Genomic DNA, 288,358 nt, shown 5'->3' on the forward strand with positions numbered 1-288,358 from the left:
AATTTGGCAATACATATAAAAAGCTTTAAAACATGACACACTTCAGTGCAGAAATTCTGATTATTTAATGTTGATCTTAATTAAATAAATATATGCAAAAAGTTTTAACCATTAACATGTTGATCACAGAGATATTTAGAATAACAGAAGATAAGAAAGAACATATTGTCCTAACAATAGTCTGATCCTATTTTTGAAACACGTTTATAGATTCCCAGTGTTACCTTGATTAGTAAGAATCTGGGCATTTTTCTTTTTTTTTTTTTTTTTTTTTTGAGACGGAGTCTCGCTCTGTCGCCCGGACTGGAGTGCAGTGGCCGGATCTCAGCTCACTGCAAGCTCCGCCTCCCGGGTTCACGCCATTCTCCTGCCTCAGCCTCCCGAGTAGCTGGGACTACAGGCGCCCGCCACCTCGCCTGGCTAGTTTTTTGTAATTTTTAGTGGAGATGGGGTTTCACAGTGTTCGCCAGGATGGTCTCGATCTCCTGACCTCGTGATCCGCCCATCTCGGCCTCCCAAAGTGCTGGGATTACAGGCTTGAGCCACCGCGCCCGGCCCATTTTTCATTTTTTAAATGAATCCTAATTTTCCCATTTTTTCCCTCAATAACGTTAAAATGTATAACACGTTTATATATAAACACATATGCTGCTGGACTTTATTTACTAACATTTTATTAATAATTTTTATATCTATTCTTGTAGGCGATATTGGTTTGTTGTTTTTGCATTTGTGCCATCTTCATCGGGTTTGATAACAGAGTTAAGGCAATTTCATAAAGTGAGTTTGGATGCTTTCATTTTGTTTCTGTGCTCTGAAATAGTTAAGTAGCAGAAGAATTATCTGTTGTTTGAAGCTTTGAAAGTGTTCACCATAAAACCATATGGGCCTGGCTACTTTGGGGAGTATTGTTCCTTGAAAAGTTTTCCAAGTTTTTCAGTGTTCCTGGTCCCCTCATGCTTCCTACCCATTTTTGAAAAACCTGTAGCAGGCCAGGCACAGTGGCTCATGCCTGTAATCTCAGCACTTTGGGTGGCAGAGGCGGGGGATCACCTGAGGTCAGGAGTTCGAACACAGCCTGGCCAACATGGTGAAACTCCATCTTTACTAAAAATACAAAAATTAGCTGGGCATGGTGGTAGGCACCTGTAATTCCAGCTACTCAGGGAGGCTGAGGCACGAGAATCGTTTGAACCCAGGAGGTGGAGGTTGCAGTGAGCCGAGATTGCACCACTGCACTCCAGCCTGGGAGACAGAGCAAGACTCCATCTCAAAAAAAAAGAAAAGAAAGAAAGAAACACCTATAGCAGTTCATATTCTCCAAGCAAATAAAGAGCTTACTTTAAAATAAGTAAACATAAGATTGCAAAAGTATTCTCTTATACTTTTTTTGCATCTGTGATTAAAACCTTTTTCTCGTGTCTAAAGTTGTGTGTTTTTCTTCTTTTTGACTATCTATTCATTTTATGTATCTCTTTGAAATAACAAGTCCTGAAATTAATGGATCAATTACACCCTTAATTCATTCTAAGGTCTGTATTGGGCCTGCTGTACAAGTGTTCCCCTGGAGACCAAGACAGAAGACAAGCCACTATCTGGAGAAAGGTTTTTCTTATGGCAGTGGTAAATGTGCCAGAAGGCCAGAGGAAAATGTACAAAGCCTCTTAATGCACAGCTTGGAAGTACGATATATCACTTCCACCCACAGGCCATTAGCCGAAGAAGTCTCTTGGTCAAGTCCTAAGTTATTAAGTGGGAAAATACACTCTGCCTATGATGAGACCATGCAAAGGTCTATTAAGGGAAGGCTGAAAATTGGAGTTAATGACATCTATTAATACCATGCCCAAAGATGGGAACATCTATTACCCTATTTTTAAAAATAGTTTGGACTAACAGATATACTTGAATGGTGCAAGTCAAGTTTGATACCTGCAAGCAAAAAGGTGATTGGAATCTGTAATATCCTTCAGTCGTATTGTAGCACTGAATGTTGTTTTGACACATCAGATACTGTAAGGCATAGGTGTATCTTCTCCAACAGCAATTTATTGAGCAAATAGACTGGCCAATTAATTCCCCAAAACATACTACTTAGAGATTTTGTACTACAAATCCCCATATAGTAGATAAGAAAAGAGTGTCCTGGAGAAGTCCAGCAAGATGATTGGCCATAATTATAATGAGCTCGAGCTTCCTGTTCTGCTTTCTCTCTTCTGTGGACCCCAATGTATAGGATGTTTCAGTCAACAAAGAACTGCATATACCACAGTGATCCCATAAGGGTATAACACTGTATTTTTTTTTTTTTTTTTTTTTTTTGAGACGGAGTCTCGCTCTGTCGTCCAGGCTGGAGTGCAGTGGCCGGATCTCAGCTCACTGCAAGCTCCGCCTCCCGGGTTCACGCCATTCTCCGGCCTCAGCCTCCCGAGTAGCTGGGACTACAGGCGCCCGCCACCTCGCCCGGCTAGTTTTTTGTATTTCTTAATAGAGACGGGGTTTCACCGTGTTAGCCAGGATGGTCTCGATCTCCTGACCTCGAAACACTGTATTTTTACCATACTTTTTCTATGTTTAGATGTGTTCAGATAACACAAACACTTACCATCGTGTTACAATTGTCTACACTATTCAGTATAGTGACATGCTATACAGGTTTGTAGCTTAGGCTATACCCTATAACCTACGTGTGTAGTAGGCTACACCATCTAGGTCTGTGTAAGTATTTTCTTTCCTTTTTTTTTTGAAATGGACTCTCGCTCTGTCACCTAGGCTGGAGTGCAGTGGCGCGATCTCAGCTCACTACAAACTCTGCCTCCTGGTTTCAAGAGATTCTCCTGCCTCAGCCTCCCGAGTAGCTGGAATTACAGGCACCCACCACCACACCTAACTAAATTTTGTAATTCTAGTAAAGATGGGTTTTCACCACATTGGCCAGGCTGGTTTCGAACTCTTGACCTCAGGTGATCCACCTGCCTTGGTGTCCCAAAGTGCTGGAATTACAGGCGTGAGCCACCACACCTGGCTGTGTAAGTACTTTCTATGATGTTTGTGCAACAACAAAATCACCTAATAATGTATTTCTCAGAACATATCCCTGTCGTTAAGTGAAACATGAGGTTATTCTGAATTCTGTTCTGTAGACCAGCCTTGTCCAATAGAGCTTTCTATGATGATGAAAATGTTTATTTTACATTGTCTGCTACGGCAACCACTAGCCACAGGTAGTTATTGGGCACTTGAAATGGAAAACTGAAACTTTTGTTTTATTTAACCTAATTTAAAATAATATTTAAGTAACCACATGGAGCTAGTGATCCCCATGTTGGCCAGTGAATGCTTGCTGTCAGAGTAGGGGTTAAAACCATTCTAATTCGGAGGCTTCTAAAGGGAGTATCAGATTTCCACGGAAACATATCTCAGACAAATGGTACTACAACATTGCTGAAGCAAGTAAGAAGCCCATATATTGTTGGCCAAAGCAAGTGACAAGGTCAAAGGGAAGGTCAACAGGAACAGGGACGTGTAATCTTCCCATAGGTCAAAGCTAGGTATATAAGACATAGAAATTTCTTTCTTCTTTTCTCTTCTTCTTCCTCCTCTTCCTCCTCTTCTTTCCCCTTCCCACCGTTCTTCCTCACCTCCCCTTCGTCTTTTGCAAATACATTTAAATTTTATTTTAAATCTATTCTTTTAGAAGGGTGGCACAAATTAAGTTTTAGGCAATTCCATCTTCATTCCCCATCTTGGCCAAAGCTGCCTCCTCCTCGTGATCACCGTCTTTGATCCCAATAGCTTTCACATCCAGCTCTTTCAGGTACATTTGTATATCCCCACACGACACATGCAGACACCAAATCACTGCACATGGCTTGGGTGTAGGAGTTCTGGGGCTACCACTGGCCTGTGGTACAGGTACTGTAGACACTTCATGTAGATATCTTACTGGTCCTGTGTCTTACAAGGCAGAAGATCTCTGTGAGCTTGGCCACGCCTAGCCTTCACTGCAGGAGCGGTGTACAGTTTCTCCACTGTGCTCAGATGCCCCAAAATGATATATCTGTCTCCAGTCTGCCTGCCCCCAACTTCATTGTTGACCATGGGGAAAAGCAAGACGCATGCTGCTTTCTCAGAGAAACCCACCATAGCAGTCAGCTTAGACTCAATTATGTTACAGCAACAAACAATCCCCAAACCTCTGATTTAAAACAGCAAAGATACCTTTTTCACTCCAGCTGGAGGGCCACATCGTTGTTCCACGGCAGCCCCCAAGTGGTTCATTGCCAGTATTAAGAAGAAGAGGGCAGGATCACAAAATGACTCCTAAAACGTCTGCCCTCAGAAGAAGTGTAAAAGTCACTCCTGTGCATATTCATTGCTCAAAGAAAATCACATGACCGATCTTTAACTCAACAGTAAGGTAAAATAGCATCCTTCCCATAGGCATTGGCAGTGAAATTTTTTGGACATTAATAGTATCTACACAAGCATCATCTACTTTTCTTCTCTCTTTCTCTCCTGCTTTGCAGTCCCCATCACCATTTTCAACATCTTACAGCCTGTGGGTTCTTTATTTAGACTAAGCAAGATGATATATTCTTTATAATCTACTATTTCTGACATAGACTATTAAAGCTCCAAAGCCTGTATTCTGGAAACTTAAAACTCTGTCCTGAAGAACTCTATTCTGTCACATGTGTTTCTGAAGCTCTTGTTTCTGCACTAATATCCCTTCCCTGGGGTAGAAAGCAGAACATGCACTAGCTGCTTCCTGAGTGGAGGGAGCATTCAAAGGAAGACAGAAAATATGTGGAGAAGCCACCAGTTAATAAAATATTATTGGACCACACTCTGTCAGGGGAGGCAGCCAAGGGGATTTCCCTTTGGAACGGAAAAATCTCGGGATTGAAGGCAGGGGCTGGCATGATATCGGAGTTGTCTACCAGAGTTCTTGAGGATTAGTGCTGACCAGTAGAACTTTCTGAGAGGATAGGAATGTTCTTTATCTGTGCTGTCCAATACAGTAGCGTTTAGCCACATGTGGCTCTTAAGCACTTCGAATGTGACTTGGGTGACTGAGGAACTAAATTCTTTTTTTATTTATTTTTATTTTTTTATGATACTTTAAGTTCTGGGGTACATGTACAGAACGTGCAGGTTTGTTACATAGGTATACAGGTGCCATGGTGGTTTGCTGCATCCATCAGCGTCATCTACATTAGGTATTTCTCCTAATGCTCAACCCCCGACAGGCCCCGGTGTATGATGTTCCCCTCCCTGTGTCCACATGTTCTCTTTGTTCAACTCCCACTTATGAGTGAGAGCATGCAGTGTTTGGTTTTCTGTTCTTGTGTTAGTTTGCTGAGAATGATGGTTTACACCTTCGTCCATGTCCCTGCAAAGGACATGAACCCATCCTTTTTTATGGCTGCATAGTATTCCATGGTGTATATGTGCCACATTTTCTTTATCCAGTCTATCACTGAGGCACTTGGGTTGGTTCCAAGTCTTTGCTATTGTGAACAGTGCCGCAATAAACATACATGTACATGTGGCTTTATAGTAGAATGATTTATAATCCTTTGGGTATATATCCAGTAATGGGATTGCTGGGTCAAATGGTATTTCTAGTTCTAGATCCTTGAGGAATCGCCACACTGTCTTCCACCATGGTTAAACTAATTTACACTCCCACCAACAGTGCAAAAGTGAGGAACTAAATTTTGAATTTTAATTAGTTTAAATTTCAACAACCGCTTGTGGTGAGGGGCTACTATATTCAACAGTGCAGTTCTAGAAGTTACCAGAGATAGTGTTGCTAAAAGTCATACAGTGACCTTAATGTTTTACTATTATTTATACACATAAAAAGCATGTTGTACTTTGCTTTTTTAAAAATCTCAAAATGGAAACAATTTCACTTAATATAGACATCATATAGACATTATAGGTACAACATAGTTGCTTAAAAGCAAATAATGGCCGGGCGCGGTGGCTTAAGCCTGTAATCCCAGCACTTTGGGAGGCCGAGACGGGCGGATCACGAGGTCAGGAGATCGAGACCATCCTGGCTAACACGGTGAAACCCTGTCTCTACTAAAAAATACAAAAAACTAGCCGGGCGAGGTGGCGGGCGCCTGTAGTCCCAGCTACTCGGGAGGCTGAGGCAGGAGAATGGCGTGAACCCAGGAGGCGGAGCTTGCAGTGAACAGAGATCTGGCCACTGCACTCCAGCCTGGGCGACAGAGCAAGACTCCGTCTTAAAAAAAAAAAAAAAAAAAAAGCAAATAATGCCTTCGTTTATTCACTGGCTAGAGCTGTCTGACCTAATAAGCAGAGGCTAAATTCACAATTAATTAAAGATTTCATGTTCATTCAGCCAAGACATGCCTCAAACCATTTTTTGTTTAGCTGGCCAGCAAGATACTTAGAGCCATATTTAGGACATCTTGCAACTATAATCAACATATGCAAAATATCCCGTTTCAAAGAAGATCCTTCCTTTATAAGATTAGTAATTCTGTTGTACGAATAGGATTTTTCTCTATTATGCTAAGTATAATCATTTTGTAGTAAATGAATATGGCAATGTACTACATGAAAATTTATATGTAATTTGATTATTGGTAATTTAACAAATAGTTCTCTTACCGGAGTTCAGGAAGCATATTTCTCTATCTAGGGATGAGGAAACAGAGGTTTGGAGAGGTTAGGCAATTTTCCTAAGGTTATATAACAGGTATGTGGAATTCTGACGCAGGAACTCCTATCTGTTTAATCCAAAGCGCCTAGCACCCAACAATACTGCTCTTACTTGATAGATAATGATAAAACCTTGATATATAATGATAAAACCTAACTGCAATCACCTATCTTTTTCTTTTTTTTTTTCTTTTCTTTTTTTTTGAGACAGAGTCTAGCTCTGTCGCTCAGGTTGGAGTGCAGTGGCACAATCTCGGCTCACTGCAACCTCTGCCTCCCGGGTTCAAGCGATTCCTCTGCCTCAGCCTCCCGAGTAGCTGGGATTACTGGCGCCCACCACCACGCCCAGCTAATTTTTGTATTTTTAGCAGAGACAGGGATTCACTGTGTTGGCCAGGCTGGTCTCGAACTCCTGACCTCATGATCCACCCGCCTTGGTCTCCCAAACTGCTGGGATTACAAGCGTGAGCCACTGCGCCCGGCTCACCTATCTTTTTCTAAGGATAGAGAACGAAGAAGCCACAACCCCTTTCAAGGAACCAGCTGACGTCCATGGGATGCTGTGGTGCAGGACACTTGTGGGGTGCTACAGCTCATGCCCCTTGGTTTCCTGCTGGTGGAAGGGAAATGGGACTAGATACGAGATTGGCGTCTAAGCCATACAAAAAAGCTGTCTCAGGTTGGGCCAGTAAGCACAATGTCACTATCTATATTGGCTTCTGGTTACCTATTGGGTTTGGTTTGGTAAAAATTAAGAATCAGACTTCTGGGATGCAAGCTATGCCGAGTTCAAAATCTGCTGTCAGCCCCTGTGTTTCAAGCGTAACCCTGAACCTCATCATTAATCAGGTGACCTTAGACCGTTTTATCAGCCACGTATCTGCTAGCATAAATCTCCCTTCTGTGAATTGAGAACACAGATGCCTCACATTCACTAAAAATACAATCAGAGACAGATGCTCACTTTCTTTATTTGCTGTTGTATTCTTGGTCCCACTTTGCCATTTTTAAAACAGGAAAACGTTTCCCTTACTTGAACGCTAAAGTGCAAAGCTGCTGTGGACGCTGCCTTCTTCCACCTCCGCACTCCACTGTCCTTGCAAACTTTGGACAGAGGAAAGGTGGGCACGGGGCGCGAAACTACAAGTCCCGGCATGCACGGCGTTCTCCGCACAGGCGCACGGGGACAGCCCGGCCAGCCGGCCAGCCAGCCTGCGGAGACTCCCGGGTCCCCGCGCCGGACTGGGACTGGGGGTAGGCAGCCCGGGCGGAGCGGGCCGGTGCCGAGGGCGGCCCCGGGCATTGCTCTGCCCCGGGCATTGCGCGGCGCGCGTGAGGGGGATGCGGCAGGAGGCGGCGCGGCGGGAGGAGGCGTAGGCGGCGGTGCCCTCGGGAGGGAGCTGCGCGCGGGCCAGACGGCTCCCGGAGGCTCCGCAGTGCCGCCGCCGCCGCCCGGGAGGCTCCGCGCGGGAGCCATGTAACCCTGCGGCGGGCTCCGGGCTGCTCCGTCCTTCCCCAGCTCCTGGGCTAGCGCGGCAGCGGGGCCACGATGAAGAAGCAGTTCAATCGCATGCGCCAGCTGGCCAACCAGACGGTGGGCAGGTAGGTCACCCGCGGGCACCGGGGCCGGTGCGCGCCCGCGAGGCTGCATCCGCCGGGGCGCGCAGGTGATGGATCCCGCCCGGCCTCCTGTCCTCCTTCTTTCCGTCCCTTCCCCTGCAGCAGCTGCCTCCAGGCGCTGCTCGCAGAGGCGACCCCTCCTCCCTGAACTTCCTAGACCCCGGAGCCCTTCACACGCGCCGCCTTCTGCTCCGGGCTCCGGTTGCCAAGCGCAAAGTGTGACGCATCCTTTACCTGCGTCCCCGGCTGCCCCTTCGCTTCGTCCTCCCTGCCTTTCCCCGGGACTCCCTTCTCCCTCTGGCCGCCTATCTTCCTGGAAACAGGTGTTTGCTCAGATTGTGCTGGAGGCAGCTGAACCGCAGTCGGTCTCCGGAGATCTCTTTCCTCCCCTCCCCTGCGCCGAGTTCAGGGCTGCTCCCGGGTCCAGGGAAAGTGCTGGGCCTGGTTGGCCTGCCCCTCCCGCCGTGTTTATTTTCAGGGACTATGGCTGTACGAGATTCTGGATCACTTTCCTGGCCGGGTTTCTTAAGGCGTTTGGTTGGGGGAAAGAGTGAGGGGTGGGAGAGGAAGGAAGGTGCTGGTGGAATGGCGTTGCTGCCTGCTTGGTGTTAAGACTGATTTCAGTGGAGGGAGGGAGGCTGCAAAAACGAGGCCCAAGTCCTCGGGAAGATGAGAATCGCAGCCAGGTAGGGGAGGGGGACAGAGGCCCCACAGTCAGAAGAGTCAGGCCCGGGGAAGCTGCAAGACCCCGCCTGCTGCCATCACGGTGAAAATGGGCTACATCTGGACTCCAGGAGCGGCTCTGCAGGGTGCCAACATCTATTAAGGTTACGTAAAAATCCTGGTGGGTCTCTCCCAAGACGAGGCATTCATTGAGCACAGGATCGTTAGGTAGAGGGGATTTTTCCTGGAACCCGTACTCCTGGGGAGGGATTTCCGCTGCTGCTGTGGCAAAGGAATTCAGGTGTGCAGTTCTAAAGCAATCAGAAAGCAAAGAATCCAGCCTTGGGTGCAGTTCAAATGCAAGCTCAACGCATCGAGGGCTCTCCACTAGGTTTACCGAGAAACCAAATACCTTTCCGGGGTGGGAAGTGGAGCCTGAACTGGCACCTGGTAGGATGGGGGTGGGGACAGCCCTGGGGAATAGGGGACATCTGAACTCCCATCTAAGCATACTGCCCTAGTTACAGTGGGCATTTGAGGGCAGGGGATGCGGTGGCTTCTTATGCTTCCAGGGACTCCAGATGGTTTCCAAGTAACAATGTCTAAAATTGACTTGGATTCATTTTTCCTTCCCAAACACATGTGCTTTAACATGAGGGGGAATTTATGAATAGCAGAGTCAGATTAGCCCAGATTTCTGGCATGGTATTGCCACAGATATAGCCTCACGTGGACTGCCTTTTGATGTGTTGGATGCCGAGATAGTGTTTCCTGGTATTCGTTGTTTAGCAGATGACAGTCAAGCCGACCCGTCTTTAATATCTTGGCTTCTTCATCACCCTGCAGGCGGGTATTGACCATCACCTGAGACCAGCCCAGTGACCAGGAGGCCCCTGACACTAGACTTGGGTTGCTGGTTTCTCTGGGTCTTGGGGTTTCCGTGCAGTGCTAGAATCTGAATGTTCAGAACGTGTTTATGCCTCCTCCCTGGCTTCCTGAAACACAATTCTATTTTTTCAGGACCTGTTTTGAAATGGGGGACCTTTTTGTGCCATGGCATCATATCTTATTTTTCAGCCTCATCCGTGGGGGGAATGCAAAATGGTGAGGGGAGGTTGGATTTCAGAAAAAGTGGTCTTAGGTATTGAGAGCACGTTCTTGGAAGTCCAAGCAGCTGGTCACCAAGAGGTTCTTTTCTCTTCTTTGTTGGGACTCTGGTGGATGTTGGCATATGGATGAATTCTGCGTTTCTCCGTTGGTAGCCATTGTGTTGTGCACTGGGGCCAGGTGAGGGCCAGCCTGTATGGCTTTTGATGAAATCCAGAGCAAACCTTTAAAGCAAAAACCAGTTCGTGTGACCTTGCTGCTGAAAAGCTTCCAGCGACACCTCATTGCGCTTAGCATCTCACATCTTGCCAGGGTCCTGCAGGACCACCCTTGGTTGGCTTTTTTTCTTAACTCTTTTTTCTCCCCATTCTCATCTCTTCCACTCTTTCCACATTTGTGGAGCTCTAGCCATGTGGCCTTTCTTGCCCCAAACACACTGAGCTCATATCCACCTTGAGGGTTTTGTTTTTAATGTTTTCCCTTTTTTTTTTTTTAACTTGGCTGAGAATGTGCTCCTTCCAAGTAGCTTTTTCTCATCATTTCAGTCTTGGTTCCAAGACCTTCAAGAGGCCCTTCCTCCCCTATTTACCTCCAGCTCATCGTTTTTTCATTTCTGGACAGCACTCATCACTGATTGAAACGCTTTTATTTTTTATTTCCTTGTCTGCCTGCCTCCAGCCGAATATATTGATTGCTGTCGTATGCCTGTGTAGACAGTGCAGTGCCGTTTAGGCTACTGACTCTCAATCGATGTTTATTGCCTAGATGAAAACAGCTTACCCCAGGGTCCATGAGGGTGGGCGAGAGATGCAGCATTTCTTCTATTATTGAGAATGTTTTGGGTTGTGATCCTGTGAGTATTGGAGTAAAACAACCCGCAGTTGCTTGTTAATTTCTTAAATCAGAAGCACATAGGATTGGAATTTGGACTTTAGGTGTACAGTCATAAAGCACTTGTTTTTTATCCTTGTGTGTTTCTAAAGTTTTCCTCTTTCTGAGGGAGGACTGAGAGGACTGAAAGTCCTTCCTCACGGCTCGCCTTCCCTAAGTTGCAGGTTCTGGAGTTCTGAATATAAAACTTCAAGTCATTTTAACAATGTAGGAGTTACCCTACTTAAACATACTCTGTTGGGTTACTAGTACTTTCTCTTGAAGTGCTTACATCCAAGGCGTATTGAGGGCGTCAGCAACTATGAAAAGATTTGATAAAACCCATTGTATTTAACTGAGAAAAGTTTCAGCCCCTCCTTGGTCTGTTTCCTTAGTCTGCACATGTTCCTTCTGCTTTGAACCTTCCCCTTTCTGTCCCTTCACTTCAGTCCGTCCTTATGGAGACACTCCCTGGCCGCTGTGTGCCTCATGGTTAGGAGGACAGGCTTTTTCCACAGGGACAGGTTTAGTTTGTTGCTGACTATGGAATCCTAAGCTTAATTCTCTGCACATTAATTTTCTAACTTGCAAAATGGGAGTAATAAGGATTGTACTGTGGTAATGTGGAAACTGCAGTGATAACATGAGGTACTGTGAGAAGTGGCTGGGCGTGGTGGCTCACGCCTGTAATCCCAGCACTTTGAGAGGCTGAGGCAGGCGGATCACGAGGTCAGGAGATCGAGACCATCCTGAATGACACGGTGAAACCCCGTCTCTACTAAAAATACAAAAAATTAGCTGGGCATGGTGGCGAGCGCCTGTAGTCCCAGCTACTCGGTAGGCTAAAGCAGGAGAATGGTGAACCCGGGAGGTGGAGCTTGCAGCGAGCAGAGATCTCACCACTGCACTCCAACCTGGGTGACAGAGCAAGACTCTGTCTCAAAAAAAAAAAAAAAAAAAAAAAGAGATACTGTGAAAAGTACCTAGCAGTGCTCAGCACTAGAAAATGCTTCATAAATAGTAGCTACAAGTATATCTGGGCAAATGTTCTGAGTGCTATTGAATTATATGCACTATGGTATATGTACATTTATTAGATACCTACTGTGTGCCAGACACTGCTCTGGTTCAGGGAATATTGCGGTACAGGGCAAACAAAATTCCTGTTCGCTTGGAACCTGCATTCTAGACCGAGTGCCGTGGCGCACACCTGTAATCCCGGCACTTTGGGAGGCGAAGGAGTGTGGATCACCTGAGGTCAGGAGTTCGAGACCAGCCTGGCCAACATGGCAAAACCCTGTCTCTACTAAAAATACAAAAATTAGCTGGGCATGGTTGCAGGCGCCTGTAATCCCAGCTATTGGGGAGGCTGAGGCGGGAGAATCGCTTGAACCCCGGAGATGGAGGTTGCATTGAGCTGAGGTTGCGCCACTATGCTCCATCCTGGGTGACAGAGTGAGACTCCATCTCGAAAACAAAAACAAACAAACAAAAAAGGAACCTGTATTCTAAAAGCATGCTATGGTTATAATGGCTCACTTGTATTACAATTTTTATATTTTGTCATTTACTTTTCCCCACTAGACTTTAAACTCTTTGGAGGCAGGGACAACTGCCCTAATACTGCCCTGTGTAGAAGGTCCTCTGTCATTCTTTGGCAATGGAATGAGTAAGTGAACAATAAGATCCATGAGCTATAGATAAGGGAGTCTTTTGAAGTAGTTCAAAGATGGGGAAAGCTCCTGATACCATGTTTCTTGAACGTTGTGATGGTGGTCAGAGGAGAAAGGAACAGCTGCACTGCTGGGCATTGGAAGGATAGAGCAAGATTTAAGGGAGAATTTGGTTCAGGCCTGATTGATGGCAGCATTTTTCTTTTTACCTTCGAGAGAGTCTAGTGGCTGCTGGAGTGAGAAGCATACCAAAAGGCATAGAGTATATTTCTTGGAAGTGACATTTGGTTGGTGTTGGGTGGAGCAAAGCCCTGAGCTAAAATTTAGCACCCAAGAGACGTACTAAGAGAAAGAAAATGGAAGAAGTAATGGCACCTTGATTTGGTGGGGAGGACTTTTTTTTTTCCAGTCTGCACAGGGGGTTCACATCCTCAGAGGGCTGTCACGAGGTTGGAGGGAGCCTGGTCCACTGAAGTGCCCACCAAATGGTTGAGGTGGTTCGTTGTCACTGAACACCCATTCAGTCTTCCAAAAATAATGTTGGCCTCCTAAGTAGAAAAGGATTCTTAGAAACGATTTCAACAGCTACTGCCCAGTGATGGCCCAAGTGAGGTTTATGCTCTTGTTTAAAATGGATGATGTTCAAAGTGTCTGGGAGTAGGTGAGGAGCGGTGCGTGTGCGGGAAGGAGAAGGCTGGTTGGGTCGGGTTGAAGTGTGTGGATTTAGAGGCTATGAGTTGGGGAGTGAAGACAAAGTTTTGTCCCTGGAGCCCTGTTTTCTATTCCTTGACTGCTTCGCGTACATTGCAAAGCAGGCTTGGTTTCCGATGCACAGCTTTGCAAGTATCGTTGCTGCTGTGCAGCTCTTGGAATTCAGCTGCAGAGGCCCAGGCATTAGCCAGTGCTGGGGAGCCTGGGAGCTGGATGCTGAGGCCGCAGCAGCCTCCAGGAGCACTGGTGCTGCAGACATTTTTGTTTGAGCCAAAGCTGCCAAAGTCAGTGAGGATCTTTTCCTTGAAGGTTTCTCTGAGACACTGCCCTGCCTTGTAGTAGCCCTTCTGGGAGCCATGACCCAATGAATAGGACATTAGAGGAAAATCAGAACCAATTCCAAATTTGGCTTTGGACTGCTTTGTTCCTTCCCTTCTATTTCCCTTACAGTGGGTTAGACCTGCCAGACCAACACAGGTCCTGCCATGGGCTTCCTGTTAGCCCAGCAGGGCTGGGCAGACCCCAACCTGTCCCCCAAGGAGCGCTGCTGCGCACATTGGGTCTCAGAGCAAAGTTTTTCATTAGAGTTTTATGGAAGCCCAGGCCTTACTGCCTGTTGTGCTGTATATATGTGAAAGATAACAGAGTGTACTAACCCACTGATTACTGGGCTAGCAAATCTGGAGAGAATATTCTTTGCTCTTATCCTCTAAGATCCTTACTGTGTGGGTCTGCTGGGTCTCACCTTCTGCTGAGCTGCTCTCAGCAGTCAGCCTGAAGCTGCCTAGATTTCCTGCAGAATTCCGTTATCCCAGACCTGCAAGTCATTGTGAGGAAGCCATGCTCTTAAATAGCAATTAATCATATTCCTTTCCATTTTGTCTCCATCAAAGAAACTTATCAGTGATTTTTTTTTAATGATGGGCAATAAGGACCATTTTTTTTTTTCCTCTAGAGAAAGCGAATCAGTAGCCATACGAATATGCTGGTAATTTATAGTGATTCCTTTTAGAGGGGATTAGTAAGTATCCCTTTTATTAGTAATCAAGAGCAGATTATTTCAGATGCTATTTGATAAAGACAGCAAATAATACAATTATGCTTCAGCTCTGTGTGGATGTAGTTGTAGATCAGGCAGGAGGTTGTGGGGGAGAGTCAGAGAGTCAGGCCTCTTCCTTGGGGCGTGGGGCACCCTATTGAGCCGGCACCTGGAACTCCACCGCCTTTGGGAAGCTTGTGGCTGTCTAGCAATTTCAAATTCCTTTTTCTGTCCAGGAAGCAGATGTTTTGCTTTCATTTTCCAACTTTAGAGCTTATTTTTAGAATAAATGTTTATTTTCCCACAGAATTCAATTTACTTTTTTTAACCTTCATTTTGGTTATATAAGTAATATTTGTTTATGGTAGAAAAATCGTAAACTTATGGATGGGCTAAAAGGAAAAAAAAAAATCACCTATAATCTCATTACCCAGAGACCATAGTTAATATTTTGGATATAGTCTTTCAGTTTTTGAGCAGTATATATATATATTATTTAAAAAGTGTAGAGACCATACTCTGTACACTGTTTTGTAACCTGTTTTTTTTCCTTCATATGACATCTTGGATATGATCCCATGTCAATAACTGTTAATCCCCAGCGTAATTTTTCAAGGCTATATAATATTCCACTGTAGTTAACTCATTTTCTTTTGCCATTCACTTAGCAAATATTTCTCATGAATTTAGCTTCTTAGGATGAAGTCTTAGAAATGTAATTGCTGGGTCAAAGAATATGTGAATTTTTAAGACTGTGAATGTGTATATTATACACACACACACACACACACACACACACTACTTTCACTGCAGCCTTGAACTCCTCTGCTCAAGCGATCCTCCATCCTCAGCCTCCCCAAGTGCTGGGATTACAGGTGTGCAACACCCTACCTGGCTCCACCTCTTTTATTTTCTAGTGAGGCTGAATTTTTTTTTTTTTTTTTGAGACGAAGTCTCACTCTGTCACCCAGGCTGGAGTGCAGTGGCATGATCTTGGCTCACTGCAAGCTCTGCCTCCCGGTCCTGCCTCAGCCTCCCGAGTAGCTGGGACTACAGGTGCCTGCCACCACACCTGGCTAATTTTTTTTATTATTATTATTTTTTATTTTTAGTGGAGACAGGGTTTCCCCACGTTAGCCAGGATGGTCTCGATCTCCTGACCTCGTGATCTGCCCGCCTCAACCTCCCAAAGTGCTGGGATTACAGGCGTGAGCCAGCGCGCCTGGCCTTGAGGCTGAACATTTTTAAAGTTCTCTTGACATTAGTTGCCTTTTCTAAATTGCCTGCATTTGTCTTTGCCCCATTTTTCTAAAGTCATGTTCACAATTGTTTTCTTATAGATGTTAAGGTAATTTTTAATATATTAAGCATATATATGCTTTGTCACACACATCTCCCTACTGGTTTTAAAAATTTTTGTTGTATGTCTTTCTTTTTTTGGCCATATATAAATTTAACATTTTGTGATCTTAAGTCTATCTATTTGTGGTCTGTTCTTCAATGTTATGTTTGGGGATACTTTGCCAAGACGCAGATTATATAAATATGCGTACATTTTTATTACTATTTATAATAATTTCATTTTACCTTCAGATCTCTAACATGTCAGTCATTGATTTTGATGTATGACATGGCTTAGGTATAATACTTAGGCTTTTTAAAATTGATTATCCCGCTATTGAATAGTGTAATTCATACCCACCATATTGAAATATCATCATCATTATGTACTAAAACATTTCATCTACTTTTATCTTTTTCTAGGATTTCTAGTTTGTTTTCTTGTCTGTTGGTTCTGGTAGGAATTTGAGACAGACTCAGCTACCCAGATAAGCAGTGGTGGGTTAATCCTTATCATGAGACCCCATCCATTGGGTGGGAGTGCAGTCAGGCTGAAACTCCTCGCTCAGCTTCAACCCGGGCCGCCCCTGGGTCTTCAGAGCTCAACAGCCTTTGCCTAAGGATCTTGCTGTGTCTTAACCACAGTTAACCTCCAAATTGCTCCGTTATGAAAGAAAGTTGATCAGTTTTCTTGACTGTGCTCATTTGTTTATTGTCTCTCAGTATTACTTTTTAAAAGTATATATTAAGATGGAGAAAAATGGACATTTTTACAATATTGAGTATAATGAGAATTCTTCTCATCTGGGAATAGGGCATGTGTATTCCAATCTATTTATAATCCTATAAAGTAGTTTTTGTCCGTTTCGCTCCTATACAATTTTGCTTTTACTTATAGGTAATTTGTCAGTGTTGTTACTGTAGCTGCAGTGATTTGAATCTTTTCTTAAATTATATATTTTTTCTTACTCTTTATTGCTGCGATATAGCAATGTTGTTGATTTTTATGTAATTATCTTAACAACTGCCTTCATGAATTATCTCATTACTTTTAAATACTTTTTTTAAAAAAATTAAGTCTGTGGGATTTTCTAGGTAGACAATTGTATCTTCTGCAAATAATAATTTTATATTTTACTCTCTAGTGTTTATACTTATTTTCTCATCTAATTGCGTTGCCTAGGACTTACAGAACAGTGTTAAAATATTGTGGCAATATGTGGGCATTCATGTCTTATTAACCTCAATTAAAATACATGATGATTGGTTTGAGATGTTTTGTTTTTTAATTATGTTACATATTGCATAATTTTATTATTTTACTTTGAGTTTTTTTTTGACATCAAACTTAAATTTGATTTATCATGGCCTTTGCAGATAATCACAATGTGTTTTTTTCTTGGATTTTAATATCACTCAATAATTTATTCCATATGTATTTACTGGGCACTCTTATGTTCCAGGCATCATTGATACATCAATGATAGAGTCGGTACCCATGAGGAGCTTGTGCTTTGGGTGCTTGAACCTTAGTAGATTTTCTGATATTGAGCTCTCCTTGCCTTCCTGCAATTAATCTTGACTGTGGTGCGTTCATGTTTTTCTGTACTGCTTGATTTAATTTATTATTTAGGATGTTGGCATTCAGCATTCATAAATGAAAGCATTTGATTTTTTTCCCCCATATGTGTCATGTTTTGTTAATTGTGTAAAATGAGTTGTTCATTGTTCTTTTTGTTCCTATAGAATGGTAAGATGGAGAAGTACTCATTCTTTGAAGATAAAAACAACTTTCCAAGGGTGTTTTCTAGATGTCATTCTTTGACAGTTTTCCAGATTTCTGGAATGGTTATTGGACTGTTCATGTTGTCTGTCTTTTCTTGAGTCAGTTTGAATAACATATTTGATAGAAAAGCATTCATTATGTTATGATTTTAAAATTTAATAGAATCTTTTTGAGTATATCGTCGTATTTCCATTGTCGTTCCTAATTTACAATTCTCTTTTTCCCTTGGACAAGTTTTGCCCCTGAGGAAGTTCTCTCCCTACCCAGGTCAGCTCTTCGGTTTAGGCTATTCTTATTTAGATTTCTTTCTCCATTAGCTTTTGATCGGCATATATGTTTTCTAGTAAATTCTGCTTTTTTCAGATTCTTTCCTCCTGATTTCCCTGCGTTTACTTTGTTCTTTTCCTGGTCTTCAGTCTTCCATGTGGTATTAGGATAGATTAGGCTCTGCTATGATAACACATGAGCTCTGGAATTTCAGGGACTTAACATAGCAAAAGCTTCCTTTAAGCTCATGTGAATGTGATGTAAGTCAGGAGGACTCCCATGGACAGCTCTCCTCCTCTGTGTGTGATTCTGGAATCTAGTCTATCCATCTTCCCCTCCACCTCAAAATCTCAGTATGTGGTTTTCGGTAAGTGCTAAAGGTAAAAGAGAATATAGAAGTGATATACTGGCTCTTAGATGCCTGGGCCTGGAATTCACAAACGTCACTTATGTTCACTTTTCATGGGCCCTCGCTAGTACCCAGGATATGACTGGAGACAGGAAGCCTTCACCGCTGTTGAATCTCCAGCAGTCTTCTTTCTCTCTACTTCCACTGTGCATAACTGTCTTTTGAATCTGCAGTCCTCTCTGCCCTGTCCTACCCTCCGATGTTCAGGTATGCTCACTGCAAACTCCGCCTCCCGGGTTCAAGCGATTCTCCTGCCTCAGCCTCCCAAGTAGCTGAGATTATAGGCCCCTGCCACCATACCAGGCTAATTTTTGTATTTTTAGTAGAGACAGGGTTTCACCATGTTGGCCAGGCTGGTCTTGAACTCCTGACCTCAGGAGATCCACCCACCTCAGCCTCCCAAAGTGCTGGGATTACTGGGATTACAGGTGTAAGCCACTGCGCCCAGCCCGAGAAAATTACTTTTTTATTTTGAACCCTTTCTACAACAGGGAGAGGAATAATGAAGAGAACAGAAATTATCCTACCGTACTGGAATGGCACCTACTTTATGGGGTTCTTGTCAAGGTTAAGTAAGATAATAAATATAACATCCTTAGAATAACCCCTGGTTGTAATAAATAAATGACAGTCAATAAATGACAATAAATGACAGTCAATAAATGACACTCAATAAATGACAGTTACTACCAGTATTCCTTGCTGTGCTGAAAGTGTCTTTGACATGAAGCATTTATTTTGTTACATTTGTATTCCTCATTACCTGAAAATTACAACTTGAAATTGATACCCATTTGTCGTCTTTTCCCAAATCAAACCCAGTTTTTCTGTATGTAGCCAAGAGCATGCCTGAAGGCAGTACCTTGAGGTATCAGTAATTGTAATGGTTTCACTCATTGAATCTCCACTGTGACTAATAGTTATTGTATCACTCAATTTAAGTCTAGCTTAAGCTGCTGTAACAAAAGCCCCCAAATCTCAGCTGCTTACAGCACTGGCCAGTGGAGGGTTAGAGGCAGCTCTTCTGAGACCCAGGCTGCTGTGGGCTCAGTTCCACACATGGGGCAGTGATGGCAGAGGCAGTAAATGAGGATGTGATAAGTTATATCCTGGCTGTGAATATTTCTTCTGAAAGTGACACCTGCCACTTCTACTCTCAAAGTAGAAGGCAATCCTGATACCGGCCAAAAGAAATAGAGCCACAGAAGCCACATCTGTGTCATCTGTTTTCAGGAACTAGGTTATGCAGTTTATAAGTGTTATTTTAATTCACTCATTGCAACATCTCTGTGAATGGGACTATTTACAGCTCCATTTCACAGATGGGGAAATAGAGGCTAAAAGCGGCAGAGCCAGATTTGAACCAGGGCCTAAGTAGGTCAGTCGTAGGCAAATGCCTGTCCTGCTCCTCTCTCCCTAATCTTGTTATTTCTGCTGCCTCAGAGTCCCTCAAAGTTACTTCAGTTTAGGTGGTTTTAGAAATGCTAATTAACTGCTCATGACTTGAATAAAAGTAAAAGTGTCACATTCATTTAAGATAATTGAGTGTCTTGTATATACCCTTAACCACCAGGAGCATCAAGTGAAATTTCTGCCAATAGAAGATTCTTTCACTTTGTTTTTTATTGCAATTTCAGCAGAAAAGGTAAGAGAAAGTTCTTTGCAGCTCTGTGCTGAGAGACAGCAGTTTATCTGCAAAAGCCCCTACAGACTCCTGTGTAACACGTTAACCAAACAAGGACCTGAAAACATACAATCTAAGAAAGGAATGTGAAAAGTGGACAGAGCTTTTAGCACTAGGAATCTCGTGCACACTGTTGCCTTTGCAGATGTGTGTGCACACTGGCTTGGTGTTCATAGATGCCGTTTAAGGGTGTCCTCTGACGGACACTTGTGCAGTATGGCACAGGCCTTCCTGTTTTATCCTCCCTCTTAAGAGTAGGTTCCCCTAAGAGTAGGTACTCTTAAGAATCCCTCTTAAGAGTAGGTTCTTGGCCGGGCGCAGTGCCCCAAGCCTGTAATCCCAGCACTTTGGGAGGCTGAGACGGGCGGATCACGAGGTCAGGAGATCGAGACCATCCTGGCTAACACGGTGAAACCCCGTCTCTACTAAAAAATACAAAAAACTACTGGGCAAGGTGGCGGGCGCCTGTAGTCCCAGCTACTAGGGAGGCTGAGGCAGGAGAATGGCGTAAACCCGGGAGGCGGATCTTGCAGTGAGCTGAGATCCGGCCACTGCACTCCAGCCTGGACGACAGAGCGAGACTCCGTCTCAAAAAAAAAAAAAAAAAAAAAAAAAAAAAAATAGGTTCTGGTGTCTCCCCCATTTTCTATACAAGTCTCAGAGCAGATGAGTGCCTTGTTGCTGTTGGTTGCCTCGTTGGTGAGGGAAGTGGTTTGAGATTTGCTTCCAGAAATGCTGGCTCTGACATTGATATTTTTCATCACTGTACTTTAATGACTCTGCAGTAGGGAAAGAAGCATAAAAAATTAAATACCTAACATTAATGGAATGATTAAGTAAATTCTGGTACATTTACACAATTGTAACTATTAGTGTTTTTATGACATTCAGAAAACGTCTAAGGGCTGAGAGAGATGTTTACGATAAGGAAACAGGATATACGAGTGCGTACAGGGTTAAGATTGTACAGTATTTTAAAAAATGCATAGAAAAGTCTGGAAGGAAATCAGGAAAGACTAGAAGATTAAGCATAAAATGTTATCTCTGGGCAGGATTATGAGTGATTTGATTTCTGCTGCTTATGCTTTTCTTTAACTTCCAAATTTCTTAAAATAAACGTGTATTTTATTGAAGAGAGGAAAAAAAAAAAAAAAAAAAAGCTTCCAGGACTCAAAGTAGACAACTGTAGTCAGAATTTCTTAGAATGGTATTTAATTTTAAATTTGGGGCCCTGAAATGTCTAAGTACAAATATGTTTCAAGTTGCCTCGGCTCCTGGTTTTAAATGTGAGAAACCTCTTATCTTTAATGTTCTGGAAGGAACATCATGTCAGATCTCATTTTCTAGGATAAAATAGTCTGCCATTGGAAAATGATATGCTAATAGCCTTTTGGGTCATTGCTACTAATTTTAAAGACATAACATTTTGAGACTTGGTCTGCATGACACATAGCTGAAATTTGCTGGTTCCCCCATAATCGGTTAGGGTTCTCTGGGTGCAGCAGCCGAAATAGGCTCGAGCTAATTTTAGCAAAAAAGGAGTTTTGGGAAGGGTGGGGATAGTTAAAAAATCAAAGGGAAGAGCTGGACAGTACGGCCTGGGAGTGACCACAGAGTGTCCCTGCTGCAGGGCGAAGGACAGCCTCGTCAGAGGCCACTGGCAAAGGGGTTGCTTCAAAATTCTTTTCTGTCATTGGGTCACTCAGGTGATTCACATATGACAGTCTAGTTGTTTAAGTCCGATCTTCACTTGGAAGCAGTGGGAGAATAGGAATTCTTTTGATTGACAGTCTGCCATGACAGCAGTGAGGAGAGGCAGAGTGCAAAAGGAAAATCAGACTCTTGGCCCGAGGACAGGAAAGGGACGGTGCTGTTTAACATACCCAGTTGTTGACCAGGCCCTTTAATCAGTGACATCAAAGATTCCACCTTGATCAATTTGCCAGGGTTCTACTTACTGATTTAGTGTGTTTCCTGGCATTGAAAGTAGTCCATTCTTTTTTCTTTTTTTTTTTTGATACGAAGTTTCCCTGTGTCGCCCAGGCTGGAGTGCAGTGACGTGAGCTCCCTCCACTGCAACCTCCGCCTCCTAGGTTCAAGTGATTCTTGTGCCTCGGCCTCCCGAATAACTGGGACTACTGGCATGTGCCACCATGCCTGGCTAATTTTTTTTTTTTTTTTTTGAGGCGGCGTCTAGCTCTGTCACCCGGGCTAAAATGCAGTGGCGCGATCTCGGCTCACTGCAACCTCTGCCTCCCGGGTTCAAGTATTTCTTCTGCCTCAGCCACCTGAGTAGCTGGGATTACAGGCGACTGCCACCATGCCCAGCTAAGTTTTGTATTTTTAGTAGAGATGGGGTTTCATTGTATTGACCAGGCTGGTCTCGAACTCCTGACCTTAGGTGATCTGCCTGCCTTGGCCTCCCAAAGTGCTGGGATTACAAGCGTGAGCCACCACGCCCGGCCAAGTTTTGTATTTTTAGCAGAGATGGGGTTTCACTATGTTGGCCAGGCTGGTCTTGAACTCTTGACGTCAAGCGATCTACCTGCCTCTGCCTCCCTGAGTGCCAGAATTACAGGCGTGAGCCACCGTGCCTGGCCCCCAAAGAAGTCCATTTTTATTTCCTACCTAAATTATATTTTATCTATTTCTCCTTTTTAATTTATTTAAATTTTATTTTAGAGACAGTGTCTCACTCTGTTGCCCAGGCTGGAGTGCAGTGGCGTGGGTCGTAGGTCACTGTATCCTCAACTTCCTGGGCTCAAATGATCCTCCCATCTAGGCCTCTTGCTTTTTAAATTTCTGTATCTTAATTATAGTCTGCTTCTCTAGCCTTAACTTTTACAGGGCCTCCTTTCCTTGTGCTCTTGCCCTGAATCTCCTCTTCCTCTGACTTCCCGCAACACAGCCCAGACCATATTTTTGAATACATGAACTGAAGAATGTAATTTTCCTTCTTTTTCAGGTTTCATTCTGTGGGGAAAAAAAATCCTAGCACTGTTGGAAATACTGCATACTATAAATTTATCTTAGAAATTTACAAGCTATATTTGTATTTGAGGTTCTAAGAAGTTCTGCAGTTAAGAAAACTCGTGATCATTTGTATCTCTTGGATTGCTTTCGGTGATAACAACAGATGTCATAATTTAGAGTCGCTTAAACAATGAGGGAACTTTTATTCTGGGATGATAGGGCATCCAAAGGTAGGAAGAGTCCGGGTGCCTTGTCAGTAGGTCAGATGCTATCTTTCTCTCTATTTTTCTTTGCTTAGCCTTCGTCTGTGTCTTGGCCTGTTTCACTGTCAAAATACAGGTGTTTGCTGCAATTAGGTTATTTGCTTCCATGTTCACAAACCAAAGAGGAGACAAAGAAGCAGCCCAAGTGGTCCTGATCGTGGAATAAGCGTGCTTCCCTCTAGTCTAGGCCAATTTATTTCACACATTTACTGTTGACCATTAACACATGCTGGAGGGAGGGGTTGCAGAGGTCTGATGGCGCCCATGCTTCTGTCTTTGAAGCCAGAAAGTACTATTATAATGACTGGCTAAGATCCATCAAGACCCCATCTGAAGTTGGACGTGGGGATAGCCTTACCTAAGTGGGGAGACCTTCGTGGCGAAGGGATGGATACCTGGACAAATCAGAGTTTTCATGGGAAGAAAGGAGGAAGAAAGCATTTAGCTAAACAGCCAACACTATCCACTGTGACTTGGTTTAAGCCAGCATTTTGAGCGTGAATACTGTTTCTCATGGGATACCCATTCTTCAAACTAGAGTTTGTAGGATTTGTCATGGAGATTGTGCTTCAATGAAGTTCAAGTATTCCCCCTTAGCATTCAACACTTTGACCTTTGATCAAGCCGTTGCCTCTCCTTTCCATTTGTCAAACCTGTTCTTTCAGATTCGAGAGCGCTGGATCACACTGAGGTATAAAACTTGGTATATTGTATTCTAGTTATACTTCTGCACACATCTGTCTCTGGTACTAATCTATAAATCCCCGGCACAGTGTCTGGAATGTGGACGTAGAAGAGACTCAAGAACTGCTTGTCAAATTCATTCTCAGAGTGCAATTCAGACATCCCCCCCTTCCTAGCCTCTTCCTTCATTCTTGAGTGGGAATCTGGTGTCCACTATATCTGCTATGTTCTAAGTTCTCTGCTAGAAGTATGAGGGTGGTTAGAAAGCAATTAAATACGCCACTAAAATAGAGGTGGTATCTTTGATGGTAGATGAGGTGTTCATGGCATGATGAGAATATAATTGAGTTTGGCTGTAGTAGGGGGTTGGAAGAGGGTCCTAGAACGGAGACCTGAAGGGGGAAGCGTTGTTTCTTTCTTGGTGCTTCCACAGCACTCCGCTCATTTTCTTATACCACTTATTTTTTTCCTGCCTTGATTTTTAGTTGCTGTCAGTTCTGTTTTCCTTACTCAACTAGAAGCTGTATGTCTTTGCCGGGATTGGGGTTTCCTCATCTCTGTGTCCTGACTGGTGCCCACAGTGCTTTGCAAATAGCATAAGCAGGTCTTTATCAAGAGCGTGAAGAAGACACTGTATGTGCTCTTCTAAAAAGTGTCACAGATGGATATTTTTATGGCCCCCAAATTGAGGTTTTTCCATGCTAAATATGTGTCTGTTGGCTTATAGTCATGCCTTCATAATCTCCAAGATTTTTCTGTACTAACAGGAATCTGACTTTGGTGTGAGAATTATTAGTAGTTCCTAGTGCATTGTCTTTATCTCCAAAGCATTCTCAAGCCATACCTATGAATTGCATAGTCATATATGCTAAGAGAGGTATATAAGACATGGCAGCTTATTGAGTACAGATGTCCTTCATTAAACAGATATTTATTGACCACTTAACTGTCACAGCTTGGGTCTCTGCAAAGCGGATACTGAGAATAGCATGCAGCATGTTTACTAGGGGTTGCTCTTAGCATCAGTATCTGTGGAAGGGAGTGAAAAGAAGCAGGACTAGGAAGAGGGAGTTGAGCTGTGATGCAGTCTTCACAAAGGCTTCAGCTGGTTCCATGTTAGGGGTGAGTTCAGAGCTATCCTGAGTTGGGAAGAAGGAAACTGAGCCTTTTAACCTCTTTATTGATTAGTCATTGCACGTGGCCTTCCTTTGAAAGGTGGCGTGACCTTCAGCAGAGACAGTGGCAAAGGGCAGATGACCAAGGGTGGCCATCTGACAGCATTTCTACCTAGCAGTGGGGAATAAGTCCCGTATTCCTGATGGGAAATCTGGTGTACACTACATCTGCTGTGTTCTAAGTCCTCTGCTAGAAGTATGAGGGTGGTTAGAAAGCAATTAAATAAGCCTTTAAAATAGAGGTGGTATCTTTGATGGTAAATGAGGTGTTCATGGCATGATGAGAATATAATTGTGTTTGGCTGTCGTGGGGCTTGGAAGAAAGTCCTAGAAGTGAGACCTGAAGGGGGAAGCATGTTAGTAGGCTAAGGAAAGTGGGAATGGCGGGTATGATTGCCAAGGGATATAGAGTATGTCTCTTTTAAGAAAGTAAAATAAATTCTTCATGTTTGGAATATCATTGGGAGTTGGGGTGAGGCTTGCAAATAGGATGACCATCTAATGTATTATACAAACTGGGACCATTTCTGAGGGTGATTATGTAACTAATAATGCCGGGGATAGCAGATGAAAACCTGGGTGAATTGTATGGTCACCCTACTTATAAGACATGGTTGTGCAGATTTGGATTCCATCTGAGAACCAATGGTAAATTACTGAGTGGCCACTTGACCTCTCTGCACAGTTTTTGGTTATGAGTGTGGATTCTGATGTCAGATTCCCATAGGTGCATATTTTGGCTCTATCACTTACTAGTTGTAAAACCATGGACAAGCCATTTAGGTTTTGTCAGCCTCAATTTTCTTATCTGCAATATGCAGATAATAATAAATCTATCTTATGTTCAAAGATAAACTTAGGCACCTTTAAATTTTCATGACTTTATTTGAGCATTTAGGGATTCATGAATTGGGCAGCACCAGACCACTGGCGGTTCAGGGCTCTGTTGATGGGGGGTAAGAGGGAAACTTTTATAAGGGGTCATGGAAGCAAAACAAAAAATATTTGATTGATGGAAGTGGAAAGTCTGGTTAGAGGTAAGTTTCTGTTTCTTGCTTGGTAAAGTCTCTAGTTAGAGGTTAGTTGGTAGTTTCAGATTGATGAAGCTTAAGTTTCTTTTTTCTTTTTTTTTTTTTTTTTGAGACGAAGTCTCGTTCTGTCGCCCAGGCTGGAGTGCAGTGGCCGGATCTCAGCTCACTGCAAGCTCCGCCTCCCGGGTTCCCGCCATTCTCCTGCCTCAGCCTCCTGAGTAGCTGGGACTACAGGCGCCCGCCACCTCGCCCGGCTAGCTTTTTGTATTTTTTAGTAGAGACGGGGTTTCACCCTGTTAGCCGGGATGGTCTTGATCTCCTGACCTCGTGATCCGCCCGTCTCGGCCTCCCAAAGTGCTGGGATTACAGACTTGAGCCACCGCGCCGGGCCGAAGCTTAAGTTTCATTTTGCAACTTATATTGGGTTGAGTTTCAGTTTGCTTACATAGGAACCCAAGGCACAGGAACCATGTCATCTCAGCATAATGGCCTTCTAATTAATTTTATTGACACTTATATGCATTAATACACATAAAGTGGAATTGAAGCATTGAATCGGAGCAATGCTGAGCAGACAGGAGGGCTGAGGAATAGTTCCTGGGACAGAGTAAGTCCTCAGTGACTGTGAATTGCCATTGTTATTATTTTAATAATAATATTATTTTTATATTTTAATAATATTATTTTAATAATATTATTTTAATAATATTATTTTAATAATATTATTTTAATAATAATATTATTTTAATAATAGCAAGGTCAGGCTTGGGTTTTAGGGTGATCACTCAGCATCTAGAGGGGAGAACCAGATGTAGAGGATGTATTAGTCTGTTCTCACACTGTTAATAAACACACACCCCAGACTGGGTAATTTATAAAGGAAAGAGGTTTAATTGACTCACAGTTCCACATGGCTGGGGAGGCCTCACAATCATGGCAGAAGGCAAAGGAGAAGCAAAGGCATGTCTTACATGGTGGCAGGCAAAGGAGTGTGTGCACGGGAATTCCCCTTTATAAAACTATCAGGTCTTGTGAGACGTGGTCACTATCACAAAGTGACCACTATCATGTGGTCACTTTCCCAGAGCATGGGAAAGACCCACCACCATAATTCTGCTACCTCCTACTTGGTCCCTCTCACAACATGTGGGAATTATGGGAGCTATAGTTGAAGATGAGATTTGGGTGGGGACACAGCCAAGCCATATTATTCCACCCCAGTCCCTCCCAAATCTCATGTCCTCACATTTCAAAACAAACCATGCCTTCCCAACAGTCCCCCAAAGTCTTTTTTTTTTTTTTTTTTTTTGAGATGGAGTCTCGCTCTGTCACCCAGGCTGGAGTGCAGTGGTGTGATCTTGGCTCACTGCTAGCTCCGCCTCCTGGGTTCACACCATTCTTCTGCCTCAGCCTCCTGAGTAGCTGGGACTACAGGCGCCCACCACTAAGCCCGGCTAATTTTTTGTAGTTTTAGTAGAGTTGGGGTTTCACTGTGTTAGCCAGGATGGTCTTGATCTCCTGACCTTGTGATCTGCCCACCTCGGCCTCCCAAAGTGCTGGGATTACAGGCGTGAGCAACCATGCCCAGCCCAAAATGTTAACTCATTTCAGCTTTAACTCAGAAGTCCACAGTCTAAAGTCTCATCTGAGACAAGGCAAGTCTCTTCCGCCTATGAGCCTGTAAAACCAAAATCAAGTTAGTTACTTCCCAGGTACAATAGTTACAATGGGGATACAGGCATTGGGTAAATATACTCATTTCAAATGGGAGAAATTGACCAAGACAAAAAAGCTACAGGCCTCATGCAAGTTGAAATCCAGTAGGGCAGTTATTAAACCTTAAAGTTCCAAAATGATTTCCTTTGACTCCATGTCTGACATTCAGGGCACACTGATGCAGCAGGTGGCTCCCACAGCCTGGGGCAGCTTCGCCCTTGTGGCTTTGCAGGTTATAGCCCCACTTCTGGCTGCTTTCATGGGCTGGCATTGAGAGCAGCTTTTCCAGGCACATGGTACAAGCAGTCAGTGGGTCTACCATTCTGGGTTCTGGATAATGGTGGCCCTCTTCTCACAGATCCACTAGGCGGTGCCCCAGTGGCACTCTGTGTGTGGGCTCCAACCTCCCATTTCCCTTCCATACTGCCCTAGCAGAGGTTCTCTATGAAGGCCCTGTCACTTCTGCCTGTACATCCAGGCATTCCATACATCCTCTGAAATCTAGGAGGAGGTTTTCAAACCTCAGTTCTTGACTTCTGTGCACCCACAGGCTCAATACCATGTGGAGGCTGCCAAGGCATGGGGCTTGCATCCTCTGAAGCTACAGCCCGAGCTGCACATTGGCCTCTTTTAGCCATGGATGGGATGCAGGGAACCAAGTCCTGAGACTGTACAAAGGAGTACAAATGAACCTGAGTCTGGCTCACAAAATCATTTTTTCCTCCTAGGCTTCTACACCCATGATGGGAGGGGCTGCCATGAAGACCTCTGATATGCCCTGGAGACATTTTCTCCATTGTCTTGGCGATTAACATTTGGCTCCTCGTTACTTACGCTAATTTCTGCAGTGGGCGGGCCTGAATTTCTCCTCAGAAAATGTGTTTTTTTTTCTCTTGCATCATCAGGTTGCAAATTTTCTGAGCTTTTATGCTCTGCTCCCCTTTTAAACGTAAGTTTCAATTCCAAACCATGTCTTTGTAAATACGTAAAACTGAATGCTTTTAAGAGCACCCAAGTTATCTCTTGAATGCTTTGCTGCTTAGAAATTTATTCTGCCAGATGCACTAAATCATCTCCATCAAGTTCAAAGTTTCACAGATCTCTAGGTCAGGGGCAAAATGCTTTAAGTCTCTTTGCTAAAAGATAGCAAGAGTCACCTTTATCCAGTTCCCAACAAGTTCTTCATCTCCATCTGAGGTGAACAGCATTTGGTCAAAGCCATTCAACAAGTCTGTAGGAAGTTCCAAGCTTTCCCACATCTTCCTGTACTCTTCTGAGTCCTCTAGACTGTTCCAGTTCTGCCTGTTACCCAGTTCCAAAGTCGCTTCCACATTTTCAGGTATCTTTACAGCAGAGCCCCACTCCTGGTACCAATTTACTATATTAATCTGTTCTCACACTGCTAATACAGACATACCCAAAGGAAAGAGGTTTAATTGACTCACAGTTCCACATGGCTGGGGAGGCCTCACAATCATTGTGGAAGGTAAAGGAGAAGCAAAAGCGTGTCTTACATGGCAGCAGGCAAGAGAGCTTGTGCGGGGGAACTCCCCTTTATAAAACCATCAAACTTCATGAGACTTATTGACTATGACAAGAACAACATGGGAAAGACCCATCCCATGATTCAATTACCTCCCATTGGGTTTCTCTCACGACACATGGGAATTAAGGGAGCTACAATTCAAGATGAGATTTGGGTGGGGACACAGCCAAACCATATCAGGGGAGAAGACTGGTGCCAGAGCGACTAGGTAGGATGTGATACACTCAACCAGGCATTGTATCCAGGCAGTGACTAGTTAGGCAGTCAAAGTGAGATAATGGTCATCTAGATCAGATTTGTGGCCTTGAGGAAAGGAGCCATGGAAGGGTTTCAGAGATAAAGATAAAGGCCATGGTGGAACTTGCAGGAGCAGCAGGAGATAAAGCTGCTGCTGGGGTTGGTGCTTGGGCAAAGGGTGCTTGTGCCAGTCACTGAGAAGGAGCCTGTGAGAAATGCAAGGAGAGAAACCTAACAGGCAGGTGGGATGAGTGGCTGGAGCTTGGGAGGGAGATCTAGGGGATGGTCGTGAGGAATCATCAGTGGGTGGAACTGAAGCATTTAATCAGGGCAGTGCTGAGCAGAGAGGAGGGCTAAGGAATGCCCTGTGGGGCATTAGAAAACACTAGGTGTTGTGGAAGTAAAGAGAAAATACTGGTAGCTCCCATTTAGCTTAGAGTGTTACTCATAAGGGAAATCCTCATTTGACCCACTTTGTTAGTTTCCCAGAACTGCCATAACAAATCACCACAAACTGGGTGGCTTAAAACAACAGAAGTTAATTCTTGCACAGTTCTGCAGGATAGAAGTTTGAAATCAAGGTGTCAGCAAGGCTGTGCTCTCTGAAGAATCTAGGGGAGAATCTCTTCCATGCTGTATTAGGATAAGGAATATCTTATCTTGGTTCCCACTTGCTGGCACAAAGCTTCAAACATCTTTGGAATATCTTCAGTGATAGGAGTGTCTTTATTATGCTAATATGGTGACTCATAATGGGGGGATAGAAAGCTTGAGGATGAGGGCTGGTCACTAGAAAGAACAACCATGTGACAAATGGGTTAGAACTTTGAGCCACCTCAACTTCTGGGGAGGGGAGAAGCAGAGATCGAGCTCGGTCCTGTGGCCACTGACTTAATCAAAATCATGCATATGGGATGAGATCTCTGGACATTGAAGCTCAGTAGGGCTTTTCAGCTGGTGAGAGTACATTGATGTGCTAGGAGGGTGAAGCACCTGGAATAATTCCATGAGGAATCCCCTCCTCTTCACCCCAGACCTTTCCCTGTCTATGTATCTCTTTCATTTGGTTGGTCCTCACTTGTATCATATACAGTTGACCCTTGAAAAAGGAGGGATTTAGGGAGACCAACCCCTTGTGCAGTCGAAAATCCAAGTAGAACTTTTGACTCCCCCAAAACTTAACTACCAATAGCCTCCAGTTGACTGGAAGTGTTATCATAATACAAACAATCAGTTAGCACATATTTTATTGTTGTATGTATTATATACTGTATTTTTACAATAAAGAAATCTAGAGGAAAGAAAATGGAATTAAGAAAATCATAAGAAAGAGAAAATATTTTTACCATTCACTGAATGGAAGTGGATCATCATGAAGGTCTTCATCCTGGTCTTCACACTGAGTAGGATGAGAAGGAGAAGGAAGAGGATGGGTTGGTCTTGCTGTCTCAAGAGTGGCAGAGGCTGTAGAGGTGTAGAGATGGAAGAGGAGGCAGGACAGGCAGGCACATTTGGTGTAACTTTTATTGGAAAAAGTCTGTGTATAAGTGGACCTGCACAGTTCCAGCCCATGTTGTTCAAAGGTCAACTGAATATACATCTGAAATGGGGCAGTTTTGTGAAATATTCTGTCCTTGCTGGGTCTATGTTAAGTCTAGGTAGTTAGTGTCAGCATTGAGTTGAATTTTAGGACACTCAGTTGATGCAGGAGAATAGTATTGGAACAGACATACCTTTCTTTTAGTTTCCACTGTTGGCAGCAGTCCTTAGTTTTGTTTGGCTTATAGGCACATTCCTCCAATATCTGCCCCTGTCATCCTGTGTGTTCTCTCTCTATCTCTCTGTGTCCCTTCTCCTCCTCTTAAAAGGGCATATATTGGATCCAGGGTCTACCCTACTCTCACTACAACCTTCTCTTAACTAATTACATCTGTAATAACAACCCTATTTCCAACTATATTCACATTTTCAGGTTCCTGTGGTTAGGACACCATGTCTTCTGGGGGACACGATTGAACCTACAGCACCCATGAAGCAAACATTTCTCATTCAACAAACAGTATTTTTTTCTGCCTGCTTTGTGCCATGGTCAGGTGTGGGGGACATGAGGCAAGCAAGCATGAGTAAGTCTGGTAATCTTACCCTCGAGGGGCTTATAGTCCAGTAGGAAAAATAAGATCTAAACATACCGCTGATACTTGAGGCTGGTTTTTACTTATGCCCTAAGATAGTATGAGATGCTAGAATAATTGGGAGGCCAGAAATAATCATGTATGGCTTGAGTAATCAGCCAGGATGCAAGGAACAAAAGGTGATTTCAGTTGGACTTCGGAAGGACGCATGGGATTTCGACAGATGGAGATGAGGGAAAAAATACAAGTGAAGATTTAAGCTAGCAAAGTACACTAAAGCAAAGGGGACATGCAAATCTAAGACCTGGATCTAGATGTGTATAGAATTTACTCCTTGAAACATTACTAATGCCTTAAATAGATTATGAGACATCAATAGATGAATTTTACCTGAATCAGATCCAAATGCACCAATATGCTGCCACCTCCAAGACACACTGACAGGGGAACAGAGCAAGATGCTCAACATGGTATATGTATTTGACCTAATTTCTGTAAAGAGAAATAATTTCTGTATGGGGGATAAATAGGTTCACAAACACACATGGTTAGCATGCTCATAAATGCATAAAACATCTCTGGAAGAATATAAAAAATTGTGAACAGTACCTCTTGATGACTGGGGAACAGGGAAGAGAAGCAGACTGCATTTCTTACCAAACGCATGAGCTACTTTCAGCTCTTTTTTTAAACAAGTTACTCTTTGAACTGACCTTACTTTGGCATTTTGAAATACCTTATTTCCCTTAACAACTTAAAAAATCACAGTCATATGGTGTTCTATAAAAGTCTCTACTTATCCGGAGTATTGCCTTTATTGATCCACCTACTCAGCAATGGCAGGTTCCATGCACCCATGCAAGGGCCTTTGGGTAATTGGACCTTGATTTACTCAGCTCCATTACTTCTCACTATTGGCCAATGCTACAGTCAGGCCAGTCTCCTTAGAGCTGCTCTGCACCGTCCTGCCCACGCTATGTTTTATGTTTTGAATTTGCTTTGCATGCTCTGTTTCTAATCTACTGCCCTGGGTGGGGGTGGAAGAAGCTGAGGAGAGTCAGGAAGGAAATTGAACAGTTTTCTCACAACAGTTTGACCCTATCAGCCAACCGCGATTCAAGAATATTTATCACTTTAAGATACGTGAAAAGTAAAGGAGGTTTTTTGTTTTTTTTTTTAAGAAAGATAAAGAGAAACAGCAAATCAAAAGGAAAAATAAGGAGACAGCAGGAGATAAGAAGGAAGAGAGAAAAATAAGAGGAGTACCTCAGTGGAGGAATGTGCCAGATAGACATGAAAAATTAAAACCACGAACAGTATTTGTTATATGGAACGTAGGGGTGCAATAGATGTATGCTTGTCTGTATGCACATAAACATGCATATATATGCATACAAATACAAGTATTTCTATCTGCACGTGAGCTTCTTTGTCTTTCAGTGTGACTTCTATTCAAGTAAAGAATTCATCTATATCTGCTGCAGGTACAGAAAAGTTACAAAAACTTGGGAGATGGATGCTCAGTAACAGGAATGGGTGTGTGACTTGGCACGTCCCCCACCACACAAGAAGAGTGTATCTTTCAGATTCTGATACGCTCTCCTTGGGTGGTGGGAGGCATGTTTATGTGCATATATACAAGGATACATATATTGCACCCCACATTGCGTATAACCACGTGGGCAAATTATTCCCAGACTGCTGCAGGCTGGCATTTCTCCTGGCCCACGGTGAGTACCAGTGTGGAACTGGGACACATTTACTCCAACACTCTGCCATCATGACCCGTTACCCCCTTCGACCTCCCCTTCTTGGTGTTATATTTCGGGATTTCATCTATATATTCATAAGGGCAATCCCTTCCTTTCTTTTGGGGTTATCGATTCTGTTTTATCTTCTTATTGCTAACTGAAAGCTTAATTGTCTACAGTAGTGTTTGTCAGGCTTTCCTAATCCATGTCCCTTTTTGATAAGCCTGAAATGTGTATGCTTTTCTCTTTGGGGTCTTTCAGACTCTGATACACTCTCCTTGGGTGGTGGGGGGCCTGCCAGGTCACACATCCTTCCCTGTTACTCTGTAGTCATCTCTCAAACTGGTGTTTATTTTATTTTATTTTTTATTTTTTGAGATGGACTCTCGCACTTTCGCCCAGGCTGGAGTGCAGTGGCGTGATCTCGGCTCACTGCACCTTCTGCCTCCTGGGTTCAAGCAGTTCTCCCCAGCCTCAGCCTCCCAAGTAGCTGGGATTACAGGTGCCCGACACCACGCCCGGCTAATTTTTGTATTTTTAGTAGAGACGGGGTTTCACCATGTTGGCCAGGCTGGTCTCGAACTCCTGACCTCAGGTGATTTGCCCGCCTCACCCTCACAAAGTGCTGGGATTACATGCGTGAGCCACCGCACCTGGCCCCAAGCTTGTTTGTGTAACTTTTCTGTACCTGGAGCAGATATAGATTAATTACTTGAATAGAGGCCACAGTGAAAGACAGGCAAGTTCATATATTGATAGTAATATATGTATGTGTAACATGCATACATATATATGTATATAAAACATGCGTATATATGTATGCATGTTTTATATGCATACAGACAAGCATGCATATATCACACTCTCACATTACATATAACAAATACTGTTAGTGGTTTTATTTTTTCATGTTTACCTGGCAGACTCCTCTACTGGGTGAACTCTTCTTGTTTTCCTTTCTTCCTTCTTATCTCCTGCTCCCTCCTTATTTTTACTTTTGATTTATCTTTCTGAAAAAACCCAAAAACCCCCCCCCAAAAAAAAAACCCAGCGAAAACCCTTCTTTACTTTTCACACATCTTAAAGTGGTAAATATTCCTGAATCATAGTTGACTGATAGGGTTAGATTGTTGTGAGGAAACTGTTCAGTATCCTTCCTGACTCTCCTCACCTTCTCCCACCCCTACCCAGGGCATTAGAAACCCTGGTTTGATTTCCCTTGAACCTCCCCACCACCTGCTTTTACCTCTCCTCTCTCCTGGCTTTAGAGAAGTGAGGACAAAAGGACTGTGCTGCAGGTTGTTCTTTTGATTTTTTTTAAAAAAGATTCTTGTCCTGGCTTTCCTGATTCTCCAGAGTCTCCTGGGATTTTGTAGAACAAAATAGAAGAGGGAGGAGAAGCAGGGTTCCCCTAAAGGTTATCCTGTAGGCATTCAGAATGTGCAATCTCATACACGGCTGTCTATTGTATTTCCTTGCAAACATTCCCCCTTGCACTTATTCTGTGAGGGAAATAAGCAGTTTCCCCACATAGCCAATAAAAGTGCATTGTGTTCAATACTAAGAGAAATACAGAAATAGCCTTGGTGGGATAGAAAAGGCTGGAAGCGTGAACAGTACAATATAGCACATAACAAAGAGGTAAAGACTAAAAGATTAGAAGGATGTTGAGTGGGAGAATGTTATGATCCCTGAGGAAAATGATAGATTTTTAAACTATTAGGAAATTAGAGCCCCCATGACTCCATTTTACAGGAGAGTAAACCAGTCAGGAGAAGATAAGAAATTTGCCCCAAATTGAAGCAAGTAAGTGGCAGACTAGAACCCAGTTGAATTCAGGAACTGCCCAGGTCCCAAATTGGCCGTTGGGTGGTATATACGTAGGTCAGATAACAACAACATGACAAGAATCGAAAACTCTTGTTTCCTCTCCTTTTATTGCTTGAGAAGCTTCATGGAGGAGGTGGAACTTGAAAGTGAGCCTTTAAGAATAGTTCAGAGTTAAATAAGGAGATGAGCAGGCAGTCTGTAGGAAGAGAACCAAGTACATAGCGTTGGGAATAGATGTTGTGTTTCACAGTCACTGGACAGATGGAACTATTTAGAAGGAAGTGGGTATTGTGGAGGTTGGTGGAAGGTCAAATGCTGGGGAGACTGGGCTTTTAGTGGGGCTGTGGAAGCTGAGCACGGGAGTTGAGATGTGGTCTGTGAGGCAGTGGGAGTTACTGGACGCAGTTGAAAGGGGAAGTGAGATTATAGGCATGGCTGATTTGGAACAGTACCTTAGTTGCAGTAGGCAGGGCAAATTGAAAAACGGGAGCCTGCCATGAAGGAAGCCAACAAAGAAAATGTCAAGTAGAAGGCAGATCTGTTTGAGCCTCTTGGTTTTTAGGCATATTTGGGTGGTGAGAAATAGTTTTCTCTGCTCCTCAGCATTTTTCTTTTATTCATCTTGAAGCTATAAGCTTGAGCAACGAAGGTGACCTTCTGCAGTTGAGAAGGTATAAAACTAACCACACACCCGCCCCTCATAAAACTTTTTAGGACAAAATCGGTGGATACTTAAATTAATTTGAGTGGAATATGATGAGGAATTATATTAGGGTAGGGAAAGTCATAAATCTTAAATATGATGAAAAGGATGACAATTGGAAAGGAGCTTTAAGCTGTCCTTATTTTCAGATATGATTGTTTATGTAAACTAAAAAATTCCTGCAAATGAATAAATAGAATTATTAAGAGTTTAGCAAGTTTGCTCAATTCAAAAGAAAGGTGGAGTGTATTTATTAACATATCAGATACAGTGGACTTCAGACCAAGGAAAATTACAGCGATAAAGAAAGACATTACATACTGATAAAAGAGTCAGTTTACCAGAAAGACAAAATAATTCTATGTGTGTATGCATCTGAGAATAGAGGCTCAAAACACATGAAGAAAAACATGATAGAACCAAAAGGGCAAGTAGACAAATCCACAGTTATAGGTGAGGACATTGACACTTCTCTCTTAGTTATTGATAGAATTAGTTCACAGAAAATTAGCAAGGACATAGAGGAACTGAAAAACACTGTAAACCAACTGGAACTGGCATTTATAGAATACTTCACTCAACAGTAAGATCTACAGAGGATACATATTCTTTTCTAGTGCTCATAAAACATTCACCAAGGTTGACTATATCCTCGGCCATAAAATACATTTTTAACAGATTTTAAAATGTGAAATCATACAGAGTATGTTCTCTGACCATAATGGAGTTCAACTAGATAGGAAACCCCAGTTGTCAGGTAATATAGTTATCAGTAAATAATCCATAGGTCAAAAGAGGAAATTTCATGGTAAATTAAAAAGTATTTAGAACTGAATGAAAATGAAAATACAACATATCAAAATTTGTGGGGGTGCATCTAATGATTGGAGAGAATTTAATAGCATTAAATACTTACATTAGAAAAGATGAGTGGTTACCCCATTTTCCCTGTGATTATTACGCATTGCATGCCTGTGTCAATAAACCTCATGTAGTACATAGGTATATATACCTACTGTATACCCACAAAAATTAAGAAGTAAAAGAAGAATGGTAGCAAATCAATAATATAAGGTTCTACTTTAAGAAAATAGAAAAGGAAGACCAAAATAAACCCAAATCAAGCAGAATGAAAGAAGTAGTAAAAAGATGAATAGAAATCACTGAAATAGAAAAGAGAAAAAATGTTAGAATAGATGAAAACAAAAGCTGATGTTCAGAAAAGATCAATAAAGTTGATCTGGCCAGACTGACTAAGGAAAAATATAAGTGAAAACACAAATTACTAATATCAGGAATAAACAAGGGGATATCACTACAGACCTGGAAAGTTGCTTAAAGGATTAAAAAGTATCACACACTATTCTGCACATAAATTGGACAATTTGAGTAAAATATACCAACTCCTTGAAAGCCACAAATTACTGAAATTCACCAAAGAAGAGCTAATTTATCTTGAAAAGTGGAGATAATTGGAATACTTTTATTACTATAAATAAATAGAGTTCTTTTTGAAAACAAAACTCTAGGACCAGGTGTTTTCACTGACAATTGTACCAAAACATTTGAAGGAGTAACACAATCTCTTTCAGAAAACAGAAGAGAGAACACTTCACATCTATTTTGTGAGGCCTTTGTTATACTGATAATAAAACCAAAGATATTACAGAAAAGAGAATTTATAGACCAATAGTCCTCATGAACATAGATGTAAAAAATCTTCACAAATCAAATGCAGTAATATGTAAAAAATATAAAACATTATGACCAAGTGAGGTTTATCCCAGTAATGTATGGTTGGGCCAACTTTCACAAATCACTGTAATTTCCTGTTTAAAATGACTCAACTGCTACAGCCAAAGCAAATGAAAAAATTCAAAATCCATTCATGATAAGACATTTTACCAAACTAGAATTATTAGGAACTTTAAACTGGTAAGGTACATCTGGAAAACAAAAAGAAAAAAGCCTACAACTCACATCACATTGAATGGTAAAAGAGTGAATGCTTTTCCCCTAAGACAGAAATCGAGGCAGGGATGTTTGCTTTCATGTCTTCTACTTAACCTTGTAGTGGTGATCCTAATCAGTGCAATAAGGCAAGAAAAATAAATAAAAGATACACATACGGAAAAAGAATAAATAAAACCACCACTATTTGTAGATGATGTGATCACCTATGTATAAAATACTGAGAACTCTATGAAAAATCTCCTAGAACTAATAACAATTTATGAAAGTCTCAAGATACAGAAATGTCTAAATGCCACTTATATTTCTATATACCTGCAGTGAACAATTTAGAAAACAGTATTTAGAGAAGTAGCAAAATAAGTGCAGTGTCCATGTGCCAAAAGCTGCAAAACACTGTTGAAAGACATTTTAAAAGACTTTTAAGTGCAGACACAGCATATTTGAGATTGTAGGATTCAATCTGTTTATGATGTCATTTCTCCCCATATTGATCTATAGGTTTAGTGCAGTTCCAATCAGAATTTCAGCAAAGTATTGTTGTAGATACAGACAAGCCAACTCTAAAATTTGCATCGATAGGCAAAGGAACTAAAGTAGCCAAAACAGTCTAGAAAGAAGAACAGAGTTGGAAGGATCACACTATCCAGCGTTAATTACAGTAAAGCTACTATGAACAAGGCAGTGTGGTATTGACAAAGGCGTGTACATTTAGATCCAACTCAGCAGACTAGAGAGTCCAAAACAAAACCTATACAAATACGATCAATTGATTTTGAACAAAGATGCCAGGGCAATTCAATGGAGAATGAATTTCACATAAATTAGATCACATGGCATGTGTTCTTTTGTGCCTGGCTTCTTTGTCAATACATTATTTTTGAGATTCATACATGTTGCATATATCAGATTTTTTTGGGTCTTTTTAAGTATTTCGTTGCTCAAATATCCCATAATTTGTTTATCCATTCACCTATTGGTGTACATTTGAATTATTTCCAGTTTTTGCCTTTTTTGAGAAACATATGCTATCAACATTATTGAACAAATCTCTTTACGAATTGTGTTTTTATTTCTTTGGATAAGTACCTGGTAGTAAAGTTGCTGGATCAATTTTGTAAGAAGTCACCAGTTTCCCAAGGTATTTATATTATCTGGTGCTCCCACCAGTTATGTCCAGTTGTTCCATACCCTTGTTAATATTTGATATTGTCAGGTTTTGTTTTTGTTTCTGTTTTGCCACTTCAGTAGCTGTGTTGTAGTAGTTTATCATGGCTTTAATTTGTACTTCCTTAATGGGTAATGATGTTCAACATCTTTTCATGAGTTTATTGGACATTCAGATGTCTTCTTTTGTGAAATTCTGTTCAATCCTTTGCTTATACCAAAAATGGATCCTTCGTCTCTTCTGTTTTGATTTGTAGGAGTTCTTTTTATATGTTGCATGTAAGTCATTTGCTGGTTGTATTATTACCAATGCTACCCCCTCATTGTTGCTTGCCTTTTCATTTTCTTGATGTCTTTATGAAGAGAGTTTTTAATTTTGACCAAGTCCAAGTTATCGTTGTTTCTTTATGGTTAATAGTTTTTGTATCCTATTGAAGAAATCATTGCCTATGCCATAGAAGGAGACATTCTACATTTTCATTTGGAGGCTTTATGACTTTACATTTAGATCTGTAATCCACTTCAAATAAGTATTTGAGTGTGTTGTAACATAGGAGTCAATTTCATTTTTTTCCAGTTGAATATCCAATTTATCCAGCAGCATTTATTCCCCATTGTGTTGCAGTGGACTCTGTCACAAATCAGTTGATAGTATAGTATATTTAGGTCTGTTTCTTGACTGTATTTGTAGTTTATTCATCTTTAAACATTTTTTCTTAATTGATAATAATTGTACACATTCGTGGGGTATATTTTGATGTTTTGATACGTATAATACCCATATTTTAAATGTTTTATATATTCTTTTGTAACTACTCAGGATTTAATAACGCAATTTTTAAAACTTGAACTAAAAAAGTCAAAAAGGAAAAAAATGACCAGTTATGATAGGTGGAGAGTATTAAATTCCAGGTTTAAGTAAAATTAAGGTTAAGATGTATTTATAAGTTATGACCTGGAAAATGGAGTTGATAAGATGTTGTGGTGTTTGTACTGTGTTACTGGCACTATCGTGGGAAGTGAATAAGATGGATCTTGTCCTTGAGGAACATACGAATGAGTGAGAGACCGTATAGTAAGTCTGTGTTCCTTCAACACCACATGGATACCTTCAATGAGGCACTCAATGTTGAATGATGTGATTGCGGGTTTTTCAAGAAGACATGGCTATTAAACAGGCAGATTTGAAAGACAGAGCTTACAAAAGAAGATTGAATGATAGAGATTTTATGTTATCCCAGTGTGATAGTTATAGAAGACATGAGAATATGTGAATCTGGGAAGAAGAACCTTTGTTTCTTTCACTTGTTCAGGCAGAGGCTTTGAAGACCGTATCTGAAACCCTGAAGAATGGATAGATGTCTCTTGGCTTTTTGGAAGAGAAAGAAGTTATAAAGGTTTTAACTGTAGTTAACTGCCCTAATCTTTATGTTTTTCCAAATATACCCATTAGATTTTAGTTTGGCGTATGGGAAGATATTTGGCACTGATGACAATCTCACTGATTTGGAGAATTTATCATCCATTTGAACAAACAGCTGAGTCAGAAGAGGTGACATTATAGACTAGCAGAAGGCACTGGCCAAATCTGACTGAAATCAAAACAGGACAGTTGTGCAACTCAGCAAGGATTAAAGACAAAAACAAAAACGTGGGCATGGGGATGAGTAAGGGATGTGTTGTCTTCAGGTGTTTCCGTTTATCTGGATATCAATGATAGAAAACAATGTTATCAGTAAAACTGAAGTTTTGAGATTGGATTGTTGTGGTTTTTGTTTATAACCTGGGTCAGAAGGTTATTCACAAATTAAAAAAGTTATAAGTGTACCTTGAGCCTTGCAATGTGCATGGCTTTGTATATGCAGCTCTTTCAGCTTTGATACCCTTAAGGCAAACAAGATTCATTCTATCATACATTGTGCAATGCTAGAAAACCAGTCTTGTTACTGTACGAGTTACAGAAGTTGAACAGACAGCATAGGTGGGGCACGTGGCTTTCCCTGGCCTACCATGAGCTAGAGAGCCGTTGCAGTGCCTGAGCATTGATCTCAAACTTTGATCCTAAAACGCCAACTGGAGAAAATAGAAAAGCAAAAAATAGGAAACAGAGCATTATGTTTCTTTTCTTTTGGATGTTTTCTGAACAATGTGAATCACAGTTGTTAAAATTTTACTTTCACAATGTTGCTCATTAAAAAAACAACATCTCAGCTTCGTATTGTAGAGCAACTGACTTACTATAGGAAAAGGTAAGTAGCCTAGTTATTGCTTTGATTTTGATTGGCATCTCCCAGGATTATTCTGACAGTACCATTAGAAGATTTATACACTACATTACCAACTTACATATAAAGATCTATAGTCCCGGTGTGGAATGGTCTTGGAATTTTGTTAGCTCTAGGTGCCAATTCTAGTTGATTGATACTTTGTTGAGGCACTAACATAAAAGTATTGACACTCGGAGCCTGGGTTTGGTCAAGGAGGGCTACAATAAATAAGGGGTTGGCAAACTTTTCTGTACAGGGCCAGATGGTAAATATTTTAGGCTTTGTGGGAAACTACTCTGCTATTATAGGGAATACACAGTCATGGACAATATGTAAATGACTGAGCATTGCCATGTTCTAGTAAAAGGAGTTATAGTCATGGATAGTTGAGTTTCATGTAATTTTCATTTGTCACAGAATATTATTCTTTTTTTGATTTTTTTTCCAGTCATTTAAAAATGTGAAAATTATTCTTGTGCACCATACAAATCCAAGTGATGAGCAGAATTTGGTGTGTAGATTATAGTTTGCTGACCCCTGCAATGGGTCATCACTGGTTTCCCTTGGCTTGGGAAGAAGAGAGATAGCATTCCTGCTCTTTACCTGGGTTAAAGCTCCGATACCTCGGGGAGTTCAATGCCAAGAGGTCTATGAAGCATACGTAAGGCCATACTCTGTTTAATAAAGCATTACTGTTAATTATTTATGGAAAGAAACCATAGTCTAGAATGCAAGCCATTGGCAAACCAGGATAGAATTATTTCATCACGTTAGGCCTTGAGTGGAAGTGATGAGAGCTCAACAAAACAATTGTGCAGCCACAGAGCCAGGAAGAACATATGTTCAATAGTGAAATGTTGGTTCTCCTGGCTGCCCTCCTTGCCTGGCTACTCCACTGTCCTCCCCTTCCCAATGCACACATCTGACTCTGAGGCTGGACTTAGGTAATTCAATGTGAAGTCTGTAAAAGGGGCAGTTGATCTTAAGGCTAACAAGAAGTATTGCACAGCTTGTGTTCTGTTCAAGTATCCAGATGGCGGTGGTCCTAGGCAGACCTCTCCCCTTGTCTGCTGCACTGTGAAGATAGATTTTGCTTGCTTTCTATCTTCTTTCATCTGCAGAGGCCCTTAACTCAGAAATCAGCCTTGTTAAAATGTGCAACTTTTTGTCGACTCTATAATATAGGGTATATTGTATCTGTCAATCCCTCTTGACAGCAGATGCCATAGCAGCTTGTTTTTTGGGAGGACATGATTGTCCTTATGATAAAATGACTCTTCAGAGTCTCAGTTTCCCTTAATAGTTCTAATCAACTTGGTGACCATCAAACTCTCTTGAAATACTTCCCATGATGTTTCTGCCTGCAGCTGAGTTGGAGGAGGTGACTCCTTCTATGACTTCTTGGTACCACTTTGACTTCTTGACCGCTTAACTCAAATGAGCCCCAATTCTTGCCTCACAACCTTATGTCAGATCAGCTTGTTCTTCATTCTCCAGAACAATAGTATTTCTTTCCTTTTCTACTTTCCTCAAACTTCTGCCTCCCCAGTGCTTTCTCTTATGGCCAGCCTCACCTTCTCCTTCCTAGAGAAAATTGAAGCTGTGTCAGATGGGTGGAACGATCTTAACTTTTTGCTAAGAAGTTGAGACTCACTATATCTATAACCATCCCTCTCCTCTGCCCCACCTGTTCTAATAAAGAAGCTATTCTTTCTCTGTCCTTCCATCTGTGCTCTGGTTCTCATGTCTTCCTGAACTTTGTTTTATTATCAAGTATCCCTTCTCTCTCTTGTATATTCAACTGATCTTTCAAATAGTTTGCTCCATTACATTTGAACATGTTTGATCTCTTCCATCTCAACAACAAAAGTTCCCTTGACTCTTCTCCATAACTCCATCTAGCTTTCCTCCCTTCTATATTTCCAAACCTTGGGGAAGACTTGTCTGTATTCACTGTCTCCATTTCTTTGTCTCACATTCATAGTATATGTCACCCTATCTGGCTTCTGACCCTATTGCTCTACCAAACCACTCTGCCCAACCGCAATAAAGTATCAAAGTCACCAAACTCCATCTTGCTGAATCCAGTGGGACATCCTGTGAGTCTTTCTTATTTGACCTGTTAACAGAATTTGGCATGGTGGATCACTTTTTCTCGAACTGCCTTTGTGTTCCCCTTGGCTTGAATGATACCACATTCTTCTGGGTTTCTTCTTGTTTCTCTGGCCACTCCTTATGGGTCTCCAATGCAGGAAATAATGGATATCCTTGTGGATCACTCTACAGTCTCTCCCTGCGCAATTTTCTTCATGCCCTTGGCTTCAGGGACCATTCTATGTGGAAGACTCTCAAACTTACTTCTCCTGAGCCTTCTTTGAGCTGCACGTGGTCGATCCACCATGGAAAAGAGCTTCAACTTTGAGCAGAGGAGTGATATGATTTTGCTTACATTTTTGAAAAGACCACCCTTCCTGCTATGTGCAGAGTAAATAATGAAGAGGCAAAAGTGGAAGCAGGGAAACCTCTTAGGAGATTAATGTCCAGGAAAGAAGTTATAGGGGCTGGGTCTAGGGTGTTGTATCCAGCCGGATGTTCAAAACAACCTCACACTCCCCATGTCATGACCTAATTCATGATTTCTGCACAGACTTCCTGTTGTCAACTTCCATCTGGTTGAATTGGAAACCTCGACCCTACTTCCTTTTTCCAGTTCATCGTTTGATACTCTGGCCCTCTTCCACTCTGCTTCTAACACAGTAGCCAGAGTTATCTTCAATACAAATCTGATGCCATCCCCAGGATAATTATTTTCAGTGCTTCTCATCACTCAGAGGAAAAAGACTAGAAAAATCTGAATATGTCCATCTAAGGTTCTTCACATCCTGGCCTTGATGTACCTCCCTAGCCTCCCTTCGTACCTCCTTCCTTTTGCTTCTGCACTTCTCTGCCTTCTGCTTGTGTTGTTCTCTGCCACTTTGACCATGTTTGTCTACTCATCTCCTAGTCTTCCAGAATTTTGGCTGAAGTATCACTTTTGGGGAAGGTTTTCTGTAGTACTTAACTACCCCAGTTTAGGTCAAATTCTCTTATTTTATGTTCTTGTGGAACTGGGTTTCTTTCCTTTTGCAGGCTTATCTTAGTTTCCAACTACATACTCATTTATATGATTATTTGATTACTATCGTTTTTGAGATGGTGTCTCACCTCTGTCACCCAAGCTGGAGTGCAGTGGTGTGATCACAGCTCACTATAGCCTCGACCTCCCTAGGCTCAAGTGATCCTCCTGCTTCAGCCTCCTGAGTAACTGGGACTACAGGCGCATGCTGCCATGCCCAGCTAAATTTTGTATTTTTTTTTTAGAGATGGGGTTTTGCCATGTTACCCAGGCTGGTCTCAATCTCCTGGGCTCAAGCCATCCTCCCGCCTTGGCTTCCCAAAGTGCTGGGATTACAGCATGAGCCACTGCTCCCAGCCCTTTGATTACTAATTTTTTAAATGACATGAGGGACTGTATTAGGGTTCTTTAGATAAAACAGAACCAATAAGGAGTGTGTGTGTGTGTGTGTGTATTATATATAGAGAGAGAGTGATTGATTGATTTTAAGGAGTTGGCTCCTGTGGTTGTGGGGATTGTTAAGTCTGAAATCTGCTGGGCAAGTGGCAGGCTGGAGACCCAAGGGAGAGTTGATGTTGCTGTCTCAAAACTGAAGTCTCTTTTTTCTGGGGGACCTCAGTCTTTTCCCTTAGGGTTTCCAACTGATTTGATGAGGCCCACCCACATTATGGAGGGTAATCAAGTTACTCAAAGTCTACTGATTTAAATGTTTCTTACATCTAAAAAATACTTCACAGTGAGATCTAGACTGATATTTGACCAGTAACTGGGTACTATAACTAGCCAAGTTGACACACAAAAATTAAACATCACAGGGACCATGTCTGCTTTAGCCCATTATTATATTCTCAGTGTCTGCCACAATGTATGACATGTAGAAGACAGTCAGTAAATATTGATTGTATGGATTTGAGAGCGTTAAATTTCTACTTTCCACCTGTAGCCAATGCCAGTGAGTGTTGTACATTTCATGGCTATAAGGACTGTTCTTTAGAGTAGTCCTTTGTGTTTGTTCTAAAATATTTTGCTGATAATCAGTTTTGTGATTTAAGAGAGATCTCTAATTTTTGACAAATTTGGGTTTTTAAAAAAATATTTTTAAGCTTTTATTTTAAGTCAGGGGTACATGTGCATATTTGTCTGTTACATAGGTGAACTTGTGTCCTGGGGTTGTTTGTACAGATTATTTCATCACTCAGCTATTAAGCCTAGTACTCATTAGGTATTTTTCTTGACCCTCTCCAGCCTCCCACCCTTCACTCTCTGATTGGCCCCCGTGTGTGTTGATGCCCTCTATGTGTCCATGTGTTCTCACCGGACAAATTTGTTTTCTTATAATTCATTTATAGACCCTCTTAGCCTGTTTCTTTGTAGACTCTTTTATTCTCATCCCATAAAAAAGCCTTATCAGCCATTCGACTTGACCGTTGGATTGGCTCTTTTCTTACATTCCTCTTGTGTCTTTTTTCCTATATTTTCTTGGGTGTAGTAGCCAGAGCCAACTTTGTTTTCAGTGTAATTGGACCATGACTTTATTTAAGGAGATAATTGCATTTTTATTTCCTAATGCTCTTCAATTTTATTGGCCATTTTGGCGACAGCAGCACATTGTGTTGAATATTCTATTTCTAAAACCAAACTTCTCATCCTGGCCCTGCGTCCAGAGTTTTCTATTTCTGTCTCTGGTGCCAGACACCAAGACAAGAATGCTTGGATTTATCCTTAACTTTTCCCACCCTCACCATTCCTAGTCTGTTACAAGATTCTCTTCATTCTTCTTATGGTTCTTCAACATTGATCCTTTTTATTTTTCCATTTCTTACAACAAGCCTTTATGGGCTCATGCGAGATAATGGATTTCTTCTTGGTGTCTCTGTGACTCTTCCCTCCCAGCTTCAGGTTTGTGTAGCCAGCAACCTCAAATGAATCTTCCTAAGCATTAGCTTGAGTGTGCTTTCTTCTCCCTGCCTGCCAATACCCAGTCACCACCTTAAGCTTGGTGGTCCTCTGCGTGCTTCAGATTCAAACTTGATTTCCTTTTCCTACTGGACCTTCCGTATAGAGGATTAAGTTAATTTTACTTCTCAGGCCATGACATACTATCATTTTTGTCTCTGTAACCCTGTTCTCTTACTTATTTAATTCCTTTATTCTCTTTTAGTGACAAGTTGAATATATTGTTTTTTGTCGTTGTGTGTTCTTATAAAATATGTATTGTTGTTTTGGTTATTTTAATTTATATGACATGTACTCTAGATCTCATTTTATTTTGTTCTATATATTTCACTGCTTTTTCACATCCTTCCATGATGCCGTGTAAACACACAGTCTAATGTGTTTAATTGCTGTTTCTTTTTATTCACATCATTATAAGGATGATAAGAAAATAAAGTTATGTCAATTTTTTATGAATGTCAAATAAAAAATTCCAAAATAAAATATTAGCTAAACAAACCCAATTTTATATTTTTAAAATATATCACAATTAAGTAGTACTTATTTCCGGTAGTGCCCACATAATATAATAATAATAGAATAATAATATATTCAATATAATAATAACCTTTCAATTTTATTTATTTCGTATATATCTATATATGTTTATTAGAATTTAATACTTTACTCCCTAGAGGTCTAATGTACTGGTTAAGTTAATTTTTCTGTATTTCATGGTTTATATTGCCATTATGAATGATACACGGTTATGCTATATTTTATAGTTAGGTTTGACTGCTGTAGAGTCATGAGATTGATTTTTTAAAAAACTAGCAACAACACTGATGAAGTCTCTTACTGCCAAGATGGGTAGATCTCTTAAGGTCAGGAGTTCGAGACCAGCCTGGACAATATGGTGAAACCCTGTCTCTACTACAAATACAAAAATTAGCTGGGTGTGGTGGTGCACACCTGTAGTCCCAGCTACTCGGGAGGCTGAGGCAGGAGAATTGCTTGAACCTGGGAGGTGGAGGTTGCAGAACAGAGATCACACCACTGCTCTCCAGCCTGGGCGATGGAGACTCCATCTAAAAAAAAAAAAAAAAAAAAAAAAAGTCTAATAGTTACTTATCTATTAACATTTTAAAATATTACATTGAAGCATATGGCAGTGCTGATGTTTGACCATATTTTTGCCTATAATGTCTGTAATTTTAAAGATTTCAACCTAATAGATGATCATATTGTCTACAAATGATAGTTTTTTTTCTCTTTCTTTATACGTTATATTTTTTGTTTCTCTAGATTTTTCAGAGCTTCTAGACTGTGTTAAGTAGCATTGGTAATGAATATCCTACAGTTTTCCTGTTAACTACATTTCTTCTAGGTTTTGGGTTCATGTGGAGGTAGTTTATCAAGCCTAAGAAATTCCTTCTTATCCCAGTTTGCAATGAGGTGTTTTCATTTTTTTCCCTGATCACAGATGTTGAATTAGCAAATGCTCTTTCTGCATCTATTGAGATAATCATATAGGTTTTCCTTTGTATATATACATGAAGTAAATGAAATTGATAGGTTATTATATTGAATCATCTGGGCATTACTGGGATAAATACTACTTACTTATGATATATTTTAAAAATATAAAGTTGGATTTGTTTAGCTAATATTTTATTTTGGATTTTTATATTACATTCATAAAAATTGACCTATAGCTTTATTTTCTTATAATCCTTATGTGGCTTAGGAATCAAGATTGCAAAGTTTAGTTGCATTAAACAAGTTAGGCAACTTTCATTTCTGTCTTCTGGAACAATTCGTATAAGGTAGGTATTAACTCTTATTAAAAGGTAGAACTCACCTGAAAACTATTGTGTCTTGGGGGGTCCAAACTACCTGTTCTTCCTATATCACCCTCTTACCTAATTGAGCTGGTCCGTCATTCCTATTTCTATTTCAGCATATTTCTGCTTGCTGTTCTACTTGATGTAACAACTTACCTTTCCTCTGTTTGTCTAAACCTTACCATTTAAGGCCAGGGTACATCCCAAATCACTCTTGAAACCCTTTCTGATGCCCTGGGCCTTCAACAGCCCTCTTATTTTTGGCTTCTTATAGTATTTATTGTCTCTTTCACTCTTTTGATCCTTGGCATGAGCAACATTGCATAAATATTTATCCCCATATTTGTATGTATCTAGAACCTCTGCACCTCCTCATTTAAACCTGGATTTTAAGTCTCAGTGGTACATTGAACCCAACCTTAGAAGTTCTATTTGTTAGTGGTGATCATTTGATTGTATCACACTCAGCTTTGATCAACCTGACCTGTTGGTATTGACATAATCACACCAACATATTCTACCTTAAGGCTTTTTCACTACCCTTTCTTCTTTTGCATCGTACCTGCATTCATGATTCCTAGTTTTATTGAGTCTGTGCTCAAATGTCATTTTCTTCATATGGCCTTCCTTGACTACTCTATTTAAAATCATAGTCCTGCTGCCGCACATTCATGATCCAACTCCCATCTTCTGCTTTATTTTTTTCCCCACAGTACTTCACATTTCCTAACTCTACATATATATTGTTTATTTTCTTTCTCGTCCTATTGTAATGCAAGGTCATCAGGGTCAGAGATTTTAATCTGCATTGTTTACTGATGTGTCTTGGTACCTACAAGAGTGCCTGGGACCTATTTAATACTCAGTAAATATTAGAATAAATGAATGAAACCAAATATGTTAGCCTTCAGTTAAGAACTTGTCCTGAAGTGTAGTCCTCCTACCGCTATGTAACAGCAAAGGAGAACTGGTTATTTAAGTCCTGGGGTTTTGGGATTGCAAGGAGATTGAAGCCTTTTTCGTAAATATTTATTCAGATGCTTCCCCATCTTTGCCAAAAAGAATGATGAGTCTTTTTCCTCTGATTGCTAAATTCTCTTAAGCCAAAGAGCTTATTTTTTTCTTTTAAGATGCTTTGTTGAGAAAATTATCTTTTTGGATACTTTTGGATAATTTTTGGATGATTGCTCTTTGGAGCTAGTTACAAGAGAGGTCTTCTTTTTTCTTCCTGATTCTTTGACTGCTCTTGGGCTCTGCCTTCAGTCCTGTCCCTCTTATAGTCAGATGTGGCTGGGAGGAGAATACTGATTCCTCAGATTGTTACCTCTTCGCTTCTCAGATTGTTTTAAATTCAGTGTCTCATTGCTCAAACTTCTTATCATTGGAGATATTTCCTAAGTCTGTCTTATGCTTTACTTTACGTGGTAACATGAGGAATCAGGAAGATGTGGTGGGATTAGTTTCTAGGTCCAGTCTAGTCACCATTTGCCTTGGGACCTTAGGCAAGTCATTTTATCTCTGGAGAGTCAAGACCTCCCCCACTGTAAAATGAGGGAATCAGATTAGGTGCCCTGTAAGGTCTTTTTTTTTCCAGCAGCTAAACACAAATCTAAGAAATATGTTATTATCTTTTTCTTTTTGATAGGGAGCTATTCCAGACAGCTCTCATCTGGTGTTTTGCTTAATTTACACACAATGATTAATTTACACACAAGCTTAGCCTGTATCCCTTAGCAACACTTAGCAACTGCCTGCTTTCAGAAAGTCGTTCAGTTAAGGTTGTTTAAAGGGACATTATCCCATCTATCAAAGCAGAGAAGGGAAGATAAAGTTGACTTTGTCTGGGGGCACATCCCCTTCTGACTTTGCAGTAATTTTTATTTAAATGTATTACATTCTCCTGATCAGATTTTGTCCACTTGCACGGTTTTTAAGAACCCTAACAGAAGTTTATTCTGGCTAGCTTTCAAAGGAATTACGGATTGAGTGTTTACTATGCTCCAGAACATGATCCTAAGTTCATGCCATACCTTATCTCATTAAATTCTTCAACAACTCTTGTGAGGTCGATAGGGTGGTTACTGTTTACAGATTCAAGAAAACATCTTAAGGCTGCCCAGCTAGTCAGTGAAGAGCCCAGCAGTGAGACTGCGTTGCCGGTCTCCAGACAACCGTGCTGTTCACCCGTGCTGTGCTTTCTCCTGTTATTTTACCAAAATCTCCTGTTTACCTCTGTTGACAATCAGCAAAGCTGGACACTTGTTAAAGTGGTAGGGGCAGTTTAATGGGTAACATACTATGACAGTAGGGAAGATGTTTCAGCATGAACTGGACTCAGCTTCATTTGTACAGAGGTTACTGGTGTTTTAAAGGGAGAATAGGGGAATGAGCAGAGGCTCCATAGAGTCAGGGAAGTGAAAAAAATTACAAAGGCTTGCTGAGTGTAGATGCTGATTAGACCAACTGTGTCTGTTTACTGGCAATGATCTAAGAAGTCAGGATTGAACCCTCCCATCGAGGCCCTGTTCTTTCTGATGATTGCATTTCAGAGGGATGGATGGCTTTCAGGTCCTCGAGAAAGACCCTCCTGAATTGTAGGAGATGTATATGCATCTCACAGGGACACAGGAAGGATTCATCACTGTAAGCCCTTTTTACTAAGGAGTATAAGAAACAATGGTCAGAGGCCTACAGTCAGGTGTTGGCTAGAAAAACAGTAAATTCTTTTGAGTCTTCTCAGGCAAGCATGTTAATAGGGGATAGAGTCATTTGAGGGATGAGACCGTGACCTGTTAGAAACTGTTAGTGTTTGTTAAATCTAACAAACTCAAGGAGGAGTTTGAATGATGCCATCTGTGTTGAGAGTCTTTAGTTCTTATAGGCCAAGACTGAATCCTAGCCGGAAGAGGGCTCTGATTGTAACTGCCCAGTGGGTTCTCTTTGCCCACTGCCCAGAAAGAGCCAATTTACCAAGACAGGGGAACTTCAATAGAGAAAGAGTTTAATTCCTGCAGAGCCAGCTGAATGGGAGACTGGAGTTTTATTATTACTCACATCAGTCTCTCCAAAATTTATTCAGAGACTGGGGTTTTTAAAGGATAATTTGATGGGTAGGGGGCCAGGGAGTCGGGAGTGTTGATTGGTCAGGTTGGAGATGAAATCATAGGGGATTGAAGCTGTCGTCTTGCACCAAGTTGTTTCCTGGGTTGGGGACACAAGGCCAGATGAGCCAGTTTATTGATCTGGGTGATGCCAGCTGATCCACTGAGTGCAGGGTCTGAAAAATACCGTAAACACCAATCTTGGGTTTTATAATACTAGTATTATCTATAGGAGCAACTGGGGAGGATAGTAATCCTGTGGCCTCTTGGCTTTATGACTCCTGAGCCATCACTTCTAACCTTCTGGCTAATTTGTTACTTTTACAAAAGCAGTCTGGTCCCTAGGCAAGAAGGGGCTTTGTTTTAGGAAAGGGCTCTTCTCATCTTTGTTTCAAAGTTAAACTTTAAACTAAATTCCTCCCACAGTTAGTTCAGCCTATGCCCAGGAATGAATAAGAGTTACCTTGGAGTTTAGCAGCAAGATGAAGTTGGTTAGGTCAGATGTCTTTTATTGTCATTATTTTCTCACTCTTATAATTTTTGCAAAGTCAGTTTCACAAGGATCCTAGCTAGAGTTTGGTGAAGGAGAAAATCTTTGTCGCCGCTATCGTTTGTAAAAGGGAAACATTGGAAGTCTGTAAAGATCATTTTGGATTGTCCATGGTTGGTTTCTAGAATGAATTTTGTTCCAAGTCATAAAATCACAGATCTCTCTTGTTCTGCTAGAAGCACAACCTGGCATGGCCTGACCTTTTCCTTCCCCCACGATAGCTATCCTCTGTTTCACTCATGGGCATCACAGCTTCTGTGATGGGCACAGTACTATTTGAGAGCTCCCCTGTGTTCCTGCTCCATTCCCAGGCTCTGGCAGAGCTGGGGAGACTGTCCTAGCTAGAACAGCTTAGGGTAGTCTTCATTCTGTTTCTCTGTTTTATCAGAGAAGGCAGTGCCACTGGATGGGAGCAAAGTTTGGGGAAGAAAGGGGACCAAGTAAGAATTACTGAGGATGACTGTGAGTATCCTTGAATAGTGCCCTGTGTCTGTGTAAGGCTTTAGCACTGCATAGTGTTTCATATTGATGGACTTTTTCATATGTGTCTGTCTGTATTCATCATAGTCCTGATGACATAATAGCCCCCATTTGACAGTTGGGAAGCTGATGTCCAACTAGTTTAAAGTCAGTGCCTCCCTGAGTCTCTTCACTCATTTCTGTGTGTTTTGTTTTTGTTTTTTCCTTTTGTACATTTTAGAATTCACATTTCCCATGGGTGGTGTTGCAGACCTGATTACCTTGAAGAAGGATGTTTCTGTGATGCTTGATGGGCCCCTTGGATTACCACCTGGTTCTGCTCTTCCTCCTCTTTCATTTTTCACTTTTTCTAACCCCTGGTGATGAAATGAGTCAAACTCTGTACAGTATTTGAAGAGATTTATTCTGAGTGAAATATGAGTGACACAGTCCTCAGGAGATCCTGAGAATGTGTCCCCAAGGTGGTCAGGCCACAAGTTGGTTTTATACGTTTTAGGGAGACATAAGGTATCAATCAATATATGTAAGGTATACATTGGTTTGATCTGGAAAGTTGGGACAATTGGAAGTGGGGCTTCCATGCCATAGGTGGATTCAGAGATTTTCTGATTGGTAACTGTTCGAAAAAGTTATTATCATTAGAAAAAAATGTCTGGGTTAATGTAAGGGGTTGTGGAGACCAAGGTTTTATCATGCAGATGAAACCTTCAGGTAGCAGGCTTCAGAGAGAATAGATTGGGATTTTTTTTTTTTTTTTTTCAGACTTAAAGAGGCTGTTCTATCAGTAGCGCCAAAAGGGAGGAGGGTATAATAAGGCATGTCCAGCTCCCCCTTCCCATCAGGGCCTGATTTACTTTTTCAGGTTAACGCTGGAATGCCCTTGGCCAAGAGGAGGGTCCAATTAGATGGTTGGGGGGGCTTCAGAATTTTATTTTTGGTTTATACCTCGGTTTTTAGAATTTTAAGCATTTTAATTGCTAGGAGCTGCTCCTCTCTCCCCTCTCCACTGTCCACTTTTCTTGCTCCTGGCACTAAGCTACCAAGTCCTTGCATTTATTTCATTCTTGCATCTTCTTCCATATGTCTAACTGACAATATGCTCCTTACTCTGCTAAACATATACATTGCGTTTACATTCTCTGCGTAAGGAATATATGTGTTATGAATTTCTTAAACATTGGAAAGCTAGCCATAACACTCAACATTTTAACATGTAGTGACACTAAAATCCAGCAGTGAGCTGTGATGGCGTCACTGCATTCCAGCCTGGGCAACAGAGCAAGACCCTGTCTCAAAGAAAAAAATCCTGCACAAAAATAAATAAGTAAAAATTGTGTATTTTGCTTATTCATTCTACTAGTGAGTGTTTGTTATGTCTTCCACACTGTGTTGACACTGGGGATAAAACGTAGTCCCATTACAAAAATGTACTCTTGAATAAAACAACATAAGCCAAAAACATATACAAACATAGTCCCTTCCCTCATGACATTTATTTTCTAGTAATAGTGATTTTCTCAGAAGAGACATAATATTAGGGTGTCAGAGAATAAGGTGAAGAAATCAGTGGGAAATAGACAATTTGGGTAAACAACACGTTTTTTGTTTTCTTTATGATACTAGCGTCTCTTTATTATTAATAATGTAAATACATGATACATAATTTTGTTTTATCCTATAATTATGTCTACCATGTTAGATTATAAAAGTACAGCTTATTCTAATCATTGCAAGTTTAATTGCCTTTAATTATTTTGAGTTTTTGGTTGCTAAGGAGACTGAAAGGCAAGCTTGCTAGAGGGTTGTAAAGGTCTGAAAAACAAAACGCATTTTTAATTCATCCCAAATAATCTTGCATTAGAGAAATAGAGATTCTGTGTGATGTCGAGAAAGAACATCCCATAGAAACCCTTTTGGCTGCAGGGCCTGGCCTTTTGACAAATTTAATTTAGAACGGACATACCAAATCTTGGGGAAAGGTTTTCAACGAAGGTGTAAATGATCAAATGGTGTCAGTTCGTGTGAATTTTAATTGAAAAAATCCAGTTGAGTTGAGGCTTGCCAACACCCTCAAGAATAAGAAAAATGTGTGCACAGATATATGCAGATGTGTATGTAGGGTATTTTTTTAGTCATGTTCAAACAAGATGACTAATAAGAAATATCGGCCAGGCGCAGTGGCTCAGGCCTGTAATCCCAGCACTTTGGGAGGCCGAGGCGGACGGATCACAAGGTCAGGAGTTCGAGACCAGCCTGTCCAATATGGCCATCTCTGCTAAAAATACAAAAATTAGCTGGGAGTGGTGTCGGACGCCTGCAGTCCCAGCTACTCGGGAGGCTGAGGCAGGAGAATTGCTTGAACCTGGGAGGTGGAGGTTGTAGTGAGCCGAGATCAGGTCACTGCACTCCAGCCTGGGAGACAGAGCGAGACTCTGTCTCAAAAAAAAAAAAAAAGAAAAAAAAAATCAGGTTCTGGGTGTTGATAAAAGGCAGAAGAGATAAATCAATACCGTAGGCACGATGAAAAAAGTTGGTGAATAAAAAGGAGAAAATTAGACTCCTCAATTACTGTTTGTCTTCTGTCTTCTGAGAACAGTAATCTTCTGACTTAAAAAGATAAAATGAGTATTTGTGATTTGGAGTTAGTACTCAGATTTTGTAAGAAAACATCATCTTGTTTTTACCATTGTTACGTGGCATGGTCAAATTGCCAAACAATTGGTGGTCATTTTATTTTCTATAATTAAAAAAATTAATTTTGAAAAACACGTGACATAGAATTTACCATGTTAACCATTTTTTTTCATCTTAACCATTTTTAAGTGTACAGTTCAATCTTGTTAAGTATATTCACATTGTTGTGTGATTGATCTCCAGAACTTTTTCATCTTGCAACACTGGAACTCGGCACTCATTAAACAATAACTTCCCATTTTTCTCTCCCTCCAGGCCCCAGTAACCACTATTTTACTTTCTGTCTCTGTGAATTTGACTACTTTAGTTATCTCGTAGAGTTGGAATCATACCATATTTGCCTTTTTGTGTCTGGCTTCCATCTTTTGGCTATTGTGAATAATGCTGCTACGAATATGGGTGTGCAAATCTCTCTTCCAGATCCTGCTTTAAATTCTTTTAGAATTATATATTCCCAGAAGTGGGAATGACTGGCAACTTAAGAACTTGTAGATAAGGACAGAAATGCTTGAAGAGCAGAATGGAGCAAAGTTATGCCATTTTTTTTTTTTTTAAAGAGTTTAGCAAGTGTGCTCAATTTAAAAGAAAGGTGGAATGTATTTATTAATATATCAGATATGGTGGACTCCAGACCAAGGAAAATTATAGAGATAAAGAGAGACATGGCCGCTCCCGGTGGCTCACACCTGTAATCCCAGCACTTTGGGAGGCCGAGGCAGGCGGATCCCCTGAGGTCAGGAGTTTGAGACCAGCCTGGCCAACATGGCGGAACCCTGTCTCTACTAAAAATACAGAAATTAGCTGGGCATAGTGGTGCATGCCTGTAATCCCAGCTACTTGGGAGGCTGAGGCAGGACAACTGCTTGAACCCAGGAGGCAGAGATTGCATTGAGCCGAGATCACCGAGATCATGCCATTGCACTCCAGCCTGGGTGACAGAGTGAGATTCTGTCTCAAAAAAAAAAAAAAAAAAAAAAGAGAAAGAAAGAAAGAAAGATACTACACACTAATAAAAGACTCGGTTTATCAAAAACACACAATAATCCTATGTGTGTATGCACCTGAGAACAGAGGCTCAAAATACATGAAGAAACAAGTGACAGAACTGAAGGATCGGGTAGAAAAACCTATTGTTATAGGTGAGGACTTCACCACTCCTCTCTTCGTTATTGGCAGAATCAGTTCACAGAAAATTAGCAAGGACAAGGGGAACTGAACACACTGTAAATCAACTGGATCTAATTGGCATTTATAGAATTCTTCACTCAACAATAAGATCTACAGAGGATACATATTCTTTTCTAGTGCTCATAAAACATTCACCAACGTTGACCAGATTCTCAGTCACTTTAACAGATTTAAAATTTTGAAATGATACAAAGTGTGTTCTCTGACTCTAATGGAGGTCAACTAGAAATCTGTAACAGAAAGATGACTAGGAAACCCTAAATGTTAAGGAATATAAGTAAATCATCCATAGGTCAAAGAGGGAGATTTTATGGGAAATTAAAAACATGTTCTGAACTGAATGAAAAGGAAAATACAACATGTCGAAATTTGTGGGGTGCAGCTAATGTTGGAGAGAATCGAATAGCATTAAATGCTTACATTAGAAAAGAAGAATGGAGACCCCATTTACCCTAATGTGATTATTATGCATTGCATGCCTGTATGAGAACATAAGTAACCCATAAGTGTATGCAGTTACTGCGTACCCACAAAAATTGAAAAGCAAAAGAAAAGAGGGTTGATTTTTAACGTATAGTTGATTGGCATGCTGGACTCAAATCCCAAGCAAGATGCTAGGACCAATGACTAATGAGTTGACCTGAGGAAATTTAGGAAAGGAAGCAGTGGTCACTAGGAATTAGCCTGAGAGGAGTAAGAGTAAGTCATGGGAGGGTAACTGCATGTTGTTGTTTTTTTTTTTTAAATCAGGCCACTAAACCTATAAAATCAAGGCAGGTAGTAGAACTGGTGAACGCGCAAGGCTTTGACAACGGTTAACAATGACTTTCTGGGAGATACGTGAACAAGTGTGGGATGTATCATGGGGATGTATCATTAGAGTTAGTGAACCTGGGTAAATAACGTTATTATACATTGGGGGCTCCTTTCTGGGTAGGGGTGGGAAATGGTTTATGATATTGTGCTAGGTGGGCCCTGCCTTGTTTACTGATGGTTTGAGTCAACATTATAATCTCATATTTGAAGATGATCAATGTGCTCCATTGAGAACCCATCCTTTGACTTCTCCAGCATCCTCCCTCTCATGGACCCCTCCACTTTCTCATCACCCTGTGCTGCCTGCGTTTGGCCGCCCTTAGCCAATTTCCTTCCCCTCCCATCTCTCTTTGATAATAGATAACCAGTGGGTTACTTTACTATTGTTCATTTCCTCATCATTATAAATATTTAAATAACATCTTATAAAAACAATTTGGTCATTTTATACATCTTATTTGAGAATAATTACTAACACTATCCTTCTCACTAAAAATGGTGTATTTACAGAATTTCCCAAGACCTGAAATGATTTGTTTCCCTGAAAAAATAGTGAGAAAAAAAAGTAAGATACATATACATTTACATTTGTGTGTGTTCACATTTTTACAGTTTTGTTAAAAATGCCTTTGTTTGCATATATAATATATAATATCGAAAAGAAAATACATCCAAAAGTCGAAAGGTTTTGACTATTTCAGATGTATTTTTCTTTAGTAATTTCCTGCATTTTCCAAATGGTCAACTTTCTTTTGCAAATACCTGTATTAGTCTTTGACTATGATTCATTTTCCACGCTAGAAATCAGTGGTTCCAACTTTAAAAAGTGCCCTAGTGCTCACTATTTTAAAGTGAATTGGTCTTATATGCGGTGGCAGTGGAGGGAATTGGAGGTGAGGTTGACTTGCTGGAAAAATTCCCTCTGAATTTGTAGTTTGAGTGCAGGAAGATTCAAAAACCTTATCCACTCCCCGCCCATCTCCAGTTTTGTTTATTTATTTTGAGATGGAGTTTCACTCTTGCTGCCCCAGGCTGGAGTGCAGTGGCGTCACCTTGGCTCACAGCAAACTCCGCCTCCTGAGTTCAAGCGAGATTCTCCTTCCTCAGTCTTCCGAGTAGCTGGGATTACAGACACCCATCACCATGCGTGGCTAATTTTTTTTTTTTTTTTTTTTTTTTTTCAGTAGACGTGGGGGTTTCACCATGTTGGCCAGGCTAGTCTCAAACTCCTGACCTCAAGTGATCTGCCCACCTCGGCCCCGCAAAGTGCTGGGATTACAGATGTGAGGCACCGTGCCCACCCCAAATTTAAAAACTAGTTTTATTTATACCAAGTTTGTAACCTGATTTCATGTCCACCAAACCTTCTTTGTGTTCTCTGAGAATTTTACTTAATGGAGTAACAGCAGGAAAAAGATCCACTGCTAGACTGTTTATTCAACGGTTAAAACTGGCACACAAATGAAAGGGATATTGGCCATTTGTCATGGTCTGTTCCCAGAGTATCTGATTTCTTCCCAGGGGTTTATCTTTAGAAGGTGGTAATCTTCCTATCTCCAAATCGAGGACTGTGGTCCTGCCCCTTTGAGGCATGTGTCCCTTAGTGTTACTCACTCTTCCAAGGGAAACCTGTTTGACCTGGGCCCTGCTATCTCCTCGGTCACCCCGTAGGTCCTTTACCATATCCTGGGAGCTTTATTAGTAGAAATGAACTGTGGTTTGTTTAAAATGATCTCTTCTTGAATTACCACAAACAGCAGTTCGTTTCTTAAGAAAACGCAGTACCGTAGTGTAGTACATTCTTTAAACCGATGAGACTTGGTTTCAGATACCTTTTATGATTTCCGTGTCTGAACTTGCTGGGAATTATTTGTAGATTCTTGGCTGGATTATATTCTGCTTCAGAGTTTTTCAAACCAGATGAATGGAAATCTGCAAAGATTTAGTAGAGGTTTTCACCAATGACCCTAGGCTTCAAGAGTTTTTTTTTTTGTTGTTGTTGTTGTTAAAATGTGAAGAATTCAGTACTTTAAGTTGCAAGGATATTCATTTTTACTTTCCTTCAGGCTCCTCTTCTCTTTCCATATTATACCTCATCTTCATGTGGATCATATTTATTTTCAAATACAGTTAAGGGATTAACCCAGGAATAAAGCAAGTCAAGCACTGATACTTCCAGGAAAATCATGTTAGTTTTGTTCTGCGACCTGAAGACTGACCTAAAAAGGGAAAGAAATAACCGCCATTCACACTGAGTTATTTTCTCAGTTGTAAAAGTTTCAGATACAGCCCCCTTCAGCTCTCAGCACATCCCTCAGACTTTATTGTTTTTTTAGTGAAACACCAGAGTACATTCTACCTATTGCCATTTGCTGTGGATATATGTATTAACACTTGATTTCTTTTTCTTTTTTTTTTTTTTTTTTGAGACGGAGTCTCACTCTGTCGCTAAGGCTGGAGTGTAGTGGTGCAATCTCGGCTCACTGCAAGCTCCGCCTCCTGGGTTCACGCCATTCTCCTGCCTCAGCCTCCCGAGTAGCTGGGACTACAGGTGCCCGCCACCACGCCCGGCTAATTTTTTGTATTTTTAGTAGAGACGGGGTTTAACCGTGTTAGTCAGGATGGTCTCCATCTCCTGACCTCGTGATCCGCCCGTCTCGGCCTCCCAAAGTGCTGGGATTACAGGCGTGAGCCACCACCCCTGGCCCAACACTTGAATTCTTAATTAATTTTTTATGGTTTAGATTTTCAGCAGAGATGTTTTTGTGTCATCAGGAAGTTTAATAATAAACATATTTAATTCTAGATCCCCATTATTATGTACTGATCTGTTTTAATAACCTCTGTGCAATCTGATGCAAATTGTTTCAGTCTGGCAGCCTGTGTGTGGTTAGTTTATTGAGATCCAAACATCCATAGGATGATGCTTCTGGCTGGATCCTAATGCTTCTGCCATATCTTGGTTTTACTGTAATCTTAGATTTAAAAGGAATGACACATTATGTACCCAGGATGCTGACCTAGGGAGCCACAGTCAAACAAATCACTTTCGTTTGCCACTAGTTGGCCGCTCTCCTCATCAGTCTTTTAGTTGCTTTCTTTGTCCCCCAATTCCTTGGGATTCAACTTGTATCCCAGGTCACCTCTCCCTCTTCTAATAGGAACACCCAGTGTCTGGCCTGGCAGAGCAAAGTAGGGTGACTGAGGAGAGGTATTGGGATGGTTCATCTGGGTTGAGGAGGTAGAGAAGAGGTGCAGTTCCTCGGGGAGCAGCTTAGGGCTCCCACTCAGCATCACCACGAGGGGGACTGCAGGTTTCACCTGCTCAGTGTGCCCCACACAGGAGCGGAGATTCATGTCATAGACATAAATTAACCTGAGACAGCACAAGTAGACAAGCAAATTCTGGTGTCTTAGTCAAGGATATTGAAGCTGCAGGAGAGAACCCCAGCTACACAAACCCTGCTGATGACCGCGATGTGAACACACCATCCCGTTTGTGTGCAGTGGTACCCTGACTTGACCCAGCTCAGGAGTTCTCAGGGGTTGGTTCCCCGTCCTGCAGGACTCTGACCTTGGCCTGGTCCCCTCATAGTGTGTTTGGGGGTGATTAATGCGCACTGTCTCCTGTGCCCGAGGGACGTCTCGGCCGGTGAAAGCAGCAAGGGTGGGAAAGCCCCTCCAAGTGAAAGTCTTCACACTGTGCAAATATATAATAACCTTAGAAGAGTTTTACTTGAGGGAGGTGCCTTTTCCAGTTTGCACAGAGGCACATCCTGGGCCCACAGCAGCCTGTACACAGGAAAGCACAACTTGGTGTAAATATGCTATGGAGGAAATTCACCTCAAGAATGAGGTCCCAGAACTAGGAAATGGATTACCAGTGCCTTTTAAGTTCTTCCTCAATACATAGTCTTTGGAGGGGCCAGGCATGGTGGTTCATGCTTGTAATTCTAACATTTTGGGAGGCCAAGGCGGGTAGACTGCTTGAGCTCAGGAGTCTGAGATCAGTCTGGGCAACGTGGTAAAACCCCATCTGTACAAAAATTAGGTGTGGTGGTGTGTGCCTGTAGACTCAGTTTCTTGGGAGGCGAAGGCAGGAGAATTGCTTGAGAGCCCAGGAGCCAGAAGGTGAGCTGAGATTGTACCACTGCACTCCAGCCTGGGCAACAGAGTGAGACCCTCTCTCTCTCTCTCTCTCTCTCTCTCTCTCTCTCTCTCTCTCACACACACACACACACACACACACACACACACACAAACAAAAACCCAAAGGCCAAAACATAGTCTTTGGAGGGACACGCAGGGGCTCCATTTTCACTTTCTCCACTTGTGACCCTGAGCATGGTACTTCACCTCTCTGAGCTGCAATTTCTTCGTTGTTAACATGGAGATAATTGAGGCAGTTTCGTTTGTTTCTAGGTATGAAGCTCATATGATGTGGGAGGCCCTCTGAAAAGAATTTTTAAAAATTGTTCAGGGTTTGCAGATTTTACAAGTGCATATAGCTATGCAAACATGTTGAAGAAGAGCCTCCTGGTAGAAGGAATAGTGTGTCCAAAGCTGAGGAAATTTGAAGCAGCATTACCAGTTTAGGGAAAGGAAAGTAATTCTGCATGACCTCTGAGGTAAGGAGAACACAGACGGCAGTGTTATGCAGCCATGAATCTCAGCCTTGGCTGAACATGAGAATTGCTTGGATCCCACGCCCAAAGATTTGACGTCATTGGTCTGCGACACACCTGGCCACTGGGTTTAAAAAAAAAAAAAAAAAAAAAAGTCTTTCCAGGGCTGAGACAGGAGGATCACTTCAGGCCAGGGGTTTTAAGACTAGCCTGAGCAACATAGTGTAGTGAGACTCCGTCTATAAAAAATATATATATCAAAAAATTGGCTGAATGCTAGCTACTCAGGAGGCTAAGATGGCAGGATTGCTTGAGACCAGGAGGTCGAGGCTGTGGTGAGCCATGATCATGCCACTGCACTCCAGCCTGGGTGACAGAGCCAGGTCATCTCAAAAAAAAAAGAAAAGAAAAGAAAAGAAAAAAAAATCTTCCCAGGTTATCCAAGCGTCCTGCTGAGGTTAAGAATGCTGATGTGAAATGTGGTTCTCCAACTTTCATTTGCATCAGAACCACCTGGAGAATCCATCCCTAGGGTTTGTGATTCAGTAGGTCTGGAGGGTGGCCGGTAAATTGCATTCCTAACAGATTTCCAGGTGCCTAATGCTGGAGGTTGGGGACTATATTTTGAGAACAGCTTGCTTAACTGCTAGCATGTGATGTTGACTAAACCCTGACTGTGTATCCTGAAGACAGAAAAACAGGGAAAAACCTTAGAATAGGTTTAGAAAAATAATTCTCCCAAGAGTAGTAACAGGAAGTGGGAATTAATGTGTGTTAAACTCTTAGCATGGGATAGTACAGAGTCATGTGGTATGTGGAGATAGCCCATTTAACACTCTGAGTAACACACATCATCCCTCAAGCCATCCAGGCTCCTGGTCACTCCTGTCACCTCTAGGTGCAGAAGGTCAGTATATTCTCCTAACTAAAAGGCTTTGCTGAAGCAGCCATCCTTATATGCTGAGGCTGGGAGAGGGTAATTTTCTATTAATCCCATTCATATAGCTCTCGTCTCTGACCTTAGCAGCCACATTGTCAGCAGCTGCCTATGGTGGAAGCCTTGTGTAAATAAATGCTGTGTCTGCGACAGAGAACATCCAAATGTCCCTTCTGCCCTATTATTGCAGCTGCTTAAGAGAGGTTATGCTGGCAGTTAACTGGCCTTAAGGCTTCCTGACCTTTTTCTAATGCTAAACCTTCTCTCTGCCTCCCTCTGCTTCTACCCCTACCTCCCTCTGTTTCTCCCCCCACCTCCCCATCTCAGGAAACCATCTGTACCTAGCTACCTTAATTGACCTCAGTGGACCTCACCATGGTTCTCTTCAGGTCTGTGGCATCATCTGCCATAGCCGCTGTTCTCTGTTGAGAGTTGCTATCTGTTCATTGATTGTAAGCATTTTTTTTTTCCTTTTGTGTCTTTAAGCATGGTTTTTAACAGCTGCCCTAAAATTCTTATCTGCTGATTTTGGCACCTCATCCATCTTTTTGTTTATCTCAGTTGATTAACTTTTCTCTTGATTTGCATTGTGTTTTCCTGTTTCTTATGTCTAGTGATTTTAGTTTATATCCTGAATGTTGGGAATGACCCATTCTAGAAACTGTGGATGCTATTATATTCTTTCATAAGTCTATTGGTTACTTTTTTTTTTTTTTTTTTTGGAGGCGGAGTTTCCTCTGTTATCCAGGCTGGAGTGCAATAGCATGATCTCTGCTCACTGCAACCACCACCACCTAGGTTCAAGTGATTCTCTTGCCTCAGCCTCCCGAGTAGCTGGAATTACAGGCACGTGCCACCATGCCCGGCTAATTTTTGTATTTTAGTAGAGACGGGGTTTCTGGCCATGTTGGCCAGGCTGGTCTCAAACTCCTGACCTCAAGTGATCCACCTACCTTGGCCTCCCAAAGTGCTGGGATTACAGGCATGAGCCACTGTGCCTGGACTACTTTTTGTTTTAGTAGTAAGTGTTGACTGAGCTCAAACTCCAAACTCTGTCTTCCCTCAGTAGGTAGCAGCTGAAATTTCTGTTTAGTTTTTTAGCCTTATGTGGACTCTTTGGAGGCTACCCTGTGCATGCGTAGTTCAGGAGTCAGCAAGAAATCTGGAAAGTTCATGTGTAGATTGGGGGCCACTATGGTGTAGAGCTCAGTCATCTTTTTCTCTTAATCTGTTTTCTGTTGCTATGACAAAATACCAGAGACTGGGTAAGTTATAAAGAACAGATGATTATTTGGCTCATGTTTCTGGAGGCTGGGAAGTCTGAGAGCCTGGCACCAGCTTCAGTGAGAGCCTTCTTGCTGCATCATAACATGGCAGAAGGGGAAGTAAGCACATGGGACACAGGCACCAGGGGCTGCACTCACAGTATAGCTACAGACTCTTGTGATAACTAAGCTGCTACCACAATAACAACATTAATTTGTTCACGAGAATTCTGCCCTCATGACCCAGTCACCTCTTACTAGGCCCCACGTTTCAACACTGTTGTCCTGGGGATTAAGTTTCCAGTGCATTAACTATGGGGTACACATTCAAATCATAGCACTCACCTTTGAGCTAGGGTAGCTTCAAACCCTGTTCCCTGGTTCTTTAAGAACAGTAACACTGATAATACATACATACCAAGTTTTAGCTCCCCTTCATGGTGTAGAATGTGTTTTTTCCTTAGGCAAAAAGCTAGATAATGAAAAACTCACTCATTTTCATTTTCTTCTTCCAAGCGTTCAACTTTTCCTATTTTTTTTTTTTTTGCTTGCATTTGTACATTCTCCAATGTCAGCAAGTAGTTTTATGTGTGTATTTGTTTGGGCCAGGCCTTACGGTTATCTGAGGGAAGGTTGGTCTGATAGGAGATACTGTGCTGTTATCAGAAGCAGAACTGACGTGTACTTTTATAGCATTTGCCAAGAATCAAACAAAACTAAATTGATGGCCACGTTTGCTGAGAGCTAGGCTCAGATTTAGTCCCTTTATTCTAGTCTGACTCTGTCATCAGTATTGAGAGCTTCTGTTCAGTTCTGAATCTTGGAGGGTCTGTAGAAGATTGCCAGCTAAAGAAACCCTCCTGGACACCCTCCTATTCCCCCATCCTCACTTCTGTGAATTACTCTATCCTATTACCCAGTGTTCTGGTCTTCATAGCATTTGTCATTTTATGACATTCTGTCTGTTCATTTACTTGAAAAAAAAAAATCATCTCGGGCCGGGCGCGGTGGCTCAAGCCTGTAATCCCAGCACTTTGGGAGGCCGAGACGGGCGGATCACAAGGTCAGGAGATCGAGACCATCCTGGCTAACACGGTGAAACCCCATCTCTACTAAAAATACAAAAAATAGCCAGGAGTGGTGGTGCACGCCTGTAGTCCCAACTACTCGGGAGGCTGAGGCAGGAGAATTGCTTGAACTCGGAAGGCAGAGGTTGCAGTGAGCTGAGATCATACCATAGTACTCCAGCCTGGTGACAGAGCAAGACTCCATCTCAAAAAAAAACAAAAAAACAAAACTCTTTCTTTAGAACCTAAACCCATAAAGACAAGGACCTTATCTGTCTTGCTTCTCATTTTATTCTCTGTACCTCTAAATCTTTGCACATAGTAGGCTCTTGGTTTTTATTAACTAAATTGGTTCATGCTTCATCTGACTATCCCACTGAGTTGCAGGACTTTTATCCATACCTGGGAAGGCTGGAATTGGTTGAGTATCCCAGCATTTGTGACATTTTAATTTATACTGTAACTGTATTAACAACTGCCTTTGCCAGATATTTACAACACACACACATGCACTGTAACTCAAGAAATCCACAGAAGCTCTCCCTTCAGTTCAGCAAATTTCAATGGAATACTTATTCTGGGTAAGCTATGAAGCTCATCCCTGTATATCGTGTAAGATCTGGGGTTCCACTGGTGGTAGGAAATACACATAAGACAGGGTTGTTCTGGTATTGAAAAATCTATTTAGGAAAACGTATCTGAAAATAGGTGAGTGAGAACTTTGACCTTGTTTTTAAACTCTGTTTTTCACCCCGTTATGAGGAAGGTGATATAGTGAGAAGGGTGGTTTCCAGGAAAAAAAAAAATTCAGCTGGCAAATGGATAAATTTAAGTATATTCGAGGGCTTCAGTAATATAATGCAGACTGTGATCTACTTAGGAATTAAAATCTACTAAAGAGTTCTGTCAATAATTTATCAACTACTTTAAGTTGGAAAACAAATTCATAAGCATGTTAACTTTTTTTTTTTAACAGTGCAAATTTAAAGTATAAGCATTTCCACAACCCTGGATCTCCCAGGCCCCCTGTCCCATAGGCAGACCCCACCTATTAACAGTTACAATGGACACACAGCTGTGCACGCATCTGTTTGTGTGTGCGTACCCTCTTCCTTTTTGAAAAACGTAGACACATGCTGTGCATACTTATACTGCTGTATACAATGGACACACAGCTGTGCACACATCTGTTTGTGTGTGCGTACCCTCTTCCTTTTTGAAAAACGTAGACACATGCTGTACGTACTTATACTTCTGTACATAAATACATTTATTAGCCCATGCAGGTGTGTTGTGCTTTTTAAAATGACTGTGTAGTATTTCATTACACTGATACATTGTAATGTATTTAACTAGTCCCCTATGGAAAAACGTTTTATACTGAATACATAATATTTTGAGACTAGATAAACATCTGTCAAAGAAGTAGGAATGAAAGTTACTTTCACAGTGTTTTTAGTTATCCTGAAAACCTGAGACATCTTCAAATGCCAGGACACCTCTCATGCTGTCATTCATGAAGGTAAGTATATAAGTAAAAAAACAGAATGAATGAAAAACAGGACCACAGACTATTGACAGTCACTTCAACTGTGGAATCCTTTTATTGTTTATTTAGTTCCTTTAGGCAGTTGAATTTCGTTTTGTGTGCACAGCAGTCATGTTGACTTATGCTGCAAAATAGTTTTAAATAACCTCTTATACAGAGGAAGACTTTTGTGGTGCTGGAATGGAGCTTAGAATTTTCTATTATGGCGTTTTTAGGCCATTTAAGGTTAACCCACTAAGTAATGCAGCACAGACAGTGTCGTTGAAGTGGAAACTTGGGTTAGCCGTGTTTCCGACTCTTGTGAATTACATCCTTTTTACCTGTCATTATTAGCTCAGCATAATGTAGCACACATTGATTTTCCTAATTTGATAGGTTAAGTTCTTTAAAATAATAATTAGGGATAGCAGTATAGGCTGATTTGCTACAAAATGTGTTTTGCAATGCTGATTGGGCCACACACGATTGGCAAATGGAGGAGCTATGTCTCTACAAAGTGGAGGTTTCATTGTTTCAAACAGTTTCCCCAGTATGTTAGTGCTTTATTTTACCAAGTAACTGGAGCTGCATGAAAATAAAACTAATATAGCTGAACTTATGAGGTGTGGAGGAATACGCTATCATTTATGATGCTTTATGTTGGGATGGGGAGAGATTTGGGAAGAGAATTCTTTTTGATCTTTGTGCATTTTGTTCTTCCCTCCATAACTTCATAGCCTCAGCCCTCCCCTACACCTTCAAGCTACTGTTACTGTTTTTAAAGGTGGAGACCCAGCTTAACTCTATTTTTCAAAAAGTAAATTAGGTTTTCTGTGGCTTTGCAACTGTGCTCATGTCTTTATTAGCATTGCTATTGCTTGTGTTAATGCTGTCCTAACAATATTGTGTAGGCTTGCCCCAACCCTGTCTTTCTCTTGGGCCTTGTTGTTATTAGTGTACACTTTTGCCTAATGTGTCATTTTTCAGGAAAACTCGTATCTCATTGGAGCAGAGGTGTTTCTGTTCTATAGATATAGACAGTGTTGAGTTGCTCAAACAACTGGACAAGTGTTACTTAGGATGTGATGTTGAATAGAGTCAGATATCAGACTGTTTCTTATTACTTGCTACTTTCCATTAGAATGGAAAATGTGAGAACTCGTGTTCAACTTATTTGATGAAATATAGGATAGAATCTTTCTCTTAAATATTAATAATATATTTGAATCAAAGGGTAGAAGTGCCATTTTTTTTTTTTTTCTGGGAAAAAAGCCATCTCTCCTGGGATCTCCTTTACTGCCTTTTCGGGTATAGATAGATGTTCAGACTTTAAAACGATTTGTTAATTCTGCATGATAACACCATGTGCCGCCTCAAACCACATTGTCAGTATCGACCCACTCATTTCTCACTTTTTATTAAATTTGTTGATTGGGTATGAAACACGAGTATCCTTGAAGTATTCCTGCTAATACATTTTTCCTGTAATTCATGCCAAAACCGATGAATTTTTTTTTTTTAAAGTCAGAAAATACTTCTGGAAATGGCTTACCAAATTCTCTGTTAGTGACTGTGTAGGTCTCTGCCAGGGCGCTTGTATACTTCTGAAATCACTCATTGGCTTCATCTTTACTAGACTCAGCCCCTTGAGTGCAGAGACTCTTTCTTTTTGGACAGTATCATACATTCCCAGAAGGAACTAAATACATGTTTATCAAAAGAAATGTTGACGCCAGGCACGGTGGTTCAGGCCTGTAATCCCAGCACTCTGGGGGGTCAAGATGGGTGGATCACCGGAAGTCAGGAGTTTGAGACCAGACTGACCAAAATGGAGAAACCCCATCTCTACTAAAAAAAGTACAAAATTAGCCAGGCATGGTGGCACACACCTGTAAACCCAGCTACTCGGGAGGCTGAGGCAGGAGAATCGTTTGAACCCAGGAGGCGGAGGTTGCAGTGAGCTGAGACGGTGCCATTGCACTCCAGCCTGGGCATCAAGAGCGAAACTCCATCTCAAAAACAACAACAACAACAAAAAATGTTGACTAGATTCTAGCATTCAGATCCTAGCCCACAAAAGAGCATTCCAATTTCTAGGCACAGAGACCATTCAAAATGTATCCATTATGTTATAATCAGAATGAGTTTTTTTCTAGGGTCTGCACGTCAGAGATCTTAAAATAAGGTGGGTGTGTGTGTGTGTGTGCGCGCGCACGTGTGTGTGCACAGAATTTTTCATATTCTGTATAAGGCGCTTTTCAGAGTCTATGAAAAGCACTGGGTGAAGCCAGCATTTAACCTATCCCTGTTGCTCTTCCTCTGTTCTATTTGTCACCCACCTTTCCAGCCCAACCCTGTACCAATCTGTGAGTCTGTGCCTGACATTTTTAATGCTTGACACTCCTTACATGGATTTGTAACCTTGGCTGGGCTTGTTCACCTGAATCTGATTTTCTGTTTCTGGTTTGATTTGTGGTTGCTCCCTGGAACCAAATCTCTCTGCTTCTGATGTTAGTGCAGCAACCTAGTCTTTACTTCCTATTTTTGTCCTTTTTTTTTTTTTTTTTTTTTGCTAGGCTTCAGTGTTTTCACCTTGGATATGTCTGACCCCAAAAGGCCCTGCTCTTGCTAATCAGTAAGAATTGCCCAAACTTAGTTCTTAACAGATTCTTATAATAAAGTTTAACAGCATCCACAAATTATTGGCTTTCTAAATTTCTAATTCCTTTGGGATCCAAAAATAGGATGGCATGTGTCATAAAAAAAAAGGTAGCATTTACTTATTTATAACTTTGCTGTCTTTTTTCAGGCCACATTTAATGCTGGATGACTGAGTGTGGCATGGTCGTCCAAGAAGTGTTTGTTCGAGTGAGTGATTCTGTGATTCTGGGATGATTCAGTTTGTTTGTCGTTGACATGTTCATTTCATCCAAGACTGAAAAATAGCCCATAAAAGAGCATTCAGATTTCCCTTATGCTTCACTTTAAGGGCAGCAGATTCACTTTGGCCTGCCAGGTTGGAAGATGATAATAAGCATTGCCGAAGTTGAATGTCACTGACGTATAAAGACTTGTCAAAGGATAGCTCAAGTATACCTAGAACATGATCAAATATTAGAGACAAGGAAACTCAGAGAACATTTTCCAGTCAGCTCCATTTAATAGACAAGGATGTGAAGGTGTAGACTGATGAAGGAAGTTGCTCAGGATTCAACCCACAGCTGAGTGATAAGGACCTGGGACCAAGTCAGTCTTTCAGTCACACAATGGTGTATAGCCAGTTGCTTTTCACTGCCTTTCTTTATGCAGTGAAGAAGGGACCTCACTTTACAATCAACAAGAGGACAAAGAGCAGAGCACCATTTTTTTAAAAAAATTGCAATTGCCTTACTCAGTTTCATTGGCTCATAAGGGATCCTGCCTTCTACCCAAGACTGGGTAGTCCCTGAGCCCACATGTCCATGGGCAGGGCTCAGGGGGACGTCAAGGGCTTTCTCTTGCTCTGGCAAAGTTCACCTCTTTGTTGGCCTCCATATCACCATGGGGTGGAGTGGAGAGAGGGCCCAGGGGCTCCAGAAAGAGTCTCACCCTCCTTTTTCCATCCCCTTGGCACCAGCACTCACAGCCTGATCTCCCCCTGATGTCCGCCTGGAGACACCAGGATCGATCCTCATCTACCTGGGTCTGCATAGACTGCCAAGACTCCTGCCCCAAAAACTTAACAAGCACAGATATTTTGTGTTCGCTGCTATGCCCCTAGGGCCTAGGTCAGTTCCTGGTATGTAGCAGATACTCAGTAAGTATTTGGTGAATGAATGAACGAGGACCTGGCTGAGGATAGAATCTTCTTGGAATCACTGAGTGTCATGCATGTAACAGGCAGGCTAGGACCTACAAGAACATCATAGACCTGGACTGTACTTCCCACGTCGACTTCGAACAGTGTGTCAACTTTTGGGAATCATTTCTGCTGTCCTCATTGATAAAATGAGAGTTAGATGATATGATCTGTAGAGTCTGTTTCAGCTTTAAATTTGTGGTTCTGCGCTCTTCAGGCATCAACAGAATGTGACTTGGAACAGCTTTGTCAGCATCAGAAGTAGCAGTGTTTATTCCTCGGGTCCTGCCTGTCAGCCACGTGGCCTGCCCACGTAAAGGCTGGCACCTCCGCCGTGGCCTCTCCCCGCATCTCCCACGTGCAGTTGGCCCGATCTCTGTCCGTTGGAATTAGCTTGAGTTGGTTATAATAGAAACATCCCAAACTGTTGAGCTATAAACCAAATAGAAGTCTTGGAAAAAAAGCAGAGGCTTATTTTTCATTTACAGAGAAGTCTAAAAGGTAGGAAAGCCATGCTTGCCATGGGGGCACCCACTGTCATCACACCCTCCTCCCTCACTGCTCCGTGACACACAGGCCATTATCTTTACTTTCTTTTTTTTTTTTTTTTTAATTTATTTATTATTATTATACTTTAAGTTGTAGGGTACATGTGCATAACGTGCAGGTTTGTTACATATGTATACTTGTGCCATGTTGGTGTGCTGCACCCATCAACTCGTCATTTACATCAGGTATAACTCCCAATGCAATCCCTCCCCCCTCCCCCCTCCCCATGATAGGCCCCGGTGTGTGATGTTCCCCTTCCTGAGTCCAAGTGATCTCATTGTTCAGTTCCCACCTATGAGTTCTTTTTATTTTTCTTTTGAGACGGAGTTTCGCTCTTGTTGCCCAGGCTGGAGTACAGTGGCGCGATCTTGGCTGGGATGTAGCTGGGATTACAGCCATGCGCCACCAGGCCCAGCTAATTTTCTATTTTTAGTAGAGACAGGGTTTCACCAAGTTAGTCATGGCTGGTCTCAAACTCCTGTCCTCAGGTGATCCACCTGCCTCGGCCTCCCAAAGTGCTGGGATTACAGGCGTGAGCCACCGCGCCCAGCCCGTCTTTACTTTCTAAATAGGAGAAGGAAGAGGCTGTGTCTCCACTCCCCCAACTGAAGAAGGCTTTCCAGAAAATCAAGTCATGCACGCTTTTGTGTTCATCTCATCGGCCCAAAATAGAGACGGTGGCCGCAGCTGAGTCGAAAGGAGGCCAGGGAATATAATCGTTTGGTGGAATGTTAGTGTGCCCCACTGAAAATCAGTTGGTATAAAAACGGGCTTGTCCTATTGATTTCTTTGTGCTTTCTTTATTTCGCTGTGGTTTGAAGGGTTTAGAAATGAATTGGGTTCCACCTCAAGGGTTCTTGGAGTCATGTGAGCGGATGAGACTGAAATGACCCATTTGTTCCTTGTCTGGGTGCAAAGCTTGCGTGCAAGGCTATGTGAACCTTATCAGATAAGGTTCAAATAAGGTTAAAATCTATCCCACACAAAACCACCCTCCCCTAAGATGAGGCAAAATGATAGGGAGGGTGGTTTTGTGTGGGATAGATTTTAAATGCTGATTAAACACATTTCACCACGAAATCTTCACTTTTGAAGCTTTTTTTTTTTTTTTTTTTTTTTGTCAGTTTGAGCAATTTTTATGTTTCTGGACATTTAAACCAAAAATCTCTTCGTTTTCATTTCCAGTATTTGTCATTTGTGCCTTTGTTTTTTCTTGATTAGTTTTCCCAGGGGCTCGTCTATTTTATGTCTTTTTGAAGAACCTCTATTAATTTTCATTAATTCCCTCTATTGCTTGTATCTTTTGTATTTATATGAAAACATACATATACGTATGTATAAATACCTTTTATACGTACATATATTTCTTATTTTTAATGCTCTTTGGTTTGTTTGCTGTGGTTTTTTTTTTTTTTTTTGAGATAGAGTCTCGCCCTGTCGCCCAGGCTGGAGTGCAGTGGTGCCATCTTGGCTCACTGCGAGCTCTGCCTCTTGGGTTCACGCCATTCTCCTGCCTCAGCCTCCCAAGTAGCTGGGACTACAGTTGCCCGCCACCACGTGCAGCTAATTTTTTGTATTTTTAGTAGAGACGGGGTTTCACCATGTTAGCCAGGATGGTCTCAATCTCCTGACCTTGTGATCCGCCCGCCTCGGCTTCCCAAAGTGCTGGGATTACAGGCGTGAGCCACCGCGCCCAGCCTGTTTGCTGTGTTTTAAAAAAATTGTTTTGTGTTTTGAGGGATACATGAGTATAGATTGCATGGTCAGGTGGATTTTTTAAAGAGGAACGTAAGAGCAAGATATTCGAAGTGTGAGGAACGGTATTTGTAATAGGGTTCTCTAGAGGGACAGGACTAATAGGATAGATGTATATATGAAAGGACGTTTATTAGGGAGTATCAACTCACGTGATCTCAAGGTGAAGTCCACAATACGCCATCTGCAAGCTGAGGAGCAAGGAGGCCAGTCCCAGTCCCAAAACCTCCAAAGTAGGGAAGCTGACAGTACAGCCTTCACTCTGTGGCCAAAGGCTGAGCGCCCCTGGCAAACCACTGGTGTGGATCCAAGAGTCCAAAAGCTGAAGAACTTGGAGTCTGATGTTCAAGGGCAGGAGGCCTCCAGCACGGGAAAAGGATGGAGGCCAGAAGAATCAGCAAATATCACTCAATATTAACCATCACAGCACTTCACTTAGGAAGTATTTTGAGGCATCATCTATGTTTATAGCATATTAAGCACCGAAGGACCAAAACGTGTCATGAAATGCCCACGTCCCAGGGTCCCTGATCTATAGAAGGAGGTGGGGGCAAAACATGAACCACTAGAATAGAGTGGAGAAAACAAAAAATAGAATGAATGAACATCGAGAAGGCAGAGGTGGATCGTTTGCAAGAAAGGTTGGACGATCACAGAGGACAGAAAAGTAAATGTGAGGACAGAAAGAATGAGGGAGCTGGAAGCATTGGGGCAGGAGCGAGGTATCCTATCAGAAACTGTTTTTGTCACTGGCCTGTCAGTCCTTCATGTCAGCTAGATGTTCTCAACTACCCAAATCCACTGTAGATAAAATTCCCCAAGACATGACAGTTAACTCACATTTTCTCTGTTATCGGGGCGGCGTTTGTTGCGTGGCTGCAAACCTGTTCTACACCACCGCTTTGCCACCTTCACTTCCTGCCAATTTCTCATTTCCACTTCAGCTGCTGGAGCATTCTGTCTCCTGCCCTTCCTTTTCCCTTCTTCCTAGTGGACTCTTCATTTACCTCTGCCTGGCTTCTGATCTGCCTCTTGTCCCAGCTCCCCATTTCCATATCTTCTGGCCCCAGCTCATCCTGTTCCCGCTGACCTGATTTCTCACCTTATTTCCTGTCAGTTCCTTCTCAGCTGTAGCAGGTATGCCTCAGTCTCCCCAAGGCAGGCTGCCTTGTGGCTTGGCAGAACAAAAGGCAGGTGGGGAGGAGGCTGGATTTAGAAACAAGTGTTGTGTCTGCTGGTGGTGATGAGCAGGCTTGCAGGAGCCCTTCCCAGATGACCTCGGTCCAGATGGAGATGGCACGGGAGGGTGCAGGAAGAAAACCGCAGTTTCAAACAGCTTCTGCAGGCACAGCAAGCAGGGAGAATGAGCAGTGTTAGCTGCTTAGGGACGGGGATGGCATAAAGTTGGCTTGTATTAAGAGTGGCCTGATCTGCTGCGGTCTTTTTTCCCCAAAGCGTACCATACCCCTGAACTAAGTTAGAATGATATCATATAGAGAGAGTTTCTAACCGTTTCCCCTTGCCTCCCCTTTGACAATATTATGACAGGTATGCAGAAAGATTAATGTATAAGATGTTGATGGGTACATCATTTAAAATGGTGAAACACTGGAAACAAATGTCCATTGGAGAAGATAAAAGGAATGATGGTACAATTAGTGGTTTCTGACACAACTAATAAAGAAAGTGAGGTGGACCTATAAGTAGATGCATAAAAAGATCTCTGAGACATGCTCTATCGAAGACATCAGGTCACAGAACAGTGGAGAGAATATGAACCCATTATGTCAAAAAGAAACAGTATCTCGGCCGGGCGTGGTGGCTCATGCCCGTAATCCCAGCACTTTGGGAGGCCGAGGCAGGCGGATCACCTTAGGTTGGGAGTTCAAGACCAGCCTGACCAATATGGAGAAACCCCGTCTCTACTAAAAATACAAAATTAGCCAGCCGTGGTGGCGCATGCCTGTAATCCCAGCTACTTGGGAGACTGAGGAAGCAGAATTGCTTGAACCCAGGAGGTGGAGGTTGCGGTGAGCTGAGATCGTGCCATTGCACTCCAGCCTGGGCAACAAGAGCGAAACTCCGTCTCAAAAAAACAGAAAAAAGAAACCGTGGCTCTATGTCCAGACACGTCTGTATATGTATATAGATATATATAGAAAGGACAGGAAGGGGAGTCTTTAGGATTACTTTAGGGGACAGGTGTTCAGCAGTGGAAGACCACCTTGAACATTGGGTGGGTAAAAGAAATCTACTCAGCATTGTTCTTTCATATTTCACCTCGAGCTTTATAAACTCTGCCAGAGGAAGATCTCTGGGGCCAGGAGTTCAAGACCAACCTGGGCAACATAGTGAGACCCCCATCTCTAAAGATAAAAATAAATAAATAAACAAACAAACAAGATAAACCCTACAATGGACCTTTGCAAAGAGAAATTAGTCCTTTGTTGTGTAAGTTGCAAATATTTTCTTCCAGTCTATCATTTGTCATTTATTATCATGCCCTTTATCCTGTAGCAATGTAAGAAAATTGTGTCAGGAAGTCTTTCTTTTTTTCATTGCAATTTCTAAATTTGGAGTCCTGCTTGGGAAGTCCTTTCTCACCATAAGATTCGTCATTATCTTCATTTTCCTCCCCTGATTTTTTTTCGGCATTTTATTTTTTTACAACTAATTTAATTCATTTCATATTTTTTTTTTCTGGGCGGGTGGTCAGGGTAATGGAACACATTCAAATGGATATCCAGTTGCCCCAAAACTATTTATTGAATAATCAATGGATCCAAGTTTGTTTGTTCCCAATTCTCATACTTGTTTGGACTGCCTGTTAAAATTTGTCTAAATTTGAGTGTCTGTCTACAGAAACCCAATTAAGTGAGCCATTAATGTTGAAGATTTGAGAAACACTTGTGTGATGAAGCATCTAGCAGAGCCCTGGCACTAAATGGAAGATGCTATTGTAACACAGAAACAAAAAGAACAGAGAGAGTGTGGATATAAGGCTTTGAAATGCGTTGGGCAGGGTGTCTGGATAAAAAAGTCATGCTTGTGGTCGAGCTCCAGGTGAGGCCCTGGATTGCAAAAGGCAGAACAACACAAAACCCTCAGGCTGCTTTAAGAAAAGTAAGCTTCTTTTTTGTTTGTTTGTTTGTTTGTTTGTAGAGACGGAGTTTCACTCTTGTTGCCTGGGCTGGACTGCAATGGCACGATCTTGGCTTACCGCAACCTCCACCTCCCAGGTTCAAGTGATTCTCCTGCCTCAGCTGCCCGACTAGCTGGGATTACAGGCATGTGCCACCACATGTGGCCAATTGTGTATTTTTAGTCGAGACGGGGTTTCTCCATGTTGGTCAGGCTGGTCTCGAACTCCTGACCTCGGGTGATCCGCCTGCCTTGACCTCCCAAAGTGCCGGGATTACAGGTGTGAGCCACCGCGCCTGGCCTAAAAAGTAAGCTTCTTATAAGGACTCAGCAGTAGGCATGCTTAGTGAAGCTAATGATAGCCAGTATCCCTGCAATGGGAGATAAACCACCACTGGGAGCCAAGACTTCTCCATAGCTGAGGGGCCACATCTCCTATGTTCTTCTGTCTTTCTGTCCTCACCACCTGTATTCCTGTAGATTTTTCTGCAGATGGTGCATTGAAGCCACTGACCCTTACAGGTCTAGCCCCACTAACTGTCCTCTCCTGTTTTAAAATCCCAGGGGAATCTAGTAAACCGTAGTTCTTCACCTGTTCAATCAACTCTGGCTGCAGGGATGGGAGTTGTCACATTGTCTATCGGGTGGCTGCTTCCAGAGGTTTTACGGCAGATGAATCTCAAGTCTGTTGAGCATGGCAGATAAATACCCTTCTTCTCTGCTTCCTTACAGGTAGGCTGAGAGCAATAATTTTCTACTATTTTTTAGAAGCAGTATGACTATATGTAGGAAAATATCGGAAGTTGGCCCTAGGCAATTGTGAAATTAGGGAAGTTTATTTTTACATTCCTGTCCTCACTATCTTTCCCCATAGAAATTTTTATCTGGAAGGCACTTTGGGGATTGCCTGCATTTCTAAACTTGTGAAAGGCTGTTAGAACATACGGGTTATGAAAGTGACTTCTGAGGTCAGACTGGGTTCCTAATCTGCTTCTCTAAGCTTTGTGACCTTGGGCAAGTTTTGTAAGCTTGCTAAAACCTCAATTTCCCCATCAATAATATGATGTTATTAATAGTCCTGACCTCGGGGGTTGTTGTGAAAGTTAAATGAATGTCGAGCTTTAACAATCTGATGCTTAGTGAAAGCTTAATGTTTGTTTTGGTGCTTTCTAATGAATAAAGACCCTAATCATGATAATGCATTCTTGTTGCTCTTTCCATATATCCCTGTCCTTTCCCACATTTTGAGATTTACTTTCTGTAGTTTGTATTCTGAAAATAATATGTCATTAGAAGTATAATGAATATGCTTTTTTCAAGCAAAATTTCTCTCTTCCCACCTCTTGCCACATTTTAGATATATATAAATTGCCTCAGCACTTTAAACCTCAATGACATGTTGCTAATTAGTGCAAAGCCGTTAATCATCATACAGACCTCTGTTCCAAGTCCCTGGCAATCCACTTTCTTCCCCTTATCCTGGGTGCTTGTTCATCTGCAAGGATCTGGTTAAATCCTTCCTGCTTAGGCCGAAGTGGCTGATGAGGTCTGTCTTAGTTCATTTTCTGTTGCTTTAACTGAATACCACAGACTGGGTATTTTAAAAAGAATAAACAGGGTAATTTATAAAGAATAGAGGTTGATTTAGCTCATGGTTCTGGAGGCTGGGAAGTCTTAAGAGCATGGAACTAGCGTCTGGTGAGGCCCTTCATGCTGTGTTATAACATGGCAGAGGGTGTTACATGCAAGAGAGTAAGAGTGTGCATGTCAGCTCAAGTCTCTCTTCCTCATCTTATAAAGCCACCAGCCCTATCATGGGAGCCCCATCCTGATGACCTTACCTAGTCCTAATTATCTCCCAAAGGCCCCATCTCCAATCAACATAATGAATTTGGGAATTAAGTTTCCAGCCCATGAAAGTTGGAGAAGAAAAAGATGGCCTTCCCATGCAGCTGTCCTGGAGAGGTTTTTCTAATATGGTAGAATAGCTTGGAGCTAGATGTCTTTTATAGGAAATGACTAGTGACCATGTTTTCTATAACAGGATACCCTAACCACCACAAACTTTATTGCTTCGTTTGCCCATGTTACTTATTTATTTATATCCTGCCCCATTCCAAAGGGGACTTGCAGATTTAGTTAGCAGGTATCACTAGGTGTTGCTAAAGAGTCTGATTTGGGACAAGATCTGCTTTTGGGGACTTGGATCACTAATAAACTAGACCACCTCAGCCACTATTAGTGGCTTGAGGATTGGCTGCCACTAATCCTGCTCATCCCCTTACCACTGATACTTCTTGTGCAAGGAACCCAGTAGGTTCTTGCATATGTATATTTTGAGATGCCAGCATTTACTCACACTTGTAAGGAAGAACAGGACTAAGTCTTATGCCAAGTCTGTAGTAAGCCTTTGGCTATGTATTAGTCCGTAGTGTGTGGGCACAGAAATCCAGTCTGCTATTCTGAAAACACCCAGGTCAGCCAAATATGTGAACTGTGTATATAGCAACCCTATCTCCTTCCCTTTCTTTACCTACCCTGCCCTCTGTTAGTCATGTGGACTCTAAAATCCTCCAACCACACCCCTACTGACTATCACCTCAGTTACCTGGGATGGATGATTAAGAAAGTCTGCAGATTACTGGCTGGAGTTATGACCACATTGGCTTGGATCTTGCAGGTGTGCAAAGATTCTTTTCTGTCTCTTAAGCATGAGGTCAGACTAAATCAACCTTCTCAGGCCCTTTTCAAAAACGTTTAAGTCCACAGCCTTATCTTGGCATTTTGGGTTTTACCTTGGAAATAGCAAAAGGGGGCAAATTAGGATGAACTAAAGAAAAAGAACTCCCAGGGTAGGAAGCTGTTATAGGTTTGTGGGTCAAATTGTATCTCCCTCAAAAGATGTTGAGGACCTAACCCCCCAGTATCTATGGATGTGAGCTTATTTGGAAACAAAGTCTGTACAGATGACTAAATTAAGATGAGGCCATTATTCAAGTGGGCTTTTGTATTAGTATATTTTCATGCTGCTTATAAAGACATACCTGAGACTGGATAATTTTAAAGAAAAAGAGGTTTAGTGGACTCACAGTTCCACGTGGCTGGGGAGGCATCACAACCATGGTGGATGGTGAAAGGCACATCTTACATGGTGGCAGGCAAGAGAGAATGAGAGCCAAGTGAAAGGGGGAAACCCCTTATAAACCATCAGATCTTGTGAGACTTACGACCACAAGAACAGTATAGGGAAAACTGCCCCCGTGATTCAGTTCTCTCCCACGGGGTCCCTCCCACAGCGAATGGGAATTATGGGAGCTACAATTCAAGATGAGATTTGGGTGGGGACACAGCCAAACCATATCAGCTTAAATCCAATATGACTGTGGATCCTTAAAAAATGGGATATTTGGACATAGAGACAGACATGTGCTGTGAGAAGATGACGTGACATCATAAGGAGAATGCCGTTGACGAGCCAAGGAATGCTTGCAGCCACCACAAGCTAGGCAAGAGGCCTGGGACAGATTCTCCCTCGCAGCCTTTGGAAGAACCAACCCCGCTGACACCTTGAATATAGACTTCTGGGCTGCAAAACTGTGTGGCAATAATTTCTGTTATTTAAGACACCTAGCGTGTGGTACTTCATTATGGCAGCCATAGGGAGCTAATACAGGAGCCTTTCATAAGTCCTAGATCTGCCCCCCTTTTTCCTGGCATGAACCCATTTCTCCATCAGTCAGTGCAAAAAGCCATCTTGTCATCATCACTTATGATTTCGAGGTTGCTTTACTGCCCACATTTTGGGTTGGCACCGGGGCCAAGATTGTTTCCTGACTCTTCTGTTGTTCTCTCTTAATACTTCCTGAGATGTCTCATTGTTGTTCTTGTTGAGTCATATCTGCCATCTTTTGCTGTTCTACAAATGTACCCAGGACTTGTTTGGAGCAGGTATAATACACACAGATGCAAAAACGATTGCCAGGAAGGAAGAGTGTTTTATTACATTCGCAGTCGCCAAGAAACAGTAAGCACATGAGCTCATGCAGGGCCACACAGGAAAGCACTGAAGCCAGATGAGCAGACATGGAGAGAGGGAGCTGCACGCAGGAGCCTCGATTGCAGTTAACACCGAAAGGAGTGGGCAAAGCAAAGTCAACACGTGGCACAAGTTCACTATCACGCTTAAATCTCCTGTGTAGTTCATGAAAAAAAAAATTTACTATCAGGCAGGCTCTGGGCTATAAGGGTGGTCCCCAGTTGTACCTGGCTCCATGGAGATTAGGGCAGAAGAATTGCATAGCAGAAAAGCAGACTCCTGGAGGGCTGGACTCTAAGTAGTTGGTTGGCATATCAAAGGCATGCCCACAAGTGAGTTACTTGTTACCTCTAGGAGTTAATTAATCCTGGGAGGGGCAGTTTCTTGAGTCCACAGACTCCAAATGCCACAGCATCAAGAATATAGAAAGTAGGAACATATAATTAATATACTGACATTATCCAGCTGTTCAGTTTTATATAGTTATTCTTCCCTCCCCACTTCAATTTACACTTTAAAGAATTCCTTATAAGGTCAGCAAGGCTCCTGACAATAGCATTTGTGATATAACGTGTTGTCGCTTGTCAGATAACTATCTGAAAAATCCAGGCTTGTTATATAGCACCCTCTATCCATGGATTTTGGCTGTTCCATTTCTTGGTATTTCCTCTTTCTTCAAAAGCTGTGACCTTCAGAGGAAAGCAAAGTTGGAATGTTGTCGGTAGCCTAAGTTTTATCTCCAGCATTTCCAGTGCTGGACAACATAGTGAAACTCTTATCTCTACAATATCTACAGATATATCTATTAGATATATCAGGGTTTTGTCTGGCCCTCATTTGTCCTCATATAGGTTGGATATCTTTTTTATTTTCCTGCTTATTTTCCATGTCCCAGTCCTCTGGTTGTAGCCTCTGGTTTTCTTCAAGGAGCTGTCCCTTCCCCACTCTTGACCCATGTGGTGTAAGTGGGACTAACTTCACCCTTTGATTCAGGGAAGGGATGTGACTTGGGTCTAGTCAAAATCATTGATTCAGGCAGAGCAGGTGAATCAAATTGGACCAATCAGTATATTGTGTTTTTTTTTTTTTTTTTTTTTTGAGGCAAGGTCTTGCTCTGTCGTTCTTGGTGCAGTGGCGTGATCTCAACTCACTGCAACCTCCACCTCCCAGGTTCAAGTGATTCTTGTGCCTCAGCCTCTTAAGTATCTGGGACTACAGGTACTCACCACCATGCCCAGTTAACTTTTGTGTTTTTATAGAGATTGAATTTTGCCATGTTGGCCAGGCTGGTCTCGAACTCCTGGACTCAAATGATCTGCCCACCTCGCCCTCCCAAAGTGTTGGGGTTACAGGCCTGAGCCACTACATCTGGCTAATTTTTGTATTTTTGTAGAGGTGGAGTTTTGCCATGTTGGCCGGGGTAGTCTCAAACTCCTGAGCTCAAGCGATCTGCCTACCTCGGCCTCCCAAAGTGTTGGAGTTACAGGTGTGAGCCGCCATGTGCCTGGCCGTGGTATATTGTTTTTCTATTCCTTCTGTGATAAATTATCACCAACTTAGTGACTTTAAAACAACACAGATTTATCATCTTACAGTTCTGGAGGTCAGAAGTCTGGCACAGGTGTCACTGGGCTAAAATCAAGATGGCAGCAGGATGGTGCTGCTCTCTGGAGGCTCTAGGGGAGAATTAGCTTCCCTGATTTCTCAGGCTTCTCTAGAGGTGGCCCACATTCTTTGCCTTGTGGCCCCTTCCTCCGTGTTCAGAGCCAGTAGCACTGGGTTGCGCTCTCCTCATACCACATCGCTCTGATCCTCCTGTGGTCATATCTCCCTCTGAATTCCTCTTCTGCCTCCTCTTCCACTGTTTTTTTTTTTTTTTGAGATGGAATCTTGCTGTGTCACCCAAGCTGGAGTGCAGTGTCGCGATCTCGGCTCACTGCAACCTCCGCCTCCTGGGTTCAAGCAATTCTTCTGCCTCAGCCTCCCGAATAGCTGGCACTACAGTGCCCACTACCGTGCCTGGCTAGTTTTTGTATTTTCAGTAGAGACAGGGTTTTGCCATATTGGCCAGGCTGGTCTCGAGCTCCTGGTCCCAAGTGATCCACTCGCCTCGGCTTCCCAAAGCGCTGGGATTACAGTAGTGAGCCACTGTGGCTGGCCTTCCTCTTCCACTGTTAAGGACCCATGGGTGACACTGGACCCCCCAGGATAATCCAGCAGACTTCTTATCTCAGGGTCTATCTGAGCCATCTGCAAAGTCTCTTTTGCCGTGTAAGATAACATATTCAGAGGTTCTGGGAATTAGGATGTGGACTTTTAGGAGGTGGGGCATTATTTTGTTCACTACAGTCAGTGGGACTGTACACTACAGTCTGGGACCTTGGCTGGGTCCGTTGGGATTCCTGAGCAGATGGGCTTTCAACCTGAAGCTGCCGCCAGCCACTTTGGATCTGTGAGGGGAGAGTCTGCCAAAGAATGGAGTCAACCTTAAGGAAAACAGACCTGAGACACAAGGGGAGCAAGACCATGTCTCGGTGTTGTCCTTAGGGCCACTGAGGCCAAATCTACCCTCACTCCTTTTAGTCATTGAGTCAATCGACTGCCACCATCATTACATGTGTCCTCCTTCTGAGGATGGTAATGCAGGTGCAACATAAATAAATTCCTCCTTCATTGTCCTTTGGAGCATAGGGTGCAGCCTTTTATCAAAAACATCTGCATTGATGACCCACAGGCACAGTGTCATGGTGGCACATTGTTCCAGTACTGGAAATTCTGTTTCTTCCTTTCTCGTGGATCATAATCTTTCAGGTTCTTATCAGGTCTTTCGTCTCTGAAATAATGGGGTTGGATGTACAGTGTTCTTGGTATCTACATATGAAGGTTCAGTAAACTTGCACGGGATGGCTGAGCTGGTAGAATCCTTTTTAAGATGATTGGGGCCAGGTGCAGTGGCTCAGGCCCATAATCCCAGTACTTTGGCAGGCTGAGGTGGCAGGATCACTTGAAGCCAGGAGTTCAAGACCAGCCTGGACAACATAGTGAGATCCTGTCTCTATAAAAATACAATTTAAAAAAATGAGCTCTGAGTGGTGGTATACACCTGTAGTCCCAGCTACTCAGAAGGCTGAGGCGGGAGATTGAGATTGCAATGAGCCACGATTTGCCACTGCACTCCAGCCTGGGCCTCAGAGTGAGACCCTGTCTATTAAAAAAATAAAATTTAAATAAAGGCCAAGCACAATGTCTCATGGCTGTAATCCCAGCACTTTGGGAGGCTGAGGCGGGAGGATCGCTTGGGCCTCGGAGTTTGAGACCAGCCTGGGCAACAAAACGAGACTTCATCTCTATTAAAATAAATAAATAAATAAGATTAAGAAAATAATTTTTAAAAATTAAAAAAAATTTTTTTAAAGGTCATTGCACCTAATTTCCTTACTTAACAGATGAGGGAACTGAGACCTGGAGAAGCTAAGCATCTTCACTGGAGAATAGACTGCTTGGAAACAGCCCAAAGAGAAATAATAACTTCTGATTGCTAATCCTATTATATATCACATTTCTAAAATTCCTTGACCTAGTTAAGTGAATTCATGTAAGTGTGTTTTCCCCTACAATGTATAAAAAATCTGATGTCATTCACTGAGATAACTCGAGATATTTGAGTCTCAGTGTGAGAACTGACATAATATTTAGCTTGTCATCTTTTGCTAAGTGTATTTTTATAAAATAAAATTATTGTACTGTGCCAGTTTCCTCCCATTTTACCTCTCACAAGTGGATAGTTCCAGAATCTTTTTAAAGCCATTTCTAAGATCAAGGAGCGACCTGGAGACAATACTAAATCCTTGAGCAATATGAAAATTCTGCATCCAAGTATTAATCCTAAAGGATTTTAGGGAGAAGCTGGTCTGAGTCCATGTCCCTGATTTCTTCTGGGGAATAGCACAGTGGACAAAAATGGTGGCTATTGTTATCTAATGCTCTCTAACACACCACCTCAAAACTCATGGCTTAAAATAACAACATTTGTTTTCCTCTTGAATCTGCTATTTGGGCAGGGCTCAGAGAACAACCCATTTCTCTCGCACTCAATGTGGGCTTCAGTGCTGGGGCTGGTGTCATTTGGAGTCATGTTCACTGTCTGTCCATCTGTGCTGGCCATCAACTGGGACCTTAACTGGAACTGATGGCTAAAGACCCTCATGTGGCCACTCCATGTGGCTTGGACTTCCTCACAGCATAGTGGCGGGTTCCAGGACCGAGCATCCATGTCACCTACCCTGGGATGTCATTACTGTCACATTTTATTTGATGAAGCAGTCAAAAAGACCTTCCCTGGTTCGAGGGGTTAGAAATAAACTTCACGTCTCCATGGAGTGGTAGAAAGGCTCTGGTGGTCATATGAGCTGGAAGTACTACTCTGGCAATTGTGTCTGAGGCCAGGATTTCATCTAAGATATCCAGAGATGAGACAACGCTAAGCTCAGTTTTTCATTTGGGTGTGTGGTTTTTCTTTTCTTCTTTGGCAACTAGTGTGAATTTAGAGGCCAGAGTGTTACTCTCCTCAGGCTTAGGGTAGCTACTGTTGGTTTTGAAGGAGCTATTTGATACTGTCAACCACAAGAGATTCAGAGAAGGCTGAACTGGAGGTCTGAATTCCTCCTTGTGATTAGGAAATGATGAGTATTTGCATCTAGTATTCTTCTAGTGCCTCACCTGACTCCGTCAACACCAGCCTACAAGAAATTGTATCTTCCACCATCTGCTGCTGTTCTACCACTCAACACCAATATCTAACCTGTACAAGTACTGAGGGATCACACGACTGTGAGTAGGCAGAGAAACATCACAGCTTGCTTAGGAAGTCTTAGTAACCTGAAGTTATGAGCACAAACTCTAAACTAGAAAACATGGCAGCTATTGAAATAGAACTGAATAAGGAGACAGAAGAGTACTTTAACAAAATGGAATAAGGAAGATAATTAGCATGCAAGAAAATAAAAGACTGTATGGAACTAAAAGCATTGTTTCCACAATATAAAAACTATTTTTTTTTTCAGATATACTAAAAGAAGATCACTGCTAAGAACGTAATCACTATTCTGGAACATCAAGGGGAAGAAATTCTTTATCCCATAGAGTACAGACACTTAGAGACATGTAGAGGAAAAAGATATGAAACTTGTAGGACAGATTGACTGACTTAACATCAGTAACAAGAGTGCCTGGAGGAGAAAAAGAACCAGAGAGAAGAAGAAGAATAGTTAAATAAAAGTAAAAGAAAAGTTCTCTGAGTTCAGGCGAGGTGAATGAATATTTCAAACTACATGTATAGACATTTCCTGGTGAAATCCTAGAATTTTACGGATAAAGAGAAAGTTTTATACATCCGGAGAGGCAGAAGTAGAAGAATCAAACTAGTGCCAGAGTTCTCATCACCAGCCCTAGAAAGTAGAAGAAGACAATAGAACAATATCTCTAGATGATTTATACAAAAAACATTGTAATACAAAATTCTACATCAAGCTCAATAACCATATATATTTTTTTGTTTTTGTAAGTTTGACACATGAAGGCTTGGAGTTTATTATTCTTGTAACTCATTAAAGGCTTCATGGCCTAGAGTTTACTACTCATATAATTTCGCTTGGGAAAGCAATTGGTAAAGTGTCAATTTCAGTAGAACTCTCAACAAGCCGGAAGATAAGAGGTCCGAAATCAGTAGTGAGCAGTGAATCTTGTGATGAATATGTCATTTAGTATAAGGAGATGAGATCGTTTTTACCAGGACTTCATACTGTGTCGTAAGTAATGACTATTACAGCAAAGTAGACAAACTGGAAGGGAAAACCCTAATAATAGCTTGAAGTCAAATCTCAGCAAAACTCAAGAGTGGGGTGGGAGATGGGGGCGGAAGACCTTGGAAAAATAAACATGTTCTAAATGTTTCCTCTAATGGATCTGGGGAGAAGACTGAGGAGGCAGAATAGCTGGATGGGAGGACAGAATTCTCTCTTACTGAGATATTAGAGAAGTTAAATTATGATTTTAGGGTTTGGAAGTTCCTGTATGAATTGAATCAAGATTTTAATCTCCTGGGTAAATTGTCCTACAACAGGGAGGTTAGCTGATCCTCAGTAGATAACTTACAGATCTGTATCTCATCATCTGCCTTGATATTTTTTGACCCTAAATGAATTGAGGTTATTTTGCTTAGAAGAGTTTTACTTGTAAGCTCTAACCTCAAGACACATAATCAGCACCCAGCCTTTGCACCCCACAGCATCAGCCTAGACCCCAGTTGCCTAACTTCATGTGTGGCTGCATATCTGCTAAGAAGCCTTCACAGTGTAGAAGAGAGAGAGAGAGAGAAAAAAAAAAAATCTACCCTCTTAAGATCTCTGGTTGGGACCCTGGAAATTAAACCGGCGAAAGATTAACAAGAGAGAAACAGAATTTATTAACATGTGCAGTATGCATACCTGCAGGAGAGAGAAACTCAGCGATGAGCAATTCAAAGGGGTTATTGGAACCTGGGCTTGTACAGCATCTTAGCAAAGAAGAATCAATTTATAGAGAGGTCAAAAGACAAAGGGAAAAGGTTTTTAGGCTTCTAGGAGCTGTAAACCCTGGGAAGGTAAATGTGCGGGAGAAACTCATGGAAGATAAGGACTATCTTAGCAATGTTTGTGCGGGTCTGTCTTGGTGCTGACTTTTCATCTTCATGTCCGTAAAACTTCCCCAAGAGAGGGGATTTACAGCAGTCTTTACTTCTCAGGAGTCTCTGCTTTTGGCCCGATAAGGGGACCTCTGACAAGGCTTCTTTCTGCATCTGTTGATTATCACATTTGCCTACAGCTCACAATCATCCTTATCTAAAGTGGCATATTATAGGGTAGCCTATTCTGATTTTCTACAACAGTGTGGCTTGGAGATTGATTGAGTCATACTTATGAAGAATGTGGCATTACAGAAAGTGAGAGGAGTGATCTAGTATGTTCAGCTGTCACAAGGAAACATGACAGGTCACAGTTATAAGAAGGAACCAACTGACAGTTCCAGCAGCATTATGGGGGATGGGGAAGGATACCAAAAGAAAGGCCACAAAGCACTCACATGAATGTTTTATCTAGGCATGGACTCTTCTCCCGTCTCACGGAGGTAATCAGGGAAGAGCAGCCTTTCAAGCGAACTAGCTTTTTATGAGTGTGTCATAGCCCTGCCCTGCTAGAAATGCCAGGGGTGGGAGGCATGTAAAGAGTAAGTCCCTGTTTCTTGTTTTAGTCCTCACGCCAAAGTGAATTGTCTCCATAGTCCTGCTTACAGGAAGCGGGGCAGGCTTCCCGGGGGAAATTTGCAAGTCATAATTGTGCACCGGGATATTTTGTCATTTGAGCATCACAGACTTGCACCTTGGAGACCTATATTTACAAGCTCCTTTCTGTTGGCCTTGATCACAGGTTTATCTTTAAGACAGTACCCAGAACATTAGGCTGGCGAAAGACTTTGGCAAGTCTTGGAATCCATCCTTACACATTAGACAGAGTCACACATAAACTCTACCCAGGGAATCCTTTTTTCAATGACAGATATCAAGGAAAATAATGTGAAGGAGGCATTAGAACCTCTTGGGACACTTTTCGTATAGATTAGATGCTATTCAACCAGATTGATGCCATGGTCTCTGACAAACCACATAAATCTGATTGAATAGCACCTAACGTATAAGAAACCAAAAACTGAGAGTAGAGAGGTGATGTGGTTAGTGTAGGCAGTGCTTCCTGCTGTATTCTACAGCTCCGTGATTATGTTATAATCAACCCTTATAACCACAAAGGTCCCAGAGCCCTCAGAATTTGCAGTGGCCAAGAGAGGGTTGATAAGGGAGATGAAGAATATGCTTCGGGATGAGTCCACTTGGGCTGCAATTGCAAAGTACCAGACTGGGGGGTTACACGACAAAGACTCTTTCCTCCTATTTCTGGAGGCTGGAAGTCCATGATCCAGGTGTCAGAGGGTCGTTTTCCTCTGAGGGCTCTCTCTTTATACTGTAGATGCCGTCTTCTCTCTGCATCTTCATGTGGTCTTCCCTCTGTGTGTGTCCGTGTCCTTCTCATTTGCTTTTCTTATAGGGACACCAGTCATACTGGATTAGGGTTCACCCTAATGATGGCATTTTACCAGAATCCTCTTTTAAAGACCGTATCGTCAGATACAATCATATTCTGAAGTAATGGGATTAGAATTTAATATGAAATTTTGGGGGAACACAGTTCAGCCCTTACCAACTACAGAAATCAAATAAAGCCAAAACCACCATATCCATTATATTTACATTCCAAAACCACATGCAAGATCATGGAGAAAGTCCATTCTTCACAACCCTAATCCATGTGCAATAAACTGAAAGACTAAAAAGCCAAAAAGTCATTTAAAAAGTCATATATATGCATTATTATATATATATTAGAAACATATATATATATTTTATTTGTTTTTTCAATTTTTTTTCCGAGACGGAGTCTTGCTCTGTCACCTAGAGCTGGAGTGCAATGGCGTGATCTCAGCTCACTGCAACCTCTGCCTACCGGGTTCAAGCAATTCTCCTGCCTCAGCCTCACAAGTAGCTAGGATTATAGGCACGTGTCATCACGCCTGGCTAGTTTTTGTATATTTAGTAGAGACGGAGTTTCACCATATTGGCCAGGCTGGTCTGGAATTCCTGACCTCATGATCCACCCACCTTGGCCTCCCAAAGTGCTGGGATTACAGGTGTGAGCCACTGTACCCAACCGATGTATGTATATGTGTATATATTATACATAAAATATATGTAAATAAAATATATAATATATAAATATATAATATATAAAAATATGTATACATCAGTGTATATAATATATTTTTATATATTATATATTATATATATTTCATATAATATATTTATATATTATATATTACATATATTTATATATTATATATATTACATATTATATATTTTTATATATTATATATATATTACCATAAAAGAACATAAAATTATTTGGAGGGCACAAGAAATACATATTTAAGGGTTTGGTATAATAAAAGTAAAGACATTTGAGGTTAAAACATCTTATTTTTGAGAAGAAAGTTTTAAGCTTGGGGCTCGAAAATAACCTTGGGAAAGATTCATATTGTTGGAGAGATTCAGAGAGCAGTGAAGAATATAGGATTTGGATTAGAGATTTAAAAATAATGTCTAGATATTTTGGAACGAGCAAGAAAATTCCCATTTTAGGATGAAGGAAAAGGTAACATTTGGAGAGAATCTAAAATATATACTGTATTTTCATAACTCCTCTTACAAATGTAGTCATTTGGTTAACATTAGCAGTATTAAGATAAGCTATCTATAACTTGGTTTGTTCATAAATTTATTACATGTAGTATACAAAATATTCCAATCTTCACTATTTTGTCATTTTTAAATTTTTTTTTAATTTTTACAACTGGAAAAATACATACAACATAAAATTTACCATCTTAACCATTTTCAGGTGTACAGTTCAGTGGTGTTAAGTGCGTTTACACTGTTGTGCAGCCATCACCACCGCCCATCTTCACAACTCTTTCCATCTTTGAAGCTAAAACTGTGTCCATGAAAGAGTAATTCCCCATTCCCCTTCTCCCATCCCCTGGCAACCACTTTTGCAAATACATTTTACAGTCTATGTAGTGTTCATTGTAGAAGAATTAGAAAATTTAAAAGAATAGGAACAGAGAACTATTAACATTTTGACATATACCTTAATGTCTTTTTTTCTCTGCATATACATATATGTAACTTTTTTTTACTATGCATACTGGTTTATAGTCTGCCCCTTCACACTTAGTATATCTTCAATAGCTTTACATGTCAAATAAATGTCATGCTTTTTAATATTGAACGTCAATTTATTTAAATAACCCCCTTTGCATTTTTTCCAGTCTGTGAAGGGTTGGGGACAAAAGACGAAGTACAAACATAGATCTTTATAGGGCAATCCTCTGATTACTGATTACTTTTTTTTTCCATCCTCAATTATTTCTTGTCAACAAATACCATCTTTTTTTTTCTTTTTTTTTTTTGAGATAGAGTCTTGCTCTGTCACTCAGGCTGGAGTGCAGTGGCGCGATCTCAGCTCACTGCAACCTCCACCTCCCAGGTTCCAGAGATCCTCCCACCTCAGCCTCCCAAGTAGCTGAGACTACAAGTGTGCACCTCCACACCCAGCTAATTTTTGTACTTTATTGTAGACACAGAGTCTCATCATGTTCCCCAGGCTATTCTTGAATTCCCGAGTTCAAGCAGTTCTCCCGTCTCAGTACTGCGGGATTACAGGCATAAGCCACCGTGCCCAGCCTGAATTCCTTCTTTACTTTGAGGAAGATTTTCTCCATTTTTAGTTTTTTAATACATATTGCCAGATTGCCCTCAAGAAAGGTTGTATCAGGTAATACTTCCAGCAGCAGTGGATGAGCAGGCCTATTTCCAGACCTCCAGCAACCCTGTGAATTGTCCTTAAAGAAATAAAATTGAAATAATAGGTGGATGTGGTTTTCAAAATCGGGTAGTGGAGAAGGGTTTATAACGAAAAGGTATCGGCCCGCTTAGCCTGATCCAGCTCCTAGTCCTGCTCCCTGGAGACACTTTTAATACCTTCTGTGTTTATTTCTTCTGATGATTTACCTCCATCTCTCTACATAATAGGCTTACACTGCTAGTTTACACACACATCTGTTATTTACACACTATTTACTTCCTGCTGGTGAGATGAGGTTTTGGTTCCATTATACCACCCACTTCCTCCTCCGTACCCATTTTTTAAATTGTTATATTACCTTTTTACTTATATTTAAAACTCCCTGCAGTTAGCATGGGCAGTCCCGTTTCTCTTGACTGGCTTTAGTGAGCATTAAGGAATGGGACTCTTCTACTCTTTTCTTTCCTTCTCTACTTTTGGCTTTGATCAATTTTTTTTTCTTTTTCTCTCTCTCCTTTCTTTTACTTTCTTTCCCTCCCTTCTTCCTTTTCTCTTTGTATTTGTTTACATTTTGAAGATGGATAAAATTTACATTTCTTGTTTTGTAATCACATAGTTTGGCTTTCTATGCCTTGTCCAAAAGTTTACTCTAAAAGTTCAAAAGTCAATTAAGTGCTTCTATCATGGCTCCTTAAATGTAGTTCCTTGTGGAACTAAGTAACATGTTGATTACCACCTGATACAGTTGGTTCTGTGTCCCCATCAACTCTCATGTCAAATTGTAATCCCCAGTGTCGTAGGTGGGGCCTGGGGGGAGGTGGCTGGATCATGGGGGTGGTCTGTCATGAAGGGTTTAGCACTATTCCCCTTGCTACTTGTATTAGTCCATTCTCCCACTGCTGTAAAGAACTACCTGAGACTAGGTAATTTATCAAGAAAAGAGGTTTAATTGGCTCATGATTCGACAGGCTCTACAGGAAGTGTGGCAGGGAAGGCCTCAGGAAACGTACACTCATGGCGGAAGGTGAAGGGGAAGCAGTCATGTCTTACATGGCCGGAGCAGGAGGAAGAGAGCAAAAAGGGAGGTGCTACATATTGTTCAATAACCGGATCTCGTGAGAACTCGCTAGCATGAGAACAGCAAGGGGGAAATCCACTCCCATGATCCAGTCGCCTCCCACCAGGCCCCTCGTCCAACACTGGGAATTACAATTCAACGTGAAATTTGGATGGGGACACAAATCCAAACCATACCAGTCCTGTTCTTGTGATGGTGAATGAGTGAGTTCTTCTGAGATCTGGTTGTTTAGAAGTGTGTAGCACCTTCCCCCTGCCCCCTCTTATTCCTGCTCCTTCCACGTAAGATGTGCCTGTTTCCCCTTCACCTTCTACCGTAATTGTAAGTTTCCTGAGGCCTCCCCAGAAGCCAGGCAGATGCCAGCATGATGCTTCCTCTACAACCTGTGGAGCTGCAAGCCAATTAAACTTTTTTTCTTTATGAATTACCAGTCTCAGGTATTTCTGTATAGCCATGTGAGAAAGGACAAATACACATCCCCTTCTCTGTGGATCCAATATCAAGATACCTATTCCTTATAAAGGAGAATTTTCTTAGTGCCAAGGCCAAATGGATTCTGTTTTCTTGCATTCTACAAAGTATTCAATCGTATGTGACTTTTCTTTGATTCATGTTTGAATCATAACTTTCCTGGGCATATTTTTTTTTTGCCTGCAATTTTATGGACTATCTTGTTTTTCCTGTCATGAGAATCATATGCCTTCATACCTTCCAATTTACTTATTCCATCTGTTATTTTGACTGCTTTCTTTATCTTGGAGCCCACTGAATTCTAATTTGGATAGTCTGCTTTCTAAGCTTCCTGCAGGTCTGACGTCCGGGAATTTCTTCTTGCTGGACTTGGATTTAAGTCCATCATATCTTATTGAATTAGGTTTTTATCCTTATTTTTCTTGGAGTACATTCTCAAGAAACTTTCTCAGAAAGATACGTAACCTCCTAAATCGAAATCTGATTTAATTTTGCTTTTATATTTGACTGATAAGTTACCGTAATATGAATTTTTAGATTCAAGTGAATTTTCATTCAGAACTTTGGAATTGCTCTGTTATATGCTAGCATCGATTATTGCTGATAAATTCTGTTACTGGTTATTGTTACAGCTTGATAGTTTTTCCCTCTCTGAAAGCTTTTTAGGATCTCTCTGTTTTTCACTCTGCCCCTCACAGTTCAGGCCCTTTCAGTTTGAGGACTTTTGTGTCTCTTCAGCTCTATGAAAATTAATATTTCTCTTTATCTCTTTTTCTCCCTCTTTCTTAAAATTTTCCATTCTATTTTCCCTTTGTTTTCAGGAACTTCTATTCAATCATACATGACTTTATTTTGCAAGTCTCAGCAGAAAGTATTAGGCATTTTTTTTGGTTTTTAGTAAGTTTTCTCTGTGCTTAAATTAGTCAATTTTGCAGTAACATTGTTTTGAAAATGTGGATTTATCCCAACATTAGAGTAACCATGCCATTTTTTCCCCTCCTCTCTCTTGTCCCCTAATTCCCATGAGGTGACTTTCCTCTCCTTAGCTTAATTCTCTTTATTTAATATCCTTTCATTGCTGCTAAGGGATAGCTTTTGGTGACTGCTTTGCCATTTCAGACTTTTTCCCATGTCTCTACGTGGCAGATCCTGCCCAGCCTTCAAGGCTTGCCTATGCCCATTTCCTCCAGGAAGCCTTTCTCAATGACTCTCCAAACTATCTGTCTAGTGAGTATTTCTGTACTTAGGTTTATATACAGCTTAGTGTTATATGAAGAGCTTTAGGGAGAAGTCAATAATTGCTCTAGTGATTTGTGTGAACTATGTGCAATTTCAAGAACATCAAATAATTGCATTTTTACTCTGAATAAAACTAATCTTAAAATGTGTTCCTGGCCGGGTGCGGTGGCTCAAGCCTGTAATCCCAGCACTTTGGGAGGCCGAGACGGGCGGATCACAAGGTCGGGAGATTGAGACCATCCTGGCTAACACGGTGAAACCCCGTCTCTACTAAAATATACAAAAAACTAGCCGAGCGAGGTGGTGGGCGCCTGTAGTCCCAGCTACTCGGGAGGCTGAGGCAGGAGAATGGCGTGAACCCGGGAGGTGGAGCTTGCAGTGAGCAGAGATCCGGCCACTGCGCTCCAGCCTGGGCGACAGAGCGAGACTCCGTCTCAAAAAAAAAAAAAAAAAAAAAAGTGTTCCTCTGCTGCAAGTATATTAAACTAGAATTGCATTGAAGTATAGTATAAGAAACCACCAGCTGGGTGCGGTGGCTCATGCCTGTAATCCCAACACTTTGGGAGGCCAAGGCGGGTGGATCACCTGAGGTCAGGAGTTTGAGACCAACCTGGCTAACATGGTGAAACCCCATCTCTACTAAAAATACAGCAATAAGCTGGGCATGGTGGTGGGCACCTGTAATCCCAGCTACTGGTGAGGCTGCGGCTAAAGCAGGACAATCGCTTGAACCCAGGAGGCAGAGGCTGCAGTGAGCCGAGATCACGCCATTGCACTCCAGCCTGGATGACAGAGCAAAACACAGTCTCAAAAAAAAAAAAAAAAAAAAAAAGAGAAAGAAGGAAAGAAACCACCACTTAAAATGAATGGCTTTAGATGGAGTTTGTTTCTGTTGAAAGTAAGTCCAGGCATAAGTGGTTGTTGGGGATGGAACAGTGAGTCAATGATGTCATGTCTACCATCTCTGCAATTCTCTGTGCCGATCCTTCATGGTTACAAGATGGTTGCTGCCACTCCTGCCGTTACGTCAGCATTCAAAATAGGAAGAAGAGAAAGAGGCTGGCAGTTGAGTCTTACTCATTTTTATTAGGAAAGCAAAGCTTTCACAGAGGACTTTGCAGTATACTTCTGTTTTTGTCTCATGGCTGAAGACCTACTCCTAGTTTCAGGGGAAACTAGGACAGTATGGCTTTCTACCCTCTGTCGTGGGAGGCAGTGAAGAAGCAGAGGTGGAGATGAACTTTAGGAGAGCCAGCTAACAAGGTAACAGAGTCCGCCACAATGGGCAAGAGAAGGCATTAAAAGCAGTTGTGCCCAGGTGCGGCAGCTCACACCTGTAATCCTGTAATCCCAGCACTTTGAGAGTCCGAGGCAGGTGGATCGCCTGAGGTCCGGAGTTCGAGTCTAGCCTGGCCAACATGGTGAAACCCCGTCTCTACTAAAAATACAAAAATTAGGCCAGGTGCTATGGCAGGTGCCTATAATCCCAGCTACTCGGGAGGCTGAGGCAGGAGAATTGCTTGAACCCGGGAGGCAGAGGTTGCAGTGAGCCGAGATTGCGCTATTGCATTCCAGCCTGGGGGACAAGAGCGAGACTTCGTCTCAAAAAAAAAAAAAAAAAAAAAAAGAAAGAAAAAGAGAAATGTATTCATGATATTTTCTTATATTCTGTGTTATTCTGTCATGCGGGTCACACGGACCAGTTAGCTCTAGCTGCTTTCTTGAGCTAGAAGACACCTTGCCTGAGAGCATATCTTGGATATTCAAAACCAACCCATCCATACCCCTACTCAGCTCTTTTTATCAGGCCCCTGCAGCTCTGACCGCTTTCCTTTTGTCCTAAGTCATCCCAGGACCAAGTACTGGGCACTGAGGACCTTCCTATAGCCTTGAGTCCACCAAAATTATCAAAAGCTTCCAATCCCAAACCTGTTCAGCTTGCTTACCTTGCTTTACTAATTCCCTCCCACGAAAACCACAGGAAAGGCTTTTGCTGATACTCTCCCCTCACTCCCTCCGCCCCTTGACCAGCCCTGGTATGTCCCCATGTGGCCCTACCTGCTGATTCTAGGGATCTGTGAGTATAAACTTGACTGCCATGTTTGTCTCTGTGTGTCTTACCATAGCCAATAAAACAAATCTTGCGTACACGTTAAAATAGTGATACACAGATCACGAGGTCAGGAGATGGAGACCATCCTGGCTAACACGTAAAAAAAAAAATAGTGATACAATACTTGTAAAGTGCCAGCAGAACACCTGCTAGGCACTAGGCAAAAGGGACTGCTGGGAGGAATTTTAGGAGGAATATCTGAGGGTAGTGTGAAGGATGAATGGGAGGTGGAGATGGGGAGATGGGTTAGAAAGATCTTGTGGTCTGGGTGTGGTGGCTCATGCATGTAATCCCAGCACTTTGGGAGGCTGAGGTGGGCGGATCACGAAGTCAGGAGATCAAGACCATCCTGGCTAACATGGTGAAACCCTGTCTCTACTAAAAATACAAAAATCAGCTGGGCGTGGTGGTGTGCACTTGTAATCGCAGCTACTTGGGAGGCTGAGGCAGGAGAATCGCTTGAACCCGGGAGGCAGACGTTGCAGTGAGCTGAGACTGCACCATACACTCCAGCCTGGCGACAGAGTGAGATCCTGTCTCCAAAAAAAAAAAAGGAAAAACGAAAGATATTGTGATAGTCCAGGGCTAAGTCTGATGGGGCCTAGCTTGGCACTATGCAAATAGAAAGGGACCAATAGTTGCTGAAAATATTTGTGATACAAAATTAAGAGGATTTGACTGTTTTGTCAGTGTTGCAAGTTGGAAACTTATTTATCTGAAATTGTTGTAATAAGACCATCTCTGCATCATGGTTGAAAAAGCAGCAAATGCAGCAGGAAAAAAGTTCTGAAAGAAGAAATTTTGCAGTTAAAATTTACCCAGCAAACTGCAACATTTTACATCGCCCCTTTACTTACTAAAGATGTTTTGAAAATGAACGCCGTCATCTAAATTCTTTTACCATAGACTGGTCCTGTTCATATAGCAATTTCTATTTGGAAAAAGTTGATTTGATCGATCACATGCCCTTGGAAAATAGGAGTGTCTACAAAAGACCTACCCTGGCTTAGACTCTTTAAGGGAAAAAAGGAAAAAGAATCTCAACCATTTTAAGATCATCGATGGTTTATAAAATTTTCAATGCTTAGTTATTTAAAGAAAATTTAATTAAAATATATTTAGGAAGTATAAAGTTTGCTAATATGCTCAAAGAACTTTAAAAAATGACCAAAGATCATCCTGGCTAATACGGCGAAACCCCGTCTCTACTAAAAACACAAACAATTAGCCGGGCATGGTGGCGGGCGCCTGTAGTCCCAGCTACTCGGGAGGCTGAGGCGGGAGAATGGCGTGAACCCGGGAGGCAGAGCTTGTAGTGAGCCGAGATCGCGCCACACTCCAGCCTGGGCGACAGAGTGAGACTCCGTCTCAAAACACACAAAAAAAGAAAGACTAAAGATATATAAACATTATTGTAATTAATAGGTTAAAAAAAATAAAAAGATTGTCTCTGCCTTAAATGCAGTCTTGCTGCTTTGTTCAGTGACTTCTTGGATGGCATCAGAGAAGTCCTCCTTGCTTGACTCTAGTCCAAATAAATGTCTTTTTGGATGAGGCCAGAATTCCCAGGTAGCAGGTTAAGGAAGATACTGCAAGAGTCAAGAGATGCTGTAGTGATTATTCAGCTCCACAATTCTGAAAGTGTGTTCACGTGGTGTTCATCCACACCACAGTTATGAATTAGCTGTTACATGAAATGTGTTTTCATATTTTTAGAGATTGGGAAATGACAGGTTAACTAAAATTAAGCCATTTTATTTACTGTAGAACTTTTCAGAGCCTTTAATACTGTAGTGGGACTCTCTTAATGGAAATTATTGTATTCAGTGTTTCCCTAACTCATTTGTTCACAGAACCTTTTTTTTTTTTTTTTTTTTTTTTCCAGAGTGTCTTATGAATCTATTTTTTCATGGGACACTTTTTGGGAAATGCTGTGGTGACCTAACATTCTGAAGTATAACACTGATGGCAATCAAGATTTTTGTGGGTGGTGTTGATTGTTCTCCTGAAACTCATAAGTAGAACAGTGCACAATTTCAAGATCAGTTTGCCCAGGCTCTGTTTTGCTTTCAGTCTCTTGTGTACAAAAAGTTTAAAAAGATAGGACTTGTACCCAGATATCATCTACACAGCGCCTGTCATCCTGCGGAATGACTCATCCCTTGAAAATGGTGGATAGTGCTTTTTACCTTGGTAATGAATAATGATCCTTGTTTCATTTACAAAGATGAGACCTAAAAGACCCGCCTTCCTAAAAATAGTATCACCTATGAGGCCACTGCCTTTCCTTGAAGGTTGGCTTCCATGGGTCAGGCCTTCACTAATGCTCTACTGAAGTGCTTCAGGGATAGTGAAGGAGGGAAGTCTCAGCGGAGTGGAAATTGGGCTAAGTGACCTCTGTTGCTCCTTCCAACTCAACAGTCATGAGTCTTTTCCCCAGTCAGTGAAACCTGTTCTAGAATCTTCTTAAATCCTTTTGATCATTAAATGAGTTTATGACCTTACATTTTTAAGAAAAATTTAAGCAGAATTTGTTTCTAGCACAAATCTTTTTCCTTCAAAGAAGAGAGCTTATTCCTCTCTTATCAGCTATGTAGCTACAGTACTTGTATTGGTAATTTTACTGTATTGTTTTTATTTCGATAGGTTTTTGGGGAACGGGTGGTGTTTGGTTACATGAATAAGTTCTTTAGTGGTGATTTCTGAGATTTTGGTGCACCCATCAACCGAGCAGTGTACACTACCCAATGCATAGTCTTTTATTCCTCACCCACCTCCCACCCTTTCCCCCAAGTCCCCAAAGTCCTTTGTATCCTTCTTATGCCTTTGCATCCTCATAGCTTAGCTCCCACTTATGAGTGAGAACATACGATGTTTGGTTTTCCATTCCTGAGTCACTTCACTTAGAGCAATGGTCTATGATTTCATCCACGTTGCTGGGAATGCCATTATTTTATTCTTTTTTATGGCTGAGTAGTATTCCATGGTGTATATCACATTTTCTTTATTTACTCATTGATCAGTGGGCATTTGGTCCAGTGGTCCAGTTCCATATTTTTGCAGTTGCAAATTGGGCTGCTACAAATTTGCATGTGCAAGTATCTTTTTCGTATAATGACTTCTTTTCCTCTATGTAGATACCCAGGAGTGGGATTGCTTATTGGTGATTTTAATTTGCATGTAGTTGATGTATGAGTACTTGCTGTAGCTAGCTGTTACGATACCCTACAACTCAGCACTTGTTTTTAAGCAAAAAGTAGTAAAAACTTTAAAGAAATGTTACAGTTAAAATTATATATGTATATATTATATATAAAAATATGTAAGTACATATTATATACATATAAATATGTGTGTGTATATATACAGTTAAAATATAAATATATATATATACACACACAAGGGGTTTGGGGCACTCATCCCCCATGCAGTTGAAAATTTATGTGTAAGTCTTGACTCCCTGAAAACTTTACTAATAGACTACTGTTTACCTGAAGTCTTACTGATAACATATATAGTCAATTAACACATATTTTGTATGTTATGTGTGTTATATACTGTTTTCTTATAATAAAACTAGAGAAAATATTAAGAAAATCATAAAGAAGAGAAAATATAGAGAGGGGTTGGTCTTGCTGTCTCAGGTGTGGCAGAGGTGGAAGAAAATCCATCTATAAATGAACTCAGGTTGTCTGAGGGCATGTGTGTCTGTGTGTGTGTGTGTGTTGTGTACGCATATCTATATACACCCCATAATACACAGATTCTAATGAACATTTCTTTTTGTTTTTCGTCTTGTAGGAATCATTTATGTAATATGCTTAAATACTTAGTACTTTGTTTTTGTTAATTTTCCTATTTATTATTTGATGCATAGATTCCATATGCTTGTATATATATTATGAAACATGTTAAGAAGAAGTCTATGAACCTGTACACAAATTTAGAACCAAAACATTACCGATTCTATTGAAGCCACCTGTATTTCCTTCCCAAACCCAGTCTCTTTCTGTTTTTCAGAGATAATCGTCATTAAAAATTTTGTATTTATAATTCTCTTGCTTTCTTTTCACTTTATTACATATACATTTATCCTTTCCCAATAAGGTGTTTAATGGTGTTTGCTTCTGAGCTTTATGAAAATGGTTATCATAATTTAAGTAGTCTTTTTGTTATTTTTTTCCAATCAACATTGTACCTCTAAGAGTCACTCATGTTGTTTGGGTAAACTTTATTTTATTGCTCTTTATTACCATATGATATGGCATTATGTGAATATATTCCAATTTCTTTATTCTCCTCTTGATGGCCATTTTTTGGATGCTGGTCCACTCACTGGTGATAGTGAAATCAACTTAATGAGTATAGTGGAAAAGATTAGCGTGCATCAGATGTAGAGGAAATATTGTTCTGTTAAAAGGTGTTTCATTTGGGTACTTAGTTTCATTGTCAAATATACAAAACAATGACATTGTTTTCTACAATGCTTTTAACAAGTTATCCTTATAATAGTGGGTTCTCATTACTCCATATCTCCACCAGTTGGAATTGTCAGACTTCTACGTTTTTACCAAAATGGTAGATATAAAATGGTAACGCTTTGTGGTTTTAATTTGTATATTCCTCATTACTAATGAAGTTGACCAAGCTTTTATATATTCAGTAATCATTACAATTTCCTCCTTTAGAAAGTGTTAATCTTTAGCTCATTTTCTTTAGAGCTGATTTTTTTTTCCGTTACATTTTCTTATATATGTCTTTTTTCTAGTGTCTTTCTTTTTATTGTTTTTTCAACCATCATAACAATTAATTTTAATGTAAATATGTCTTTTAATCTTTTCTCTTATGGTTAGTGTTTCTTATTTTTATTTTCTGTGATGTCATTCAATGGTCTAAAGTATAAGATATTCTATATTTTTTTCCCTAGGCGTTTTAATGTCTCACCTTTTACATTTAAGTCTTTAATTCATTAGTATTTGACTTTTGTGTGAAAACCCTATTTCTTTATTTTTTCTCATATGGATAAACAGTTGACGCAGCACTACCAATTAAATAAGTCGTGTCTCCTCTCCCTCTCCCCGAATCTTAGATAACACTCTTTTTATCTGTCATTTTTTTCCATTTTTGTGGGTTTGTTCCTGAACACTCTCTTCTGTTTCAGTGACCGATGCAAACATTTATATAATGCTTTCTTAATTACTGTGACTTCAGTAAGTTTCAGTATGTGGTCACTGAAGCTCCCTCAACTTATTCTACTTAAGGATAATTGTATTTTTTCTTAAGCCTTTGCATTTCCATACACATTTTATTTATTTATCTTGTTGTTGTTTGTTTGTTTTGAGACAGAATCTCTCTGTTGCCCACGCTGGAGTACAGTGGTATGATCATAACTCACTGTAGCCTTGTACGCCTGGGCTTAAGAGATCTTCCTGCCTCAGCCTCTTGAGCAGCTGGGACTACAGGCGTGCATCTCCACACCCAGTTATGTTCTCATTTTTTGTAAGACAACGTCTCACTATGTTGTCTAGGCTGGTCTTGACCTCTTGGCCTTCGGTGATCCTCCTGCCTCAGCCTCCCAAAGTGCCAGGATTATGGTCCTGTGCCAAACCTTCCAGATAAATTTTAGATTCCACTTCTTAAATTATTTTTTTTAATTCTTATTGAGATATTTAATTGAAGCTGCACTGCTGTGAAGAGAATTGACATGTTTTCAAAATTAATTCTTCCCGTTCATATATACACTGTATATCTCCCTTTACCTGGCTTCATTCATGTCTTTTACTAATTTTTAAATTTTTCCCTATAAAGACATTGCTCACCTTTTGTTAAAGTTATTTCAAATTTCTTTGCTGTATGGAATGAGTTTTTAAATTAGACTTTTGAGTATGTACTGGTTATATTAATTTTGTTATATTGATCTTGTATTTAGCCATCTTTCTCAAGTTTTATTATTTATAATAATTTCGATAGATTACTTTGGATTCTCTTTGTGAACAAACCTATGATCTTCAAATGTCAGTATAGGTTCTTCCTTTTTAGTTTTAAAATCTTCTATTTTAGTTGCTTACTGGGCTGGGTAGACAGTAATAGTAGGAATCCTTGCCTTACTCGTGATTATAAAGAGTATGGTTTTATTTTTTTATTTTATTTTATATTTTATTTTTATTTTATTGTATATTTTATATTGTATTTTATTTTATTCACCCTCTCTCCAAGGGCATGTTTTTAACGTTTCCAGTAAGAATAATGTTTTATAGGTGCTTTTTAAAAATTAAGCTAAGGATTTTCCCTGTTACATTTTTTATCAACAGACATTGAGTTTTATTAAATACTTTGTCTGCATTTTTGAGATAGTCTTATTTTGCCCTTTAATTTGTTCATGTGATGAATTATACTTGCAGGTTGCTAAAGTTAAACCATTCTCACATTCTCTAGTAATTAATCAAACTTTTTCATAAGGTGCTAATTTTTTTTAGGACTTTTGTGTCATTAATACATGAGGATGGTCTATAATTTTCTTTATACTGTCCTTTTCTAATTGTGGTATCCAGTTATGCTTGTCTCTCAGAATGAGTTGCACTGTGTTACTTCTTTTTCTATTCTTTTTCGTAATAGTATATTAGGCATATTAAGAATTTATATTCTTTGTATAGGTTTAGAAAGAAATATTTCTTGAAAATTTACCTGTAGAACATCTTGGTCTACTGTTTTCTTTTTGGAATGATGTTTAATTACTGGTTTAATTTCTTTGATATTTATAGAACGATTCAGACTTCCTCTGTATTCTTTAGTAAATTTTGTCTTGCTTTTGTTTTTCTAAATGGTCATTTTGTCTAAGTTTTTTTTTTTTTTTTAAAGTTTATCACAAATGTTACCTTTCAAATCTCTGGAGCTTTTCTGTTTTTATTTCCTGTTATTATTTACCTGTTTCTTTTTCATTTTTTTTCTGAGTAAATCTTGTAGAAGCTTGCCATTTTGTTAGTTTTTTTTTTTCAAAGAATTAACCAATATGATTTTTTCTATATTACTAGTTTCTTCTTTTTATGGTTTTTTCTTCTAATTTCTTGAAGTTTATTCTGCTTACAGTTATACTACTTAAATATTTTCAGCCTCTCTAAGAAATTGAGTTTCTGTATTTTTTTCTACATATCATTTTGCTACCAAACAAATTTGATAGACAGTATTTTCATTGTCTTTCAACTCTAAATATTTTAAATTCCTAACAGTAATTCTTTTTGACCTGTTATCTATTTAGAAGTGCTTAAAAGATCCAAATTTGTTTACTGTTAATTTAAACTTGTTATTTATTTGAATTTAAATTACACTGGGGTCACAGAACGTCATCTTTGTGACTTCTGTCCTTTGATATTTGTTGAGATGTGCTTTACAGGTTTATAAGTGGTTAATCTTTGGAAATAAATTATGGTGTGCATAAAGCAATCTAATAAATCTTGCTATCTTATCCTTTTCAAATCCTCTATGTCCACTTTATTTCTGCCTTACTTCTCTAACTGGAAGAGGAATAATGACATCTGTTGTGGTAAAATTTCCAGGGCTTCCCTGAGTTCTCTCAGTTTGATTTTTATATTGTATGATTCTTATCAGGTACCACCAAGTTCAGAATTCTCGTAACTTCTTGATGAGTTAAACTTTTCTAACATTATATTGCTGTCCTCTTTCTTTCATAATGTTTTTTTCTCCCTCAAAGTCTATTAGATTAATTTGAAATAGCCTGGTATGTGTTTTTATTTCTCTTTTGATCTCCCTGGTTGTTTGTGTTTTAGATACAGCTTTTTAGATTGTTTGTGTTTTAGATGCAACTTTTTATTGTTAGCACAGAGCTAGATTTTTTATATCTAAGCTGAACATCTTTTGCTTTTAACTAGAATATTTAGTTTACTTATGTTTTGTGATATATTTGAGTTTGTGTTTACTCTTTTACTTTGTGCTTTCTATTTTTTCTATATTGCTTTATGCAGCACCATTTTTAATTTTGTTTTCAATCATTAAGTTTTTATTGTCTGTTACTTTGGAAGATATATACTCTATTTCCACTCTTTCAGTGGTACCCTCGTAATGTTTATTGGATTTTAGTTTAACGAAATCTGTGCTAAGAGCTTAGAACACTTAACTTCAACCATTTCACCTTCTTGATTCACATATTGTTGCCTTGTATCTCAGTTCCATCTTCAAAGTTTCTTTTTTACTTTTAAAATTTACGTGAAGTAAAATTTACTTTTTTGGTAGACCCTTATTTGTTTTAACACAGGCATAGATTTATGTAACCTCCACCACAAACGAATTACAGAACAATTCTGTTACCTCAAAAAGTTCCCTCATGCAGCATCTTTGCAGGCAAACCCTCCCCACCCCCATCTACATCACCCACTGCACTGCTTTCCATCCCTATGGTTTAGCTTTTCCAGGGTGCCTTATAAATGGAATCATTCAGTACATATGCAGCCTTTGGGGATTGGCTTTTTACACTGGGCATAATGGTTTGATATCTATCCATGTTGTAGCATGTATCAATGGTCCATTCCTCTATCTTGCTAAGCTTTTTTTTTTGTTGTTTGTTTTTTGTTTTTTTTGTTTTTTGAGACGGAGTCTCACTGTGTCGCCCAGGCTGGAGTGCAATGGCACAATCTCAGCTCACTGCGACCTCCGCCTCCTGGGTTCAAGCGATTCTTCTGCCTCAGCCTCCCAAGTAGCTGAGACTACAGACACGTGCCACCGTGCCCAGCTAATTTTTGTATTTTTAGTAGAGATGGGGTTTCACCATATTGTCCAGGCTGGTCTCGAACTCCTGACCTCGTGATCTGCCCACCTGGGCCTCCCAAAGTGCTGGGATTACAGGCATGAGCCATCGCGCCCAGCACCTGCTGAGCATATTCTGTCATATACGCCTATTCTCTAGTTTATCCATTCACCTGTTGAAGGGCATTTGAGTTGCTTCCAGATTTTTAGTATTACAAATAAAGCTCTGTGAACATTCACAGAGTAGGGGTGTGTGTGTGGGTGTGTGTAACATAAATGTTCTTTTCTCTAGAGTGGCTTGGCTGGGTCATATGGCAAGTGTATGTTCAAGTTTATGACAAATTGCCAAAGTGTTTTCTACATCGGCTGTACCATTTTGCTGTGCCCAACTCCCAGCAATGTGTGAGAGTTCCAGTTATTCCATATTGTCCAGAACTTGACGTGTGTGTGTGTGTGTGTGTGTGTTTGTTGTCACTCAAATACTAGTATCTCATTTTCTCGTAATTTGCATTGTCTTAGGGGCTAATAATGTTGAACCATCTTTTCTTGTGCTTATTTTCCACTTATCTGTCTTCACTGGTAAAGTTTTTATTCAGATTTCTAGCCCATTTTAAATAGGATTTTTTTTATTGTTAAGTTTCAGAGTTCTTTGCCTGTTCTGTATACAATTCTTATATATGTGAGTTACAAATAATTTCTCTCTTTTTCTGAGTTGTCTTTTCCATCTTTTAACAGTGTCTTTCACAGAACAAAAGCTTTTAGTTTTAAAGAAGTCTAATGTATCATGTTTTTTCTATTGTGAATCATGATTTTGATGTCTTAACAATCCATTGTCTAAACCAAGGTCGCAGATATTTTCTTCTATTTCCTGTAAATATTTTATAACTTTTTTATTGAAGTGTATGATCTATTATAAATTAATTTTTGTAAATGATGTACAAATGGGCCAGCGTTCATAGTTTTGCCTATTTATGGGTTCCGTCACAATTTGGTAGACTATCCTTCCTCCATTGAATTGCCTTTGTGCCTTTTTCAGAGATCCCTGATTATATCTGTCTAGGTCTGTTTTGTATATTCTTTATTATGTTCCACTGATCTGGGTTTCTTTCTTTTTCCCAAGACCATACTCTCTTGATTGATTACTTAATTTTATACTAAATCTTAAAATTGGATTATGTGAGTCCTACTTTTCTTTCTAGAAAACTTTAACTATTTCATTTGTATTGTCATATCAATTTTAGAACCAGTTTGTCTATAACTATAATAAATCTTGTTAGGATTTTGATTGGGATTGCATTTAATCTGTGATCAGTTTGGGGAGAATTATAACTTTGACATGTACAAATACCACGGACATGCTTTTTCTCTCTATTTAGAGCTGCTTTTATTTATTTCATAAGCATTTTGTACCTTTCCGCCTACAAATTCTGTGCATTTTAATGGATTAACACCTAAGTGTTTTTTTAAGAAACTGCTAGTGGTATATTTTATTTCAGTATTCATGTGTTCATTATTAGTAAGTACAATTTATTTTTTATGTGTTTATCTCATGTCATGCAATCTTGCACAAACCATTTATTAGTTTTTGTAGGTTCCTTGGCATTTTCTACATAGACTATTATATCATCTGCAAATAGAGACATTTTTATTTGTCCCTCTCATATCTACATGCTTTTTATCTTTTCTTGTCTTATTACACTAAGTTAAACTTTCAGGACCATGATGAATGAGTGGTAAGAGCAAATGCACTTGGCTTGATTCCTGTTTTGGAGGAAAGCATGTAGTCTTTCAAAAGTATAGATTTTTTCATAGATGTTATTTATCGAGTTGAGGAAGTTTCCCTCTACCCCTGGTTTTCTGAGACTTTTTTTTTTTTGCCAGGAATAGATTTTGAATCTTGTCAAATGCTTTTTCTACATTAATTGCTATGATCATGTGGTTTTTCTTCCTTAATCTTTTAATACAGTGAGTGGATTACACTGATTGATATTTAAATGTTGAACCAACTTTCTGTCCTTGGAATAAACCCCACTTGTTTTGTTATTCATAATGGTGAATTAGTCATAATGATGAAAAATTATTTTTATACATGGCTGAATTCTGTTTGCATTGGCTGATAGATTGATTGACTGATTGACAGGGCCTTGCTCTGCTCTCCAGGCTGGAGTACAAAGGAGTGATCATGGCTCACATGGAACCTTGACCTCCTGGTCTCCAGCGATCCTCCCACCTCAGCCACCCTAGTAGCTAGGACTGCAGGCATGTAGTGCCACGCCTGGCTAATTTTTTCTCTCTCTCCTTTTGTTTTTGTAAAGTTGAGGTTTTATTATGTTATGCAGGCTGGTTTCAAACTCCTATCCTCAAGTGATCCTTCACCTGGGCCTCCCGAAATGTTGGGATTACAGACGTGAGTCACCATGCCCAGCCTATTTACTTTTATTTTGTTAAGGACTTTTACACCCATATTCATGGAGCGATATTGGTCTATAATTCGTTTTTGACATGTTTTGATATCAAAGTAATATTAGATTCATAAAATGTATTGAGAAGCGTTCTTTCATTTTCTGGAAGAGATTGTTTAGAATAGGTGATATTTCGTTTTAAAACGTTTGGTAGAATTATCTAGTGAAACCTTCTGGGCCTAAAGATTTTTGCAGGGAAGTTTTTAAAGTACAAATTCAAATTTTTATAGCCACAGAGAATATTCAAATGATCTATTTCATATTATGTGTATTGCGGTCATTTTGGTTTTTTTTTTTAGGAGTTAGTCCATTTTATCTAAGTTGTCAAATTTGTGTGTGTAGGTTTTTTCAAAGGCATCCTTTTGATTTCTACAGGGTATGTAGTGATATTCCCTGCTTCATTCCTATTGTTGATAATGTTCTTTTCAGTCTTGCTAGAGATTTTTTAAACTTTATTGATCTTTTCAAAGAACCAGCTCTTTAATCGAGTTTCTTTAGTTTTTGTTTTTTGTTCTTGTTAAAGTCGTTATTTTCTTCCCTTATGCTTATAATTTCCTTCCTTCTGCTTGCTTTGGACTTCATTTGGTCTTTTTTCTAGGTTGTTGGAGTAGGATCTTTTATTGACTTGGGACTGTTCTTCTTTTCTAATGTATAGATTTAATGGTATAATTTTTTTTCCAGCACAACTTTGGTTGTGCCCAACATTTTTATATCTTATGTTTTTATTTCATTCAGTTTAATTTTTAAACATCTTCCTTAAGACCCTCCATGGATTATTTAAAAGTTGTTTAGTTTCCACGTGTTTGAAAATTTTCTTCTTATCCTGCTGTTACTGATTTCTCATTTGACTCCATTGTGGCCACAGAACAAACTGCATGTGACTTGCATTCTTTCAAATTAGTTGAGGTTTGTTTTGTAGTTCCAGATGTTGTCTATCTTAGTATATGTTCCTTGAAACTGGAAAAGAACATGTATTTTGCTCATGTTGGGTGGAGTGTCCTGTAGGTATCAATTAGATCTTATTGGTTAATGGAGGTGTTGTATTTTTTGTATATTGTTGCTGATTTTTAAAATTTAGTTCTATTAATTGTTGAGAGAGAAGGTGTTGAAGTTTCCAACTATAGTTGTGTATTTGTCTATTTCTCCTTTTCATTGTATCAGTTTTTTGCTTCATATATTTTATAACTCTGTTTTTTGGTGGATATACATTTGGGATTGTTGTGTCTTAGGGCTTGACCTTTTTATCATTATTTCATGCTCCTCTTTATCTCTGGTAATTTTCTTTGTTCTGAAATTGTCTTTATCTGACATTAATGTAGATACTTCTGCCTTTTTGGATTAAAGCTTCCATTATGTCTTTTCCAATTTTTTATTTTCATGCTGCTGGTATAATTTATTTGAAATTAGATTCTTCTAGACACCATATTTTAAAATCCATTCTTCTAGTTCTTATCTTTTAATTGGTATATTTAGGCTGTTCACATTTAATGTAATTATAGACATGTTAAACATAAATCTGCCATTTTTGTTTATTTTTTTGTTTTCTGTTCTTTCTGTTTTTCATTTCTTGCTTTTATTTTTCTTGTATTTGTATGAGTTAATTTATCATTTTTGAGAATTTCATTGATGTATTTCTTGTGTTTGTCTTGTTGCATTTCGTGCTCTAACAGAATGCCACAGTCTGAGTAATTTATAATAAACTGAAATTTTATTTTCTCAGAGTTCTGGAGGCTGGGAAGTCCAACAACAAGGGGCTAGCATCTGGTGAAGGCCTTCTTCAAACATTATAACATGGCAGAAGGGAACACATGGATGAGAGAGCAAGAGGGGACCAACCTTGTCCTTTTATAAGAAACCCACTTCTGTGATAATGAACCCACTCCCACAATAACAGCATTAATCTGAACACTTCCCAGTAGATCCCACTTCTCAGCACCACTGTATTGGGAATCCAGTTTCCAACATAGGAACTTCAGGAGACACATTCAACTTATAGCATTCTGCCTCTGACCCCCAAAATTCATGTCCTTCTACCATGAAAAACACATTTGCTCCATCCCAATAGCCCCAGAATCTTAACTGGTTCCAAACCCACCTCAAAAGTCCAGAATCTCATCTAGATCAGATATTGGTGAGATTCAAGGCACAATTCATCCTGAGGCAAACTTCTTTGAGCTGTGAGCTTGTGAAATCAAAACAAGTTATCTACTTTAAAAAACCGTGGAGGGAAAGGCATGGGATAAATGTTCCTATCTCAAAAGGCAGAAATAGGCAAGAAGAAAGGGATAACTGGTTCCAAGTCCAGCACCCAATAGGGAAAATGTTAAATCTTAAAGCTGGAGAATGTTTTTTTACCCCATGTGTACCTTTTGAGCACATGGGTGGAGGTTTTGACCTCAAAGCCTTGGGCAGTCCTGTTTTCACGTTTTTGCCGGGCTCAACCTGTGCGAGCTCTTCCAGGCTGGGGCTATGTTCTGGTAGCTCTACAGTTCTGGGGATTGGGGGCAGCCCTGTCCCCATGGCTCCATTAGTGGGTACACTCTGCAGTGGCTTTGACCCCACAGTTCTGCTGGGCATCACCCTAATAGGGTCTCTCTGTAGTGGTTCCACTCTTGTGACATGTCTCTTGTGACTTGTCTCTGCCTGGATCCCCAGGCTGTCTGATACATCCTTTGAAATCTAGGTGGATGTAACATTGTGCCCTGGCTCCAAAAATTTATGCCTCCACAGCTTATGAACTCTGTGCACCAGCAGAGTTAGCACTATATGGATACCACCAAGCTTACCACTTATGCTCTCTCGAGAGCAGCAGCCCAGACTGCACTTGAGGTTACTTGAATCACAGCTGGTATAACCAAGGAGCACTGCACGGGAATGCAGGGAGCAGAGTACCTGGGCAGTGAACCCGTGGAAGGCATCTTGAGCTAGTCTAATGAAACCATTCTGCCCTCCTAGAGCTCTGGGCCTGTAATGGGAGGAACAGCCTCAAAGATCTCGGAAATATCTTGCAGGTCATTCTGTCATTGCCTTGATGAATAGCACCTGGCTTCCTTCTATCCACACTAAGCCCTTTCTCAAAGGGGACACTTGGCACGTTTTTGTGTTTTACATGGCCAGGCTGTGAATTTTCCAAATAGTTACATTCTGCTTCTCTTTTAATCATAAATTCCACCTTTAAATATTTTCTCTCCTCTTGCATCTTACTGTATGCAGTTAAAGGAAGCCATGCAGATTCTTCAATATTTTACTTAGAAATTTCTTCCACCAGATATCCTAGTTCATCACTCTTAAGTTCCGTCTTCATTAAAACCCTTGGGGATGGACGTAGTTCAGTCAAGTTCTGTATAACTTTGTAAAAAGGATGGCTTTTACTTCAGTTTCTAATAAGATATTTTTCATTTTCATATAAGACCTCATCAGAGTGGTCTTTACTGTCCATATTTTTACCCACATTGTGGTCATTAATATCTAACCTCTAAGAAGTTTTACCCTTCATACAGCTCTTCTCTTCTGAGCCCTCACCAGAATCACCCTTAACTCTTTGTTCACAGCAATGCAGGCTTTTTCTAACCTGCTTTTCCAGACTCTTCTAGTCTGTGTCCACTATCTAGTTCCAAAGCTTTTTCCACATTTTCAGGTATTTGTTATAGTGGTACCTCACTCTCTGGTACCAATTTTCTTTGTGCTGCCATAAGCGAATACCATGGTCTCTAATTTGTAATAAAACAGAAATTTATTGGCCGCAGTTCTGGTGGCTGGGAAGTTTGAGATGGAGGAGCTAGCGTCTGGCAAGGTCCTTCTTGCTACATTGTAACATGATTGAAGTCATCACATGGGCAGGAGAGAGCAAGAGGGAGCTCACCTTGTCCTTTTGTAAGAAACCCACCCTCATGATAATGAACACACTATCACAATGACAGTATTAATTCATTGAGGGTTGTGTCCCCGTGACCCATATACCTCCCGTTAGGTTCCACCTTTCAGCACCACTGCTTTAGAGATCAAGGTTTCATCATAGGAACTTTGTGGAACACATCCAAACCATAGCAGTATTGTTGAGGTGGCTGTAGATGTTACATACTATATACATAACTTACCATAGTCTACTGCTGTCATCATTTTACCAGTTTGAGTGATAGCTTCCCCAGTTCTGGTATTTAGAGTTTCCTTCTTTTATCATGTTTGGGGTTTTTTTTTTTTTTGAGATGGAGTCTCACTCTTGTCACCTAGGCTGGAGTGCAGTGGCATGATCTTGGCTCACTGCAACCTCTGCCTCCCAGGTTCAAGCGATTCTCCTGCCTCAGCCTCCCAAGTAGCTGGGATTACAGGCACACACCACCACACCTGGCTAATTTTTTGTACTTTTAGCAGAGACGGGGTTTCACCATGTTGGCCAGGCTAGTCTCGAACTTCTGACCGCAGGTGATCCACCTACCTTGGCCTCCCAAAGTGCTGGGATTACAGGCGCACAGCACCACACCTGGCTAATTTTTTGTACTTTTAGCAGAGACGGGGTTTCACCATGTTGGCCAGGCTAGTCTCGAACTTCTGACCGCAGGTGATCCACCTGCCTCGGCCTCCCAAAGTGCTGGGATTACAGGTGTGAGCCACCACGCCCAGACTTTGGGTTGATTTTAGATAACTTTCTTTAGCAATAGGAAGCCTGCTGATGATAAATTCTGTTAACTTTTGTATATCTGAGATTGTCTTGATTTCCCCTTCATTCCTGAAGCATATTTTCATTAGCTAAAGGGTTCTAGGTTGACAGTTTCTTTCTTTCAACCCTGGAAAAATGATGTGCCACTTTCTTTCAGTCTCCATTTTTCTTGAGAAATCTGCTGTCATTCTAATTGCTTTTCCTCCATTGTTAAGATATCATTTCTTGCACCTTGGTTTCAAGATTTGTCTTTAGTTCTTAGAAGTTTGACCATGATGTGTCTTGATGAGGATTTCTTTATGTTTATCCTCTTTGGGGTTTGTTCAGCTTTTCAAATATGTAGATTTGTGTCTTTTGCCACATTTGGGGCATTTTTAGCCTTATTTCTTTTGAGTATTTTTTAGCCTATCTTTTTTTAACTTTTTTGTCATGGCCAACTTAGTCTAATATAGCTACCATTTTTTCCCCTCTTCTTCTGGGACTCTGATGACATAAAATATTTGATCTTTTGTTATAGGCCCGCAGGTCCCTGGGGCTTTTTTTGTTTGTTGATTTGTTTGGTCTATTTTTGCCGTGTTGTTCAGATTGGAAAATGTCTATTATGCTTCCTCCAGTTCACTGATTCTTTCATCTACCCCCTCCATTCTGCTGTTGAACCCATCAACTTTTTTTTAAATTAGATTGTTATATTTTTCAGATCTAAAATTTTTCTTTTTTATATCTTCTATTTTCTTTCTGAGACTTCCTATTTCTTTCATGCATGTTTATTACTACACATTGAAGCATTTTTTTTTTTTTTTTTTTTTGAGACAGAGTCTCCCTCTGTAGCCCAGGCTGGAGTGCAGTGGCGCCATCTCGGCTCACTGCAGGCTCCGCCTCCTGGGTTCACGCCATTCTCCTGCCTCAGCCTCCTGAGTAGCTGGGACTGCAGGCGCCCGCCACCACGCCCAGCTAATTTTTTGTATTTTTAGTAGAGACAGAGTTTCACTGTGGTCTCGATCGCCTGACCTCGTGATCCGCCCACCTCAGCCTCCCAAAGTGCTGGGATTACAAGCGTGAGCCACCGCGCCCGGCCACATTGAAGCATTTTAATGATGAATACTTTAATTGGAATCTATTGTCTTTTTTTCTTTCAGTTTGAGTTTTTTTTTTTTTTTTTTTCTTGTTCTTGGTGTGATGAGTAATTGAAGTCTGGATATTATGGCTATTATATTATGTGACTCTGGATCTCATTTAAACTTTGTCTTGGAGCTGGCTTCCTCTGATGCTGCTCTAGCAGGGGGAGCAGGAGTCCTGCTTTGTTTCTGATGAGTTGGGGTAGAAGTCCAGGTTCTCCACTTGGCTGGCCTTCACTGACCGTTCAAAGATGGAGGTGCTCCTTGTTAATACCGGGTGGTTGTGGGAGTTCTGGTTCTCTAGTGGGCCTCCACTGATACCTCAGTGGCTGGTGGCGGGGTGGTTATGAGTGTCTGATTGTTGCTCCCTACTTGGCTTTCACTAATACTGCAGAAGGGAGTGGCCTCATTACTGCTGGGCATTGGCAAGAGTCTTGTCTGTCCACTAGGACTCCTGTGACATCACCCCAATGGGAAGGCGAAGAGATGCTTCATCATCACCACATGGGCGTGGGTGTCCAGGTGACCATGTGATTTCCACTGCTCCTACAGCAGAGGAAGATGGACTTTGTCAGTTGCCTAGTAGTGATAGATGCTCCCACTCCATAGGGATGGATGCTGTCTTTATGTGTCTCAGTGTTCTCTGATGCTCCCACACTGATGAGGGGCACGGGCTTGGGTGCTTGTTACAGCCTGGCAGGGGTAGAAGTCAGGGCTCCCTACTCAGCTTTTGTTGGCATGGGTGGAATACGACACAATTCTTTTATGTGGTGTTGGCTGCAGTGAGCAGTTTTCTAAAAAGTGTCTGTCTTGCTCAGCTGCTCCTTTCTTGGTCCTTTGTCTACAGAGACCAGGCTTTTGTTGGGGTTTGTTTTGTCTGAGCCTGTTGGTGTTTTAGGTGTTACTGTTGCTAGTTTCTTAAGCTCCAAGGCTGAGACATGTGAAGGACAACAGTTTTACCATGTTATTCTGAAGGTTCCCAGCCAGTATGCCTTCCTTCTCCTTTTCGGGGTCTTGTGTTTCTTTTTTTTTTTTTTTTTGAGACGGAGTCTTACTCTGTCGCCCAGGCTGGAGTGCAGTGGCCGGATCTCAGCTCACTGCAAGATCCGCCTCCCGGGTTTACGCCATTCTCCTGCCTCAGCCTCCCGAGTAGCTGGGACTACAGGCGCCCACCACCTCGCCCGGCTAGTTTTTTGTATTTTTTAGTAGAGACGGGGTTTCACCGTGTTAGCCAGGATGGTCTCAATCTCCTGACCTCGTGATCCGCCCGTCTCGGCCTCCCAAAGTGCTGGGATTACAGGCTTGAGCCACCGCGCCCGGCCCGGGTCTTGTGTTTCTATACTATCGTAGGTTTTTCGTTGTGTGAGTGGGAAGAATTGCTACAATACATTCACTCCTTCTTCGTGGAAGCGGAAGTCCTACTGCTTATTTTTTTAATATGTCATTTTTTCTTTGATATTTTATACATGCATTGCAGTCTTTGATCATTGCAATAGTCGAAATTCTTTAGACTTCTCATATGTTGTTCCTTCTTTCTCTGTACTCTTAAATCTTGATGATTTGTTTTCATGTAAATTTGCTGTGTTTGCGTGTGAGAGAGAGTATGTGTGTGTGCATGTTGTTAGAGAAAGTGAGAGAGAGAGAGAGAGAGAGCGCGCATTGAATTAGAATGCTGTGTTCCTGAGAGAATTAGCACTCTCCTCTAACGTGAGGCAGGCGGTGCTAACGGGTTAGCTGGGTCCAATTCCTCCAGTATCCAGGTTGTCTCAATGTAGAAGTTTCAGGTTCAAGCCCTCTACTTTCTTGTGGACCTAACACTTGGTTGCCAGACCATGGTGGTGGCATTTGCATTAGTTGCCAGGATTCAACACTGTCTCTGTGTTTGTTGTTCATTGATCCTTTCTCAGATTTCTGCTACATTAGCTTACTTATTTGGGGGAGACCAAGGGTTATGGCTGGAGAAACCTTAATTCTGATGCTTAAAATATATATGTGTCTGGGAACAAAGGCATACATTTGTTGTCATGAATCCAGGTTCCAATCTATAGCGGGAAAGTCTTCAGGGCATCTGCTTTGCTGTGTTTGCTGATGTGTTGGTTTTTTAAGTTTCTTAGTAAATTCTAGTTTTATCTATGCTCTTCTTAAATGTTTCTGCTACTCATGTCTCTGTTTTTCTGGTACTGCCTTACTTGAAGAGATTGGGGAGTAATTATGAGGCTCTGTTGTTAGTTTTCTTACTGATATATTTCTCAATGTTCTTTTTAGGGCTGAAAAGACGGAAGTTTTGAGTGAAGACCTTCTTCAGGTAAGGCGGCCATTGACACCAGCTCACAGACACCAGAGATATACGGGAGGCTGAGGCAGGAGAATTACTTGAACCCAGGAGGTGGAGGTTGCAGCTAGCCGGGATCGCACCACTACACTCCAGCCTGGCGACAGAGCAAGACTCCATCTCATTAAAACAAACAAACAAACAAACAAAAATAACCAAAAAACTAAGCCATCCCCAATGCAGTTCAAACTGCTCTAGCTGCTCCTTACAAACTGTTGGGAGAAAAGATTTTTTATCTTTTACGACTGTACTTTGCATGATGAATACTGGTTTGGGTTAAGCTCTTTCAGGAGAGGTTTAAAGTCATTTCACCATGGTTAGCCCGAGGGTCCTGGAGTCTGTGATCGCTGCCCCTCCAGTTCTCCAGCTTTAAAAGTGGTCTCTCATTGTGGTTTTGATTTACATTTCTCTGATGGCCAGTGATGATGAGCATTTTTTCATGTGTCTGTTGGCCGCATAAATGTCTTCTTTTGAGACGTGTCTGTTCATATCCTTCGCCCACTTTTTGATGGGGTTGTTTGATTTTTTCTTGTAAGTTTGTTTAAGTTCTTTGTTAGAATGGCAATCATTAAAAAGTCAAAGAAACAACAGGTGCTGGAGAGGATGTGGAGAAATAGGAACACTTTTACACTGTTGGTGGGACTGTAAACCAGTTCAACCATTGTAGAGGACAGTGTGGCGATTCCTCAAGGATCTAGAACTAGAAATACCATTTGACCCAGCCATCCCATTACTGGGTATATACCCAAAGGATTATAAATCATGCAGCTATAAAGACACATGCACACGTATGTTTATTATGGCACTATTCACAATAGCAAAGACTTGGAACCAACCCAAATGTCCGTCAATGATAGACTGGATTAAGAAAATGTAGCACATATACACCATGGAATACTATGCAGCCATGAAAAAGGATGGGTTCAGGTCCTTTTTAGGGACATGGATGAAGCTGGAAACCATCATTCTGAGCAACCTATCGCAAGAACAGAACCAAACACCGCATGTTCTCACTCATAGGTGGGAATTGAACAATGAGAACACTTGGACACAGGATGGGGAACATCACACACCAGGCCTGTCATGGGGTGGGGGGTGGGGGTAGGGATAGCTTTAGGAGATATACCTAGTGTAAATGACGAGTTAATGGGTTCAGCACACCAACATGGCACATGTATACATAGGTAACAAACCTGTGCATTGTGCACATGTACCCTAGAACTTAAAGTATAATAATAATAAAAAAAAGAAAGCTGTCTCTCTGGGAGTCCTTATCTCCAGGGAAACTTGAGTTATGATTGTCCACACCCACAATCCCTCCTCCCCTGACCTTGCGCTCTCTCAGTGGCACCACCCGCTCTTCTCTCTGCAGGTGGAGAAGCGTCTGGAGCTGGTGAAACAGGTGTCACACAGCACGCACAAGAAGCTCACCGCATGTCTGCAGGGCCAGCAAGGGGCAGAGGCTGACAAGCGCTCCGTAAGTGCCCTCCCAGCCCCGGGGAGCTGAAATCTTGCCTACTGAGGACAACGGTCCTACTCCTGTGACCCCCCTGGATGTAGCTGTTTATGTAGCTGCTTACGTGCCTGAGAATTGACTCAGCAGCTCTAGCTGCCTGTTTTCTGTTTTCTGTGGACTGACAACCCTCCCTACTGTTCTCGCTCTTTAGCCCAGCCTGAAGCATCCCCTGCCCTCCCCAGGCAAGGTGAGGTCCTCTCCCTGTCCTCCCCAGATTGGAGCAACTGGGAAGACGGGCGTGCATGAGATCCCACCTCTAGGGAAGTTTTATCCTTGATAGATATCTGAACCCTGATTCAGCTCATTCATAGATTGCATTTGCCTCAATGGTATCTTAAGATCTCTTGGAAAAAAAGTATATTGTGGTTTTAGAGGTTACAAGTGACCTATAAAGGCCCTTGAAAATTGTTTTCGCTATAATGAGACACAATAAAAAGAGCCTGCTAAGTAAAGCTTCTCTAATGCCTTTGTCTATAAGCCACATTAGAAATAACAGGCATTGTATAATGCGATTCCATTTCAACAGTCCTGGGCATGAGCAGCCTCTGCAGGTTTACCTTCCTCTTGACCCCATGCCTCTCAGCCCCACCAAAGATTAAAAGATATTCTTAGACATTCACTTGGCTTTATTACAAGGGATATGCAATCTAGGCTTTTCTTCTTCTTCCTTGAGTTTATAGTCTACACGATTGGTATCTTTTAGACTTTTCTTTTTTTTTGACTTGCAGTTATTGCTGACTTCCGCATCCCCTTGGTCCCCCGATACCCCTCGGCTTATGTGAGCCTCATTTCTGTTGGACTGTCATGTAATGTGCCACAATACTTCTTCCCAGCAACTGCTGCAGTGCAAAAACCTGCTCTGCTTGCCCTACCAGTCATTTCTTTCTTTTTTCCAAGCCCTGGCTTCTTCTTTCTTAATATTCCCAGCAGGAATCATTTGTGTGTGTATAAATAAAACTTTCACAGCTCTGAAAAATATCTATAGAAATAATTCTGTATGTATCAGGAATTCAGCAAGGGGAACTGTCTGAAGGGAGAGTTTGCAAAACGACTTTGGGCATGAAACCCTTTTATCAAACCCACATCTAATGGGGGACTCCAGGAACAGTTCCGGATGGGGGTGCTGGAGCCAAGCCTGCCTTTCATCCGTGTCCTTTTTTGTTGTTGTTGTTCCAAGAGGCACCATTTTTAAAATAACTGGTCCAAAGTACAGTATGTTTTGGTATCGAGAGTATCATCTGAATGTTACCACCAGAGACTTGAATTTGGCCTTTGGTGTTGGTAAGCGGATTAGTACTAACATTATTTTTCTGGGATCAGATGAATTTACTTGGATTGGTGATGTTTTCACTGAATTGAGAATCCCCAGTAAGGGGACATTTGGGTTCCTGAGTGATCTGATGTATAGTTCGTGGATAGAAGATTTGAGGTATGGCAAAGCCAGCAGATTAGGAGATGATTGCCAAGGAGAGATAGTTATTCATGCTTCCCAAGAGAAGGGGACAGGCCACATCACCCAGAGGGCCACAGGGGAAGCTCCAGGGTTGGTCAGGAGGTAAAAGAGAGGACGGTGGGCCAGAGCCTTTGTTGTGGTGTCTGCAGCAGATATAGGATTGATTGGTTTGAATTATTAAGGACTATTTCTAGTTGTCTGGGACCTGACCTCCCAGTCGGGTAATTAGGGCAGAGGGACAGTGGCCTGGAGTATGAGAGCCCCTTAGAGGAGGTTGTTGAAATGTGAACTCTAGATTAAGCTTGCATTTAAAAAGCATTCTGTGGGTGAGTTGTTTACTATTTCTAGGAATTGCCTAGTCTGGGAGGGGCAGTCCCTTCAGGATCAGCAAGGGCCCAAGATGTTGTCAAAGCATCTGAATACAGAAAATAAAAAAAAAAAAAGGTTAATAACTATACTGCTTCCTAGAAACTTGAGAAAAAGGCACTTAATTGCCTCACTTAACAAAATGTCTGATGTAGCCAGTTCCAAGGTTTATTTAGCAGCTTTGGGTCAGCATCTATGTGATGCTTGGGCGTCCATTTACAACTGTAGTGTGGCTGCTGCAGCTCCATGCATCACATCTTCACATAACCACATCACAGGCAGGAAGTGGGAGGGCGCTAAGACCATGAATTAATTTCATTTATGTTTCTCTAGCGGCAAGGGAGGCTGAGAAGGTGAATATGTATCCGAGATAAATGGGTTTGCTGTGACTGGCCATGATTCACCAACTAGGACATAGTCTATCTGGCTTCTTACTGGAGAAGACACACAGTGGTTGTTATCAGGCTCTGAAGGCTGCAGTCACGTGCATGCAGTGATAAACGTGTAAACTGGGAGAAGTCCTCTGTGGAAGTAGGTGCCCAAGCACTTATAGGTCAGTGATTTTACTCTATGGATTTTTTTTTTCTTAAAGACAGAGTCTTGCTCTGTCGCCCAGACTGGAGTGCAGTGGCGCAATCTTGGCTCACTGCAACCTCCACCTCCCAGGTTCAAGTGATTTTCCTGCCTCACCCTACCGAGTAGCTGGGAACTACAGGTGCATGCCACCATGCCCATCTAATTTTTGTATTTTTGGTAGAGACAGGGTTTCACCATGTTGGCCAGGATGGTCTTGATCTCTTGACCTCGTGATCTGCCCGCCTAGGCCTCCCAAAGTGCTGAGATTATAGATGTGAGCCACTGTGCCCAGCCTCACTGCATGGATTTTAAGTGCTTGATTTTGTCAATGATTTCTTATGCTGATCCATCTTTCCTTGTCATCATATGACTGAATAAATGGTCTGAAAGTCAAAGAGCCATTTAAAATATGAAACAATCAAAGAACTGTGGGAAAAAATTTCCAAACTCATTTTTTTTTCAGTTTTTCTCTAAACACATTAAGAGATGTGATAGGAAACATGACATTTATAAATCACCTCAAATAGTGAGATGCATATCCAGTTCTTTGTCATGATTAAGTAGGGAGATATGTCAAGATTGGAGCAATTGGTGAGAAGGAAAAGAAATAAAATGAAAAGGATCAGGTAAAGGGAAGGTGGGGTGGGAGGGAGGGAGTGAATGAACAGACGCTGTCTTGGGAGTTAAATGTTGTGAGAGGGTCCAGAGATGGACAATCACAGGGGGAGTGTGGGTCTTGGAATCTCAGGTTCAGAAGAGACTTTATGGGGATCCATGCAATATTCTGCTTTTTATTTGAGCACATGTAAGTTGCTACTTGAGCACATGTAAGTTGCTTTTTGTTATTTCTCTTTTAACAAGCTCAGTAGCTCTTTAGTTGTGTGTTCCAACTCCTAAACTTTTGTCATACCACTTTTAAAAGTTTTACCCTGAAAGCTGTGGCTGCCAGCCAGATGTGGGTAGGTGTACAAATGGGATTTTGTTGCCGTTATCTCAGTGAACAGAGAGAACATTATTGTCTTGTGGGTACTGAGTACAACTGGATTCCTTATGTGGGATGAAGAATAGAAAGCATATGAATTACCTTTCCATGTTGCCATCTTTTTTTATTTTTATTTTTATTTTTTTGAGATGGAGCCTTGCTCTGTCGCCCAGGCTGGAGTGCAATAGCGCCATCTCGGCTCACTGCAACCTCCGCCTCCTGAGTTCAAGCGATTCTCCTGCCTCAGCCTCCCGAGTAGCTGCGATTACAGACGTCCACCTCCACACCCAGCTAATTTTTGTATTTTTAGTAGAGACAGGGTTTCACCATATTGGCAAGCTGGTCTCGAACTCCTGACCTCGTGATCTGCCCGCCTCAGCCTCCCAAAGTGTTGGGATTACAGGCGTGAGCCACCATGCCCGGCCTCCATGTTGCCATCTTTAGTCCTGGATAATAACTGGTTAGTTCCTAGGTTTCCAGGACTCTTAATATAATGAAGATGTTTAGTTTTTTGAAGTCCTTGCATTTCTCATTAGGAAGTCATGCCCAACAAATAAAGTGCTACCGTGTGAAAGTGTTTCTCCACCTTATTCAGCAAATATTTAGAAAGCACCAAGTCTGCCATGCAAGGCGGTGTGTATGCTAAGTGCTGAGTCAGCTGAGCAGGATTTCTGTGCTCCAGAAGCTCACCACCCAAGGGGAGACAGGCATCACACTCACAGTGCATTTGCTACTCAGACCGTGTCTTAGTGCTGAGAAGAAGCGCTTGCTAGGAATTAAATAGTGGGAGGTTTCCATGAGGAAGTGGCCGTTAAGGACAGGTAAAAGGTAGCAGCACCAAAAGGGGTAAACACACTTCTCAGACAGGGAGCAAGATGTGCCGGGTTCCGAGAGACAGGAAAAAGTTTAGCTGTAGTTTTATTTTTATTTTTATTTCTTGAGACGAAGTTTCACTCTTGTTGCCTAGGCTGGAGTGCAATGGCACGATCTCGGCTCACTGCAACCTCCGCCTCCCGGGTTCAAGCAGTTCTCCTGCCTCAGCCTCCCAAGTAGCTGAGATTACAGGCATGTGCCACCACACCCAGCTAATTTTTGTATTTTTAGTAGAGACAGGGTTTCACCATGTTGACCAGGCTGGTATCGAATTCCTGACCTCAGGTGATCTACTCACCTCAGCCTCCCAAAGTGCTGGGATTACAGGTGTGAGCCACCACACCTGGCCAAGTTTGGCATTTTTGAGAAAAATAAAGGTGGCCAGAGTGACCAGACTGTAGAGAATGGGGAAGATGTGGCATGGGGCGGGACTACAGAGGACGGGATCACGCCTTGTAGGGCATGGTGAGGGTTTGGACTTTATCCCTAAGAGTAGAGGAAAGCCAACATTTTAACAGGGAGAGACATGATTGGATTTGTTGAAAATTGTATGAATAAAGGACTCATGGGTGGGACCATGGCAGAAGTGAGACCAGTTACACAGAGATGGGAACAATTTCAGTGAGATGCAACGAGGACCTGAAAAGGGAGAAAAATCAGTGTCCATGGTAGATCCTGGAGGTAGAGTATCAGGGCTTGATAACTGAGTGGATGTGGCCATATGAAGAGGAGAGAGGGGTTTCATGGTCTCTACCCCGAGTGACTGTTGAATCCATTGAAGCTGCTGAGATCACCTCGGGAGAAAATGCAGGGTGAGAAGACAAATGGCTTTTGAATCAGTAGCCCCAGGAACTGCAGCGTTTCACACTCTACCAGGAGGAGGACCCAGCAAAGAGGGCAGAATAGTAGAGAATGGTACTGTAAATCCATGTACTTGCTCATCTAAATCCCAGACACCATTCTTTATTCTCTCCTTTCCATACCCCCCACGTCTAGGCTATCAGTAAGCCCTGCTGACTCTTCCTCCAGAGAATTTCCATTTGGCTTCAACATTTACCACCCTAGTCTAAGCAGCTGTCAGTTCTTTCTGAACACAGTGACTCCTATCACGTCTTCCACCCCAACCCTTCCCTCCTTCCTCTTCCTTTCTCTGCAACCTCAGAAACCAGTGTTTGAATTGGAAATCCAGTCACCCTCCTGCCTAATCCTGCTCCGGGATTCCCATTGTAGAATGAAATCTGAACTCCTTATCTTCCTTGGACACTATGATGTGTCTTCTACCTGCATCTCTGAACTTGGCTCTGGGCTTCCTTCCCCTCTGTCATCGTTCTTCAGCTGTGCTCACCTGGTATTGAGCATGCCTAGCTCACTCTCCGCTTCGGCCATTGTGCTTGCTCTGTTGTCCGTAGGGAATGCTCTTATCCAGCATTTCAAGCCAGCAACCTGTTCAGTTCTCAGCTCAGATGTCACCTTTTCAGGAGGCTTTCTTTTTTTTTTTTTTTTTGAGACTGAGTCTGGCTCTGTCGCCCAGGCTGGAGTGCGGTGGCCGGATCTCAGCTCACTGCAAGCTCCGCCTCCCGGGTTCACGCCATTCTCCTGCCTCAGCCTCCCGAGTAGCTGGGACCACAGGCGCCCGCCACTTCGCCCGGCTAGTTTTTTGTATTTTTTTAGTAGAGACGGGGTTTCACCGTGTTAGCCAGGATGGTCTCGATCTCCTGACCTCGTGATCCGCCCGTCTCGGCCTCCCAAAGTGCTGGGATTACAGGCTTGAGCCACCGCGCCCGGCCCAGGAGGCTTTCTTGACCACCTAATGTGTCTGCTTCCTCACTCACCCTAATCCCATCTCCCTATTTTATTTTCTTTATAGCACACATTAGTATTTGAAATCACTGTGATCATTTCCATCATTGTGATGGGACCAGGGATCTTGTGTCCCCATCAGTTCTGTTCTCTGTGCCTAAAAAAGAACCTGCCACAACAGGACAATGATACAAGTAGATGTGTGTCATGAATGGAGGTCTGTGAATATTTTAGGCACAGAACTTGCCTACCACACTAGCATGCCCTTCCTCTTCTGTAACAGGCAATTCTGAGGTTAAGCTCTGGAATCTGACCACCGAAGGGTGAAGCCCAGTTCTGTCGCTTCCTAAGTTAACCTGAGCTTGGGCAAGTTCATTACCTCATAAGCCTTAGCTTCTTCACTTGGAAAATGTCAGAATCATAACAATTCCCTACCCAGCAGGGTTGTTTGAGAGGTCAGTGAGGTAAAGCATGTACATGCCTTGCACAATGTTAACTTAAGTAAATATTAAAGAAGTGTAACCTGGTGCTGTTAGCAGTGGCCCACTGTTAGGCTGGAGTGGCTGTTAAGAACCACTGAGACCAGAGCATCAAGCCTGGGCTGTGTGTCTCGTTGGGGCTGAACCACAGAAGAGCTGGTTGCCTGGGCCTGGAATTAGAGGACAGTAGACAACAATTTTCAGAGATAGGGAATATATGAGAGAGAGAGAAAGAGAGAGAAAGAGAGAGAGACAGACAGAGACAAAGAGAGAGAAAGAGAGAGAGAAAGAGAGAGGAAAGAGAAAAAGAGAGAAAGAGAAAGAGAGAGAAAGAGAAAGAGAGAGAAAGAAAGAAAGAGAAAGAGAGAGAGAGAGAGAGAGAGAGAGTGTGTGTGTGTGTGTGTGTAGGAATGGGGTGGATATTAGAATGAGGCTTATTGTCTGGGTCATCCTACAAACTGTGTTGCTTATGCCCAAGATAATTTTAGAGAGAATAGTCATCTCAGACATGTCAGATTGACTATATATTGAAACCCTGGGACAGTCTGTCTTTCCTTCCCTTAATTCTTAAGGTTCTATCTGAACTCTAGAGCTAGGGAAAAAAATTATTTTCATAGCTCCTCTTTGGCTCTGAAAATCACTGGCCAGCATGAAGTTTGCCAAGATCTTTTTACCTGGACACTAATATTTACCAGGGATCGGGACTGGCTTTGTCAGTATGGATCCTTAGTACTGGAGGGAAAATGATTTTGGGAGCTTTTCTAGATCTTTGAGCAATTTAATTCTTCTAAGACTGGATATCCTTTTTTAAGAAAATTTAATTAATTTATTTCAATAGGTTTTTGGGGAACAGGTGGTGTTGGTTACATGAATAAGTTCTTTAGTGGTGATTTCTGATATTTTGGTGCACCCATCACCTGAGTAGTGTACACTGTACCCAATGTGTAATCTTTTATCCCTCACCCCCTCCCACCCTTTCCCCTGAGTCCCCAGAGTCCATTGTATCATTCTTATGCCTTTGTATAAGATTGGATGTCATTATACTTGAAATGGGGGCGACAAAAGTGTGAGGGAGAAAGCAAACAGTGTCTCAGTTAGAAGCAATCTTAGGTTATATGAGATTACTACAATGCCTGGCATTTCTTGAGCTGTTAATGTTCCTTTACCTTAGGGAATCTTTTTAGAAATAGAAATCATTTGTAGTCTGTTGTGGATTACAGTTCATTAACTTCTTCTTATGTACTGTCTTTGATTATGGGGTTACACTTACCCCCTTTTGTTATGAAAGTAATATCATCTTAACGCATTCCTTTCTTTTTTTTTTTTTTTTTTTTTTGAGGCGGAGTCTTCACTCTATCACCCAGGCTGGAGTGCAGTGGCACCATCTCGGTGCCATGGCAAGCTCCGCCTCCCGGGTTCGCGCCATTCTCCTGCCTCAGCCTCCCGAGTAGCTGGGACTACAGGCGCCTGCCACCGCGCCCGGCTAATTTTTTGTATTTTAGTAGAGACGGGGTTTCACCGTGTTAGCCAGGATGGTCTCGATCTCCTGACCTCGTGATCCGCCCGCCTCGGCCTCCCAAAGTGCAGGGATTACAGGCGTGAGCCACCGCGCCCGGCCCCTAACGCATTCCTTTCTTTTGTCATTTGGTGACGTCCTTGTAATTTCTTGATTCTTTTTTTTTTTTTAATTTGAGACAGAGTCTCGTTCTGTTGCCCAGGGTGGAGTGCAGTGGTGCGATCGCAGCTCACTGCAACCACTGCCTCCTGGGTTGAAGCGATTCTCCTGCCTCAGCCTCCCAAGTAGCTGGGATTATAGGTGCGTGCTGCCACACCCAGCTAATTTTTTGTATTTTTAGTAGAGATGGGGCTTCCCCATGTTAGCCAGGATGGTCTCAATCTGCTGACCTCATGATCCACCTGCCTCGGCCTCCCAAAGCGCTGGGATTACAGGCGTGACCCATGGCGCCTGGCCAATTTCTTGATTCTTAAAGCATCTACACAAATAAAAACTCATGTTGATTTTCACTAACTTACCCCCACCTTGGAATCCAGGCTCTCAGATTCACCTTAACATCTCTCCTAGAGTGAAAGTTACACCATTGGTAGGGTACTTGAGTAAATACATTTTCTCATCTTCATTCAATGATCTGTGTAGCCATTAAAATAAAAGAACAAGACAGTTCCATATGTAATGATGGGAAGGAAAGCAAGGCACAGAGTGGTGTGTAAATTGAGTATGCTAACGTGGGGAGAAATACTAAAAGCAGACGCACACACATGTATGTATAATTGAATCTGCTTAGAATATTTATGAAAGGATACACAAAATCTGGTCACTGTCACGGTCTCTGGTGAGGGGAATGAGGTGGTTGAGGGATGAGTGAGTGTGGGAGGGACTTTTTACTATAAATCTTCTGGCATCTTTTAGTTTTATTTATTTATTTTTTTGAGACGGAGTCTCACTCTGTCACCCAGGCTGAAGTGCAGTGGCACGATCTCGGCCCACTGCAACTTCTGTCTCCCAGGTTCTAGCAATTCCCCTGCCTCAGCTTCCCAAGTAGCTGGGACTACAGGGGCGTACCACCACCCATGGCTAATTTTTTTTGTATTTTTAGTAGAGATGGCGTTTCACCATATTGGCCAGGCTGGTCTCAAACTCCTGACCTCATGATCCACCCGCCTTGGCCCCCCAAAGTGCTGGGATTACAGGCGAATTAATTCTTTTACTATAAGAGATATGATAGAGAGTGAGAAACGGCAAGAGGGAAAGGTTAAGCTCCTTGTTAAAATTAAAAAGCATATCCGTTGAGAATTCACTTAATTCTGTCCTCTCTGCTACCTAAGAGGATCTCAGAATCATTAGTGCAGGTGTTAAATGACTCAAAATGATGAGAAAATGTAGCTTCCTGGGCTCAGGAGCAGGGTGCCTCCAGCCCTGTAACTCCAAACTGTGTTTTCCAGTCGCACTTTGCAGAACGGTTGCTTGGCTGTCCCCTCTCCATCTTTCCTCCAGAAGTCAGATCAACCTCATGTTCCTCCAGTGACCGGTCTTGGCTTGGTGATCTTGACCTTCATGCATTTGGTCACCCTTGGGCACAGTTTCCTGCTCCACTCACTGACAGGATAATCTGACTAGTCTTTTTCCATAGTTGGAAAAACTCTACTTACCTTCTGGTAGATGTATTTCTTCAAAGGATGTCAACTCTTGGACTGTCAGAAGTCCCCTTTACTATAGGCAAATCCTCTCTGTCCAATTTCAAAAAGATTCAAAAACGCTGAAGTCTTGCCCTGATGGCAGGTCACGGGACTGTGAATGTTTAACACAAACCAAAATGGTCTTTTTATGTGAGCTCATCAGTCCTATGATTGTACCATCTGACATTCAAGGCGAAGCGTCTTCACTGACTTGTCACTGGGACATTGTAGACACTTGCAAATTAAACCTGGTTTCTCAAGCATGGCACTATTGACATTTTGAGCCTAGTAATTCTTTGTTGGAGGAGACCGTTCTGTGCATTGTAGGATGTTTAGCAACGTCCCTGGCCTCTACCCATCAGATGCCAATAGCATCTCCCATGCGGTACCAATCAGAAATGTCTCCAGATGTTGCCAAATGACCCCAGCGGGACAAAAATCACCCCTGGTTGAGAACCAATACCATAAGCTATGCCCTGTCTGTGAGGCTACAACTGGAATATTATGCCTGCTTCTCTGAAAAACACATTCTGTTTGTCTACACTTATATAACACTTCTGTGACCACATGTGTGGGGGGATTTTCTCCACACACCAAGCCGTTCTCCAACTCTCTGAACACCAGCTGTGTGTCTTGCAATTTATTCTGACACCGTATATCTGGAGCTAGTGTCAGATCTCACAGGTTAAGGGCTCAGTCCTACGAGACTGCCCCTACTTAGCATGTCAGTCGCAAATCTAGCCTTCTGCTATTTCTGATCAACCAGCTATAAATTAGGGGTTCCGCAACCCCCTCCTCAGGTTTGATAATTTGGTAAAATGGCTTGGAGAACTCAGGGAAACACTTTAGTTGTATTTATCAGTTAGGATATTATAAAGGATACAAATGAACAACCAGATGGAAAGAGTAACCTTAGGGCAAGGTATGATGATGTTTATTGTTTATCTTCACCATTAGAAGTAAGTTCTGTGGCTGGGTGTGGTGGCTCACACCTGATATCCCAGCACTTTGGGAGGCCAAAGCAGGAGGATTGCTTGAGCCAAGGAGTTCGAGATCAGCCTGGGAAACATAGCGAGACACCATCTCTACAAAAAATTTAGAAATAAAATTAGCCAGGCGTGGGGGTGCGTGCCTGTAGTTCTAGTTGCTCGGGAAGCTGAGGCAGGAGGATTGCTTGGGCCCAGGAGCTGGAGGCTTCAGTGAGCTATGATTGCAACACCGTACTCCAGCCTGGGTGATAGGGCAAGACCTTGTATCGAAAAACAAAACAAAACAAACAACAAAACAGAAGAAGAGAAAAGAAAGAAGGAAGAAGAAAAGAGAAAAGAGAAAAGAAAAATGTTCCATGAGAACAGTGTCTAGTTTTATTCATCACTGGTGTGGTGCCTGCCCTCCATAAATGTTGGATTAGTAAATGAATTATAAGTGGAAACTCTCTGTGTGTTAACACCAGGAGGCTCTGGGCTGGGTGTAGTTCAGTCACTTTCTATTTGAAGAACTACCTTTGTAGCCATGTAGACTGGAAGACCTGAGAAGGTGCTAGTGGTTCTTACCTTGTTTTTGTTCTGTCTGGGTACTGGCTGATCTTAGTTCAGAAAGGAGAGAACTCTTTGATACTTAGCATGGGGAACAGGTCATGCTAAACTCCCATCACAGCTTGTCTGTCCCTCCCTGTAACATAAAATGTAGCACTTTAAAGTGTACAGTGGTTTTAACAGGCTATTTACCACCACTATCTAGTTCCAGAATGTTTCCATCATCCCCAAAGGAAACCACATACCCTTTAAGCAGTCCTTCCCCATTTTACTCACCCCTGCAGTCCTGTGACAAGCACTAATCTACTTTCTGTCTCTGTGAATTTGCTTATTCTGGATATTTCATTAAATAGAGTTACACAATATGTGTCCTTTTGTGTCTACGTTATTTCATTTAGCATGATGTCTTCAGGATTCATCCATGTTATAGCATGCAGCATTCCCTTTTTCATGGCTGCATAATGTTCCATTGTATGGACATACCACATTTTGTTTATCCATTTATTCATTGGTGGACATTTGAGTTGTTCCCCCCTTTTGGCCGTTGTGAATAGTGTTGCTCTTCACATTTGTGTACCTCTTTTTTGAACATCTGTTTTCAGTTACTTTGGATATATACCCAGGAGTGGAATTGCTATACCATGTGATAATTCTGCTTAACTTATTGAGATACTAAGTACACTTTCACAGTGCTGCACCAGTTTAAACTTCCACTAGTAATGCATGAAGGTTTATGCTCACCAATCCTTATTTTTTTTGTTTTGTTAAGTATTAATATTATTATAGCCATTTTAGTGAGTGTAAAGTGAGACCTTGATTGGGGTTTCCCTAATGACTAATGAGGTTAATTATCTTTTCATGTGCTGTTCAGCCATCTATCTTTTTTGGAGTGTGTCTTTATTTTGGTGCTTACTCTTTCTGGGTTGTAATTGCATGTGAACACTTTTCTCTCTCTTTTTTGACCATAGCTGCCTCATTTATTTATTTATTTATTTTGGAGACGGAGTTTCACTCTTGTTGCCCAGGCTGGAGTGCAATGACACAATCTTGGCTCACTGCAACCTCTGCCTCCTGGGTTTAAGCCATTCTGCTGCCTCAGCCTCGCGAGTAGCTGGAATCACAGGCATGCGCCACCACACCCAGTTAATTTTTATATTATTAGTAGAGACAGGGTTTCACCGTGCTGGCCAGGCTGGTCTCGAACTCCTGACCTCAGGTGATTTCCCCACCTCAGCCTCCCAAAGTGCTGGGATTACAGGCGTGAGCCACCACACCCAGTCACTGCCTCATTTTTAAAATAAAGCAAATACACTCTTTAAGATATATATTATTTTTGGAAATTAAGGCATTGCTCAAATCTTTGTTAACATCATTTTAAATTTTTCTCATTTTTCCTTCTTGCCGTCCTACCTCATTTTAAAATGCAGCATGTTAGCCTTAGGCTTATTTCCCAAAGTGTCAAATATAATTCAGTTCTCGTTTTCTGAATTTTGACGTCTCTAAGTCTAACCCATCATGGTACACTATGAATTTCTAGGTTTAAACCTATTTTAAAGTCAGCTTGTTTCATAGCTGATAAAATACCTCGGCAAGTATTTGACTTCTTGCTATTTTAGATGCAACAGATGAATATGGAAAGTAGCTTTCATTACACCATTTGCTTTCTTTTCAGAAAAAGTTGCCTTTGACAACACTGGCTCAGTGTCTGATGGAGGGGTCAGCTATCCTGGGAGATGACACACTTCTTGGGTAAGGTGACACCTTGCGTGGGTTGGTGCCAAATCTAGGTAAGTCCCCATCTATGCAAAGGGGACTAGACCCTCTCAGGGAAGCACCTGAATTCTCACTGGGGACTTTGGTGGAAAAAAGGAAAATGTTACCAGTGGGAAATCAGAACTCTTGGCTCTGAAGTCGTATTGTCTGTGCAGTGAGGCAAGGCCCAAGTAGAGAGAGATTAACATGAAACTGGTGAAGGACAATTGAAATCCCTCGGGCCCTAGCAGACGCAAATATGAAACCTCTCAATTCAAATGTCAGAACTTACAAGATTCTCAGAAAAGCAGCCCTTGCTCATGTTGAGCTTACAACAAAACAAACTGAAAATAGAATCGTCATGAGAGAGCATCAGCAGACACAATCAGTAGGAGAGTCCGTACCCTGAGAACTAAAAATAATAGAACTGTATGGAAGAAAATAAAAAATAATTGTTTAAATGGAAATTTTAAAATTAAAAAAACAGAATCCTTGACAAGAGAATCAAACAATATTAAAAAAGAATAGGCAGGATTGAAGGCCAACCAAAGAGAACTTTCCAAAATTATGCTGAAAATGTTAAATGATCGTTAGTCGAAAGAAACTGAAGATTATACACAAATAAAGAATCGCTGAACTTGAAAACAGATGTAGAGCTGCCACCCAGAATGAAGAGAATGAAGTGCAGAGATAAGGATGTAGGCATTCTTAAACTGAGAAACATGGGTGATAGAATGCAAAAGCTTGGCCGGGCGCGGTGGCTCAAGCCTGTAATCCCAGCACTTTGGGAGGCCGAGACGGGCGGATCACGAGGTCAGGAGATCAAGACCATCCTGGCTAACATGGTGAAACCCCGTCTCTACTAAAAAAATACAAAAAAACTAGCCGGGCGAGGTGGCGGGCGCCTGTAGTCCCAGCTACTCGGGAGGCTGAGGCAGGAGAATGGCGTAAACCCGGGAGGCGGAGCTTGCAGTGAGCAGAGATCCGGCCACTGCACTCCAGCCTGGGCGACACAGCGAGACTCTGTCTCAAAAAAAAAAAAAAAAAGAATGCAAAAGCTTAACATTCCATCTAGTGGGATTTCCTGAGGAAGAAAATAGGGAGAAGGGGAAGTTTGTGATTGAATTTTTCTTTTCCAGATTTAAAGAAAAACATGTTTTTAGATTTAAGGAGCACAAAATGATTTGATGGAGATCAACAAGAAAAAAATTCATCCCTGGACATATTGTAGTAAGACCACAGATCATCAACAAAAAAGAGAAAAATATAAAATTGACCATAGGAAAAGAAGATCATTACTATAAAATAGCAATTAAACTCATAACAAACTACGTATTTGAACGCCAGGAGATAATGGAGTAATGTCTTCAAGTATTGAGCGAAAACATAAGAAACTTAGTATTCTATGATAAAATAGGAAAGAGTAAGGATATTTTCAGGCAAAGATTTGAAGAAGATACTACCTGCATATTCTCACTGAAAGGGCTAGTTAAGGCTATATGAAATAGATTACATCTCTTTCACAGAAATAGAAGACAGATGAGAAGTACAAGTACCAAGGTAGGAAAAAAATTGTGTTGTAGGAGAGGAAACTTTTTTTTTTTCTCTCTCGAACCATCTTAGGTTCTTTGGTTGGGCCCTGAAAATTAGATTGACAGAAGGTAGATTAACAAGAGAAAAGCAAATAGATTTTATTAAAATATATAGCACATACACATGGAAGAACTCAGGAATTAGTAGATCAAAGGATAGTTAGAACATGGGCTTATGTAGACTTTTTTTTTTTTTGGAAATAAATTCTTGCTCTGTCACCCAGGCTGGAGTTCAATGGCACAATCTCGGCTCACTGCAACCTCTGCCTCCTGGGTGCAAGTGATTCTCCTGCCTCCACCTCCCAAATAGCTGGGATTATAGGCGAGCGCCACCACGCCCAGCTAATTTCTGTATTTTTAGTAGAGATGGGGTTTCACCATGCTGGCCAGGCTGGTCATGAACTCCTGACCTCAAGTGATCCACCCGCCTTGGCCTCCCAAAGTACTGGGATTACAGGCATGCTTATGTAGCATTTTAACAAAGAACAATGTTTTTTAGAGATGTGACAAGACAAAAGAGAAGGACTTTAAGTTTCTGTGGTGACAGAATCAGTATTTCAAGGTCCTGTCTTGTTTGAAAGGAGGATAAAGGTATTACATTTAAATTTAATGTCCAAATAGTAAAAAAATAAAATAAATTTAGTGTCAAATATGCATGTTAGAAAAGTAAGACTAACCACAAAAAGAATAGAAATAAGATATATAACTTTCAAACTAACAAAGGATAAAAAGGAAAATAAAAAAATACATAGAAGGCACTACAAGAGAAAAAAAAACAAAAAAACAAACAAACAAAAAAACACACATAATAATTGGAAAACAGAAAAAAGGATGGTAGCAATCATTGCATATATCTCTGCAATCGTAAGAGATACAAATGGAATAAACTCAACTGTTCAAAGAAAATTTCAGGTGGACAGACATGAAATCCTGTTGTATGGTATTTCCAAGAGTCATGCGTGTAATATAATGACACAGCAAGGTTGGAAGTAAAGATGACAGATTGAACATGCATCTGATTTTCTCTCCTTCCAAAATCCACTAAAACTACAATATGGAGATTTTTTTTTTTTCTTAAAAGACATAAACCCACAATGGCAGGAAAAAGCAGAAAGACAACAGCAACACAGTTTTGTGAGCTGTAAAGCATATGAATGACTGGGAACTAACCTGTCAAGTCCCCAAAAGCTGACTCCCAAGCCAGAAGTAGATATGCAAAGATCCCATGTAAATTACATCAGGTAATGCTTAGAGTCGTCAAGAACTGGCACCAGGGATCTCTGGAATAGTGGGTCTTTGGGGGTGGAGTGGGTGATGAAACCCATGAATGTGGTTGAAAGCTTTTCACTTACCACTTGGATCACTAAACCCTGCCCCATCCACACGTCTAGGTGGCTCTCATCCCCCCACTCCCACCTGAACAGAATTCTCTAGAGGGGATAAGAGAGCATCTCTAGAATGGGGGACTCTCGGTGCAGTGGAGTGTACGGGTACCATTCAGTAAAGAAGAGGCTTGAGTGATCTAATGTGTACTGGATGTGGATGCTGGTACTCCTTAGCCCTCTTCTTCCAGTCATGCAGCCCACAGGCCTTTATCCTCTAAGCAGGAAATTCGAAGAGGCTTCTCTGGGGAATCAGATTAGTCCAAAAGGAAGGACCTAAAGATCTGAGGACGTTGGAGAGGGTCAGTGCCTCAATAAGTGACCCAACCAGATCTTTCTACAGATGAATTCACACACTCTGAGCTTTTTAGTCTCCGCTCTTAAATATAGAGAGGCACCAAAGATCATCAGACATCTGAGGAAATTCTCTAACCTGAAAGCTGGAGACCAAAACAATGGGGTGGATAAAATGCAGCTTGGAAGAAACAGAGAGTGTGGAGGGGAGGAAAAAATGTTAGGAGAACAATCACTTATGTTTTCAAGTGGTAAGGGAAGATAATATGCCCATGAAATGAAAAACAGAATGTTAATACAAAATGTTTATGGGCAAGAAATACCCTGAGACCAAAAGCAAGCTTGTAGAAATGAAAAAGTATGACAGAAGATATGAAATTCTCAGTAGGTGGTTTAGAAGATAAATATGAAGAAATCATCCAGATAAGCAAAAAGACAAAGACACAGACAATAGAAAAAATTAGAAAATTCGAGGACCAATCCAGGAAGTCTTATGCCCGAATAACAGGAGTTCTTAGAAAAGGAGAGGAAGAAATAATAATAAATAATCCAACAGCATTTTCCAGACCTTGAGGACATGAGTTTCTATACTGAAAAGGCCCGTTGAGCTCCCAATACAATGGGAAGAATTAAGTTTATGTCACAGAGCTCGCCATCATGTATACTGGTGACAAAAGATTCTACAACCTTCTAGAGAGAAAACATGTCACATACAGAGGATCAGAAATGTGAATGCTTCCAGACTGAGCAAAAGCAGCAATGGCAGATAGAAGATTCTTAAGCAGTGCCTTCAGGATTCTGCTTCTGAAGGAAGCATGCTCAACCTAGGAGTTCAATATTCTGCCCAAGTTTCAATCAGTGAGAGGTTAGAGGAGAATGCCATGACATATGTGGCAAAAAAATTGACTTCCCACCTATTCTTTCTCAGCAAGCTAAAGCAAGACAGCAAGATGTGTCCTTGGTGAGGGAGTGACCAAAAGAGAGGTAGACCCAAGATAACAGAGTGTCCAGCACGAGACAGAGGAAGAGAATCCCAGGGAATGGTGAAGAAAGATGCCAGGAAGACAGATGTGCCTTAGGGATAGAGGAAAACTCAGTCCGCACTGAGACAGGTCCAGGAGGGGTTAATTCAAGAAGATGAAATTCATTTACATGATGTATGGTTCAATATTTTTTTGGTAATGTTTTTAATATATAACCGAAGAAACAAAATTAGCACACAAAACTCATAAATTTGGTGTTTATCACTGCTTAGGATGAGGTTTAATTTTTTTTTAAGTAAGTTAAGCAAATTTTGATTCAATATCTTAACAGACGAATTAGGAAAGTGGCAAAGTATTTTGAATTCAATTGGGTACATAGAAAACAAGCAAGCCAAACAAGGCAATTATTAATTTCAGGGAGAACAAATAAGAGTGCGGGGAAAACCAGTAATTATAGTATACTACCCAGATTAACTCCAAATAATATGAAGTCAAAGTGTAATATAAATAATAAGCATCTATTAATATAAATAAAGGGAAGGAGGGGAAATGGAAACATAGCTAAATTCTCATTTTCTGTGATGTCAATAGCTAATATTTAAATTTTTTTAATTAAGTAGTATTAGAAATATGGAATAAATACCAGAAAACCAGATATAAGGCACCATTAAGCTGAGCACAGTGGCTCACGCCTGTAATCCTAACACTTTGGGAGGCCAAAGTGGGTGGATTACCTGAGGTCAGGAGTTCAAGAGCAGCCCGGCCAACATGGTGAAACCCCATCTCTACTGAAAATACAAAAAGTTAGCCAGGTGCAGTGGCACGCACCTGTAATCCCAGCCACTCGGGAGGCTGAGGCACAAGAATCACTTGAACCCGGGAGGCGGAGGTTGCGGTGAGCCGAGATCGCGTCACTGCACTCCAGCCTGGGTGATAGAGCAAGATTTCGTCTCCGGAAAAAAGACACCATTAAAGAGATGCAAGGATAAAAAGTACACCTGGGCGCTGACGTTTGCGGCAGATAGGAAAAAGAGTGAAAATCTTCATTCACACACCTATGTATATGAAGTTCCTACAAATAAATAGATCCTAAAACAAAAATAGCCAAGGAATATGAACAGGCACTTCACGGGAGAGGGATATTCAGTCTTACTAGCAGTCAAGGAATGTAAATTAAAATCAGAAGGAGATAATAATTTGTATCCACCAGTTTGGCAGAAATTAAGACACCTACCAAGACCTAGAGTTGGCAAGGGTATAGAGCAATGGGAACTCCCATTTGTGCTAGTGAAATTTTCACACATGCAAAAAGAGACAGCACAAACATATTTACTGAAGCGCTGCATGTAATAGCGAAAAACTTGTTTGTGGGACAGCTTAACATAATGGTGGTATATTCATAGAACAGAATTCTCCATTGCAAAATGATCTAAATCTACATGTACCAACATGGGTAAGCTCCAAACATAATGATAAAATAAAAACGCAAGGCTGCCTGTAGTCCCAGCACTTGGGGAGGCCGACGTGGGTGGATCACCTGAGGTCAGGAGTTCGAGACCAGCCTGGCCAACATGATGACACTCCATCTCTACTAAAAATACAAAAAATTAGCTGGGCGTGGTGGCAGCCTCCTGTAATCCCAGCTACTTGGGAGGCTGAAGCAGGAGAATGGCTTGCACCTGGGAGACGGAGGTTGCAGTGAGCTGAGGTCGTGCCACTGCACTCCAGCCTGGGCGACAAGAGTGAAACTCCATCTCAAAAAAAAAAAAAAACAAGAAAAAGCAAGTAGCATCAGGATATGTTCAGTGTAAAACCATGCATGTAGACTGAACTAAGCAAAGCAGCAGTATTAATATTGTATGGGGACACATACATGTAGAGTAAAAATGTGAAAATATCAACAGGAAAGGAATATCTTCACTTTAAAAAAGCAGTTACCTCTGCTCATACTTCGCTGAATTGTAAAAACTGATTTTGTTTGTTTGTTTGTTTGAGGCAGGGTCTCTCTCTGTCACTCAGGCTAGAGTGCAGTGGCGTGATCTCGGCTCACTGCAGCCTCTGCCTCCCAGGTACAAGCAATTCTCATGCCTCAGCCTCCCAAGAACCTGGGACTACAGGCATGCACCATCACGCCTGGCTCAGTTTGGTATTTTCAGTAGAGACGGAGTTTCACTATGTTGCCCAGGATGGTTTGTAAAACCTTTTTACTTGAGTTTCAGTTAACGTGGGTGCCAGACAATGAGAGAATGGTCTGTATACAATTTGGGTAGAAATTAACATCTTTGAAATAGCATATTGTGTCATCTGGGAAGATGGCATTCAGGTCTTTCTGTCATTTGCTCATTATTAATCCACTTTTGGAATTTTTTTTTCATTGGATAATTGTCTATATATCCCTGTACTAATTACAGTTTCATGGCTTAGGAGTCAGGATTTTCTTTCTATCAGAACCTATTGAAATTGAGTTTTTGCTGTGTATTTGAAGGTGATGGTTTGTTACCAGGCAGATTTTAGCTATCCAGTGCTCTTCTCAGAGAGAGAAGCATCTGTTTCTCGGCATGACTATTTTTAGGCATGTGAATTCGACATGTGTACCTGTTTTCTCCATGTCTCTCTCGTGTTTCCCCACATGTCCCCTTGTGCCCCAGGCACACAGTGAGTGACACCTTTTGGAAGCATTGATTATTTCAGAAATGCAGAGAGCTGGAGCAGGTTGGCCCAGGGGGAGCCCTGGAGATCAACCAGCTGATTAACACTGACTTGCAAACGTTGACAAGTAAGGCAGGGGGTGAGGAGAGGGTAACGCCAGTGAAATGTTGTCTTCAAGAGTCTTCACTATTTGTTTCCCCCTTGGATTACAGGAAGATGCTGAAACTCTGTGGAGAGACAGAGGACAAGCTGGCCCAGGAGCTGATACATTTTGAATTGCAAGTTGAGAGAGACGTGATTGAGCCCCTGTTTTTGCTGGCCGAGGTAAGCAGCAGGAGTGAGGCCAGGCCCGAGTGAGCAAGGAGGTACCGAACAGGAGCCTCTCAGTCATTCTGTTTCCAGCTTTCTACTTCTGTCCCTTAACCTTCTCCCTGACGTTGTTTTTCATCAGGGATTCTTAACCAACCACACGGTCAAGATGCCCAACTATGTCCTTTCAGCATTTGCTACCCCTTCTCCCACCCATCCTCTTCCCTGCAGCCATTCCTAGAAGTAAGGTGGAAAGCTGGCAGCTTACCCGCTTCCCCACCCACAGCCTCGACTGTCTTCACCCCCACCCTCCACCCATCTCAAGTCTTCAGTGATGTGAACAGCAGCCACTCCTTACTAGGATTCTGGGGGACCAGGCGTAAGAGACTCTCTGAAGCCTCTTGCAGTTTATGTTTTCTTTTTTTTTTTTTTTTTTGTGAGATGGAGTCTCGCTCTGTCACCCAGGCTGGAGTGCGGTGGCATGATCATGGTTCACTGCAACATCTGCCTCCCGGGTTCAAGTGATTTTCCTGCCTCAAGCCTCCAGAGTAGCTGGGATTACAGGCACCCGCCACCACGCCCGGCTAACTATTGTATTTTTAGTAGAGATGGGATTTCACCATGTTGGCCAGGCTGGTCTGGAACTCCTGACCTCAGGTGATCCACCCGCCTTGGCCTCCCAAAGTGCTGGGATTATAGGCGTGAGCCATCGCACCCAGCCGCAGTTTATGTTTATACAGATTCCTTCTCTTTGCACTTTAAAAGACACTCAATTAAACTGTTTATTATTATTAATAGTCAATGATTAATTAATTAGTAATTATTAATAACAATTTTACAATTATTTTTAATTGGTCATCTGTTAATAGATTGAGCATCTCAAACCTGAAACACTCCAAAATCTGAAGTGTTTTGAGCACCGACATGATTCTCAAAGGAAATGCTCATTAGAGCATTTTGGATTTCACATATTCGGATTTGCGATGCGCAACCAGTAAATATAATGCAGATATGCCAAAATCCAGACAACTCCCAATCCCAAACATTTCTGGTCCCCAGCATTTCAGATAAGAGACACTCCACCTGTATAAAATCTAACCAGCGCTATCCCCGAGAACCCCGTATGAGTCAGGGTTCTCCAGAGAGACAGAACCAATAGGATATATGAAAGAGGGTTCTCCCCTATTAGGGGGAGTTGGCTCACATAATCACAGAGGGGGAGAGGTCCCATGATAGACCATCTGTAGGCCAGGGAACCAGAGAAGCCAGTAGCATGGCTCAGTCCAGACACCTCAGAACCCAAAACTCAGTCCAGGAATCTCAGAAGCTGATGGTGCAACCCCGAATATGAGGTGGAAGGCCAGAGAGACCCCCATTAAATGCCAGAGAACCTGGAGTCCGATGAGGGGAAAAGGTATCTCACTACGGGAGAGAGGGAGGGAGAGAGAGAGCAGAGAATCCTCCTTCCTCTTGTGTGTTTCAGCTAATTGGATGGCGCCGCCCCATTGCGGTGGGTCTTCCTCCCAGCCTGCTGATTGACACATGGGTCTCTTTTGGAAACACCCTCTCAGCCACACCCAGAAACAATCCATCAGTCCAGCCAAGTTGACACCTAAAATTAACCCTCGCAGACTCCCTGCCATGATGGAAATATTCTCAGTCTGTGCCGTTTGATAGCCACTGGCCTTAAGTGGTTTTTGCGCACTAGTGCGATTCAGGAACTCAATTGCTTAGTTTCTTTAATTTTCGTTAATTTAAATTTAGAATTTCATAGCCACGTGTGGCTAGAGGCTACTGTATTAAACTGCATTGCCCTAGACCCTGTCTGACTTCCTCTCTGAACCACATCCAGCACCTCCACGTCCCCTGACATTCTTTCTGGGACAGAGGTGTGGGCCAGTAATTACTTATGGACATGAAAGTATTCAAGGAGAAAATCCTGGATGAGGTGCTTTGGGACTGACCAGCTCTTGGCTTCTCAGGTCATCTCCTCGCCTGGAGCATTCACGAGATCCCCTCTGTGCCTCAAAAGGAGGGTCCTGGCTCTGGCCAAAGCCTGAAGCAAACCAAGGAGCAAGTCCAGTGTGGGTGCTGGCAGTCACTTGGCTCATTCAAGATACCCAGTGGCCCTCCAGCTTAGCTTCGGGGCTGGGTGGTGACTCAGGTTGTCCAGGGACTTCTCCTTCCTATTGGAAGTTGTTACATGCGGAACATGACTCATCCCTGCTCGGGCGAGTGAATAGAAAGCACTTCAGAGAACTCTGGATTCTCCTCGAATTTTTTCCTTATATAAAAACCGCAGCCTGAGATGATTTTAGTTCAATTTTCGGCCAATTTTCGTTTTGCATTCTCACATCCTGCCCTACTTTTGCTGGGCCCGGAACCAAAATTCTGCACTGGGATGTTCAAGTGAAGCCATTTTTAGAATGAAAAATATAAAAAGAGCATCCACATACAACCAAAATGGAAGAACTCGTAGCCGAGAAAAGCCATGATGGCAATGTTTATTCATTATTGACTGGAAAAGTCTTACTTTATTTCTATAAATATAAACATTTGCTTCCTTTCTTTTTATAAATAGAGAATCTGTATCCTAGATGCAGCCATAGCCTCTCCACGTTCTTCCTCCTTCAGCTGTCCGTTTTGCCTCAGGTCTGTGTGTCAGACATGACTGCGTGGCTCCCTGCATTTTTTCCCACTTTTGGCCTTTCTGGAAGTGAAGAGGGATGTGGTTGAGCCCTGTTTTTTTTTTTTTTGTTTTTTTTTTGGTGGTGCCAAGGTGAGGGCAGGAAAGTGGCCAGGCCTGCATGAGCAGAGAAGCACAGCACCTATGAGGGGGTCTGGGTTGATGGAGAGCCTGGCTGGTGTCCAGCAGAGATGGAGCAGAGGTTAGCTCAGGAAAGGGCATCATTAATTTCATCTGATGTTGGTCAAAGGGTGCTAAGTTGCCTTTAATGCAAGATGAGTAGATTCTGGAGACCTGATGTGTAGCACTGTGTGGTGATAGTTAATGATACTGTATTGTAGACTTGAAATTTGCTAAGAGGATAGATCTTAAATGTACTCACCATCAAAAACAGAAAATAGAAACTATGGGATGTGATGGATATGTTAATTAGCCTGAGTGTAGTAATCATTTCACAATGTGTGCACATGAAAACATTAAACTGTACACCTAAAATATATGCAATTCCTGTTAGTTAGACCTCAGTAACGCAAAAGGGGAAAAAAGGATTTCATCTGAAAATAAGGATTGGGAGACCGCTAGTAAACTTGTTGGGTGAATGCCAATAGTTCTTTAAGACTTGTTCTAAGGAATAGTTCTTTTTTTTTTTTTTTTTTTGAGACGGAGTCTTGTTCTGTCACCCAGGCTGGAGTGCAGTGGCATGATCTCGGCTCACTGCAACCTCTGCCTCCCGGGTTCAAGCGATTCTCCTGCCTCAGCCTCCCAAATAACTGGGATTACAGGCGCCTGCCACCATGCCCGGTTAATTTTTGTGTTTTTAGTAGAGACAGAGTTTCGCCATGTTGGCCAGGCTGGTCTCAAACTCCTGACCTCAGGTGATCCACCTGCCTTGGCCTCCCAAAGTGCTGGGATTACAGGCGTGAGCCACCGTGACTGGCCAGGAATGGTTCTTAAAGAATTTATCTTGAGCTTCAGTTTGATTGTATCTTTTATGTCCTGTAATCACAGGTGGAAATCCCAAATATTCAAAAGCAGAGGAAACACTTAGCCAAGTTGGTGCTGGACATGGATTCCTCACGAACCAGGTAGAATCTCTTTACTTTCTTTTTTGCTTCTTTGAAGGGACAGTGGTCATATTTTGGGCGGGTGGGTTTTAAGCAGGTGAGTGTGTTTTCATTCGCCAAGTTTTTCTTGACACCTAATGTGTGCCAGGCCCTGGAGGTAATCATAGTGAACTCGAGACACTGGGTCCCTGTTCTCATGAAGGCTGCAGTGGAGTTTTGGAGGTAGACACCAGGCAAGTGAAGAAACAAGACGATTCTCGAAAGCTACAAGTCGTTTAAAAAATGTAACACAGGGAGGCCGGGTGCGGTGGCTCATGCCTGTAATCCCAGCACTTTGGGAGGCCAAGGCAGGTGGATCACAAGGTCAGGCGATCGAGACCATCCTGGCTAACACAGTGAAACCCTGTCTCTATTAAAAAACAAAAAAATTAGCCGGGCGTGATGACGGGCGCCTTTAGTTCCCGCTACTTGGGAGGCTGAGGCAGGAGAATGGCGGGAACCCGGGAGGCGGAGCTTGTAGTGAGCCGAGATTGCGCCACTGCACTCCAGCCCAGGCGACAGAGCAAGACTTTGTCTCAAAAACAAAACAAAACAAAAAAAGGTAACACAGGGTAGTTTTGGAAGGGGATGATGGTGAAAGGGAGCAACAGCATTAAGGGTAAAAGAGAAAAAGCTTTTTTGAGGTCAGTCACTTTGGTCTTACAATTAGATGATGAAAACTTGGTAGCCGTACAGAGATCTGGTGCAAACCATCTATGGCAGAGGGCACAGCAAATACAGAGGCCTGTTCAAGGCACAGAAGGAAGGTCGGTGTGGCTGGGGTGGAAGGAGCAAAGGGGAGAGAGGTAAGAGATGAGAGCCGGGAGGTAGGATGAATGCTACGTCCTGTCCATAACAGGAAATTTCGCATTCTGGGGATTCACCTTTTCCTGAAGCTGATGGTGTGGGTAGCTCCTTTCTGTAGCCTTTCTCTTAACTTGAGTCCTTTCAGAGAGCAGTCAAGTACCTATAGTGCTGTTCTTCCACACCCGTCTTCCACAGTCCACCAGAAAATTCCTGTAGTAGCAGGCGGGTGCCAAAGGCCCTGAGACGGCATTGCCTGTGGCTGTCAGAGCAGGAATTGTGCACATATGTCCTTTTATTTTATACAGTGGGGTATGTGTATATAAGTTGAAAAAGGCAGGTGCATGAGTATTAATATGGAAAGAACTATTTGGTTCTCCCTTAGGTTTTTCGTAGGCCAACTTTATTTTTTAATTTATTATTTATTTATTTATTTATTTACTTAGTTATTTATTTTTGAGACGAAGATTTGCTCTTGTTGCCCAAGCTGGAGTGCAGTGGCATGATCTCTGCTCACTGCAACCTCCGCCTCCTGGGTTCAGGTGATTCTCCTGCCTCAGCCTCACGAGTAGCTGGAATTACAGGCACCTACCACCATGCTCAGCTAATTTTTGTATTTTTAGTATAGACAGGATTTCGCCATGTTGGCCAGGCTGATCACGAACTCCTGACCTCAAGTGATCTGCCCACCTCAGCCTCCCAAAGGGCTGGGGATTTTTTATTATTTTTAAAAATTTTGAGACAGGGTCTCTGTGACTCAGGCTGGAGTGCAGGGATGTGATCATAGCTCACTGCAGTCTTGAACTCATGGGCTCAAGCGCTCCTTCTGCTTCAGGTCTCCCAAGTAGCTGGGACTACAGGCATATGCCACTACACCTTGCTAATTTTTGTATTTTTTGTAGAGACAGGGTCTCACTGTGTTGCCCAGGATAGTTTCAGACCCCAGTGTAGGCCAATTTTAATCATCTTCACATCTCTTTTTCATTTTCTTGATATAAAGAAACAGAATATATTTGGGCAGACCGATGTAGCATACAGAGTTCAGAAAGTTAGATTTCAAGGTTCAGATAAACTATTTTCTAGATATGTGACCTTGGTCAAGTCACTTAATCTCCCAGAATATCAGTTTCTTCACCTGGACACAAGGAATAACATTCATGGGTTTTGCGTATTACTATCACTTCCCAAGTGCTTTATAAAAAGAAGCTGAGGACTGGGCACGGTGGCTCACGCCTGTAATCCCAGCACTTTGGGAGGCCAAGGCGGGTGGATCACAAGGTCAGGAGATCGAGACCAACCTGGCTAACTCAGTGAAACCCTGTCTCTACTAAAAATACACAAAATTAGCTGGGTGTGGTGGCAGGCACCTGTAGTCCCAGCTAGTCGGGAGGCGGAGGCAGGAGAATGGCCTGGGAGGCGGAGCTTGCAGTGAGCTGAGATGGCGCCACTGCACTCCAGCCTGGGCGACAGAGCGAGACTCCATCTCAAACAAACAAACAAACAAACGAAGCTGATACTGTAAGTAACTGGTGCACTGGAATTCTGCATCAGGAAGAATAAAAGGTACAGAGCAGTCCCCTAAGACCAGACATAAAACAGGTTAAATCAGCAAAGAAACAAGGGTTTCTTTGGTTAACTTAGTGTTCCCCAAACCCTCAGTCCACCTGAATGATTTTTGCCATCTGTGTCGATATATCTTTTAGGAGAGTTGATTACTTTTTCAAAATAAATCTATTTTAAAAAGAAATCCTTTAGTGCTACCATGAATTGGAAAGCGGTATCCTTTGCTAGAAATATCAGGTAAGCATAAAAGTGAACAGATGAAAGCAAAGCCAATGTTATTAAATTTTAGAGCCTGTTGACTATGGAAGAATGTCATCCTGAAGCTCATCTCCCTTTGTGCAAAAAGAAGAAGGGGAGGCGTTGGGTGGTTTTAAAATTATTCTGATGCAAATCTGAGACTATCTCTTTAGTGTGCTCGGAGGAATAGAGAGCAGAATGAGTGGGAAGTATTCGATTTGCTATTACTTCTATGACCTTGTGCCACGTAAAATTGCATCCCATAATATGAATGTTCAAGTCCCCTATTTTGGGAGTCATGTAAGATGGTTGAAGAAATGCAGATTGTCCCATTGTTTTCATGAGGTGGACACCGTGCTCCTGGGCAGAGTGACATCCTTCTGTGAAACCTGGGGCTTAGCTCTGAAGTCTTTTCTTTGCCTCTACAAAGAAAACCCGCATTTCCACCACAGAGCCTCTTGTTAGCGGGCTGAATGCGAGTATCAAAGCAGGTCATTACCATACATATTTTTGTTTTGTCTTCTTATGAGAAGGAGAGTTACTCCTGGTCACACTGATAGTCCATTTTGTCTAGTGTTATGTTTTCACTGGTGACACCAACTAGTGTGTAGGTTCTGCAAACGTACACACTGCTTGGTGTCATTAGGGACCTCTCTCCTGTAATTTAGCAACTGTTTTTATCTCTTAAGCTTATCTCCCTATATACTAAAATCTGAGGAAATTCTACCTCCCCTATGCAAATTTCTGTTCTTATAAACTTCAGCTTGGACCCTTTATAACCTTTGTTGTTTTAGACTAAAAAAGTCTTTTTTGCATTGTTTTCATATAAACTTGATCCATCTCCTTTATCACATCAGTGATATTTCATAGCCCACTTTGTGTAGTTGTGAGTTTAGGGGTAGGGAATTGTTCTGGGGGATTGTTTGTTTTTTCGTTTTTTTGAGACGGAGTTTTGCTCTTGTCGCCCAGGCTAGAGTGCAGTGGCATGATCTCGGCTCACTGCAACCTCCGCCTCCCGGGTTCAAGCGATTCTCCTGCCTCAGCCTCCCAAGTAGCTGGGAGTACAGGCATGCGCCACCATGCCCAGCTAATTTTTGTATTTTTAGTAGAGATGGGGTTTCGCCATGTTGGCCAGACTGGTCTCAAACTCCTGACCTCAGGTGATCCGTCCGCCTCAGCCTCCTAAAGTGCTAGGATGACAGGCGTGAACCACCACATCCGGCCGCTTTCAGGGATTGTTGACAGTACAGTCCCCTTGAAAACTCAGTTGATTTCCCCTTCAGGTCTCTGCTTTGGTAACTGTGGCAGGAGATCTAACTCAGGGCCTCAAGTTAGAGATTCCCCATCAGTATCAGTTACAGGCTACAGGATGAAAAGGGAATTTTTAGCGAAGTTATGCTCTTTGTTTCCACTTTACTCTCAGACTGGGCATTTCTAGCCTGAGTCTATCTGTCTTGTAGGACCTTGCTGAACGCCATAAGAAGCCAACCCGGCCGGGCGCAGTGGCTCACGCCTGTAATCCCAGCACTTTGGGAGGCCGAGGCGGGCGGATCACGAGGTCAGGAGATCGAGACCATCCTGGCTAACACGGTGAAACCCGTCTCTACTAAAAAAATTACAAAAAATTAGCCCGGCGTGGTGACAGGCGCCTGTAGTCCTAGCTACTCAGAAGGCTGAGGCAGGAGAATGGCATGAACCTGGAAGGCGGAGCTTGCAGTGAGCCGAGATCGTGCCACTGCACTCCAGCCTGGGCGACAGAGCGAGACTCCGTCTTAAAAAAAAAAAGGAAGCCAATCCAACACAACTTTCTGCCATTTTCCCTAACTCCTCACTCTTAGCCAATATGAGGGCTGTATCCCAAGATATATAGCAATGAGAGCGAGATCAAATGCTGTGCTATTGAACAGCAGGGATCACCAGCTCCTCTTCTGGAACAGCTGTGTTCTTAATGCTCCCCGCCCGCCACTCCCCGCATTTCTTCATAAAGCCAATGGCACAGGCTAGCTTCTCATCCTTGCAACATCCTACTTCTCATTACCAAAGATTTCTTTCATATTGTTCTGTCCTTCGCGAAGTACGGTCTGCAGAACTACAACAGTGAATTCCACATACAGCCTTTCAAGACAGGAAGTAACTCTGTATATATTATCAGCACATCTTGAACAGTAGTCCCATGGCTGGATCTTTAATTTCTGCCACAATCCTGGTGGATACTGTCAAATCCCACTCATTTCTCCAGTGTTTAATTAGATCCCAATAAGATGTGTCTGTTTATCACTATTGAAGTAAATTTGGCTTGTCTCCTTCAAAAGCCAATGATACAGACCTCAGTATTCTCAGAGAAACTAATGCTTACAGGAAGTTTTACACTGAATTAAAGGTTGTGAATTGAATTGAATGATACACAAATTTCTTTTTTTCTTTTTTTCCCTTTTTTTTTGGATAGGTTTGGTTTAGCAGTGCTTAAAGAAGGAGTCTAATTTTTCTCCAAAGTCAGCCTGACTTTTTTCTGGTCAGGTAGCTCAAGGTTAACCCTCCTGAGCCCAGGACACATACACTTTCCATTTCTGCCGAACCAGCTGCCTCTGGGCCCTGTGGACTGAATGGTATCTCCCCAAAGTTTGTATGTTGAAACCCTAACACCCAATGTGACTGTATCTGGAGATAGGTTCTTTAGGAGAACCTTATTAAGGTTAAATGAGGTCATAAGAATGGGCCCCTATTTCACTAGGATTGGTGGCCTCATAGGGAGAAAGGGTGAGCTCTGTCTGCACACACTCAGAGGAAAGCTGTGTGAGGACAGAAACAGCAGCCATCTGCAAGTCACAGATAGAGGTCTCCAGCCTGTGTCTTGATCTTGGAGTCCAGCCTCCAGAATTGTGAGAAAATAAGCTGCTGTTGTTTAAGCCACCCAGTCTGTGGTGCTTTGTTATGGAGGCCCTAACCTTCTTTGGAAGCGAGTGAAATAGTGTAAGACAGGAGGGTTTTGGAGTGGAAACTGCAGCCTATGGAATTAAGAAGTGGAATTCTGGAGGCGGAGCAGTGTGAAGTCTCTTTAGAATTGGCAGCGGAGTCTCGATGGCCATCAAAACTCATTCCTCATCTCTCACCCCTCCCCATACAGGTGACTTTTTCTCACATCCTATTTCTTCAAGGCCACTGGATGTCACATGGGCTCATGTCTCTCCGCTGTGAGCCCTCTTCCTTTTGCCCCAATTCTGAAAGTGCCGAAGAGAGGCTCCATTTGTCTGCACTTTGCTCATATGCAAAGTCTTCCATGACTTCCACGAGACTTCCATGACTCATCAGTTGGGTCAATGTGAGGAAGAATGGCACAGGCTTGACTTGGATCAGAGGCCCTCACCTGGGCCACTCACTGCCTGGATCATGCAGAACCTGGCAGTCCCCTTTTCAACCACACATTCGTGCAGGAGTGGAAGCAGGAACTTAAAAAGTAGGGGATGCCCATGGCAGAGGAAGGGGCAAGACTAGATAGAAGGAACAGTGAATGCTCCACTGAAGACACTCTCCTGTCTGCCTTTTAAAATTCTTCTTCTGGACATTCCATTGTCCTCAACCAACCTGCATTTACCTTCTTTAGATATTCCTGGTACCTGAAATTTTAAACCCTTATTCCTCACCCTTCTCTCTCATCTCTCCCAAGCCTTCATTAAAACTTGTGTCCCATCTTCATCTCCCCCAGATCAAACAGTCACAGTCCTCTTTCCCCAGAGAAGGATGGTGGCACATCAGCTACTTTGGTGAGAAGAAATGATCCTTGTGCTCTTCAACTTTCAAAGCTCAAAGTTTCCTTGGACGATGTCTAGTGTCCCTGTTTTTCCTCTGACAGAGCAGTCCAGCTCTTGAGTTTATGTGTAGAACAGAGGTCTGAAAAGACTCCCAAACCTTGAAATTCATAATTCATGTCGCTTTTCCTAAAATGACTATCTGTACAAACTTTTCCCAGCATGACCCTCTGTACAAAATTCATGTCACCTTTTCCAACATAAGTATCTGTACAAAACTCTTCTGTTCACACGACAAGAGTTTACCTTGATATTTTGTTTGCTATTTGTGTTCCACAAAGAGAACATATTTTGGACATTTTGTCACTGTTTCAAAATATCAAAATAGACCGGGCACGGTGGCTCATACCTGTAAACCCACCACTTTGGGAGGCGAATGAGGGTGGATGACCTAAGGTCAAGAGTTCAAGACCAACCTGACCAGCATGGTGAAACCCCGTCTCTACTAAAAATACAAAAATTAGCTGGGCATGGTGGCGTGTGCCTGTCATCCTGGCTACTCGGGAGGCTGAGGCAGGAGAATCACTTGAACCCAGGAGGTGGAGATTGCAGTGAGCCAAGATCACACGCCACTGCACTCCAGCCTGGGTGACAGAGCGATACTTGGTATGAAAGAAAAAAGTACACACACACACACAGACATATATATATATGTATATAAACTCACATATTGTTAATTGTAAATTTAATTTCTTATAAAAAGGGGAAAGGTGTATGTTTTTAAAGTATCAAGATATTGACTACAGGATACAGTTTGGAGGAAAAAATAAATGAGAATAAAAAGAAAAGAAAGAACTTGGGAAAATGTCTTCATTTTAATATACATATATTTAGTATGATTCTGTTTTTTAAAAAATTTAATCCTGAGTTACAAAGCCATAAAAATCTACTTAGTGTTTGTAGTCACTTTATATATATTTTTAACACTTACATGTTGGTTAGTTATTTTTTCTTCAGGTAGCATGAGTCAGATGGTGGTTATAACTTAATTCCATAATCTACCATTGCGTTATAGTTATTGCCTGAGATATAAATTACAGCCATGGCATCTCATATTTTATTTTCCAAAACTCCACAACACTTTAATACTTTATTTGAAATGACTCAACTGGGAGAGTGTTAATCAAATATATCACTTATATAGGATAAACCTTTATAAGAAAAAATTACCCAGGAATTCTTATTACTCTTGATCTGTTATTTTTTTTCAATTTAGATGTTGAAACATCTTTCAGTAGAATATTTCCTTTCTCGTTTGCCCTGAATTCTTATCTTGGAATCAGGAATCTTTTGGAGAACATGTGTTCATCTCTGGAGCTTCAAGCCAGCTTGATGTCTCAAAACCTTTTTAAAGTAATTTTCCTGTGATTGCATTCTTTAAGTGACACAGAATCCTCATTTTTGCTCCTTTTTCTTACCAGCAAAGAGACTTTTAGTTTCCTTTTCTTGTGTTACAGAGTCTTGCATTCTTCTGTTTTTCCTGCAGATAGCAAAAGAGAAAAGAATAGTGGAGTAGAGAAAATACTAAATGATTAGATTCTCGACTCTTGACATGAGAATGACGTTCCACTTTCTGCCCCCGCATCAGAGACTGCAGACTGATGGTCTGAAATCCAGATAGATTCTGTCTTGTTTGGTCTGTAGGCTATTGGCCTGCATGGTTTTTAAAAGAAATTATTTGTTGCCACACTTGACTGGGAGAATTCACGTGACAATTTGCTCCTTCTCTAGTCAGTTGAAACATCTGGCAACCCACGGCCAAGCTTCCTACCCACCTCTGCTCCATCAGCTGGAGCTCGAGAACAGCTATCCTCTCTTAGACAAGGCAGGATCCCTCCTACCAAGTTCCCAGCTCCCCCTGCTCCCTCCTGACTTCCCAAGACTGAAGCCAGCCTTGGCTGCTGTTTGTCCTCCTGATTACAGGATTGTTTTTCTTAGAGCTGAGAAATAGTTTTATATTTCCTGTCTCTATTACAAGTAGGAAATAGAGGATCGTGCGGACTAGTTTTTAAGATAATGGCCCATTTGATTTATTTTATTTTATTTTTTTAACTTACTGGCCTCTATAACCCATTGAGTTTACAGACTCAGGAGAGGAACCCACTGCTGAGACCTAATTCAGCTACTACTATCTAGCATAATTGGAACCATCTTTTAGGGCCTACTTTTGGTAACTCCCTACTGATAACACAGCAACCAGAAATATTTGTATTGCCCCCTAAAGTTTTCTGAGTAGCTTCGTCAGAAGGCACAATTTTTAAGAAAACATTCATGAGGAATCTAAATGTTGCCATAAAAATTGTTTTGGGCTTACCAGTAGAGATTTTTGCTATTGGATTTGTTTTTAATCTTACCGGCATGTCTTCTCACTTAGCATCCGTCCCTGGCTTCAGCCAGGAAGGAGAAGATTTCCATACTCAAATTCCCACAGGACAGGCAGGGGACTTAAACCAATGATAGAGACCGTGCTTAAAGGGCAGTGATAGTTATTTTGAAATATAGAATATACAATATATTACTATAGTCACCCTGATTAAACTTCAGATGTCTCACCACAGAAAATCATGAGTGAGGTGATGGATATGTTCACTAGCTTGATTTAATCATTCCATACTGTGTGTGTGCGTACATGTGTACCTATCTCCCAACACATCACATTGGACCCATCGATGTATATGATTATGATTTATTCATTAAAAAGCACATTAAGTTTTTAAAAAAGACAGCAGTAGTGATTGTCATTTGGTTTTAGTGTTTGGAAGACAATAGTGAAAATGGTGACAAATCGGGGGATGCTTGTCCTATCTGAAGGGGCCGCAGATTCTCAGCTTCAGTCAGCAGTTGACGCATGGAAATGTGGGTCCACTGCCTCCTTGCCTAGTACTCGGTACCTTTTCATGACCTCCCTTTTCAAGTGAGGGTATGTAGTTCCCTGGGTGATGTTTGTAACCAGGTGTTTTCTCGGTGCTCCCATGGGATCCCCAGGGCTCTACCTGTCTCACGTCTCTTTTTCTCCTATTTTCCATCAGGTGGCAGCAGACTTCCAAGTCTTCAGGTTTGTCCAGCAGCTTACAGCCTGCGGGTGCCAAGGCTGATGCCCTCAGGGAAGAAATGGAAGAGGCTGCCAACAGAGTGGAGATTTGCAGGGTACCTGCCCTCTTTGCTCCTCTCTACTGGGACAGGCTGGGGAGCCCTTAGGGATTTCCTTTTTGTTCGCTGGAGTTCTCTTAAAACTCTGCCAGTGAGCCTCTGGTTGAACTGACTGTCCCCAAGCCCACCTGGCTAGCATCTCCAAGGAGTCCAGGATGAACCCAAGGAGTTGGGGCTTTGATGGTGACCTAGACAGGGAGGCAGCATTCAATTATCATTGGTGGTCCTGCATGCTAGGCAAAGAGAAATGACCTGTATTGCTGTGTGAAGCTTTTGTGTAAATCATCTGAGTCCCAAAGAATAAATTTTGGGTACCAAAGGACAGTTGAGAATTTGACCATAGAGGAGCCTTGACTCACTGTTGATACTTTATTTCCTTTTTGGCTGCCTTTTGATATTTCCTGAGTCACTTTATCCATCCTATGCCTCCTGGAAGACATTTATCTATGAAGTCGAAATGCTAGCCATGAAGAGAGTCACAGCAAAGAGAACTTCCCACTTGTTAAAAGAGAGGACATCGTTCTGAAAACTGCGACTCTGTACTCGTGTAATGATGTCCTTTGTTATACTCATTCAGATGTTTCCCATCTCCTTTTCTTGCAAATATTTTATAGGACTTAATTAGCAATAGACTGTTCATGATACTCTGCGTATATGTACATCTCTTTACCTGCCTATATGTCAGCTTGGGTTTCTAAGGAAACCAAAACTCTATTTAGACCCAAGGAACAAAAACATCACATTTCTGTAACTATTCTGGGAACCTGTCTTAATCACATCCAGTTTTGAAGGAGAATAACCCGTTTGCCTGTGGACATCTCTGTTCTTCATGGCTCTGTCTAGTCTTAGCTTGTCCTTTGGCTTTTCCTCTCACAGCCACCCTGTGCAAGTGGCTTTGACCTTGCATTCAGGTGACATTCAGAATCAGAGAGAATTTCTCTCTAGAATTAGAAACACGGAAAGATTTTTAAAGAATTCACTGTCTCCCAGCCAACAGTACTATGGAACCAAGCAAAGTAAGACTAGTACTTCACATGCAAGGTTTTTTGTGAGTGCAGCTGATTTGTTATTTGAACTCCTGCATAAATGCCAAATATCTGGCATGTGTGGGGTATTCCTGGAGCATAATTCTTCTCTCCTTCCAATTTCATTTTTTACTGTGTATTCTTTTTTTATTCTTTTCTCTTTTTTTTTTTTTGGAGGCAGAGTTTCATTCTTGTTGCCCATGCTGGAGGGCAATGGCACAGTCTCGGCTCACTGCAACTTCCACCTCCTGGGTTGAAGCAATTCTCCTGCCTTAGCCTCCCAAGTAGCTGGGATTACAGGTGTGCACCACCATGCTTGGCTAATTTTTTTTGTATTTTTAGTAGAGACAGGGTTTTACCATATTGGCCAGGCTGGTCATGAACTCCTGATCTCAGGTGATCCACCCGCCTCGGCCTCACAAAGTGCTGGGATTATAGGCATGGGCCATCGTGCCTGGCCTACTGTGCATTCTTTATCTACCATAGATCTGTGTTCCTCTGTTAAGAATTCTTTTTTCTTTTAATTTCTTTTTCAATAGACAAGAGAGGGTAGTGGTAAGCAGGGATGCTGGATGTGAATATCCAAATAGATCAGAATAAAAGTTCAGTAGCTTTATCCATTCCTGTCTTGCTTCTTGTATTTGCTATTGTGCCAAAAATATATGCATTTCCTCTTCAAAGATTAATAGTACACGTTCAGCATAATCAGTTAAAAAAATACAAAAATATAAAAAGAAAAATGCTAATATTCTCCCCCTTCCTGTCCAATAAACTTTCTGTTTCCAAACAGGATAGAAACCTCGCCGCCAATATTTGTTAAGACTTCGTTATGACAGTGCATTTTGTTAGGTGCCAAGCAGTCGTAACAGTTATAAGGATAAGGAAGCCAGTGCTAGATAACACCTGTGATATCATACTCCAAACTTTTCTTCATAATCATACGCAGTCATAGAAAGCATTTTCCTACTTATTTATATGTTTGTTTTTGTTTTGTGTTTGTTTTGTTTTGAGACAGAGTCTTATTCTGTTACCCAGGATGGAGTACAGTGGCACGATCTCGGCTCACTCCGCCTTCTGGGTTCAAGCAATTCTCATGCCTTACCCTCCCGAGTAGCTGGGACTACAGATGCACGCCACCACTCCTGGCTAATTTTTGTATTTTTAGTTGAGACAGCGTTTCGCTATGTTGGCCAGGCTGATCACAAACTCCTGACCTCAGGTGATCTGCCCACCTCAGCCTCCCAAAGTGCTAGGATTACAGACATGAGCCACCACACCTGGCCTATATGTTTGTTTTTAATAAAACGGTCATATTTTTTATATTAATCTGCCATTTACTTTTCTCAGTTAACACCACATCCTGAACATCTCTCTAGGTTAGTAGCTGTAGTTCTAACTTAGTCTTTTTTATAAATTGCGTGATATTCCACAGTAGGGATAGACACACACACACACACACACACACGATTTATTTAGCTATTTTCCTATTGATGGATGTTCAAACTGGTGTGTTTTTGTTTTATTTTTTAGCATTCCCAAAAATGATACAATAAATATATACTTGTATGTATATCCTTGTACCCTGGTAATTTTTTTTCTATAGCATAGATTCCAAGAAGTGACATTTTTGGGTCAGAGTCTATGCATACATTTTTAAATTTTCATAGCTATTGACAGTTTACTTCTGTGAAAAGGAAATTGCATTTTACATTTCCACCAGCAGTATATAAAACTGCACATTTTCCTTCATCTTCTAATGTATGTTGCTCCTATTTTCAGTTTTTGCCAATTTGGTGAGGGAAGAAAAACTACCTCTTCACTATTGTGTTCTTAATTTCCCTGAATATAAATGGCGATGGGTATCATGTATTTATTGGACATTCTTCATGTATTTATACACATTCTTAATTTGTTGAATTGCCTATTTGCATTGGCAATTGGCCCAGTATTTCTATTGTTTTTCTGAAATATCAATTTATAAAAATTCTCTATATATCAGCAGTTTTAAACTTTTTTCTGCCCGCTGTGCTGCAGATACCTTTTCTAGTCTGCCATTTGTCTTTTGACTTTATGTTGACATCTACCATTAAAAATTTAATAATGTGTTTCCTTTGCATGGGAAAAGATCCTGGGTAGCCCTTTAGGCATCTTCTATGCAAAAGTTAAGTGATTTTTCTTCTTTAATTTTATGTTAAAGTTTTAAATTCATTTTATACACCTATTTTATACACTTTAATACATCTGAAATTTATTTTTGTATATGATGTGAGGTTGGGGTTTCTTTTTTTTTTTTTTTTTTTCAGATGGATAGTCATTTATGCCAGCATCATTTGTTAAATAAGCTACCTCCCCCTGACGTGAAATTTCACTATCTAATTACTCAAATTTATTTCTGGACTCTATGTTTCATTAATCTGTTTGCCTGCTCCTGAGACAATAGTATGCAGTTTCTATTCTAATGATTTCATAGCAAATACAATCTTCAGTAAGGTAGCCCCCACTCCTTTTTTTGTAGTTATCTTGGCTAGTCTGTTACATCCATTTTAATATATGAACTTTGAAATGATCACATCCAGTTCATGAAACCCTACTTTGTGCTCAAGGGAGTCTCATTTGTGTGCTGAGCTGATCTCCTTGAGAGTGCTCAGTGCTGATTTTGTTAAAGTTCTCTTCTGATTATTCTTTTATTTTTACTTTGCTGATTGCCAACTGTTTTAAATATCTACCTTGGTCTTCCTACCTCCCCTTGCTGGGGTTCCTTGAATGGAATCTCTTCATGGTTTTGTATTTCCTCAGCAGGCAAGTGTTTAGGATCTCCTATATTGTGGCAAATCAGCCAAGTGCAAGTTTGTAGACTGAAAGTTAATGAAGTAGTAATCTGATTCCTCCTTTTTGAGGACCAAGCAGAGCTCCCCAGATCTTTGGGACCCAGAGAGATTTAGCCCACCACGAAAGCCAAGTCAAGGTGGGTTCCATAAGACAAAACCCACTGAGACCTCAGGCAGGCTTGCAGGTGCAGCACTGCCTGCCTGTATTCTTTCAGAAGCCCATCCAAATCCTGCCTTGCTCCCTATTTCAAGACGAGACAAGCCCAACTCTTCACAAGTGGTACCTGCTTTCTCTTTTCTTCCCAAGGCTTTCTATAAAAGACCCCTGAATCAATATATCCAAGGAAGTATAAGTAGCTGATAATTTTTCAGTAAGAGGAGAGAAAGTGAAGAAGGACCCGTGAGCAATGATGTAATAATAGAGGACAGTGACTACAAACCTAATCCACTTGGCGACAGCAGTGTCAGTTTTCTTTTGCTTTGTACAGGAGACTGGCTGCAGTCTTAGGATTTTCACTGTAAGGTGACACTTTCCATCATCACCTTTCCTGCTTTTATCTCCCCATATTTCCTCACATAAATTCTTATCCTTGCTTCACCCACATCTCTGTTTTTCTCATTTAGCCTTGTCGTCTCTCTCTTTTAGTTTGTATCTCTTCTTTTCTATTTTATTCTTCTTCGATGTATAATCTTTCCTTTTTGAAAATCAAACTTGAGTCTGGGAAAGACAACAACAGAAAGACAGATGTCTAGCTCATTTTTTCCTCCCTGTAATCTGAAGAGCACATATATTGTTAGACTAAAAGGCAACCTTGAGTCTGAACCTACAACTCCTTATTACAAAATTAGTGCCATGTCATGGGAAGTAAATGAGATCCTGGAAGAACCCATGACTACTCTCTAATTTGGAAGGCTGTGGAATGGTCGAAAAGCATTTATGTTACTTGGAATCCCTTCTGCCAAAAGCATCTAGCCCGGCAGACCTATGGGCAAGCATGGCCACACCCAGTGAGAAGCCAACTGGTGGCAGAGCTTCCACTGGTGTGGATTTTCCTGAAACACGGCTGGGACCTTCCTTGGCGTGTCAGGCAATAGTACCACAAGGAGTCTGGGCACAGCCAGATCATTTCCCTAACATGGAGGACAGAAGACATCATGTACAAAGATGTTCCCTGGTCTGTTTACTTCAACAAATTAAAATAATTTTTATTATGATCTCTGAAGTTGACCGCATGCATCCTCTATAGCAGCAGCCCCACAAGATCTGAGTCACTAAATTTATATCAGACAGAACTTAGGTCTGAGAAGATTCTATCAGAGTGGGTGGGAGGGGCAGGAAAGAGATGCTTACCATTTTAAGGTCAAAAAATAATCCTGAATAGATTATTTTTCTATGTTGACGATAATAATAAAGTATGCAAAAATAGAACACTTTTAAAAAGTATTTACATATGATAACAATAAATTTCAGACAGCATGTCTTGATGCCTCAAATATGACTGAAGAGCATATGGACTAGGCGCGGTGGCTCATGCCTGTAATCCCAGCACTTTGGGAAGCTGAGGCAGGTGGATCACCTGAGGTTAGGAGTTTGAGACCAGCCTGAGCAACGTGGTGAAACCCCATCTCTACTAAAAATACAAAAATTAGCTGGGTGTGGTGGCTCATACTTATAATCCCAGCTACTTGGGAGGCCAAAGAAGGAGAATCACTTGAATCTGGGAGGTGGAGGTTGCAGTGAGCTGAGATCACAACATTGCACTCCAGCTGGGGCAACAGAGTGAGACTCCATCTCAAAAAAAAAAAAAAAGAAGAAATCAAGGGAATATGGATTTTAGGCACCAATAGATAAAGGTGAGATAAAATTGTCAAGTAAAGTGGAAAGGGAACTGAATGAGATTAGGAAATATTTTTTTAAGTAGAAAAATAATGTAGGTATGGCATCGATTTTAGTCAACAACCGAATTGACACTGCAGAAAGGTAAGCCAATGATGTAGAGAAGAATTTGAGAATTTCTTCTAGAATGTTAAGGTGAGAGCCAAAAAGAATGAAAGAAAAGATGACAGATGTTGAAGATAATGGAAAACCAAGGTACAGATAATAGGAGATCCTGAAAAACAAGCAAAACAAATCAGAAGAGCATAGAAAAATAAAATTGACCTGCATCAGAGATCTCTGTCTCAAATCTGTGATTCTGAAAAACAGAGATTTTGCACTTTTTTTAACCTTTGAAATGATTTTTTACACAAACCTTCTTGAATCAGTAAACTTTATTTTTTAGAGCACTTCTAATTTTGCAGCCAAATTAAGTGGAATATAAAGAGACCTCCCATATATTTCATTGGCCCATAAACACACACAGCCTCCCCCAATGTCAACATCACACACACAGTGGTAGAGTCTGTTACAATTGATAAACCTATATTGGCGCATCATTGTCTTCCATAGTTCATAGTCTACTCAGGGGTTCACTCCTAGTGTTGTATATTCTGGGAGCTTTGACGAATGTATGCGACTGTATCCACCATTGTAGTATCCTAGAGAATAATTTCATTGTCCCCACATCCTCTGTGCTCCTCCTATTTATTCCTCCCTGCTGACCCTTGACAACCACTGGTCTTTTTATTGTTTACATGGTTTTGTCTTTTCCAGAAAGTCATATAGCTGGAATCCTACAGTATGTAGCCTTTTCAGACTGGCATCTTTCACGTAGTAATATGCATTTCAGTTTCCTTCAAGTCTTTTCATGGCTTAACAACTCATATTTCTTTTTAGCCCTGAATAATATTTCATTGTCTGGATATACCACAGTTTATCCATTCGCCTACTGAAGGACATTTTTGTGGCTGCCAAGTTTGGGCAATTATGAACGAAATGCTGTAAACGTCCACATGCAAGCTTTTGTGTGACATACGTTTTCCATTCATTTGGGCAAGTGCCAAAGAGCATAATTGCTGGATCATATGGTGAGAGTATGTTTAGTTTTGTAAGAAACTGTCCTACTGTCTTCCAAAGTGACTCTACTCTGCATTCCCACCAGCAATATATGAGAGGTTCTGTTGCTCCACATCTGTGTCTGCATTTAGTGTTGTCAGTGTTTTGGATTTTGGCCATTTCAATTAAGGTTCTGATCCTTGTTCAGTCTCTTTGTTTTTTGCCTTTTACTGTATCTGTAATTTTTTGTTGAAAGGTGGACATGATGTGTTATAAAATAAACAGTGGTACATAGTTCTTTGGAGATGTGGTAAGGTGTGGGAGAAGGGAAAGCATTCGTAGTGCTGTGATAGATCTCTTTCTTTGGTGAGCCTGTGCCTTAGGGCTGTGAATTTCACCAGTGCCTCTCATTTTGTTGTTGTTGTTGTTGTTTTAATTATTATTATTCCATTCTTAGGTGGGACAGAATGGTTAGAGTGGGTTGGAGTTGAGTATTTCCCTTCCTCCTGCTAGATTAGGCAATTTCAAAAGCCCCAAAGGCTTTGGTAAAATAATTTCTCTGTAGGGCAGACCTTGTTAAGGATGGAGTACTCTAGTATATTTCAAAATGACTACTTTTTTCCTCCCAGTGCTGAAAGCAGGAGAGGATTTTTCTCTGAAATTCCCTGTGAGAACCTGGTCCTAGAGCTCCTAGAGGTAAAAGTGGGTCCCCCTGGAGGATTTAACTTTCAGACTTGTCCATGCTGGGCCTCCATCAATTAGTCAATTACAGTATTGGTTTTCCTGCCCCAGTACTGATTTTGGCTGAGGTTTCTGCTGGTAGCTTTCTGTTTCAGTGAGTTGTAATTCTTGCGTTTGTCTGCCTGTGTCTCCAATTTTCAGGGCAGCAGTTTGCTCTATGAACTCACTTCTCTGCCAAATCTAAGAGTTGTTGAGTTTCAGTTTGTTCAGCTTTTTACCTGTTAGGACTGACTTCAAAGCCCCTTACGTGCTGGACCAGAAACTGGAAGTCAGCAATAAAAATCAAGGTGTGCTTTTCACCAAGAAAAATTATTTAAAAGACCAGTATTTATAAATACCTTGGAGGTTTTTTTAAACAACAGAATATTTAAAATTCTACCATTGGCCAGGTGCGGTGACTCATGCCTGTAATCCCAGCACTTTGGAAGGCCGAGGTGGGCGGATCACCTGAGATTCTAGAGTTCGAGACTAGCCTCACCAACATGGTGAAACCCTGTCTCTGCTAAAAATACAAAAATTAGCTGGGCATGGTGACACATGCCTGTAGTCACAGCTCAGGAGGCTGAGGCAGGAGAATCACTTGAACCTGGAAGGCGGAAGTTGCAAGTGAGCCAAGATTGCACCACTGCACTCCAGCCTGGGCGAAAGAAAAAAAAAAAAAATCTACCATAAAATCATGAGCTATTCTACCACAAACTCATGAATTGTAAAATATTGCTAACAAGATTTGACAAGAAGACAATCTTTGACAATATAATGACAAGAAGACATTATAAAATTGAGAGTTGTTTCTAGATTAGAAGAGTTAATATTATAAACACTTTGAATTTCCCAGAATTAATTTGATTAGTACTGTAGTAAGTAGATATAATTGTAGTAAGTTTTTCAAAGAATGAAAAAAGATTTCAAAAGTTAATGTGGAAGAATTACTAGAGCTTTGAATTACTAGCTCTTAAAATACATTATACAGTCATATGATTAAAACTTAGGAACTATTTCAGAAATTTATAGATCAGTGAGAAAAGACATTACAGCATGAAGAAAATCCAAATACAATGTGGTTTCATCTGATAAATAAGACATTTTCATACCATAGAGCAGTCTGCTCAATTCATGAACAGTTCTGGGACATTTGGTTAGCTATAAATTTAAAAAAAAAAAAAAAGCTGCCTGGTGGGATTATAGGTTAATTTGGTTACTTTTTAATTTTTCTGAGTGTGGATTAGTTGTAAAATTGGAAAACGTGATTTTTCAAAATGCATTAAATTCTGGTGATTAATGATGAAAGGGTTTTTTACCTTTATAAAGAAAATTTGCTAATGATTTAGACAAGTGAGAATTTGATTTATAGTTTTCTTACTTCTTACTTGAAGTGTGGTTTTTTTTTTTTTTTAGAATCTATATTGTTAACTTAATAGCACAGAAGTCCAATCATGCCTTTAAAAATCCTTTCTTCTTCCTGAGGGCACATATAGATTTTTATAGGGTCATCAGTTAGAGAAGGACAGATGCCAAATTGTTGAAGGTGTATTTGATGCAATGTTTAGTCCTTCAGGCCCTCCCTTCCTTTCCTGTGTCTACTGAGCCATTTGTATCACTTAACTCTGTTTTTCTCTGACTTGAAGTATTGTCCTCCAGCTGACTGGCTGGTGATGAGCAAAGCTGCTGCAGGGAAGACAGACAAGGTTGATTCCCAACTTGGCAGCCTACAAAGCATTTATTTAAGGGACCTCTGGTGAAATGGAGCTGAGGTGATCTTTGAGCCCATTTTATTATTCTTTGGGAAATTTACCATCCTTGAGCCTTAATTTTTTTTTCATCTGTTCATTCAGCAAATAGTTGTGGCACCCCTACTATGCTAAACACTTTGAGACGGTGGGTGACAGATAAGATCCTTGATCTCCTGCTACCTACAGATCTGAAATTGGAAATTCAATACTTAACCTAAGGGAGTTAGAAGAGAATTCCTTGTAACATTGTGCCTGGCATCTAGAAAGTTAATTTCCTTTATTCTTTCTTTATTCTGTGAAACTGGACCAAGCATAGCATTGTCTAATCTGTACTTCAAGCTCTCTAGAGAACACATTTCCTCTTTTAACTCTGTGACTCTGTTCTGTTGCCTTGTGTACAAGAACTCTTGAATGATGTTCTCAGCAATTGCCTGTCACAGATATTGAAAGGAAACAGATTGCTCCTGCACATCCCAGTGTTCTTAATGAGAAGAGGCTTAATTAGCAGCTAGAGAGACTGAGGGTTATGGGGTTGGTGCAGATTGCTTGGGGTTTCATGAAACAGGCTCTTCCTGATGCATATAGTTACCTGCTTTCATTGGTTCAGCATCTAGGTCAGCGCTCTTGTGCTGTTGCCATGTTTGCCCCAGCCTGAACACATAGATTCTTCTCTCCTCAACTAAGTGCCTCTTCTAGAAGGATCTCCATCCTAGAGTGGCTGCACAGGGAGGAACCTTAGAGATTGTATGACTTGAGCAAGCAAGTTCGGACAAGTGACATGCTCAAAAATACGGTTAATGACAGAGTCTACATTCCGCTCAAAATGTACTTCTATTATGCCATGCTATGAGTGATTCCATAGAACTGAAAACTGTTCTCCTTGGAGGACAAAACATTCCAGATTTCAATGCAGCTTTAGGTCACCTAATCTCATGGACAACTGAATCTAATACTGCACCATTAGATTTGTGTGCAGTATTGCAGGAGTCCAGATGTTGCCAAGTGTTGAGTCAACAATCCTTTTCCTGTGCACCTGTCTTATCCAAGCTTCCTCCAAGCTGGTGCATTTCCATCTCTTTCCCATATGCTTGTGATCAACCAATCAGTATTGAGTCAGTATTGAGAATGAAGGGAAGCAGACCAGTGGAAGGATCAAAGAGAAGAAATGGCATTATCAAAAGAGCAGTAGCACAATGTGTACTTGGAGCTTGCTTCAGAATTGGGGGCACAAGCTGTAAAGATGGATGAAACTAATTTGCACATCACTCCTCTACACCAGCTTTGACTTTCACTCTAGCTGTGGTCCAAATGTCAAAATCTCTGGGGAAATGACTGACCTAGGTGTTCTTTTCAAGCTTACACATTTTTCAGAGCTGTGGTTGACAAGTATGGAAATGCTCATGGGAAACTTGTAACATATCAAGCATTATTAAAATTGCAATTAAGCAGTGTTTAAGACTCTTTCCCTATGATGTGTTGATGAATGCATTAGCCACTCTCCATTGGTTTATGTTTTACCTTGGTTGTATATTTTGCCTTGCACAGGACCAGCTCTCAGCCGACATGTACAGTTTTGTGGCCAAAGAAATTGACTATGCAAACTACTTTCAAACGGTAAGTGCCCAGAAAGGTGAGATTGCTTAAAGGCTGTTCGTAGGAGAAGGGAATGTGGGCATGGAATTAAGAGTCCCTTAGTTGAACACATCATAGAAAAAGGTGGGAACTTTGACCATTTTACTAGTGAATAAATCCTGCCATGCTCCTGATATGGATTTCTCCAAAAACCTTAGAATCAAACTCACTCCCATCCCTCAGGATTATTGCAACTCAGTCCAGTGATTCTCAACCAGGATTGATTTTGCTCTTTCCCCTGGTGGGCAGTTGGCAATATCTGGAGACATTTTTGATTATCACAGTTGTGGAGGGAGGTGCCACTGGCATTTAGAGGGCAGAGGCCAGAGATGCTTGTCAATATCCTACAATGCACAAGACAGCCCCGACACCAATAAATTATCCAGTCCAAAATGTCAGTAGGGCTGACATTAAGAAACTGTGGTCTGTACTAACAAGGGGCTTGAGATAGGAAGGCAATTCCTTCACCCAGCACATTTTCTTTTTTAATCTAGATTTTTATGAAAGACAGTGACTGATAGGTAAATGTTGATTGATGTGGCCTCTTTGCCTACCTCTCACCAATCAAAGTGATTTAGACAGTAAGAAACAGGATCTGAGTCATCTAAACTTGAATAAACTGGTGCAGATAATTAAGGCCCAGGTTGTTTACCAGGGTAAATGCAAAGCAAGTTAGAAAACTTTGAGAGAGAAAAAAGTTCAAATAAAAACGATCAGTTATGCTCACCTGCCTTTAAAGTTGGGAATAAAAGGCTAAGACCTAAAAGCTCTTGATATATAATCGGGGAAGGAAAGGAATGATAAGGAGGGAAGGTAAAGAGAGGAAAAACAAGAAATTCTGCAAAGTTTAAAATGCTTTGAAAAGTATGGTGGAACAACTGTGGGCTGTTAGCAATTTTCCAACATTTCATTACTGGTTCAGAATGCAGAGAAGCTGCTTCTACTGGAAAAGGAGTTGATATGCATTACTTCCAACTTGGAAAGTTTATTTAATTTTTTTTTTATTGTTATTTTTTGAGATGGAGTCTCGTTCTGCTGCCCAGGCTGGAGTGCAGTGGTGCAATCTCAGCTCACCACAACCTCCACCTCCCGGATTCAGGTTATTCTCCTGCCTCAGCCTCCTGAGTAACTGGGACTACAGGTGCATGCCACCATGCCTGGCTAATTTTTGTATTTTTAGTAGAGATGGGGTTTCACTATGTTGGCCAGGCTGGTCTGGAACTCCTGACCTCGTGATCTACCCGCCTCAGCCTCCCAAAGTGCTGGGATTATAGGCATGAGCCACCGTGCCTGGTGGAAAGTTTATTTTAAAGTAGTAGAAATTTTTCAGGTGTATTCCATTGGTTGTATTCATGAAGCTAATATTTAATTTTAGAAACTCTAAGACATTAGAGTTTTACATTAGTTTGACATTAGACGTTACAATTTAGACTTGGAATGTCATGACCTCATTGCCATTCCAAGCTTTACTAGAGAGCCTAATTGTCATTTGGGTACCATTTATTTCAATATTCTGATTTTTAAAAAAATTCATATTAGTTTTACTTTAATTTTACTTAAGGATATTAGTGTCCACCCTCCATAACAAACCCTCAAACAGATTAATTTCCTCTCTTTTCCTTATACATGCCCAGTTTTGGGGAAGGGACAGGAGGATTCAGTAATCAAATGAAGTAATTAGTGTTCATGAGTTTCATCTGCTCTTATCAACATGTTGGCCACTTTTAACTAATCATATAGTCAAAATAGAATACTTTGAAGGAATTTGTTCTTTGGACTGCATCATTTTCACCAAAGCAATCTCACCTCCAGGGTATTTGAAGAAGATTGCACATCAAGCCACAAGTTTTCTGATCAGTGATGTGTTAAACTAACTTTGCAGAAACAAAAGATGTGTACAAATTAATGATATTTAACTCGTACATATCTCATAAATCAATTATTTTTCATATTTATTTAAACAAATTTGTTTGTATTTTAAGAGATGGGGTCTTGCTATGTTGCCCAAGCTGGTCTTGAATTCCTGGGCTCAAGTATTCTCCAACCTCAGCCTCCTGAGTAGCTGGGATTACAGGCATGAGCCATCACATCTGGCTCAGCAAATGTATTTCTAAATGTGTTTTCCATTTATGTTTGCTACGGTTGCCCCTTTCTTTGTTGCCTTTTGCATTGAGGATGGGGTGCCACAGGAGGAAGGGTGGTGATGAAGGCAAGCTTTCTAGGCCACGTTCCAGCTCTGAAGAGCTCCCCCTATTCCTTTCTGGTTCTCCTGCTTCCCAAATTTCCACTTGTAGTGACTTTGTTGTTACGGAGGCTAAAGAGGAAGCACGCTCAATATTTTAGGTAGATTGGAGGAGGGAACGGGTGACTACCTCCTTCCCCATGTGGAAGCACCTTTCTGTAAAACGCTTTGCTTGCCATGGCAGCCTGGGTCCTTGCGCCTCGCTAAGGGTGATGCTTGCCTTGTGTCTTCTCAGCTAATCGAAGTGCAAGCTGAATACCACAGGAAGTCCTTGACACTATTGCAGGCTGTGTTGCCTCAGATCAAAGCACAACAGGGTAAGTGCAGGCCTTCCCTGGAGAAGGGAGGGCTGGAAAGCCTGCTTCCCAGATGAGATGAATTCCCTGTATGTCGTTGGCCCTTACACTCTGCCCAAAGGATCATCTATAGATGAGCCTTTAGGACTTACTTCCAAGCTGGTGCCTTGAGTCGGGGGTGTGTAGGAGTACCCGTAGAACATTAACCCCAGTGGCCCTGAACGCAATTGGCTGGCCATCCCCTGCCCCCTGGCCCCAGTCCTCCTGTTATCCCTAAAACCACAGAATGGAGGCTCAGTTGGGCCTCCTTCTCTTTGGAAATCTCAGGAGAATCTGGACGACAAAGGAAAGCGAGATTCCAGCATGAGTGACCTTGGCGAACAGCTGACTGACTCTTTCTCACTCCTCCCCTCAGAGGCCTGGGTGGAGAAGCCTTCCTTCGGGAAGCCGCTGGAGGAGCACCTCACCATCAGCGGCCGGGAGATCGCCTTCCCCATCGAGGCGTGTGTGACCATGCTGCTCGAGTGTGGGATGCAGGAGGAGGTAGGGATGAGCACGGCCACACGCCGCCCTGGGCAGGTCTCCTCTTGCACGAGACAGAGCCTACAGGATCCTCCCTCCTGTACCATCTCCACTCCAGCCCCCACAAATCTTGATGGGTTAAGACAGTGGCTCAGCCCCGTCTTCTACAGAACGCAAATCGATCCTACCTTTTACCGTGAGCCTTCATTTGTCAAGAAGAGAGGATTACGATGAGGAACAGATGGTCATATTCTAGCCATTCTTTCCTCTGGTTTAACATGTTTGGATAATTTGGGCATTCTGCTGCTATTTTTTTTTTTTTGAGACAGTCTTGCTCTGTTGCAAGGCCGGAGTGCAGTGGCATGATCTTGGTTCACTGTCACCTCTGCCTCCCCAGTTCAAGTGATTCTCCTGCCTCAGCCTCCCGAGTAGCTGGGACTACAGGTGTGTGCCACCACGCCCCGCTAATTTTTTTTTTTTTTTTAGTAGCGATGGGGTTTCACCATGTTGGCCAGGATGGTCTCGATCCCTTGACCTCGTGATCCACCCACCTCGGCCTCCCCAAAGTACTGGGATTACAGGCATGAGCCACTGCGCCCAGCTCTGTTGCTGCTATTACTACTACTTCTCCTTTCTCCTCCTCTTCTTCATCTTCCTTCTCCTCCTCTTCTGCCTCTTCCTCTTGCTTAATAAGTTACCTAGTTTTAGGTAATTTTAAACGTTAAGGCTCTTAAACTTTTTTTATCACAACTCTTTTATAGAGATCCTGAAAACATGATTGATAGATATATTAGAAAGTACTTTTTAAGAGCCACGTGTAAAAAATGTCTATGAGAAATTGTTTCTTTCTTTTTGAGACCGAGTCTTGCTCTGTCACCCAGGCTGGAGTGCAGTTACATGATCTCAGCTCACTGCAACTTCCACCTCCTGGGTTCAAGCGATTCTCTTGCCTCAGCCTCAGAGTAGCTGGGATTACAGGCGTGTGCCACCATGCCTGGCTAATTTTTGTATTTGTAGTAGAGACGAGGTTTCACCATGTTGGCCAGGCTGGTCTTGAACTCCTGACCTCAAGTGATCTGCCCACCTCGGCCTCCCAAAGTGCTGGGATTACAGGCATGAGCCACTGCACCTGGCCCAAGAAGTTCTTGATAAGCGTTGTTTTATTGCTGTGTAAATCATTTCCTGGGAGATACATCTCATCTTTGGTTTCTTCCATAGACTATTTGAATATCTTTCCTGCATCTTCCTTTGATCTGATTTGCCAATCAGTATTTATTTAGGGCATGCTGTACATGTTCTATTGAGCAGAGTATGAGATACTGAGATAGGAGACTATAAACTTATTGCGGGAGATGAGCATAGCATCCCTCAGTTAAGCCTCATTCACGCAAAACAGTCTGTAAGTCTCTAAGGGAGACTCAGACAAAGTAAGGGCTGTGGATGAGAAGGAAGCCAGTGAGCGTGCGGGTGTATGTTGCATGCTTCCTGTAGGCCAGCCTGTTCTAGATGCTGGATATTCGAAAAGGAATGGGAATAAACGTATGTTTTTAGCACATTTTATGTGCCAGGCATTTGCATGTTTGTTATCAATTTTTTTTAGCTTAGCTTAGCTTAGCTTACCTTATAAGACAGGGTCTTGCTCTGTCACCCAGGCTGGAGTGCAGTGGTGCGATCTTGGCTCACTGCAACCTCTGCCTTCTGGGTTCATGCGATTCTCCTGCTTCAGCCTCCCAAATAGCTGGGATTACAGGCTCCCAGAGCCTGTAATGGAGTTTCAGCATGCTGGCCAGGCTAGTCCGGAACTCCTGACCTCAGGTAATGCGTCTGCCTCGGCCTCTCAAAGTGCTGGGATTATAGGCGTGAGCCACTGCACCGTGCCTCAATTTAAAACCGAGAAGGTCTGTACCATCCCTGAGAGAGAGTTTTATGGAGAAAGATGAACTGGACCTTTTTTTTTTTCCTATCATTTTTTTAAAATTATGGAAAACCATGAACACATAAAGATAAAATAATGAACGTTACCACTCAGTTGATGGGCAATTTTGTTACATTTCTGCCTCCATTTGCTGACCCCAAACCCCTGCCTTGGATATTTTGAAGTACACCCCAGACATTATGCCATTTCATTTATAATACTTGCATCTGTATCTCTATACAATAGAGGATGTTTTAAAATACAGTTTTTGACTGAGCACAGTGGTTCACACCTGTAATCCCAGCACTTTGGGAGGCTGAGGCGGGAGGATCACTTGAGCCCAGGAATTGAAGACCAGCCTGGGCAACATAGTGAGACCCTATCTAAAAAAAAAATAAATAAAAAGAAATTAGTTTAAAAATAAAATAGGCCGGGCTTCGTGGCTCACACCTGTAATCCCAACACTTTGGGAGGCCAAGAAGGGCGGATCACCTAGGGTCAGGAATTCAAGACCAGCCTGGCCAACATCGTGAAACCCCGTCTCTACTAAAAATACAAAAATTAGCTGGTGGTGGCGCACGTGTCTGTAATCCCAGCTACTTGGGAGGCTGAGGCAAAAGAATGGCTTGAACCTGGGAAGCGGAGGTTGCAGTGAGCCGAGATCACGCCACGGCACTCCAGCCTGGAGAGTAGAACGAGACTCCATCTAAAAATATATGTATATACACATTATTATACCAAAAAAACCCAGTAATCTATTAGTATCATCAAATATCTAATCAACATAAACTGGTTCTTGAAGAGCAGTACCTTTGACGTCTCCCAGCTCCCGTCTCTGCCCTTTCTGGGCTGTTCCATTTCTCAACAGACCTCGCTGTCTCACTTGAATTTTTCCCTGTTTTGTGTCAGCAGTTTTAGTAACAAAGAGGTTCAAGTTTCCCCTAGCCTAAAAAAATATATCTCTTTTCAGCCCAGCCACAGCCTCCTATTTCTTCCCAATCTCTCTGGTTTTGTTTTTTATGCTACCCAATTTCTTAAAATAGCTCTCAACATTTGCAGCGCCTGCATCCTTGCCACCACCTACAGATCTTCCTCTGGTGTTGCTTCGCCCCGTCCCTCGGCTAAAACTGTCTTCCGGGATCCCCAGGGACCCCCAGGTTGCCAAATCTGATGACTTACTGCCAGCCTCTTGGGCCACACCACTGCCTGGTGTTACTAATGTAACCCTCCACAGAACTTCTAGCTCCCTCGGCTCCCTGGTCCCCTCTGGCCTCTGACCACGGGGCCTCAGGTTCCTCTGTTCAGCCATGGTCCCCTCTGGCCTCTGACCACAGGGCCTCAGGGTCCTCTGTTCAGCACCAAGGTCCCCTCCCTGCCCCGCTAGAGCTGCTCCTCAGCCTCAGTGAGGATTCCCCCTGTGAAAGGGCTTCACTCGTGCTCAGTGCCATCCTTCAACATTTCCATGCACACTTTCCTCTAACGCCCCTGAAACAGGACTCCTTAGCTAATATAACAGTCCCCTCCTCCTCCTAGTTTTTATGCTTCTCTCAGTTACGCAATCAAAAATCTAAAGGCTTGTCTGTGACAGCTGTTTCCTTCTCTTTGGCATTGTCCATCACCAAATCCTGTTGGCTCTTCTTGCATGGCAAGGGCATGGTTTTATGAAGATCTGAGTGACTCCTTTCATGTATTCTGCAGCTTGCTGTCTTTGTCGTAGCAGCCTTACTGATACACTCGTCCAAACGTTCATGTAGCTTCCTCACATATATGCCCAAAGAGCTTTGCACATCTGTTTATCTGATGTACCCTATACTGAGAAGGGAGTTAGTGGTCCTAGCAAGGCATAAGCTTAATATTCCAGAGTGGAAACACTTTTTCTAAAGGAAATTGGACGTCTCTATGGCCATAAAAGAGTAAAGGAGCAAGGACTATTCTACCTGCTTGTTTATCAGCCTGTGGGTTGCATCACCGAGTGCAAGGAACTAAGGTGGAACAGAAACCGATAGGTCTTTTTTTCTTTTTTTTGAGACAGAGTCTTGCTCTGTGCAGTGGAGTGATCTCGGCTCACTGCAAGCTCCGCCTCCCGGGTTCACGCCATTCTCCTGCCTCAGCCTCCTGAGTAGCTGGGACTACAGGCGCCCGCCACCACACCCCCCTATTTTTTTTTGTATTTTTAGTAGAGATGGGGTTTCACTGCATTATCCAGATGGTCTCGATCTCCTGACCTCGTGATCTGCCCGCCTCAGCCTCCCAAAGTGCTGGGATTACAGGTGTGAGCCACCGCGCCCGGCCAACTGATAAGTCTTTAACCCATGTGTCACTTACCTGTGACGTGGTTTCTTTCCAACTCTGATCTGCATTCATTTTCTCCTCCACACAGTCCTCTCCTCTTCTCTTTTGCATCATAACTCTCTTTCACTCTCTAAGGTGCAATGGTTCACTTGGAAGACATGGCAGTGATTTGAAAATAACTTTTGAAGGCATAGACTTTATTTGATTCTAAAAGTATAGGCCAGGCACTGTGGCTCACGCCTGTAATTCCAGCACTTTGGGAGGCTGAGGCAGGTGGATCACTTGAGATCAGGAGTTCAAGACCAGCCTGGCCAACATGACGAAACCCCATCTCTACTAAAAATACAAAAAAAGTAGCTGAGCATGGTGGTGGGCGCCTGTAATCCCAGCTACTTGGGAGACAGAGCATGAGAATTGCTTGAACCCGGGAGGCGGAGGTTGCACCGAGTCAAGATCATGCTACTGCACTCCAGCCTGGGCAACAGAGCCAGACTCTGTCTCAAAAACAAACAAAAACAAAACAAAAAGTATAGCCCTGGTGCCTCCCAACACACCCACACACCCACCCTGTAGACCGTCTCACATTCAACTTACCAGACTGACCAGGTCTTAGTCAAATTATTCTCCAAGATTTATCTTACACATACAAGAACAAGATGTCTAAGTGCCCAAGGTTCATTTATCCTCTAAATAGCTACTGAGCCAGTGTGATGAGCCACCCCTGCACGAGGCTGTGGGGACACAACAAGTTCCTGCTCTGAAGCTGCTTATGTGCAAAGAGGGAGACATTGAGAAAGCAGGCAACTAGGGGATTGGGAAATGGTGCTGGGCAAATGCACCTGAGAGGTTTTGGAGAAAAGAAGTGGGCAGTCGTGGGGTCTGCGCGCTTTGCTGTTGTACCTTGGAGTTGCTGTGTGCTGACCCTCTGTCCTGTTGGTAGGGACTCTTCCGAGTAGCCCCCTCTGCCTCCAAGCTGAAGAAGCTGAAAGCGGCCCTGGACTGCTGCGTGGTGGACGTGCAGGAGTACTCGGCAGACCCTCACGCAATTGCAGGTGGGCACCTCTTGGGCGCTCCTGTGTGCCATGGAGGCTCGCAGGGAAGGGGTGAGTGGGGAGGCTGTGTGGCTACAAGTCCAGGACACTCGAGCCAGTGGCTGCCCAGCGCACTTCAGATGTGTCCACTCAGTGCCCAGTTTCAGGGCTGGGTACTGTGGCCCCTTGAAGGAAGGCCTCCCCGCATGCCAAGGGAAGACGAGGTAATTGCAGGAAGTAAGGGGGGCCAGGTCCCCTGTCAGAGCCTCATATGCATTTCCATAGGAAGCTAACATTTGCTGTTGACATGGTGGTCAGGAGGCCCATCCCCAGATGAAACCCACGTGGGCAGTGCTGGCTGATGGGTCTTGTCTCTGCCATGTCATAACCGTTCAGACCAATATTTTATTCATGCCTAGGAGCTTTGAAATCTTACCTCCGAGAGTTGCCAGAACCTCTTATGACCTTTGAACTCTATGACGAGTGGATCCAGGCTTCCAAGTGAGTACCCCTTGTTTTGGAATGTCCTGTGAGTTCCAGTTTATTTGGAAGTATGTGCTGAAATTATAGAAGCATGTAACCGATGATCTTGCAACCCCGTTTCTTGATCTCGCCATGAAGGAGTGCTTACGCATTTGCCCAAGGTGGCAGGTCCAGGGACACTGATGGTAGCATTATCTGAGATAGCTGAAGCCTAGAAGTCACTAAAGATTCATTGGAGAAGGGGGTTGGGAAGTGGCTAAGTGAACTGTGGAGTGTCTGTACCATGGCACACTCTGGAGCAATTAAAAATAGGTAGAGTTGTTCATGGTAACATAAACAGATAGGAAAGCAAGTTAACAAGGACTCCTGTGACATTGTATTGTTATAAAAAGGAAAATAAACACCCAGCACACTTAAAACAATAGAATTTTGAAAGGACCTATATTTGTGTGTAAGTGTATGAAAGAAAGTTCTGGAAGGGCTCACATAGGCTGACAGCAGTGATTCCTTCTGGCCAGAAAAATAGGACAAGTGAGTGAGCACAGGGTCTTTACCCTCATCTATAATAACTGAATGTATTTTAACAATAAGTAATAGTGAACTTAAAGGGAGGTCACGTGTCATGACACATGGGCAGTGGCCTCTCTCTGCCCTCCTGAAGATGCGCCCAAGGGAGAGGCCGCAGCCCAGAGCCAGGCGCAGGGCTGTAGCGATGTGTCGGGAAGAGTACAGTGCATGGAACAGGTAAAGCCTGCTAGCCCTGATACATGCTCTGGCTCCTATGCGTGGTTTTTGAGTCCTGGCTTATTTCCTCAGTTATGCATGCATCAGGATGGCATTGTATGTTGTTTTGGGCGTAGGTAAGAGCTGTCTTAAGTAGATAGTATTGTTTGGAGGAATGTACTTTTACTGAGCGAACGGACCGGTGTAGCGAGCAAACGCACAACACCAGCGTGGGAGAATTGCTACCAGCGCAAAGATGGTGGAGATGAGGGTAGAGAGAGTCCAGGTGGGAGATGAAAGAGGGAGAAGAATGTTTTCTGAGAGCAGGACTAGAGCAAATAGCCACCTAAGGTGGGGGCCTGTGAAAGGAAATGATTTCTAGAGATTTCTAGTCATGGGATTTAGTTGTTGGTGTGTTTCTCAACAACACCATGAGAAACAGGTGTTGTTTATCATCCCCCGCCAGAAACAACAGTGGAATATGTGTCTGATGCTGCTCCTTCTACTTTTTGAAGAACTGGGCCTGGAAGAGACCCACCTGACCTGGAAGGGAAGCCAGGCTCCAATGTGTAGGGCCAGAAAAAGCCAACTCCAATCAAGTTGCCTAATTCTATTTCATTTCCAAAGTAGAATGGAGATCATGCACTTTAAAAGGCTGGCTGAATATATGGTTCTCTTTTATCTCATTATGGAAAGGGAGTGCTGCGTTTCATCATATTAATAATCACAAGTGTTACCATTTATTGAGTGCTTATTAGAGACTTGACGTTGTTTTAAGCTCATTATATGTTTTTAACTCATGTAATTTTGACAAGAACTCTGTGAAGTGGGGTGTGCTGTTTCTCCTGTTTTACATTTGAGGAATTTGAGGTATCGAACAGGTATGTAACTACAGGTTACCTGCTGGCCAATAAGTGGTAGAATGGGAACTTGAATCCAAGGAGTCGGTTTCAGGGCCTTGACACTTAACCGCAGCACTTTTTGCCTCTCTAGGACAAGAATGTGGTCCTAGGGATGAAGCCAAATGAGAACATATCCTTTGATGGAAACTGTCACTCTTATTATTTATTGGATATATTCGTGATCTTGATGATATACAGTTAGATAAAGGCAGGATAGCTCAGTGCTTCAGGACCTGTCCAGAGATACTTCTGTTCCCACTTCTTTTGCAAATGTGGGTCTCCATTAAGAAATAGGAATGATCCAGATGACTCAAAGAGGTCAGTGTCTTTGAACCAGGGAAAAACAAGAACCTGTTTCTGCCGCTGGATGACATGCATGCAGTACCTAAGATCACATCCTCTCAACCAAGTAATTTTGCCTAGAACAGTGATTTCCAACCCTCTGCGTGCATCATTGTGTCCTGGGAAGCTTTTTAAAGATACTAATGCCTGAACCTTTTTTTCAGAGATTTCGATTGAATTGGTCTGGGTTCTGTGATTCAAAGCTCCCAGGGCTATTGGGTTGATAACTATGAACCTGTGATGAAGCTGAGTTTCATCAGAGGCCAACACTCACCTTAACAAGACATTGCACTTCAGGCCAGCTCAGCAGGACACAGACAGATCTGCCATAGGATGGGACATCCGGGAGTCCCAGGAGGAGCCAGGGAAGCAAGGGCTGAAGTTAGGGATTACCAGGACAATGCAAGACAGCCTGAAACTCAAAAAGGACACATCATTGCAAGCCACTTACGTGATCTGTTTCCATGCTGGAGTCATGAAGAATATAGGCTCAGAATAGCCCATGAGCCAAGCTCCCTGACTGGCGTCTGTGTCCTCCTGCGACCCCATAGCCCTGTCACACCAGAGCAGGACTGTGGCTCTGGCACATAATCACTTGGGGCCTCTGATGTGTGCAGAGGAAGCATTGTTAAAATAGCACAGGACAAGACAGAAGGAGAACATAGAGGGGTAAATAATAACCAAATTTTTTAATGCTAGCTTGTTGATATGGTCAGTTACAATGGTTGGTATCAAATAGTATAATGATTGGTTAATATGATTTCCAATGAGACTTTATTGATTCGTGCTCAACCAATGACTTTTCCTATCAATTTCTCAGTATCCAGGAGCAAGACAAGAAGCTTCAGGCTCTGTGGAATGCTTGTGAAAAGTTGCCTAAGGCCAATCACAACAACATCCGGTAAGTGGATACTTACCAAGTGTAGACACATGGCTTGGGCTTATGTGAGCCTTAGATACACAACTCCCCAGCTAAAAGTCATGGTAACTACCACACATAGCATTTTATGATGTCCAAGGCATTATTAACACACATGGTCTCTCTTTTGTTTTTTGTTTGTTTGTTTGTTTTGTTTTCCCCCCCTTTTTTTTTTTTTGAGACGGAGTCTTACTCTGTTGGCCAGGCTGGAGTGCAGTGGCACAATCTCGGCTCACCGCAAACCCCGTCTCCCAGGTTCATGCCATTCTCCTGCCTCAGCCTCCCGAGTAGCTGGGACTCTAGGCTCCCGCCACCACGCATGGACTCTTTTAAACCCCAAACCACCCTGTGAGGGAAGGCAGGGATAATTATTGCCATTTTTTAGATAAGGAAATAGACTCAAAGAAGTGAACCATTGGCTAATTCAGTGAAAGGAGCAAAGGTGAATGCAAGCTATCTTAAGATATTGGGGATTTATGGTAAAGACAGGTAGGTGTTGGTGGACAGCTGGGAGAAGCTGACCTATGTGGGAGCTGGGGGAGGCAGAAGTGTCCTTAAGCAAGTCCACAGAAAGGAGGGGTGAGGGAGCGTGTTCTCCAGTGCTCCACCATTTCCGAGCCCCAGCTGTGTTCCACGTCTGCCTCTCGCTTTTCTTGCTACCACCCGAGCTTCCACTTCCGGCACTCTGCAGATCCTTCTCCATGCCTTGCCTCCTGCTGCTTCACACTCTGCTTCTTTACCGCTTTGTCTTGCCAGCGCCCATCCCGGCCCTGCCGCCTTTCCTCCCAGCTTCTTAGGAGGCAGATTTTCAGCATCAGCACCTACTGCCATCTGCCTGGTTATTTCTGTTTTCCTGTCAAAAATCCCCAGAACGATGGGATGGCAGTTCCTCAAACAATGAAACACAGAATTACTGTAGGATCCAGCAGTTCCACTTCTGGGTATGTACCCAAAAGAATGGAAAGCAGGGACTTAATATTTGCACACTCGTATTCGTAGCAGCAGTATTCGTAGTAGGTAAAAGGCGGAAAACCAAATGTCCATCTACAGATAAGTGGATCAACAAAATGTGGCATGTTCATGTAATGGATGCCATTCTGATTCTTGTCATCACATAGATGAACCTTGAGGGCATTATGCTACATGAAAAAAGCCAAACACAAAAGGAAAATGCAATATATGATTCCACTTATATGAAGTACCTGGAGTGGTCAAACTCAGAGAGAAACAAAATGGGATGGTGGTTGCCAGGGCTAGGGGATGGTTGCCAGGGGCTAAGGGACAGGAGATTATTGGTTTTTGTTTTGTTTTGTCTTTCTTGAGTCAGAGTCTCACTCTGTCTCCCAGGCTGGAGTCCAGTGGTGGAATCTCGGCTCACGGCAACCCCCACCACCCGGGGTTCGAGTGATTCTCGTGCCTCAGTCTCCTGAGTAGCTGGGACTATGGATGTGCACCACCATGCCTGACTAATTTTTGTATTTTTTTTAGTAGAGACAGGGTTTCACCATGTTGGCCAGGCTGGTCTCAAACTCCGGGCCTCAGGAGATCTGTCCACCTCAGCCTCCTAAAGTCCTGAGATTACAGGCATGAGCCACCGCGCCTGGCCGAGATTATTGTTTAATGGGGACAAAGTTTAGCTAGGGAAGATGAAAACATTCAGGAGATGGATGGTGGTGATAGTTTCATAACGCTGTGAATGTACTTAATGCCACCGAATTGTACCTCTAAAAATGGCTAAAGTAGTGAATTGTATGTATATTACAAATCAAGTCCCGAAAGTGGGAATCGGATGGGTTCAACTCTTGGCACGTTGCTGACCATAGCCCTAGGCCACTGGTCAGTCCATGGGTTGGCCTAAGCTCTCAGCTTAAGTCCCACATCTTGGTCCAGACCTGTGTGGCCTCTTGGAGGGTGAGGGATGGCCAGGAGAGGCCGTGGGTGGAGTTTTCACAGTGACAGCTAAGTGATTACATGGTAGGACATGAGTCTGCTGGACTTTCTACCGGGCTGATGAAGGTGAGCAGAAAATCCCGAATGAGTCGCTTCGCTATGATCCAAGCAAAATGGGCTTAGGACCACAGCCTATTGTAACTGAGAGGCCAGAGAAAGCATGTCCTCTGGGGGTCCTGGGGCCTCTCGTCGGGGCCTGGCAGATTTTGAGTGTGGTTTGCCAAAGCTGTTTTTTTTTGAATTTGCACATAGCTTCTTCATTGTATTTGTTTTATTTTTATATAGCTTCTTTGTTGGCTGTTTTGATAAAATAACTTTATTAAGCTATCATTTTCATACTATCGAACCTTTTTAACATGTGCAATGTAGTAGTTTTTAGTGTGTTCATATAGTTTTGCAACTATTAATTGGTGTCTCATTTTAAAAAAGAGATCCCCTTACCCCAAAAAGAAATCCCCTTCCCATTAGCAGTCACTCCTTATTTTCCCCAACCATGCCCCTAAGCAACCACTAATGTACTTTCTGGCTCTATAGATCTGCGTATTCTAGGCATTTCATATAAATGGAATACTATAATATGTGGCCTTTTGTGTCTGGCTTCTTTCACTTAGCATACTGTTTTCAGGTGTATCCATGTTGCAGGATGTGCCAATACTTCATTCCTTTTTATGGCTGAATAATATTTCATTGTATGGACATACCACATTTAATGTATCGAATCATCCCTTTATGGACATTTGGATCATTTCCACCTTTTGGCTATTATTAATAATTATGATTCCGTGAACATTCATGTCCAAATTTGTGTGTGGACAGCTTTCTTTTGGGTAATATCCCTAGGAGAGAATTGCTGGATCATATACTAAGTCTGCATTGGACTTTTTCTTTATTAGATCTTTCCAGAGCACCCAACTGAGGGTAACTCCAGGAAACACCACCCCTAGCACGTAGATGTTCCTGCCAAAGGTACTTAGACATACTGTTGATCACTTCTGCACACAGGGAAGATGGCAAGATGTAATGGGGTTTGTAAAAAGCGAGGCACTTCAGGTCATTATATACTGAGTCAGAGAGAAAGATGGAGACTTTCTGGCCAGTGTTAGTTGAAGCACATGTTGACACCTGACCCAGTGAGATCTGAGCCTGTCTGTTTTTGGAAAGAGGATGCAGAATTTCCATTTCCTGACACGTGAGCCATGTTCATTACATTGCAGGTGCATGAGTCTCCTAGTCAGTGAGATATGTGACATGAGAGAAGCTTCCATCCAGTCCCCAGGGGCACATGGCTGGTGTTGAGCCTTGGTTAAACCTGGCCCTTCTAATTTTCTTTTAGATACTTGATCAAATTTTTATCCAAGCTGTCAGAATATCAAGATGTAAACAAGATGACTCCCAGTAACATGGCAATTGTTTTAGGACCTAACCTCCTATGGCCACAAGCAGAAGGGTGAGTACAGGGTGGAGAAGCGATGTGGGTGATCGAGTGGGACTGCAGGGCCTGGGCAGGGTGGACAGGACAGCTGGGGCCCCAGCTGAGCGCCAGCCTCGTGTGTTTTCCAAAGCCTGTTTCTGTGTTGGCCTGCTCCTCTTTTAGGCTGAGGAAGAGGCACAGAATTCTGCAGATCTTTCTTTTTGTTGATAGTCCAAGAGCTCCAAGTCTGGAGTCAGGGTCTTCCCTGAGCTAATTAAGTCAGCATTGGGATGAGGGGGAAGGAGGGCGTAGGACACGGTGACACAGGCCACGCAAGCTCTTACACTGTGTCATAAGAGGACATATCCCAGCCTCAGGATTTGGAGGGATAGAGAGCTGTCTCCAGAGACAGGAGAGTTGGAAAGAGGGTGAGAATCACAGGGATGGCAGGGAGGAGAATCACACCTCACGTTGAAAGTGGCTGTGTAGGTTTTGTTCGTGTGCCCTGGGGTTATCCCCATTCTGCAGATGGAAAAAGAGAAGTTCAGAAAGGTGAAGTGTCCCTCCCAAGAGAAAGTCTGCTCTCAAACCTCCGCCTGCAGGGTTCCAGTCCAGGGCCCCTTCCTGGGCTCTGCAGCCAGAGGACCTTGGGCCTCAAATCCTGCCTCAGCTGCTAACTCCACCCTCTCTGCCTCTGCTCTCTGTTTACAGGAACATTACAGAGATGATGACCACAGTGTCGCTGCAAATTGTTGGGATCATCGAACCTATCATCCAGCATGCGGACTGGTTCTTCCCTGGGGGTAGGTGACAGCACCTAGGTATAGGGGCAAGAGGCAGACAACAGGAATATCACTGCAGGTTCTGAGCCTTTGAAGCCAAGTACCACTGCCCACAGACTTTTTTTTTTTTTTTTGATTCCCCTATAAACACACACACACACACACACACACGCACACACACAAAGGCACACACATATCAGGGTACAGTCATGGCAGCTTCCTATTCTGTGATCTCTATTTTTTTTTGAGACAGAGTTCTGCTCTTGTCCCCCAGGCTGGAGTGCAATGGTGCGATCTCAGCTCATCGCAACCTCTACCTCCCAGGTTCAAGCAGTTCTCCTGCCTCACTCCTCCTGAGCAGCTGGGATTACAGGCATGCGCCACCACGCCCGACTAATTTTTTTTTTGTTTTGGTTTGTTTTTTGTTGTTATTGTTGTTGTTGTTGTTTTGAGACGGACCCTTGCTCTGTCACCCAGGCTGGAGTGCAGTGGCACGATCTTGGCTCACTGCACGCTCTGCCTCCCAGGTTCATGCCATTCTCCTGCCTCAGCCTCCCAAGTAACTGGGACTACAGGTGTCCGCCACCATGCCCAGCTAATTTTTTTTGTATTTTTAGTAGAGACAGGGTTTCTCCATGTCACTCAGGCTGGTCTTGAACTCCTGACCTCAGGTGATCCACGTGCCTTGGCCTCCCAAAGTGCCGGGATTACAGGAGTGAGCCACCGCACCCAGCCTGTTATCTCTATTTCAAGGGACACTCCGGCCTGAAGGTGTCCACTGCCTGTACTAACCAGGTCCAAGGATTTTACTGGTCTAATATCCATACCACGGTTTCTTCAAATCTACAAATCTTAGAATGCTGGTGCAGGGAGGAAAGAGAGATCCTGTGACCCAAATCCTTCACTTTGTAGATGCAGAGGGAGACAGGGTCCTGAGATGGATGGGGACTTTTATTCAGGACTTACAGATCACCTGAGTGCCTTACAGACCCCCCTTTTGCTACCCTAGGTTGTGCCCTTTGAGTTGTCCCTCAGCATGTGAAGGTGGGGTTCAATCTCAAAGGCAATGAGATTCTTTCTTTTATTCCTGCTTCAAAATTAGGCTCTGAAGGCAGCGTCCTAAGAGGGAGTTTCAGAGATGTTCTGAGCCACAGAAGCCTCACTCCATAAGTAGATGACTCTTAGTGGTGACAGCTTTGAAGAGATAGCAGTTGTTACACTAAATTCGGCATCTGCTTAAAAAAATAATAATTCGTTCTGTACCTTATGTTTGGTAGACATTAAGAGAATGCTTTTTGCTGTGTCGCAACAGCTGTTAAGGCACGTGGGGATGATATGTCAGTAATTCTATGCTCTGCCCATTAGAGGTAATCAATTAATGCTGTTCTAACATTGAAGAATTTTGATTGTCTTGCTTTTGCTTCATGTGTTTTAAGGTCTGAATTGCCAACTCCCTAAAAGTTGCTTTGATAACAGAGTTGGGTGGGTGTGGGAAATCAAGATAAAGAAATAAAGGAGATAGGAGTCAAGACAATAATCCTATAGGTTCTGTGGCTGAGTTAATTCATTACCACTGCAGACAGGCAGAATTGTGCAGAGCTAATTTGTTCTCATTGACTAGGAAAGGATGGGATGAGTACTTCTGTGTATCTCTTTGACAGCCTAAAAACAACTTTAATGAAATCTCTATTTCTAATATCTTGAATTTATTCTGTATGGTTTTCCAGAAAGGCAGTATCATCTATAAATATTAATATTGCCTCTTATTTTATTTTCTTGACTAATTCCATTGGCTAGCGTTTCTCAAATGGTGTTAAGTAATGGTAGTGATAGTGGGCATTGCCATTTCTCCTGATTTGATTAGGACAGCTGTCAGCTTTCAGTCCTAAGCACAAGGTTTTAGAAAGATGATTTCATATATTTCAGAAAGTATCCATCTGTTTCTGTTTTTACAAAGTTTTTTTTTTTTTTTAATCACAAATTGACATTGCTTTATTAAATGCCTATATAGGTGATCACGTGTTCCCCTTTTTGGCCTGTTAATGTGATGCATTATGTTAATAAGGTGAATTAATATGTGGAACCATGGGATGAAATTTTCTAGGGATGACATATGAGGGAGTGGGTGTCTGGACTCATTCCTTCCCTGCCCAGGAAGGGTGTGGCAGACCAAGAGTTCACGTGTACCAATTCTTTCTTCCCCGCAGAGATAGAGTTCAACATTACTGGCAATTATGGGAGTCCAGTCCACGTGAACCATAATGCCAACTACAGCTCAATGCCCTCCCCAGACATGGACCCTGCTGACCGGCGCCAGCCCGAGCAGGCCCGCCGGCCCCTCAGCGTCGCCACAGATAATATGATGCTGGAGTTTTACAAAAAGGATGGGTATGAACTGGTGTCTCTTTCTCAGCACTGGGGATTGGGGGAGGTGGTAGGGGTGGATGGGTGACACATAAGAAAAACAGAATTATGGGAAGGCTGCACAGACTCTCAGCAGTTTAGGTGACTCGTAGCAATTAAACTGTATCTGTTCTGTCTGGGATGAGTTTCTTTGACTTGCCTCCCTTTAGACCAGAGGTCAGGGTAGCCTTCTTAGCTGACACGGTTGTGATCAGTATGAATTAGTTCTCATCAAAAGAAAGAAAAAATAGTCACTGAGGGGAATTAAAAAAAATACATACACACTTTATTTGGAATCAAAATGTATACATGTAGATCAATTCCAGAATTTGTAGTGGCTTTACTTTGATTATAAATCGGCTCATCTGCATTCTTCAGAAGCATCCTGGCATAAACAATACATTTAATGTAGTTTAACATTCCCAGTTTCAGCCTAAAACTGGAAACAGCCTGAGTGTAAAATCCTTCTAGGTTTTTAAGATATTTTCCTATCTTTTCTTATTAACATCCGTAACTACTTCAATGCAGTTATTAAGAGGCTTGTAAGTACATTCAGTTTAGTTTGCCTAGGAACAACCCTGTCCACACTCATGTTAAATTAGTTTATATAATATTGAACTACATAATGATTCCCATAGCAAGAAAGATGGGCATAAACGGGTTTCATAACAAGCACAGCTGACTCACGGTAAGCACCAGCTCAGCCATGGCAACCAGAGGACGTGGACTAATGAGCGTGTTCAGCAAGCTGCAGGCATCCACGAATACCTCTTACAGGGAGGATATTGTGTGGGTCAGGCAAGTCAGTTCAGTAAACTTTGGTTAGAAATTAAAAATTACTACTGTAAAATAAAATTTAGCAACTGCTCCTTTAGGATAGATGAGAGCATAAAGCATTGAATGGGAGTATCGGAAATGCAGATAATAGGAAGTAAGCTAGCTAGAACCTTCCCCTTTCCTGACAGACCACTGAGCAGCCAGAAGGATGTGCTTGAAAGGTCCATGGCCTAAAGGGCACAGGAGGGAAGGCTGAAAATCCAAGAACTGTTAGAGGTGTGTGAATCTTACTTTTCACCCCGCTTCTTTCTGAATGGGAGTTGGTATTGGAGAACTAAAGTTGGCAGACTAGACCTAGGCTTGTTTCCTGGGATGATGGTAAAGCCTTCACAATGGCCAATATTTCTTCTTTGTTACTTCACCTATCAGAGACCATTTGTATGTGGCAGGTGGGAGTTGTTTGTGTGCTCTATGCTGGTGTTTATTGTTCTCCACATGGTGGAGAAAGAAAAAAAAAGAAAATTCTTAGAAATTCAAATGAGTAGGAAAACATTTCATTCTTTTTTGTTTTGTTTTAAGACAGAGTCTCGGCTGGGCGCGGTAGCTCATGCCTGTAATCCCAGCACTGGGAGGCCGAGGCAGGCGAATCACAAGGTCAGGTGTTCGAAACCAGCCTGACCAACATGGTGAAACTCTGTCTTTACTAAAAATACAAAAATTAGCCGGGCATGGTGGTGCGCATTTGTAATCCCAGCCACTCAGGAGGCTGAGGCAGGGGAATCACATGAACCTGGGAGGCAGAGGTTGCAGTGAGCCAAGATTGTGCCACTGCATTCCAGCCTGGGCAACAGAACAAGACTCCATCTCAAAAAAAAAAAAAAGAAAAAGAAAAAAAAAAAGAGAGTCTCTGTCTGTCACCTAGGCTGGAGTGCAGTGGTGCAATCTTGGCTCACTGCAACCTTGCCTCCTGGTTTCAAGTAAAAATTCTCATGCCTCAGCCTCCCGAATAGCTGGGATTACAGGCAGGAGCCACCATGCCTGGCCAATTTTTGTATTTTTAGTAGAGATGGGGTTTTGCCATGTTGGCCAGCCTGGTCTCGAACTCCTGACCTCAGGTGTTCCTCGCGCCTCGGCCTCCCAAAGTACTGGGGTCTCAAGTGTGAGCTACTGTGTGCCTGGCCTCAGAAAAAATTTCTTTAATCTATAAAAAGGAATATACTTAGAATCTGAGAGAGACAGAGAAAAGTGGAGAGTGCATTGGAATTTGTTTTTAAATCTTATTAACTCAGGTCCTTTGTGAAATCTCTGTAAGCTGAAGGGATGCTCTTGAGGGTGAATTCTGGTCCTGGCTGGGTGATACAGCACTCCTGATATTCCAGGTGTTTCTACATCCAAAGTGTGCCCCTCCATCCCTCCTCCATCCTCTCTGCCAGATCTGTTCTGATTCCAGTGCCTCCTGGGTGCACTCCAAATGGCCTCTAAGAGAGAGTTACCACTGCAGGTGCATTGCGGTACTCAGAGTTCGCTGGCCCACTATCTGCAGGCAGATGCAAAAACTTGAGCAATATCTTAAGCAGATGCCTTATATCTGATCAAGCTCTCCTGCTTAAGAATTTTGTAAATGATGCGTCCATTCTGTATACTATTCTTATTTAAAGTTGAAACTGCCACCATCTACTTTAAGAGTATAGGAAATTTATTACATAATTTATTATTGCACGTAAAATAAAATATATGTTTCAAAATGTGTATTAAATGTTAAATTCAGGCCGGGTGCGGTGGCTCTCGCCTGTAATCCCAGCACTTTGGGAGGCCGAGGCGGGTGGATCACCTGAGGTCAGGAGTTCGAGACCAGCCTGAACAACATGCAGAAACCCCGTCTCTACTAAAAATACAGAATTAGCCCGGTATGATGGCACATGCCTGTAATCCCAGCTACTCGGAAGGCTGAGGCAGGAAAATCGCTTGAACCCGGGAGGTGGAGGTTTCAGTGAGCCAAGATCGTGCCATTGCGTGATAGCCTGGGCAACAAGAGCAAAACTCTGTCTCCAAAAAAAAAAAGTTAAATTCAATGAAGGTCTTACCGGTTTAGGGTGGCTTTCCCTGAGTTGTCTGGGGTAGAGCATCTGTGCGTACGTTTTAAGGAACTGTAGTGAATTATAGAAGAACAGTTCTTACCTGACCTTAAAGAGAAACCTAAAGTTGTGGGTGTTTGCGGGAGAGGAAAGAAATTTACATCTCTTGAGTCCCTGTGTTATCTTAGTAACATTACGGCAGCTCTCTATATTGGCCCCATTTCTGATCTTTTGAAATCTATGAGATGCATTTTGAAGTCTTCACACTGCTCATTGAAACCCTGACAAATTAAAGCTCATGTTATTGAAGGTTTTTGGCCAAGTTAAAAAAACAGATATATATATGAATTATATATCAGTAAAGCAGATGCTTATTTAAAAAGAAAATTAGAGGCAGAAAAACTGGGTAAAATTGCAAAGAAATGGTAAGTTCCCCATCTGTGTCAGTGACACTTTCCTAGGCTGATGGCTGTTATGTCCTAGATGTCATACAAAGCGTCTTACTCCCCTCACAACTCTGGGCTTTGGTGCTGATGCCTGTCTGATTCAAGATGATGCAGGAAGCTGGGTTTCTTTAGCAGGGCTTGGGGTCCAATTGAATCACACTATTGTGTTGCTCAGAGTGCTGGGATTATAGGCGTGAGCCACTGCGCCCAGCCTGTCGCTTCTGTTCTTGCCTCTGGGCTTCTCCATGGGTCCCTCAACAGTCCTGGCCCAGTTTGTCCAGGCTCATTTGGGGATGCAGCCAGTGGAGGCATCTGATAAATGCTTAGAGTCCAAAGCCCAATGCTGGCTCCATGGGTGCTCCCTCACCAACCAGCAAGAGAGTGTAGACGCTTTGGCAAACTCTTTTGAAGGCGGTAGAAAAAACAAATTGATTTGACCAGGAAGTCTGGCACTGTCAGAGACATAGAAGGGACTGTAGAGTCACTTTCATTTATTATTTAGGACTAATGACCTAAGACACACATTTCACTATTCTATAAACCAATAAAACAACTCAAACAAAAAAGACACTAAAAACACAGGCTGCACCCAAAACTTTCTAAGAAGGAGTTTAAAAAGCACAGAAAACAATAGCGTGATTTAATACTTCAGAGTGCTGGCGGAGTTAGGACATCCTACACATCACACCAACACTCAATGGCTAAAGTAGGAAAGTTTTGATAAATAATAATAATAAAAAAATGTACCATTGCCAAATTCTTTATTCAGAGTGGCAAAATTATTCAGTGGTTCCCAATCCCAGCACATTAGAATCACATACTTATTCCAGGCCAGGACATTTAAATCAGATGGGGAGATTTGGGACAGGTGACGGGGTTGCAGGATTTTCTTTTCTTTTTTTTTTTTTTTAAGCTTGTTCTGGCTATCTTTCTTATGTAACAAACTACCCTAAAACTGCACTTTGGGAGGCCCAGGTGGGCGGATCACTTGAGGTCACCATGTTGGCCAGACTGGTCTAGAACGCCTGACCTCAAGGCCCTGACAGCATCTGTGAAGCTGTCCCACAGACCCCATCAGAGCCTCCTTGGATCCCGATGGGCCGGCGATCTGCCATGGAGATCCAGCTACCTCAGGCCTTGATTCTCAGAAGACCAACAGCCTACAGCTCGTCTTTGCAGGCCTGAAACCCGACGCACCTACAGCCATTACACTTGCTCCAGCGTGGTCTGATCCTCAGGCGTTCTCTACCAGAGCCAGTTGACAGCCACCCAGAAGGTCTATGGGATATTTACACCAGGGCCAGCAGCCTCCCTTGAGCTCTGTTTAGTGGGTAGCCCATTCTCAGACTGTCCTTGAGAGTTGCACTGCAAAGGGCTTGTCCCACTCCGGTGGACTTTAATCTAGATGTTCAGTAATTTGGAAAAGGCACCCTTGATTGAGAGAGTTCTAGAATAATTCAAGCTGTGCCTTATGGTATACCAGTTTCCACTGGTGGTTGGTTATATTATGAGTGGGGAGGAGGGTGGAATCTGATGTCTAATAAGTTCCTGAAACACCTGATCAACACATTGAAGCCAGTTTCTTTAGTGTATGACTTCTTAGAATCTTTAACATGCTGTTACAAGCCACAGACCTCTACAGGGGGCTGCGGCATACATCATTTCCCAAATTCAGCAGATCACAAAACCTGAGATAAACTGCACCAGTGCCCCAAGGGACTTGTTTTTGTAATTGCAGACTTGGACGTCCTGTGTCAATCCTGTGGTGGAGAGATGAACACCACATTAAAATCCCTGAGGCCAGGTGCAATGACTCACACCTGTAATCCCAGCACTACAGGAGGCTGAGACAGGAGGATTGCTTGAGGCCAGGAGTTCAAGACCAATCTGGGCAACATAGCGAGACATCATCTATATAAACAATTTTTTTTTTTTTTTTGAGACGGAGTCTCGCTCTGTCGCCCAGGCTGGAGTGCAGTGGCGTGATCTCCGCTCACTGCAAGTTCCACCTCCCAGGTTCACGCCATTCTCCTGCCTCAGCCTCCCGAGTAGCTGGGACTACAGGCGCCCACCGCCACGCCCGGCTAATTTTTTGTATTTTTAGTAGAGACGGGGTTTCACCGTGTTAGCCGGGATGGTCTCGAGCTCCTGAGATCTCCTGACCTCGTGATCCACCCTCCTCGGCCTCCTGAAGTGCTGAGATTACAGGCGTGAGCCACCACGCCCGACCTATACAAACAATTTTTAAAAATTAGCCAGGCGTGGTGGCACGCACCTATAGTCCCAGCTACTCAGAAGGCTGAGACGGGTGAATCCCTTGAGCCTGGGAACTGGAAGCTGCAGAGAGCTGTGATAGCGCCCCTGCACTCCAACACGGGTGACATAGTGACATGCTGTCTCAAAAAAAAAAAAAAAAAAAAAAAAAAAAAATTCCCTGAAAGAGATTGTGTCATGGATAAGTAATGCAATAATTTTAGTTCAGAGCCTGAACCTATGATAAGACAAACTTACCTAGAAAGTCATCTGCGTATGAATATGGAAAATGTGACTCCTATTTTGGGTTAGGGTTGTCTACATGGAGAGGGATGTTTTTGGTCCAGGCTCCTTATCAGCCTTCTCCCTTGGAGTTAGACATTGTTGGATGCTGGGCAAGTCGGAAGTGTTGTCAGAGGACTTGGCCTTTACATGTACCAGAGAGGATAAGGTACTTGGTTGCTGCTTACTCCCAGAAAAGCTGGAAAATACTGAAGTCAGGCCTCACTGGGTGCGTGTAGGCCAGGCTAAGTCTTACGAACTTTGAGTCTCCTTTTCATTCACCTTCACTGTCCAGGACATCATCTGCTGACCCTGTGGTTCCCTGCCACAGTTCATCTTACAGTCCCTGAATATGCGTGTCTACAGTGGGTGTTTGGGAAGCTTCTGTGGGTATCTGGAGAACTACCAGGTTTCCCTGCCCCCTCTTTCTTGGCCAGCCTTTGCCAAATGTCACTGATCTCTAGAACAAAAACCAAAACCTTCCAAATCTCTATAGACTCGAACACTTCACAGCCATATATTGGCTGACACCTCCTCTGGCTAGGATTCTTCCTGACCGGGAGTCAAAAACAGCACTGCAGATGTCTGTTCTTCAGAGGTCTGTTCTGCTAACCCCAGACAACTCAGCTAGAATGATCCACAGCAAAATTCTGCCTGGCGATAAGTGTATTCTACCTATAGATACCTATTCTTCTTGGAGCTGGGATCTTCCAAATTTTATATATTTTTTTGGCTTATTTTTCTCCTTTTTTTTCCCCCCTCTTCTTCCTTCTCCTCCTCCTCCCTACTCCGCCTTTTTTTTTTTTTTTTTTGCTGGGGCAGATCTTTGTTTCTCTTTAATTTTTATAAGGTCTCCATCCAGGGTGCGTCAATGGCTGAATACTGGCCAGGGTTAGACTTCGGAGTGTGAATCAGAAGATCCTGATCCACAGCTCTTTTTGCTTTTTTTTTTTTTTCGGAGATAGAGTCTTGCTCAGTTACCCAGGCTGGTCTCAAACTCCTGGACTTAATGGTCCTCCCACCTCAGCCTCCCGAATAGCATAACCCATAACTTTTAGTGGGCAGAGACGCAATAGAATGTCATACACGGTGGTTGCAATGTCTGGAACTGAATTTGTCCACGCTCCCCTCCTGCCTCAATTCCTCAACAAAGACAGGCTTATTCTGAACGCTGCCATCATGGAGTGCCTGGGAAGGCATTTTTCTTACATGGTTTCCTTGCTTTCCCCATCACAATACTGGTGACCTCATTTGGAGTAAAAGGCATGACCCCATTTTCTAAGTTCATGGGGCTTAGAAGTGAGCAGACACAATCTTCCACCGGTTTACCCTTAGCTGCTCTAGTTGACCGCTGAGCACCTCCTCACCAACACATCACTTCATTGCTTCCCTCTTGAACCCTGAGCCGTTGTTCCACTGGTACCGGGGCTGATCCTTTCCCTATGTGGTCTACAAGGTTGTAGACTTTAAAAGAAGCATGCCATTTCATCTCTAGCATCAAGGAGCCATTTATAGCTCTTCTCTTTCTACTTGTCCCTGCTTACACTGTGTGAAAATAATAACCCTATAAGCAGAGTCTGAGCATTAGAATCAGGCTCTCTCTGAGTTCAACTCCTGGTTACTCAACTCTGAATGCCTCAGTTTCTTCATATGCAAAATGGGGAAGTCATGGTAAGCACCAACTTGAGTCATTCTGAGCATTAAATGAAATAGTGCTTACAAAGTGTTTAGAATAAAGCTCAGCACATGGTAAATGTTAGCTGTTCTTTTTTTTTTTTTTTTTTTTGAGACAGAGTCTCGCTCTGTCGCCCAGGCTGGAGTGCAGTGGCTGGATCTCAGCTCACTGCAAGCTCCGCCTCCCTGGTTCACGCCATTCTCCTGCCTCAGCCTCCCGAGTAGCTGGGACTACAGGCGCCCGCCACCTCGCCCCGCTAGTTTTTTGTATTTTTTAGTAGAGACGGGGTTTCACCGTGTTAGCCAGGATGGTCTCGATCTCCTGACCTCGTGATCCACCCGTCTCGGCCTCCCAAAGTGCTGGGATTACAGGCTTGAGCCACCACGCCCGGCCTGTTAGCTGTTCTTAGTACAGGAAGCAGATTTTTTAGTGACATCCTCATGTTTTTAAGGTGGCAACATGGCGGAGCCCACTGACAGGGTGTCCCGATCAAGCCTTTTCCTTGCCACCTCAGGTGCTTGAATGTTTTTATCTGTCTCCACCTTACCATGAGCAACTGAGCTAATTCTACAAGCACGAAATATACAAACACCAAGGGCTTAGGGACAAAGCACAAAATATCCTAACAGCCAAGGACAGCTGACGGTTGCAGGAGGCTCCCCAGGAGGTAGAAAACCCTGTGTAAGCAGGAAGTGCTGTGACCATTCCGGGCTGAGCCTCCTGCGCCCTAGTGTATTTTGTTTTCCAAAGAACTTTACAGACAAGATAACTCCTGCCTCCTTTACTGCCCCAATGACCTGGGTTGGGCGGTAAGACTTAGAAGGGTTTGCAGGCATCCCCTCTTTGTTTGTTCCTGAAGCCTGCAATCATCTAAGTAGGCTTTTAGCATCCCCTATTCTGAAACCCAAATTGGCTCATCCAACTCAGCAGAGCCCTGCAAGACTAAGAAACCTAGGGAAACGGGGCTGATAATAACCTCCAGTCCCCATTTTTTGTTCCATGTTCTATTTCTTTTTCTTTTCTTTTCCTTTTTTTTTTTTTTTTTTTGAGACAGAGTTTCACACTGTAGTCCAGACTGGAGTGCAGTGGCGCAATCTCGGCTCACTGCAAGCTCCGCCTCCCGGGTTCCCGCCATTCTCCTGCCTCAGCCTCCCAAGTAGCGCAGGGCTGCAGGCTCGCCACCACGACCGGTAATGTTTTAATATTTTAGTAGAGACGGGGTTTCACCGTGTTAGCCAGGATGGTCTCGATCTCCTGACCTCGTGATCTGCCCGCCTCGGCCTCCCAAAGTGCTGGGATTACAGGTGTGAGCCACCGCGCCTGGCCTCCCTGCTCTATTTCTATCAGAGAACTCACCCCAAACATCTTTTGATGTTTAGGGTCACTGTTAGGAACGGCAGAAATCCGATGGGAAACCCCATAAATCCGGGTGACATGAGCCAGATGGGGTCTTCCCAGCATCTCTGTCATGCTGTGCCTGAATCAGTAGAGTGTCCTCTTCCCCCCTTTATCAACATATTTTAGACTTGTGTTCATTCTGTTTCTTTCTCTGAGGAGATTCTTAAAAACAAGTCATATGTGCTTGGTACCTATAAGCACAAAGCATTATCACTGACACTACATCTTACTGATTTCTTAGTCAGGGCTAAGGGCTTTATGGCCACAGTTTCATTGGCTCCTTACAACAAATCGAAAGAAGAGAAGCATATTATTCCATTTTACAAAGGATGATCGGAGGATAATCTGATAGAACTCCTCCGTATTATAGAGTTAGTCGTTGGAAAATCTAGGATTCATACCCAAATTCTCTGCTTTCAAAGCCCTACTGCCCTGAGCCGGAGAGGGTGTGGAGTCACCACGTTATACCCAAAAAACCCAAGCCAGATACTAGGCCTTTATATTCCCTCCATCGAGTTGTCATCTGATTCTCTGAATCTCCAGCTTGTCCGCACCATGAAACACCATTGGCTTAGCTAGCTAGACCCTGCTACAACCCACTGTATGACCGACCACTCAGCTTCTGCCACCAGGTCATGGTGCAAGGCCATGCTAAATATATCTCAGCACTCAATAATTGATTAACTGTCTTCATGGAAATGCCGGAAACAGGAAGGGAGGTATTAGCTCCATTCTATGGACGAAGAGAGAGCTCTACCGAGTCAGCGAATGGTTAACTGGGACTAGAGACCCAGGTCATTCCAGAACCTATTCCGTGATACTGTCTCATGAAAAATACCCACGTGTGCATTATGATAAATCCTATGCAAATATAAGATGCTGGCAAGCAGGGAAGATGGTTCTCCAGTGGGACTGCCTTGCCAAAGTGAGGACTTGTCACCTGACTCATGCCCCAGGCATCCCAGTGATGAGCGGTGACCACTCTGGATTCCCTGCCCCTTGTCGTCTTACTCTAAAAGAGAGCAGTGGTCCAGCCTGGGTAACATGGCGAAAACTCATCGCTAAAAAAATTACGAAAATTAGCCAGGCGTGGTGGCATGTGCCTGTAGTCCAAGCTACTCGGGAGGCTGAGATGAGAGGATCACTTGAACCCGAGAAGCTGGGGCTGCAGTGAGCCATGATCATGCCACTGCACCCCAGCCTGGGCGACAGAGCAAGACCCTGTCTCAAAAAAAAAAAAAAAAAAAAAGAGAAGGAAAGAAAAAGAAAGAAGAGAAGAAGAGAAAAGAAGAAAGAAAAGAAGAAAAGAAGCAGTGGAGAAAATCATCTCAGGTTCCATGCCCCAGATGCTGTAGGCTCCCTACCTCCTACCACCAGGAGTCACAGAAAAGCCGGAAGGAGGGCTTGTGCCTCCTGCTTATTGATTTCTAAACCTTGTGCTTCACATTCTTGCTGGCCTGTGGCTTCTTGCTTCCACCTTGATTCAACTATAAAGGGATTGAAAAGGCAAATTGTTCTCAGTTTTCAGCAGAAGCATGGGAAATCTTTGCCATCTGGGCTGTCCTTAGGTACCCATGCAGGGATGTCTGCTGGAGTCAGATGTGTTTTATTAATTCCACTTCCGTGTTGCTCCTTTCTTAAGAAACAGCAGCGGTGCCTTGATTCTGGCTACTGTTTCTTTATGCAATAAGACAATGAACAGAAGCTTGTGAACTGCTGATAGAACCTTTTGGTGGGATCCCCCGTCTTTGAGTAGATTCTCCTTCTTGGCGGCACACTGAGCAATTTTATTATGTCTGTCTTCAGGTTGAGTTTTATCTAGACATTTGAACATTTACATATACCATCTTGCTTTGGAAGGTAAATGCACTTTTAGGCTTCCAAGAGTGTTGCTGCTACCTTTGTGATTGATTTACTGTGTAAAGATTTATATTGCTATCTGAAAATGTCAGTGAACATTTGATGTGAATTCACAGTGAACATCTGATGCTCCCTCTTATGACAAAGTCATTTCAGCTGGGAAAGTCGTGATTGCATATGGCACTGTAGCCTCTTTGCAAGAGGAGAAGTAGCATGTTGAACTCATATTTCTCAGCTGCTGAAGTTTTGCCAGTGTTATTTAGCAAGTCTCGCCCAGTACCTACCCCATGCCCACCTGACACCTCCCCTTGGTAAACCAGAAGATCACCAAGGAGGCTGATGTCTGAGATTCCTGATGCTACAAGGTACTGTTGGGGAAATAGAAGGTACCCCCCACCAACTCTGACCCAGACCTTCTCACCAGGTGGAAAACCTTTTACAAGTAGAAGAGAAAGGGGCAAGGAGGAGAAGATGGGGTAGGACTTACATTTTTAGGGCTCTTTGTGCTGGTCACCGTGTGAAACATCTCACTTGCCTGCAATCCTCACCAACCATTGCAACTAAGTGGTATCAGTTCCATTGCCCAAGAGGAATGTTAAGCTCTTTGTTGTTTTCATTCCCATACATTCTGAAGTCTGCAGACCACAGTTCACTGATCCTCGGCAGCCTGCTTTAAATACCAGGGGATGCAACCAGACTCTGTCCCAGAGTTTCAAGTGGCCTCCAAAAGCATTTCTGGATATCCTATAGGAAGTGTTTGTTTATTGGTAGAAGGTTCGCAGACCCCAGATGACTTTGGAAACTATTGGGTCCAGGAAAGAGACATCCCTCCCCTTTCCCTCCATCCCTGGTACCTCCTTGAAGCCATCCAGCAGAGATGAGCAATAACAGCAATGGTACTAGACATGAGAAGGTGGTCCTAGAAAGGAAGGGAATCAGGAAGCCATCCTCATCCCACTGTGTGTTTGGTTTCAGCATCACTCCCCATATTTCCGTAAAGCACCTAAATCCCTCCATCCTACCTGCTACAACCAGATCTCCTTACTTGAACTTTTGCTGTTATTAAATCTTGTTGCACCTCTACAAGGTAAATATGACCATTCTAGGTGAGCAGGACTTCATGGTGTAATAGTTTTGTGCTTCTGACTAGTGTAGGTGACCATTTGGCAGGGAGGAGGTGAGAGTGAGCACATCGTAGCCCTCATACACCTATCCCTCTGTGCAGATACGTGATAGAGACAAATGCTCGTTGGGAGTGTATGTTTTCTCCCTGAATGAATGTCTGTCTCTCCCTTAATGCTAGAAATGTGAGCCCTTACCTTAGTCAATGAAACCTTGGCTGAGGATGACAGCAGCAGTACCTCCTAGACCAGAGGAAAGGGAACTAACCACCTGCTAGTCTGTGTAACTTAGAAGGGAGTGGATAAGGCCAGGCGTGGTGGATCACACCTGTAATCCCAGCACTTTGGGAGGCCGAGGCGAGTGGATCACCTGAGGTCAGGAGTTCGAGACCAGCCTGGCCAAGATGGTGAAACCCCGTCTCTACTAAAAATACAAAAATTAGCTGGGCGTGGTGGCGGGTGCCTGTCATCCCAGCTACTTGGGAGACTGAGGCAGGAGAATCGCTTGAACCCAGGAGGCAGAGGTTGCAGTGAGTGGAGGTCGCGCAACTGCACTCCAGCCTGGGTGACAAGAGAGAAACTCAAATAAATAAATAAATAAATAAATAAATAAATAAATAAATAAATTTTTTTTGAGATGGAGTCTCGCTCTGTTGCCCAGGCTGTAGTGTAGTGGTGCGATCTCGACTTATTGCAAGCTCTGCCTCCTGGGTTCACGCCTCAGCCTCCCGAATAGCTGGGACTACAGGCGCCCACCACCACGCCCGGCTAATTTTTTGTATTTTTAGTAGAGATAGGGTTTCACCATGTTAGCCAGAATGGTCTCGATCTCCTGACCTCACGATCCACCCGCGTTGGCCTCCCAAAGTGCTGGGATTACAGGCGTGAGCCACCACACCCGGCCATAAATAAGTAAAATTAAAAAAAAAAAAAATAGTGAGCAGATGAATACTTTTACCAATTGCTTTCTCCCTTCTGCCTCTTTCTTCCCCATGCCACACCGATATCAACTCTTCAACTGCTCTCTTTACCTGTGTGCATAGTAGGGTATGACTTGCCCTTACACAAATAGGAGAGACCAACTTTAGAGAGACCAACTAAATCGTATTAATTTTATAGCACAATAAAATCCCACCCCAAGACCCTGGACCGTGGAGAGAGACCCCTTGCAGAAAGACAACCCTTATGTCCAAAGGAAGGCCTAGATTTTTTGAAACTAATATCTGTATGTTTCTGTCCCTGCAGCCTTAGGAAAATCCAAAGGTATGGTATCCTCTGGTAGCTATGAGGCCATGCTCAGTCTCTTCAACTGAGCCACCTATGCATCGTAGTGAGTTCCACCAGAGGGTGAATGCGCCGCGTCTGGTTGCTTGGCCGACTGATTTGAAGCTGTGTGCCCATCATTAAAATAGCATCAGAGCCCAGAGGGACCATAGGCACAAGCAGCCCCTTCCCTGCTGTGTGGACAAGCGGGAGTGGCCTGCAGACGTGTGACCTGGCCAGGGTCCCAGCAGTGGCGGAGCTGGGGCTAGACTCCAAGTTACAAAAAGAAGGATGCATATTTAGATGTCTCCTGCTGTCAGTTCCACGCTCCCCCCTTCGCTGCCCCTCCCACCTCGTCTTGCACTTGGGAGGAGTGTCCCTGCCCCCCAGTTAGGCCACATACCGCTGTGAGGAAGGCTGGCAGTTTACACCCAGGGAGCTTGCCGGGCCATCATCCTAAGCTGGCTTTGGCAGAGGGTTGAAGCACAGCTTGTGGTCGCCAGCGCTGCCGACTGTGCCCTGCTCCTTGCCTCAGTGAGGGGGCCGCTCTTGCCAGGCCCGGGCTGCCCAGGGCTGTGTCTTGGCCTCCGGGAGCAGCCAGGGCACTGGGAGCACAGCCCCCAATGCATCGCTTCCCGGGCCCCCGGGGTGCTAAAGCTGCGCTGCTCTTCTCCCAACGCGGACCTGCTTGAATGTGGGGGAGGGAGCCTGTCACCTGTCATCTGTCACGCGTGGGTAAGCGGTGTCTTTGTGTCCCTCGCCAGCATGGGCGTGAGAGTCATGGACACAAACTGGGTGGCCCGAAGAGGCTCCTCGGCCGGTCGGAAAGCGTCCTGCGCCCCGCCCTCCATGCAGCCTCCCGCCCCGCCTGCCGAGCTGGCCGCGCCCCTGCCTTCGCCGCTGCCAGAGCAGCCCTTGGACAGCCCCGCGGCCCCCGCGCTCTCTCCATCCGGCCTGGGCCTCCAGCCTGGGCCCGAGCGCACCAGGTAAGCGCGGACCACTGCCGTCCTGGTGGGCTGGTGTGCGGTGCAGGGGGTGTCTGGGTTTGCTGCGCTGGAGGCCTCTTGGATTTCGTCGTTTCCCACGCCCCCGCCCCCATTTCTAAGCATTCTCATTTGGCTTCTGAATCGCGCTGGTACCAAGTAAATCATCCACGGCTGCCTGGATTATCACACGAAATCCAGGCTTCCCCAGCATAACATCGCAAGCAAGCAGAAGGTGGCAGCTTGCGAAGGCGGGGTGAGGAGTCTTAGGCTCCCCAACTCTGTTTCCCCCTTCCTCTGTCTTTGACGTTACAGTGGTCCCCCATATCCGTGGGGGATACGTGCCAAGACCCCCAGCGCATATCTGAAACAGCTGATAGTCCCGAACCCTATACATACTGTTATTTTTTCTTATACACACATACCTATGATAAAGTTTAATTTATACATTAGGCACAGTAAGACATGAGCAATAACTAGTAATAAAATAGAAGAATTATAAGCATATACTGTAATAAAATTATGTGAATGTGGTATCTCTCAATTTTTTTTTTTTTTTTTTTTGAGATGGAGTCTCGGTTGGTCACCCAGGCTGGAGTGCAATGGCACAATCTCGACTCACTGCAACCTCCGCCTCCCAGGTTCAAGTGATTCTCCTGCCTCAGCCTCCCGAGTAGCTGGGATTACAGGCATGTGCCACCACGCCTGGCTAATTTTTATATTTTTAGTAGAGATGGGGTTTCACTATGCTGGCTAGTCTGGTTTCGAACTCCTGACTTTATGTGATCTACCGCCTTTGCCTCCCAAAAAGTACTGGGATTACAAGCGTGAGCCACCATGCCCAGCCTGAAAATATTTTATTGAACTGTATGCACCTATTTTTGGGCCACCGTTGACCACAGGTAACTGAAACTGCAAAACCATGGATAAGGGGGACTACTGTATCCTATTTCGAAGTTTACAATTTCTGTGTTTCTCCTCCTCTTCTTTATAGTCATAGCAGCCATTTTTTTTTTCTTTTTGTGCTGCTAAAATGGGTGCAAGTCAGGGAAGGAATGGAGGTGGCAGTCATACTGGGCCTGATGAGCTTCACAGCTTGCCACATGGTTGAATTGCCATTATTTTAGGGGAAGGAAAAAGAGAGGAAAGCATCCCATGGCTAGCTTGATGAACATGAACTGAGAACTTTCTCTTTTCAAAGATAAAAAGACATGATTGCTGCCCTTAAAAAGTTCACGTTCCAGTGAGCAAACAGGCCCTGACAAATAATGACAGCACTTGGTTATGCATCCCCAGGGGGGCAGGGGAGGAGACAGTACCTGGCCCTTCCTTGAAAAGGGCATGATGGGGAGGCAGTTTCTGGAAGTGAGAATTGCACCAACTTTGAAACAACTTTGCTGTTTGTCTCAATCTTTTCTCAAGCAGCAATTTAGAACACCAGGAAAGCAACATGAAATCAGATGCCACTGTGTCTCCTGTTAGAGGACATGGCATTCTTCCATGACCACTGCCAGAAAAGTTTTGGAGACTTTGGGAAGCTGAATCTTCTAACCCAACTCTTTCTCCAAACACACGTGCATACACATAGACACACATCCTCACACACCATCACCACCAGTACACAAATACACACCCACATCCACACCAATCCCTACATCAGAGGCTTCCACTAGGCTTTTTAGTTTTGTTTCATTTTGTTTAATGGGTAAAAAATATTTTCACAACCGGGCAGGGTGGCTCCCACGTGTAATCCCAGCACTTTGGGAGGCTGAGGTGGGCGGATCACCTGAGGTCAGGAGTTCGAGACCAGCCTGGCCAACATAGTGAAACCCCATCTCTACTAAAAAGACAAAAATTAGCTGGGTGTGGTGGCGTATGTTTATAGTCCCAGGTACTCAGGAGGCTGAGGCAGGAGAATCACTTGAACCCAGGAGGCGGAGGTTGCAGTGAGCCGAGATGGCACCATTGCACTCCAACCTGGGCAACAGAGCAAGACTCTGTGTCAAAAAAAAAAAAAAAAAGTATTTTCACTGTGAAACCAGGAGATGACAAAGGGACAGGGGGATAAATAGTCTTAGAGCATAGAAGGGGGCACCTGACCCTGCATATGCTGGGTTGCTATTGATGACTTGAACTCAGAGGATGCTCGGTCCTGGTTGTGCGCTTGCTAGGCCACAGATGGACCTGAGAGTTGCAGAAGCAAGCACAGCAAGTTCATTGGGGGAAGCAGAGCCTGAGAGTGGTGGGCCAGGTGAGGCCGACCAGGAGGACACAGACACACAGGCAGGAAATGAGCTGGGACCGTTTCCTTTTTGGACACTCATCGACTCCATCCTAGTTTCCCATCTTAGAAAGGGGACTCAGTGCCATGTGGTATTTGGCATATGAATAATATTTCTAAAAAGTGCTCCTTGAAGATGGATTCCCCCAGGCTCTGAAGGCATTCAGGAACATTCTCGATGGGTGGTCTCGCAGAGTCACTTGTGGGCAGGGAACGGCACCCTCTGGTTTAGATTATTTTAAAGGTCACTCACATGGCTCTGTGGCCAAATGTCTTTGCCCGGGCTGACCGGTTTTGTAACTTTTCTTTGGATGTTAGTGTCCTTTTTTGTTGTTGTTGTTTTACACCACTTTTTCCTCTCTCCCTGCATGGATTTCTCCCAGTACAAACAGGTGGTCCATTGTTTTGTTTGTGTTGTTTTGGTTTGTTGTGTTGTCTGTTTCCTGCATGTTTGCAACCCGGGTGATGTTTCCTTGAGTGACCAGATTCTCTTTCTGGCTCCCCCTCCCCTGAGGATGGCAGGCCCTTCCTTCCCTCTAACTGGTTCCCACCCTCCCACTCCCTACTCCAGACCCTGCCTTCAGTTCTTTCCCTGGCTCTGGCCAGCCAGGCTCTGCCTCCACCTCCTGCCCAACTGCTTAGCATGAATGCTAACCCCAAAATTCTCCTTCCTGCTTCTTGGCACCAAGCTCACGGGCTGAGTCATGCTTCTTCAGCGCTAACGTGCCCTCAAACGTGCCTTAAGCATGCCTTGGTCATGTAGTACCCCTAATAGCCACCCTACATCCCACCTCTCCCCATTGGGTCAGCTACACCTCTGCTAAAGAGAGAGGACAAGACTAAGCAGGTCAATCCTTGTTTCTGTGCTGGAGAAAGTGTGTTCGGGCCAAGCGTGGTAGCTCATGCCTGTAATCCCAGCACTTTGGGTGGCCGAGGCAGGTGGATTCCAAGGTCAGGAGATCGAGGCCATCCTGGCCAACATGGTGAAACCCCACCTCGACTAAAAATACAAAAATTAGCTGAGTGTGGTGGCGTGCATCTGTAATCCCAGCTACTCGGGAGGCTGAGGCAGGAGAATAACTTGAACCTGAGAAGCGGAGGTTGCAATGAGCCGAGATTGCGCCACTGCACTCCAGCCTGGTGATAGAGAGACACTCTGTATCCAAGAAAAAAAAAAAAAAAAAGTGTGTCTGGTGGCAGGGAACAGAAGGAAGAGCTCATTCCTAGATCCTTGGATAGACGTGTGTCTAAAGGAAGGAAGAAGAGTCTACCCACCCACAAGAAGCAATTTTTTGGTTTGCTGGTTATGAGATGTTTTTGGTTGGTTGGTTGGCCAACCAAACTATCTGCAACTTGATAGTGGCAGAGGTGGATGGAAGGGTAGGTGGATATTTGGCATTGATGCCCGGGTACCTGGTAACCTGGAGCCTGAGGTCCTTGTCCAGCCTGAGTGAGGCAAGGGTTTTCCGTTTCCGTTTTTCATGAACAGAATAGAGAAGGGAATTATTGCTCTTTTGGTTCCTCTGAATAAAATGGTTTTTGTCCCTTGGGGAACTAGGTTTAGTGTGTAAGACTCATCCCAAGTGGGAGAGAATGTGCCTCCACATTGAATGGGATCTTTCCTTTATTTATTTGCATGAGGAAGACGATCTGTGTTTTGACGCCGTGGGCTTCTCCGGCCCAGCTCCCTGCTCCCAGTCTTTCTCACCTCAGTGGACAAGAATGCTCTGTTCCTATTGGAATTTTCTCCAAATTAACACTTGGAGTTTCCAGATCAGTTTAGGAAAGAAATGGGCTGTGCCCGCTTTTTTTTTTTTTTGACAGGGCCTCGCTCTGTTGCCCAGGCTGGAGTGCAGTGGCGCAATCTCAGCTCACTGCAACCTCCATCTCCCGGGTTCAAGCCATCCTCCTGCCTCAGCCTCCCGAGTGGCTGGGATTACAGGCATAGGTCACCACACCTGGCTAATTTTTGTATTTTTAGTGGAGACGGGGTTTCGCCATGTTGGCCAGGCTGGTCTCAAACTCCTGACCTCAGGTGACCCGCCTGCCTCGGCCTCCCAAAGTGCTCAAAGTGCTGGGATTACAGGCGTGAGGCACCACACCCGGCCCAGGTTGCACCTGCTTTTGTGGGATAGAAACAGCCATTGCAGGGGATTTCGGTTCCCAGACTCTTCACGCCCCACCTATGGGCATCAGAGTCCAGGTAGGTTCTAGCAAGGATGACAGATAGCTCCCAACGCTGGGGCATCTCCCCTGATTCACTAAAGGCCACTGGGAGTATTTTCTTGGAAAGGATTGAGAACACCGTGGGGAAAGTATGGGGATCAATTAGTCGTATCTACCATCAGCGTGTCAGGAGGGCAAATCCCTGTTCTGTGGCGTGGAGTGAGGTGTCTTCTAATACACGCTTCATCCTTAGGAGAAGGCTGAGGAACAGCCTTGCAGTAACGATGGATCCTCTTTAGGACCTGGTGGCCTGGGCTGCCTCGTTGTCAATTCCAGGGGTCAGAGAGCAGAGCCGTCACTGCCATCGACCTCCACCTCTCTTGAAGCCTGGGACTGGGACTCGAACTGGCTCCCATTTAAGGGCATGGCCTGGATCTCTGTCCACCCTGGCCTCCGCTGGAATGGGTACTGAGTTTGAGGATGAGTCCTAGAATACCTCCTGCCTTGGGGGGTGGCTAGAGGCTCAGGGCCAACAGCTGGAAGAGCTGGTCCACAAGGTTGGCAGCAGAAGTCCGTGTCATCAGCACTCGCTGGGCACAGTGGCCCTAAGAAGTCCTCTTGGCTATAGTAGGAAAAACACTTTGGTGTCCCAGTTTGAGAATGTTCTAGAATTCCCAGGTTGATGGCAGGATACAGTGGAGGCGCTCAGGCCCCTGCCCTCACGTTGCTCACAATCTCCTTGAATAGAGGAGGGCAGAGGCATGAAAAGGGCGTTGGCAGTGAGTGCCAAGTGCCACAGAGATGGGGGCGGAACCCAGGCCGTCAGAGCTCCAGAAAGGACAGTCACCCCATGGGGCACCTGCCTAAGGCTTTAGGAAGGGGTCGAGAGACCAGAGCTGGGACATACTTGCACGGGGCCCAGAAGGACACACAGGGTGGCCATCGGCTAGGCTGGTGCTGCAGCTCACTGAGTTCAGGGCTTCTCTTTTGTCTCATATGCTTTCCTTTCAGCACAACAAAAAGCAAGGAACTTTCTCCAGGGTCTGCACAGAAAGGAAGTCCAGGCTCCAGCCAGGGGACAGCCTGTGCAGGGACTCAACCGGGGGCTCAACCAGGAGCTCAGCCAGGCACCAGCCCCAGCCCCAGCCAGCCGCCTGCAGACCAGAGTCCTCACACCCTCCGGAAAGGTATGGCCCTGCTTCCCTTCTCCTTGGTCTCAGGCCGGAGGTGGCTGTGACATTCCCTGCAGACTCGCTTTCCTCTGTTAACTTGGATATTGAGAAACCACGTGGTTTAGTGACTAATGCCCATCTGGGCATTAGAGCTTTGGAAGTTAAAAGGGATCTTTTCTCTGTTATTCCTCAGTGTACTCATTGGACAGGTGGGCTCATTAGGGGCATATAGAGGACAGCGCTTCTCATACACCAAATGTCACCAGGGCCAAATTCGTTGTCCACAATGATGTGTGTTTTCCAGAGACCTGTCAGGCCCTACCTCTGTCATTTGAAAAGCTGTGTAGGGTCATCTGCAGGAGCCTCCTTTCCCCCAAGGCAGCCTTGCACAGCTGCCTACCCCTAGATCACTCATACAAGGTGACGGGAGGGAGTCAGGATAGCTCCTATAGTACCTGAGTCTCAACCCTGAATACTTCTGCTCTGGAAGGCCCGAGAATGCCCACACTGACCAGTTATTATCTCTTTAGAGAATCACTCCCACAAGCTAAAGGTCTGCTCCGTGTGACATTTCATAAATGGGGAGCTGTACTGAGCGTTCGTATCTGAACCTTTTTGGTTCGTTCTTACCTGTGTCATCTCTTTGCAAAGTCTTTCACTCGTCTGAAATAATACATCACCGTGTGTGTTCTACATTCAGACCACTCGCACTTCTGGGAGTGGCTTGTAACTCCTGGATTTGTCGAATAGGGCTGGGTTTAGCTCATCCACACGTGCCTTCATCACAGGCCTTTTTCCAGCGCACCCTTAGTTCCCATCTGCAGGGGCAGTTTCATTCTCTTTGTCTGCCCTCAAGCCCGTGGATCTTATTCGATCTCTACTCGAGTAATTCCTTCTGCATTCTACACAAACGTGTTAAGTCCTGCTATGTACAGAGCTCTGTGCTTTCCAGAAAGAAAGGCAACGAGAAGGCAAAGGTGTTGGCACTGTGCTGGGAGACACCCAGGGTACAGTGAGGATACCTGGGAGCATGCTTTCTAGACTCAGGAGTTAGGACGGGTGGCCCAGCAGAAACGACATGGTGAAGGTTGAATAGGAGTTGGGCCGAAGTGGCGGTATGAGATTTCAGAATTTCAGAGCATTTCTCCAGCACCAGTGGTTTCTCCTTGGTCTAGATACCATATTCTTGAGCATATCTTTCTTTCTTTCTTTCTTTTTTTTTTTTTTTTTTTTTTTTGAGATGAAGTCTCGCTCTTGTCCCCCAGGCTGGAGTGCAATGGCCCAATCTCAGCTCACTGCAACCTCCGCCTCCTAGGTTCAAGCGATTCTCCTGCCTCAGCCTCCCAAGTAGCTGGAATTACAGGCGCCTGCCACCACACCTGGCTAATTTTTATACTTTTAGTAGAGATGCGGTTTCACCATGTTGGTCAGGATGGTCTCGAACTCCTGACCTCAGGTGATCCGCCCACCTCGGCCTCCCGAAGTGCTGGGATTATAGGCATGAGCCACTGCACCCAGCTGGGCACGTCTTTGTTTTAGAGTCCTTTAATTGGCTGGACGCAGTCGCTCATGCCTGTAATCCTAGCATTTTGGGAGGCTGAGACGGGCAGATTGTCTGAGCTCAGGAGTTTGAGACCAGCTTGGACAACATGGTGAAACCCGTCTCTACTAAAATATAAAAAAGTCGGCTGGGCGTGGTGGTGGGCACTTGTAATCCCAGCTGCTCAGGAGGCTGAGGCACAAGAATTGCTTGAACCTGGGAGGCGGAGGTTGCAGTGAGCCAAGACTGTGCCACTGCCTTCTAGCCTGGGCAGCAAAGCGAAACTCTATCTACAAAAAAAAAAAAAAGAAAGAAAAAAAGCCTTTTAACTTTCCCTGCAGCACTACAATACAGGGGTGATGGCTAAGTCATTGTCTTATCCAGTGGGAGAGCCAGGGCTCCGGTAGCAGCCAACCAACCTCCTAATGCCAGTGACAGGTTGACCCTTTTCGTTTGTGCGGCACACTGGACCTGTGCATGCAGTGTAGCCTAGAGTGACTCAAGTCCCTTTTCCCAAGTGACCTTCAATAGCTCGGATCCATCTTTTGAAAGGTATACATTTCTTCTCTACTCCCCATCATGCCCACAGATGGCACACTTAGCAGGTCTTTTTTTAAAAAAAAAAATTTTTTTAACACCTCAGTCTTTTGACAGTGTGCCTACAATTTCACATCCTATTCCTGTCGCCACCGGAAGTGGTAAATGTCATCACAGACATGGTGATGCATCCTCCGTCTCCCAGGTCCTTCGTGAGAAGGCATGTGCGAGCATTGATACCTAGGGTCTCCACCAGCTTCTCATCCAGGGGTACCCCTGCGTCTGTCACCCATGACCACGTGGCTGCCATGAGCTGCAGTAGCGGCTGCTGGAAACACTTCCGCTGTCCTCAGGAAGTAGAGTTGAAAAGTGAAATTGGAAAGTTAAGTGGTTTTGTTATGTCGTGATGATGTGGGTACTTGACATTCATGATCTCATTTAATTATTACACTGCTGCAGAGAAAATCTTTTTCCTCCAATTACATAGAAGATGTTTGAATAAGTTGACCCAGGGAATACAGCGGGTAAGTGGCAGGATAGAAATTTGAGCCCACATTGGTAGGATTCTGAAGGGCATGTCGTTCTATCCACACTGCAGACTGACACACCCAGAGAATACATGAGGTATCCTCCTAACAGACTTTGTTCCCTGGAGGGCATGGGGGTGGGGTGGGGTGAAGGAAGAGATTCTGACCTCTCCCTTAGGACTTACAAGGTAATTTCTTCTAGAATCAGACCCACACACGGCCGGGCGCCATGGCCCATGCCTGTAATCCCAGCACTTTGGGAGACCGAGGCGGGTAGATCATGAGATCAGGAGATCGAGACCATCCTGGCTAACACAGTGAAACCCTGTCTCTACTAAAAATACAAACAATTAGCCAGGCGTGGTGACGGGCGCCTGTAGTCCCAGTTACTCGGGAGGCTGAGGCAGGAAAATGGTGTGAACCCGGGAGGCAGAGCTTGCAGTGAGCCAAGATCACGCCACTGCACTCCAGCCTGGGCGACAGAGTGAGACTGTCTCAAAAAAACAAAAAAAGGAATCAGACCCACACACAGCCAGTCCTCGCTTAAGCCTAACAGGTTAGTGATCACTGTCTCAAAGATATTTGCCCATCAAGTATCTCCTGGACGTTTGAATTTGTTGTCTTTACCAATTCATTTTCAATTAAAGGTGTAATGGATTTGTCATCCTATAGGGTGACTGGGAAAAGGGAAATGAAGGTAAGGCAAAGGAGGTCAGGGCAGTGATGTGCTTTGAAAAATGCAGTCGATTGGCCGGGCACGGTAGCTCATGTCTGTAATCCCAGCACTTTTGGGAGGCTGAGGCGGGCAGATCACCTGAGGTTGGGAGTTCAAGACCAACCTGACCAACATGGAGAAACCCTGTATCTACTAAAAACACAAAATTAGATGGGCGTGATGGCGGGCACCTGTAATCCCAGCTACTCGGGAGGCTGAGGCAGGAGAATTGCTTGAACCTCGGAGGCGGAGGTTGTGGTGAGTGGAGATCATGCCATTGCACTCCAGACTGTGGCAACAAGAACAAAACTCTGTCTCCAAAAAAAAAAAAAAAAAAAAAAAGAAAAATGCAGTCACTCCACAGACCAGAGGGTACAATTCTTGAAAAAAAGAACAAGAATGAGAAGAAAGCCTCAGCAGCAAGGATGCAGGATTGAGGCACAGCATATAAAGTAATGGAGGAACAGGGGTTCCGTGGCTGGAGGATTTGCTCACCTATCATTGTTAGGGGAGCCAGAAACCACTGGACAGGTTCAGCCAAAAGTCAATTTTGCATCCCGAGGACCTGCCCCTGGGTCAGGGCTCCACTGTCCATTACAGCAGATGGAACTGGAGTCATCCTCTGCTGGACCCTGCCCCACTGACTCACTCTTGCTCTGAGTGTAGCCACAATACGTCTCACCACTGGGAAGGCAGCCCACTCCTGTGGATGGGAAATTTGTTCTCTAGTTTGGCTGGGTGTGCATGTGTAGATCAGGGCAGAAAGCCAGAAAAGAGGAGGAGAAATTAGTTAACAGATGGGAAGATAGGAAAACGTGCAATTCTAGGTTAATTTTTAAAACTTATATTGGGTGCTCTCCATGTGGCAAGAGGCCAGGGGGCAGGGCAGGGAGGTGTGGGTGGGTGGCGAGGGGCAGGAGGTGGGGACAGCTTTGAACGCTGAAGGGTGTGTGAACAGGCCCCACAGTGGCTTCATTTAACAACTTTGTGTTTTGTTGTTGTGTTTTCTCTTTCAGTTTCAAAGAAGCTGGCACCAATTCCACCCAAGGTCCCCTTTGGCCAGCCGGGGGCTGTGGCAGACCAGTCTGCTGGCCAGCCGTCCCCAGTCAGCCTGTCTCCCACCCCGCCCAGCACCCCATCGCCCTATGGACTGAGCTACCCTCAGGGGTACTCCTTGGCCTCGGGCCAGCTCTCCCCAGCTGCAGCTCCTCCCCTGGCCTCTCCTTCTGTCTTTACAAGCACTTTGAGCAAATCTCGTCCCACTCCTAAGCCCCGACAGCGACCTACTCTGCCGCCTCCTCAGCCTCCCACAGTAAACCTCTCGGCCTCCAGTCCACAGTCCACGGAGCCCCCCATGCTAGATGGCATGTCCCCTGGGGAAAGCATGTCTACAGGTAACCAAGCCACAGGCTCCCTCATCTTTTTTTATGAACTTTAGTGAAATGTACCTAGGGGAGGGATTGCTAGTGTCACTGCCAGGGAACAAATTCCTGCGTGCTTTGAGATGACTGGGCTGGCACCAGGGGTAGCTCATAAGATCTCCTTAGAAGCCCACCAATGGACAGCGACCCTGGAATCCATGTGTCCCAAACGGGGGCTTCTTATGGGATCTTTCTCAGTCTAAGCCCACCAGCCTGGAGTTCTGTTTTTGCTTTTAATATCGGGGGTTGAAGACACTGAGTCATTTGGAGTGGGGCGTCAGGAGAGGCGGTTATGATCACAAAACGGTATCAAAACTCAGGTATTCCCTGGATAGAGCCCGAGCAACCGACAAGTATAAATGCTTATCTGGAGGACGGGCTAAGAACCAAAGATGTTCTTCACTATTAGTAAAATAAACCTTGCTAGAAAAATACGCTTCTAGATAGATATTTAGAGAAGGGTGAATTTCAGAAAACCTGCATATCTCCGTTCCCCTCCCCCAGGTTCCCCCTCCCCGGCCAATTCCCTGAGGAGCTAATTGGATGAACCCACAGCAACTTAATTTAGTTTGGATTTAAATTTAGAAACAAAGATAAGTCTCTTCCGCCAGAAAAATCTGTAAGCACAAAATCACAAACACACACCACGTTTAGCCAAAACCATTCATTGGCTGGAAGGAACGGGACGTATTTGGAACATCTCCCCAGACACTTCAACCACATAAGATTATAAAGTCAGGGGCATATTTGTGGTGGCCGCTTAAAGTCATTTGAGCATTTTCCTTGTTCAGGGAGACAGGCACAGGGGTTGAGCTGTATCTTGGGCTAGAGCCAACCCACTTAGTAAAGTGCAGTAGCATGGCTTTGAGCTGGAGCATATGTGTGCCTAGTGTTGTCCCAAGTAGCAGAAGGTGAGACAGCTTGGGTTGGAACACACACACACACACACCACACACCACACACCCACTCCTTTCAGAGAACAGTGCTGTCCTAGGGTGCACTGGGACTTTTTGCGGATCATGTACTTTTCCCTCCACGTCCTTCTCCAAAAGAGTGATTTATTTCTTCCGTGTTTAGACGGAAGCAGTGACCCTGTGGGGTTCAGCTCCATGCTGCCTTTGAAAAGGCTAGTCCAGCCGGGCGAGGTGGCGGGCGCCTGTAGTCCCAGCTACTTGGGAGGCTGAGGCAGGAGAATGGCGTGAACCCGGGAGGCGGAGCTTGCAGTGAGCTGAGATCCGGCCACTGCACTCCAGCCTGGGCGACACAGCGAGACTCCGTCTCAAAAAAAAAAAAAAAGAAAAAAGAAAAGGCTAGTCCAATTTGCAACTGTGTGCTGGGTCAGATTTAAATATTACAGGGAAGAGCCATCTGGTGATTTGGCTTCTTTATTGTTGGATGTAATTAATGTTGAAGGTGCAGCTGCCGTCATCTACCCTGAGGCTTATTAAAAATTAAGCAAATTTCTCCCTGGAAAATGCACTGAGCACCCCTCCCATCTTGGTGGGTCTTGGTGCTGAGGCGTTGTCTCCTCAAGGAGCCCATGATGGGCGGGCACATGCTTGCTGCCCTCGGGGAAGGTCACAGATGCAGAGGAGCTGAAGGTCACCAGGTCTCCAGGGCCACTCCTCCCAATGTGTCACATCTGCTGACTCTTCCAGCCACCCCAGGGAAGGGACACAAGGTAGTGTCAATACATAAGCAATAGAATAAGCAGAAGATGGCCGGGCGCAGTGGCTCACGCCTGCAATCCCAGATATTTGGGAGGCCTTGGAGAATTAGGCGTGGTGGCATGTGCCTGTAATCCTAGCTACTCGGAAGGCTGAGGCAGGAGAATGGCTTGAACCTGGGAGGTGGAGGTTGCAGTGAGCCGAGATTGCGCCACTGCACTCCAGTCTGGTGACAGAGAGAGACTCTGTCTCCAAAAAAAAAAAAAGAAAAAAAAAAAAGAATGAACAGAAGATATCAATGGAGAAGCAGAAAAGAGCAGAAGGAGAGGAGAAATTGGGGAACAAAAGTGGGCAACAGAAGGCCCGGGAGGACAGTGCCTTGAGGGCTCTGAGAAGCGGAATGGTTCACGTTCCATCTCGCAGGTTGAAGAACTCCTGACCTTCAGGATTCATAACGTCCCTCGCCCTATGCGGACCCTGTTTTAATGTCCTTTTGGCAGCAGACTGTTTTGTCCTGTATGTTCAGGTCTCAGCCAGTGTAGAATCCATCATGGTTTGGTGTGGCCTGCCTGGGACTGTGATATTGGCATAGCTTTGTGGGTGTGTGTGTGTGTGTGTGTGTGTGTGTGTGTGACGTTCATGTTTTGTCATGTTGATTCCTTTCTCCGAATCCTATCATTGTGTTCTTGCAGCTGTGTGACATGAATGGCGCAGTTTTGGATACGTGTGAGGGGGATTTTCAGGGTAAGCTGGTCCCGGCCTCGCCCCTCCACCCCGCTAGCTAGCCAGGCCAGCTGCCCGCTCCTCCCCTCTGCTCCTCCTCTCTGCATGTGGCTCAGACCATCCGCATGGCAGCTTCACTCTCCAGCCTTCCCTGGCCTCAGTAAGGATGAGCTGACCACAAGCTTATTTGGCTTTGGGGGACCCCTAGCCTCTTTTTCTTTCTTTTCATTAGGAGGAGCTGGGGGAGAACCCAGCCAACCCCTTTTCCGTACCTTCTCTCTCACTAGAATCACATCTGCAGCTCCTCCTCCTCCGCTCTCCCTCAGGTTTAGACCGTGGAGCGGTAACACATCTGTTCTTCCTATGAGACGTTTGTGTTGGAGATGCCTGTGCCCAGCACCCTGGGGGACATGCACCTGCTCACCTTTGTTTAGGAAGGTGTCCTGAGGGGAGGTCATACCTGCTGCAGCCCAGCACAGGGTCCACACCAAGGCTTGGACCCCATTTTCAGTGGCCCTGAGTTCACACCAGCAGATCTCCCCTTCCAGACTTAGATCCTAACGTCTGGCTTCCTCCAGGCTGAGACTGCTGGCAAATCCTGAAGAATCCGTATCAGAGCTCATCCTGCTCCCCTTCTCCCTCATCCCAAGTGGATATGGCCAGACAGATCCTTTCTATCCAACTCAATAAAATGTGGGGGAGTATTTATATCAGTATCTGTTTGGTCTCCTCCTCCTATAAAAAGTAAATGCTCAAAGCATAACTGAGGGAAGGGCATGAAGGAAGCCAGGACTTCAGTGTATCTGCCTCAGTAAGTAGGGGTGGCCAGAGTAAACCAGGTCTTCCCCCCGATTCGGCCCATGGTCCTGCAGGGACTACCGAGAGACACCAGGGTGTCTGGTGCTAACAGACAGTTCTCCTGGCAGGTGCTTCCAGAGTGTCCTGGAAACAAGCAGCCAGTGTCCCTTTTCCCAGGAATGCTGATGAGGGCTTCTTCCCCTGAATCCCATTCCCTTGCATAGTGACTCTTCTCCCTTGGGAGTCTCTTTAAGGCAGCAACAAGGATAAAGGTATGACAGCTCACACAAGTGCTTGTTCTGGGCCCGTCTAAACTCATCACTGCCCTGTATTATTCCCATTTGACTGCTGAGGCACAGGGAAGGTAGGACGCTTGTCCAAGCTCACGCTCTTCCTGCCTGACATATTTGGGATTTTTTAATCTAAGCGGGAGAGCTTGTGTTCTTACCTGATAGCGAACCCTGCACAGCGAGGTGGGCCCCGGGCCACTCAGCCTCACACCTGTGCAGAGACATGACCCAAGCAGCCGGGGAAAGGCAGAGGTGGGCCTGAGGCCACCTGCTTCAGAGGAATAAGTGGCACTGGCTGTTCCTCCAGCCCCACCCCCTAAATCTCTGCTTCTCCATCAGGCAGCAAAACAAAGACCAGAAGGACATGAGGGCTGCCTGGGGGGTGGGGCTAAGGGAAGACCTTTGTCCCAGAGCTTCCATGTTTGTACCATGTCTTTCAGGACAGTGTCCAAATGTATGTCTGTACACTTAGTATGGTATTCCTCAGTCTGAACATTTGTTCCCTTCCTCTGCCTCCTGAAGTGCTGCTCCCAGCCTCGCAAAGCTAAGTGAGGGCCAGAAACTAAGCAGGCAGGCTGGGCGTGGTGGTTCACGCCTGTAATCCCAACACTTTGGGAGACTGAGGCGGGTGAATCACCTGAGGTCAGGAGTTCGAGACCAGCCTGGCCAACATGGTGAAACCGAGTCTCTACTAAAAATACAAAAAAAAAAAAAAAAAAAAAAAAATCCGGGCATGGTGGCGGGCGCCTGTAATCCCAGCTACTCAGGAGGCTGAGGCAGGAGAATTGCTTGAACTCAGGAGGCGGGGGTTGTAGTGAGCTGAGATGGTGCCATTGCACTCCAGCCTGTGCGACAAGAGCAAAACTCCATCTCAAAAAAGCGAAAAAAAAAAAAAAAAAAAAAAGGAAAACTAAGCAGGCGAAGGAGGGGGACAGCATGACGAGAGTAAAGAACCCAGGGGATCTGTGTTCTCTGGCTCTCTGGTGTACCACATCCCGGAAGAGTCAGCAAACACAGCCTTGTCAGTTTCCCCCCTGGGGCGGCGGCTGCAGCAGCAAGGCCATTTTTAACATGCTGTGGCAAACAGACTTTGTGTCTACTCAGCTGCCAGTCTAAGGACTTCTGTCGTCTTTGCCGACTCACAGATGTCCAGACACTGAGCTGTTATTTTGAGTACATTTCTCCTGTTCATCTTGCCGGGAAAAAAAATGACCTTTTAATGCTCCTGATAAGGATGTCACTAGAGGTGGGGGTTTTCCTGCAGTTAGGGACAGTTGGCACACCTATGACGACCAGGGTCCTGAGGGAGACCTTCTACTCCGCCCATGTCAGCCATCCAAAACGCAGCCATTTCTTAGAGTGAGGACACTGGTTCAGGGTTCCCCGATTCACTCGTAGACTTGAGAGGAGAAAGGGGTACCTTTCCACTGTCTCAAGTCCTGTCCCTGCAGATTCTGGGGAATGAAATGCAGTCTGATATACATCCCCAAAGAGATGTCATTAAGACTTAGCATCCTTCTTATCAAGAATAAAGGACCCTGTGGCTTGGCAGGGAGGCACTGTTCTGGCCTTCCTGTCTGAACCACAGTGGCACATCCTGGGTTTGCTTTGGTTCTGCAAACTTACGGGGTAGAAGCAAAGCAGGCATGACCACAACCTGATTGTGCCACAAAATGCTTAAACCAACCTCCAAATGATCTATCCCTAGAATACCACCACCCCTGCTTCCTAAGGCTGACATTGTTTGCCTGCAACTAGGTTCTCATTTGCTGGGAGGCCCCCTTTCACCCGCCTTTCTCTCTACCGCCTTCCAGATCTTGTCCACTTTGATATTCCCTCGATCCACATAGAGCTCGGGTCGACACTCCGCCTGAGTCCCCTGGAGCACATGCGGCGACACTCAGTGACTGACAAGAGGGACTCGGAGGAGGAGTCTGAGAGCACCGCCCTCTGACATGGCACCGCCCATCCTGCCTCGCGTGTACATACATCACGGGCCCTAGGAACGCCGCCAGGAGCAGCGTCCGTGAGCTTGCCAAGTGTTCTCTGCTGGCTCTTTCCTGCCACTGCCAACGCGAGGTTGGAGTCTGGCAGGAAATTGTGATCGCCAGTCCGTGTGGTGATGCTGGTGGTGCAGATTTTGTTTGTTCCTTTCGGGTGGTGACTTCGGCCTTTTGTTTGACCTTTGCCTTTTGACTTTGTGCCTCTTTTGATCCACTTTCAGCCTCCATGCCAAGCAACACCCCCCTCTCCATCCAGGGCTGGTCAGGAGCGTCCTTTGCAGGGTCGGAGTGGTGCGGGAGAGGCTCACTTTGCCTGGTGAGACCCGAGGGCTGCTACCTTTTCCTCGGACGGCTCATGGCAGGTCTTGCAGGAGCAGTTTAATGGCCACAGAAAGGAAGCAGGACAGCAGGGTCCCTGTCACCCACACCTAGACCAGGTCCGGGATTCTAGCAGTCCTGGGGCACTGACCTTTGCCAGCCACTCGGGGGAGGCCTTGCCACTGGAAAACCTTCCAGGCTGCCCCCATCAGTGGGCTCCAAAGTAAGTGGCTGAAAACAAAAATGTGTTTCGCTTCCTAAGTTTTCCTTTTTCCACTGTGTGACTGAAAGCTCCTATATCATTTTCTACTTCTGAATCTATAAAACAAGCCTGACGGTGTCTGGAGGCCCCAACGGTGGCCTCCATGTCCCCAAATCTATTGGCTATATGAGAGTAATTTTACTCCTCTAGGTACCTAAAGGCACCCAGCTCACTAGTCTGTGGGGTCCTGGAGCCTGCCTCTTCTTTCTGGAGGTTCAAACTGAATAGCAATAATTATGTTACCCAAAGCATGTGGAGGAAAAGTGAAACCGGCCACGGAGACACCGGGCCATGGGCTCGGCCTGCGGTGTGGCCTGCTTTGCTCACCAGCGTCAGCCGCTCATCCCTTCTCATGAAGTCCCATCCGGTCATGGGGACGAGGGCCGGGAGGGTACCGGGGAGCCTCTTCACACTTGGGGATTAGGGGAGTGAGAAAAGATTTGGGCCATGCATGCAAAGTAAAAGTTTAAAATTTTATCCTTTTAAAATAGATATAATATACCTATACATGATATAATATTTGTATATATGAAATCTCTCTATATTTGTTTAATTTGAGCCATTCAATCTAAACCAATGTACAGGTGTACAATGAAAAATTTAAATGCTTAGTTATTTTTCCCAACACAGTGTAAAGTCACCCTCCTCTGAGAGTGGGATGTGCAGACTTTTGATGTTACAGCTTTGCTCACTTCCTGGCAAGGGCAGTTCACGCCTCAATTTGTAATGGGAGTCTGGGGTAAGGGTGGGGGTTGAAAGTTATCTTTAAATACATGTACAAATCGTTGTCAAAAGTAATGTTATTAAAATAGATTTATTATCCCTGGGCTTGGCATCTGTTCTGGCTTTAATAAACCTGCGGGGACGTGGCTGTCAATCTTGAATGTGCGCCCGGTTGGCACCTGAAGGTCACCACTAGTGTAAAGCAAGTCGCTGGTTGATCTCTCGCTTGTCGCTTGAGTTTTTAAAGCACTTTTCACGTTCTCCCGGGTAGGGAGAATATACAGCAAGTACTAGATTCGACTTGGAAAATGCTCTCCATTTATCAAGCACTAATCTGTGTCTGTAAATCCCACCAGGAGGACAAAAGAAACCAGCTCCGTGTGCCATTTCTCAAAACCTTCAAGGGCAAAGTGATCCTCACTCTCAGTATGGAAGCAACAGAGCAAATCTATTGTCTCCACTTTTACCCAGAACAAGCAGAAGACTTGCATTTCCCTGACCACTGACACTAGCCCGGCCAGGCTCTCACTGATAGGGGAAGCACGCCCTGCTGTGAGCTGGCACAGCTTGAGTTCTGTCAAAAGACTTACTTGGCGAACGAGGGTGGCTCTCTCAGGACAGGTTCCAGAGGTGCTCACTACGATGGGGGATGACTTCCAAGCCAGCCGGGTACCAGGCAGCTGCCACGCTGCAACAGAGAGAGCCTTCTCCAAGGCGGTGCCCAGCAGACCCTGCTCTGTAGCAGCAGCAGGAGGAAGCAAAAGAACTCACAATTCCAAACTCAATCTTTATTGCAGCTGAAATACTATTTTCGTTGAGTCTCGGACACTTAGACCCAGTGTTCCTGCGACTCTGCTTGTCTCTGGCGTGCAGGGAATCACTTTGCTGGATGAGAGGAAAGGTGCTGCCGTCTGTTTCCATGACTTCTTTAAATACTGCCTTGAAGTGAAATTAGTTCATTTGCTTGCTTCCGTGTAGCAGCCTCCTGTTCCACGGCTGTGCCAGGCACCAGTCCTAAGAGGCGTCTATAAACTAGTGCTTATCTGGGAGTCCAAGCCTCGGCACAACTCCACACCACCTATCCTGAGCTGCCTCCTGCGTGGACCGTGCTCTTCAGCTTCTACCAGCAAGGAGGGCAGATACGGGTGCGTGCGTGGGGCAGAAGACACACAGCCGTCAGAGTTCAGGGTCACTCCCAGATCTTCACTGGGCTCTGACCTTCTTGCTCTGTGGCTCCTCTGTGTGGGCCCGTTTCTGCTGGGGCTCCCCATCCTCCAGGTCGTCTGTCAGAGCCCTGGACAGGAGGGCCGCCCGCACCTGCCGCAGCTCCCGCTTCTCCCTGCGCTCCTCCATCTCCTCAATGTCACCAGCAAACAGGGCTTTCAGTGGGGGAATCAGCTTGGGCACTGTTGGAAAGTCTCCAAAGGAGACCTAGAAGACACAATAGAAGACAAGGACATGCCTCAGAGGGGCAGAGGTGGGGACAGGAGCTGGGAGAGATGCAGTCATGCGCTCACACAGCAGCGCCAACGCCCCCTCCTTACGCACAAGCCAACAGGTCACAGTTGAAATGGAAAAAAGCATGGCATGGAGGGAGCCCTCTAAAGAAGGGACAGAGTCTCCCCAGGTCTGGCTAAGGGCCTCCGGAGAGGGAAGGGAAAGCAGTCCAGATGCTCTCAAAGTCAAGCTCCTGAAAAAGGAGGCCTGGTTCGGGCCCCGCCCCTTCATTCTGGAAGGCCAAAGCTCAGGCCTGGCTTTCCCACTCACAAGAGGCAACCACCTGTCTCACAGGTCTGTGCTGAGGCTCAAATGCCATGACTATGTGAGCAGTCCAGGCCTGAAAAGACTCTTCAGAAATTTCCAGTGGACTGAGACTGAAGACTAGCTGGCCCCTGCAGGAGGTGGGTCTCACCAGCAAACCCAGCGTGGTTCGACCTGGTTAGTGACGGGTAGATACCCTTTTCCCACGGTGGCCCCAAAGAAGAAAGCTAACTCCAGCTGACTGTCCTACTCAGTGTGTAGAATCCCGTCTCCCTGCCCCGTCCCCGCCCCGTGCTGCCCACGTGACATACAGACCTTCATGTGGTCAAAGGCAATTCCCACTTTCTCGTTGAAGTCGGGGCTAAAGAGGGGGACCTTGGCGTAGCGCTGGCTGAAGTGGTTCAGCATGATGAACTCCGCGTTCATCCGCATCCCCACACGGATGGCTTGGGACGTTGTGCTGCGGGCAAAGGACAGAGCAGACTGAAGCTGAACCCAAGTGCAAGACTGCAAAGAGTGGCACAGACCCTGGCAGTCAACTGCCAGGGTACCTGGGGAAGCTGGTGGGTTTTCTTAATGAGCACCTCTGTAGCCAGCACAATCTCCCCTGAGGGCCAGAGCCTACACACACTCCCCTGAATGAAGCCCACCCTCTGCCAAATCTGTCTATGAGGGCACCCAAAGAGAAAGCACAGGGCCCACCTGGGGTAATGCACTCTTTCGTCGAAATTAACAGCCCAAGATTCAGTCCCCCAGCCCCCACCTTCCCCTGGCAATTCTCTGACGTGGTTTAGAGTTTATTCAGCTATTTCTAAATGCTTTCAAAAAACTGTGCCTCACTCTAGAACCTTGCCTAGAAAATTGTGCAAAAATAAAGGCCAAGGGCCTGTGAGCATTGCCATAGGTCAAGGAAGCCCCCATAGCCCTTGATAGGAAGCAGGGCAGCACCACATCAGTGGAGACACAAATGATGGCTGCTCAGTGTCACATAGTAGGGGAGGGGGAGGATATGGGGGACAAGGACTAACCGGCCTTTGCTACCTGTGTGTCTTTTCCACTGCTTCCTCTTCCAAACCATCTTCCAGGGTGGCTTCATGTATCAGGAGGGTGGCATCTTTCCCTGGAGAAAAAGCACAAGGATCAGGGCGGAGTTCTCTGCAAGAACAGCACACAGGCCTCAGTCACGTGCTGTTTCCTGGTCTCAACACTCGGCTCCCCTGGCCCTGGGTCTGCCTATTAGGATGACAACCAGAGACTCTGAGGGCAGGGACTTGAGTCTCCTGCCTCTGCTGCTGTTTCCCCACAAACTCAGCTGCATTCACCTCCAGCGACACAAACCCCAGAGCAACCTCACGGTGGCTGGCTTCTTCCTCTACTCACCCATCCGGACCAGAGCCTCACAGGGCATGGTGTCCCCGGAATAGACCACTTTCCAGCCAGAGGTGTGCACCAGCGCACAGCCAAACGCATGCCTGCAGTGCCGCACCAGACAGGTCTGAAACTAAAAGGGCGGGGCTGGAGGGCTCTGCAGCTCTGCTCCCCATCTCGCCCCCACGATGCCTGCGGTGGTGCCCCTTACCTCTTCCAAATCACATGTTCCCAACAGCGAACTGATCAATCTTTCCACTGCAGGACTGGAGATCTCAGCCCCTACCTGAAGGTATTTGGCAGGAATCATACTGTAAAAAGACACAACATTTAAAACATTTCTTGGACATCTGGAACCAAAGTTTAAGTCTTTGGCTGCAGAACCCCAAAACCATTCTTAGGTAGAAACATGATTGAAATCATAGTCCCTAAGATGAAGAAACAGCTGTCAAATACAAAGAGCCAAACCCAAGCCTCTGGGCCACTGGGAGAGACCCAGCAGGTGAATACCGCCTCCAGCTCAGGCAGCACAGGCCACGGGCGACTCCAGCAGAGGGGACTCCTTCCCCTTGGGGTGAGGATGGCGCCACCTCCCGCTGGCCACACACCTGGTCTGGACAGTCTCTGTGCTAGCCACTATTTGGGTGCTTGGCTCTGGAACTCTCATGAAGAAAAGCTGGTCAATGTTTAGAAAGCAGCTCAGAACTCAAATGAGGACTGGGAAGAAATGCTTCTAAGAAAATAAGCATGATGTGGGAACTATCTAATGGTTTCTGTCCTTCAGCCAGAGCACTTCTCTCCTGCTTCTGCCTTCTGGGACAATGTCAAGGGCAAGGCTCCTGGGGGATAGTGGTAACTACCCCAGTGTCAACCTTGAGCTTCTGAAGGAGGTGGAAACAAGCAACAACCCAGGGGCCAGGCTGCCCTGGATGCTCACCTGACGTGGTACAGGACCTCCTGGCACTGGTTGTGGTACTGCTGGAGCCAGGCTTTGAGCTGGGTGGGGGCAACCACCAGCAAAGGGTGAAATGGCTTTCCCAAAGACGCCTGAAACAAAAAATCCAAGTGTTGACTCAACGATGGAACATCTCAATAAACGCTGGAGGCCAAGAGGTGTGGCGGATGATGTGTAAACCACTGGAACTCAAAACGTCGATGAAGTGCCGCACTTACCAAGGCTCGTTCTCTCTGCAGCAAGATATTTAGCAAGCCCTGGCAAGGAAACAGGAAACATGCATTAGCCAGGCCCGAGGATGATCTCCTTCGGGTTAGGGTCTGCAGCCCTCCCTCTTGCAGGAGTTGCCAGTCCTATGTCACCCACCAGTCTCCAACACGGCCACAGTGGGGGTGGCACATGCTAAGCCCCCTGCGCCATGACCCTGAAATGTCATAGGCAGAAAGCAATGGGACCCGTATTGGGAAGAGGGCAATGGCCCAGGGCCCAGCACCCCAGGAGACCAAGGTGAGGGTCTCATAGCCACACTTCCGGCATCTGGCCAAAGCTTCCTCTGAGCAGGCCGTGTGAGATTCAAAATTCAAGGCTGGGTAAACCCAAAGCTGTCCTGCTGCAGGAAAGGAACTAAATAGAGAGAGAAGACATTCCTGTGGCACAGAAGGACTACGTTGAGTTTTGTAAAAGACCATTTTCTAGCTAGAGATGAGTAACAAAAGCTTGGGCAAGTTAGGGAAGCAGAGGAAAAGATGCGGCCAAAGGGCCAACTCAGTGTGGCAGTGCCTCCTCCAGGCTCCAGCTTTGTGGTCCAGCCCAACACTCACCGTGTGGTGATCTGCGTGCAGGTGGGACACAAACACGGCAGCCAGGCTGCCCAGGACCCGGTCCACCTGGTCTCCATAATGACGGTACAGCTGCCCAAACGTGCCCTCACCACAGTCCAGTAGCAGAGATGTGTCGGGGCTACAGAAGAGAAGAGCAAGAGAGTCACCGCCACTGGGAGGGCTGCCGACAGTTCAGAGGCTGATGTCTGCTTTGGACAAGACCAGGAAGCAGCTGTAGAAATGTCTGGCTCTCGTGCTTTTCTTTGAGGAGCTAATATAAAAGCCAATTAATTGAACCGTAAAGGTAATTTTACGTGTCATCCTGTTTACAGCAAAGGATTATACATGGAACCCTGAAACCCTTTCAAGTATACTTACACAAAGGCTGGGCATCAAAAAAAAAAAAAAAGTTTATAGGAGGCTTAAAGCATTTAGTCCTAACAATAAATCTGACTACACAGACTGACTGTGGCCACAGCCTCTCTTGAGAATACCAGGACAGACACTGGGCCATATGAGACTGTTTCTAGGTCCAGCTGCCGTCGGACTTTTCCCCCTTTGCATGCGGTCGGGGTTTCCTCAGTTCATTTCCTCAAAGACACCTGGGGCCGGGCGGGCTGCAGGTGCTTCATTCAGGGAGCTAGTTAACGCAGACTCCCAGGTGTCACTCAGGGTTTCTGACTTGGTTTTAGGCAGGGCTCTGGGAGCTTGGATTCTGACAAGCTTCTTGGGCTATTCTGATGTGCAGTGCATTTCAGAAGCTCTGCTCCAAGGCAGAGAGAGTGCTGACCCACTCTGGCCTTCTTCCTTCTCTGGGAGGAGCCAGGAAGATGGAGAGGGCTGCACCCGTTTTGCAGAGAGAAGCCTCAGTGCTGAGACATGACCTTCCGGGGAAAAGGGAGTTGGGACACAAGGTGGCAATAGCACCTTCCCATTAGCTTCAGCCGGTTCAAAAGCCACTTGCAGGGGGGTCAGGTCAGCAACTTTAAAAGCCCTTCTTCCCCCAGGATCTCAGCCCCTGGGAGAGGCTGGCTCACTCCAAGCTGCTTTATTGCATGTCCTCGTCCACAGAGAAACACACCCCCAGATAGTGTATTTCTGATGTCAGGGCACATCTCGTCACTGCTGTATGTATTTAATGCACTATTTGCTTGTTTCTCATCCATCACTAGCATCTAAGATGACAAAGCAAAATTTAAAAACAAACCTACTAATGCACAATCTTATTTTCTTCACATACTATCTGCAGAGGTAACATGTACATTTCACAACGCGTTTGACTAATCTCTCTGCTGATAAATGACCCCAGGCAAACCCAAGAGAATCAACTAAAAAACATGTCAAGGGGAATCCAATAAAGGAGCTGAACACAAATGTGCAGAACCCTAAAGCTTTTTAACATACTAGCAACAGATAGCTGGGGGACAATACCAGGTAGCAATCCAGACCCCAAGTCCCCGCTCAAACTTCAGATGCCCCACTTACCAGCTGTAGGAACTACAGCAAGTCACCTCTCTGAGCATCGGTTCACCCCTCAACAAAATGGGTAGTTACTCACCACTTCATAGGATTAATGTAAAAATTAAACGAGATGATTTCTTAGGTGTAGTGCACACAGTAATATCAGCTATTTTTATTAAAAGACATCATGGGATGAACTGTGGTGATTCCCAGGGTAAAAACATTGCTACTGAGGCTATAAAATGCAGTAAGGCCACGCTCCTCTCCTAGACACTCCAGGCGACATGACAAGTGACAGGGCTTGATACCGCTGCATTTTCAAATCGACTGGTGAGTGCAGCAGGACTTTTGTTTAAAAAGGAAACACGCCTTTGATGGAAGGCTGCTTCCTGGGAGAGCAGCATACCTTATGTTGACAAGTGTGGCACTGACATTTCGAATCTTCATCGGGATGGCAGACCCTGTTCCAAGGAAGACGATTTCTGGGTACTGACTTCTTTTCTCTGTGAAAAAATCCATGTGAAACAATCCGTTCCTTGGGGTCAAAAGGGAGCCAGCATGCAGCCCTGAGAAGGTGCAACGCTTTGAGTATCATTGGTTTGTCCCCAAACCTCATGTGGAAATGTGCTCCCCAGTGTGGCGGTGTTGGGAGGCGGGGCCTAGTGGGAGGTGTTTGGGCTACGGGGACGGATCCTCCTGAGTGGCTTGGAGCTGCAGTAGTTAAGTACTGGCTCTCAGGAGACTGGAGTACTTCTCAAGGGAATGGATTTGTTCCCGGAGGAGGCGGTTGTTATAAAGCCAGGGTGCGGCCCAGGTGTTCCCAACTTCACAAGCGTCCACTTCCTACTTGCCCTCTTCTGCCATGTTACGGCACAGTGTGAAAACCGTCACTGGGAGCTAGGGCCGTGACCTTGCAGAACCACGAACTAAATAAACCTCTTTTCTTGATAAATTACCCAGTCTCACATATTCTTTTATAATAATAAAAAACACACTAAGACAGATGGGTAAGCAACACAGTTCCGTCCAGCTTCCCAGGAAGGGGACTGGCAGGCCCCTGGCAACCACCCCCACACAAAGGACTTCACACCAGTGTGGGACCCACTGGCTATTTGTCACCAAAGGGCTGAGAAGAAGAACAAATAAATTCTCTAGTCACTTCTTCAAAAGAATTTCTGTCATTCTTTTACATTTAAAAAATGACATTTCTTTATGCTGGGAATTGTCATTTATTTCAAGAGAGCAGTGTGTGCCTTGCATCCAGCTCTTACTGCAAGACCATGCATTTCGGTCTCATCCTTCCAGTTCTATCAGGTAGGAAATGCTCTGCTTCACAAGGGAGAAACAGACTCAGAGGCCCAGGTTTCCAGTGAAGATGGTAAGAGGCAGGGTCAGGATTCAAATCCAGGGAGACCCGATGGTTCCAAAGCCTGTGCCCGGCCCTCAACCTCAGTTGAGTGACGTGGCCAAGATCCTCCAGGGATGTGCATCCACAAAGCCAGGACGAGATCCCTGCCAGCCAAGTCCCTGTTCAAAGCTCTTTCCACAGGCGCTCACTAAACTGTTTCACTCAATGCATGTCTTGTCAAGAATGCTGGGGTGCCATCGCCAAATGCTCTGATTGGGTGGAATTGGGATTCTTTTTTTTTTTTGAGACGGAGTCTCGCTCTATTGCCCAGGGTGGAGTGCAGTGGCACGATCTTGGTTCACTGCAAGCTCCGCCTCCTGGGTTCACACCATTCTCCTGCCTCAGCCTCCCAAGTAGCTGGGACTACAGGCGCCAGCCACAACACAACACACAAAAAAAGCTAATTTTTTTGTTTGTTTTTTTTTTTTTTTTTTTTTTTTGAGACGGAGTCTCGCTGTGCTCCCAGGCTGGAGTGCAGTGGCATGATCTCAGCTCACTGCAAGCTCCGCCTCCCGGGTTCACGCCATTCTCCCGCCTCAGCCTCCTGAGTAGCTGAGACTACAGGCGCCCGCCACCACGCCCGGCTAGTTTTTTGTATTTTTAGTAGAGACGGGGTTTCACCATGTTAGCCAGGATGGTCTCGATCTCCTGACCTCGTGATCCACCCGCCTCGGCCTCCCAAAGTGCTGGGATTACAGGCTTGAGCCACCGCGCCCGGCCATTTTTTGTATTTTTAGTAGAGACAGGCTTTCACCATGTTAGCCAGGATGGTCTCGATCTCCTGACCTCATGATCTTCCCGCCTCGGCCTCCCAAAGTGCTGGGATTACAGGCGTCAGCCACCACGCCCAGCCAGGAATTGGGATTCTTAAACTCCACAAAGCCCCCTCCTCTAATGGCCATAATTCTAACATAGAGCCAAAGTAGAGAAGCCCTGGATTAAACTGAAAAGCCAGGTTAGAATGCGCCCCGCCAGCACTCTACTCAATGCTGTGAAAACAGCAGGAGGGGGCAGAGCCCAGGAAAGAAAGGCTGCTCTGCGGGCTCCCACTCACCTGCTGGGGCTGGGCCGTCCTGTGCACTCCGCCTGCACTCCTGCACGCTCTCCTGGAAGTTGGGAAGCTGCAGCGCCTCGTCTATGAATTCCTGAGGATTGCAAGTAATAATGGCATCCCTGCAGGGGGGAGAGAGAAGCATCTCAGGTGACGGACGGCGTATATGGCCTCAGCAGACCCTAACGTGGATGTCCAGAATAAATTCAGGGGGACAATCTGCAGGAAGTTCCTTCCGATCAACACTGAAGGGTAAGTGACTAGGATCTGGGGCAGTTCTGCTCCACCGCCTTTTGGATGCTGCCTCGCTCTGCTTCAGGGCCAGTCACTACTGATGCTCAGGGCAAGATGCTTTCTTCTTTCTCTGTGGCCAGTGCTGCTGTCCTGGTGCAGGACCCCAACCTCTACTTCCTAGGCTGTGACAACCAAAAATGTTTCCAGACATTGCCAAACGTCCTCGAAGGGGTGAATGGTCCCAGCTGAGAAGCAGAGTCCCTAGAGGAGTGACTCTGAAACTCATGTTCACATCCAGGAACCTTGGCAAAATGCAGAAGCCAATTCAGCAGCTCTACACTGAGATCTCACTTTCCTAGCAAGCCCCAGATCACATGGAGTGACAACTTCTTGGACAGGTGGCTCTTCAACCTGGCAGAGCATTAAAATCATCTGGGGGCTTGTAAGTCCCAAGCCTAACTTTCAAGATCCAATTCACTGGGTCTGGGGCAGGCCCTATGCATTATTTTTCACAAGCATGAGGTAAATGTGAATGTCGGCTAGGGCTGGGAATCGCTGCTGTGTGTTAAGAGCCTGTGCAGATGCTGACAAATGGACACCAGGTTCTTTAACCCCGTGATGTCACTGTGGGCCCGAGTCTTGCTACTACAGTCTCTTAAAGGGCCCCAAGTATCCGACCTCAACAGCACACAGCATCCAGTCATAATCCAGCACATGCTCTATTCTAATACAAACACTGTGGAGTGGGCAGGCAACTTAAAATCAAGGTTCAGATCTTTAAAAATTAAAACAGGCCGGGCGTGGTGGCTCATGTCTGTAATCCCAGCACTTTGGGAGGCCGAGGCAGGTGCATCACCTGAGGTCAGGAGTTCGAGACCAGCCTGGCCAACATGGTGAAACTCCGTCTCTGCTGAAATTACAAAAAATTAACCAGGCGTGGTGGCAGGCGCCTGTAATGCCAGCTACTCGGGAGGCTGGGGCAAGAGAATTGCTTGAACCTGGGAGGCAGAGGTCGCAGTGAGCTGAGATCACACCATTGCACTTCAGCCTAGGCAACAAGAGTGAAACTCCGTCTCAAAAAGAAAATAAGTTACAATTAAGATGTGGGGCAGTAAGGCTGTTCACTTTCCTGGTTGGAGTGTACTGAAAGAGGCTTTCAAGATGGCATTTTACATTTATTAAGTACCTTAACAAGTGTCACACTCTGGGCCAGTAATCCCACATTTAGGAATGACTTGAAGGGAACAGACTTCCCATCAAAGATTTATATATAAGACATTTATTGTTTCATTAAAACAGCAAAAAATTGGAAACATCCCAAATGAGCAAACATCCCTATTTGGAATACCAATAAAAATCTTGTTACTTAAGACTATTTAGTGACACAGGAAAAGACTGTCAGGCCATAAACCCACACACACAAATCAAAAAAAAAAAAAAAATGTTATCAACCATTATCTCTGGGCCACAGGATTATGGGTAACTTTGTTCATCATACGTTTCTTATTTTCTATACTGTGAAACACATGAGCTCTATCACTGCTATTTCCATGCAAGGCAGTTTTAGAAAAGGAGAACTACTGGCCGCAATCCGCCCACCTCAACCCAGCCTGGAGTAGGCTGCTTTTCTAAATAAATTCGCACTGGCACACAGCCAAGCCCATTCATTAGCTTATTGTCCGTGGCTCTTTTGTGCTCAAAGCGGAGTTGAATAGTTGCAACAGAGACCATATGGTCTGGAGAGCCTCCTGAAACATTTACTATGTGGCTATTTACAGAAATGTTTCCCAACCCGACTGAGACGATTCCATTAGTTCAAGATGGCACAGACCTCTGCCACTCCCTCCTGGGACGGAGCTGGTACTTGAGGAGGCATTCACCCTGAACCACGGGCACGCTGAGGGTGGGGCCCTCCTTCTGAAAGAGACAAAATGCATTCATGGAGAGAAAGAGAGGGGGTGAGAGCTGGGCCGACGAGGGGCCGGTCTGACACACTACCTTACGGGGGAAACTGGTGAGCAGGGGGAAGATGTCTGGGTGGATGAGGTTGAGCTGGGTTTGAATCTTGTAGCTGCGAAGGTTGTGAACTGAGGCACAGTTCTCATTCAGGACCAAGTGCTGGGTGTCAGGCCCAAACCTGCAATGAAACAGAGCCGGCATTTGCAGCGTTTGTTAGGAAGCAGTTCCCCGAGGAGTGGTGCTGAGCTCGGGAGTGGTAATGTGGATGAGGTGTTCAAACAGTTCAGTGACTTGCCCCAAACAGTGTTACTACATGGCCAAACATGGTCCCACTCCTGCTGTCTCAAAGCCCGGCGTTCCCTAGCTCAGCTGCCTTTCAGGTGTGCTGGGAAGAAAGAGAGGAAAAACAAGAAAAAGAAGATGTCCAGGGCATACAAATAGGGGACTCCAACCCTGAGGAATGAAAAAGACAGCAGGAGAGCAGGCCATGCAGCGAGGGGCAGGTAAAGGGGCCATGTGGGGAGACACAGGCAGGGGCCAAAAAGCAGCCCAAGGTCACCCCGCACCCGAGCTCAACTCATACGCCTCCACCTGGCCCTGGCCAGCGATGTCCTGAGGAAAAAGTGAAGCTCCCTCTCCTTCCAGTGACTAAACATCTACCTCCCAGGGCTGCTGGGGACAACCCTAGAGGAAATGAAGTGAAATGAAGGGTGTTTCACACACTGCCTCCCACAAAGTGGGCATTCAGTAAATGGAAGCTGTCATTTCATATCTGCAGTCTCTTCTTTGGGATTCACTTCTGGAATCCTCAACCAAACGGCAGTATTCGTTCAGACACCCTGAAGAGTGTGGAGGATGTAAAATAAATGGAATCGTGTGGACACTGCGCCACCTAGCGGTGCATTGTCTTCCTAAGTGTGGCACAGATCTGGGACGCCTAGAATTCTGGCAAGGCAGGAATCCCACAGAAAGTTTAGGCAGGCGCAGAAGGGTAGGTAGCGTTTGAAACAGCAAGAGGGGAGGAGAGGGGAAGCCACCACTGCCCAGAAGAGTTACCCCAAGTGCCGCTGGGCTGGGCTCCATACCTCTCCATCCACTGCTGGTACCTGCTGTCCGCAAGCACAGATTCTGGGGCCATGTGAACCACCAAGGCCACAGGGGCATCTGCCTTTCCTTGGTACCTGGGCAGAAAAGTGGGGCTTTACAAAGTGATGCAGACTCAGGACACACAAAGACAGGGACCATGCAGTCAGGGAGGGGCATCGTGTGGCCCTCTGTGGGCACTGCAGTGAGGTGACAGGCTCCACACCCAGGCCATGCTCTCACAGCAGACCCTGCTGCTGGGCCATTTCCAATGGACACGAGGTTCCTCTATCTGGCAAGCTCTGCTCTGGGCCTTCCAGTCGGCCTGGCTGATCCTTTCTCAGCACTGCAGTTCCTTATAGGGGTCTGACCTGCAAAGCCAGACCCAGGTTCTCCCTGCCTCCTCCTGCTCCCGCTCTCCTTTCCCTCTCACGAGCATTTCCTCGAATAAACCTCCTACACCTCCAATGCCACCTTGGTGTCTGTCTTCCAGAGGACCTGAGACACAGGCACAGAAAATGAAAAACGTCTGAAATTCCACCACCTGGACAACAGAGCACTTACTAACATGCCGATGCGTTTCCCTCCAGTTCCCTTTAAAAAGAAATGCACACGGTAGCTACTTTTATCTACCCCACCATCACCATGCATCTGCACATGGCTCTCAAACAACACCTCATTCACTGAAATGAGTTTTGGGCTCTGCTGCCCAACACTTGATTAAAATACAAAGCCCGGGCTACCAGGGCACCCACATTCACCCACAGAGAATAAAGCGGACCAACTCCTAACACTCTGACTCGGAAGGGGTATAGCAGCCCAAAAGGATTTGTTGTGGTAAGTAGAAAAAAAACAAGTGAAAAAATCCAGGTAGATACAAACTAGGAACAGGAAAAAAACAAGTAAACCATTAAGAGTGAGGGAAAAGACTCAAACTCAGATACGTGAGTCAAAGATGATTCCACCTGGGGTGAAAGCTGAACTGCAAAACTGGATAACTTTGATGGAGGACAAAAAACAGAGTGGCTGGTGGCCCAAAAGACATTCCCCAGCTGTGGTTCCATCCCATAACACAGACTCTTGACCACGACAGTCTCACACACTCTGACTCACCTCATTTGTTTCAATGCAGGTAATGGAAGAAAATTAATTCAGTTCAAAATAATCTGGGCATTAGTTAGAACTCAAAAAAGTTCTAGAATTTCTTCTAGTATAAGAGCTGTAAGAGTTCTAGCTGAATTTCTAGTCCTCAGTGGTTTCTAGTTTTCAACCTTTTCTAATTTCACTTTGAGGCTGTGTACACCAGAGCCCACCAACTACCAAGAGTGACTTAAGGCAGGAGTCCTGGCCTCTGAACTGTAAACCCAGACAGTGGGCCTTCCCAGAAACACGGCTCTTGCCACAAGATGCCCATGTCGATGCTGGGCTGTGCTTCAGCTCTCACTTCTCCCACCCTAGAGACCCCTCATTACCTCTGAAAGGTGGCATTCTCACAGATGGGTTGAATGAAGCCTTCATCTGGACATTCTACCACCACAAAAGCAGCACCAGGATCTGGAGGAGTACACAGCTCTTCAGCCAAAATCTGCAAAATCAAAAAAGCCCGTCCACTGCGGTCACAGCTCAGGAACCAAACTGAACTGCCTTCAACGCAACTGCTAACATGACATATCCTATCCAGCGGGCTGAGAGGTAAACAAAGCACAAAATCAACTTTACACATCACCATCAACACCCTTCTGGTCTCTTTGTGGATACCTAAATAGGTAACTGTCAGGCTGAGGCACTTCAGGCCTACACTGGCCAGGAAAGGAGGCTTGGCATTAAGGTTTTCTTCAATCTGTGGCCACTGGTCCTCATCTCCTTAGAAGTCAGAGGAAATATCTTGACAAAGAATACGGTGACATTCCTCTGGACCATAAACCCCAGGCCCATCCATATGGGGTCTGTTGTTAGACACTGTCCTGAGCTCAAGTACCAGGGAAAGCATGCACCCTTTAAGGAGGAGGATGACCAGATCCTAAAAGGACAATCTACAAAAATGTTCGAATGCAGCTGTGTTGACATGCGGGACAAACACAGATAAAAGAGGCCATTTTGTCACTTAGCTGAGTGATGTCCAAACTGTTCTATGTCCTTCAAAAGTGGTGTCTGTAGGGCCTGAAGCAGACAGATCTGCCCAGCATTCCGGACCCTACCTGTAACTGCTGAATCATCAAGAAAACCAGGCGTCTCACCTCTCTTCCCTCATGAGTGATGCTTTTCCCCTCCTTGACAGCAGCAATGATGGGAGCAATGGCAGCCGTCCCACTGAAATGAAGAGGCACGGCCTCCGTGAAATGGGATTTCCTTAAGTGGAAAGGTGTACCCAGGGGGTCCCAGGAAGCCTCGCCCCCACACTCACACTGGAAGGCCCAGCTCCTTTGCTTTGAGCACCAGGAAGCTTCCTCTCTTTAAGTGAAGCTGCAGCAAAGAGAACATAAATGTGATTTTAGTGGCTAATGAAGAAGTTTGGTTTTAATCAATTTTTTTAGAAGTGTATTTTTCCAGATTAAAAAAAAGTAACGCTGGCCGGGCGCAGTGGCTCACGCCTGTAATTCCAGTACTTTCAGAGGCTGAGGCGGGAGGATCACCTGAGGAGTTTGAGACCAGCCTGACCAACATGGAGAAACCCTGTCACTACTAAAAATACAAAATTGGCCAGGCATGATGGTGCATGCCTGTAATCCCAGCAACTCAGGAGGCTGAGGCAGGAGAATCACTTGAACCCCGGAGGCGGAGGTTGCAGTGAGCCAAGATCGCGCCATTGCACTCCAGCCTGGGCAACAAAAGCGAAAGTCCATCTCAAAAAAATAAAAAATAAAATAATATTATTTGCTTACAATTCATTAAAACACCTTTATTGCTTTCAGAAGGTATACTATATTCTGAAGAAGTCATTTATTGTCAAATGCTTTAGTACTAAAAGCCAAAATGACTTAAATCAGTGTTTTATTTCCCAGCATTAACTCATTATAAATTTAATAAAATGTAATTCAATATGAAAGTTAATAAATATCCTTCAAGTATCATCGAGGAGAAACACTGTTCTGTCATTCTACATTCCTCCATAGCTAAAGGAATGTCACCAGGGCACTGCCTAACACAGCAACCAGCAAGCAAATTGCCATGTAACATAATATTTCAATGACAGTGATAGGCTAACAAAAGGATGGATGATTTTATTTGTCTTGTATTTTTCAATTATTTGGCAATATAACGTCACTGCTTTTATCTTGGAGAAAAATTACAATAAAAAATCCCTAATAGGCCAGGCACAGCAGCTCATGCCTGTAATCTCAGCACTTTGGGAAGCCGAGGCGGGTAGATCATGAGGTCAGGAGATTAAGACCGTCCTGGCTAAGGCGGTGAAACCCCGTCTCTACTAAAAATACAAAAAATTAGCCAGGCGTGGTGGCATGCGCCTATAGTCCCAGCTACTTGGGAGGCTGAGGCAGGAACCCAGCAGGCGGAGCTTGTAGTGAGCCGAGATCGCGCCACTGCACTCCAGCCTGGGCGACGGAGACTCTGTCTCAAAAAAAGAAAAAAAAAAACCCGTAATATATTATTATTTTAGAAAGGCAAACAATAATTCTATCAGAAAATGTCATAATCATTTTATAGGAAAAAAAAATTTTTCACACACAGTAACAGAAAAAAGTCAGAAATGACATGTAGGCCTTTGAGTGCCGAATGACATTTGATTTTCATTTTCTCCTTTAAATCTTCATCAACTGAGACGCAAACTACTCTGACAGCTTTGAAGAGAGCAGTGGATCTCCCAACACGGAGGTTTTCGAGATCTGAGAAGGGACAGACTGCCTGCTCAAGTGGGTCCCCTGGACCCCTGAGTAGCCTAACTGGGAGACATCCCGCACTAGCAGTCTGACACTTGACACTCCCTCACAGGGTGGAGCACACCCCCGAGAGGAAGCCTCCAAAGCAAGAATCAGACAGATACACTGTTCAGCAATATTCTGACTTCTGCAGCCTCTGCTGCTGATACCCAGGCAAACAGGGTCTGGAGGGACCTCAAGCACCAACAGACCTACATTGAGGACCTGACCGTTAAAGGAAAACTATCAAACAGGAAGGACATCCACACCAAAACCCCATCAGTACATCACCATCATCATCAAAGACCACAGGCAGTAAACCATAAAGATGGGGAAAAAGCAGGGCAGAAAAGCTGAAATACAAAAATAAGAGCTGCAAGATCTCCCCGCAAAGGAGCCGCGCATTTCACTCAGCAACGATCAAAGCTTAATGAGAATGACTTTGACAAGATGAGAGAAGAAGGTTTAGTCCATCAAACTTCAGAGCTAAAGGATAAATTACATACCCAGCTTAAAGAAACTAAAATCTTGAAAAACAGTGGAAGAATCTGATGGCTAGAGTACTAATGCAGAGAAGGTCATAAACGAAATGAAAGAGATGAAAACCATGACATCGAGAAATACGCGGATAAATGCACAAGCTTCAGCAACCTGATCAACTGGAAGAAAGAGTATCAGCTTATTGAGGATCAAAATGAACGAAATGAAGCTTTAGAAGAGAACCAAAAGAAAAAAGAAGAAAAGAAATGAACAAAGCCTGCAAGAAGCATGGGATTATGTAAAAAAGACCAAATCTACGCCTGATTGGGGTGCCTGAAAGTGAGGGGAAAATGGAACCAAGTTGGAAAAACACTTTTCAGGATATCATCCAGGAGAACTTCCTAACCTAGTAGGGCAGGCCAACATTCAAATCCAGGAAATACAGAGAACGCTTACAAAGATACTCCTCGAGAAGAGCAACTCCAAGACACATACACTGCCAGATTCACCAAAGTTGAAATGAAAGGAAAAATCTTAAGGGCAGCCAGAGAGAAAGGGCGGTTACCCACAAAGGGGAAGCCCATCAGACTACCAGATCTCTCGGCAGAACTCTGCCAGAAGAGTAAATAACATTCAACATTCTTAAAGAAAGAATTTCTTCAACCCAGAATTTACATCCAGCCAAACTAAGTTTCATATGAAGGCAAATAAAATCCTTTACAGATAAGCAAATGCTTAGAGATTTTCTCAATTCACTCAGGCCTCTCCTTACAAGAGACCCTGAAGGAAGCACTAAACATGGAAAAGGAACAACCGTACCAGCCATTGCAAAACCATGCCAAAATGTAAAGACCCATTTAGGCTAGGAAGAAACTGCATCAACTAACGAGCAAAATAACCAGTTAATACTCATAATGGCAGGATCAAGTTCACACATAACAATCTTAACCTTAAAATGTAAATGGACTAAATGCTCCAATTAAAAGACACAGACTGGCAAACTGATAAAGAGTCACATCAAATTGCTGTATTCAGGAGACCCATCTCACATGCAGAGACATACATAGGCTCAAAATAAAGGGATGGAGGAAGATTTACTGCCAAATGGAGAACAAAAAAAGCAGGGGTTGCAACTTGGGGTTCCCCTGATAAAACAGACTTTAAACCATCAAAGATCAAAAGAGACAAAGAAGGCCATTACATAATGGTAAAAGGATCAATTCAACAGAAGAGCTAACTATCCTAAATATATATGCACCCAATACAAGAGCAATCTTAGGATTCATAAAGCAAAGTCCTTAGAGACTTACAAGAGACTTAGACTCCTACAATAATAATAATGGGAGACTTCAACACTCCACTGTCAACATTGTACAGATCAACGAGACAGAAAGTTAACAAGGATATCCAGGGATTGAACTCAGCTCTGCAGCAAGCAGACCTAATAGACATCTATAGAACTTCAATCCCAAATCAACAGAACATACATTCTTCCCAGCACCACATCACACCTCTATTCCAAAAACTGACCAACCAATTGGAAGTAAAGCACTCCTCAGCAAATACAAGAACAGAAATTATAACAAACTGTCTCTGTGACCACAGTGCAATCAAACGAACTCAGGACTAAGAAACTCAATCAAACCGCCAACTACATGGAAATCCGGGAACAACCTGCTCCTGAATGACTACTGGCACATCACTCTAAATGAAGGCAGAAATAAAGATGTTCTTGAAACCAATGAGAACAAAGATAAACATACCTCAGAATCTCTGGGACACATTTAAAGGTGCAGAGGGAAATTTATAGCAACAAATGCCCACAAGAGAAAGCTGGAAAGATCTAAAATTGACACTCTAACATCAGCGCAATTAAAAGAACTAGAGAAGCAAGAGCAAACGCATTCAAAAAGCTAGCAGAAGGCAAGAAATAACTAAGATCAGAGCAGAACTGAAGGATAGAGACAAAACCCTCTAAAAAATCAACAATGAATCCAGGAGTTGGTTTTTGAAAAGATCAACAAAATTGACAGACCGCTAGCAAGACTAATAAAGAAGAAAAGAGAGAAGAATCAAATTGACGCAATAAAAAATGATAAAGGGATATCACCACCGACCCCACAGAAATAGAAACTACCATCAGAGAATACTATAAACACTTCTATGCAAATAAACTAGAAAAATCTAGAAGAAATGGATACCGACACTTACACTCTTTCCAAGACTAAACTAGGAAGAAGTTGAATCCCCTGAATAGACCAATAGCAGGCTCTGAAATTGAGGCACACTAATAGCCTACCAACCAAAAAAAGTCCAGGACCAGATGGATTCACAGCTGAATTCTACCAGAGGCATAAGGAGGAGCTGGTACCATTCCTTCTGAAACTATTCCAATCAATAGAAAAAGAGGGAATCCTCCCTAACTCATTTTATGAGGCCAACATCATCCTGATACCAAAGTCTGGCAGAGACACAATTGAAAAAGAGAATTTTAGACCAATATCCCTGATGAACATCGGCAAAAATCTCAATAAAATACTGGCAAACCAGATTCAGCAGCACATCAAAAGCTATCCACCACGACAAGTGTGGGCTTCATCCCTAGATGCAAGGCTGGTCTAACATTCAAATCAATAAACATAATCCAGCATATAAACAGAACCAAAGACAAGAACCACATGATTATCTCAATAGATGCAGAAAGGCTTTTGACAAAATTCAGCCCTTCATGCTAAAAACGCCAATAAATTCGTATTGATGGAACGACTAAAATCATAAGAGCTATTTAGACAAACCCACAGCCAATATCATACTGAATGGGCAAAAAACTGGAAAAATTTCTTTGAAACTGGCACAAGACAGGGATGCCCTCTCTCACCACCTCATTCAACATAGTAAGTTGGAAGTTCTGGATAAAGCAATCAGGCAAGAGAAAGAAATCAAGTGTATTCATTAGGAAAAGAAGAAGTCAAATTGTCACCTTTGCAGATGACATGATTGTATATTTAGAAACCCCATTGTCTCAGCCCAAAATCTCCTTAAGCTGATAAGCAACTTTAGCAAAGTCTCAGGATACAAAACTAATGTGCAAAAAATCACAAGCATTCTTATACACCAGTAACAGATAAACAGAGAACCAAATCATGAATGAACTTCCATTCACAATTGCTTCAAAGAGAATAAAAATACCTAGAATCCAACTTACAAGGGATGTAAAGGACCCTTCAAGGAGAACTACAAACCACTGCTCAGTGAAATAAAAGAGGACACAAAACAAATTGGAAGAACATACCATGCTCATGGATAGGAAGAATCAGACAGGAAAATGGCCATACTGCTCCAAGGTTATTTATAGATTCAATGCCATCCCCATCAAGCTACCAATGAGTCACAGAATTGGAAAAACTGCTTTTAAAGTTCATATGGAACCAAAAAGACCCCTCAAGATCTCCAAGACAATCCTAAGTCAAAAGAACAAAGCTGAGGCATCACTACCTGACTTCAACTATACTACAAGGCTACAGTAACCAAAACAGCATGGCAATTTAAAAATTTCAAACAGATATAGACCAACGGAACAGAACAGAGTCCTCAGAAATAATACCACACATCTACAGCCATCTGATCTTTGACAAAACCTGAGAGAAATGGGGAAAGGATTCCCTATTTAATAAATGATGCTGGGAAAAGTATAGCCATAAGTAGAAAGCTGAAACTGATCCTTTCTCTACCCTTATATGAAAAATTAATTCAAGATGGATTAGAGACTTAAATGTTAGACCTAATACCATAAAACTCAGAGGAAACCTAGGTAGTACCATTCAGACATAGGCATGGGCAAAGACTCATGTCTAAAACACCAAAAAGCAACGGCAGCAAAAGCCAAAATTGACAAATGGGATCTCATTAAGCTTTCAAAGAGCTTCTGCACAGCAAAAGAAACTACCATCAGAGTGAACAGGCAATCCCACACAGAATGGGAGAAAATTTTGCAATCTACTCTCATCTGAGAAAGGCTAATATCCAGAACCTACAAAGAACTCCAAAACAACTTATAAGAAACAACAACCCCATCAAAAAGTGGGCAAAGATATGAACAGACATTTCTCAAAAGAAGCATTATCCATACAGCCAACAGACACATGAAAAAATGCTCATCATCACTGGCCATCAGAGAAATGCAAATCAAAACCACAATGAGATACCATCTCACCAGTTAGAATGGCTTATCATTAAAAAGTCAGGGAACAACAGGTGCTGGAGAGGATGTGGAGAAACATAAACACTTTTTACACCTGTTGGTGGGATTGTAAACTAGTTCAACCATTATGGAAAACAGCATGGCTATCTCCTCAAGGATCTAGAACTAGATGTACCATATGACCTTGTAGCCATCCCATTACTGGGATATACCCAAAGGATTATAAATCATGCCAAGGCTATAAAGACACATGCACACGATGTTTATTGTGGCACTATTCACAATAGCAAAGACTTGGAATCAACCCAAATGTCCATCAGTGACAGACTGGATTAAGGAAAAAATGTGGCACATATACACCATGGAATACTATGCAGCCATAAAAGGATGAGTTTGTGTCCTTTGTAGGACATGGATGCAGCTAAACCATCATCTTAGCAAACTATCAAGAACAGAAAACCAAACAATCGCGATGTTCTCACCATAGTGGGAACTGAACAATGAGATCACTTGGACTCGAAGGGGAACATCACACACCGGGCCTATCATGGGGAGGGGGCAGGGGGAGGGATTGCATGGGGAGTTATAATTCGATGTAAACACCATTACGGTGCTGACGAAGATGGTGCAGCAATAAGCAACATGGCACAAGTATACATATGTAACAAACCCGCATCGCTATGCACATGTACCCTAGAACTTAAAGTATAATAATAATAAAAAATAAATTTAAAAAAATAAATAAAAATAAAAAAATAAAAAATAAAAAAAAATAAATCTTCATCAACTATGTGCATCTTCTTTTAACTCCCTGAAGTTAAAAAGTTACTCATGGCCGGGCGTGGTGGCTCACGCCTGTAATCCCAGCACTTTGGGAGGTCCAGGCTGGCAGATCACCTAAGGTGAGAAGTTTGAGACCAGACTGGCCAACATGGCGAAACTCTGTCTCTACTAAAAATACAAAAAAAATTAGCTGGGCGTAGTGGCAAGCACCTGTAATCCCAGCTACTTGGGAGGCTGACTAGGGAGAATCGCTTGAACCTGGAAGGTGGTGGTTGCAGTGAGCCAAGATCGTGCCACCGCACTCCAGCCTGGGCGACAGAGCGAGACTCCACCTCAAAACAAAACAAAACAAAACAAAAAAAAGGCTGGGCGTGGTGGCTCATGCCTGTAATCCCAGCACTTTGGGAGGCCAAGGCAGGCAGATCAGGACGTCAAGAGATCCAGACCATCCTGGCCAACATGGTGAAACCTTGTCTCTACTAAAAAAATACAAAAATTAGCTGGGCGTGGTGGTGTGCTCCTGTAGTCCCAGCTACTCGGGAGGCTGAGGCAGGAGAACTGCTTGACCCCGGGAGGCAGAGGTTGCAGTGAGCCAAGATCACACCACTGCACTCCAGCCTGGGCGACAGAGCAAGACTCCGTCTCAAAAAATGAAAAAAAAAAAAAGAAAGAAAAAAAAAGGTACTTGCAGACTTAAGGCAGGGAAACCCATCTCCCTAGAGCTGAACTCAACCCATGGAGATATGTTCCTCTCTGAGGAATGCAGATATTTGGAAGGCTGCTGAGAGCCAGAACGCAGCCAACAATGCCCCAACAGTGCACCAGCTGCCTAAAGCCAGGGTCTTCCATCAGATGAGTTTCTCAGGTCCTCATGCCAAGAGACTCCTGGAACTTGACCTAGCTCAGCTTTATTGCTTTCCAAAACCCCACCTGAGAGCAGCAAATTAATTACAAGAGGGGAAAGGGGTTACGGGCTAATCCAGTGACAGCAGCCCTCAGAAGCAGCAGAAGACAGCGAGGAAGGAGATGGAAAAGCCAGGGTAGGCAGCTGGCAGCCCCCAGGAACGGCTGCCTGATAATAGGGCAACTGCCCGGGTGTGTAAAAGTGAGCTTGTCACTTCTCATCATGCTCACTGTTAGCTATTCAGGAAAAAGGAGGAATATGATTTAAAGATTACCATATAAAACAATTTAAAAAACAGTATAAACATAGATTATCAAAAATATTTTTAAAACTTTAAAAAATGATTTTGCTCTCTAAAACTCAAAAACGTACAAGTAATAAGCCTGTTAACAATAGTACTTATTCAAATAAATCACATTATTCAAATAAATCGACAGAAATGATACCGGCAATGATCTTGCCACTAAAATTACTACTTACTTTCATTATTATTTTCACTTGTAGGTTTTAGAATTTAGATAAAAATTCCAAATATATTTCAAAATCAACATTAAAAAATAATCTAATCCCACAAAAAGGCAATGAAATCTTTTCACATATTTAGACAAATTTGTTGCGAACTGTATTGATAAAATTTTAATGTGTAATTCTATTAAAAATAAGCCACCAGTCGGATCTTACAAACAGCTTATTGTAACAAAAATTTTTAATGGGATCTGACCAATTTCAGAGTTACAGATCTAGGCCTTTGTGAATGCTAGCTAATATTCCAATCAATCTGATGTTAGACCTTAGCTATTGCAGGGGAATGAAATAAAGTACAACAGAGTTAAAACTGACTTCAAATAAAGGCCTGATGGAGTTGAAGGAAAACAAACACAGCTGCCTTCAATAATTTCTGAATTCTAAAAGGACCAATCGTTGGCAAATATAAAAGAATATGGACCAGGCATGGTACTTCACGCCTGTAATCCCAGCACTTTGGGAGGCCAAGGCGGGTGGATCACCTGAGGTCAGGAGTGAGACCAGCTTGGCCAACATAGTGAAACCCCGTCTCTACTAAAAATACAAAAATTAGCTGGGTGTAGTGGCATGCACCTATCATCCTAGGTACTTGGGAGGCTGAGGCAGAAGAATCACTTGAACCCAGGAGGTGGAGGTTGCAGTGAGCCAAGATCATGCCACTGCACACTCCAGCCTGGGTGATGGAGACAGACTCTCAAAAAAAAAAAAAAAAAAAAAAAAAAGTATGGAGGCTGACAGGGCACTGGAAAAAAATTTAAAAGGAAATAAAAGTATGGGGTTATTTTGAGAAACAGGGCATCTAAACTCTGAAACCTACAAGTGATGACAATTATGAAAGGTCAGTAGTGATACTTGTTGCAGGCTCATTGCCAGTATCATTTCTATAGAATTTTTTTTTTTTCTTTGAGATGGAGTCTTGCTCTGTCACCCAGGCTGCAGTGCAATGGTGCAGTCTCAGCTCACTGCAACCTCCTCCTGTGTTCAAGCGATTCTCTTGCCTTGACCTCTCAATTAGCTGGGATTACAGGTGCACACCACCACACCCAGCTAATTTTTGTATTTTTAGTAGAGACAGGGTTTCACCATGTTGGTCAGGCTGGTCTCGAACTCCTGACCTAGTGATCCACCTTCCTTGGCCTCCCAAAGTGCTGGGGTTACAGGCGTGAGCCACTGCACCTGGACTTCCATCAGTTTTTTTGAAGATCTGCTATCTCTTCTTGTCTCAGGTAACAGGAGCAGCTACCCTCAAATTATTGAAAAAGTGCACACCAGAGTTTGCTGACCAAGCCCCCAGTCATGTACAGCCCTCGAGAAAAGCTCCCTTACCTTACAGATGAAAGCTACGACCAGGGAAGGGTCCCTTACCCCTCTTCTCTGGCTAACACCTGAAGAAAAACACATTTAATTATCACAAGGTAAATGTGAAAGTTGTCAAGACATCACAAACTGATTACGACCTGATACCTAATTTCACCTCGCATAAAAATTAAATGGACACTACTGTCCCAATACAAAGGCTGAAGACACTAATACACTCAAGAAGACTTTTCTCCCCCTACTTATGCGGAGGTTTTTTGGGTAAATGAAAAACACAAAACTCTTGCCAGAAAAGCTTTAGAATGGCAAGTGAAATTTTTTTTAAATGACACATTTCACCTAGGACTGCAGAAGAGAGAGAAAAACATATTGTAATGTGCTTTATAACGCATATAACGTGAAATAACACAAAAGTTCAAAGGCCTGCAGAGAAAATGTTGGGATCAGTCTTCACCCAGTGCCATCCAAACAAGGACAGCATATAGGGGTCAGCCAGTTCTCAGTCACTAGATAAGACCTCAGGACAGAAAGAGGAGCTGCCGAGCTTTGCCAACGCTGGTCTTCTATTAAGGACAGCAAACTCCTGAAGCAGCCCAACTCCTGAGTTAATCTAAACTTGGACTTTTAACTCCATTTCCTAGTGGGCTGTCATTCTGGAAGAAGAGGTGCAGATCCTCTCACTGATCTGACTATCTCATTGGCTTTGCAGTTATAGTTTCCACATTAAACAGAAAATTTGCATGAAAGTTACATTAATGAAAAATACAAAACGAATCGTTTGTCAGGCCCTGTTCTCTGGGAAAACAGAACAGTTTTGGGCCTACCCAGACCCTGTGGCCAAAACTGCGGACTGGCTGTTATTAAAGCTCCAGGCTGCCACCTTTACAACAACCCTTCTCATTCCCTCCAAGGGCCAAGTCATAAGCAGCCCAGGAAGAAGTATCTGTTTACACACGTGGCTTTCTTATAATAACGACTCTCTTCAAGCATTACGAGGCAGAGAATTAAGAAAACACGAGCTTTTCCACCACTCTGTTTTGTTTATACTATTACCACGGGGAAGGTGCAGCTCATTCTCATTTGACTCGGAGTCTGAAGATCGCTCTGGACTGAGCCTGCCGAGAGGCCTTTCTGGACTCTGCCATGGTTGGTGCTTTCCACTCCTCTGTTCACCTGGTCAGTACAGACACCACCACATTACACACTGCACAAGGTGAGCGGAGAGTCGAGGCCCAGATGTTTATATGTGGGAATGCCAGAATGCCAATGAAATCAGCACACCTTTTACTATACAGTAGGAAATAACTAGTTAATTTCCTACCTGGTTTCTGGGGTGCACTTACGTCCATTAATCTTTATGTTTCTGCTTAGCTCACAGCCTTGACCATGGTACCAGCTCAACGTGTTATATAAACAGCATGTGAGTTGTAGACATGCGTATTTATTATGACTCCCACTAAAAAACATAGGCCTAAAGGGTACCTATCTCCAGAGGGAGCCTTGTTTTACATTTAGTTAAGGCTCAAGATCAGGGGAAAAAAATTCGCTGCTCTAAGAAGCTAAAGCACAGCTGCAACAATGATGAACATAAGTTCATTCATTGAGGGCTGCCGGGCACTGAAAAAACGATGGTCAGCAAAACTGAGCATGTTAACATCGATCACGCAAGTGACACGTGAAAGTTACCTGTCACATGCAATGGAGCGGAGAACAGGGTGCTAGAAATGAACAAAGGGATGCAACTGAGGCTGGAGGTGGCTACCGCAGGCCTCAGGTGTGAGAAGGCATTTGAGCAGGAGGAGCGAGCCAGTCAATGGGACTGCTGATCAGCCCATCACAGCACTGGCCTAGGAGCACCTGTGCCATTGCTCCAACTCATTCCTCCCCTCCCTGCTACCTTCTGCCTTCAGTCAGCATAAGCCTCATCTCCGCCAGGTTCTGGACTTCTCTGGCCTTTGCTGGGTGCTCTGGTCTGTTACCCATCAGCACTACTTGGTAAGCATCACATGAGTAAGTATTATCAAGGAAATACCTCTACTGCTTGGTACTCTCTTTATATGTAAGTAAAACCAGACAAGAATGTCTTTAGCCAAGCTCAAGGACAAGACTGATTCTTTTCCTAAGCTAAGACCACATCATCTGGCCCCGGTACTTCAGAATTTGTAGGAGCTTCTAACCCCCTTGTAAGTTGCTGTAATCATTATTTATTTTAAAAAATCTATCTGTGCAAACCTCTTCATGATCCTCTCATCAAAAGAGGGTACTTACGCCTGTGGGAAAAAACCTCTAAGCGATGAATGTGCAAACCTAAATGCAATCTATTTACTGAGAGTGCTTGATTATCTAATATTCCAAAGCAAAATCACTAACATTAGGCATGAGTTAGATGTGCTTATCCGTAAGATTATAAGCTCCTTAAGGGCAGGGGCCATACCTTAATTCCTCAGCTGAAGTTTCTAATCATGCTCAGAACACAAAACAGGGTGCCCAAAGCAAGTGTTCAGTTTCTATGTTCACCCATGTTTTCTTTACTCGGACCTACACCCTCCTCCTGGGAAACCTGGCTTTCATACTCACTGTGTATGGGGATCTGGTAAACTGTCATGGTTTCATCCTTGTATTCGGGGGCAGAGTGGGGCCGCACAGCTACAAGAAAAGCACACAACAGCAAAGCGATTGCATCAGTGAAGATGTGTGGGAAGAGTAATTTCCAGGATCACCAACCACTGAGCAACTGAACTGCCTCAGAATTATGGTGGGAATCTGACATGAAAACCAGACTTTCTAAGGAGATTACCATTTTTAGGAAATAAATAGAAGTGTATTTTGGTCAGCCATTTATATTTACTACAGCCAGATGAAAAGACATTACAATCATTGGTGACTATCCGTTAAAAATGTAAAAACAAGAAACCAGTACTCGACTTTCAGAGGCCCAAGTTAACAAACAGAATTGTGAAGCCAGGGAACCCATCATCTCAACCAGAAGAGCTGATGTATATTTTGAAAAAAAGTATTAGTGTTTCTATAAAAGAGGAGTATTAACAAGCCACAGATGCACACCAGTGCCAGGACAAGGGCCCTGCTAGCATCCTCAGTGAGGCCTCTTCCCATCAAGAGTCTTCCCATCCGCTACACAGCTGGAGCTGCGTTTCAATGTACAAAGCTGGCCATAAAACCTTTAGGAGCCCCTCGTCACCCCTGCCCCCAACTCAAAGCAACTCAACGATGAGAAGCACCTCTGGAACTGAGGCAGAGCCCTGCTGTCTGGATGGAGAATGCTACCCAGCATGTACACAGGCATGCATCGGCTGTTTAATCACTGCTGCCGACCTGGCCCCTATTTTTGCAGCATGAGGTGGGAGCACAGAAAATGTCACTATTTAGAAAACACATCTCCAGCCAGGCGTGGTAGCTCACTTTCTCACTTTGGGAGGCTGCGGTGGGCAGACCACAAGGTCAAGAGATCGAGACCATCCTGGCCAACATGGGGAAACCCCGTCTCTACTAAAAATACAAAAAATTAGCTGGGCGTGATGGTGCGCGCCTGTAGTCCCAGCTACTCAGGAGGCTGAGGCGGGAGAATCCCTTGAACTCAGGAGGTGAAGGGTGCAGTGAGCTGAGATCGCGCCACTGCACTCCAGCCTGGTGAGAGAGCGAGACTCCATCTATTAAAAAAAAAAAAAAAAAAATCTCACGGTGGTGAAGCATTTGATTTTGAGATTTAATGTTGATTTTTTAATGGATTCTAATTTGAGAGGTCAGGGTATATATGAGTTAGAAATACCAGATAATGACTCACAAAGACATACCCAGTTCTATTCCTTTCAATGGACCAGAAAATATTTTGATTGCTTCGAGGTATTTTTCCTAATGAAAAACAAAGAAATGAGCAGTTATGGCTGAACAAATGTAGAACACAGCAACTATTCAAGTATTTAAAGGTTACCAATAGGTATCAACATAAAACAAAGCTTAGTAAGTATTTTGAACATCATTTACTACAAATATTTACTGAGTATCCATTATGTCAGATGCCAAGGACACAGCAGGAAAAAGAGATGGAGTCCTTGCTCTAATCATGCCAGTGGAGGAGACAAAATGAAACATGATAACACAAACAGCTTAGTGGCATTATGCTAAGTGCTCTGCAAGGAAAATGAAAAATACAGAGGGCCGGGATCCAACTTGTCTGGAGAAGGAGACAGTTCTGGAGTAAATGACCCTCTAGCTGAGCCCTGAAAGTTCAGTAACAACACAGGCAGCAATTAGAAGAGGCAGAGGGAACTTGTGGAAGGGCGAAAGTCCTGAAGAAGACAGTTAGAGGGGTGTAAGAGTCAGCCCATGCAGCTACAGCTCAGCGATGGGTACAGATGGAAGTAAGGGTAGGGGCTGGGGCCTACAGGACTTATAGGCCATATCAAGGTGTTTTGGATCGTATTGCAATGGGGAGCCCATGAAAGGCTTTAGGGTGGCAAGTGAAACACCACTTTTCTGTCTTAATGTGACCTCTCTGGCTGCTGTGTGGCAGATGGATTACAGGAAGACGAGAATGGATATGGGAGGCTACTGTAGTTTACAGATGCAGAAAACAGAGATAAGGAAGGCCTCGATAAAGAGACAAATGGATGGATTTCAAACGTTATTTTGGGGAAAGACTTAACAGGTCCTGGTGACTTTTTTCTCAAGAACTGGAAAATGAACTGTTACATTCAACAACACACACACGACTTCCCACGAGTGTAATAAGCTGGTCTGAAAGGTAAGAAGACGTCAGAAATGTACTGAATAAAACAAAAGCTGACCTTTCTTGTGTGCCTACTTGGTGCCAAACAAATCTAATAAAGCGATCTAGTGCTTTATATGGGCTACATCATTTAATCTTTAACAACTCTACGAAACATGATAGTAATTTTACAGATCAATAAACTAAAGCTCAGAAAGGTAAAGTAACTTGTTTAAGGTCATACAGTTAATCAGGCTTTGAACTCATTTTAACCTGAAAGGGGAAGCGTTTCAACGACCAGGTATCTCTGGAGGGCAGAAGACTGATTTGCAAAAAGGAAAACTCTTGTTACTGACATTACAAAAGGAAAGGCTGGTTTTGAAAGACGTGTCAGGAAAGACTCACCAGTTGCGGAGGTCCAGAAAGTACACACTTGGGAAGCCCGGTTTCCTTTAAAGTAAGAATCATTCCTAAAAAGGATGCATAAAATCAGATCTCTCATCAACTTCACCTGTCGTCACTAACAGGAGGAGCCCTCTGTACTAATCCAGCTATCTATCTACATCTCCTCCTTCCAGCTTTGGAAGTATCACCAGGGAAGATGTACAGAGCAGAAGTGATGCCAGCCAGAGGTGTAACAGACATCAAATATTCTTTAAATGCCTCTAGAATAGGCTGAACTGTTACTAGGGTGAAGGAGCAAGGCACCCAGTGTGCAAAATTTAAGGAATCATGAAAGTGAAGGGCGGCACCCTAAATGCCTCACCCTAGTCTCAGTCCTGAGAAGGGAGATTGGTCTAACACTTCACTCCTTCCTGTACATGCCACCAAGCCCACAGAATTTGGATGCAACACAATCCTGACCTTCTAGTTGAGAGACATAAATGACAGGGTAATCTGGACAGTGGGTATGCGTGCGGCTGCCAATGGCGTCTACGGTAAACATATTAACTATAATCACCACCACTAGACTCTCCAGTTTACTGCCACAAATCTCTGGCCCCACCATATTAAAATCTGTTCTTCTGAGTCACAGCTTTTAATGCTCTGTGCTGCAGCTGACTGGGCTGCTATAAAAAGAATTCCAGCCCAGGTGCGGTGGCTCATGCCTATAATCCCAGCACTTTGGGAGGCCAAGGCAGGAGGATTGCTTGAACCCAGAAGTTTGAGACCAGCCTGGGCAACATGGCAAAACGCAGTCGCTACAAAAAATACAAAAAAAATTAGCCAGGTGTGGTGGGGCGGGCCTGTGGTCCCAGCGATTTGGGAGGCTGAGGTGAGGGGATCACCTGAGCCCAGGAGGCAGAGGTTGCAGTGAGCCAAGATCACGCCACTGACAAAAAAAAAAAAAAAAAAAAAAAAAAAAAAAAGTCTAGCTGCCCACCCCACCCCAGACGCGGAAAACCGGTCAAGCAGGTTAAATTCCCGGAGACTTCCCACCAGCCTCTGACACTGCAAAGAATATACTCACCACTTAAGCCACCAACATTAGACCAGTGCATTCGAGTCAGGAATATGTTGTCCAGGCGAGCAACTTTCAACCTAAGAATGAGAAAACATTTAAACAGGATAACATGAACAGAACAAGGACCACTTTTGCTATAAAAAAACAACTGGCCTCTCATTTCAGCTTTCAAGCCCCGTAATCAACTCCCCCTCCAAAAGCAAGAGACTGACTCACTTGTGCTCCTGCATGAGTCTCTGAACGCCTTCTCCACAGTTGAAGAGGTATCTACAAGACAAACATTACACAAGACATTCAGAAGGTTTTATTCTGTAAACTGACACCAATTAGTTGCTTTATGGTAGACGCTGAAAAAAAAAACAAAAAAGAAAAAAAAATTAAAAGTCCATGTTGGACTACCGAACCACATTTCTGCTATTAGGATGGTGGGTTTTGAGTCCTCCACAGGAGTGGTGGAGGGGAGTGGGGGCCCGTGTGTGTGGGTGCTGGGACAAAACGGGTTCTTTCCCCATCACTGGCTACACACCAGATCTGTCCACTCCACACGCTAACAAAGACCTTGGGGTGCAAGGAAGAGGGTGGAGCTCCGAAAGTGCTGACAGGCACGCCGGGCCCTAGGGCTGGGAAGAGGACGCTCTGACCCAAGTCTGAAGTTCTTCACAGATCCCCAGAAATCACATAGATGCAAAGAATCTGGGATTTCCCACCCACCATAACTTTACGAAGCCCCGCTACAGTGAACCACATTTGTGAAGCAGGGAAGCCGAAGCCCTGGGAGGTGCCCCGATGCTCAGAGGCTGCACCGCACTGAGGGCCCGGCGGGACGGGGCGTGGCTCGTTGAGGGAACCCCAGGCGCGGCGCACTGACCGGTTGAACTCGGAGAAGACGTAGAGCGCGGCGCCCGCGTCCCGGCTGCCCACTGCCACCACCTGCAGGTACACGGTGTTCGCGCCGCCGGAGGACCCCGACGGGCCGCGCTTCTCACGTGTGCGCAGGTGCCGCAGCAGGTCCTTGGGCGGCCGCTGGCGGCGGGCGGGTCCCTGCGATACGGTGCGTCCCTGCGACATGGTGCGTCCAGCCGCGGACCGCAACAGCGAGCAAAGCGCCCACATGCGCCCGTCTTCACTAAAACTAAGAAAAGCCGCCGGTCACCTCAGTCCGCGCGTCCCACGCACCGCCGAGCCGCTCCGCATGGCAGATTCAGCCAATCATCGCGCCGTGCACCGAGCTGCCCGCCTACGCGAGGCTGCTCATCCAATAGAAAGGAGCCTTACTGCTCGGGACTTGTGAATTGTCCAGCGGCCATAGAGTAGAGGAATACTAGAGCGTCTCAAGCGGCCCCGGTCTGTTCCGGTTTCCGGGCCTCCATTTTTTCCGGAAGCTGTTTTTCTCCTGGGGCGGGACTTCCGGAAGCACCGTGTCAGGAAAAGCGTTTCTGTGGAAGGCGGGTCTTAGGAGTTTGGAGTTTTGCTGAGATGGCGCCTGTTCCCACCAGATAAGAGCTGTGCCCTCAGGGCACGTCAGCTCCTTAGAGTTTGAGTTTGAGGTGATTGTAGTGGTTGTGAGGATTAAATGTGAGGAGATCAATTGTATTGAGCATTAGCATAAAAGGCGCTTTTGCTAATTTTGTTTCCATTGTAATTCGTATGCATACGTGTTACAACATGATCATTTTTACGTGGTGGCGCGCGCCAGTAGTCCAGGGAGGCTGAGGCAGGAGAATCGCTTAAGCCCGGGAGGTGGAGGTTGCGGTGAGCCAAAATCGCGCCACTGCACTGCAGCCTGGGTGACAGCGAGAGCCTGTCTCAAAACAAAACAAAAGGAAACAAACAAAAAATGTAGTGTTTTCTGGAAAGAAAAGCAAGAGTAGAGGACAAGCTCTAAAGCAAGAGAGTCTTGGCTCATTCGTTAGCTGCGTGATCTTGACCTCTCAGAGCCTCAGCTTTCTTATCTCTAAAACGTGAGTAATAACAGAAATAACAGTATCTCCTACTTCAGAATATATTTAGAATTCAGTCACCTGATAATATATCAATAGCCCTTTGAGTGGCTCTGTCACAGAAGAGGCACCCAGTAAATGATAGAAAATTAAAATACAAAATGTTTCAACTCATATACAATATAGCTGACCAGGGACATCAGAGAGATAGATGTTCCAATACCAGCTCTTTGAAAAAAACACCTAATCCCCTCTTATGTAGCTAATGAGGATTTCTCCCTGAAAGGGATTTCAGTTAAAGTCGCTAGAAATACAGGGAGCTCCCTTAAAAGAGGGAGATAATTTACGTGGAAGGTCCACTCACATATGATTTTTTTAAGATAGTTTACCTGGAAGCTTCACTGAAATATGATTTTTTTTTTTATAAATACTGAAAAATGTCACTTTTATTCAGGAAGTAGGGGGGATTCAAGTCATATAGATTCCTACTCGAAATTCTTGACACCTGACTTTCCAGGATCACATTTTCATATGTAGACCAGTTTCCTCTTGGTTTCTTCAGTTAAGTCAAAACTACACATCCCTCTTTCCCCATATATTTTTGCTCATTAGTGTATTTCTTGAGCTGTTTTCATTCAAATATGAAATTTTTTATGAAAGATTACCACCCACTGTGTGAAAACATTTTGTACTTGAAATAACCATCCCAGTGAGGGTCAGGAAAACGCTTCAGATCTACTTTACACAGTTAGAGGGCTTTACAAACTGAGAAGATGATCGTACCACCATCTCCATAAGTATTCAAAATAAAAACCATAGTTTTTAAAAGCTGCTTAAGGGCTGGGCACCGTGGCTCATATCTGTAATCCCAGCATTTTGGGAGGCCAAGGCGGGAGAATAGCTTCAGGCTAGTAGTTCAAAACCTGCTCTGTGGCCAGGCATGGTGGCTTACACCTCCCAGCATTTTGGGAGGCTGAGGCGGGTGGATCACCTGAGGTCAGGAGTTCGAGACCAGCCTGGCCAACATGGCGAAACCTCATCTCTACTAAAAACACAAAAATTAGCTGGGAGTGGTTGCATGTGCCTGTAATCCCAGCTACTGGGGAGGCTGAGGCAGGAGAATCACTTGAACCCCCAGAGGCGGAGGTTGCAGTGAGCCAAGATCGTGCCATTGCACTCCAGCCTGGGCGACAGAGGGAGACTCCATCTCAAAAACAAACAAACAAACAAACCAGCTCTGGCAACAAAGCAAGACCTCATCTCTACCAAGAAAGACTAAAAAATTTAAAAATAAGTACATAAAAATTAGCTGGACATGGTGGCATGCACCTGTTGTCCCAGCTACTCTGTAAGCTGAGACAGGAGGATCACATGAACCCAGGGGTTTGAAGCTGCAGTGAGCTGTGATCATACCACTTTACTCCAGCCTGGCTGACAGAACGAGATGCTCCTTAAAAAAAAAAAATTATTAAAACTGCTTTTAAAAAATGTAGTGCAATAGAACACAGATTTTTTTCCTGCGATGAGTGCTTTGATCCTTTTAAAAAAAATATATCAAATTTCACACACACACAAAACATTGGTTCCTCTATTTTATTGGTGCCGTATGTTCACGTCTATCCATTGGGTAATCTCAAACTACTTATCTCAAAATTATAGGAGGAATCACTTTTGGTTATCTACTTATATAAAATTCTGAGGGCTGGATGGTATTCAGGTTGTTTCTAGGGCCCAGTGTACCTTTCTGCGCTTACACTCTGGGTCATATTTTTATTCCTGGTATATGAAGACAATAGCTAGTACTTCTTCAATCTGAGGTTACACTGGAATGTAAATTTCATGAGCCTGGGATTTGTCTATCTGGTCCTCTGCTGTATCATTATCTTCTAGGACAGAGTCTGGCTTGTGGCCGACAATAAATACCAGGAAATTAGAAGCAAGCCAGTAGCTTAAACGAGGTTTTCAATTTACAGCTAAGCAGAGCCTAAAATTCAATCAAGACAACAATGAATGTGTTTTCTGAAGGCGATTGGTTTGACTGGTACCTCCAAAAGGACAGTTCAGAGACTCTGAAACAGAAAAGTGTCTCTGGACTTGCTGGAGTAGAGGTAGCCTGACCATCGGGACAGCAGAGAAAGTGGAAATCGAGGCGACAGACTTTCAGAAGTCAGTGATATCAACAATTAATATAATCCAGCCACTTCCTCTTGCTTTGAGTCTCTTTTTGTTATTCATTTTGTATATGGGCAGCTTGTGGCTTGAAATAACCTTCAGTTCTTTTGTTGCTCACAGTTCTCTGCTCCTTGCAGTGGCTGCTGGGTGGCTCAATGGGAGTGGAGCCTTTAACATGGCCCCACTCCCAGGTGTGGGTCCTGGGTAATGGCTCTGCTGGGGGTGCTTTGGTTCATTTCCCATTGCCTCTTCATCCATGTAGACTGTCCACATTCAGTAGTCAGACTGAGCTTCTTTGAATGGTGGTCAGCCTCCAGGAGGAGGAAGTGAAATTGCAGTGCTTCTGAAGAATTAGGCCCAGAAGTCAATGCAAGACACACACAGCACCCACATAGATTCAAAGGGAGGAAAATTCTGTTCTGCCTCTTGAGGGGAGAAGTGTCAAAGTCAAATTGCAAAAGGGCCCTTGAAATGGAAAAGTCCAGGCTTTCGTGGAACCCTTTGATTATTCTAGGAGGTTCTATGAAGAGATGGCTGCCAGGCAGAATCATCTGGCCAATGAATGCTGGGAACAGTACATTTTCATATGCCTGTAGTTACAAAGCTATAATTTATAATTTGACTTTCTGCTGTACACGCTAATAACTATGGTTGCCATAAGCTGGTCCACTCATCTATGGCCATTTCTTGGGTGTATTCATAAATCAGACTTTTGTACCTACAAAGCTGGGGCAGTTCCTGGGATCCTCAAGATCTGGTGATCTGACCAAGGGACACATACTTTGGGGCTCTGTCTGAAATACCCTGTGGCCTTCACACAGACGTTCATTCATTGATTCATTCAATACACTCATACACACACACACACACGAGTTTCTAGACACTGTTCTAGGGTTCTAGATACTGTACTAAGACCTTGGTGTACAGAAAGACCAATAAGGTCTTGCTCTCAGAAAGCTCAGAAAGTTGCTGTCTTGGGCACTAGGATGGGGCCCCAGGGCACACAAGAAAATGTTATAATAGAATCAGGACAGGGATGCTTTTGTCTTCATTGGGTCTGAGGTGTTTCCGGTTTAGAGCCGTAGAAACCCAACAACTCCAAACTTGATGGCCACAATGCATCGGAGGGAGAATTGGTTTTTGAAACAAAAGTTACTTTGGGCTGGGCACGATGGCTCACGCCTGTAATCCCAGCACTTTGAGAGGCCCAGGCGGGTGGATCACTTGAGGTCAGGAGTTCGAGACCAGCCTGGCCAACACGGCGAAACCCCATCTCTGCTGAAAGTACAAAAATTAGCCAGGCGTGGTGGGGGGTGCCTGTAACCCCAGCTGCTTGGGAGGCTGAGGCAGGAGAATCACTGGAACCCGGGAGGTGGAAGTTGCAGTGAGCCAACATCATGCCACTGCACTCCAGCCTGGGCAATAGAGCGAGACTCAGTCTCATCAACAACAACAAAAAAAGTCTGCAGTCATGTACAGCAATGTCCTAGACCTTCACATTCACTCACCACTCACTGATGCACACCAGGCAACTTACAATCCTGCAAGTTCCATTCATGGTAAGTGCCTTATTCAGGTGCTACTCTTCTTTTTTTTTTTTTTTTTTTTTTGAGATGGAGTTTCACTCTTGTTGCCCGGACTGGAGTGCAATGGTACCAACCTCTGCCTCCTGGGTTCAAGCAATTCTCCTGCCTCAGCCTCCCAAGTAGCTGGGATTACAGTCATGCACCACCACACCTGGCTGATTTTTTTTGTATTTTTAGTAGAGATGGGGTTTCTCCGTGTTGGTCAGGCTAGCCTCGTACTCCCATCATCGGGAGATCCACCCACCTCAGCCTCCCAAAGTGCTGGGATTATAGGCGTGAGCCACCATGCCCGGCTTAGGTGCTAATTGTTTATACTACATTTTCACTGTATCTTTTCCATGTTTAGATAGATTTAGATACAGAAATACCATTGTGTTACAATTGCCTGCGGTATTTAGTACAGTCACATGCAGCACTGGTTTGTAGCCTAGGCACAATAGGTTGTACCATACAGCACACGTGTGCAGTAGGCTGTACCATGTAGGTTTGCGTTTGTGCCCTCTGTGATGTTTGCACAATGACAAAGTTCCCTAACAAGGCATTTCCCAGAACGTATCCTTGCCATTAAGTGATGCATGACTCTACACCAGAAATCAGAAAGAAAGAAGAAAGGAAAGTAACTCAGCCTGGCTCAGGCTTGGAGAGGCTGCAGCTCTGCCGTAATTAATGCCACCCAAGCTTTGTCACCTTTAGATCCTCAGGGCCAAGCAGGTGCCCAGGAATTCGTGGAGCTCAGTTACTGTGTACTGAGGGCATGGAGCATCTGCCCAGCCTGAGTCATCCCAGGCTGCCATCCCCAAATACCACAGACTGAGTGGCTTCCCCAAGACGTCAATTTTCTCAGTTCTGGAGGTTGAAAGTCCAAGATCAAGGTGTGAGCAGGGCTGGTCTCTCTCTCCTGAGGCCTCTCTCTTTGCAAATGGCCTTCTTCTTGCGGTATCTTAATGTGGTCTTTCCTCTGTGCTCACATGGCCTGGTATGTCTCATGTGTCCTAATCTCCTCTTCTTATAGGGACACCGGTGAGCTTGGATTAGGATCTACCCTAACAGCCTCGTTTAATTAATCACCTCCTTAAAGGCCCTATCTCCAAATGTCGCATCGTGAGGCACTGGGGATTACAGCTTCAACAGGTGAGTTTTGACCAACCTGGCCAACATGGTGAAACCCCGTCTATACTAAAAATACAAAAATTAATCAGGCATGGTGGCGGGCGCTTGTAATCCTAGCTACTGGGGAGGCTGAGGTAGGAGAATTGCTTGAACTCGGGAGGCGGAGGATCATGCCACTGCACTCCAGTCTGGGCGACAGCCTGGGTGACAGAGCAAGAATCCGTCCAAAAAAAAAAAAAAAGGAATGGTGTCAGAGAAGGCTTCTCACAGAACATATGGCACGATTCGGATTTAGAAAAAATTGAGAGATTTCCAGGATGGCAAGATGAGGAAGGCTATTCTATCCAGAGCGGGCGGCATGGAGACAGGAAAGGTAGGAGTGTGCCAAGAAGCGATAGGACACACAGCAGTTCACTGAGGGTTCACGTCGTCATACGCACACTTTCCACACACGTGTCCAGATCACCTGCTCCTCCTAGCGCTCTTGTGTAGCCTATTGCTATTCTCATTGCACAGATGAGAAACTGAGGCTGAAAGGGCTTACTTGCACAAGAGCATGCACACCCCGGCTGCTCAGTTGCGGAGTTCACGTTGCTCCCAAGCCACTATTTCGCCTCAAACAGTTGCTATTACTGTAGGATACATTCAGGATGAAGTAGGATGAAGGAGGGTCGGCGAGGAGGCTGGCAGTCGGCGAAAGTCACAACATGAAGGACGTTGGGGGTTTCCTTTTATCCTTTCGTGCTTTCATCCTGCAGTCCTGCCTCCAGTTCTCCCGGGTCGGAGGACGGGGCGCAAAATCGGGTCCCGGAGGAGTGCGATGCGCCCCCGTGGTCACTAGAGGGCGCAGAAGCGCCGGCCCTGGGGAAGGCTGAGCCAGGAGGAGGGATCTCAGATCGCTGCGAGTTTGATTTATTCTCAGGGATCTGAGAATTCTAGAATTCTTCAGTTTAACACTTTCCACTGAAGGTATTGTAAAATCATGCACACAATCACTGCAGGGCTGAGAGGGACCCTTACATAACTAGGAATGCCCCTCGAGTCAGTGTCCACATTTGCATTCCTGTGGGCAGTCCACTTGGATGGGAAGGTAACAATTAAAAGCGTTAGGGGTGTGACGTGCTCGGAATTGGGCCTGGCAGACGGTGACCTCCCAGGGCCTTAAGCAGTGACAGTGGGGAGTGATACACTCCTGTCCTTTCTCGCCCTTCTCAATGAAGCCAGTTTCTCTGATTAGCTTGTCAGTATTGAGCCTTTGGGGTATCTTGGTTGCATTTTTAGTTACAGAAACAGAAAGTGCGCTTGCAGAACCCTCTTCTCCTTGGCTGTTGGCGGCTGTTCTCTGCTCTCCCTGGTCCTGTCGTGCTTGCCCTCCTCAGCAAGCCTGCTGGCTGTGCGCGTCCCCAGGGCTCCGTCTGCATGCACACTCCTTGGGGAGTCTCAGTCACCTGGGTTCTGGCCCCACCTCCGAGCTGGTGAACCTGGGTCTCCAACCAATGGCCAGGTGCCTTCTGCCGAACGCCTTCACCTGCCTGTCCCAGACTGGCTCCTCCTCCAAGGCTCCAGAGTTTACTGTTTAATTCTTCACTCAAACTGGAGCTCAGAGATACGTTCTCAGGGGCCTCAACGTGTGTGTGTGTGCCTGTGTGTATGTGTTATGTGTGTCTGTGTATGTGTGTATGTGTTGTGTGTGTATGTCTATGTGTATGTGTGGGGGGGTGTGTGTGTGTGTCTATATGTATTGTGTGTGTGTCTGTGTGTGTGTGTGTGAATGTATGTGTGTGTATGTATGTATGTGTGGGTTCTGCATGTATGTCTGTGTGATTGCATGTACCTGTGTATATATGTGTGTGTGTGTGTTTGTATGTTTCTCTGTGTGTGTGAGCATGTGTATGTGTGTTTGTGAGTGTGTGTATGTGTGTGTCTTTCATTTAATTGGGTTCTTTATGTTACTCGCATTTGGGAAATGCCAGTGCAGGATCCCGAGCTCCCTGGAGGTATCCCTGGAGGTGAGCCCAGGTGTGTCAAGGTGTCCCGTGCGGAGACAGTAATAACCCGGGGTGTCAGGAGCTGTCCAGGGAGGAGGGTGAAGATGGTGCGGCTGGTTTCTGTGGAGATGATGTGGTGCAGTCAGGGGTTCATGGACTTTGGGGTGCTGAACCTGACCCGGAACAGCCAGGTAACCTTGGGCAAATGTCTTAGCCACTCTGCACCTTGCCCTCCAGGATTGCCATGAGGATGAAAGGAGGTAGCAGAGGTAAGGAATAGGCATCTCTCTGTCCTCCTTTCCCCCATCCTCTCCCTCTCTTTCCAGCCCCCTCTCTCCCTCCACCTCATTCCCTCCCTCTCTCCTCTCTCCGTCTTCCTTCCTCCCCCTCTCTTCTTTCTCCCTCATTCTTCCTCTTTCTTCTCTCTCTTCCCCTCCCTTTCTCTCCTGCTTGTTCTTTCTTTCCTTCTGTCTCCCTCCCTTGCTCTCTCTCTTCCCTCTCTCCTTCCCATTCTCTTCCTCCCTTCCTCTTTTCCTTTCTCTTTCTCTCCCTGTCCTTTCTTTTTTCCTTACTCTCCCTCCCCTTTTCTGTCTCCCCATCCCTTTCTCCCATTTTCTCCTTCCCTTCCTCCCTCCCTCCCTTCCTTCCTTCCTTCCTTCCTTCCTTCCTTCCTTCCTTCCTTCCTTCCTTTCTTTTTCTTGACAGGGTCTCGCTCTGTCACCCAGGTTGGAGTACAGTGATGAGATCTCGACTCACTACAACCTCCTCCTCCCAAGTTCAAGTGATTCTCCCACCTCAGCCTCCCAAGTAGCTGGGACTACAGGCTTGTGCCACCATGCCCAGCTAATTTTTGTATTTCTAATAGAGATGAGGTTTCTCCATGTTGGCCAGGCTGGTCTCAAACTCCTTGGCTCAAGTGATCTGCCAACCTCGGCCTCCCAAAACGCTGGGATTAGGATGTGATCCACCATGCCTGGCTCCTTTCTCTCTTTCCCCTGCTTTCTCTTTCCCTTGCTCCCTCGAGTCCCTTTTTTCTTTCTCCCTCTCCTTCTCTTTCTCCCTCTTTTCTTCTCTCTCTCTCTCCTCCTCCCTCTCTCAATCTCTCTCAGTTTCCCCAGGTTCAGAATGCTTTCCCATTTCTTTTTCTGCCAGTTAATACACTAAGTTGTCATCATTTCCTTGTTATATGTCTTTCTAGACTGTGGCTTCAATAGGGGCAAAGGACAAGGAGTTTGTATCTCATTCTAAGGGAACAGGAAGCCCCCAGAGGGTATATGAGCAGACAATGGAATGATTAGGTTTTCATCTTCAGAGGCTGGCTCTTGCCACTGTGTGGAGAGGAGGCAGGGAGGACACAGGGGCACAGTGGGCCTGTAGGGGCCGGCTTGTAACCTAGACGGAGGTGGGAATGGCAGAGATGAAGAGAAGCGGACAGATCAGGACCTGGTTTTACACGGAACCCTCAGAGCCTGCTGATGGATGACGGTTGTAGTCAGGGGGAAACAGTATTCAGGAATCAAGGAGAGCTCCAAGGTTTTGACCTGGCCAAGTGGGCTGATGAAGTTGCCTTTTGTGGGGATAGTAAAAGACAGATGGGGAGCAGATTTTGGGTAAAAAGCAAGCGTTCTGTCTTCCACGTGTCATATGTGAATTGCCAATTGTAGGTAGACACAGCACGTGCTCTGTTCTACCCCTGACTCTGGAGTTCCAGGAGAATTTAGGATTCGGGACATAAAATTTTGGTTCATTGACATTTTCATGTTGTATAAAGCCATGGGGCTAGCTGAGATCCCCTAGGGAGAGTCACTATCTCGTATAGTGAAGAAGACATGTCCCAGGCCCAGCCTGGAGACTGTGACATTCCCAGTATTGAAACTGAAGCAGAAGAGTTGGAGCCAGGAAAAGGAGGCCAAGAAGGAGCTGCCAGTGAGTCATTGGAAAACCAGTAGCACGTGGAGTCTCAACAAGAAGAAATGAAAGCATTTAAGCAGAGTGAAAATTTTGGCAAATGCTGCTGAGACGTCAGATTTTGTATGAACACAGGTAGGCAAATCACCCCCACTCTGCATGGTTAGCTACGGGTAATGGCACCCTTCCTTCCCCACGCCCATCCCCACTTCACACAGCACCTCAGCATCCTTCTCAACACAGTGTTATTTCTTCTTATTTTATTTTTTTTGAGATGGAGTCTCGCTCTGTTGCCCAGACTGGAGTCTGGTGGCGTGATCTTGGCCACTGCCCCCTCCACCCTCCAGGTTCAAGCCATTCTCCTGCCTCAGCCTCCCAAGCAGCTGGGACAGCAGGCAGCCCCCACCATGCCTGACTAATTTTTGTAGTTTTAGTAGAGATAGGATTTCGCCATGTTGGCCAGGCTGGTCTTGAATTCCTGACCTCAGGTGATCTGCCCGCCTTGGGCTCCCAAAGTGTTGGGATTACAGACGTGATCCACTGCACCCAGCCCATTTATTTATTTCCAATTTTTGCCATAGATGGAAAAAATCAACACAGTGTTTCTGGAAACCACTACTCATGGACTGAAGATGGCATGTAAATGAAATCTATTTGCCATTCTTTGTGTAATCTCATCCCCCAGCTATCTAGATGAAGACATTGCATCCTAAAGAGATAGTTACCTTGGCAATACTTCACCACTACACATCCAGTATTCACCTTTCAGTCTAGCAGTGTAGTGATAGGGCCATGAGGAAAGACGTATTTGTGTGGATTCTATGACATTTTTGTGGAGTCCTTCTGCTGTTAGTCAGGGTTCTCCAGAGAAACAGATAGGATGTGAAGATGAAACGATAGATACATAGACTAAATAGATGATAGATTTCGGTATCATCTATCTAGATAGAGGTAAATAGATGATAGATTTAAATATACCTAGACACATAGATGATAAATATACAGATAAATATAAATCTTTCATTATTTATTTATTTGTTTGTTTGTTATTTTTTGAGACGGAGCCTTGCTTTGTTGCCCAGGCTGGAGTGCAGCGGCGCGATCTTGGCTCACTACAACCTCCGCCTCCTGGGTTCCAGCGATTCTCCTGCCTCAGCCTCCCGAGTTGCTGGGATTACAGGCATCTACCACCATGCCTGGCTAATTTTTGTATTTTTAGGGGTTTCACCATGTTGGTCAGGCTGATCAAACTCCTGATCTCAGGTGATCCACCCGCTTCAGCTTTTCAAAATGCTGGGATTACAGGCGTGAGCCACCGTGCCCAGCCAGATACATAGAAATCTTTTAATAAATATTTTAAGGAATTAGTTACAGTGATTGTAGAGATAGACAAGTTCAAAATCTGTAGGGTAGGCCGGCAGGCAGGAGACTCGGTGAAGAGTTGCTCTTCAATGCTGAGGATAGCCTGCTGTCAACGTTCCTTTTTCCTTTGGGAAGGTCAGTCTTTTCTTGAAAGCCTTCAGCTGATTGGATGAGGCCCACCCACACTGCAGTGAGTCCTCTGCTTTACCCAATGTCCACTGATTTAAATGTTAATGTCACCTAACAGATCTCTCACAGAAACATCTAGAGTAATGTTTAACCAAATACCTGGCTACCACGGCCTAGCCAAGTTGACAGAATGAACCATCACACTATTGGTTGACGTTGGTTACTTCTAAGAAACTGAGTTAAAAGTGGTCTCGTTTGATGTCGCAAGGAGGAGTAGGGGTAGAAAGAGCAAGCGTGGTGGATGCTAGCTGTCCCTTGATGAGGAAGCGTACCTCCGCCCGCCGCGGTGAACTTGGCTTTGGTGATTTTAAAGCACTGGAAAACTGAGTGCCCTTATAAAAGCAGTAACAGTTGCAAATTACTGAGCACTTACTGTGTACTCGGCATCCTGCTAGGTGCTTTTCATGGCTTATCTTGTTTGGAATTACTCTGGCCCCATCTGGCGGACACAGTGCACAGCTTTCCCTGCCTGGGGTCAGCTACCTCCTCAGGCCTCTAACCCAGGAAGCTGGCTGGACACAAGGCCCATGTCTCTGGGACCCGCCGATCTCTCCGATCCCTACTCCACAAATCGGGAGACGTTTTTCAAGAGAGATAACGAGCAGGAGTTTCTCTTCTCCTTCCTTGGCTTTCACTCAAACTTTTTGTCCTCTTCATCTCCTCAGGGACTTAGGCTTTTGAAACCAAATCCTGGAAGACATCTTTGTTCTCAGCTCTCTCTTCTGCCTAGTCGCTCCCGAGAGTGGGCCTAGCTGTTTGGTGAGGGAAGGGCACAGGAGGACTTTTCTGGGAAGAAAAACTTGGTTAATATTTTTTAAGACATTACCCCACCTCGTTGGTGACAATCGATCATGTCAGCATATCTCCTTTCCTGGCCATATATTTTACTTTCTTTTCCTTTCCGTCCCTGCTTCCCTGCGCCTCCATAATGTCATAAAGGAAGGGAGATGAGCTCAAAGCTTTGAGTGTACCTGACCATTACTGACTCAAGACAATGCTACAGGCTCCTGTTTTATAAGAGAAAAAGAATTCATGGAAGCTTTTCTGGAATGCGGCTTTATGTTCATATTCTACCCACCCCTGTCTCTCTCCTCATAACTAAAGGGAGCTGGTAGCAACCACCCTGCTTTGCAGCTCAGCTGGTAGAATGCCTGGAGAGCAGCCAGTGGCCTGGGTTCAATCTCCTGATAAGTCATCAATTTCTTTCTCACCCAAAACATCTGGTTTGGGATCCTGAGTTATGAGCTAATATTAAATATAAAAGTTTATAGCATCACATATATAATGCTGTTGATTAGAAACATCAAGAAAAGTAATTGACTGGAAGGGACTTGGTGTGACCAGCTGCTTGAACATCTGGATGGGATCCAAGGGGCCTGAATTGAATTCCCAATTCATCCATTCGTTCTTGGCCAGCAGTATCTGGTTTGGAATCTTTAGAGATTTGACTCTCCTCCTTGGCTATGGCTTTTTCTCAATGCTTTATATATAAGCATGTGAGTGTGTGTTTCAGTTAACTGAAAAAAGCTACAATAAAGTCATTGTAGTTTTTATCTTCTCTTGCATCTGTTCATTAGACATTTATGGTTTTTATGATTTCCCGCGCCTCAGCGTGTTACCAACAGTGAACACTAGGGGGCAGTGTACACTCATGTTTTTCCTCCATGGGCTAAGATTTCTGAAAAGTGTCCCAATCCACCTCTCCATCTGGTTTGCAGTTGAGTTGCCCAAGAGCGGGAAGGGTGCCTACCAGCATGGGGCTTTGTTCTCAGAAAGCTTCTCTGAGATACATGACTTAGATACATCTGTAAAATCCCTCAGTCAACTGCACCCCTGTGACCTATAGCCTGAAGTTAACCAAGCCTTTTCATGACAGCCTATGTTCTGTTTGCTGAATAGCTGCCTCTCCTTCCCTTCTCTTTTTCTGTTGGGTTTGGTTCCTGCCAGAACAACACGGATTTGCCCATCTCCCCTGACACATTCCGGTCCAAGGTTTAAGCAGGGCAATCATTTCCTTACTGGAATCCCTTCCCAAACAGCTTCTTCCCAAGCTATCAGGCAGAAAGTATTTTGCATCTCCTGTGCCAACTCAGGCTGAGGTAGCTGCTTGGAGTATTGTTTTGAGAAAGTCTCAGGGTCCAGGCTCAAGAGCAAGAATGCTGTGCTCGATTGGTAATGTCTTCCTCCCTTCCTTTCCCTTCCCTCCTTCCTTCCTTCTGTTCCTCCCCCGCTCCTTTCCTCCCTTCTCCCCTCCACTCCTTCCTCCTTCCTTTCTTTTTTCCTTTCTTGCTTGTTGAATTCCTTTGAAGAGCGAGGTACTGGGCTAAACATTTCAATAGTGGACAAGATCGTCTTGGTTTCTGCCCTCACAGAATTTACAAACCAATAGGAGAGACAGTGAAAAAACTGGGCACGTGGTAAGCCCTATGCTAGGGAAGCAATCGTGTGCTGTGGGGCACGTGGAAGAGGTACCTCACCCAGTCTTGGGCGTGAAAGATGAAACAAGGATGCATACCATAAAACCAAGGAGGGAAGGGGCAAAGAGACAAGAGTCAAGGGGGAAATGTTAGAGCAGAAAAATGCAGGCAGCTCTCGCTTTTCACTTTGCTGCTCTGAGTCCATCTTTGACTACAAACCACCCATATCCCTCACCTGCGGATGTCTTAGGTGGCTTTGGGCTATTGGAGTGGCAAAGTTTACCGCCTGCAGGGGCCAGGAAGGTAATATGGGTGATCCAGAGGATCAGAGCAAGCCAAGTCTCCGTGCTCCATCTGAGGGGGGTGGTGCTCCATCTTGGGCCAGGCAATGGTGGCTCTGTAAAATGCAGGCTCAGACGGTATCAGATCTCGGAACTGTTTTGCAATGGAGGCTGAGAACTAGATTTTGTGTGAAATTTCCTGAAAATATTTACTAACACTTTATGGGCCAAAAAGCTTAGGCAGGAAGGCAAATTTGGGCCCTTTAATGGCGCCTTTGTGTCAGTGTCCGCCACCTAGTGGTGGATGTGAGTTGCTTCACTCTGTTTTTCTGTAACAGCAGCCGGAACCAACTTCCTTCCTTGCTCCCTTCTTAAATTTGGCTTTTGATTTACAACAACAACAACAACAAAAAAATTGTTATGAAACGTTTAGAGTGCCACCCTGATGGCGGTTTTTAGCCTTTCTCTTCCGGAAATCAGTGAAATTGAAGTTGGGGGCAGATGGGGGTAATGTTGAAACGGTTGTTTGGGACTTGGTTGGGGGGTGATGACAGTGACAGGCTTGAACACCTGCTTTGCTGGTGTGAACTTGCAGGCTGATTCCAACCGATTGAATGAAATATGATTAACATCTTGACCTGTCTGGAGTCCAGATCCAGAGACTTGGAGTGCTCCTTGCAACTTTAAGGATATATGATTCCATCGTGAGAATGGGCCTTCTCAGCCAGGGTCTCCAGAGCCTTAGGGCTTTTTTTCTGAATGAGCTTCATGGTGGTCTTTGAGCCCCCTCGAAATTGTGTGCAAAAGTGTTTGCTTGTGCATTTTTCTTGGAGAGAGCTGCTAGCCTGAGTCAGATTCTCAAAGGGCCTATAACTCAGGAAGGGGAAAGGCAAGGCTGAAAAATGGGTTTCTCAAACTGAGTGAGTACCCCAATGCTTGTTAAAATGCAGACTGTGGCCGGGTGCGGTGGCTCATGCCTGTAATCCCAGCACTTTGGGAGGCCAGCGTGGGTGGATCACAAAGTCAGGAGTTCAAGACCAGCCTGGCCAACGTGGTGAAACTTTGTCTCTACTAAAAATACAAAAATTAGCTGGGCATGGTAGTGGGTGCCTGTAATCCCAGCTACTCGGGAGGCTGAGACAGGAGAATCACTTGAACCTGGGAGGCGGAGGTTGCAGTGAGCTGAGATCGCGCCACTGCACTCCAGTCTGGGTGACAGAGGGAGACTCCATTTAAAAAAAAAAATGCAGATTACTGGGTCCCACCCCCAATGTTTCTGATTCAATAGGAATGGGTAGGACTCCAGAAATTGCCTTTCTAGCAAGTTCCCAGGTGATCAGACCACAGGTTGCGGACTCCTGATGGAAAGCAATAGCACTTAGAGAACAGGTCTCATGCATTCTGCCCTGATGCTGGAACTCATAGTTGGGAGTCTTGCTTTCAAGTACAAAGCAAAAAAAAAAAAAAAAAAAAAAAAAAAAAGCACTGTGTTTTATTTCTTGATGCCGCCTAACTCCTGATCCCATCCTTTGCTTTGTCAAAAAACACTTTAAAGATTCTGGGCAACAACTCTTCCTTTTGGTTCTTTGACTTAATGATTTGCTGCTTAGAAGCCAAAAGACAGTGAGCTGGCTTCTGGAGAATGGGAGGCTGAGGAGTGTGATGGCGCCGTAACAAGGATAGGCATTATCTAAGGGCAATATAATCGTATACACATTAAGAATATATCATATATCCTTAAAGTTGCGAGGAGCACTCAAGGTCTCTGGATCTGGACTCCAGAAAGGTCAAGGTGTTAATCGTATATATCATATATCCTTAAAGTTGCAAGGAGCACTCAAGGTCCTTGGATCTGGACTCCAGAAAGTTCAAAGTGTTAATCGTATTTCATTCAGTAGATTGGAATCAGCCTGCAAGCAGCAGAGATGCGTACTGCCTGTCTCCTTCCACACCGCTGCCACTGCATTAGAATTTGCTCAGAGGAGTATCTTGGTGGTGGTGGCATGAATTGGTTCTGAGGGACATATCCCATGTCCCCTTAGTACCCTTGCATGATGTACCTAAAGTTTGTCAAAGGAATGACTAAGACCCCTTTCAACTCTAGAAATTTCTGAAATCTGTGAAAAAGACACATCAGAATCTTTAAATTCTATTTCCAGGTAATCTTTGTCCACCTGCCATGTCTGCTTTCCTGGGGAAAGCTCATAGCCTTCTGCTGAGAAAATCACTTTGACATAGAGAAAATCATCATCCAAAAGGAATTCAGCCCTCATTGCGTGCTAGATGCCTTCCTTGCCAAGGGCACTAAATGTGCCAACAGATGTCAATGTGCTCTGGGAGGTCATATTTGCATAGTGTGAGGCTCCAAGAATAATGGGGATCCGGGCCTCCCATCCTTCTCTCCATGGAAGCTGGGAAGGTTCCAAGCTTCTAGCACAGCACTCGAGGTGGCCAGAGCTTTGTGGGAACCTGAATAGGGTATTTGGCCTGCAGGGTCTGGGCCTGTGGAAGTCCTCCATCACCTGACTTCCTATCTCTACCTTCTCTGTTTCAAACTGTCCCTGTCTGTCTGTCTGCAAAATTAAAAGGTGGATGTTTGCCTCTTGAGATTGTTGTTTGAGGAAGTGGAATAGCGTGCACGAAAGGGCTTTGGGATCTCTGTGAAGTGGGCTCTGCAAAGTAAGAGAGGGTGGGTTGAATTTTCCAGATGGCAGAAATAATAGTCCTCCAAGAGGTTAGGACTCTCCAGTACTTTAGTGGTGGCCAGATGTACCTAATGATGTGTCTGGTGGGATCCCTTTGCAGCCAGGAGCTGAGTCAGTGGGTAAAGGGTAAAGTACTCAGGGATGGGATAAGCAAGGTGCCTCCCTAACTTAGGGAAAATGGAATTTCATGAGGGGAAATCACTTTAATCTTTGTAACTGTTCTGCCCTCCACTGGGTGCTGCATGCTGAGAGTGCTTGTCAGTGGGGAGTGTATTAGTCCGAGTGTATTAGTCCGTTTTCACCCTGCTGATAAAGACAGACATACGTGAGACTGGGAAGAAAAAGAGATTTAATTGGAATTACAGTTCCACATGACTGGGGAGGCCTCAGAATCATGGCGGGAGGCAAAAGGCACGTCTTACATGGTGGCGGCAGGAGAAAATGAGGAGATGCAAAGGCGGAAACCCCTGATAAAATAATCAGATCTCGTGAGACTTATCCACTACCACAATAACAGCATGGGGGAATCCGTCCCTGTGCTTCAAATGATCTCCCACTGGGTTGCTCCCACAACACTTGGGAATTATGGAAGTACAATTCAAGATGAGATTTGGGTGGGCACACAGCCAAAACGCATCAGGGAGATAGGGAAGGGCTGCTTTGATCCCTGTTCTTTTTGGAAATAGAAAGGGGGATGTCTCAGCACTTTGGGAGAGAACATGTGGACCAGGAAGATTCTGGTTTCACAGAATAGCGGGGAGGATGCCACTGCAGGACATTGCAGGTTCACCTCCCTGTACTTTTCTGGGTGTCCCATCATTAGGTGAAGGAGAGAGGCAGAGTCATGTGGGGAAAGAGCCCTGGATGGGAGTCAGATCCTTCAGCTCTTGTCTCTGTTAGGGCAGAACCTAGATATGATTTGGGACAAGTCTGTTCATCTCTCTGAGACCCTGTTTCTGAAACAGGCCCAATTTCCTTATAGAACTAATATTTTTGACTTTTTTTTGAGTAAACAGAGAAATTGACCCTCCTGTTGTTGAAATGTGAAATTTCCATTTGTCTCATTTTAGTTCCTCCTCAAGAAACCAACCATCAAGCAAGGGACTAAAACTCGTCAAATCACTGCATCCAGATAATGAGATGCCAGGCCCCTCATCCATTCTGATTGCTTCCTTATTCCTCCCTAGTTCCTGTTTTCCCATCTTCCCTGCCATTTTAGTTTCCCTCCAATTTTAGTTTGTTGGAGAGACAGATTTGAGGCTGATCTCCCATTCTCCTTGGCTGTTGCAAGTGATTAAAGTCTTCTCCAGTTGGCAATACTTGTTTGTCTCAGTAATTGGCTTTCTGTGCAGTGAGCAATGGGACCTAGACAGAAACCCTGGCATTTTGGTAACATTTGCAGATCCATAAAGTGAGGGCATTGGATCTGATTCCTTAATAAAAATGGAAATCTAGCATTCTTGCCTTTCTCTTTAATAGGGAGGATTAGAGAATTTAGAAGTTGAAAATTGTTTGTTTGTTTTTTTTAAACACTTGCTTTCAAGTTTATTGAGGTATCATTCCCACACACGAATGCATCCACTTTAAGTGCAATGGATGAGTTCTGTCAGAGGCATACGCCTGAGTAAGCACTACCACCATTAGGAGATAGAAGGTTTCCTCCCCCTGGGATGATTCTCTGTGTCCCTTCCCAGGCAGTCCCTTGTCATCCCCTCCTGGTCCCAGGTGACCTTGCCACTTTTGACTTAAACCTAACTTTTCTGCATGCTCACCGTATTAGTGCCCCATTGCTGCCAGGGAAAACTGCCACAACAGTTAGCTCAACACAAACATATTCACTTACAGTTCTGGATGTCAAAAGACTAAAGTGGGTTGGCAGGGCTACCTTCCTTCCAAAAACTTTGAGAATCTGTTTCCTTGACTTTTCCACCTTGTAGATGCTGCCAGCATTCCCTGACTCATGGCCCTGCATCCCTTCAGTTTGCTTCCATCACCTCTCCCTCTCTGACTCTGAACTCTCCTGCCTCCCTCTTCTAAGGACCCCTATGATTAGAGTGGGCCCACTTGGATAATCCAGGATTATCTTCTCATAGCAAGATCCTTAAGTCAACCACATCTGCAGAATTCCTTTTGCCATGTACTCATAGGTTCTGGGGATTAGGATGTGGACACCTGTAGAAGAAAGGGAAGGGATTGTTGAGCCCACCACAATTACATAGCCCAGGAAAAACATCCAAGCTGACAGCCAACCTTTCCAGATCAGACTTCCCATCAGGGGGCCACGTTTATCTTCTCAGCCACATCTGCTTTTCTGCTTCAACTTCACAACACAAGGAGGTTTTCTTCCTGTTCAAATAAAAATAGGACCAGCTAATATTAATTCTTCATCTCATATGTGCTAGACACTTTTCTAAGCACTTTATATACCCTTAACTCACTTAATCCTCACAGCAATTATATGAAGTAAATGTCATTTTTATTCCTGTTTTATCACTGAGAAAACTGAAACACCAGAAGCCTAAGGAGCTTTCCCAAGTCATGTAGCAAATATGTTGGAGCAGGGATTCAGCTGAAGGAGGCTAATGCTGGCCTTCCTCCTGCGAGTCACTGCACATATCAGACTGCCTCTCTCCTTGTTTCCTTAGCTGTACACTTGGGACCAGACAGTTTCCTCATTGCTTGTGAAAAGAATCAGAACAGACCCAAATGTACCACTTAGGCCTATTGATCATCTTGAGTCAAAGGCAGTTGACAAACAGCAGGTGCTGACCTTCTTACCTAAAAACAGGACATAAATTTCCCATGAAGAATGCCCTTAATGTACTAAGAAGAGGAGAACATTCTCATCACTGGAGATGAAGAGCTGATGGCAAGATGAATCTGTACAAATAAATATACTAAAATAACCCTTGTTTTTCATTAGTTACCACCATATATTTCCTAGTCACTTTCCCATTTACTGCTCCTAGCCCAAACCCTTTTTCCTTTGCCTTGACAGTTCTCCACAGTTTATTGTTAAAATGGTATATAAGCTCTCATGCCTAATGATTTCTTTGGATCCTCACCTTTTTTTTTTTTTTTTTTTTTGTATATGAAGGTCTCTATGCATACATAAAGATATTAATATCAGGCAGGGTGTAGTGACTCACACCTGTAATTACAGCACTTTGGAAGGCCAAGGTGGGCAGATCACCTGAGGTCAGGATTTCGAGACCAGCCTGGCCAGCATGGCAAAACCCCATCTTTACTAAAAATGCAAAAAAAATTAACCAGGCACGGTGGCATATATCTGTAGTTCCAGCTACTTGAGAGGTTGAGGGAGAAGAATTGCTTGAACCTACGAGGTGGAAGTTGCAGTTAGCCAAGATCACTCCACTGCACTCCATCCTGAGCAACAGGGCAAGAGTCTGTCTCAGAAAAAAACACACACACACACAAAATATTAATATCAAATAAAATGTGTATGCTTTCCCCCTGATAATCTGTGTTTTATCAACTTAATTCTTGGGTCCAACCACAGAACCTAAAAGGGTAGAAGAAAAGTTTTTCCTTCCCTAGAGTTCTTACGCACTTTATTTCCTCTCTATTTCCTCTCTGTCTCTACCTTGATTATTTTTATTATTTTTGTTTTGTTTGGTTTGGTTTGAGGTGGAGTTTTGCTCTGTTGCCCAGGCTGGAGTGCAGTAGAATGATCTCAGCTCACTGCGACCTCTACCTCCCAGGTTCAAGCGATACTCCTGCTTCAGCCTCCAAGTAGCTGGGATTACAGGCGTGTGCCACCACACCCAGCCAGTTTTTGTAGTTTTAGTAGAGATAGGGTTTCGCTATGTTGGCCAGGCTGGTCTCTAACTCCTGACCCCAGGTGATCCACCTGCCTTGGCCTCCTGAAGTGCTAGGATTATAAATATGAGCCATCGTGCCCAGCCTACTCTGACTACTTTTAAAAGCCACATTCAAATCTCCACTTTTTCATAAACGCTTCCTAGGTCACTACTGGCTTCTTGGTGAAACTGCAGGCTCTTCCTCCACCCCCACTTCACCCTGAGGAGTAGGACAATTGTGCATATGAAGGGTGAAAAGGTTGGATGGATGAGACTGGAGAGGTTGGGAGAGAACTCGTAAGACCATCTACTCCCTTTCAGGTGTCACGTGGTGTTGGTTTGAAATCTTTCCAGAATGAAAAGAACAACTTACAGGCTTCAGTGAAAAAGAATAGCTACTAGCTCAATGAAGTTTGAGGGCCAGAGGCAGACTTGGTAGGGTATCTTCAGTTATGACAATACCTAGGCACTTGCTATAGTTTGGAAGTTGGACCCTCCTAACCTCATGTTGAAATTTGATCTCCAGTGTTGGAGGTGGGGCCTGGTAAGAGGTGTTTGGGTCATGGGGGCAGGTCCCTCATGAATGGCTTGGTGCCATCTAGTGGTAATGAGTGAGTTGTCGCTCAACTGGTTCCTTCAAGAGCTGGTTGATAAAAAGAGACTGGCACCTCACCCTTCTCTCGGTTCCTCTCTCACCATGTGATTTCTACACACACTGGCTCCCCTTCACCTTTCAGCATAAATGGAAGCAGCCTGAGGCCCTCACCAGCAGCAAATACTGGTGCCATTCTTCTTGTACAGCTTGCAGAACCACGAGCCAAATAAACCTCTTTGTTTTAAAATTACTCAGCCTCAGATATTCCTTTATAGCAACACAAATGTTGAAAAGATATCACCAGGAATTTGTCTGAGTTCCACGCTCCTCTTTATTGGTCTAATTCTCAGATGGACTCTACCCAGGAGGGAGCAGATGGATATTGGAAGCTCCAGGCAGATGGTCTATTATCTTAGAATCCCTGCCAGAAAGGGAATGCCTTGTTCACAAAGGTTCCAATAAAAGTCTTGGGGATGAGGCTCATTAGCTTTGATTGGCTAGTTTGGATCGTATGCCCAACTCTGAGCCAATCCCAGAAGTAGGGGGACTTCTTATTTGCCAACACAGTTTCCTTGCCCACCTACAGAATGAAGGGAAAGGGCCAGCCCATCCTAACCTTATAGACTGATGGCGAGAAAGAAATGGCCTCCTGAAGCAAAATAGGGACGACATTATCACCAGGAAAAAATCATCTCTGGCCATCCAAAAATGACAGATGGCTCTTCATACAGTCTTTTGAATCTGGTAATTTTAGAGGTCTGCTGTCCTCTTTCTAGATTGGCCTTGGAAATATCTCTTTTGTCAGAGGACTGGGTCTACCCCTGCCTATCAGACTGTTTCTCCTCTTAATGTTGTTTTAAATTCTGTGTACTTACAACAAAGGAGTCACACAGTCACATAGGCTTAATCAAACCTTGACAAACGTCTTTATAGCTCATACGCGTTCCAGGCCAGTAACCGGAAAGCCAGTTAACCAGAACATAGGGTTGTGTTAGATCCTGGTGGGCTGTACCAGATGCCCTTTTCAAGGCTCACACACCCATTTCCTAGCTTTTAGGAATATCGTTCATAGGTATGAGGGCTCACAGTCATGGTCATCACTGAGAGTTGTCCATGGCTACAGGGAACTGCTTTACCCCAGGTCACATGCCGTCTCCAGGTTCAGCCCAAAGTCAATAACTGGCTACAACGAGATTACAAAAGTTCAGCCCTCTTACCTCCACTGGAGGCATCTCTGAAGAGTTACTCCAATGCAGAACTCCCTGTTGTGCTGGCTGAGGCCTCAGTTGCAGCTACATTGTGGGTCAGTTTTCCCCTCTGCCAGTTCCTGCCTTCCCTCTTTCCTTACTGGTGTCTTTTCCACAGTGAACTTTCTATACACAACTCATTCCAGAATCTGTTTCCAGGGAACCCAATAAGACATCTGGCCTCCTCTCTTTATGGTCAGTGCACTTATAGCCCTACAAGAAATAAGTAAGTTTCACCTTTTAAAGTCTCTAATTTGGGGAATAGGTTTTCTGTTGTCCTGGTCTAACCTCTGTCTTAGGTAGGCTCTGGGTGCCTGGGCTTTGGGGCATCTTCCTGGGACAGTTTCACCAGAAACAACACACGGATGCAGGCATGCAACTGAATCGGCTGACTTTATATTAGTTGGATGAATATTTGGCTGAATTTTCAAGTGATAAATGCAGAATAGACTCAGGATGGAAGTGAAGTGATTATACTTAGCGGGAGAGAGAAAAGCAGATTTGTTGTTCTGAGAGCTGTTGTCTCATGGGTGTATGCTCATCACTCAAGGTTCAGTTCAATGTTACCTCTTATAAGAAGCTTTTCCTGCTTGTTAAAGTCACTTGTCTGGCCTTTCTTTTTATGTTTTACATGTTTTTGTGAAGTCCTTGCACACAGACACAAATCGTTACAATACTGTATAATGTCTCCTCCAGAAAGGTGTTTTCCAAACTTCTTTTAAGAAAACACATGGAACATGAGATTTATTATAGGAATTAGATCCTACACATTGTAGGAGGAGCTGGGGAATGAAGATCCAGAAAGAGGAGTTGAAGGATTGGAGAAATGTCATCCACCAGGCCTCCTGAAGCACCAGCGTAGTGCTGTTACGTTAAGCTTACCCTAAAGTTGTCTTCTTGCATATATTTTACATTCAGTCTCCAAGTTGCTCCCTACATAGTGAACTGGAACCTAAGTGGATGTATAAACAGGTTGTGTCCTATTCTTGTGCCAATCATGGAATTTTGGCCAATCACAGGCAGCCAATTGTTCAAACCCTGTTCAAATACGGCAGAGGCTAAGCTGTAACTGATTTAGCTGCCGCTGTACCTCACTTCCATTTTCTGTACATCGTTTTCCTTTTTCTGTCCATAAATCCTCTCCGACCGCAGAGCAGCGCTGAGTCTCTCTGAACCTATTCTGGTTGGGAGAGGAAAGCGTTGCCCAATTTGCGAATCGTGCTTTGCCCAGTTAAACTCTGTCCGTTTAATTTGTCTAAAGTTATTTTTTTTATTTTTATTTTTTATTGTTTTTTTTAACAGTGAACAAGTCAGACTTTACAGGGCAATCTGGGAGGCAGGCATGTCTAGCTGCTAGATTTTCAAATGTTTTTACCACAACCCACAGTAAGAAACATCTTTTATATCAGGAACCGGAAGGAAGACGCACAAACACATATATGAACAATTGAGAACAAAACTTCCACAAAATAACACTAATTCCTACCTTGTCCAACTGAGGTGTTATCATAAAAAATGTTTTCTCTTTGTTACTGGTTCTTGACACAGAACTCCTAAAACCCTTGGAATTTCCTGAGCAATAGGAAGGTCTTTTGTATGCTAACAAGGTGACTCTTGGGGTGAAGTATAAGATAGCTTTAGAATAGGGGCTAGTGGTACAATTAAAGAGTTGGACTTTTCAGCTGCAATCCCCAGCCTCCAAGAGAGCAAAGAAGGGCTAGAGATTGAGATCAATCACCAATGAACAGTGATTTAATCAATTATGCCCACATAATGAAACCTCTCTATAAAACACAGAACTGCAAGGGTTAGGGGAGTTCTCTGGTTGGTGAACACATCTATGTACGGGGAGGGTGACGCTCTACAGAGACAGAGGCTTCTGAGCCCTGGGTCCTTCCTGACCTGACCTTCTATACTTCATCTGGCTCTTCATTGGCTTCCCTGATAATAAACTGGAATAGTAAGTATAGCATTTTCCTGAGTTCTGTGACTCATTCTAGCAAATAATCAAGATCCTGGTGGGCTGAGGGAGGTCACCAAATGCCGATGGAACCTCAGCTCCAGCCACTGTCCAGACTTTTGACACCGTTATGAGAAGGAATTCAAGGATGAGTTGGAAAATAGTGAAAGAATGGAGATTTATTGCAAAGCAAAAAGGACACACTCATTGCGTACCCAAGAAAGTTACATGCAAGGGACTTTGGGGTTGTTACTTTTATGGGTTTCTTTAACAGGAGGTGGAATATTCGTGAAAGTTCCTGGAAAAAGGAGATTTCTTGGAACTGTGGTGCCACCCAGTTTTACACCAGATATGGGTGTTCTAGGAACTGTCATGGCGCTAGTGGATGTGTGTTGAGTATGTTAATGAGCATATAATAAGGTCCTAGGAGAAACTAGGTCAAAGCCAGTGCCATGTTGGGTCCAGCCTGCTTGGTCCACATCCTATGTTTCAGGGTCTTATCAGTCCAGGTAGCCTGGAGACCCCATTTGTTGTTGGTGTCTGAAGTAGGGGGTAGTCTCGTGGGGCCGAGCCTTTAACCTGTGGGGCCAGTGCTGACTCCAGGTCATTAGTGTCGGAATCGAATTGAGTGGTTGGACATCAAATTGGTTTGGAGACTTTAAGAATTAGTTGTTGCTGTTGAGGTAAAAGTGAGAAAACACTAACAGTTCCTATTCTTATTTTTTTTTTTGTTCTATTATATTTATATTTTTTACAATGCTGTTTGTGACTAATTTTATAACTCTTTATCAGCCACACTGTAAAAAACACTCTATAACGCACTGGAAGCTTCTTAAGCGCAGGAACATTGCAATTTGCCTTAGCATCTCCGTGCCTAACACAATATCCAAGACAGAGATGTCATGTATTACAGTTTCATCAAATACATGTGTGAATGAATGAATGAAGTTGTCTGACTTTTGGTATGATTCATACTGGTTCGGGATTCACTTTTATGAATTTACCCAGTGTATTAGTGCGTTCTCACCCTGCTATAAAGAAACACCTGAGACTGAGTAGTTTATAAAGAAAAGAGGTTTAATTGGCTTATGGTTCTGCAGGCTGTACACAAAGTATGGTGCCAGTATCTGCTTCCGGTGAGGTCTCAGGAGGCTTCCCATCGTGGTGGAAGGCAAAGGGGAGCCTACATGTCACATGGTGAAAGATGGAGCAAGAGAGAGAGGAGTGAGAGGGGGAGAAGGAGAAAAAAGAGAGAAGGAGGGGAGGGGCCACACACTTTTAAATAACCAGATCTTGTGTGAACTAACTGAGTGAGAACTCACTTATCACCAAAGGGATGGTGCCAAGCCATTCATGAGGTATCTATCCCTATGACCCAATCACCTCCCGCCAGGCTCCACCTCCATCACTGAGAGTCATATTTCAACATGAGATTTGGAGGAGACCAACGTCCCAATCATATCACTCAGGGACATTCAGACTTACTTAGTGTGAATTTGTTCCTCAAATTCAAGCCTCACCTATTGGAAAGTTAATGTATTAGTTCACCAAGAGAACCATTTTGGGTGGGGTAACTGGTCTTGGTCAGCAGGGGAAGTTTGCTTACTAAGTACAGAATTTATCAAAGGGCATTGGTTGTTCTAGGCATTATTTCCTTCAAGGTGGGGTCACTAGAATTGCCCTTTCTAGATGCTTCTCTCAGGACCTGTCTGCCAAGGGCAGCTCCACCCCTCGTTTCTGAGAACTTCGTAATAATAGATGCCTTGTATTTCTTAAATTTCACTATTCTTCCTCTTCTTCTTCTTCTTTTTTTTTTTTTTTTTTTGAGATGGAGTTTTGCTTTTGCCCAGGCTGGAGTGCAATGGGGCAATCTCGGCTTACTGCAATTTCTGCCTCCTGTGTTCAAGTGATTTTCCTGCCTCAGCCTCCTAAGTTGCTGGAATTACAGGCGTCCGCCACCACGCCTGGCTTATTTTTTTGTATTTTTAGTAGAGACAGGATTTTGCCATGTTTAGGCTGATCTCGAACTCCTGACCTCAGGTGATCCACCCAGCTTGGCCTCCCAAAGTGCTAGGAATACTGGTGTGAGCCACCGCGCCCGGCCAATTTCACGCTTCTTAAATGGCTACAGAGACAACATGGCTTCTGGGTGGAGACTGAGGGAACATCTCAATCTTATCTGTAACACATTGCCAAGAGGCAGTTTTCCCCTACTGATGGCTAATTGCTCCAATTTCACGTTCCTTCTTATTAGCTTCAGTCTGAAAAGGTAATATTTTCTGACCTTGTCCTGAAATTCTGGCGCTGAACCTTCTCTGAAACCTGTTGACCCTTCTGTACTGAATACACACAAAAAAATAGTTGCTGAGTCATTAGACTGATATTATCAACCACAGTTTTGATTTGTGGCTGACCTGGTCTGACCTGTGACATCTGGGTTCCAAAGGCTGTTAGGATCATCCATGGGGTCAGCTTTATCCAAGACGGGTGAAGACCTCTTTCCCCACCAGGTACGAGCCTCCAGCCAATTCACTATCACATAATGATCAATGCAGATTTCCCAGAACAGAAGACGAATGCATGAAACACACCTCCTATTCATTTTCCATGTGGAGCATATAAAAATGTACTTTCCTCTTGCAAAGGCTCTCTGACTGACCCATCTGGTTTGCATTTGTGTGAATTGCTGCCTGCTGAGAAAAGGGTTAATGACAACAAGGAGGGAGAATTCTGTTTCCCGGCTGGGCTTTGCAGGAGTTCAGTTTCTCCCAGAAGTCAAACCCAATCAAAAAACGATCCAGGAGGCTGAGGAGCACTTCCTGGTAGCCCTGATACAACTCTATGTTAGCAGGATAAACGTGGCACTGAGAAAAAAGGAGAGGAGAGGATGACATTTTGGCCACTGAAGGAGGCAGCAGCAGCGGCAACTGTGCTGCTAGGAGAAACATCTGCTGCAAGTATGGCCTGCGTAATAACCACTAGCACCGTAATAGCATAATGAAAATCACATTTCTGTAATTGTATAATATACAGGCCCAGGATTTTAGCATCACTTGTCTAAATGTGATACAAATTGGACACAGAAGCTTGGTTCCTTTGGCAAACGCTTATCCAGGGATTATTACATTCATAGAGACATAATTTCGGACTGGACTTTCAGTCTTATTAAGGCGGACTTCCTTTTCAGATGGTCCAGTCTAAACGTTAACCCTTTCATGTTCTCCTTTCTAGTCCTGCTGGAGGTTTTCAAGAGTGTACCATCCACCCCCAAACAAAGAGGAACACTTGGATGTGCGGGCTGGGGCACTCTGGGTAGTTATTTCCTTAAGGGCTCTTATGAGAAAAGAATTCACATGAGGCTAAAGTGAATCTTTTTTCTTTTTTTTTTTTCCCCAGAAGGGCCAGTCTCTAGAGATGTGTCAGCTGGAAAGATGGCCAAGCTTGAATAAGCAGATTTGTATAAATCTCATTATTACCATATTAATAAAATGAGCTGCTGGGCACAGTGGCTCATGCCTGTAATCCCAGCACCTTGGGAGGCCGAGGTGGGTGGATCACGAGGTCAGGAGTTCAAGACCAGCCTGGCCAAGATGGTGAAATCCCGTCTCTACTAAAAATACAAAAATTAGCTGGGCATGGTGGCGGGCGCCTGTAATCCCAGCTACTCGGGAGGCTGAGGGAGGAGAATCGCTTGTACCTGGGAGACGGAGGTTGCAGTGAGCCGAGATTGCACCACTGCACTCCAGCCTGGGCAGCAGAGTGAGACTCCATCTCAGAAAAAAAAAAAAAAAAAAAAACCAAAGAAAATGAGCCAGGACCTTTGATCACTTCATATTTTACACGGAGGCTGTTATTATAATGCAAGGACTTGTCTTTCTGCTGTTAGACCAGAAGGAAAATAAAATGGGATAGTATATTAAAATGCAATGTGGGACAAACAGTGCCACATGTGACCAGTGAAAATGTTTGCAGTTCTTTCTTTATAAGATGATTTTGCATCCTGTATTTGCTAATACTGCACTCCACTGAGCCCAGTGAGAAGTTATCAATACTTTATCATGTGAAAGTGTGTTGAAATTTCTCATATGTAGTCTAGTTCAGCCTTCAAAGCAGCCATGTCAGATTAGGCAGGGCGTTATGATTTCTTTCTATTTTTCAAATGGTTCAGTGGCATGTGTAGTGCACACAGATAGTGATGGGAACAGCTGCATATTCACACTTCTGTGCAAGTTTCCACCCTACCACACTGGGTGTCCTTTCACATAATTCCCCTCTGCTATCAGCATAATCCGGAAATGCAACAAAGTAACATCCATAACCCCCAAGTAACATGAAAATGACAGCTACTACTAAAATCCATTTGCATTAAACCAGCACTAACATGAAATCCACACATTTGATTTTTTTTTTCTTCATGTCGCAATGGATATCTCAGAATAACAGGGCACTTCTGATCTGGTTTCTATGAATTTCTTATGAGCTACAGCTGTGCTATTCAAAGTGTGGTCCACAGATCAGCAGCAGCAGTGTCACCTGGGAACGTGTCTGAATGCAGAAGCTCAGGCTCCAGCCCAGACCCACTGAATACAGAGCCTATGTTTTCATGACAGCCCTGCATGATTCATATGCGTGTTGTAAGTTGAGAGCCACCGCTTCTACAACTCATGCTTTTGCTCAGCCCTGCCTGTTGTAGGTAGTGGGTTTGTGGTTTAAATCTAAGAGGGGAGGAGAAGCGCACAGGCAGGACATATCTGTGTGCTCACTTTCAGTAGGGACTGGAGAAGATAGATTGAAGACAGGGAAAAACTGTGGAAGAGAGAACGTGGAGAAGAGTTTGGAACCTCAGAGGAGGTTGCAGATAGCTGCCTGTGGACATCTGGTTTGTGGTCTCAAGGAAACAGAGAAAATATTGATTTTTGAAACAAGAGGGGCTCCAAGTGCCTGTTATTCGGGAGCACTTTGTGAAATATCACTTGAGAAACCCTGCAGGACTCCTGAAGGGGGACAAAATCAGGCTAACCATTTCTAGATACAGTGACCTGCCAAATGGGCTGTTGGGCTGGAAGAAATGCAGATTGCTTATTGCTTCCATTTATCCCTGGGCTCCTCTCCTGTCATCCTCCTTTCTCGGCTTCTGCAGTCTCAGCTCTGGGCAAGAGACTTACAGCTCCCTCGATCCAGGGACCTCCCCTCTAGCTGTACTAACTTGGCTCCCTCTTGAAACTCAGAATTTATGCAACCCAAGCCTGGATTCCTTCACTGGCAGGTCTGAAACCGACACCCTCCTCTCCTGCTCTGCTCTTCCAGGCCTGCATCTTCGCTTTGCAGGAGGTGCCAGACGTCAGATTGCTCCATATTCTGTGGCTTCAGGACCCAGGCAAATGTCCATGAAGGAGAAACTTGTAACCACTGAGACTCGGGATGCATGCAGGGCCCTGGACTCTGTTGTGGGCAAATACGTTGAGCAATTTGAAATGACTCTCCCGGGAGCTGGTTGTCAAATTTTTGGTGTGTTCAGGAAATGTCTGCCACATTTTACATCAACATTTTCAAACGGCAAGTGAGTGAAGTGTTGAATTGTAACAATGAGTGAGTGAAATGAATGGATCGCAGCGCCAGTGGTAAACCAGCTTGGGTAATAGGAGTAACTCATTTTTTAATTACGAAAAAAGAAAAGCAAAGCTTTGGTGTAGCACAACTGTTCCTGGTGCTTTGCTGCATGGAATTTAAATCCCATCCTGATGTCACGTGAAGCCACAGTATGTGGAAGTCTTTTATGTGGATAATGGGTGGAAAGAATGGAGTGCGTTTTGGCTCTTTGCCATCCCTCATATTTCAAGGTCGAGAAGGGCCAAAGTCAATCAAAATTGAGTTAAATATGCTTCTAATCGTCTTCTTATTCAATGCTCCTGGGTTTGTTACTGAAGGACTTCAAGGTATTTATGTTATTATCTTTGTGATTCTCAGCTGCTTAGAACTCTACTCAAATTCAACTTCCTCCCTGAAGCCCTCTGCCCAGCTGGGATCAATGTCTCCTTCTATCTCCTGGTACAACTTCTCCAGTTATGTTATGTGAGGTCCTGCTTTCTCATATGCTCTCTGCTGGCTTAGATCCATTCTCTTTGTTCATCTTCCCACCACACTTGCACAAGAAGAAATGGGAGCTCAGCTCCATCAGCCTGCTCAAGTTCAGGCAGCTATGATGGGGCAGGAGCAGCATTTGAACTCAGGACTATGTGTTCCTGAAGCCTGTTCTTGTCTCTGTACTAATGATTCTCAAAGTGTGGTCCTTGGATCAGCAGCATCACCTGGGAACTTGTTAAAAATATAAGTTCTCGGCCTGGTGTGGTGGCTCATGCCTGTAATCCCAACACTTTGGGAGGTCGAGGTGGGCAGATCACGAGGTCAGGAGATCGAGACCATCCTGGCTAACATGGTGAAACCCCCGTCTCTATTAAAAATATAAAAAATTAGCCGGGCATGGTGGTGGGCGCCTGTAGTCCCAGCTACTCAGGAAGCTGAGGCAGGAGAATGGTGTGAACCTGGGAGGCAGAGCTTGCAGTGAGCCGAGATCGCGGCACTGCACTCCAGCCTGGGCGACAGAGTAAGACTCCATCTCAAATATATATATACACACACATATGTATGTGTGTGTGTGTGTGTGTGTGTGTGTATATACATACATACACTCAGACCCTACTCCAGACGTATAGAAACAAAAACTTTGTGATTGGGGCCCAGAAATCAGTGTTTTAACAAGTCCCCTGGGGATTCTGCTGCATGCTCAAGTTTGAGAATCACTCTTCCATACCCAGCTTGCTGCTAATGTGTGGTTCTGTGATATATGTTATCTTGGTCACTAGACTGTAAGCTACCTAAGGGCAGGACTTCTGCCTTATTCACTTGGGAGCAAGACACTATACTAGGTGCTGCTGTGGAAATGTAACAAGAGTAACAACAGACATTTATTGAGCTCTTTATGCCACATGGCATGCTAAACCTTCGTGTGGTTTATGTTATTGAATTCTCAGAATAACCCCTTGAGGTCAGCACTATTATTATCTGCCTTTTACAGAGGAGGACACTGAGGCTCAAACGGGTGAAGTAACTTGCTCAAAATCCAATGCCTTGCATGAGGAAGCTGGGATGTAAACCCAGAGGATCTGACTCCAGAGCCCACGCTCTTACCCAGCAGGCTGCCCTGTTCAGTGCGTACTTCCCATATTGACTATAACCATCTGAACTCTTCCATACATCATGTGAAGAAAAAGTCTCAATTGTAAATGAGGGGAGAAATGTACACAGAGCAGCTTGTGAGGATAGAGAGGGCATGGATGTCTTTCTGAAAGGAAGGCATCATTTTCTTTTTTTTCCTCTAGAGACAGGGTCTCGTTTCATCACCCAGGCTGGAGTACAGTGGTGCGGTCGTGGCTCACTGCAGCCTTGAACTCCTGGGCTCAAGCAATCCTCCTTCCTCAGCCTCCCAAGTAGCTGGGACTGCAGGTGTATGCCACCATGCCCAGCTAACTTTTTTTTGTGTCGTTGGGGTGGGGTCTTGCTGTGTTGCCCAGGCTGACCTCGAACTCCTGGCCTCAAGCAATCCTCCTGCCTTGGCTTCCTGAAGTGCTGGGATTATAGGCATGAGCCATTGAGACTGGCTGAAAGCCATCATTTTGTTAGAGAAACAAGAAGCATTCTCAAGTTCCCTTAATTTCATTTCTGATAGATGAGTTATCTTGACCTCCTATACAGGATAGGGCCAAATCTACTCAGTCCTGTTGTATCCAGGGTACTTAAAGGTCTTGAATTCCTGCACCAGAAGATGCAGGCTTCTGGGGAGTCAGGGTAGGGGGTCGGTGGGGGCACAGGGGAAAGGAAGGTCTACAGATTAGGACTCCAGCAGAGATGCTTGAATTTAAATCATGATTGTGCTGCTTGAAATCAATGTCACTTTAGATATAAGCTGCTTACACTTTCTGGAACTTGGTTTCTTCAACTGTAAAATGGAAATAATGATAATAACTGTTTTATTTGTGTTGAGCATGAATGGACCACTGGGAGTTGCAGCATAGGGAGGTATGGAGGAGGTGCCCACCAGTCTTGATTTCCAACCTGAGATTCTTTTTTTTTTGGTTTTGAGCTGGAGTTTCACTCTTGTTGTCCAGGATGGAGTACAGTGGCGCAGTCTCAGCTCACTGCAATCTCCTGGGTTCAAGGATTCTCTTGCCTCAGCCTCCTGAGTAGCTGGGATTACAGGCACCTGCCACCACACCCAGCTAATTTTTGTACTTTTAGTAGAGATGGGGTTTCACCATGTTAGCCAGGCTGGTTTCGAACTCCTGACCTCAGGGGATCCACCCACCTCAGCCTCCCAAAATGCTGGGATTACAAGTGTGAACCACCATGCCCGGCCCAACCTGAGATTCTTTTCTGCCAAACTTCCTTCTGTAGAACACAAGCATGTGATTTCTCAGTGCTTGCCGGAGATGCAGACCTGTTCCTCTGAGGCTGGAAACAACTTCACAGTCCTTTTCAAACAGTAATTATCTACAGAAAAGTGCTCTGAGACCCTCGGAGACCAGGAACTGAGAACCCCTTATAAGGACACGATGCTATTTCTCATCCCAACCCTCAAGATAAAGGCATTTCTCTGCCTGGATTTGTAGAATCCAATTTGGATGCCTAAGTTCTGGGTTTCCCCCACGGAACAGCCTCCTTCCCTCTCCTTCTCACCCATTCCTCTTCAGGCACCAAAGCCCCTTCCAAAATGTCTTCACCTTTCATGTGACACCAGCACTCAAATCCCCCATTCCAAATAAATGAGAAAGAAACCCCTTTCCACCAGGTTTTGCTTGTGCCCCAGTAACCCAAAGCTAGGATACAGTTTCAAGGCAGGGCACATGTGTGTGTAATTGCTTCTTGAGAGGAAGACCAGGAAAGCCTGCTCCAAATGAGGTGTTAATGATAAGCGAGGTAAGATTTGTTACTGTAGCGAAGTCCCATCTGGATGGACTATATTAAGTTACTTTTTAATGTGGCCCTTTGATGTGGCCCTTCATAGAGTCCCTCCCCTGCTTGTTAGTTAGGGAGCATCCCACGGTAGAAAAAAAAGCAAGAACAAATCCAAAAACAAGAATAAGAACCACCCTTTTTTCTCAGCTGAAACACTGCAATCATGCTAGTTTACCCACCGTGTCAGCTTCTTTCAGACCCGTGACCACATCTAGGGAGGGGCTTCCTTAGAGGAAAAGAACTTGAAACTGTTTCTGGATGCATTGTTTTAAGCATCAACGATTGAGCAGTTAATGAGGAATCAGAATATCTAGGATTTAGTCAGAAACGTGAGGTTTAGAAAAGACTAACTTGAACAAATTTCAGGAAGATTTATGGGTAGTAGTTTTTCCTTCTGTAAAATAGGTTTCATAATACCTGTCCAATCTCATTTTATCCTACCAAAAATGCTGGGCAAGGTGGCTCACATCTGTAATCTCAGCACTTGGGGAGGCTGAGGGGAGAAGATCACTTGAGTCCAGGAGTTCAAGGCCTGCCTGGGCAATATAGTAAGACTCTGTCTCTACACAAAATAAAAATGTTTTTCAGGCATGAGGGTGCGCACCTGTAGTCCCAATTACTCAGGAGGCTAAAGTGAGAGGATCACTAGAGCCCAGGAGGTTGAGGCTGGAGTGAGCTGTGATGGTACCACTGCACTCCAGCCTGGGTGACAGAGCCAGACCCTGTTTAAAAAATAAAAATAAAAATAAAAAAATAAAAGAAAAAAACTCTTCCAGGTGATATATCTGTAGAATGGTAACATTGAAAGGAACTATAGTTAGAGTTTAGGTCCAACCACCTCATTTTCTGAAAAACAAGACAGAATCGCGAAAAAGAAAAGTATCCTGCCTGAGGACACAGAATTGCTGAGTATTAGGAGGAAGAAGAACCCAGATTTTCCAGCTTTGAGAGGGAAAGTTCAAATTTTGGCCAAATTTCAACTGGTTAGTTCAAATTTTGGCCAAAATAGAGCCTTGCTAATCCCTAATCTCTCCTCTGCAAATGACTTCAGTCTCATTTTCCTAAGCAGCAGAACCATTTGGCTGGCGCAAAGTGTGGCTGCGGCCCTGGCATTCTCCACCGAGTGAGAAATTTATCCCACTTCTGTTCTCATCCTACGTGCCAAGCAAACAAACCATCTTGTTGACTGCAGACATGGCCTCGGGAATCCTAGCCAGCCAGAAAAAGCATTTTGTCTCTCGATGAGGAAACCAGTGCCTGGAATTCAATAGATGTAATTTGAATGGGCTGAATCCAAGTAAAACTCTAAATTTTCTTAGCTATGACATCTTATTTACTCTTTCTTTTATGAAGACATGCTGTAGAGTGAATGTATATGTCCTCCTGAAATTCACATGTTAAACCTTAATGCCCAAGATGATGGTATTTGGAGGTGGGGCTTTTAGGAGGAAATGAGGTCATGAGGATGGAGCCCGTCATGAAAAAAATTAATGTCCTTGTAGAAGAGGATTGAAGGAGCTCATTCTTCCCTTCCACCATGTGAAGACAAGCAAGAAGACGGCCATCTATAAGAAGTGGGCAGTCACCAACCACCAAATCTGTCCGTGTCTTGATCTTGGACTTCCCAGCCTCCAGAACTGTGAGAAATAAATGATTATCATTTATAAGTTACCCAGTGTATGGTATTTTTGTTACAGCAGCCCAAACAGACTAAGGCAAAACAGGACAATTAGCTTGATAAAATAGGGAATAGTTAGAGCCTTCCACTGTGGTTGGGACCTGTTTGAGTGTCTGCGTTCCTGTCAGAGAAGCGATAGTTTTAATCATGTAGTCCCCTGAAAAAAGGAAAATTGCGGGTCCAACTTTGGAACTTATTTCAGCCAACTGACTTTGCATAAATAAATAAATTTTCTTTCTCTTGTTTAAAAGCAAAAAGAGATTTCTAGAACGTTTGCTGCGTGTGGCAAATGGGAGACGTTAATGTTTTCTAAATGCTCTCAAGAAAGACCCGATGTTCATTGGTGTTCATCTATATTCTGAGAAGGGATTTGGCTGTAGTGCGTTGTGGTGAACACAATGGGATATGTTTCATTAAGACTGCACCTTCTTTTAATTAACTTCTTGTTCCTGTCTTTGGTGAAATATTAATTATTTTTTAATCATCACTGGGATGCACTTTAAGGAGAAGCAGCTGGAATCATCCAACCTTAGTTTCATTATACAGATAGGTGTTATAATAATTAACTTAATTAGCTTGTCACTGCTTGCATAAAATATGACTGTATTTGGAGAACAGATATTGCTTTGCTGATCCAAGGTTAATTAAAAAATAGAGTGTGCAAGAGGTCAGGGTAAATGGAGTTGGCGGCACCCTGATATCTGGCCAGTGTGATGAAGAATGTTTCTGCAGTGGGCTGGGACCAGAATCCAGACAGAGCAGGGTTTTGAAGCCATCCTTGGGTGTCCACACCTGAAAGAGATGGAGAGTCACCAGATCTGGTAGACTGTGGCCCACTTGTGATGTTCTCTGTCTGCGTCAGTGGTCCTTATTCTGGACTCTGGGGTATCCACAGGATAGAGGGAAAAATCAATGGAACACTTTCTTTTTCTTTCTTTCTTTTTTTCGCTCTGTCACCCAGGCTGGAGTGCAGTGGCGCCATCTTGGCTCACTACAATCTCCACCTCTAGGGGTCAAGTGGGTCTCCTTCCTCAGCCTCCCCAGTAGCTGGGATTACAGGGACGTGACACCACGCCCAGCTAATTTTTGTATTTTTAGTAGAGATGGGGTTTCACCATGTTGGCCAGGCTGGTCTCGAGCTCCTGACCTCAGGTAATCTGTCCAACCCCACCTTGGCCTCCCAAAGTACTGGGATTACAGGCATGAGCCACCTTGCCCGAAACACTTTCTTTAAGTGGAAGATGGTTCTTTGTCATCCCTTGAGATCTGGATGGCCCTGAATGCAATAATAAAACTAGGAAAGAATGTGCTGGGTGGGATGCTGCTAACATTTACTGAATGCTTTTGATGTGCCTGGTACTGAGTTAAGTGATTCATATGTCATAATTCACTTAATACTTACAACAATTTTTTTTTTTTTTTTTTTTTTACAGAGCCTAGCTCTGTTGCCAGGCTGGAGTGCAGTTATGCGATCTTGGCTCACTGCAACCTCTGCCTTCCGGGTTCAAGCGATTCTCCTGCCTCAGCCTCTCGAGTAGCTGGGACTACAGGCACATGCCACCATGCCCAGCAAATTTTTGTGTTTTAGTAGAGATGGTGTTTCACCATGTTGGCCAGGATGGTCTCGATCTCCTGACCTCATGATCTGCCCACCTCGGCCTCCCAAAGTGCTGGGATTACAGGTGTGAGTCACTGCACCCAGCTGATCCTCACAAAAATTCGATGAGGCACATAGTATTATTCCTATTTTAGAGCTGAGGAAACCGAGGCCCAGAGAGATTAAATAATTCATCTGAGTTTACATGGTCAGTGGTAGAGCCAAAATTGAAACAGAGTTTGGCTCCAGAGCTAATTTTTTTTTTTTGAGATGGAGTCTCGCTCTGTCGCCCAGGCTGGAGGGCAGTGGCGTGATCTTGGCTCACTGCAAGCTCCGCCTCCCGGGTTCACGCCATTCTCCTGCCTCAGCCTCCCAGGTAGCTGGGACTACAGGCGCCCGCCACCACGCCCAGCTAATTTTTTGTATTTTTTTTAGTAGAGACAGGGTTTCACCGTGTTAGCCAGGATGGTCTCGATCCCCTGACCTCATGATCCGCCCACCTCAGCCTCCCAAAGTGCTGGGATTACAGGCGTGAACCACCGTGCCCGGCCAGAAGCTAATTCTTAACCACTGCTCCTCAATAATCGCTTTTGAATGGAATATTACTATACTATGTTGCCAAGTCATAACAGTAATAAAAACAAATAGTTATTCCTGGGGAAAGGAGATCTAAAATGCAGACTCACACCTCCAGTAGCAGAATCCCTTGCAATTCAAGCACTGATTTTCTGGTGTTCCAGAATGTTTAATCCTAATAAAAAATGCCGAGGAGCTGGCCTGGGTCTGGAAGAGTAATTTTGCTCACTCCTTGTCAATAGATGGGTGTGCTTAACGTTTATAACTGTTTTTGTTTTGTTTTGTAATTACATAGCAGTTCATTACAAGTTGATTTGGTTCCCCTCTCAGTCAAGCCTTCTAACAACTCATTTGGAAGAGTAAATATCCTGCCCAGAGAAATTCACAGCTTCGGTCACGATGAGATAAGAGCATGCCGCAGCCCTTGAATGTGGCTCGTCTAATAAGGGTTGGGCTGTCTGGAAAATAATGGAAATCTCAAACGGAGGTTGTTACAAAACATTGCAAGATGCTGTTGGCATCAGCCCTGAAAGGTTAACTGTGCTCTTTGGTGACTGGAAGGAAATTTCATATTCAACAGATGCTACCTACATTATAGACTGAGATGGATGATGATTGACCTGGAAGGCTTGTCTGCGTTTCTGAGAAAATGATCTCAAAATCATTTGCTCTGATTCCTCATGGACTCCTGGGTTTGATTTCACATGATGGTTTACTGACTCTCTCAATTGGAATGACTGAAATTTATTTTAAACCTAACGATTTGCTCAACCCTGCTATTATTTTACTTTAGGCTGTTATTAATTTGCCCTGGAGTGGTGTGTGGTTTGGATTCCACTGTGCTGATGTGGTTTGTCATATATGATGCTAAACATAGGACAGAAGCTTGGAAAAGAGGAAAATGAAAATGGTACCCCGAAAAGTCAGTTACTATTACTGTGACTGAATTAGCTGTCATATGCTGCTACTATTTGGATCAATATTGTCCTTTTTTAGATTATGTGATCCAAAAGGTGCAGAGTAATTTAGAAACAGGGGAAGCATCATGGGATTTACGTACACAGGAAGAAAAATAAAATCCAGAAGAAAAAAGGATAAATTGCTATTGCATATACAGAATATTACCTCTCACCATGGAAACAGTGATGCCTTCCATGAGACGCACACTCTAGGGTTAGAGGGAGCTTGGCCCTGAGAATCAAACACCATTAGGTTTCTTGCTTTAGTTCTCCCCTTCCTTGAGCTGATGAGTGAGGTGAGATGGTAGAAAACATTGTCACCCAGGCCGCCGCGGTAACCCAGAAAGATGTTCTAGTAAAGTGAGTAGATTAACGAAGTATGGTGTGTCCGTATAACAGAATACTACTCACCAATAGAAAGGAATACATCGGCCGGGAGTGGTGGCTCAAGCTTATAATCCCAGCACTTTGGGAGGTCGAGGAGGGCAGATCACCTGAGGTCAGGAGTTCAAGACCAACCTGGCCAACATGATGAAACCCTGTCTGTACTAAAAATACAAAAATTAGCCAGGTTTGATGGCAGGCTCCTGTAGTCGCAGCTACTTGGGAAGCTGAGGCAAGAGAATTGCTTGAACCCAGGAGGCAGAGGTCTCAGTGAGCCAAGATCGTGCTGCTACACTCCAGCCTGGATGACAGAACAAGACTCCATCTCAAAAAAAAAAAAAAAAAAAAAAAAAAGGAATAAATTGTTGATACACACAACATGGATAGGTTTAAAAGGCCTTACACCAAGTACAAGAAGCCAGACTCAAAAGTAACATATTACAGAATTGCACTTATATGACATTAAAAAAAAGACAAAACATTTGGGACATTAAATGGATCAGTGGTTGGCAATGTGATGTGACAGGATACCTGACTATAGATGGATGGCAGGAGGCAGTTTTTAAGGTGATTTAATTATTCTTTATTACTATTATAGCATTATTCACACAAATCTTTACGCATGCTGAAACTCATAGAAGTGTACGTATACCAAAAAAGTTACAATTACTGCCTGGTCTTTTGAAAAATAAGTACTGAGATGTTTTATTGTTATTTTAATTAAATCACTTCCATATTTAATGCTAACACTGGCTTAAAACCATGTCCCAAAGATCTACCGTGTTTCCATCATGTTAAATTGCCACTCTGTTTTCTTGTATCAGAATTGTCGGGGCTTTCCATGAAAGAATCAAGGAGTCTGGAAGTGTTAGTGGATTGGTTGATCCCTTAGGGGACCTCCACCAATCAAGCCTAGGAGAGTCACAAGGACAGGTGTCAAGGCGCTTTCTCATCCAAGTCAGCTCTTTTTGTTTTTGAGATGGAGTCTCGTTCTGTTGCCCAGACTGGAGTGCAGTGGTGCAATCTTGGCTCACTGCAGCCTCTGCCTCCCGAGTTCAACCGTTTCTCCCGCCTCAGCCTCCCAAGTAGCTGTGATCACAGGCGCATACTGCTACGCTTGACTAATTTTTGTATTTTTAGTAGAGACGGGGTTTCGCCGTGTTGGCCAGGCTGGTCTTGAACTCCTCACTTCAGTTGATCCACCCATCTCGGCCTCCCAAAGTGCTGGGATTACAGGCATGAGCTACCATGCCCAGCCTAAAGCCAGCTCTTTTCAACCATGCTTGCATTCTGGGAACAAGGACCATGCAAAGGAATTGTTGGGCATGTGTGTGTTTTATGAGAACTTCAGTTACCTCAAGTAATCGGGGCTCATTGAAATGTATGCTAGCATAGAACCCAGGAAAAGCCGGACATGGAGGCCTCGAGAAGAGTAGGAAGTTGTAGGTGGGTGTCTTCGTCCATTCTTGTACTGCTATTAAGAAATAACTGACACTGGGTGATTTATAAAGGGAATAGGCTTAATTGGCTCGCAGTTCTGCAGGCTGTACAGAAAGCATAGCAGCTTCTGCTTCTGGGGAGGCCTCAGGAAGCTTCCAATCAAAGGGGAAGCCAGGCATCTCACAAGGGCAGGAGCAGGAGGAAGACTGGGGGGAGGTGCCACACACTTTTTTGTTCATTTGTTTTTTAGACAGAGTTTCGCTCTTGTTGCCCAAGCTGGAGTGCAATGGCACGATCTCGGCTCACTGCAACCTCCGCCTTCTGGATTCAAGTGATTCTCCTGCCTTAGCCTCCTGAGTAGCTGGGATTACAAGCGTGTACCACCATGCCCGGCTAATTTTTTGTATTTTTAGTAGAAATGGGGTTTCACTACATTAGCCAGGCTGGTCTCGAACTCCTGACCTCAGGTGATCTGCCCACCTTGGTCTCCCAAAATACTAGAATTATAGGCGTGAGCTACCTCGCCCAGCTGCCACACACTTTTAAACAACCAAATCTCATGAGAACTCATTCACTGTCATGAAAACAGCACCAAGGGGGATGATGCTAAACCATTGATGAGAAGCCAACCCCATGATCCAATTACCTCCCACCAGGCCCCACCCCCATCACTGGGGACTACAATTCCACATGAGATTTGGCTGGGCGGGGATGGAGATCCAAACCACGTCAGTGGGCTTGAATCCAAGATGGCTCAGTGGACTTCCACAGCTGGAGCTGGTCAATCTTTGCCCTGGGTTCTACTGTTCATCATGATTAAGCTATCTTCTCCTGTCTCACTACTAAATGGTTTATTCTTTACCTTAATTCTTCATATCCTTTCTCTATCTCGTAGCTTTTATTCACTAAATTCAGCTAATGGCTACAGCTGTACCTCAGTTCAGCTCTCACTGCTAACTGTGTGTTTCTTGCTGCATAGGAATTGGTCCAGCTATGGTTTCGTGCCAGTCCACACCTTAGGTTGCTGGCCAGCTTACAAATGGGATCCAGATACTAGGTGTGGGAAATGCCACCTGGCGTTTCATGCTGCATCTTCTTGGGACAGTCTTATTTGGAAGAGGCTGTGGGCTTGGAGGCACCATGGTAGTGCCGTGGAGGATAATATTCCACAATTAGCAAACCGTATAAGATAGGACATAACAAAATGACACATTTTGTTTAAGAAACAGTAAGAGCCAGGCCGGGTCGGGCGGCTCATGCCTGTAATCACAACACTTTGGGAACTGAGGCGGGTGGATCACCTGAGGTCAGGAGTTTGAGACCAGCCTGGCCAACATGGTGAAACCCAGTCTCTACTAAAAATACAAAAATTAGTTGGGGGTGGTGGCGGGCACCTGTAATCCCAACTACTCAGGAGGCTGAGGCAGGAGAATCGCTTGAACCCGGGAGGCAGAGGTTGCAGTGAGCTGAGATGGTGCCACTGCACTCCAGCCTGGGCGACAAGAGCGAAATTCTGTCTAAAAAAAGAAAAAAAAAAAACAACAACAAAACAGTAAGAGCCAAAGACTGTGAAAAGTCTGCCTGATTTATTTTGTGCTCGTTTTGGGTTGAAGCAGAGACAAATGAGGACATATGATGTGATGGGCCATAGGTGCCCCGAGATGTGGACATCTGGGACAACTTCTCTCATGGTGATTCCTGCAGTATCAGAGGAGTTCTTAAGTACCTTGAGCTGCCCATGGTGGAAGGATTAGTTCTCCTACAGCACTAGCAGCTTGGATAATTTTTCATCCACAAGGTGTGCCGATGCCTGGCTCCTGGGATAGAAAACTAGGCTTGGAGCCATAATGGGAAGCAAATCTCTCTGGATTGGGGCACATGAAGTGATGAAAAGCTTTGACGGTGGGTGAGAGAAGGAGTGTTGATCCCACAACCAGCGGCATGGCGTCTATTAAAACCAGGCCTCCCGCCCCATCAGCCACACAGGTTTCTCTTAACTTTGCCCATCAGGTATGAAAACTTCCAGGAAAATAGCATTGACCAAAGCCCAGGGCTGCGACTGGGGAAGTGATCCTTGGTGTGCCGAGACATGAGTCCATGACATCTGGAATGATCCTTTGGGGACTTTTGGGGCTCCAATTAAATATTATTCAGCCTGGGTGGTCAGGCAAACCCTCAGGGACCCATGTGACCGGCCCAAAGTTTTCACCACTCTCCACACAGAACAGTATTTTCAAAGTAGTTTGAAGCACGTTGTACTCCCATCTAAAAAATAACCCCTTCCAGCCGGGCGCAGTGGCTCGTGCCTATAATCCCAGCACTTTGGGAGGCCGAGGTGGGGGGATCACAAGCTCAGGAGTTCAAGACCAGCCTGGCCAAGATGGTGAAACCCATGTCTACTAAAAATACAAAAATAGCCAGGTGCGATGGCAGGCACCTGTAATCCCAGCTACTCGGGAGGCTGAGGCAGGAGAATCTCTTGAACCCGGTAGACGGAGGTTGCAGCGAGCCGAGATCAGGCCACTGCACTCCAGGCTCGGCGACAGAGTGAGACTCCATCTCAAAGTAAATAAATAAATTAATTAATTAAAAAAATAGCCCCTTCCATATTTAAACACATTTTGAACTGAAACAACTATAGCCCCACTCCTCAGGGATAACCATTGTTTACATTCTGCTGTGTGTCTTTCCAATATTATTATTGTACATATATATGGAGGTAAAATAGGCTCATACTGTCAGTCTGCACAGTTCAATATGGTGGCCACTAACCATGTATAGCTCTTCAAATTAGAATAGAAAAAAAATCAAAATCAAAATTCAAATTCAAATTCAGTCTCTCAGTTGTAGTAGCCACTCAACTGAAGCTCAGAAGCTGCACATGGCTTTTGGGAAATACAGATAAAGAACATTTCCATTAACTCAGAAAGTTCTGCTGGACAGCACTACCGTAGCCATAGTCCTAAAAATCTTTAGTCACTGTGATCATCTTTTCATGTTATAAAATATGACTGTGTAGTATCATTTTTAATGACTGCATAGTATTCCATTGTGTACATCTATAATCACTTTTTTTTTTTTTTTTTTTTGTGAGACCGAGTCTCACTTTGTTGCCAGGCTAAAGTACAGTGGCTCAATCTCGGCTCACTGCAACCACTGCCTCTCGGGTTCAAGCGATTCTCATGCCTCAGCCTCCCGAGTAGCTGGGACTACAGGCATGCACCACCATGCCCAGCTAAATTTTGTATTTTTAGTAGAGACAGGATTTCACCACGTTGGCCAGGATGGTCTTGATCTCTTGACCTCGTGATCCACCCATCTCAGACTCCCAAAGTGCTGGGATTACAGGCGTGACCCATCGCGCCCAGCCTATAATCACTTTTTAAAAACCTTTTCTCTAAAGTTGGAAATTCAAGTTATTTCTAGTTTGTCACTACTATAACAATGATTCCACAAACCTTTGTTTCTTTTTTTTTTTTTTTTTTGAGATGGAGTTTCACACTTCTTCCCCAGGCTGGAGTGCAATGGCTTGATCTCAGCTCACCGCAACCTCCACCTCTCGTGTTCAAGCAATTCTCCTGACTCAATGTTTATTTGCATGTGTGATTACTTCTTTACTATTACTACTAGAGCAGATTGCAGTTTTTACACATTTTTCATTCCTACTACAAAACTGCTTTCCAGAAAGATTGAATAGATTTACACCCCTCAAAATACGATATGGAAGTGCTTCTTATCCTAATCTAGACAACAATTGAGAAATTTGTTGCCATTTTGACACTTGAAGCAGCATTGTCCCAAAGATGTTTTGCTTTGGAAATCTTGGATTTCCAGTAGGATTTATATCCACTTGTATTTATTTTGTGACTTGCTTTTGCTGAGTTTTTAACTGAAATGTGTATCCCTTTCTAATGGAGTCATACACAATTTTTTTTTTTTTTTTTTTGAGACAGGATCTTGCTCTGTCACCCAGGCTGGAGTGCAGTGGTGCGATCTTGGCTCACTGCAACCTCTGCCTCCTGGGTTCAAGCGATTCTCCTGCCTCAGTCTCCCGAGTAGCTGGAATTACAACCACGTGTCACCACCCCTGGCTAATGTTGTATTTTTAGTAGAGACGGATTTTCACCAAGTTGGCCAGGCTGGACTTGAACTCCTGACCTGAAGTGATCTGCCACCTTGGCCTCCCAAAGTGCTGGGATTACAGGTGTGAGCCACCACATCTGGCCTCGATTCGTACAAGATCTTTATATATGGAGGGGTCAAGTTTTACCACATAACATACAAAAACTTTTTGTGTTTATAATTTGCTTTTCACTTTTAAACTTACGAATATAATAAAATCATATTTAGTTGAATTTCACAGTGTTTTCCTTTTAGATTTCTGCTTTTGATAAAATACTTTAGCTCTATCCTGCTAAAAATTACACATAAATATTTACTGTTTTATCGTTTACTTTTTTAACACCTAAAACATCTCATACATCTGGAATTTATTTAGGGCGTGGTGTGAGTTCAGTGTTTATTTACATTTACTTTTAAAATTTGTTGAATGATTTATTCTTTTTCTACTGATTTTAAATTTCACCCTTATAGAATACTACACACACACACACACATATGAAATACATATGTGTATATATATATATGGGCATGCTTTTATACTTCCTGTTCTGGTTCATTACTGTTTTTCTAATTTGGCACAAGTAACATATTGCTTTAATTATTTGTACTATGTGTCACATGTTAATATTGGTGTGGCAAGTCCTTTCTGTAACTCTTCTTTTCCAAAATATGTTTGGCTTTTATAGTGTGCATCTCCTTCCATAGGAATGTTAAAATTATTTGGTAAAGTTTTAGAAAATGGTCCTGTCAGAGGTTTCACTGGCATTGTTAAATGTAAAATTAAATTTGTAAAAAATTGGTTTCTATCAGTACTAAATTTCCCCATCAGAAATATGGTATTCTTTTTTGCTTATTATCATTTTTTATATCTCTCAGTAAAATTTTTTTAGTTTTTTTCCATCATCTAGGCCCTGAATATTACTTATGAATTTCACTCCCACTTTGCCAAAAACTTGAATAAAGTTTCATCAGGACATAGTTGGTACTGAGCTCGGTGGCTCAGCCTGTTATCTCAGCACTTTGGAAGGCCGAGGCAGGTGGATTGCCTGAGCCCAGGAGTTCAAGGCTAGCCTGGACAACACAGCGAAACTCCAGCTCTAAAAAAAAAAAAAAAAAAGGAAAATTAGCTGGGCATGGTAGTGCACACCTGTGATCTCAGCTACTCCGGAGGTAGAGATGGGAGGGAGCATCACGTGAGTCCAGGAGGTGGAAGCTGCAGTGAACTGTGATTGCACCTCTGTCTGGGTGACAGAGCAAGACACTGCCTGGATAAAAAAAAAAAAAAAAGACATACTTGGCCTTGGCTTCTGGGGAGTAGTGGGGAATTAGGCCATAATAGATAGGAAAATCCCTGGATGGAGGCACATGATATGATATAAAACATTTAAAAATTGCTTTTATAAATGAGATTTTAAAATGTCATTGTATTTCTTTGTTTTATTTTGAGATAGGATCTTGCTCTGTCACCATGGGATGGAGTACATTGACATGAACACAGTTCACTGCAGCCTTGACCTCCCAGGCTCAAGCGGTCCCCCCACCTCAGCCCCCCAAGTAGCTGGAACTACAGGAACCACCACTCCCAGCTAATTTTTGAACTTTTTTGTACAGACAGACCATGATGCCCAGGCTAGTTTCAAAGTCCTGGGTTCAAAAGATCCCCCTGCCTCAGCCTCCCAAAGTGTTAAGATTACAGGCATGAGCCACTATGCCCAGCCCTCCATTATATTTCTGAACATATTATTAAGAATATATAGGCAAGGTGGCCGGGCGCGGTGGCTCATGCCTGTAATCCCAGCACTTTGGGAGGCCAAGGTGGGCAGACCACAAGGTCAGGAGATCGAGATCATGCTGGCTAACACGGTGAAAAATACTAAAAATACAAAAAATTAGCCAGGTGTGGCGGCAGGCACCTGTAGTCCCAGCTACTCGGGAGGCTGAGGCAGGAGAATGGCGTGAACCCGGGAGGCAGAGCTTGCAGTGAGCCGAGATTGCGCCACTGCACTCTAACCTGGGCAAGAGAGCGAGACTCAGTCTCAAAAAAAAAAAAAAAAAAAAAAAGAATATACAGGCTAGGTATAAATGTTGAGTATTTATTTTATATAATTAACTTTAATAGCTTTGTATATTTGTATTAGCTATAATCATTTTTAGGTTGGATATCTTGGGCTTTGCAAAGAGATAATCATATTATTTGCAAGAAATGTTTGTCAGTACTTAGAATTTTTACTTCTTTTTCTTATGGACCAATATAGTATAGTGCTAAAAAAAAAATAGGTGTTTGAGACAGACAGACCTGGGCTAAATTTCAACCGTACCACCTATTAACTTGAACCTTCTGCAATTCATCCAATCTCTGAGGGTCAGTTTCCTCAAAGAAGCATAATAATACCTACTTTAGGGAGATCTTAGGAGGATTAAATGAAATATTGTCTATAAAGCACATAACCAAGTAGCTGGCACATACAGCTGCTATTATTGCTTGTCTGATTGCATTGGCTGGAACTCCCAGAACATTAAATAATAATGGTAATTGTGGACATCTAGACTTTAATGGTAATAGAGTCATTTCTAAATGCAAATACCAGGCACTGTTGATGATGATGATGATGACGACGAACATTTATTAAGCATTTGTGCCCCATTCAGCATATATATCATAGAGACAATTGCAGGAAATTACCCCAGTATCTTGCGTACTTGCTCTAGATAACATTGCTTTTATTCACTCCTTCCCTCATTCAGTTAATTCATTCAACAGACATTTGTTGAGCATGTCTAGAGGCTCTCATTTATTATGCCTCAATTCTAGCTATCTTCATTGTGGATATGGTGTTACTTATGTGTTGAAGGAGGCAGGAACAGATACAGAAACAGGCAGTGGAAGATAACCGCATTGAGGCTTCATGTATAAACCACTCATAGAGCTACTTATGTGCATAGATTATGGTGC

At 43.6% G+C, this 288,358-nt stretch overlaps 2 protein-coding genes across 9 annotated transcripts; one reads left to right on the forward strand and one right to left on the reverse strand.

Moving 5' to 3' along the window:
- The first annotated feature begins 7,912 nt into the window (after nucleotides 1-7,912).
- On the forward strand, nucleotides 7,913-210,083 carry ARHGAP44 (Rho GTPase activating protein 44). 5 transcript variants are annotated; one of them, XM_009189704.4, is made up of 22 exons: nucleotides 7,913-8,304; nucleotides 114,448-114,487; nucleotides 115,887-115,991; nucleotides 128,962-129,038; nucleotides 136,154-136,265; nucleotides 139,945-140,021; nucleotides 149,479-149,596; nucleotides 160,404-160,472; nucleotides 162,968-163,049; nucleotides 163,444-163,571; nucleotides 168,698-168,809; nucleotides 169,208-169,289; nucleotides 172,059-172,139; nucleotides 175,441-175,554; nucleotides 176,230-176,321; nucleotides 178,508-178,688; nucleotides 191,836-191,853; nucleotides 192,618-192,839; nucleotides 198,295-198,470; nucleotides 202,791-203,168; nucleotides 205,555-205,606; nucleotides 208,488-210,083. In XM_009189704.4, the coding sequence occupies exons 1-21, from the start codon at nucleotides 8,252-8,254 to the stop codon at nucleotides 205,560-205,562; spliced, it is 2,325 nt and encodes a 774-aa protein (XP_009187968.1). In that variant the 5' UTR covers nucleotides 7,913-8,251; the 3' UTR covers nucleotides 205,563-205,606; nucleotides 208,488-210,083. The 5 variants fall into 5 exon arrangements, with proteins under 5 accessions (XP_009187968.1, XP_003912415.1, XP_009187969.1 ...); XM_003912366.5 differs by lacking the exon at nucleotides 205,555-205,606; XM_009189705.4 differs by lacking the exon at nucleotides 191,836-191,853.
- Nucleotides 210,084-210,752: 669 nt separating this feature from the next.
- On the reverse strand, nucleotides 210,753-241,695 carry ELAC2 (elaC ribonuclease Z 2). Of its 4 annotated transcripts, none has more exons than XM_009189702.4 (24): nucleotides 241,225-241,695; nucleotides 240,573-240,623; nucleotides 240,363-240,433; nucleotides 239,297-239,361; nucleotides 237,978-238,035; nucleotides 236,743-236,811; nucleotides 235,219-235,338; nucleotides 234,175-234,233; nucleotides 224,485-224,543; nucleotides 224,318-224,390; nucleotides 223,553-223,665; nucleotides 222,083-222,178; nucleotides 221,037-221,175; nucleotides 220,870-220,952; nucleotides 218,808-218,926; nucleotides 216,752-216,848; nucleotides 214,885-215,023; nucleotides 214,282-214,320; nucleotides 214,046-214,155; nucleotides 213,320-213,419; nucleotides 213,121-213,241; nucleotides 212,782-212,860; nucleotides 212,056-212,200; nucleotides 210,753-211,410 (listed from the first exon to the last, which is right to left on the reverse strand). In XM_009189702.4, the coding sequence occupies exons 1-24, from the start codon at nucleotides 241,467-241,469 to the stop codon at nucleotides 211,183-211,185; spliced, it is 2,478 nt and encodes an 825-aa protein (XP_009187966.2). In that variant the 5' UTR covers nucleotides 241,470-241,695; the 3' UTR covers nucleotides 210,753-211,182. The 4 variants fall into 4 exon arrangements, with proteins under 4 accessions (XP_009187966.2, XP_003912412.2, XP_009187965.2 ...); XM_003912363.5 differs by having other exon boundaries at nucleotides 220,870-220,955; XM_009189701.4 differs by having other exon boundaries at nucleotides 220,870-221,175.
- Between the last annotated feature and the right edge of the window lie 46,663 nt (nucleotides 241,696-288,358).

The sequence above is a fragment of the Papio anubis genome, chromosome 17, assembly GCF_008728515.1.
Source record: "Papio anubis isolate 15944 chromosome 17, Panubis1.0, whole genome shotgun sequence".
In the NCBI taxonomy this organism is placed as follows: domain Eukaryota; kingdom Metazoa; phylum Chordata; class Mammalia; order Primates; family Cercopithecidae; genus Papio; species Papio anubis.

Excerpts from the sequence above, each read along its gene's own strand:
- ELAC2 (XM_009189701.4), bottom strand. The coding sequence starts at position 241,469 with ATGTGGGCGCTTTGCTCGCTGTTGCGGTCCGCGGCTGGACGCACCATG. Across the intron at positions 224,391-224,484 it reads AAGGAGCTGGGCCTTCCAGT|TGGGACGGCTGCCATTGCTC; the intron begins GTGAGTGTGGGG and ends TCTTCATTTCAG. Across the intron at positions 218,927-220,869 it reads CCCAGGAGGGAGTGGCAGAG|GGATGCCATTATTACTTGCA; the intron begins GTCTGTGCCATC and ends TCCCCCCTGCAG.
- ARHGAP44 (XM_003912366.5), top strand. The coding sequence starts at position 8,252 with ATGAAGAAGCAGTTCAATCGCATGCGCCAGCTGGCCAACCAGACGGTG. Across the intron at positions 172,140-175,440 it reads GCCAATCACAACAACATCCG|ATACTTGATCAAATTTTTAT; the intron begins GTAAGTGGATAC and ends ATTTTCTTTTAG. Across the intron at positions 192,840-198,294 it reads CCTGGGCCCGAGCGCACCAG|CACAACAAAAAGCAAGGAAC; the intron begins GTAAGCGCGGAC and ends CTTTCCTTTCAG.